This window comes from Rosa chinensis, chromosome 4 (genome assembly GCF_002994745.2).
Source record: "Rosa chinensis cultivar Old Blush chromosome 4, RchiOBHm-V2, whole genome shotgun sequence".
Taxonomy (NCBI): domain Eukaryota; kingdom Viridiplantae; phylum Streptophyta; class Magnoliopsida; order Rosales; family Rosaceae; genus Rosa; species Rosa chinensis.
Genome location: NC_037091.1, coordinates 66643137 through 66891540, shown reverse-complemented (window position 1 = coordinate 66891540; position 248404 = coordinate 66643137). Strand labels below are relative to the sequence as shown.

The 248404-nt window shown below is 38.7% G+C and overlaps 37 protein-coding genes, 1 long non-coding RNA gene and 2 other non-coding genes across 59 annotated transcripts; 20 read left to right on the top strand and 20 right to left on the bottom strand.

Annotated features, from left to right (window-relative positions):
• Positions 1-1706: 1706 nt before the first annotated feature.
• Positions 1707-2408, top strand: LOC112199815 (Werner syndrome ATP-dependent helicase homolog). Its single transcript, XM_024340777.1, has one exon. The coding sequence runs from the start codon at positions 1707-1709 to the stop codon at positions 2406-2408; it is 702 nt and encodes a 233-aa protein (XP_024196545.1).
• A 604-nt stretch (positions 2409-3012) lies between these two features.
• Positions 3013-13128, bottom strand: LOC112197058 (myosin-1). The gene is made up of 24 exons (XM_024337587.2): positions 12738-13128; positions 11798-12204; positions 11310-11411; positions 11079-11222; positions 10831-10981; positions 10696-10723; positions 9965-10130; positions 9689-9752; positions 9559-9572; positions 9391-9475; positions 8943-9046; positions 8700-8838; positions 8070-8188; positions 7730-7882; positions 7559-7648; positions 7084-7161; positions 6402-6560; positions 5974-6180; positions 5396-5601; positions 5162-5297; positions 4888-5017; positions 4643-4789; positions 4329-4396; positions 3013-4025 (listed from the first exon to the last, which is right to left on the bottom strand). Exons 2-24 carry the CDS (start codon positions 12179-12181, stop codon positions 3366-3368), a joined length of 3534 nt encoding a protein of 1177 aa, XP_024193355.1. The 5' UTR covers positions 12182-12204; positions 12738-13128; the 3' UTR covers positions 3013-3365.
• A 12532-nt stretch (positions 13129-25660) lies between these two features.
• On the bottom strand, positions 25661-30744 carry LOC112200363 (CCR4-NOT transcription complex subunit 9). Of its 2 annotated transcripts, none has more exons than XM_024341388.2 (10): positions 30593-30744; positions 29568-29780; positions 28655-28726; positions 27901-27990; positions 27578-27620; positions 27021-27127; positions 26595-26690; positions 26287-26477; positions 26134-26203; positions 25661-26052 (listed from the first exon to the last, which is right to left on the bottom strand). In XM_024341388.2, exons 2-10 carry the CDS (start codon positions 29745-29747, stop codon positions 25942-25944), a joined length of 960 nt encoding a protein of 319 aa, XP_024197156.1. In that variant the 5' UTR covers positions 29748-29780; positions 30593-30744; the 3' UTR covers positions 25661-25941. The 2 variants fall into 2 exon arrangements, with proteins under 2 accessions (XP_024197156.1, XP_024197155.1); XM_024341387.2 differs by lacking the exon at positions 28655-28726 and adding an exon at positions 28760-28831 and having other exon boundaries at positions 30593-30743.
• A 504-nt stretch (positions 30745-31248) lies between these two features.
• Positions 31249-33163, bottom strand: LOC112197795 (protein-S-isoprenylcysteine O-methyltransferase A). 3 transcript variants are annotated; one of them, XM_024338644.2, is made up of 3 exons: positions 32934-33163; positions 32333-32415; positions 31252-32234 (listed from the first exon to the last, which is right to left on the bottom strand). In XM_024338644.2, the coding sequence occupies exons 2-3, from the start codon at positions 32412-32414 to the stop codon at positions 31588-31590; spliced, it is 729 nt and encodes a 242-aa protein (XP_024194412.1). In that variant the 5' UTR covers position 32415; positions 32934-33163; the 3' UTR covers positions 31252-31587. The 3 variants fall into 3 exon arrangements, with proteins under 3 accessions (XP_024194416.1, XP_024194412.1, XP_024194414.1); XM_024338648.2 differs by lacking the exons at positions 32333-32415; positions 32934-33163 and adding an exon at positions 32438-32905 and having other exon boundaries at positions 31249-32332; XM_024338646.2 differs by lacking the exon at positions 32333-32415 and having other exon boundaries at positions 31252-32332.
• A 149-nt stretch (positions 33164-33312) lies between these two features.
• On the bottom strand, positions 33313-36828 carry LOC112197794 (superoxide dismutase [Fe] 3, chloroplastic). 2 transcript variants are annotated; one of them, XM_024338643.2, is made up of 9 exons: positions 36668-36828; positions 36378-36509; positions 35630-35719; positions 35352-35543; positions 34639-34810; positions 34142-34215; positions 34028-34054; positions 33905-33928; positions 33313-33821 (listed from the first exon to the last, which is right to left on the bottom strand). In XM_024338643.2, exons 2-9 carry the CDS (start codon positions 36492-36494, stop codon positions 33696-33698), a joined length of 822 nt encoding a protein of 273 aa, XP_024194411.1. In that variant the 5' UTR covers positions 36495-36509; positions 36668-36828; the 3' UTR covers positions 33313-33695. The 2 variants fall into 2 exon arrangements, with proteins under 2 accessions (XP_024194411.1, XP_024194410.1); XM_024338642.2 differs by having other exon boundaries at positions 36378-36522; positions 36668-36786.
• A 1014-nt stretch (positions 36829-37842) lies between these two features.
• On the top strand, positions 37843-41005 carry LOC112200274 (probable RNA helicase SDE3). Its single transcript, XM_024341304.2, has 4 exons — positions 37843-37995; positions 38492-39394; positions 39484-39672; positions 39966-41005. Exons 1-4 carry the CDS (start codon positions 37966-37968, stop codon positions 40854-40856), a joined length of 2013 nt encoding a protein of 670 aa, XP_024197072.1. The 5' UTR covers positions 37843-37965; the 3' UTR covers positions 40857-41005.
• A 544-nt stretch (positions 41006-41549) lies between these two features.
• Positions 41550-45160, top strand: LOC112201066 (probable RNA helicase SDE3). 3 transcript variants are annotated; one of them, XM_024342070.2, is made up of 6 exons: positions 41550-41876; positions 41951-42012; positions 42154-42244; positions 42337-43403; positions 43547-43741; positions 44017-45160. In XM_024342070.2, exons 4-6 carry the CDS (start codon positions 42675-42677, stop codon positions 44998-45000), a joined length of 1908 nt encoding a protein of 635 aa, XP_024197838.1. In that variant the 5' UTR covers positions 41550-41876; positions 41951-42012; positions 42154-42244; positions 42337-42674; the 3' UTR covers positions 45001-45160. The 3 variants fall into 3 exon arrangements, with proteins under 3 accessions (XP_024197838.1, XP_040375180.1, XP_024197841.1); XM_040519246.1 differs by lacking the exon at positions 41951-42012; XM_024342073.2 differs by lacking the exons at positions 41951-42012; positions 42154-42244.
• Positions 45161-46752: 1592 nt separating this feature from the next.
• Positions 46753-49878, top strand: LOC112200184 (probable RNA helicase SDE3). Of its 2 annotated transcripts, none has more exons than XM_024341202.2 (4): positions 46753-47014; positions 47120-48030; positions 48198-48428; positions 48701-49878. In XM_024341202.2, the coding sequence occupies exons 2-4, from the start codon at positions 47257-47259 to the stop codon at positions 49721-49723; spliced, it is 2028 nt and encodes a 675-aa protein (XP_024196970.1). In that variant the 5' UTR covers positions 46753-47014; positions 47120-47256; the 3' UTR covers positions 49724-49878. The 2 variants fall into 2 exon arrangements, with proteins under 2 accessions (XP_024196970.1, XP_024196972.1); XM_024341204.2 differs by having other exon boundaries at positions 46753-47018.
• A 105-nt stretch (positions 49879-49983) lies between these two features.
• LOC112200188 (probable prefoldin subunit 5) lies at positions 49984-51268 on the bottom strand. The gene is made up of 2 exons (XM_024341208.2): positions 50739-51268; positions 49984-50318 (listed from the first exon to the last, which is right to left on the bottom strand). Exons 1-2 carry the CDS (start codon positions 51099-51101, stop codon positions 50232-50234), a joined length of 450 nt encoding a protein of 149 aa, XP_024196976.1. The 5' UTR covers positions 51102-51268; the 3' UTR covers positions 49984-50231.
• Positions 51220-51291, top strand: TRNAT-UGU. The gene has a single exon. It is a non-coding gene; the product is annotated as a tRNA-Thr (tRNA).
• A 310-nt stretch (positions 51292-51601) lies between these two features.
• On the top strand, positions 51602-54039 carry LOC112200186 (chaperone protein dnaJ C76, chloroplastic). The gene is made up of 4 exons (XM_024341205.2): positions 51602-52227; positions 52344-52600; positions 52820-53003; positions 53183-54039. Exons 1-4 carry the CDS (start codon positions 51835-51837, stop codon positions 53909-53911), a joined length of 1563 nt encoding a protein of 520 aa, XP_024196973.1. The 5' UTR covers positions 51602-51834; the 3' UTR covers positions 53912-54039.
• A 491-nt stretch (positions 54040-54530) lies between these two features.
• LOC112200189 (thioredoxin-like protein YLS8) lies at positions 54531-56537 on the bottom strand. 3 transcript variants are annotated; one of them, XM_024341210.2, is made up of 3 exons: positions 56007-56537; positions 55573-55755; positions 54531-55022 (listed from the first exon to the last, which is right to left on the bottom strand). In XM_024341210.2, the coding sequence occupies exons 2-3, from the start codon at positions 55594-55596 to the stop codon at positions 54714-54716; spliced, it is 333 nt and encodes a 110-aa protein (XP_024196978.1). In that variant the 5' UTR covers positions 55597-55755; positions 56007-56537; the 3' UTR covers positions 54531-54713. The 3 variants fall into 3 exon arrangements, with proteins under 3 accessions (XP_024196978.1, XP_040374300.1, XP_024196977.1); XM_040518366.1 differs by having other exon boundaries at positions 55573-56537; XM_024341209.2 differs by lacking the exon at positions 55573-55755 and having other exon boundaries at positions 56007-56531.
• Positions 56392-57201, top strand: LOC112200187 (nicotinamidase 2). Its single transcript, XM_024341207.2, has one exon. It carries the CDS (start codon positions 56436-56438, stop codon positions 57030-57032), a length of 597 nt encoding a protein of 198 aa, XP_024196975.1. The 5' UTR covers positions 56392-56435; the 3' UTR covers positions 57033-57201.
• A 1321-nt stretch (positions 57202-58522) lies between these two features.
• LOC112197639 (porphobilinogen deaminase, chloroplastic) lies at positions 58523-61089 on the top strand. The gene is made up of 5 exons (XM_024338392.2): positions 58523-58828; positions 59025-59430; positions 59678-59884; positions 60365-60542; positions 60668-61089. The coding sequence occupies exons 1-5, from the start codon at positions 58641-58643 to the stop codon at positions 60778-60780; spliced, it is 1092 nt and encodes a 363-aa protein (XP_024194160.1). The 5' UTR covers positions 58523-58640; the 3' UTR covers positions 60781-61089.
• Positions 61090-61631: 542 nt separating this feature from the next.
• On the bottom strand, positions 61632-65120 carry LOC112197638 (serine carboxypeptidase-like 34). The gene is made up of 9 exons (XM_024338391.2): positions 64612-65120; positions 63628-63738; positions 63380-63475; positions 63192-63284; positions 62954-63042; positions 62517-62819; positions 62198-62427; positions 62002-62107; positions 61632-61882 (listed from the first exon to the last, which is right to left on the bottom strand). The coding sequence occupies exons 1-9, from the start codon at positions 64898-64900 to the stop codon at positions 61733-61735; spliced, it is 1467 nt and encodes a 488-aa protein (XP_024194159.1). The 5' UTR covers positions 64901-65120; the 3' UTR covers positions 61632-61732.
• Positions 65121-67731: 2611 nt separating this feature from the next.
• On the bottom strand, positions 67732-71254 carry LOC112195952. 2 transcript variants are annotated; one of them, XM_024336190.2, is made up of 4 exons: positions 71099-71254; positions 70324-70421; positions 69339-69613; positions 67732-68770 (listed from the first exon to the last, which is right to left on the bottom strand). In XM_024336190.2, the coding sequence occupies exons 1-4, from the start codon at positions 71126-71128 to the stop codon at positions 67959-67961; spliced, it is 1215 nt and encodes a 404-aa protein (XP_024191958.1). In that variant the 5' UTR covers positions 71129-71254; the 3' UTR covers positions 67732-67958. The 2 variants fall into 2 exon arrangements, with proteins under 2 accessions (XP_024191958.1, XP_040373534.1); XM_040517600.1 differs by lacking the exon at positions 70324-70421 and having other exon boundaries at positions 71099-71226.
• A 1644-nt stretch (positions 71255-72898) lies between these two features.
• Positions 72899-75527, top strand: LOC112198427 (cytochrome P450 86B1). Its single transcript, XM_024339551.2, has 2 exons — positions 72899-74318; positions 74940-75527. The coding sequence occupies exons 1-2, from the start codon at positions 73047-73049 to the stop codon at positions 75312-75314; spliced, it is 1647 nt and encodes a 548-aa protein (XP_024195319.1). The 5' UTR covers positions 72899-73046; the 3' UTR covers positions 75315-75527.
• A 474-nt stretch (positions 75528-76001) lies between these two features.
• LOC112198428 (uncharacterized protein YpgQ) lies at positions 76002-78556 on the bottom strand. 2 transcript variants are annotated; one of them, XM_024339552.2, is made up of 8 exons: positions 78204-78556; positions 77974-78004; positions 77595-77613; positions 77265-77362; positions 76940-77038; positions 76694-76866; positions 76430-76521; positions 76002-76306 (listed from the first exon to the last, which is right to left on the bottom strand). In XM_024339552.2, the coding sequence occupies exons 1-7, from the start codon at positions 78420-78422 to the stop codon at positions 76435-76437; spliced, it is 726 nt and encodes a 241-aa protein (XP_024195320.1). In that variant the 5' UTR covers positions 78423-78556; the 3' UTR covers positions 76002-76306; positions 76430-76434. The 2 variants fall into 2 exon arrangements, with proteins under 2 accessions (XP_024195320.1, XP_040374505.1); XM_040518571.1 differs by having other exon boundaries at positions 76002-76521; positions 78204-78551.
• Positions 78557-79408: 852 nt separating this feature from the next.
• LOC112199814 (tubulin-folding cofactor A) lies at positions 79409-80209 on the bottom strand. Its single transcript, XM_024340776.1, has 2 exons — positions 80064-80209; positions 79409-79520 (listed from the first exon to the last, which is right to left on the bottom strand). Exons 1-2 carry the CDS (start codon positions 80207-80209, stop codon positions 79409-79411), a joined length of 258 nt encoding a protein of 85 aa, XP_024196544.1.
• Positions 80210-84936: 4727 nt separating this feature from the next.
• Positions 84937-86512, top strand: LOC112197381. Of its 2 annotated transcripts, none has more exons than XM_024338025.2 (2): positions 84937-85553; positions 85628-86512. In XM_024338025.2, the coding sequence occupies exons 1-2, from the start codon at positions 85139-85141 to the stop codon at positions 86209-86211; spliced, it is 999 nt and encodes a 332-aa protein (XP_024193793.1). In that variant the 5' UTR covers positions 84937-85138; the 3' UTR covers positions 86212-86512. The 2 variants fall into 2 exon arrangements, with proteins under 2 accessions (XP_024193793.1, XP_024193794.1); XM_024338026.2 differs by having other exon boundaries at positions 84944-85534; positions 85624-86382.
• A 2447-nt stretch (positions 86513-88959) lies between these two features.
• On the top strand, positions 88960-92213 carry LOC112198088. Of its 2 annotated transcripts, XM_024339131.2 has the most exons (4): positions 88960-89441; positions 89566-89968; positions 90153-90277; positions 90974-92213. In XM_024339131.2, the coding sequence occupies exons 2-4, from the start codon at positions 89780-89782 to the stop codon at positions 91701-91703; spliced, it is 1044 nt and encodes a 347-aa protein (XP_024194899.1). In that variant the 5' UTR covers positions 88960-89441; positions 89566-89779; the 3' UTR covers positions 91704-92213. The 2 variants fall into 2 exon arrangements, with proteins under 2 accessions (XP_024194899.1, XP_024194898.1); XM_024339130.2 differs by having other exon boundaries at positions 88960-89968.
• A 9927-nt stretch (positions 92214-102140) lies between these two features.
• On the top strand, positions 102141-105635 carry LOC112196988 (ubiquinone biosynthesis O-methyltransferase, mitochondrial). The gene is made up of 9 exons (XM_024337504.2): positions 102141-102561; positions 102670-102759; positions 102902-102980; positions 103418-103495; positions 103609-103657; positions 104130-104179; positions 104278-104427; positions 105094-105174; positions 105285-105635. The coding sequence occupies exons 1-9, from the start codon at positions 102323-102325 to the stop codon at positions 105399-105401; spliced, it is 933 nt and encodes a 310-aa protein (XP_024193272.1). The 5' UTR covers positions 102141-102322; the 3' UTR covers positions 105402-105635.
• Positions 105636-110495: 4860 nt separating this feature from the next.
• On the bottom strand, positions 110496-118830 carry LOC112196986 (ENHANCER OF AG-4 protein 2). Its single transcript, XM_040518002.1, is given in 13 exon segments — positions 110496-110808; positions 111000-111098; positions 111194-111292; positions 111571-112039; positions 112117-112343; positions 112346-112773; positions 113351-113538; positions 113613-113725; positions 113867-113975; positions 114208-114727; positions 114813-116795; positions 117768-117868; positions 118379-118830. Coding segments are annotated over 12 exon segments (4419 nt in total). The 5' UTR covers positions 118490-118830; the 3' UTR covers positions 110496-110808; positions 111000-111027.
• Positions 118831-119029: 199 nt separating this feature from the next.
• Positions 119030-121547, bottom strand: LOC112196989 (ATP-dependent Clp protease proteolytic subunit 2, mitochondrial). Its single transcript, XM_024337505.2, has 2 exons — positions 121087-121547; positions 119030-119666 (listed from the first exon to the last, which is right to left on the bottom strand). Exons 1-2 carry the CDS (start codon positions 121409-121411, stop codon positions 119242-119244), a joined length of 750 nt encoding a protein of 249 aa, XP_024193273.1. The 5' UTR covers positions 121412-121547; the 3' UTR covers positions 119030-119241.
• A 340-nt stretch (positions 121548-121887) lies between these two features.
• On the bottom strand, positions 121888-125835 carry LOC112196987 (photosystem II stability/assembly factor HCF136, chloroplastic). The gene is made up of 9 exons (XM_024337503.2): positions 125430-125835; positions 125080-125315; positions 124833-124963; positions 124568-124700; positions 123873-123995; positions 123223-123297; positions 122768-122883; positions 122382-122462; positions 121888-122136 (listed from the first exon to the last, which is right to left on the bottom strand). Exons 1-8 carry the CDS (start codon positions 125758-125760, stop codon positions 122396-122398), a joined length of 1212 nt encoding a protein of 403 aa, XP_024193271.1. The 5' UTR covers positions 125761-125835; the 3' UTR covers positions 121888-122136; positions 122382-122395.
• Positions 125836-125950: 115 nt separating this feature from the next.
• Positions 125951-126023, top strand: TRNAA-AGC. Its single transcript has one exon. It is a non-coding gene; the product is annotated as a tRNA-Ala (tRNA).
• Positions 126024-126535: 512 nt separating this feature from the next.
• LOC112199813 (endoglucanase 13) lies at positions 126536-128636 on the top strand. Its single transcript, XM_024340775.2, has 6 exons — positions 126536-126760; positions 126897-127310; positions 127426-127512; positions 127684-127836; positions 127959-128240; positions 128316-128636. The coding sequence occupies exons 1-6, from the start codon at positions 126536-126538 to the stop codon at positions 128634-128636; spliced, it is 1482 nt and encodes a 493-aa protein (XP_024196543.2).
• Positions 128637-128972: 336 nt separating this feature from the next.
• On the bottom strand, positions 128973-146151 carry LOC112196900 (sacsin). 2 transcript variants are annotated; one of them, XM_040517880.1, is made up of 13 exons: positions 145605-146151; positions 144732-145458; positions 138600-144598; positions 136643-138153; positions 136042-136305; positions 135597-135817; positions 135243-135523; positions 132135-135162; positions 131932-132064; positions 131275-131798; positions 130258-131169; positions 129603-129785; positions 128973-129376 (listed from the first exon to the last, which is right to left on the bottom strand). In XM_040517880.1, the coding sequence occupies exons 1-13, from the start codon at positions 145946-145948 to the stop codon at positions 129179-129181; spliced, it is 14325 nt and encodes a 4774-aa protein (XP_040373814.1). In that variant the 5' UTR covers positions 145949-146151; the 3' UTR covers positions 128973-129178. The 2 variants fall into 2 exon arrangements, with proteins under 2 accessions (XP_040373814.1, XP_024193140.1); XM_024337372.2 differs by having other exon boundaries at positions 135252-135523.
• Positions 146152-147153: 1002 nt separating this feature from the next.
• On the bottom strand, positions 147154-151271 carry LOC112200402 (nucleolin 1). 3 transcript variants are annotated; one of them, XM_024341432.2, is made up of 18 exons: positions 151095-151271; positions 150944-150995; positions 150662-150843; positions 150134-150256; positions 149948-150055; positions 149751-149864; positions 149527-149625; positions 149345-149389; positions 149122-149235; positions 148922-149026; positions 148757-148807; positions 148587-148672; positions 148392-148509; positions 148209-148306; positions 148027-148117; positions 147854-147945; positions 147451-147755; positions 147154-147342 (listed from the first exon to the last, which is right to left on the bottom strand). In XM_024341432.2, the coding sequence occupies exons 1-18, from the start codon at positions 151125-151127 to the stop codon at positions 147311-147313; spliced, it is 1848 nt and encodes a 615-aa protein (XP_024197200.1). In that variant the 5' UTR covers positions 151128-151271; the 3' UTR covers positions 147154-147310. The 3 variants fall into 3 exon arrangements, with proteins under 3 accessions (XP_024197200.1, XP_024197201.1, XP_024197202.1); XM_024341433.2 differs by having other exon boundaries at positions 149345-149386; positions 151095-151270; XM_024341434.2 differs by lacking the exon at positions 149345-149389.
• Positions 151272-157618: 6347 nt separating this feature from the next.
• LOC112197288 lies at positions 157619-168924 on the bottom strand. Of its 3 annotated transcripts, XM_024337909.2 has the most exons (25): positions 168693-168923; positions 167609-168210; positions 167391-167515; positions 167192-167286; positions 166883-167107; positions 166073-166172; positions 165819-165870; positions 164688-164753; positions 163930-164084; positions 163510-163580; positions 163207-163401; positions 163065-163103; positions 162825-162932; positions 162245-162334; positions 161981-162056; positions 161371-161467; positions 161211-161280; positions 160944-161120; positions 160743-160865; positions 160194-160277; positions 159511-159695; positions 159209-159347; positions 159083-159142; positions 158844-158915; positions 157619-158186 (listed from the first exon to the last, which is right to left on the bottom strand). In XM_024337909.2, exons 2-25 carry the CDS (start codon positions 168184-168186, stop codon positions 158079-158081), a joined length of 3090 nt encoding a protein of 1029 aa, XP_024193677.1. In that variant the 5' UTR covers positions 168187-168210; positions 168693-168923; the 3' UTR covers positions 157619-158078. The 3 variants fall into 3 exon arrangements, 2 of the variants coding, with proteins under 2 accessions (XP_024193677.1, XP_024193678.1); XM_024337910.2 differs by lacking the exon at positions 164688-164753 and having other exon boundaries at positions 168693-168922; XR_002935607.2 differs by lacking the exons at positions 157619-158186; positions 158844-158915; positions 159083-159142; positions 159209-159347 and having other exon boundaries at positions 159559-159695; positions 160194-160389; positions 168693-168924.
• A 9040-nt stretch (positions 168925-177964) lies between these two features.
• On the bottom strand, positions 177965-181538 carry LOC112198386 (glutamine synthetase nodule isozyme). The gene is made up of 13 exons (XM_024339500.2): positions 181317-181538; positions 181184-181223; positions 180989-181092; positions 180810-180858; positions 180610-180716; positions 179634-179721; positions 179356-179484; positions 179127-179201; positions 178980-179033; positions 178853-178890; positions 178601-178760; positions 178460-178520; positions 177965-178355 (listed from the first exon to the last, which is right to left on the bottom strand). Exons 1-13 carry the CDS (start codon positions 181388-181390, stop codon positions 178267-178269), a joined length of 1068 nt encoding a protein of 355 aa, XP_024195268.1. The 5' UTR covers positions 181391-181538; the 3' UTR covers positions 177965-178266.
• Positions 181539-182206: 668 nt separating this feature from the next.
• Positions 182207-185581, top strand: LOC112197820 (4-hydroxybenzoate polyprenyltransferase, mitochondrial). Its single transcript, XM_024338703.2, has 9 exons — positions 182207-182602; positions 183079-183214; positions 183504-183625; positions 183873-183942; positions 184048-184197; positions 184444-184579; positions 184724-184820; positions 185016-185087; positions 185190-185581. The coding sequence occupies exons 1-8, from the start codon at positions 182241-182243 to the stop codon at positions 185083-185085; spliced, it is 1143 nt and encodes a 380-aa protein (XP_024194471.1). The 5' UTR covers positions 182207-182240; the 3' UTR covers positions 185086-185087; positions 185190-185581.
• A 1007-nt stretch (positions 185582-186588) lies between these two features.
• Positions 186589-188939, top strand: LOC112199812 (cation/H(+) antiporter 4). The gene is made up of 2 exons (XM_024340773.2): positions 186589-187482; positions 187609-188939. Exons 1-2 carry the CDS (start codon positions 186589-186591, stop codon positions 188716-188718), a joined length of 2004 nt encoding a protein of 667 aa, XP_024196541.2. The 3' UTR covers positions 188719-188939.
• Positions 188940-194003: 5064 nt separating this feature from the next.
• Positions 194004-204941, top strand: LOC112195914. Its single transcript, XR_002934845.2, has 3 exons — positions 194004-194058; positions 194470-194522; positions 204877-204941. It is a non-coding gene; the product is annotated as an uncharacterized LOC112195914 (long non-coding RNA).
• Positions 204942-212094: 7153 nt separating this feature from the next.
• Positions 212095-215637, top strand: LOC112200263 (probable metal-nicotianamine transporter YSL7). Its single transcript, XM_024341290.2, has 4 exons — positions 212095-212670; positions 213528-213789; positions 213896-214030; positions 214106-215637. Exons 1-4 carry the CDS (start codon positions 212310-212312, stop codon positions 215436-215438), a joined length of 2091 nt encoding a protein of 696 aa, XP_024197058.1. The 5' UTR covers positions 212095-212309; the 3' UTR covers positions 215439-215637.
• An 860-nt stretch (positions 215638-216497) lies between these two features.
• On the top strand, positions 216498-219975 carry LOC112198163 (eukaryotic initiation factor 4A-3). The gene is made up of 8 exons (XM_024339237.2): positions 216498-216955; positions 217046-217286; positions 217384-217464; positions 217569-217676; positions 217775-217894; positions 218277-218444; positions 218981-219067; positions 219497-219975. Exons 1-8 carry the CDS (start codon positions 216636-216638, stop codon positions 219608-219610), a joined length of 1239 nt encoding a protein of 412 aa, XP_024195005.1. The 5' UTR covers positions 216498-216635; the 3' UTR covers positions 219611-219975.
• A 436-nt stretch (positions 219976-220411) lies between these two features.
• Positions 220412-232330, bottom strand: LOC112198162 (MAP3K epsilon protein kinase 1). Of its 2 annotated transcripts, none has more exons than XM_024339236.2 (24): positions 231986-232330; positions 231403-231537; positions 230890-230910; positions 230360-230433; positions 230182-230272; positions 230015-230098; positions 229408-229509; positions 228926-229057; positions 228597-228668; positions 227869-227972; positions 226645-226756; positions 226140-226532; positions 225646-225981; positions 225512-225556; positions 225151-225330; positions 224940-225023; positions 224554-224645; positions 224373-224456; positions 223404-224245; positions 222510-222898; positions 222292-222426; positions 221619-222025; positions 221226-221340; positions 220412-220858 (listed from the first exon to the last, which is right to left on the bottom strand). In XM_024339236.2, exons 1-24 carry the CDS (start codon positions 232043-232045, stop codon positions 220682-220684), a joined length of 4266 nt encoding a protein of 1421 aa, XP_024195004.1. In that variant the 5' UTR covers positions 232046-232330; the 3' UTR covers positions 220412-220681. The 2 variants fall into 2 exon arrangements, with proteins under 2 accessions (XP_024195004.1, XP_040373820.1); XM_040517886.1 differs by lacking the exon at positions 220412-220858 and adding an exon at positions 220900-221130 and having other exon boundaries at positions 221162-221340.
• A 762-nt stretch (positions 232331-233092) lies between these two features.
• LOC112197506 (alanine--tRNA ligase) lies at positions 233093-240936 on the bottom strand. The gene is made up of 23 exons (XM_024338220.2): positions 240554-240936; positions 240082-240320; positions 239845-239985; positions 239572-239718; positions 239234-239386; positions 238973-239102; positions 238610-238706; positions 238359-238479; positions 238033-238092; positions 237569-237619; positions 237395-237490; positions 237167-237268; positions 236811-236933; positions 236306-236449; positions 236154-236225; positions 235964-236039; positions 235733-235875; positions 235527-235635; positions 235260-235447; positions 234687-234776; positions 234400-234579; positions 233946-234119; positions 233093-233463 (listed from the first exon to the last, which is right to left on the bottom strand). The coding sequence occupies exons 1-23, from the start codon at positions 240882-240884 to the stop codon at positions 233392-233394; spliced, it is 3039 nt and encodes a 1012-aa protein (XP_024193988.1). The 5' UTR covers positions 240885-240936; the 3' UTR covers positions 233093-233391.
• Positions 240937-241404: 468 nt separating this feature from the next.
• LOC112200866 (phytosulfokine receptor 1) lies at positions 241405-244019 on the top strand. Its single transcript, XM_024341872.2, has one exon. It carries the CDS (start codon positions 241705-241707, stop codon positions 243784-243786), a length of 2082 nt encoding a protein of 693 aa, XP_024197640.1. The 5' UTR covers positions 241405-241704; the 3' UTR covers positions 243787-244019.
• Positions 244020-247524: 3505 nt separating this feature from the next.
• LOC112199811 lies at positions 247525-248142 on the bottom strand. The gene has a single exon (XM_024340772.1). It carries the CDS (start codon positions 248140-248142, stop codon positions 247525-247527), a length of 618 nt encoding a protein of 205 aa, XP_024196540.1.
• Between the last annotated feature and the right edge of the window lie 262 nt (positions 248143-248404).

Sequence of the window (248404 nt, the reverse complement as noted above, 5' to 3'; positions counted from 1 at the left end):
ATGTACAATAGGCGCATTATTGTACTTAGCACAACACAAGACCGGACACCTCAATTATTATGAACTTGTTGGCTAGACATAGCCCCGCGCCAGCGCAACGCCATTAGATTGGTATAAAGACAATCTTTCGATATTTGAGAGGTACGATTGATATGGGCTTGTTCTATCCCTACAGAGAAAAGCGACAACGGAAATGCAGGATCGGACTCCACAAGGCAAAATGCCACATTCCGTGCTCCTCCTCCTCTCTATCAAAATGACAACAAGCACTTCTAAATACTGAAGTGAACCAAATCCGATAAGAGGATAATGTAGCGGACTTATTTACTAAGTCGTTACCAAAATCCACCTTCGAGAAACATGTGAAGAGCATCGGATTGAGAAAGTTATCCAAACTCCCATGATTGTAGCAATCAGGGGGAGATATTGACATCAGGGGGAGGCATGATGTCTACATGTTCGATCTCGAAGAGTGAAGGACGTGTTGTGCTCTTTTTGTCCTTCGACCAGGGTTATTTTTGTCCCACAGGGTTTTTGTTACCTGGCAAGGTTTTTAACGAGGCAACAATTAAAGCGTCATCACCAAGTTTGAGCGGCACAAGGGGGAGTGTTGAAGGATATCGACATAATGTGTGCCTCTTCAAACTAGGGTTTAGAGTTGTAATAGGAAAGTACCCTAGGTATACTAATTGTATTCCGATTCTGTTACCTTTTGTGTACTCTGTAAACTCCCTATATAAAGGACTCCTATTATCAATAATAAACACAATTCTATTCTCCTACAACAGGATACAAATTATGCCGCATATGATTTTTCTATGACTTCCTCTCATAATATGTTTGTATTATTCCTCTCAATGTATCATAAACTAAATTTTGAATTTAACAGATTCAAGTCATGTTTCTATCAAAGGAAAGGAAACAAAAATGTATATGGTGCTTCTATTCATAACCTCAAAATTGATATTTTTTTTTTTTTTTGAAAGGCAAAATTGATATTATTTGGACCTCCCTGTTATGTTTTTTCAAAGTTGTCAATTTATTTAAAATGACCAAGAAGACCAAAAAAAAAAGGAGAAAAGCGGTTTTGTTTTCTTACCTCCAGCAAAATATTCATTCTCCAACATGAGAGTGATGATTCAGTAATGAACAATCAAAACCCCATTTGGTAGCCTTCATATGTGGTATTCTTTATGAATTTTTTATTATATTCTTCTTTTTAAACTAAAATTCTAGATGAGTGCTGTTTTTTTCCCCTATATATGTTCTTTTCATGTCAGAAATTATCTTCTGCTCGTAAGACATTTGATGAATGAATGGTATCATCATTAAGCAATATTTTTGTTTACGTTTTTAGATATGATTTGCAATATTGTGGTTTTATGTTTCTATTCATACCTCAAGACTCAAGTGTTGTGATTTTCATACATTTTGAAATTATGAATAGGAACACCCAAACGTATATTAATAGAAGGAAAAAATAAAAATGGGGACCTTTTTAACATGTCCATAAGATACCAATAGCGATTTAGCTTGGTGTTTGGTACTTGGACTGTTTGAAAATGCCCACTCCATACCATGTATATAAAAGCGGTCGAGATCAGGCCTAGCACCCGCACACATCCAGCCCCTGGTTTGAACTTAAACCATTTAAACCAGTCATATGTTTCATATTCGTTCATAGATCGACTTGTAGTATATTGTCAATGGCGGATTCGGATCACAAGTTGTATCATATTGAATTCTATGAAGACTGTATCACGACTACCGTAACCGGAAGCCCCCATATCGTCGATCAGTGGGTTAACGAAACTTATTACTTGCATGGCAGTGGCAGCCATGAGATGAACTTCTTTGTAGGGCTCGACACCGAATGGCGCTTCGACCCTGAAGCTCATGATTACCAAGTCGCAATCATTCAACTCTGTGACGTTCGTCGCCGTTGCCTCATCTTCCAGTTTTCTCAGCAAACCCAAACCGGCGAGATAATTAACAATGCTCCTCCTCATTCTCTCACCACTTTTCTGGCCGACCAAAACATCAGCTTTGTTGGCAAGCAAGTTAAGGAGGATGTTAAACGTTTGGCTCGTTTGGGATTGCATGTTTCACGTGCTGTGGATGTGTCTCATATGGCCGCCGAAAAGTACAGAGACAAAAGCCACAGATGCAAGGGACTTAAAACCTTGGCCATGGAGTTCCTGAACAAGGAGATGAACAAGCATAAGGATATCACGCTGAGCCGTTGGGACGTTGAGCAACTAAGTCTTGCCCAAGTCGAATATGCTTGCATTGATGCCTTCGTTTCGCTTCGACTCGGAATCCTACTCAGTACTACTAATGATCAGCTGGATCATCATCATCCCATCAATGACATAAAACAAAGCCAGCATGCTGCCCTGTCTAGCTAGCTCAACCATGCCTCATATCGATCAATATGTATCAATAAATAAGATTCATCAGAATCGTTGTAATTTTGCCCATGTTTATCTATTAAAAATAAGGTAATTATTAACTCGATCTTGAGCATATATGCCTTGCTTTGCTTTTATATATTATACGACGATATTTTGTTGATCCAGACAAAGATTAATGTAGTGATCGTAGCCATAAACAAATGAGTAATGAGCTAGTGCCAATGTGTCATACAGTCATGTTATGGAAGAGGCCAGGAATCCAATGTGTCAGGCAAGCAATTGCCTAGGGATACAATTTGAACCTTGCTCTCCGTGAATGTGTAAGCTGATAAGGACTAGGCATTGCAACTTTGGACTGTTTTTCTTGTTTTTCTTTTTTGTCTGAAGGTCGACACCGCCATCACACACCATTACCATACCAGCTTTCAAACCCCTTTACGTATGAGTACTTGAATTATCCATTGTTCATCGGGAGATGTTATATACATTTGAAAGCATTTGATGAAACAATGTCAATATCTCTTTGCTAGCACCCTCAAATCAGTCAAATGTAACTTTACATCATAATGAAACTTATGTGGTAGTAAATAGTGACTAGTGATGTTGCAACTGAAATTTGAACTGCAGGTTAAAGAACATCATATTACAGAAACCATTCGTTAATGCGAAGCTTCCATTGCACTATAAATAAAAAAGATGTACATATTGGAATCGCCCACACCACTAGCTCTGCAAGGCACCATATAGATTGCAACAACAAAACTCCGTCACAATTTCTATGCAACTCCTTGACCTACTATAGAAGAGGGGCTAGCAAAACCACAAGACAACTAGCCCCAACTAAATAAAACGATATTTCTATTTGACATTGACCTCAATCTTCCTCTCTCTCGACTATTCTTTTCCTTTATCATCAATTTCTTCCAATCACTCACTACAACTCACACAAATTTAATTTATCCTCGAGCTGTTCCTCCTTCCCCACCACTTCTTTTTTGCCCTATCAACAGTACCCTCTTCATTTCCAAGCTTAGTCAACACCACCTTTGTCTCCCGAAGTCTTGCACCATAATCCTTCTTCCAAGCCTCAAACATCTGCTTCAACCTTCTAAGCTCTCGGTCTGGATTCAGACTTGCTTCAACTTGACCAGATTTTACCTCCACCAAGAACTTGGCGTCATCACCAAATACTTGACTCCTCTGGTCAAATTCTTCAGTCAACCGGCTTATAACACTCAAACCGGCACTCATGGGTCTTCCCCCATTGCTATCTTGGCCTTTATGGTTGCTTCCTGTATCCCAACTGTAGTCGCGATCATCACTTGCATTGACCGATGCATCAGAATTTCTCTCAGAATCATCAATGGCAAGGCTCTTCTTGGCAATTGAGAGGCTGGATTGCAGGGATCTCATTTGTTTCTGCCATACTTCTTCCATGGATTTCATTTTCAGCTCATATTCAGACCAGCGGTTCTCATACTGTTGGAGGCGTTGGTGGAGAATGTCGTTCTCCTCTTCCTTCTCTCTCAAGGCAGCTTCAGCCTTAAGAACACGACGTTGTAATTCAGCTAGAAAAGATGATTTGACCAGCACCTCATCTGACTCGTTCGCCTGTTTGAGATTCTAATTGTTAATTATTCTCAACAAGAATGCATGACAACCTTGTGCATTTGCGCACACAAATACCACACATGCTCAAAAATTATTTACGGCCATTGTCACAAAAGATACAGAAAAAACTTGTCTAGTTGTCGGCCAAATGAGGAGTGCTATTGTGAGCTTAATCTGAGAACAGACACAATAGAGTGCAAATGACAGCCATACAAGTTCAGGGGTCATACAGATACAAAGGATATAGTGAAGGTGCAAAGGCCATAATGCACTAATGAGGAAGCTAGAAGAATCAAGGAATACCTTTGTGCTCCCAGGTTTCATTAATCCTATACCTCCTGAGCATCTTCTGACAAACCAGCCACGATAAACTGCAAAGATAGCTTAGACAATCAAACAAACGAAACTAATTTGGGTAGACATTGACATAAAATATAGCCACAAGTTTCAGGTTAAATGTTTTTACTTTGGTTAATAAGATCAAAAAGCAGTTGCTACCATCCTTATGTGAAAATTAGCTACAAGTTCTTTGATTCTGAATACAATCATAATGTATGTCCTTATCTGTTTTATAACTTTTATTAGGTTTCAGGGTTTAGGGACAAGGCTTAATATACCTGATTGTATCACGATTGATGCATCACAAATGTTAATGAATTTCTTCCTTGCAATCCTGCTTTTCATCAGCTTTTGTATGAATACAGCAGCTCTATGCCTCTGCAGTAAAACTGCATACTCCTTTCTCGTTTTCTCTCCCCTTACAACTGAATGAAGTAATTGAAATTATATATCAAATATCCCAGTTTGCTTCCTGGCAAAAATATGATATGATTCACCAAAATAGATAGGAGCAAGTCAATACAGGATTGAAGCGTGGTGATTCCTCTTCTCAGCTCCTTAAGGTAACATCGAGCTTGGTGTCCTCTAAAGCAGCTTTGAACGCGTAAAATACCATGGAGTGTACGATTTCTGGTATCCTCAAGCACCCCAATCTGCACCGAATTTTTTACCACATTTCAATCACACTTATAAATGATATTGAATCCGTCTTCACAAAAGCTGGCACCAAACCAAGACAATAAAACACAACATATTTTTCACTTTCCCCAAAAAGAAGCACAAATACATAAATTTACCTGTCCAGTACGGAAAAACAATTTTGTATAGCCCACTTGATACATCTCTGGTAATATATTGAACTGATGAAGAATAGCAACTGAAACACTAAGTGGCTCCTGTGATGCAACATTCTCCAGCAGAAGAAAACCATATCTATACAAGATTTAATAACACAGACCAACAATAATTAGACGCTGGAGAGAGGTATAAAGTATCTGAGAGCTGAAACAAGTGAGGTTATCTTTTGTTACCTTCTTGCAAACTTCTGGTGAGACATTCTGGTAGGAAAGCCAGATCTCGATATTCGAACCACTTCAAGGACTCCACAGCATCTTAGCTGCTGCAGGACAAGTCCTTGCTCATATATTCCTGGAGATTGACTATTGTTGGGCTTGATACAACGTATGAAATGTGGAGTGGTGTTCTCAAGACGTTTCATCAGTAGGAACAATTGGCCCTAAACACGAACACAAAAAAGTGAATCAAAAAAATACAATAGCCAAATAACCAAACTCATTTATTGAAAGTATTCACTTTTCAAGAATGTGACATATTTAAAGGACAGATAGTATACATGATCATGTTACCACCCAAAGTCATTTATTGAAAGTATTCACTTTTCAAGAATGTGACATATTTAAAGGACAGATAGTATACATGATCATGTTACCACCCAAAGTCATTTATTGAAAGTATTCACTTTTCAAGAATGTGACATATGTAAAGGACAGATAGTATACATGATCATGTTACCACAATCCTGAGAGCCAATAATCATGTTTAATTAGCAATCATGTACAGAAATCTAAAAAAATGAAAAGCAGCATACCTTAAATTTTGTTGCAACACTCAGCTTCTGGGAGTCTGCTCCACCTAATTTATGCAAGGGGCCAACTACAGGCTTCTCAGATCGATTGAGCATACTAGATGCAAATATCTGAGGAAGGTGGCATGAGCATGAGGAAAGAAGCTGAATGGAATCCAAATGCAGCAAGTCTCTATTCTTCTCCAAAAAACCTGTTGTGTCATACGTAACCTGAGTGGAAGAAGGGGGACTGTTAGGACCCGAGCCTACTTAGGTGGTAAAGGATGGTCTAGACAGGCTTTGGGTTCAAAATCTGACAGCTCAAGAGAATGTTTTGATGTATTCTGACATGAGCCCTGTGCGTGTTCAGTTCTAACTATAATCAACATAAAAGTCCTGTAGCAAAAGACAAGATTAAATAACACTCGAAATGAATTAATCACAAAGAGTACCTCTCCAGCATAATGACTGATAGTAAAGGCTTTGTCTCGTTCTCCTCTAAAAGAAGAATTAGAACTCAGATGTTGCTTAAGCTTGTTGGCGAAGGTCAAATCACTACCATTTGGGAAAGTGGACTCTTCATCTAAGAGGGACAGTAATCCCAACGGTCTCTGCATTTTATATTGTAAGAAGTTTCAGAGAAATGGATACTGTAAAATTTAGCTTCAAGCACTAGACTTCATAGTTAAATAAGGGACAATCATAGAGAAGGAATAAGTACAGTGACTTAACGTACAAGCTTCACAAACCAGCAAAATAAGAGGTGCACATCAGTTTATGCTTCAATTAATACTTGACTAACAATTTGGACATGCCTAATCGCAATATATTAGGTCATCTTACATATGAAGAATTAATTAGGAATCTTTCTGCACAATAAAATCCTCAACCATGCACGAAAATCTTGATTATTATGTTATCTTTCAAGATGTCAGTCAATTACTTCCTTCGAGTGCAATTATAGATATCATGAACAACTATGAACATATAAATTATGTCAAACTTCTATATGAGGCCACAAGCGATTATGAAGTACAAAATATAACTTTTATACAGTCATGAAGTTAACAAGTTACTGTACAGTACAAATTATGAAATGCATACACTTAAGCTGATCATTGACAAGTTCACTACCTTTTCAAAAAGGCCAAGGCAATCTTGGTTGTCTTCAAATTCAACTCTTGTCCAATCAATGCCATCCTGAATATATTCCTGAAAAAGAAAATAGCAGTCAACATATAAGTCTCTGCTCTCATAAAGCTCTCCATTCAATTAATTTGTTCAAGGTCTAAATACAGAGCAATAAATCAGGAATTGGTTAAGAATTTGGTTCACACAAGGCAAGCACAGTCTCTTTCATCATTGGCTAAACACCAAATCTTTGGTCCTTCCTTCACCTCATTATTATAGTTTTCTTAACAGACAAGCAGAAAAGTATCACAGACGTTTCCATGTAATGAACTAACATGATACACAGAAGTAGGACTAAGTCTCTATAGATAAGCAGAAAAGAATCACAGGCGTTTCCATGTAATGAACTAACATGATTAGTGGGACTAAGCTCTGTCTCTACCAGTTATACTGATGAAAAGGAAATATGGAAGATTACCTCCTGCTCTAGTTTGAACAAGTGGCGATTGAAGTGCTGCTGCAATCTCTCATTTGCATAATTAATGCAGAATTGTTCAAAACTATTTCTCTACAGAAAAAGACAAATGTAAAGTTATAAACACTTGCAAAATACTGACAGAGTTCCAATGAAAGTTTAGATGAAACGTACATCAAAGGATTCAAAACCATAGATATCCAGAATGCTAATAGATCTGCCAGTACGCCGCTTTCCTACTGCAAGTGATTTGTTAATTTGTTCAACCAACCACTCAAACAAACATGCATAGATCGACTTTGCCAAAGCATCTCTCGTATCGACAGCCTGAAAGATGCAAAAACATGTTAAGGATGGCCGGATATCAATCAATTTTGTTGGGCTTTATTTCCATTTATAACTTATTCAACACCAAATGGAACCACCCAGTGGAAACTGAACCAAACTACTTTTAATCTGCTGATGTGTTAATCATCTAAATGCATATCAGATGAACTATATTTTCATTTCTTACCTGTGATAGTGTTAGCTTTTGGACAATATTGTCATTACCAACTCGCATTTTGCGAGTTGATAAAGCAAGCATAAGCTCCTCCGGGCAACATCCAACCAATTTAGCAACAGTAAACAAACCTGGAGATGAAATTTGCATCTTTTAGAACACAAAACTCAGGAAAATAAAAAAAGGACAGTGAACTATAAGGGTAAACTTAAACAGTCTAAAATATTATTATACAGCCCATACAGTAAAGCTGAATGATCCCAAAATATATGTTCGACTTAGAGACTTACTCTCACTACTAAGATTTCAACATTGTGATTCTGGAGATCCTACCAGATCCAAGGACCAAAGTTCTTTTTTCCCATTTGGAGACCAGCACATGACAATTTAAAATTGTTAACTTATACACTGGGGAAGGAACTAACAAATGGATTTCATGCATATAAATAATTCACAGTCCCCCAAAAGAGAAGGTTGAGAACTATCAGACATACAAAGATAGCTCAATATTCTTCATAACAGGATGCATGTTCGATATGATTTGAAAATCACAATGCTTCATGGCAAACACCACTTGTAAAAAACAAAATATGACTATCATATAGATTCTTTTTTTTCAGTCTATCATCAACAGTGTGTTACCTTCATCTGCCACAGCTTCCACATGATTTTCATTATCAATCACACTAAATGAGATGTTTCCCAGCCACAAGACTGCAGCAAGCATTGCAAAGACACTTTCTTGGTCTTCCTTGTTAATATGGACGACATCTAGAGCTTCCTGAAAATAGTGAGTTCACATGCATGTAAATACACATTCCTAATCATATATCTTTATGAATGCACAGGAAGAGATGATCTGTTGAATTAAAAATGAAAACCTACCTTGACCACACGAAATTCTTCAGCATCATCAACTCCAGTAATGGAATAACAATTGCTTTGCTGCAGATATTTGTACTCATCTGCACTCTTCAAGTTCAGCATCTCTGTCACATGCAATCAAGGGAACCAAAAATGAAAATGGTATTGGAAAAGAACATAATTTGGCAATAAAAATAGTTGAACTTTTAAATCCAGCCAATACACAAAACATACTGTGCATTAGCTATAAATACACACATTAGGTTATAAGCATGCATCTACAAGTTGTGCAGGTGTGCTAGGTGTTTGTGATTGACGTAAGTATTTAGCTGAACCTATAATAGAAGACACAATAAATTGGTTTGAGGGCAACATGGATTATAACAATCAAAATATAAGGTATTGGACAATATACCAAGTCGTGTTGAAACATATAAAACTACTAGCAAAGATAAATGGCAATAATAACCTCTAAGAGCAGGTGGAGCTCCAGCACACAGCTGATAAAATATATGGTATGACCTTTCTCCCTCAGTGCATTGGACGACTCTAGACTGTTCAAAAAATTCAATCTATCAATGATTTGTATAAAAAATTAAACAGATCAGAATCAAAGACCAGAGGGAGGAATAATTACCTTTTCAAGCAAAACTGTCACATACAGCAGCAGACAAAAGAACAAGTCAGATTAAACATCTGTTTATGTATGTACATATGTAAGCAAATACAACTTCACCCAGGAACTTCAGAAGTACAAGTGAACTTACAAGTTTGAATGTTGGCACCAGATATCTTTCCAGTTTCACTAAAGTGGATTTCAATCAATTTTCCCTGCATTATATGTTCTCAGAGTTACACTACATCAAGGGACATCCTTGTATCTTTAGTTGATTCTTTTAATGTTAAAATTAAAAGAGCAAAAGAATGAAGGAAAAGGGGATAAAATAGGAATAGTTGAAGGAGACTGTTAGTAGATGATTAATGGATGCAAATATAATTATAAATAAAAGAGACAGCATTAATGAGAAAAAATGGGAGCTTACAAAGCGACTTGAGTTGTCATTTCTTAATGTTTTCGCATTACCAAAGGCTTCTAGTATCGGATTAGTTTTCAATATTTCATGTTCTATTCCACTTCCACCTCCAAGTGCGGCCAAATATTGCATTGCTATCTTTGCAGTTTCAGTTTTTCCTGCTCCACTTTCCCCACTGGACGTACAAGAAAAATAAAAAATAAGGTCTCAATGTTAAAAGCAGAAGAAAATTATAAAACACCTAAATTCAAATAAAGCATTCGTTATGGACACAGACATCCCATGCCATCAAGTGTTACTTTATAAAACGAAAAAAATGGAATTACTTAGATTAAGAAGAGTTAATTTTCATATGAGACAGTGATCTGGACAATGGAAGGGTTGCTAGATAGATGTTTTAATAAGAAAATAGAAGGAAAATAGTTTTTTTGTTCTTTTTACACTTGTCAATACAGATGTGGAAATCAGTAACTAAAACGATCCACAAAATTCTGTCTTAAACGGCGGTGATTGAACCAGATTATTCATCTTGATAACTGTAAGTGTATGGCTTGTGAGTCATGCCCACATGACCGAGAAGGCAAGAGTGATTTATTCAATAATTTAAAGATCGGATTCAATTCATACAGATGTGGACATTAAGCACGTGAGATAGGTCATTAAAAAGACATAGAATTGACATCCAAAAGTGCAATTATAAATTAAATTGACGTAAGAAATGCAAGTCATATTTTACCGACCTTATAATTATCGATTGATTTACTTCATCTGAAAGGGGAAAAAAAGGTTAGAATATACAGATTAACAGCATCTCAAATATATGGTTTGAACTGCTGAAAAATTCAATTATGTAAATTATGATATAGAAAAGCCACCTCGAACCATTTCTCGGATGGCTGTGTCTGTGATGGCATATACATGTGGACTATCAACAGCTTTATGCTTATATGCTTCAATGTATTCGTTCCCATATAAACAAACTTTCTTAAAGGGGTTGATAGCAACCAACACTGGTCCCGCTTTTGTCTGAAATCAACCATTATACCCAATAAGACATTACTTAAAAGGTGACAAGTTCAGAAGGGGAGTTCAAATTAAACTGAAATCCAAGCTAAACACGTACATAAATCATATCTCGATTGTATCTATACTGAAGATTGTACAGCACTGATGGTTCGTTTAAGTAACTAAGTTGCATGAGATCATCCACACCATTAAGGATATCAGGATTTGCTGGAACCAAATCTTCAGTTTTTACCTTTATAACCTACATGTGAAACAAAATTGAAATCACTTACTACACCAAACTGTAATCATAACATCATATATCCATACTTATCAAAAGGTCACATACCTTCTCGTTAGGCAGTGATATAACAGTTTCAGTGACTGAAGTCGACAATATTTTCCCCAGTTCCCAATTCCCATTTGGAAGTTGGTACCAAGATTGTAGCTTCTGAAATAAGAATAGCTAACGTGTAAGAAATATTAATAATACTAATAGGCAGTAAATTAAATCAACTTAAAACAATCATCAGATAACTATACTGGATATCTGGTAATCCTAAGGCTTTATCTGCTGCCCAAAGAAGCAGAATAGATATATAGATGCATTTTCAGGGCCAACGAAAAGTATTGAAGTAAGACTAACTAGTGTAGCATGTATAATGATGCAGCACACTTGCATGTACATGATTGTTACGTGAAATATGAATACATTAAGCTAACCAAAGCAAAGAGCAAAATAAACATCCTGATTTGCAGCAATCCAGAAATCCTAAATATTTTTTTGATCTACCAAGAAAACTTAGGTTCATATTTTTCAATTGCATAATTAAATACCTTCTTCCCAGCATATGACGTGGTGTCACCCCACCGACGTTCTGTGCGAAATGAAGATATTGAGGGTAAAGGTGGAGTTACAGAATCCAGGTCTTCATCAACACTTGACTGCCTGTCTTCAGTGGAGATAGTGTCGCCGGTATATGGTGAATCATCAATTACTTGGTCCGTGTCACCAAGAGGCCCGGGACTACCTTCAACCCCTTCAGCAGTGCTATCCTTTAATTCACCATTTTCTGGAATACTGGAGGAGATGATATTACTATTTCTGACATTATCGTCATCTCCAAATCGATCAGAAGCCGGTGCGCCTGAGAACCTAAAATCACCAGGCAATGATTTGATTGACTGGAAGGAAGGTGTGGACGTAGATTTCTGTGACATTTTCCCCAAAGAGCTTTTGCAACCTAGAAGATCAAACACTGAGATCAAAAGGCATACTTTTTCAACATATAAAAGGGATATCAAACTTTAACAAAGGCCCCACGGATGAAGAAGTTAATGGCGGGGACCATAATTTCCAAGACACAGACTCTGAGACTCTAGTGCTCTTCCCTAATCAGTCACCATTGACATGTTCAACACTTACAAAGATGATACTTACAAAGATGTCCAAAATACCTCCCACTAAAATCGATACCATGTCTCACGAAACAATCATCTTAAACCAACTTTTAAATTCAGAGATGCAATTTTGATTAATAGCAGATCTTTTCTCTTCATTTCATTGGTTGCTGAGAATCGAAATAACAAATTGCAACAAAATTGTGTTAATTCTAGTCAACTCAACCCGGCCGATTTCTTGACCATAATTAGACACCGGAATCAAACTCAGATTACCAAAATACCTACCTACCTACCTTTTTCTTCATTTGAACACAAAATCAAAATCAAACTCCAAAATGCACGGAATTACCACAACTCAAATCGATCCGCTTACCTCAGAGAAAATGTGAATCCGCCTCCGAGATTTTTGCTTGCTGGAAGCAATCGTCAAATGCCCTAAAAGTGTGGTCAGAGCTGAGAGAAACAGTGTTGAACAAGTTTGAAAAGGTCTTGACCAGGGCAAGTTGAGAGAGAATAATGCGAAGAAGATGAAGAAACCCTAATAATCTTGAGAGCGAGGCTTGCGAAGAGCAATCGAGATGGCGAGTGTGAGTCTGACACTGTGCTGGTACGAGAGCTCGAATTCCGAGAAAGTGAGAAGAGAAAATGGAGAGAGAGAGAGAAAGCAGAAGAAGAAGAAGAAGAAGAAGCAGCTGGTTGCTTTTTTGGCTCTTCTTTTCTCTGTTTCACCCACATGAATCCATCATACAAAAGAGAAAAAAAAAATATCAATTTTTTAAATATTTTTGAATTCGTTTCATTTTTATGGTATTTAAATTTCGGGGCTTTGGCACCAACCGAATTTAAAACCAAGATTTTCAGCGGTTTGTGAAATCCAAAGTGAACTGACGGTGTTGACCCTGTCATCTCGCACAAATGCCAATGGAATCCAACAACATGTATAAATTTTTTTAAAAAAGATTCTGCATGCGTGTCATTTTTCTGGTCATGATATATAGCAATTGCCAATTCCAATTTTGTGGATGCATGTCCATCCAATCCATCCTTAGTAGATTATCGATCTTCACTTATTACTTTGCAATTACAATAAGAGGATAATCATTTGTCAGATTATTTAGTAAAATTTTAATTGTGAGTTATGCACTACTTGTTTTTTTTCATGTCATAAATTTCAATTTTAGTTTAAAAAGTCAAATTTTCATCAAAAAAGGTTCAAGAAGTAAAATTGCATTAATATGGTCAAAAATGAAACGAAAGATTAATAGTATATAGATTCATGTTTTTTTTTCAGTTAAGAGATTAACTTTATATAGTACTAGTCTAATTGACTTTTATTTTTGATTTTTTTTTTATTAATAAAGTTACAGCAATTTCTAATCTAATTTTGGGGAAGCTTCTCTTTTTGTTCATGGGAGCTCTTACAATTTTTTCATTTTTTTATCATCATATATAAATAATTTGTTTATTAATATCTATATTATGTTAGGGCATATTTGGTAGTTCAAAAATTTAATCATTCTCTTAAGAATTGACTTAATTATGTAAGATATATATTATTGAGCACAACACTAATTAATTCTTATAAAAAATTAGAAAATAATAACTCATACTTCCAATAAATCAAGTCTTCATTCATAACAATAACCTTTGAGGAGGAAGTTGAGGCTTCAAGAGACAATCGTAATGTGCTTTTAGCTCGATCGCATTGAACAAAATAGAGTATGGGGCTTGCTTGCAAAGCATACAAAGAAAGCAACAAAAATCCTACGATCTTGTTGTTCAAAATCATATAGCATTGATTGCACGGTCTAATATGAATTTTGTAGAGAAGTTGTTAAAGATGCTATAAGTACTCGACGAGCAAACAACAACCAATGTCAACACTAACATGCGATGAGCAAGTGTGATCACAAAGGATTATGTTTATAAATGTGTGAAAGAGTCAAATGTCTATCACTTAAAAAATTGAGACCAATTTATTTTTAGTGATCTTGCAATGAACAATAAGTATTGCCATAATGAACAAATACATAAAAAGGTACTAGAGTAATTCATGAAAAGATGGTCTATGCGACACTATATATTGCTAGAATAAGTCTCGTCCCATTCTAAATAAGAATAACCACCCTCTAAATTTCACAATTGGCAAGAGATGAACTGGTGATGAGCTAGAGGTGCACTAGCTAGTCAATCATTTGTTAACCTTCTCCCACAAGACCAATCACCTAGCTAGCATCGTGGAGACTTAAAAAATAATTTTTTATTCAATTTCGTTAATTATCTTTATCTCTCAACACACTATATTATTTTCTTTACCCAAAAGCATATAAATTTAAGAGGAATTTGGGACAGGAGGGGCAATGTGGTAATTGGAGAAATGAAAGGGTTGTTAAGCAATTAAGTAGGTATTTGCCAGAAAATAAATGATTTAATTAGGTGTATATGAAAATAATAAAACAAGCAAATAGCTAGAGAGTTGCGAAGACGAGAGAAACTTAGTTCGTGGAAGAACGGAAAATGGAAAGAGTAGTAGTGGGATAGGGATCGGACGGCGTAGAAGTGCGCAGGAGGAGAACATGCATGTGATGGATGGCGCGCGGCAGGCCAACACTGTTGGAACCAAAAAGGCAAAAGCCGGCATATGTTAGCTGCGTAAGGTGTACGTGATCGATGCGCTCGGGCTGTCCCGCCCCTCTCCCAACTCTGATTGATGCATTCACTAATATCCCTAATCAAATCATCATCAGTTACTTAATTGTTAACAATCTAGCTAGGTTCTATCTTTAAGCAAGATATTCAATATATATATGTATATCGTCGGAAAAATATATGATCATACACTAATTTGAAAGTGTTGATCATATATATATATGGCAGAAATGGAATCTATATATGCCCTTGGATGAACGAGAATCCTGTATCTGTACGGTAATATTTGATTAGAGAGAATATTGTCATAGTATCGGGGAATGAAAATAAAAGAGAATGGCACCTACTAATTATATATTTATATGCATGGAATGATGGATGGAGGGTCTCAGCCAGCTCCAAGTGGAAGACAGATTGGGGGATGAGTATAAAATATAACTTAACTTATACGTACGTAGCGTAGGTGTGTGCCAGATCTCTCAGCCCCATTTGTTTGAATTTTCATATAGCTAGCCTAGCACCTGCATAATTGCATGTGTGGTGGTTAGTGGTCAAACATTTGACCCAGACAACAAGCAGGAATAAGCAGACTAGCAGAGCCAGATGATGGCATGTGTCCATATATATATATATATATATATATATAGAGAGAGAGAGAGAGAGAGAGCAGTATATATACGTATAACAGCGTACGAGCAGTACGTAGCTAGATCGATGCAGAAAGGCATATATGTTTCTTGGTCAATTAAATAAGTGATCGGAGACCACACGCATCACCCAATTAATCATTTTCAATTTATTTTATTGGCCATTTTAGCCTTTCAGCAAGGAAGGTCAAGTAATTTACAAGAAATATTCCAAAAATTAATGAATAGATCGGACTAGTGACTACTAGTGAAGGGCATGGGTTAATATCTTAATGAAGATGCATTACATGTTAATTACAAGATCGAAGCTAGCTTAGCTATCCTTAATAATTAATCATACTCATGCGCGCAGTGTCTTAATTAGTCGCTGGCCTTCTAATTCGAGAGATTGGTCGATCGATCATTGTTTGGCATGCACAGATCAAGGGAATGAATGTTAATTAATTTAATTTACATCGATCGATGAGATCAGTAGAGACGTCGTCGTCGTCGAAGTTTGCCTGGCCTGCCACGCATTCACGTACCCTACCTAGCTACCACGGACCCTTCTTACTTATCATCTTTAATTTAATGTCTTCGATCACAATTAATTATATACGGAGCTTTTTCTCTCTGTCTCTGTCTAGGCCTGCCATGTTCTTCTGTCCATCCGATCTCTTTTCTTTTCTTTTCTTCTTTCGTTAACGATCAAACTAGGTTCTAGTGTTGTAGTGTTGCACTACGTATCAATACATGAACTCATGGGTTTCGTGCATATTAATTCTATGTAATGTCACATTCATGAATTCATGGGTTTCATGCATATTAATTCTATGTAATGTCGCATAAATCCGGCCGTTGGGTTGGACCAAACCATAGTAAAATTTTCTAGTAATCGGAACTAGCTAGCTAGCTTTATTAATTCATCTTCAATCAAGTACCAAGTAGTAGCTAGCTAGTGGGTGATGGATCAAGACTCCTGTATGGCTCTATGGTTATACGTACAGGAACGTGTACAATATTTATGATCCATCGTCAAAGATTGAGAGCTACGTTCTTAGATATTATTCTTCGTGATCCATCTTCTTCAAATATGCTATAGCTTGATGTGTTTTACTTTCACTGTTAATGACATATACATATACACACACACACACACACACACAATGCATACATATAGTGACAGTGATGAGCATGATAGTGACTGGCTGATAGGACCGAACAGATTACATATATGATCAAGAAATTGAAGTAAAAGAGAGACGAAGGGATCGAGTTTGGCATGGGCACGAGGGATGAGAGAGATCCATGGAGCTGAAACCAAACTAAATCAAACCAAATCCTGTTGGAGGACCTAGCTAGCTATCCTGCCTTCAATTATTAAAGATTAAAGCTCAAAGAGCAACTAGTGCATGCGTTATATATAGCTGTATATGCCCTGCTAACCTGCTTTTTTCATAAAGGGGCCGGGATCGGAAAAGAAAAGCTATCTAGCTAGAGGTCGACGTCTGCCCTTAAAAGTCATAGCAACTATTTGCCCGGTGCCACCTCCTTAATTTCTCATGAAATTAGCAACTATATATATCGATCCCCCGCCTGCCCTGCATCGAGTGTGATAGTTGCATATATACGAGAGACGTATGTAGCTAGGTGTGTACGTACATGAATGATCATGAGGATTCAAGATCATTAGATTACCATGACTTGATGACTTGAAAGAAGTGGCTTGTGACAGACTCATCACGTCATCGAGTAGCCTAATCGAAATTGGCCCATATATATCTTGCTTCCATTCTAATTAATCTTGACGTGCAATTAATCGCTCTCCATCTCAAGTCTTCTCAAGTCTTAGAACAATAGAACAACCACAAACACAAAGGGCCAACAGGAAGATTCCATGCACATAATCCAGCCAGCCTGCCTACTTTATTATTACTGATAAATGTTAGGAACGTTGTGGTGTGGGGCACCCAATTACAACTGAAGTAGAAACTATGAAAATGAGTGAAGCACAAGATGATAGGCAAATTGTAGAAGGATTTCACTATAGCAAAAGGATACAACAATTTCTCTTCTGCAATAAGGAGAGCAACAATTGAGAATACCCTATCTCTTATAACAGGAGGAAATACACACTAACAAAGGAAAAACACTTGAGTTTTAGGAGAAATCTCCATTTTCTTTCTAAACTCCACTCCCTCTCTCTCTTTGTCTATACTCACCACAACATGGGATTACAACTCTATAACTCAAGACCTCTATTTATACTAGATAGAGGAGGTTACAACTAGCTTCTTAGCTATAGATGAGTTGTAAATGCAATCTTTACAACTATCATATGTTGGAAAGTAAGCCACAATCTTTGACCTATCAACAACTTAAGTATGAAATAAATCACAATCTTTGACCTATCAACAACTTAAGCATGAAGTAAGTCACAAGCTTTGACTTATCAAAAATATCATGCTTATCAAGAACTTAAGCATGAAGCAAGCCTCCATTTTTGACCAATCAAGAAGATCATGCTTATCAAGAACTTAAGCATGAAGTAAGATGCACAAGTGGCTTTACTTCCACATATCTCCCACTTAAAGTCACTTTTGCAATTCTTCTATCCTTTCTACTTTGCCATGTCCACACTGCTTATGTTTCTGCTGGGCCAATAGAGGATCGACACCAAACTGATCCTTCATAACATAATGCAGCATTTGAGATACCCTTGACATATCTCAGGATCCTCTTCACAGCATTCCAATGCTCTCTACCAGGATTCGCCATGTATCGACTAACCGTTCCCACTGCTTGTGCAATCTCTGGTCTTGTGCAAACCATAGCGAATATTAAGTTACCCACTACTGATGCATACGGTACACGAGACATTTCCATCCTCTCTGCTTCGTTGCTAGGGCTCATACTTAAGGATAACTTGAAATTAATAGGAAGAGGGGTTGAAATTAATAGGAAGAGGGGTAGAGATTGACTCACAATCTTGCATGTTGAAGCGACACAAGATTTTCTATAAGTAGTTTTTCTGAGAGAGCCAAATCTTCCTACTATTTCTGTCTCGGTAAATTTGCATCCCTAGAATCTTGTTTGCTAGTCCCAAGTCCTTCATTTCAAACTCCCTAGCCAACTGTGCCTTCAATTCTTTAATACGATCTTTGTTGGGGCCCGCTACCAACATGTCGTCAACATACAACAGCAGAATAATGAAATCACCATCACCAAATCTCTTGTAGTAAGCACAAGGATCTGGACTAAGTTTGTTGTATCCAAGGCTCATGATGAAGGAATCAAATCTCTTATACCAACATCTCGGTGCCTATTTGAGACCGTATAGAGATTTGTTCAACCTGCAAACCAAGTTCTCTTTTTCTTTTTCTTCAAATCCATCTGGTTGGAGCATGTAAATCTCTTCTTCAAGTTCTCCATGAAGAAACGTAGTTTTCACATCTAACTGCTCTAAGCATAAGTCAAATGTAGCACACATCGCCAGGACTACTCAAACTGTTATGAGTCGAACAACAGGAGAGAATATTTTGTTGAAGTCAATACCTTCTTTCTGAGCGAACCCTTTCACCACCAATCTAGCACGATACTGCTCCACTTGGTCATTGTCATCTCGTTTGATCTTGTAGACCCATTTGTTGCTAATAGCCTTCCTTCCTTGTGGTAGCGGAACAAGATCCCATGTCTTGTTTTTATGGAGGGCTTCAATCTCTTCTTGCATTGCTGTCATCCACAAAGAAGCTTCTTGACCTTTTGTAGCCTCATGGAAAGTTGATGGCTCTCCATCCTCTGTTAGTAGACAATATGCAACATTTCCTTCCATAATGTATTCTGAGTGCCAAGCTGGTTCTCTTCTTTCCCGAGTTGACCGTCGAACTCGTGGAGTTGCAAACTCAACTTGTTCTTGTTCTTCGTGCTCTAGTGTCGCTTCAGAAGAATCTGGAACTTCATGTTCTTGTTTATCTTCAACTTGAACTGTAATAGTCTCTGGTTTCTCTTTTGAAGTGCTATCATTTTCTTTTCCTTGTACCTTGTCTTCTATAAATATTACATCTTTGCTGATTATCACCTTGTGGGCATTGGGATCCCACAGGCGGTACCCCTTAACTCCATCAACATACCCTAAGAAAATGCATTTTCTGGATTTTGGATCCAGTTTTGATGTTTCTTGGGCGTTGTACATAACATACACAGGACTTCCAAATGTATGTAAGCGAGAATAATCAACTGACTTACCAGTCCACATCTCCATTGGCGTCTTCAGATCAATTGCAGTTGATGGTGACCGATTGATTGCATAACAGACGGTCTTCACTGCTTCTGCCCAAAATGACTTGGCCATCTCCGCAGTCCTCAACATCGCTCTTATCCGTTCTAACAAGGTTCTGTTCATCCGCTCTACTACTCCATTTTGTTGTGGAGTGTATGCCACTGTGAACTGCCTCTTGATACCTTCTTGTTTACAGAAGTTATCAAATTCATTACTGATATATTCTCCTCCATTGTCCATCCTCAAACACTTGATCTTCTTTTCAGATTCAAGCTCCACACGCGCTTTGAATACTTTGAAAACTGGAAACACGTCCGCCTTCCTTTTGATTAGATACACCCAACATCTCCTGGAGTAATCATCAATAAAAGACACAAAGTATCTTACACCTCCTAGGGATGGAACTGGTACTTGCCAAACATCGGAATGGATCAGTTCTAAGATAGCTTTGCTTCTAGCATTAGAAATGCTGAACTTTAATCTGTGCTGCTTACTAATGACATAATGCTCACAAAAGGGTAACAAAACCTTTTTGAGCCCTGGAAGAAGCTTTTGTTCAGTGAGAATCTTCAAACCTCGTTCCGACATGTGGCCAAGCTTACGGTGCCACATCATCGTTGATTCTTCTAAAGATCTTACTGACACTATAGATGCTTCTCCTTCTTATTGTGTTTCTCCTTTAAGCATGCACAGATTTGCAGCTATCTTTTCCACTTTCATCACCACAAGCGCACCTTTTAACTATTTTCATGATCCCATGTTGACCATGGATTTGGTATCCGCTATTATCTAATTGTCCCCAAGACAATAGATTTTGCTTCAGGCCTTTCACGTGCCGTACCTCCTGAATGGTGCGAACTGTACCATCATACATCTTCACTTTGATGGTACCAATACCAGCGATCTCATAGGGATAATCATCTCCCATGAACACAATTCCTCTTGAGATAGGTTCATATTGATGGAACCATTCTCTCCGGGGAGTCATATGCCATGTTGCTCCTGAGTCTATAAGCCAGATATCAACAAACTTTCTCCTCCCTTCAGTAACTATTGTTGCCTCGCTGTATAAGACTTCACCATCATCTGTGGTACTTGCTACACAACCCTGAGCTCTTGATGACTCAGGACCTTTTCCTTTGGTTTCTTGATTCTTCTTGAGACGCCAACACTCCCTTTTGTAGTGCCCTTTCTTGCCACAGTGATGACACTTGACATTCTTCTTACTTCTAGATTTTGATCTACTCTGACTTTGACTCCCACTGGGGCCATGTTCCTTTGATCTCCCTCTCGTTATCATCAAAGCTTCGGCCTGCTGTGAGCCACCCAATCTATCTTCTTTGCTCTTGCGCTGACTTTCTTCTTCAAGAACCGTAGCTGCAATATCATCGAAGATTAGTATTTCTAGATTGTTGGTTAAGTTGATGATGAGTTGATCATACGAATCAGGTAGACTTTGAAGTAGAATTTCAGCACGTTCACCCGTCTCTATGTTATGCCCCATTGCTGTGAGCTGTGAGAAAAAGGTGTTGAGTGTGTTGATGTGGTCGGTCATTATCGTCGACTCCATCATCCGAAGGGTGTAAAGCTTTCTCTTCAAGAAGATTTTGTTGTGTAGTAATTTGGCCTCGTACAATTTTGTAAGTGTATCCCATATCTCTTTTGCCGTCTTCTTCTCCGCCACACTTGACAATACTTCATCGGCTAGTGCTAGATGCAGATTAGCAATCGCATTGCCATCCATCTCGTTCCACTTGCCATCATCAGTGATCTCCTCAGGCCTATCTCCAATTGCTGCCAAGCAGTTATCTTTTCTCAAGACTGCTTTTATCCTCATTTTCCACAATGAGAAATTGTTCCCATTGAACTTCTCTATTTCATACTTCGTTGCCATTGTTGAAGATGCCTCCTTTCCACTAACTGGATCTCACTTTAGCACGAAAACCGGCTATAAACCCGGAGCTCTGATACCACTGTTAGGAACGTTGTGGTATGGGGCACCCAATTACAACTGAAGTAGAAACTATGAAAATGAGTGAAACACAAGATGATAGGCAACGTTCCTAACAGTGGTATAAACTCGGAGCTCTGATACCATGTTCCTTTGATCTCCCTCTCGTTATCATCAAAGCCTCGGCCTGTTGTGAGCCACCCAATCTATCTTCTTTGCTCTTGCGCTGACTTTCTTCTTCAAGAACCGCAGCTGCAATATCACCGAAGATTAGTATTTCTAGATTGTTGGTTAAGTTGATGATGAGTTGATCATACGAATCAGGTAGACTTTGAAGTAGAATTTCAGCACGTTCACCCGTCTCTATGTTATGCCCCATTGCTGTGAGCTGTGAGAACAAGGTGTTGAGTGTGTTGATGTGGTCGGTCATTATCGTCGACTCCATCATCCGAAGGGTGTAAAGCTTTCTCTTCAAGAAGATTTTGTTGTGTAGTAATTTGGCCTCGTACAATTTTGTAAGTGTATCCCATATCTCTTTCGCCGTCTTCTTCTCCGCCACACTTGACAATACTTCATCGGCTAGTGCTAGATGCAGATTAGCAATCGCATTGCCATCCATCTCGTTCCACTTGCCATCGTCAGTGATCTCCTCAGGCCTATCTCCAATTGCTGCCAAGCAGTTATCTTTTCTCAAGACCGCTTTTATCCTCATTTTCCACAATGAGAAATTGTTCCCATTGAACTTCTCTATTTCATACTTCGTCGCCATTGTTGAAGATGCCTCCTTTCCACTAACTGGATCTCACTTTAGCACGAAAACCGGCTATAAACCCGGAGCTCTGATACCATTGTTAGGAACGTTGTGGTATGGGGCACCCAATTACAACTGAAGTAGAAACTATGAAAATGAGTGAAACACAAGATGATAGGCAAATTGTAGAAGGATTTCACTATAGCAAAAGGATACAACAATTTCTCTTCTGCAATGAGGAGAGCAACAATTGAGAATACCCTCTCTCTTATAACAGGAGGAAATACACACTAACAAAGGAAAGACACTTGAGTTTTAGGAGAAATCTCCATTTTCTCTCTAAACTCCACTCCCTCTCTCTCTTTGTTTTCACTCACCACAACATGAGATTACAACTCTATAACTCAAGACCTCTATTTATACTAGATAGAGGAGGTTACAACTAGCTTCTTAGCTATAGATGAGTTGTAAATGCAATCTTTACAACTATCATATGTTGGAAAGTAAGCCACAATCTTTGACCTATCAACAACTTAAGTATGAAGTAAGTTGCACAAGTGGCTTGACTTCCACAATAAATACCCGGAAAGTTCTAGTTTCTACATACTATTATTGCATGTGACGATTAGTTTCGATCGAGTACATGTACATATTCGTATATAAGTATGCATAACTAGAAACTAAAACTAGCTAATATATACCATACCCCAATATGGGTATGTACCATGTAGAAGAAAGTATGGAATTGCTTCAGATTTCTAGCTCAGCTATTTATATTGGGACTGGGAGGCATAAGCACCTTTGTAGATGAGATGGGCTTCATTATGATTATATTGGTCGTTTTATCTCCAAACCAAGTTAAGAAATGAGTCGTACCACATAATATTCCTTCTTAATTACTTAATTTCACTGCAAGCAAGAATCTATATGTCACCTGGATTCCCAAATGGTTAGATAGTTAACCGTTACTTAGATTTGTGTTAATGAAACAACATTAATTATAGGGCTGTCAATGGGTCGTGTCGGGTTGGGTTCGTATCGGGTTAAGGTATTTGTCGTGTCCCAAGATATAAACTCAAACCCAACCAATTTAATAATCATGTCAAAAATTTAAACTCAAACCCAACATATTTATTAAACGGGTTACCCGTGTCCAACCCGCTTAACCAATTTAACAAATATGTCATGTCGTGTTAGACAAAATGATCAATTTAAGGGTTAATAATCCGACCCATCTAACTAAAAAAAATGCATAAATTGATTAAATTCACTAAAAACTCCACAAGACGAAAAATATAAATAATTTTATATATTCATAAATAAGTAAATCCAATAATTATAAAGCAAATTATTTCAAATTATCTAATCCTATGATCAAATACTCCCAACGTCCAAAATTTCAAGAATAAGTATAGCATAATCGGGTTATATGGGTTCACTTCGTATGGCGGGTTGACGGTGTTGACCCGTGGCCGACCCATTTATTAAATGGGTCATAACGGGTTGACCCACGGCCGACCCGCTTTTTAATCCTTCGGGTTTCGAGTCATGTTATCAGCTCGTGTTGGAATTGACAACCCTAATTAATTACACATGCGAGAATGTTCCTTCAACATTGTCTTTGCACATACCGAAGCAACTATAGCTGTACAAATAAGAAAAGAAGCTCCCGTACCCTTTTCCTTTGTTCATCCAAGAGGCTAATTAATTAAAATAGGAAGAAGAAAGAATCAATCAATTTCTCTATCGACTCTAGCCTTATTTATAAATCGATATTCACAGCCATTGGATTGTGAAGAAATCAAAACGGGGTCACTAAATCGGGTTATTCTTGTGTGCTGGTTCATACTTCATAATAATAGTGTTGCTGAATCTAGGCCGCCTGCTATTAGTCAACGGATTCAAGAAAGAAGAGGCCAATTACGTTGTTCATATGAACGTATCTGCCATGCCAAGGACTTTTACCACTCGTTTCACACGGTCCTCTTCCACACTAGGGCTGTCAATGGGTCGTGTCGGGTTGGGTTCGTGTCGGGTCAAGGTATTTGTCGTGTCGCAATATACAAATCCAAACCCAACCCATTTAATAATTGTGTCAAAAATTTAAACCCAAACCCAACCTATTTATTAAACGGGTTACCCATTTCCAACTCGCTTAGCCCATTTAACAAATAGGTCGTGTCGTGTTAGACAAAATGACCCATTTAAGGGTTAACAATGCGACCCATTTAACTAAAAAAATGCATAAATTGATTGAATTCACTAAAAACTCCACAAGACTAAGAATATAAATAATTATATATATATATATATTCATAAATAATTAAATCCAATAATTATAAAGAAAAATATTTCAAATTGTCTAATCCTATGATCAAATACTCCCAACGCCCAAAATTTCAAGAAGAAGTATAGCATAATCGGGTTATACGGGTTCACTTCGTATTGGTGGGTTGACCCGTGGCGGACCCATTTATTAAATGGGTCATGGCGGGTTGACCCATGGCTGACCCGCTTTTTAATCGTGCGGGTTCAACCCGCTTTATTTCGTGCAGGTTTCGAGTCGTGTTATCAGGTCGTGTCGGAATTGACAGCCCTATTCCACACTCCAATAGTCCAATCCCTCGGCTCCAATTCCAATTCCCCCACTGCTTCTTCCCTCTTGATGATACACACTTGTGACGAAGCTCTTCACGCTTCCAGCGTTGACCTCTCATTGCAAAGACTATAGTCTAGACTCTAGAGGCTTTAAAGAAGACCAGACGGTTTCTATCAGCAGACCTTAACAAACCTCTCCTGCTCGACCACACAACTCGCAGTCCCCAATTCCTCCCTCAATCACGCCTACGGCTTATGGCCTGCTGCGAAACGGAGTGAACAAGACATTGTTGGTGGGTTAACTGACTGGAATAAGTCCATAAGGTGAAACCTTCAACGACCAAGGTATGAAATCGGTAGCTAGAAGCCTAGAACTAGTCTTCCCAGATGGAAAGCAGTACCAGTCCACTTTTGCGTTCTCATGATGCAGCTTAGTTAATACTTAATACTAATTACAAATTTACAATGTAAAACCCAAACAATTGGTCCCAGAAGGTGAAATATTAGATTACTGGTTTTTAAGACCAGGCATTCTTGGTTACAAGAAGCTAATTATGCTATGCAGTAACAGTAAGATAAATAAATAACAAGAGAATAGGACACTGTCTATGCTGTTGCATGAACGGTCAATGCAACAGTGAGGCAGTCCTAAAGAACAATGCACATAACTAATTCACCATCATGTGACTGAATCCTCCCCAGAATGTGAACTACGCAATAATTTTAATTCAGCATCATGTGATCAAATCCTCCCCCAGCTTGTAGCGAAGGAATCCGGCTCCCTCCAACATTTTGGAGCAACAATTGCAGCCATTTCCTAGTTGTTGGATCTTCCTGGAGATGAGCATGACTGTCAGAATTATCATTAAAATCTTTTTAAAAGTGACAAGAAGAATGAATAAAAGAAATACTTACAACAAGGTAAGTACTAAAAGTAGCATCTCTTAACATATCTGGAAGGCAACTTCTTAAAGCATCACAAGCCCTGCACAACAAAAGAACAAAGAACAAGTTTGTTAGAGCACTAAGAGAAAACTTAAAGGGCGTAGGAAAAAAAAGAGTTAGTACCTTGGGTTTTCTGACAATCGAAGGTAACATCGAATTATATGTTTCAGTAGGCGTGACGAGGGTTGCTCAGCAAGTGCTGCAACCATGTTCCCTAACACTCGACCAACTGCAAAAAACCGCTCTGCTGTTGTACAAATATAATCCAAGCCCATATCATCCAACAAAATCTTTTGAACAATAAATGTGGCAACCTGCCATAACAAGACCATTTGTCAGACAAGTACTTCTGAACCAGCCCCATGTAAGAGGGAAGGGGCCTAATACAGTATAATCAGGACACTTTACATGAAATAATCAGGGCACTCAACTGTTTTTGAGAGTTCACTGCCCATTTCCATGGTACGAAGGCACAATGGAATTATTTCTGTTGACAGAAGGAAACTAATAACTTCTGTATCATCAACCTGACAAAAAAAGAATGAAAACAGAAAAAGAAAAGAAACATGTTATGGAATCATAAGAAACTTATGAACAAAAACTAAGTAACAAGTGCAGAATACTATATCATCATCCATTATCTGTGTCTCTTCATGCCTCCATGCAAGAGGGAGAGACAGAAGACAATGGCATCTAGTCTTAATTAAAAATTTACAAGAAGATTATAGAAGTACTAGTTACATATATTTTCAAAAGAATTAAGCAGCCAAAGCCAGTATGCAAAATCAATTCCCAAAACTGGGTGAAAGTTTGACCTAAGAAGGAAATGATCAAGAAGTTATCCAAGAAAAGAGTACCTTGACTAAGGCTCCGATGACACCTAAACTTGTAAGCCTCAAGTACTCAAATGGTCTTGACTTGCTCGTTGTATTGAGGAAAGGATACAAATATAAGGGTATATGAGCTGCAACACATATAACAGCTTATCACTAAATAAGCATAACACATATAACAGCTTATCATGAATATGCACATTTAAGCACCCATTAAGAGGGGAAGACTGTATACATAACATAAAAGGGATGTATTTGATTCCCACCTAAATATTGGCAGTCATTCAGTGATTAAGTATCTAGATACTATGTCTAGATATTCCCTAATATGTACATCATAATATATCCCTATCCATGCTTCATAAAGAAATAAATCAAACTGTTCAGTATGTAGAACCTTATTTAGTGGACTGAAAATTTAATGAAAGAGAAAGTTCAAGAAGGTCAGGGCATAAGCCACAATCTTTAAATTCACAAAATGGTGATGTCATAGGGAAAATAACAGCCTGTTTCTTGTCATACATCAATATTCCACCACGTGACAAGAAAGACAACTTGAAACAGATCAAAGGCCAACTTACCATTGAGGAACAGCATCCTTGTATCTGGGTGGGAAGCCACGCACTGGTAGCAAATAGAAGATTTGACAAGAGAATTGTTAGTCAGAAGAACTCATGAACAGTAACTGACAAAAGCAAAATTGATCTTTAAAGTCTATGACTGTCCAATGGCCGTTGCCAGAAAATAACGCTACTAGCAGAAGAAGAAGAAGCCCATCCATGTGATCATCACTATGAGTCAGAATGAGCTTCTCATTTCAATGAATACAGCCAAAACAAGCAAGGCTGATGTAATGATTATAATATAACAAAAATTAGAAACTAGCAAAAGGAAAGAATGTGACCTGAAGAAGAGCAAGAGCATTGCAAACTCGATTTGACTGTGCCGGAGTCAGATTTGGTGGCGACAGAACAGGGTATATTGAAACTATCTCCTGCAAGTATAAATGCAATCCACATAAGGGAACCGCATTAATAAAAAAGAGTAAATAACCGCAGTAAGCATCTAAATCCTAAAATCCAAGCTGGTATGTACAGAGCACAGAAGCATGTGCATGGATAACAAATCAACACAATAAATTTCTCAATATGCCGCTTCAAGAAACTGTCTGATCTATCTAGCAAAATAATTCATATACATCTTAGACTAACAATTAACCATAAAAAGCTTTCCCAGTGGTATACCTCAGCTATTTCCATATAACAAATTACAAAGAAGTATGTAAAAGAAGCAGCAGTATTTATATTTTGCCCAAAGTATTCCTCAGGTGGTTGCAAGGACAGAGGTTCTTAGAGGTTATATGGGCTATAGCCTCAACCAAAATTTTTAAGGACTTTTTCATAATCTATTATTAGCTCACAGGCCAACTATATCCCAGCCAATTCCCCCAGTCCTAGGCAACGCCAAATTGAAACTCTGGCTCTGTCCTTGAGTGGTCGATCTAGGCTTCTAGCTATGTTCAGACCTACGAAACCATGTGAAAATAACATGAGACATTTGCACTCAAGCGATATGGAGCTATACTAAGATTCCAATTTAGTAAAGAGCGAGACAAAAAATACTATCACCATACTAGTATACCAATTTAAATAACATACCTGTAACAGTGCGGCAATAGTACCAAAAGAATTCCACAACAAAGGAGCCAAATCTTGAAAAAAATCTCTCTTCTATAAATAAAAACAGAAAGAAACACAAGTTACCTGTATGAGTGCAGCAATAGTACCAAAAGATTTCCACACGAAAGGAGCCAAATCTTGAAATAATTCCTTGTTCTAAAAAATAAAACCAAAAGACACACAGTTTATATGGCAGCATACCAATGTAGTATATATTAATTGCATTATGACCTAAAGGAAAAACATGAGTACAAATAAAAGAGGGCTATGACATGCAATCGATGTAGAATAATTAACTTGAATATCTCGTGAAAAAAAAAAAATTGTACAATCACAAACATATAACATATATCTGTTGAAAGTATGCAGATTAGTTTACCATAAAACATTTTTAACAAGCCGCTCCAAGTAGTTTAAAAGACCTTATGTAATAAAGAAAATGCTAAAATTCTGCACCTTTCACTGTAGATAACAAAGGAACCTTCAATCATTTGGAAGGGATGCCAATTCGATTTGACCCATTTATAATCGTGTTGTTTCTAGAAAAAAACTGACATATGTTGCAAACTAAAAGTCACTCTATAAATTATACAATGACTCGTACAATACATAAAAAGATCGAAAAAAGTTTATCATTTTTGCCAAAATAATATTGTTGAAGCATTTTTATTGTGTCAAAATAGGGTGGTAACTTCATGTCGGGTCTGAGTCATGTCATCGTTTTGTGTCAGACATTGCCACCCTTACTTTTGGTAGTTATCTCTATAAACAAACATGGAACAAAGAAAGCATTGACATTAATAAAGATCAACAAAATTCCAAAATACCGAGCAGACTTGACACTACACTGTTGATATAATAAGTGATAGAACCAAAGCTTGGTGTAGCTCACCTTAGAAAGTTCAAGAAGCGCATTTTCTCGAAGATCTGGATTACTTAGGTCAAGCACCAAGAGCTCCGCCGATGCCATTTTCCGATCCTTGTTTGCTTGAGATCCAGCGATGGTTGGTGCCGAAACGCTTGGACCTCCATACGGTACATTTATTGAAAGGGACTGGGACCGATTTGCCATTAATTGCAAATCTCCTCACTTCACTTTTTGTCACTACACAAGTCAGGTATCAAGATTTCAGATTGAAGATACAAATTTAATAGGAAGTAATAGGTCAAAACAGAAACATTAGACAAGTGGAAATGAAAATGGAAACCAAATATTGAGATTAATATTTACTTGACGTGCCCATTACCAAAAGAACGACTAACTGTTAATTATGGGCTGTTATGGAACAAAAGTAACAAAATTTAAGTTTGTTTGGCAATCTACAAAACCAAACCAGCTGTGAATGTAGTAACTGGTGCACGATCTTCTCTTTTGGCACACTTGTACAAACAAGAACAAGTTCATAATTTCACAATTTAGCAACATTAGAAATTCCTGCTCACACACAAAGACAAAATTTTTTTTTTTTTTTTCTAGTGGATGTTTAACATATCGAATATCAACTGATAGGTTTGAATCCCAGAATTGGTTGAAAATCTGGGTTTCTCGATCACCCCATTATAGCTCAAGAGCACGAAAGATTTCGTCCTTTCCAATTTTGTAATCAAAAGTGATTAGAATTTTTGGAAAATCACCAGGAACGCTTAGTTGGTGCTGTGTTGTATTAAAAAAAAAAAAAAAAAAAAAAAGAGTTATGAGCAAGTGACCTAACCAACATGCATCAAAACCACCCAGTACAAGAAATTGAACATCAGAAGGGTGTGGGGGGGCCAAATTCAATTCATATAAGTGAGCATTGAGAATAGATAAAATCGCATCACGCTTTTGTAAAATAATTGCATGGTGAACATGAAAACATAAAGAAGACATAGAATTATAGTTGAAGGAAGCAGATCATTTGGTTGCAGGTTCCTCACCTTTGGCGGACTACGGAGACGTTGCTGATCTCTCTCTCTCTCTGGCTTTTATGTCCCTCTTCGTCGGGCTCGGGTTTTTTATCTTCGGGTTAACAGGTACTGGGAGTTGGCCCACACTTAAAGCCTCTAGTTTATGGTAATCATTAATTCTTTTCGAGTCAAGTGCTACCCGGGCCCTTCTGGTTCCGGTTGCATCCAGACTCCTTAATTCCTAATCCTAATTAACCATTAGTAAAAAGTAAAACAGTAAAAATATCACCACATCTTCAGTGTTTTGTTTTAACTACATTGACAAGCTCAAAGCTGCAACAATTAGTACTCTCAGAACCTCTCACTTGCGAATGAGAGACTTATACTACTCACCCAAATGATACTGGACAATATATATCTCAGTGTTAGGAATAGATGATATTCACAACAAGAATGTTGCATAATTTGGTGATATTAGATAGCAACAGCCAACAGGGCCTTTGGGTAAAAATAACTCTGGTGATTCTCTTGGTTGGATAGTCCAAACTATCCAGAGCACAAGCTTAATGCACAAAAAAAGTCTTTCCTAATCATGATTATCTGAATTTAAGGTAAATAGAAACTGTTTCTGTGTATGTGTGAACAAAATACAGATAAAGATTTCATCTGAATTTAATTCTTGTGGAGAATTGCCTTGCGAATATTGATTCATCCACCATTTAATGTATACAAATTGGACCAATTGGTATTATGATTTGTCTCATGAATCTTTCAGTTTCAGCAACCATGAGCCACAACAACAGACTCGCCTTAACACAAACACCTTTAACCAGTCAAGTGATGAAGTGATATGTAAAAGTATAATGGTACAAACAAGGACTAAAAGCCGCACGCAGTAGGAGATGAAATAGCCCGAGTCCCACCTGCAACCAACTTATGAGTTTGAAAGCCACTATTCTAATTCTTGATGCAGGTAGATGTCTAACAAGAGCAATTTAACTGTGCCCACAGCAATGCTTAAATCTTCACTGCACAAAAGGCACCCCAGAAGGAACCCGCCTCACATATTCCTCATACTGTGACCCAAAAAACTGCCTCAAGTAGAACTCTTCATAAGGAATTCTTTGTTGAAAGAAGCGCCAAACTACGAGTGCAAATGCAATTGTTGATATGGGATTACAAAGCATTATCTGAGTGCCCACTGACCAGATGAAGAAACCACAGTAACCTGGATGACGAACAACTCTATAAATTCCATTCGTAACCAACTGGTGATGCTCAGAGGGACGAGTCCTTATGAGATGTGTGAATGAGCGACCAGCTGTGATTATTGCCATCTTCCGAATGATTTCCCCTATTATAACCATTGCAAGGCCTGAGTTGCTGACCCACCAGTGCTCCTTCAGACCAGGGAACAAAATGATTTCAATAAAGTACTCCAGCAAGGAAAAGATCATCGCAACAAGGTAGTTTTTGCTGATCAGAAGAGATTTTAGAGTAACATTAGTTTTCCCATGAATGCTGGCTGCTAAAATGTATTCTGAAACATGAAAAAAGATCATCGCCGCAAACATCTGAGACAACTGTCGGCAAGCTGTGTAAGTGAAGACTTGCTCCATCTTTGTTACAATAGGGTGAATCAAGTTTTGGCTCTGCTGCATGGAAGTGAGACCTAAGAGGAATCAATGGCCTCAGTGAAGGACTAGCAATCTATGTTTTGCAAGCTGAAATGTAGAAACAAAAAGTTTTCTGGGGGCTTTTAATCCAGACCTGCAAAGGATGAAACGGTATATGAGATGAAGACCGAAAATTGTCTCTGAATATCAACGCAAACATGCTTCAAGAAGGACATCCTGCACAAAATAAAACTAATACCTTTGAGGATGCTGTTATGCAAAAGTTCTCGTAGCATCAGGATTTATTTTCCAGTGCAAGAGTTGTGTGTGAAAGCTTTCTCGGGAGACAAGATTGTTGTGAATGCAACAACAGAGAATCGATTTATGATGATGTACCATTCGAAGTTGAAGGCTTGGAACAGAATTAAGTTGGTTTTTGTTTTGTTGAGTATCAAATCTTAAAACACCAATTAAGTTACATAGAGAACTAAACCAAGCTTTGTAAAGCAAACAAGCACAGATATGGTGATTTCTAGTTTCAATTTCATCCAAGTAAATCACGGGACCCAGAAGCAGACAACCTCATATTCAATTTCGAAACAAGAAGCAAGTTTGAATTCATGTGGTTTCCCAGAAGACCGACCGGGTATTGAGCTCGTGCGGAAATTCAAAAGAAAGAAAACGTGAATGGAATTGATTATGGGGTTCCAATTCAATTTATCAAAGAAAAAACATGAATGGAATCGAAAGCTTACCTCCTCCTGATGATGATGATGATTAATGAATGACTGGCCGGAGCGATCTGCTGCTGCTGCTCTGTGTTTGACCGGTGACCACCGTTTCTGCGACGCTACTCTTATTTTATGTTTCTTTTCTTAATTATAATCCCTTGTGAATTATTTATTATACTTACTTTTCTTTCTTCTTCTTCTTTTTTGTTTCTTCTTGAGGAATTAGGGCTCTTTTTAGTGCTTAATGAATAATGACCAACCAAATTCAAATTCAAATGATTCTAAAAAAAAAAAAATATTCAAATTCAAATGGGGTATTGCAATGACCCCATTTGAATTTTAAGAAAGGAATATTGAAAAGATGGCAAAAAAGGGATAAAGATGAGGAGCAAAGTGTGCCTGCTTTAACAAATAACTTGGTTGCCATTTCTTTCCATTGCTCTCAACTCGATCATGTTTTATATGGCTAGCTTTGAGTGTGGTACATTCTCTGCCCTTGAACTTCCAGGCCACAAAAAAATACATCATTACATCTCGCTGTCATTACTAGAATTCGTACAATTTCTTCTCTACTGTTGAGAGTGTTGACCCTAAAATCACAGTATTTGTGACACACTCTATGCATCAGGGCAACTCAGCACAATAGCACCACTAATGTCCTCTTTCTTGAAAACAGATCAAAATCTACCTCAAACTCCGGTGGATTCCCCAAAAACTAGCATAAACTCATTAGGGGAGTCTCTTGATAATAGTTAGCCTGCACTACCTCTATAATCTCAAAGCATTTCAAGCAACAGGGATATTAGGTTCGCCTAAATTCACAAACGCCTCAGCACGGGCCATGCGCACCATTGCCGCATTCCAAGATACAAGATGGTTCATAAATGTATCCACATACTTTCCTCTCTCATTCTGTTAACAACAAGATACCCAAGGTTTAGTCATAAAATACTTGAGGTTGTGGTCAGAAAGTGAAGCTTATAGTAGACACATACCTTGTAATCCAGATAATAAGCATGCTGCAAGAAAGCAAGTCAAGACATTATCAGCATACTGAAGAAAAAATTCATCTTCATCTCCACAAAGGGAGAAGAAAAGGAGAGAGAGAGAGAACACACCTCCCACATATCCAAACAGATTATCGGCTGCACAATAAGAGATGACAATCAATGCAACTTCTAAAATAATAGAAAAGGTAAGAAATAGTATTCAAAAACAATGGCTTTACTTACTATGTCATCCCAGACAAGTGGGCAAATGGCATTTGAAGTTCTAACTATCTTGAGTTGTCTCTCTTCTCTCTTTACTAGGAAAAATGAAACCAAGGAAAATACTAAGTAATGACAGGAGATTATTCACAAAACAAGGCCATAAGATGATTTCCGTAGCAGGTTTGTACAAACACTTCGTAACAATAATACACTTGGTGGCTTGCAATCTTCTGGAACAATGTCAAGCACGAGTGCATAATAATAGTCATGATTACCTGATAACTATATCATAATTGTTATCTATCGAAATTTCAAGATCTATGACATGGATATACGATGTAGGTTCTTGCACTTCTATTACAAGAAGAATAATATAGAGTATTGTTTATCATTATCCTTCAACACAATGATGGCTAACTAGAAACGTTAAAAGAAAGCTCCAAATGAGGGTTTTTCATTCCTTAAGAATTCCAAGCACATTGACACAGATGCAGAAATTGAATTAAGAAAGGACTTACAAACAAGCCAAACCCAGCCTGAGCCAAATAGAGTTAGCGCTGCCTCTATAAACTTCTCTCTGAAACTTGTATAGGAACCAAAATCCTTTTCAATCTGCTCAAGTACACCTAGTTTGGGCATGTCCCCTCCTCCAGGTTGCATGGATTCCCAAAAGAAGTCATGATTCCAGACCTGCAAGGAGAAAGTCAAAGAATCTCATCCCATAGTCCCAACTCAGATGGAAACTACAAATAAAGAATAGTTTGCCTTGTTGTCTCATATCAACTATGAACTACCAAACAAATGCAAAAGGTCTCACATCCCCTTCTGCAACACGTCTTCGGTTTGAACCTTTTTAAAATGATGTACCCAGAAAAAAAGGATTGAAGTTTGAAACTTTCAATATTTAACCAGTATGAAACACCATGAAAAACTTTTAGGATAATCAACCAAAGAAAAAAAAATTGAAGAAGTTAAAGCCAGAATCTAGCATGCTCGGTTTACAGTCCTACTTGGTGGTCAATTCTTCTCCATCAACCTCTCACCCAGATCCACCCTTGCTCTACTTATACCTCTATCATTTCTGCCATTACAAGTAAAGCGTGCTATACCTGGAAGATACTCTCCAGGCTACATGATCACTTATAAATGTTCCTCTAAACGTATAAACACCCACAGACGAATGTTTCCTGTCACTGACCAGTAATATATAGCTGACAATCTAAGTTGATACCTGGGCAGCGTTGTTAAATTCTGGTAAGGGATTCCCATTATTATATGTTGCTTTGACAAGTTCATCAAAAGTGTAGCCATACAGTATGTCACTCTTCTCTAGCTGTTTGTTCAAACCTTCCAAGTAGTTACGATGATGGCCTCCCCAGTGAACCTCCAATGTCCTCCGACTCATATAGGGTTCCAAAGCATCCTAAAATAGAAACAGTGGCAGATCACTCAAGGAATGTATAATGATATGATATGTCAAAAATTTATAAGGAGGGATTCTGTACTTACAAGTTTATAAGGTGGTTCCTTCAAGCCATAGTAAGCAACAACTCTAGAAGCTCTCTGTGACCCATGGGTCCATCTTTTCTGCTGCTTACACTGATGAATACATAAAATCAACAGACACATTATGTAAAACCAATACAACGTAAAAGAAATCTACAATGGAGCATATGAAATTGAAACAGTAGTCCAGAACTATTTAAACACATTCAATAGAAGCTCAAAAAACTAATGAACTGAATTCAAGAAGTCCTCAACTTCCCCTGTGGAGTACTCATCCCCTCGAATCAGACAGTAAAAGATACATAAACAACTATCTGGAATTATAAGCTTTCAAATACTAAAAGAAATAGTTCGTAATATTAGACTTTCAACATTTCATAAGCAAACACCTACATTAGCGGCTTCATTCTTATTGTCGCTAGCTAATCAGAAAACCAATAATAGGAGAATGTATAAACTCCGATCTCGAAATGTATTATAATCAACACAGGAGAAAACCCAGAACTTTCATCAACATTTTGGATTTCTAAAATGTTTGAATGAATGCACATCTAGTTCACTGATAATACTCTAAGGAAAGTAGCAATAGATGTTACAGACCAAAAGCTGTTTACTAGAAGGTGGCAATGAAGCCATAAAGTTACAGAAAGACATATCTAAATAAATAAATAAAAAGGATGAATTATTCCCAATATGCATATAGCACAACCAAAGCATGGAAGAATTAAGAAGAATAGAAAGCGGCAAGTACCTGACGATGAGAAAGGTTGGGAGTCTTCAAACAGTGAGAAGAGTGAGTCAACAAAAGATGAGAGCTTGGAGGAGGAGAAGAAGAGGATAACATTGCTCTGGTAAGAGAGGATAACATTTCACAGTAGAAGGTCTGTGAAATCATTCTAGTTTGAGTTATCAGAGAGAAAACAAGAGAGTGATATACTGAACAAGTGAAGAGGAGAATTATTTATGCCCACTGTCCCCCAACTCATCCAATATGAAATGGAAAGTAAAGACAGTTTAGCTCGACAGAGAGAGAAGCATTACCTGGGTGCAGTCAAGTTTAGAGCTTTCCGATTGCGGCTTCAGGTATGATTGCTTTTGGGTAAGGTTCAGTCGAGTTGAAGCAAAGCCCTCTCCTCCTTGGACTTGGACGGACACGAAAAAGCAGCAGTAAAGCTTTCAATTTTATCCCTCCTGTAAAAACATAAAAAATATATCAAGTAAAACAAAGGATCGGAGTATGAATGAATAAAATGTCTTTCCTACCCTTCTCCTCTTTGACTAGATCACTAGATCACGACACGAAGATAGGTCATGATTGACTTTGAACAACTCAAATCAGTCACGTACAAATCACTCTCTTCGAGCACCTGAAGTTGGGATGACCCTGTCTCCGACTCAACTACATTCTCCTCTGCTGTGATCGCTCCTCATTTCCTTTTTTCTTTTCTGGCACTTGAGAAGCAATTTGAGCAATTCTTCTGTTTTTGAAATGATTTTAGTATTGTTCTCATTTAATTATTTCCCACAAATTAAAAAGGCTGAAATTGTTTTCTTTCCCAGCAGAAGCAAATGCAGTTACTGCATACTCGTGTTGCAATGGTCCATCAGGTCTGGTTCAGTTATGTATGGTATGTATGCATATATCTGCAGAACCCATATCCAACATTAATTAAGCTCATGCATCCAGGATTTGATAATTATGCAGTACGTAGCTGTACTATATATGAACAATGACATGATCAGTGAGTCTATACTTAAACTTATATTTTACTTTCGTGGAGCCCTGCACTCGAAACTTATAAAGACGCTTATTATCATTTCATCTTGTGACTGCTTACCACCCACAATACAACAAAAGTGGTGGCACACATGCAAACATTTTTATTACAATCCCCCCATGGAATGGAACCAACTCCACCGGGACTTTCTTTTTCTTTTTCTTTTTCTTTTTTTTTTAGATAATTATAATCATCTGTTCGGACTTTTTCCATATGATAAGCATCTCTTTCGGTGTGAATGTGATCTCCATTGGCAGCAGAGTTTCTTTTTCCCTATCAAGGACATGAGATAAAGTCGTATTTTAAGTTTTTTTTTCTTTCTAGTACTGTTTTTGTTCAATAATACGTGTATCAATGATAATATCGTATCACAGAGTTTTCAGGAATCAGTTTTACAACAGGAGTCCTCTCAAAGTCTTCTTAAAAGTCAGTGACTTTGCTACCACCTAATCACATCATGTTGGACCCCGCATTTGTATATCAAGTCATGGTCATTGGTCAGTGCTTTTGGAAAGAAGATGGAACCTTCAGCCTAATCTATACGACTCTCTCAATCTCTCAATGGATCATTCACTGGCTCATCCATCTCAGGTATGTCTTGTATATCTTGATCTCCGTCTATATTGCCTTTTGTTTCCTTTTTCTTTTGCTTCTGATCGATGTTTACTTCTTTGGATCATTGTGGTGAACTTCATATCTTTGATCCATTTGCATGCACTCAACTTACTTTTCTTTTATGCTTTTGCTTTGTTTGGATACTGATGAATGGTTTGTACATAAAGAAATGATCGAAGCACAGATTTCATTTGTTACAAGCTCGAAAACTAAGAATCTGCAATAGCACATCAGTTTAATTACTCTTCTTTCATTTTTGGCATTGAAATTTCTCTTCAACCAAACAAAAAGAGATCAACTAAAAGTAAAAGACTAAATCTTTTGTTAACTTTTTCTCAATTGTGTCTTGAACAGCTAAAAGAGTTCATGTTTGTTAACTTGCTTTATTTTATTTTATCATTTGCGTGTTTGGTTAATACTTTCTTGGCAATCAGATAGAGGTTAACTGTTGAATGTGTGTTCTTTAATACAGGAGGACAATATGGATCAAGCACCACCAAAAGTGTCATCCCTTGAACCCCCAATATCTTCATCTAAACCACCCAAATCCTCTTTTGTTGATCCCAAACTGAAGCTACATTTGTCAGCTGCTTCCTCTCAGGGAAACAATCAAAAGGGGAAGGCAGTTCAGGTATGGACTGAAATGGTTTCATCTAAATCATCTGCATTCTCATCATTTTCTTCTAAGCCACCTCGATCTCCGTCTCCCCCTAAGTTCCCACAGTCCTTGGAACCAAGTCTTTCTGCTTCTTCCTCAAAATCAAAGAGAAGAAACCGACAGAGAAAGAAAAAAAACCCGAGTGTTAAAAAGGGCTTATCTAGTCCATCCCCATCAACGTTAGAACCCCCATTGGTGATTTATTCTCCATCACCTCCATCTTCCCCATCTTCATCAGAATCACCACCATCGTCCACTAAGCTGCCTCCAGCCTTAAGGCAAACTTTTGCCTCAGCTCACTCGCATGTAAGAGATCAACGGGGGAAGACATGTGGTTATTCATTGATCAAGAGGGGCTTATCTAATCCATCTCCATCATCACTGAAACCCGCATTGTTGAGTTCTTCTGTACCGCCTCCATCTTGCCCTAGAGAGCATTCATCATCTTCATCTGGATCACCTCCATCATCCCCTAAGCTGCCTCCAACCTTAAGGCGAGCTTTCTCCTCACATCACTCACATGTAGCCAATCAGCGGGGGAGGTCATATTATTCATGGGTGCAAAAGGGTTCATTACCTATATACAAGGTTCCCAAGAACATTAAAGCTTCGATCAAGAAAGATAGAGTGCCCAAAGTTCTTGACCAGCCATTGTCTCCCTTAACCTATAAGAACTACTTTGCTGCTCTCTTATATGCTGAGGAAGTCTACTTGGAGGTATTCTTTAACTGTGCCCTTTTAAAGTGCCTTCACAAATAGCTAGTTTTCCAAGAAGATCTCTTGAGTTCTGCTTTCATTTGATTCAGAAATGGAAAGATTATCAAATGTTGGAAGTGACATTGAACTTGCAAGAGGCAATTATAAAGGCTAAAAAGAAGGATGAAAAAATCTTTGTAAAATTGAAGTTAGATTCAGTTCCTGAGAGACGCCCATTCCTTTTATCAAGGGATTTTGTCTATGCAAGACCTTCGGGTAGGGATGTTCAGCCATTTGAGGTAAGCTTTTTGAATTTTCGTGCATACATATACGAGGCACTATGTAATTGTGTATGTTTTGTACCATGCTCTGCCATTATGCTGCATTTTCCTTTTATATCTTGCATATTTTCAGTATGCAAGTCCAGGTCAACAAGGTGTAAGCTTTTATGTGTAATGTTGCTCCAACAATATTCCATATATATATATATATATATATATATATATATATATATATCCAGCAGTAGTTTCTATGTTTGAGGATCTCGGTGTTTCATGTTATAAACATGACTATGCCATGATATTTTACTCAGGGCATTCTCTACCGTGTGGTGAAGAGCAGTCATATATTAGTTGATTTCGGACATGACTTTCTTTATCAGCATCATCCGAAACGCACATATGACATCAGCTTCTCATTTAACAGACTTTGTTTTAAAAGAGCTCATGCTGCAGTTCAAGCTGCATCATATCCTTTGTTCCAGAACTACATCTTTCCTGATTGTGTTCCAGAAAAGATCATCATTTCCAATAATTCCACACCAAAGGCTGCAGTTAGACAGATTTTAGGCTTTTATGGCCCGCCACCCTATATTATAGAGGGCCAACGCTCCGTGATTCGTACAGGAAAATCTGACTCTAAACCGTATAAACTATCAAAAACAGGAGAGATTGTTCGAGAAGCAGCATTGCAAATCTATAAAAGCTCTCCAGATGATCGTATTCTCATATGTGCCCCCTTAAACAGCACATGCGACGAGCTGATGATTAGTTTGAAGAAAGTGATTCCAGAGTGTGACATGTATCGAACCAATGCTGCATTTCGAGAGGTAGATGAGGTACCTATTGAGATTCTCCTCTCATGTGATCATGACGGCGAATGTTTTTCCTGTCCTCCACTCGCAGAACTCCAGAGGTTTAGGCTGATCTTCTCCACATTTGTTACTAGCTTTCGGCTACACAATGAAGGCGTCACTGCTGGACATTTCAGCCATATTTTTCTGGTGGATGCTGCTTTGGCTACTGAGCCAGAGACAATGATAGCTCTGGCTAATTTTGCTAATGAGAGCACAGCTGTTATAGTAACAGGTTCAGCCAATCATCAACCAAATCAGGTGCGCTCTGGTATGGCCAGGACCGAAGGATTGAAGACATCATACTTTGAAAGGCTCAGTAAGATGAGAACAACATCAGATGACACCTAAATGGAGCTTAATGTGGTGCTCATTCAGTCCTGTTAATTTGTTATTTGAATTTGGGTTGTGTTAATTGTGTAAACATTTTCGGTCTTGTTTAATTTGCCAACATTTTTGATTCTGCTTAATTTAACACGAGTGAAGGAACCTCAACTTAATTAGATATTCTCATATGATGGATCATTTATTAGTCAGCTGCTAGCTAGTTTGTTTTTGTTTGATCAGAAAAGACTGAAGAGTGAAGAAATGTCAAGTTTCTTTGATCTTTTGAGATGCCTTCTGTGTTGTTCCATTGAGCATGATCATTGTGAAAACCGGTTTGAATTTGATACTGCGGAAGAAGCTGAAGCTTCCTCTAGGGTTAACGGAAGACAGAAAACGTACTTGTGCACAACTCTAGTTTAGACTATAAGCGAGGGTTAGCGGAATCCTGGGCGTTTAATTGGTATGAAATAGGGTTCAAAACAACAAACTCGTATCGACTCGTCGATCTAGATTTGGCAACTTGTTCAACTTCATTTCTGCCTCACAATATGAGGCAGGTGACAAAGTTGTACGCACGTACGCGCGAGTTTGGTTCACCTATGACCTACCTAGTAGCCGAGTACTCTGCAGCATGTGTAGTCCCACTAATATCTTGCCTCATCAGAATCAGATGCTAAGTCGAGTTTTAGCCAAACCAAACCAAAAAGAAAAAGGGGAAGGGAAAGCCAAAGCAACCAACCAACCCTGTTTCTCCTTCTCTCCTCACTCACTCACTGTGCATGTAGTACGATGTAATCTAATTAATTCACCAGTTGTTTTTATTTTTCTTGAAAAAGCAAGCTTACTTATTAAGCAACTAGTCCACTAGCGAGTAGAAAAGCAAAGTGGTGATCAGTCGTTGGCTGGTCAACAAGGTCTTTGTTTTCTGTGTTCCTCTCTTCATATGTTAGATACTAGGATTAGATCATCGATCAATTTGTAAAGTGAGTCGGTCACTGGTAAGCTCGATCGGAAAACGTACTGCATCTGCGAGTTGGTAATAAGGTATGCCTAATTTTTCTGCTTGAATTTGCAAACCTTCTCAGATTCTTAAGTTTTATAACCATGGAATTTGGCAGATCGAAGAAACCTCAACACTCCATCTGCTTCTTATATTTTCTAGTGCTAGATGCATTCCAAGGTCTCGCGCGTCTTCGGTCAAGTGCTTCTTGTGTCAACTTTCAAATAATCTAGCTAGAAATGCATCTGGACATCTTGTCTTGATATTCTCTTATCTTCATGCTAACTAAACAATTTCTTAATTATGTACGTATTCATTCAGTTAATTAAGACGTGCTAGATCTTTTGCTTTCCTGGAAAATTTCCAGAAACCTCATTCAAACATCGTCTTCTTGCAACCTCCCCACTATGAGGTTTTGACTTCACTTTATAACTCCATTACTGGCGTTTTTCCTTTTTAAGTGTAGCCAATTAAGTTTCGTCCTGATGGGGTTTGGCTTAACAGGTATCGGTTGCTGCTGGTCATCGGGAGTTCAGCAATATTATGGTGGACATACAAGAATCGCAAACCTCCCCCCCAAGAAACAAATGGTCTCGCTTTATACCATTTTCATCATCCCCTCAGCCTCGTCCTGATGGGGTTTGGCTTAATCGGTATTGGTTGCTGCTAGTCATCGGGAGTTCAGCAATATTATGGTTGACAAACAAGAATCGCAAACCTCGCACCCCCAGAAACGAAAGGTCTCGCTTTATACCATTTTCATCATCCCCTCAGCCTCGTCCTGATGGGGTTTGGCTTAATAGGTATCGGTTGCTGCTGGTCATCGGGAGTTCAGCAATATTATGGTTGACAAACAAGAATCGCAAACCTCCCCCCCAAGAAACAAATGGTCTCGCTTTATACCATTTTCATCATCCCCTCAGCCTCGTCCTGATGGGGTTTGGCTTAATCGGTATTGGTTGCTGCTAGTCATCGGGAGTTCAGCAATATTATGGTTGACAAACAAGAATCGCAAACCTCGCCCCCCTCCAGAAACGAAAGGGGTCGCTTCCCTGAAAAGCCACCTCAGCGTCAGCCAACATCATCTATATCCAGCCTCACCGAAAACCCCAACATATTTTTCTGGACCATCTCCATCTTCCCCAAAACACCCTCCAACATATTTTTCTACACCATCTCCGTCTCCATCTTCCCTGAAACCCCCAGCATATACTTCTAAACCATCTTCATCCTCAACTCCATCTTCCCCAAAACCCGCCCCCAGCATATATTTTTCTCTATCATCTCCGTCTCCATCTTCCCCAAAGCGCCCTCCTGTCTTTAAGTCAGTTCTATGCCCAGCCTCCTCCTTCTCAAATAATGATGATATAATTCAACAACAACGAGACAGGAAGAAAACAGCTTACGTATGTGTTGAAGAGGATTCATTACCTGTATTCACGATTCCTGAGGATATCAAAACCTTGATCAAGAACGAAACTGTGCCCAAAGTTCTCAACTGCTCTTTGTCTCCCACAACGTACAAGGATTACTTTGCTGCTCTGTTATATTCTGAAGATTTCTTCTTGGAGGTACCCGAATCATTACATGCATGATTACGCTTTCCAAATCTCAAACCATTTGGTCCTGATCTCGCTATTGATTTTTTGAGTCTTGTATATATGCTTTTGGATGCTGGCTAAAAAAATCAAATCTAATGCTGTTATTGAATCAGAAATGGAGTGATTTCCTTTTGAAGGCTGTGACATTGGAGTTGAATGAAGCTGAAATTCATAAAAATCAGAAAAAGCAAGATAAAGCCTTTGTGGCATTTGAGCTTGATTCTGTTCCCCAGAATAGGCCATTCCTCTTATCAAGGGACTTGGTCTTTGCACGACCAGTGGGTAGGAGTACTGCTGAGCCCTTTCAGGTAAACACTCAACATCCATTTAGGCATTGGCATTTGCTGAATTCTGTTTATCGATCACTAAGTTTTACTTCACTATGTCCTAGCATTTCCAATTTTCCAATCAGATTATGAAACCGAATCTGATCATGAACTGCTGCATTTACTCCGGTAGATTCTCTTAACAAAATATATGGCATTGTGCATTGGTAGTGTACTAGTGTATAGTAGTTGAATTTGAGTTATTTATCCACATTATTATCATTCTGATCTTAGTTACATGCATATTATATATACAGGGTATCATTAATCGCATTGTAAGGAGCAAAACCGTTTTAGTTGAATTTGAAGATGCCTTTTATACTCATCATCATTCCAACAAAAAGTATGATGTCAGCTTCTCATTCAATAGAGTTTGCTTGAAAAGAGCTCACCAAGCAGTTAAAGATGCATCAGAGGACTTGTTTCAGAATTTCCTCTTCCCTCATTGTGACTCACGAGGTAGCATTCCTACTGCACCAGCTCTGCTTTCTACTACCTGTCATAAGCTCGATCGAGATCAACGTTCTGCAGTTGGACATATCTTAAGGATTCAGGGCTCACCTCCTTATGTAGTAACTGGTCCGGACTCTGTACCTGAAGGCAAATCTTTTGCATATTTTAGAGAACCTTCAAGAACTGGAGTAGTTGTTAGTGAAGCAGTATACCAATTATGTCAGAAGTCGCCAGAGTATCGCATTCTTATCTGTGCGCCCACTAACAGCTGCTGCGATGTGCTGATGAGAAGCTTGGGGAAGGTGATTCCAGAGTCGACTATGTTTCGTGCCAATGCTGCATTCCGTGAGAAAGAAGAGGTACCTGAGGATATCCTCCGCTCATCCCTTTACAAAGAGTCCTGTTTTTCTTGTCCTCCAATAGAGGAACTCCGGAAATACAGGGTGATTTTTTCGACTTTCATGAGTAGCTTTCGACTACATGATAAAGGCATAGCTGTTGGACATTTTAGCCATATTTTTCTGGTGGATGCTTCATCCGCTATTGAACCGGAAACATTGGTCGCCCTGACTAACTTTGCTGACAAGACTACTAGTGTTATAGTTACTGGTAAACCTGGAAACAGTCCGCGCTGGGTTCGCGCTGACATTGCAAGGAAAAAGGGACTCAAGATTTCATACTTTGAAAGACTCTGTAAGCTCTGGCCCTATAGAAGCCTCAGTCCAGTGTTCATCACACAATTGGACCTGAACCAAAACTCTGGCTCAGACTACCAAACAGCTTTCTGAGTTGGTTTATTGGTTGCTTTTGAACGTGTGTATTTCAGGTCTCATGTGCTGCAGATGGTTTTTATGTATTAAACTCTAAACCAATTCTATAAATATCATCATGTGTGGAAACTCCTAGCTTTTTCAAATATACAAGGCATTCAGCTGTTTGTTTTTTGTATTTCTTGGTTGATGATCTTATGAGACACTGAAACAAGACCACAATCTTTTGTCATAAAGTAGCTACATTATACCAAGTAAAGCTCAACATTTGATAGCTCAACCCTTTGCTTGACTACATATTCTCGATCATATGATCGATCATATATTAGTTAGCTGCTAGTTTGTTTGTTTGATCAGAGAAGACTGAAGAGTGAAGAAATGTCAAGTTTCTTTGATCTTTAATTTGAGACGCCTTCTGTGTTGTTCCTAATAAAAAGTAGTAATCTCAGTGTCCTTATGTTTTTCCGGTGGATGCTTCATTGGCCAGAGACGAAAGTTGTACAGCACGCGCACGCGAGTGTTTGATTCACCTCCCTAGTAGCCGATCGAGTACTATGCAGCATGTGTAGATATCTTGCCACAACAGAACCAGATGGTACTCATGGAAACTGTAAGTACATAATGGGTATATATTCCCCAACTAATGGAAATGAGTCAATGTGTCAACAACTTTAGGAATCAGACTTAGGAGTGCAGGCTGGTTCGCATCGTAAACTAGGATTGCAGTATAACTTGAATCCTAATAGAAACTGCAGATCGATTTCAATATCTCTAATGATGCTATGACTTTCTTGAATTACCAAACCATCAACAGAAACTAAAACATCACACACAAACACCAAATCTGTTGATGCAGTAAAACCCTTAGAAAAGGAAAACAACTGCGGGCACTATGCCGGTAACAAATCCACTAAAGAAATCAGTACATAAAGAACTTACAGACACTCAATCTTCCTAGACCCAATCTAGAAGGCAGCTCTGTCTCTGCTTTGCTACTGATTCTGAATGATGGATATGAACCTCCTTCGTCAATCTTCAGATGGCACAACTCTCCACATAGTTGTCAATCATCTCAAGGCACAAAGGCATGTATGCAACACACATGAAGACATACACAGATGGTGTTTAAAGGTATGGTTTTCTGGGTTTGACAATCCTTTGGAAGCCAGATATGGAACAGTTTACCAAAACACTCTCAAAGAAGATTTTTGGCTCGGTGCATTTCTAGAGAGATCTGAGGATAAGGGAAACTGAAGAACAGTGCTCTCTCAATGCAAGTGTCTGGCTAGCTGAGTGTGAGAACCTATTTATATCGAAGGACTAGAGCTAGGGCTGACTAGATGTGTAATAAAGATAACTCACTTAATTAAGATCAGACACATTAAATAAAGCAAGCTTAAAACAAGTTGCCAGCTCAGCTTAGATACACAGGATTGAAACGCAAGTCTCATCCTAATTTAGGATAGATAGGAACCTTCAATCCTAAAAACAGCAAGCAATATGAATGCAATTTATACCTGATGATGTTGAGGAGGAAAGATCCATAGAACTTGAATCACAACATTGTTCTGAAGATCAAAGAGACAGAAGCTAAAACTAGATACAAGAGAGTCTTAGATAATGAGCTAGGAAATGCCAATTACAAAACATTTTTTGCTCTAACAGAAGCTCTTGAGTTTTAGCCAAACCAAACCAAAAGGAGAAAAGGGAAAGGCAACGCAACGCAATGAAACCAACCAACCCTGTTTCTCTCTCTCCTCACTCACTCACTCACTGTGCATGTAGTACGATGTAATCTAATTAATTCACCAGTTGTTTATATTTTTTCTTCAAAAAGTAGCCTTACTTATTAAGTAACCAGTCCACTGTTGGTGAGTAGAAAAGCAAAGTGGTGAAAAGTCGTTTGCTCGTCGACGACGGGAGTCTACTTCTCTCTTTTTTTTTCTTTTTTCTTTTTTTTCTATGTTCCTTTCTTCATCAATTTGTAGAGTCCGTCAGTCAGTCACCGGTAAACGCGATCGTAACTGCATCTGTGAGTCAGTAATCCTCGGCTTAAACTTGCAAACGTTGGTAGATTCTTGAGTTTTTTTTTTTTTGAAAACAGATTCTGAAGTATTATGACTATGAAATTTTGCAGAGGAAACCTCATCAACTGTCAACTCGATCTGCTTTGAACTAGAAAGGGTCTTCCTCAAATGATCGGATCGTTTATCAATTAATTAGCTTGTTTGTTTGTTTTGAATTTGATCACAGCAGAGCAGAGTGAAGATAGAAATGTCATGCTTTTTTGATCTTCTGAGATGCCTTCTGTGTTGTTCTGATGAGCCTGATTTTCATCGAACTTCTTCCCGTTATACAAGAAACCGTTTTGTTGATACCGCTGACCTTCACTATTATGATCCCATTCCCAGTCCCAGGGGCAGCCATTTGCCAACTTCAACTTCATTTCAGCCTGAGTACTATTCTCGTGATTTTGTTAATTCTCTACTTCATTCTCCTGCTTCACCTTCCACCACCTCCTCTTATAAACCACCACCACCTCAATCAACAACACCACCACCAGCATCTCAATATTATTCTTCTAATAACAAACCGCCGGTCACTTCTTTTATCAGTTCATCTTCATCATCTAAACCAACCCTATCGTCTACTATTAAACCATCTTCATCATCCTCTAAGAAGCCACCCCAGCCTCGGCCTCAGCCAACATCATCTAATTCTAAACCAAATCCATCCTCCCAAAAACCTCCATCACATTCTTCATCTCCATCTTCTCCAAAGCTCCCTCCTGTCTACAAGTCAATTCTATCCCCAGCCTCCTCCTCCTCCTTCTCCCCAAATGTTACAAGTCAACACCAACAAGACGGGAAGAAAACAGCTTATGTGTGTGTTGAAGAGGATCCATTACCTGTATTCATGATTCCTGAGGATATCAAAGCCTTGATCAAGAACAAAATTGTGCCCAAAGTTCTGATTCGCCCATTATCCCCCACAACATACAAGGACTACTTTGCCGCTCTCTTATATTCTGAAGATTTCTACTTGGAGGTACCCTAATTATTACATGCATAAATCTTATTACCCTGTTGCATATCTCAAACCATTAGGTGTATACTCTTGATCTTGTTATGATTTGAAATCTTGTTATGTGATTTTCTGGATGTTTTGGATGCTGGCTCAAAAAAACAAATCTAATATGCTGTTATTTGAATCAGCAATGGAGTGATTTCCTTTTGAAGGGTGTGACATTGGGGTTGGATGAAAGTTCAATTTATAAAATTCGGAAAAAGGAAGCAATTTATAAAAATCGGAAAAAGGAAGATAAGGAAGATAAAATCTTTGTAGCATTTGAGCTTGATTCTGTTCCTGAGGAACGGCCATTCCTCTTATCAAGGGACTTGGTCTTTGCACGACCAGTGGGTAACAGTACTGCTGAACCCTTCAAGGTAAAATCTGAACATCCATTTATGCATGCATTCATATGCTGGATTCTGTTTATCAATAGGTACTACTTCACTAGGTCCTGGCATTTCTGATTTACCATTCAGATTATCAAACCGAATCTTATCATGAATCTGTTTCATTTACTCTGGTAGATTCTCTAAAACGAAAAAATTGTTATAGGCTTATAGCAGTGTGTAGACTGTAGTAGAATTTTCAGTTATATATCCACATTATTATCATTCTAACCTTTGTTTCATGCATGTCATATGTACAGGGCTTCATCTATAAAGTTGTTGGGAGCAAACGCGTTTTGGTTGAATTTGAAGATGGCTTTTATTCTAATCATCATTCCAACAAAAAATATGATATCAGCTTCTCATTCAATAGAGTTTGTTTGAAAAGAGCCCACCATGCAGTTAAAGCTGCATCAGACGCCTTGTTTCAGAACTTCCTCTTCCCTGACACTGACTCACGAGCAAGCATTCCTACTGCACCAGCTCTGCTTTCTACTACCTGTCATAAGCTTGATCAAGATCAATGTTGTGCGGTTGGACATATCTTAAGGATTCAGGGCTCACCACCTTATGTAGTAACTGGTCCAGACTGTGAAGGCGAATCTTTTGCATGTTTAAGAGAACCTTCAAAAACTGAAGGCAAATCTTTTGCATATTTAAGAGAACCTTCAAAAACTGGAGTGGTTGTTAGTGAAGCAGTATACCAATTATGTCAGAAGTCGCCAAAGTATCGGATTCTTATCTGTGCGCCTACTAACAGCTGCTGTGATGTGCTGATGAGAAGCTTGGTGAAGGTGATTCCAGAGTCGACTATGTTTCGTGCCAATGCTGCATTCCGTGAGAAAGAAGAGGTACCTGAGGATATCCTCCGCTCATCCCTTTACAAAGAGTCTTGTTTTTCTTGTCCTTCAATTGAGAAACTCCGGAAATACAGGGTGATTTTCTCGACTTTCATGAGTAGCTTTCGACTACATGATAAAGGCATAGCTGTTGGACATTTTAGCCATATTTTTCTGGTGGATGCTTCATCCGCTATTGAACCGGAAACATTGGTCGCCCTGACTAACTTTGCCGACAAGACTACTAGTGTTATAGTTACTGGTAAACCTGGAAACAGTCCACGCTGGGTTCGCGCTGACATTGCAAGGAAAAAGGGACTCAAGATTTCATACTTTGAAAGACTCTGTAAGCTCAGCCCCTATAGAAGCCGCAGTCCAATGTTCATCACACAATTAGACCTGAACCAAAAGTCAGGCTCAGACTACCAAACAAGAACTTTCTGAGTTGGTTTATTGGTTGCTTTTGAAGGTGTGTATTTCAGGTCTCATGTGTTGAAGATGGTTTTTTTATGTATTAAACTTGAAAACAATTCTATAAATATCATGTATGGAAACTCCTTTTTCAAATGCACAAGGCATTCAGCTGTTTGCCTTTTGTATTTCTTGGTTGATGATCTGCTTAGACTGCTTATGAAACACATAAACTAAACCACAATCTTTCCTCACAAAAATGCTACGTTATAGCAAGTAAAGCTCAACATTGGAAGCTCGAAAAAGCAAATTGTAAATTGTAAGTAGTTCTGCAATGATACACCACAAGACGAGTCTTTAAAGAGCACAAGAGAAATAATCCCATTTGTAAGGGAACAAAACCGCACCAGTTCAAGCGTGCAAACCACAACTCCAACATGATGTTTGAATTCTATATATCAAAACAAGCATAATCTACTCCTAAGTCACCAGTAGTTCTTAACTTGAATACCACAGCACACATATTAAAAGTCCTTGTCTCCTACTGTGCTGTAGGAGCCATCTGCTTCAGTTTTGCTTGCAAAACTAACCCAGCTTCATCAGATATGCTTTTCTTCTTAGAAGCAACCTGCATATATCAATTTCACAATTTCATAATTAGAAGAAAACAAAGAACAAAACGAATCAAGCAACGAAAGAGCAGCCCTACTCAAAAGCAGTAAGGTATGCATTAGAGTCAAGATCGAGGAGCATTTGTGTCCACCCCTTGGATTAGTTTTAGTTTTATACATACAAAGAAAACATTACAGCAATCAGCAATCTCCCAAACTCTGGATCAATGGCCAGTTGCCATACACAGAGCAGCAAAACAATGAATTTTTGAAGGTAATAGCAAAGTAGGTGAGATATGAAATTGGCATTACGAGTAACAATAAGGAGGTTTTCAATTTCAGGTCTCATATATGAGAGGGCAAGAAAGAAGACTAATCACCAAACCTAGCAAACGCAAGGAAATAGATTCACAAAGAGGAGGAGATCTAAGTTTGACCTCAACGAGTTGTTCGAAATTGGACTTGAGGAGATTGATCTTGCGCTCGCAGTAGTCTTTGGCCTGAGGCATGTTCTTCTCGATGAAGTAGCCGGTGCCGACGTCGACGAGGACCTGGTCGGGGTCCTGGAGAGTTCCGGGGACGTAAAGGGAGGCGGTGAGAGGGACGAGCGTCTTCTTGCCGGTGGGGCGGAGGGAGAGGTCGTGGAGGGCGGAGGAGGCTAGCTCGAGGCGGGTGGTGGCGGTGCGGATGTTGTTGAGGGAATCCTGGAGGAGATTGACTTCCAGATCAGTTTGCTCTTTCACTGCCTTCAACTGCTCCGCGCTCAGCTTCTCCATCTCTCCTCTCACGCTCATCGCCATCTTCACTGATCTTCACTCTTCACGCTGTGCTCTGATTCCCAATTCCGACTCTTATTTCAATTCCCTCCCTTAATTTTTTTCATATTCACCCCTTCAAGTTTGATGTCTTGCTGAAAATGCCCCTATAGCTCAGTGGTAGAGCGTCAGTCTTGTAAACTGAAGGTCTGTAGTTCGATCCTGCATGGGGGCAAGGCATTTCTTTTTCCTTTTTAAGGTTTTTAATCCAAAACTAACTTAACTTTATTGTTTGCCAGACCAAACCCAGTGATGCATTTTTTTTTTTTTAAATTCAACAGTATTTTGTTGGACTCGTAATCTCTTACGGCAGGAGTCATCGTCCTATTGAGGGATTAGCCGCCCACTGCCATGGGCTGGCTACCTACCTTAACCAACCAAATGTCAACAAAGCATCTCATTTCGTAAAGCTCCAGTTATTGTTACCGACCAAAGAAAAAGAGAGAAGCTAGCACTCAACTAGTAGTACAACAACGTCAAGAAATATCTCATATCGTTTTCCGAGTCTGGCTTGGCTGTTTACGGAACCCAAATATCTCGGAGCGGAGGAGATCAACACTTCATTGGTCCTCCTCTCTCCTCGTCTTCACTTTTATGCTTCTCTACCTAATACATGTACACACAAATCTAAATCTAGCTATTAGCTACCTCTTCTCGTTTGATCTCTACCTTCTTATCTACACTTGCTAGCCAAGCTAGCTAACGCTAAGAAGCAAACATGCCTCCAGCAGCAGGAATAGCATGTCTTCCTCTCTATGTTCCCTCCCCAACTTGTTCTGCTTCAATGGTCGTAACAAGAACAACTACCCCAAGAACCTCCTCCTCCTGGGGTTTTGTTGAAAAGCCTTCGAGTAAGATCATGAAGATTACAAGATGGAGATGCAGGGCAAGAGCTTCTTCTAGCGGATCTGACATCACAGACTTTGATCTCTACGACCTTATGGGCATCGATAGCTCTTCGGATCACTCTGAAATAAGAAAAGCATATCGGACACTCCAGAAGAGGTGTCACCCGGACGTCGCTGGCGCAGCAGGCCATGACATGGCCATCATTCTCAATGAAGCATATGCTCTTCTCTCTGATCCTAATCAACGTCTGGCTTATGATAAGGTCCACATGATCACAGTTGCTTATTCAGTACCCTACTGCTTGTAATCTCTCTCTCTCTCTCTCTCTAATAATCCGCAACTAATTACTTGTTTATTGCATGCACATGACATATGCAGGAGCACTCGAAAATTGCAGAGCTCCGAGGTTACTCAGGGAAGCCTCTTTACTCGTCATGGTTTGGTTCAGAAACCGAAGAACGAGCAGTTTTCGTGGATGAAGTCAAGTGTATTGGTTGCTTGAAATGTGCGTTATGTGCTGAAAAAACTTTTGCAATTGAATCCGTGTATGGAAGAGCCAGGGTTGTCGGACAGTGGGCTGACCCTGAACACAAAATACAGCAGGCTATACAGGCTTGTCCTGTTGATTGCATCTCGTAAGTATCTCCACAAACCATGAACCAGAGTAAGAAGCAGCAGGATTAGAGTATACCCACAAAGCGTTACTTTAGTTACATACATATAGAATCTGTATAGGGGGAGCTCAGGAACCACCTTCATTGGTTTATGCACAGCAGTGAATATTTGTACTGTTACTTCAGGTTCAAGTTGTATATGTCATCTTATTGGTTGATCAGTCACTGAACTATATGTAGGGTTGTGGAGAGGTCGGACCTAGCAGCTCTGGAATTTCTAATGTCCAAGCAGCCACGTGGCAATGTAAGAATAGGAATGGGGAATTCAGCCGGTATACGAGTCTCCAACATCTTTGTTGAGGTGAAAAAATTCAAGACAAGATTCCAAGATGCAAAACAGAAAGCTTCTGCACAGAGTTCTAATGTTAGTTCCCGCCTTCCACATACATTTATATCCAAGTTCACTTGCACTGCTTGCTAGCTAATAATCAGACACTAGCTGTCACTCAGCCTCAGATTATATATGTCTAGGTAACTGAGTTTATTAATTTCCCATCGACCCTGTCAAGGAACTGAATTAGAGTATGTTTCCAATTGGATCAGGAGACAGACTTACAAAGAGAAGCAAGAGTATCAGCAATTCAAGCCATCAGATCCATCTCCAACTGGTTGTATTGGACACCCTTTGCAAGTGCAGGTGAAACCAGTTCCAGAAGTACAACAAAGCCTCTCCAACATTTAAGACTACTTACCGCGCATAAAGAATCCAGCACAGAATCTGAACCAAACATTGGCAAGATCAGAGATGCAGCTGCTGCCAGGAAACAACCAAAAAGAAACAGCAACCGCCGAACCTCTGCATTGAATGGTCACACAAGTAACCCAGGTGATGATGACTATTGGACTCCATTGAGCAATGCTCTTCCAGCTGCTGCCTCAACCTCCCAAAGCAACTCCAACGTCTCGAGATCATCAGAACCTAATTCACCTGCAGCAGGTATTGGTGGCAAAAGATGGAAGCAAACAACACCTGTAGGTGATAACATTCGAAGAAAGAGCAACCCAATTAGATGGGTGGCTCCAACGGGACCAGCAATGGTTGCTTCATTTCTTATAGCTAGATTACAAGGAGATGAAGTCGCAACAGTTAACGGTAGTACTAGTACAGGCGGTGGTGGTTTGACAGAACATGTATATGGCTCTTTAGCACTGGACATAGTCAACAGCTCTTGGTTACAGATCATATTGGCAGGGATTACCTGGTATATAATTGGAACAATAATTGTAGGACTTGCAGATGCCATTCAAAGTAGGGAAAGTAGGAGAGATTGATTAATACTTCAATATTACTGTAATTATAAAGCACACAACAGTTAAGCACGCACTGATCCACACTGTAATTTTTCATGTTTTCTGTAGGAACTTTCAGTAGCAATGAAAATTTGGTTTGTTATCGACTTCCTTTTTCTTCTTTTACCCCCATCTTTCACATCTAGGATCTAGGATTGCTTGAATCATTTGTTTAAGTTCCTTTGTACATCCATGTTCATTGGTGAGAAGATTCTCACACTGAATGAGACATTCCTGAGGGGAAAGCCCATTTCCAAGTTTTCATCATTCATCAACCAAGGGAGGTAAGCAGACTTCATAGATATCAGACCAAAGGAAAAGGAACAAAGGGGACTTCCCAAAGAATTTCCCATTTGGAAACCCCAAATCACTCCTGAGATAACCAACACGAGTTCTTAAGATTTCTGAACACACTGAATGCAAATAGTCTTACAAAGAAGATATATTTTATTTCCAAATTTAGGTCTTCTCTAGAGTGAGAAGGTTTTACCCAAGTGAAAGAATACCTGAATTCATAGTCCTAGGCTTTTCTGGTTAATCAATGCATTAGTATTAAGAATGCCAAAAGCTAAAGACCAACTCAAACTCTCAAGGTTAGGAGTGAACAAAGGAGATGATGTAAAGAGATTTTAATTGATTACCAAAATGCAACTCCATACAAACTGGAAGATGTTCAGTACATTAGGATACTTTTGGCCGTTGGGCCAATGAATGCAGGAGATTAAAGATATAGGAAGTGCAGAAATTAGGATCATCTTACAAAGACTGGAATGAATTACAGCACTTAGTAGCGGTACTTGGTGGAGTAATCCTTGGGAGCAATCACCAGACCACGCCCCTTCCTTGCACCACGGTACACTGTCTCCACAATGTCAATGAACTCTTGCTTGTCCTTGAGAGCCCAGTTAATCTTGTTGTTGTTCCCAGTGCCAAGGTCAATCATAATGTGCTTGTTTCTGAAAAAGAACATAACTGTGGATGGGTCATACAGCTCATACATTGTGTTGAAATCAGGAACCTCTGAAATGTCCACAAGGTAAATGACAGCAAAGTTTTTAATTTTGTCAGCAACTGATGCTAGTACTTCATCCATCTGAATGAACACAACATATAAAGAAACCACTTAGCACTCAGATAAAGGCAAAAAGCCAATATGAACAGAGCTGCTTATGATCCTCTGCAACCCCATACAAGGTGAAGTAGGAGATTCCAATCCAGAAATTAACTATGAAAATGATACAAGGACAAGAATAGAGGCATGTATATGATCAAAAGATGAAAGGTAACCATAATTTATGCTACTCACCACCTAGTAGAGGTTTACAATACATAAATCTGTACAGTTTTAGAGGTATCTAAATTATGATTAGAAGCTAATAAAGGACCACGGTATGATTTGCAAGAAGCAAAGACACTTATTTCTGCTCCAACTGACATTAGGAAGCAAGCAAACAAACAGCCTCAGGCTTAAATTTAGACCACCAAATTATTGAGAAAATGAAATCTTCAACATTGTTTCGTGCTTCTAGTTTAATACGCACATATTCAGTAAAAACAAGTATAACAATACGGATACTGCTCAACAGTCAAAATTAGGGGCCTGCATATACAGCAAGAATACTAAGTTCCAAGTTGCAACCAACCTGCACATATATGATACAGGTCATATCCCAGTGGTGGCCGAATCGGATCGGATGACGTCTGGCGAAGCTATTCCTCAGGGCTCAGGCAGGGTAGCCTGATCGAGTACCCATCCTACTGCAGGTGTGGCAGCACATACCACATTGGGATATATTGAATGGCTTCGTTCCCAACATTTCTTTAAACTTGACCAAAACAAACAAAAACTTAATTGTTCTCACACTCATAAAACTGTATTGTTAATCGCACATATCTGACATATTCATCAGTTTTCTGCCTCTCTCTGTCTCTCTATATCGATCTATGTCACATATTTAACTCATCAAAGCTCGGCTCTTTGACTCTTTGTTATTAAACATAAAAGAATCGATCAAACATGTACTGAGGCAATTAATCAAGATAAGAAAGGGAAGAGGAAGAAACAAGAGACCGGTACCTGCATGCAAGTCTCGTCCCAATCATGGCCGAATCGTATGATGACAACACGTTCTTCCTCGGCCAGAATCGCCTGGTCGACGGCCCAGCCTGAGTGCAGGTGCGGCAGCAAATACGACATTATCGATGATCAATTCCTATTCCTATTCCTGTACCAAATGCAATGCACCTCGATCTCTTTACCTCCACAAGCAGCAACAAAGTAAAGAATCAATCTTTCCACCATATTTCAAAAGCCCTGTTCCCAAACAAACATTGGAAATCTCCAGAAGCATCACGACCTCTCGCTAGGTGCAAGCGCACCAGTCATATTCCGCCACGCGTACATTGCATTTGTCATATAGTGGGAGGGTAAATAAGGGATTTCCAAAACCAAGGAAGAAGAAGAAGAAAGACGGTCTAAAACCAAAGTTTCCAGAATCTCAAATCAATGGCTATGGCTTCCTCCTCGACCTCGTACAAAGAGTACGAGATCAGAAAAAGAAACCCAAACCCGAAAGTGGCTGCCCTTTTAGTCATCGACATGCAGAACTACTTCGCCGCCATGGCTAAGCCTATCCTCCAAAACCTCCTCACCACCATCCGTCTCTGCCGACGCGCTTCCATCCCCGTCATCTTCACGCGCCACTCCCACAAGTCCCCCTCCGACTATGGCATGCTGGACGAGTGGTGGAACGGCGACCTCGTCTTCGACGGGACTCCCGAGTCCCAGCTGATGCCCGAGCTCGACCGCGGGCCCCACCAGGACCACGTCGTCGACAAGAACACCTACAGCGCCTTCCGCGGCACGGGCCTCGAGGACTATTTGAAGGAGAGGGGCGTCCAGGAGGTCATCGTCACCGGCGTCATGACCAACTTGTGCTGCGAAACGACGGCGCGTGAGGCCTTCCTCCGGGGCTTCAGAGTGTTCTTTTCTACGGACGCCACTGCCACTTCGGATGAAGAGCTGCACGAGGCCACCTTGAAGAACTTGGCCTATGGCTTTGCCTACCTCGTCGATTGCAACAGACTTGATCAAGCTCTTTAGTTTCTTCTGCGATTTCAGTTTTACTGAATTTAATGTTTCTTTCTGTATCACTGTGTGTGGGACTGTGGTTGTAACATAAGATCAAACCTCTCAGTTAACCCATGTTGTCTCAAAAATAATGTCACGTTTGTGGCAATGATCTTAAAAATAAAACCAATTTTCTTACGTTTGATGAGCATTTGTCGGCAAAGTTCTCAAAGCGATCAAAATTCGTCAATAATTGTCTCAAATATAAAAATAAAAACATGGGTGGAAATTTCATGGACAATGATCTAAGAAAAATAACAAACACTTATTTTAACGAAATGTCATTGGCAAAGAATGTTTTGAAATGTTTTTGGCAATAAAAATTTGTCGGCAAAATGGTAGCAAAAACTCATCGACAAAAGGTCTCTCAACCATAAAATTCACTTACGATGACCACTATTTGTCGATAATAATTTAAAATATAAAAAATTCTTTTGCAACTGAAATATGGATTGGATCTCAAAAAAAAAAATCTCTTGGGAGGGACCATATCCAAGTTACTCTTGGGCCATATCCAAGAGAAATGCACTTTTGGAGACCAAATTTGATCAACGATGGTCTCAATACTAATGCAAAAAATATTGGTGTTTTTGCCTAGATTGAGGAGGACTCAATGATTAGTCGTTCGCGGGTTAAATTTTTTGTAGCCGTAAAAACTTCTTGGCCAGACAAGCAATAGCAGACCATCTGCGGGATCATCCCATCTTAGTTAATGTAGTGTAAGGCATACACTGTGTTTAGAGCTATGGGGCTGATTTAGTGAGGTATGCGCCGGTTGCTTGTGAAGTACAGCACACAAGCATCAAGAGGGAGACCGGGTGATCGGCTTTCGCTTCTCTAATGCCTAAGTCAATTGAGTATTTAACTCGACAGAATAACAGTACTAGGTAATAAATGCATTTTTTTAAGTAAGCTTATATGAAGAGTATGAGGCTTGACTGCTTACTAGTTTACCATGTGGGACTGGTGTGTATCAAATGTGGTGACTCTTATTGGGAACAGTTGTTCAACGAGTGCGTGAGGGCACATTCCAGCATAGCTGGACGCTTGGACCTAAGTCCGCCTCAGGTTGAAAGCCCTACTTCCGACGCACTCGAAAGTTACTCTGATAAGACTATAGCGTGGCCAGAACAATATAGCGAGTGCTGATTAAACTTGGCAGTAGGTTGTTCGTACAACCGGTGAGCATATGTTACTAATTTATGTTGATGATGACTTCGAAGGTATTTGTGGTAAGGAAAGATTTAGGGAAAGAATACTTGAATTGAAACTTGAAAGTGAATTATAAAAGGACGGGTCAATGGGTTGATGGTTAGCCCATCAGTGACAGTCGAAAGTGGAAGCCCAAGAAGATCGAAAATCCGGTTCAGAGAAGCGGGCGGGGCGGGTGTGTCTGGTTGTGAAAGCCAGCGTGGCAATGGCAGGTAAGGCAATCATGTGCAGAGTTGATAAGAAACCCTGCAGTGCAATCCCAAATTCCCAATATCCTATCCATCAACACAACAACTCAACAACCCAGAGCCTTGAAACCCAAACCAAAGTCCCTCCAAAACCAAATCTCCATCTTCTCTATCTTTTGCAATGGAGGCTCTTCCTAGCTTTGCACGAGTTGGGTCCGTCTCTGTTGTTGACTTCTCTTTACCATCCCTCAAGACTCGAGCTTTCCCAAATTGCATCAGAAAACAAAGCCTGGGGATCACACGAGCCTCTGTCGCAGTTGAGACCCAGAATCCCAAAGTGGCTCTAATCAAAATTGGCACCAGAGGAAGGTACACTCGATTCATCCTTGTCACTTCTTCTGCCTCCCAAAATATAACTTGACTCTGGTTAATTACACCATTTATATCTTGTGGAGGTTTTAAGCTAAATGTATGATCTTTATGCTATGATGTATTTCTAAATCTTGTGCCTTCATTTTCTTCTTTTTTGGTGGATTATTCATGCTCTTTCTGTAATATAGGATAGCCCACTAGCACTTGCTCAAGCTTATCAGACAAAAGACAAGCTCATTGCGTCGCATCCCCAGCTAGCTGAAGAGGGGGCAATTGAAATCGTCATTATCAAAACTACTGGTGATAAAATACTAAGCCAACCCCTTGCAGACATAGGCGGGAAGGGACTGTTCACTAAGGAAATCGATGAAGCTTTGATAAATGGTGATATTGACATTGCGGTACACTCGATGAAAGATGTACCTACTTATTTACCAGACAAGACGATTTTGCCTTGTAACCTTCCCCGTGAGGATGTTCGTGATGCATTTATATGCTTAACTGCATCGTCACTAGCAGAGCTGCCAGCTGGGAGTGTTATTGGTACTGCATCACTTAGAAGAAAGTCGCAGATACTCCATAGATATCCCTCCCTCAAAGTAAGCTACCATATTCCTTCAGGTTTACGAGATTGGATGCTAGTTTATTCCATATATATGATTTGAAGTTTAATAGGCCTTCTTCATTGGGACAGAGCATGAAAGCCAACATACTCTTTGGAGCTATGTGTTAGTTTGGAAAGTCACATTCTCGTGTTTGCTACTCATAGGCACTAATTTTCAATATTGAGCTTCTGAAAATGTTTGGTTACCTCTCAGTCATGTTCTTATTTATATCATCTTGCAGGTGGAGGAAAACTTTAGGGGTAATGTCCAGACTAGATTGAAAAAGCTTAATGAGAAGGTAGTCCAAGCTACCTTATTGGCGTTAGCTGGGCTCAAACGCCTAAATATGACAGAGAATGTAACTTCCATTCTCTCACTAGACGAAATGCTTCCCGCTGTTGCCCAAGGGGCAATTGGAATTGCCTGCCGAAGCAATGATGATAAAATGGTGTGTTTCAATTTCTCTTTTCCATTGTGGACCTAACATTTCGAATGATGTTGTCGCTTTTGTATCAGTTGAGTCATGGATAAAGAGAAGCTGATATGAACTTGTAGCTGTGAATATGTGTTTAGCTAGAAAATCATGAATGAAGCAATTTTAGTTGAACAAATAATAATTTGGAATAATGAGACTTACTGGTTGCAGGTGGATTGAGTATGTGGAACATATTGAGTCTTGAAAATGAGATAAATGGACACTGTAATACTGTATTGGCATGAAACTTTCCTAAAGGATCGATCATAGAGGTTAACAAACACATCATCTTGTCATAGTTTACCAGTAACTTGGATCAATTTATGTGGAAAGAACTACAATTCATCCATGTGATCCGTCAGTGAGGACCATACTGTAATATCTATGTTGAAATGGTTGCCTGCTAATCTTGCACTATACCTTACCATGTTATCTTTCATTTCCTGGTTGCAGGCTGAGTACATAGATAAACTGAATCATGAAGAAACAAGACTAGCAGTTGCATGTGAGAGGGCATTTCTTTTGACCCTGGATGGGTCTTGCCGAACTCCTATTGCTGGATATGCCAGCAAAGATGCTGATGGTAGCTGCATATTTAAAGGCTTGGTAGCTTCCCCTGATGGAACCCGCGGTATGCTCTTGCTCATTCTTTGATAAAAATGAACTCGGTTGTCTTTATTTGTTCATTGCTTAATCACCAATTAGAATAATCTTGGCAGTAATTAATTATACTACCTTCGTCTGTGTTATTTTCAGTACTTGAGACGTCTAGGAAAGGCCCATACGCTTACGAAGAGATGATGGAGATGGGTAAGGATGCAGGGCAGGAACTTCTTAAACTGGCAGGTCCTGGTTTCTTTGGTTGTTAAAGCGAAGAGGACTGACAATTTATAGTAGGGAAAAGAAAGCAGTGGAAACCAACGGTTTCTCCTCCCCTGCATCCAATTTTAGCAGTAGGGTTTCTTTATCTTTGGATTAGTATTTTTATTTATTTTTTGTTTTTTGTTTTTTTTTGTTGTTGTTGTTGCTAGATGGCTGTTTTTGAACAAGGATGATTGTTTCAGTGATGTTGTATATTAAAATTTAGAAGAGAAGTCAGTCACTCAATAGGCATAGGGAAAATTTTGATGGTGTAATCTGACTATCTGAGTTCATTAATGGAGAAATTTTGCTATTTCTCTCTCGGTCTTTCAGACTACACAGAAGCTAAGGAAAAAAAAAAAATCATCTGTTTAATTCTGCGATGTTTTCTTTTAACTAATTTGGAAGTCACAGATAGACAATGTCGCTGAAGACTTGGATTCTGACTGGTAAAAATGAAGGTCTCTAACCTCTATAGGTCAGAGACTCAGCAAGTTTATGATATGGACGCAAATTTTTTGCTCGTCTTCGTTTTGCAGCCTGTGAGGAACACTGGCCTTACCCTTGCTTTTGTGTAACAGGTTTGTTTATGGCTAGAAATAGAGCCAAGCAGAGCGAGCAAGGGTTAGATTACCTTGCGTTGATTGAAATAGTTTTACGTATTAGTTATTTCAGAAAAATAGACTCGGGATGGTGTAATCTGAGTTCATTAATAGAGAAACTTTGCTAATTTCTCTCTTTCAGTCTTTCAGACTACATAGAAGCTTTGAAAAAAAAAAAAATCATTTCTGTTTAATTTTTTTTCTTTCTTTTAACTAATTTGGAAGTCGCGGATAAACATTGCCATTGAAGACTTGGATTCCGACTAATCTCTCACCTCTATATATAGGTCAGACACTCAGCAAGTTCATAATCTATTTATTGACAAAACGGAAAAGGGAATATTGATGATATTAAAAATTAAAATGGTTTTGGTGGGAGACTCCTATCAGCCAAGAAGTGTTCTAAGAGGAGGAGAGCCTGCCTTGGTGCAAAAACTGGAACTTCATGACCTGCGCCTCTAATTGTCACAAACATAAGACCGTCGTATGCAACTGTCCATCCGCCAACCTACCAATATCACAGAGATTCATCAGTCTAATCAGTTTGTGACGCCATAAATGTGCAAATAATAAGAGGTAGTTGCTAGGACTCAGATGGAGGAAGGCCAAGGGTGAGTAAGTCGGTACCTGTTTGCTATTGTACCAAGGAGTCCAATCTTGCTTGATCTTCAATCCGAGTTTCTTCAACGCATATCTGGTTGATGTCACTGGAACTCTGCCATCAGTATCACCACTGCAGGTACATATATTCAGTACATGTATGTCAGCTAGAACAACTTCGATCATTCAAGTGAAAGAAGTAAATATATGTGACTATACATACCTATAAACCCAGACGCGGAGACCACCTTCTACAAGCTTTCGAATCACAGGAAGAACTGATGGTGGTGCATCCTTCCAGAAGGTGATGTTATCACTGCAGTGAATCCACGGATAGGAAATGCCGGTGACATTGGCATGCAGAGCCTTTTGGACTTCTGGATTGTTCAAGTACAAATAAGTGTAATCTGATGCACAAGGGTCATACCCTTCTGGTCTTTTGCCCCGTCCTTCCTAAATATACATATATAGCAGCAATTATTCAATTCGTAAACTCAACTGTTAATATATTCAAGGTAGCCAGTCATGGTACTGTGACTCACAGCTCTAGAAAACAAAGCGGGAGCTCCTTCAATGGCGCGGAAGTGTTGCTGATTGGTGGGGACAGACAGAGTTTTATTATCATTGACACAAATGGGAGTGTACAAGCTGTACATGTCTATGATTTTGTACACCTCAAAGTACTCATCCATCAGCTTATTGCACTCTTTGGATACGTTTTGCTCACTGAAGTTGCATTCCCTCCTAATGTCACTGTACAGCCGATCAGAAATCACCGCGTGATCCCACGCATAATCAATCAATCCTTTCTGATCTGATTCCTCGTCTATTGCTGCATTACCAATCTGCACGCATTGATCGCAGTACATGTTAATTATACGATCGAGCATATGTAAGATACTATATTGATGCAAGCAATTGATATATCTAGCTTGAATATTCCCTTGAATGATAAAAATGAGCAAGCAACTTCACCCACCATGAATCCCTTGAAGTTTATATAGTTCTCCTTGGATGCTTTTTTGTTACGGTCGAAAATGAGCTCAGACAGTTGTGGAACATAGTGCCCTGTAATCAGATTCCGCACATAGAAACACATGACTAAGGATTGGTACGTAGTAGACTATAGTTAATCAAAGTTGCATAACCGACCAAAAAAACACAAACGAATGTCTTGAATTGATGAAGAGTTTGTTGTAGCTGGTACGTCAAGGTACCTGCATAGCTTTCTCCAGTGATATAGAAGTCATGGGACTTGAACTGTGGAAACCTTTTAAACCAGTTGATGAGAAAATTGTATGAATCGTCAGCTGACATTTCAAATAATATAGCTCATCAATCAGTCACAACTATCTAGTATATTCAGACTAGACTACATATCAGATCGAATATTCAAATTACGTACCTGTAATGGTGTCCCCTAGTTCCTTGATATCATTGGTAGTATTGGTGTAAGAAAATCCGACACCCACAGGAGACTCCAAAAACAATAAATTGGCAGCTGCTCGAAAATGAAAAATACATATAGAGTGAGCTTAGTCTATATATCCATCATCATATGACAAACTCAAGGCATATATATAATGGGATCCCAGTCAGAATTGGAAAGACCAGTTAAAGTTCTAAATCGAATAACAGGAATGAGCAGCATACCATTGTTCCAGGTGTAAGGGTTGTACTTGAGCTTAGGTTTGGCGCCGTTTTGAGGGAAGAAAGGGCCTACCTCCTCTGCTGCTCCATACCCAATTGAGGAACATCCTGGACCTGAAAACCACACTGGATTAGTTGGGTAATTGACTTTTCCACTAAGCCCAAACTAAATGGGCCATTTTGTTCCTATATCCTAGCTTAGGTTGGGCCCGCAACCGGTTGAAAAGCACCAAACCAGATCAAAAATATGCATCTCTTCAATAATATAGGTTTATTTTCAATGATTTTTCTTTGAAAAAAAAATTTATTTAAATGATAATTAATAGGGGAATTATTAACAAGACAGAGAATAAGTCAAAAAAATGATTTATATAATTAATCACATTTCGGTTGAAATTATTATATTGCTTAGCTGTTGAAACCATTATTCAAGGATGCCATTGTTGATTTGTTGTAGGGTTTGACAGCTTCTTCTATTGAAGTTACACCTATACATGCATTTATAATATTCACTACTAGGTGACGTCCTCTAACATATATTTCATCTCATGCATGATATCTTGACTCTATCACATGAATTTTACGATGTATTCATATACACGCATATATTTCTATATATTGAATCTGGATCAAGCATATACAAGAACAAGTAGAGACCATACAAATGTCTGTGCTTGGTAGCTAGTAACAGCTAGAATGATTGTAATGTATGATCATGACAGGTTGAAGTATTGCATGTGTTAACTACTACTGTTCGGGGGACCATATATACATACGCAATACATGATCAATGAAATGCAAGTTGCAAAGCATATGCATAGAATTAATGAAGAAATTAAGGTCCTCTATTACGAAAATTGTTCGAATAATTAATATTAATGTTGAACAGATGATAGGGACGAGTAATCGATGGACTGATCGAGAGTCAGGGAGAGCAGTAGTGGATTGGATTGGATTGAATCGAATCGAATTGAGACAGGTAGGTACCTCCATTGAGCCAAAGGACGAGTGGTTTTTTGTGAGGGCTTTTGACTGCTTCAAAGAACCAGTAGAAGAGGGCTCTTCCGTGAGTTTCGTTGACGGTTACGTAGCCTGCGTATTGGTCGAACTTCACAGGAGGCTGACCCGGCAGTCCGATCACTCTGTCTGCTTTCTGTACCTCAACATCATAATCTGATGTCCATGATGATCTTGCTCCAGTTTGCGTAGGGACTGATGCTGCTACGCACAAAGTAATAACCAGAAGAGACCGAACAAGACCAAGTTTCAGAGCCATTTATCTTAAAGATCAGAATCAGACCACTCACTGGCGTCTAGTATAGTCCAGCTTAGATATAAATAGAGAAAGAGAGACAGATATAGAATCAGAAGGTTGGAATATATGGTGGTCCAAATTTGAATAAAAACTGAGGGACCGAATATTAAACTTAGCAAGTCGACTCCACGGATAAGAGTGAAAATGAATGAATGAATAAGCGAGAGACGGAGAATGAATGCATGTCCGTCCGTGTGATCGGTTTATATATAGGAAATCATCATGACGCAGATCACAATACTCGCTTGTTTTCCTATTATTGCCTTTTCACACCCAACTAAAAGGAAGACTTTATTTCTTCTAATTATGTGTATTTATTGAATTATATCTTTTGAATCTCTTTTCAGAAAACTCGGCATTTACTTCTTGAATCTACTCGGCTCAGGACCGAATATTTATTGCCCACCAACTGTTGTGATTTGGGTACCACCCACCAATGACGATGCCCACCTAAGTCTTTATCCGGGGCTTGGGCCGTTCTTTGTGTGATTTCATCATTCCATGTCTTTTTCTGTTCCTGTCAAATACCACTTGTATAAAAGTAGACGACACTTCAGTTTTACTTGTATCTTTTCTTAATTGACATGAGAAACAGCAACAGCTAGGCTAGCTGTGGCTCCTTTAATTTGGAAGTACGCTTGCTTGAGACTTTTAGAGAGTATAAGCTAGTCCTAAGCCGAGGGTCAAGGTATTGTATCCATTCATTCATTTTGACATATTCTATCGGATATATCAAGATTGTTGCTTCCACCGGAACCAAAGGGTAGTAACCGATCTTTATAAGCATAATTTGACTTTTTGACTGATAAATCTGCAACGATTTTTTTTTTTTTTTTGGTGATAAATCTGCAACGATTTGAAGTATACAAAAGCCACACATGCATAAACACGCGAGAAAGGGGAACTGCTTGACCTAAGATGTACTTTTTACATGCGCGAAATCTAAGTTAAAGGCAATAATAATGTCATATCCAAATTAAAAGGCAGAAGGATCAAAACGTAGAACGCCAATGCATTGCTAGATAGCTAGCTAGCTAGATATGATGAAAGTTGATCGATTAGACAAAAATAAGATGAGAGGGAGAGATCTGCGGTTGGCTGGTGGCTCAGTCAATTAATTGCTTTGATTTTTGAATTATCTGAGGGTGACAAAAATGTAAACAATATGATACAAGCAATCCAAGCTTGACCAAAGTGATCCACATTACATTGCATCAACATCACATGTTTACATTACATTGCATCAACATCACATATTTACATTACATTGCATCAACATCACATACTGGTATGTATAAATCGTAATCCTATTAATTGACTGGGTTAGTTGATGGTAGCAATTTTGGATTTTAATTCCTACCTTATTCAAAATCAATCATTAACATATTTAGCTATCCCAAATTCCCAATATTGCATTGCTTGAAATAATGAGGTATTAAATGTAAATAATATTAATTTGTTTGCCAAAAATGGTTATAGACCCCTCAAAACAGCTTAATAGTTAATACCATATATAGTAGCAACCAGGCAGCTATCACGTCCCAAAATGAGAGAGAGCTCGAGAGAGAGAGAGAGACTCCCTCAAACTCTCAATCTCACCGTCAAAAAAGTCAACCACAGCTCAACCCAAACACTCAATAGGCCAAATACTGTAAAAAAAACAAATACTAGGGTTCAAGGAATGAAATACAAATGAATTGGCCACCTTGTTATGAGGCTTCCATACGTATCCATCTATATTACACCAAAATCCAAGCACATTATTCAATACATAGTACGTAACTACATACACATGCAGCCCACGATGCCATGACAATACATGGTTCCAATTAACAATAGTTACAAACTTAGAATACCCATAATTGTAACGACGTAGTCTCTATTCTTGTTATCCCTGTTGATCAATCCAAAGTTCCAAACACTAATTCTAAAATGTACATGAAAAAAAGAACATATATCACTGCTCTAAGAAAGAATTCGCTGACTCAAAGAAACCAAGGCCGTGCCGTGACAAAGTGAGGCCTAAGGCAAAATTTAGAGAGAACTTACTAATAATTTTTCTATTGAAAAAAATATGTCAGAAAAGCAAAGTTTAAACTAAAACATAACAGATTATATAAACAAAATAAAAAGTAACAATGCTAATAAAAAATAATAGAATCTTATTTTTTAACCACAAAATTTTGGACTTTAGGCCTTGACAGTTTGTTACAATTTTATCAACTGTCTGAATTCTGATTACGAAATTAGAGCAGATGATGAAATTCATAATTGAGTAAGAGGAAGAGAAAGATTGTTTCTATGTGTCTATGAGAGTCTGTCAATGGCCTAAATAGACATAAAAGGAAGAAATGTTACCATTTGCCTTTGAAAGAATCAAAGGAGAATCAAAAATTCATGCTTCAACAACCAACGTTTCATTTTTGCCTAAATTGGTGAAAGTGAGAGCAAAACTTTTGGTTATCTTCTTTTCTAATCCCAAAGTGATGGAGAAAGAGGAAAGCTTGGGTGTTTATCTTTCAAATACAAAAGAAAAGGAGAAAATTTTGAGGTCTCATGGAGTCACGGGTTTGATTTCATCAGCCACGGCGTCGTCTTCTACAAACTGTAGTTCTGTGTCTTTTTTCTTTTAATATTTTTTATAACATAGTGTGTGTGTGTGTGTGTGTGTATATATATATATATATATATATGCATTTTGAGATGGAGGCCTTGAGATGGAGGCCTTCTCCAAACTGAGGCCCAAGGCCAATGCCGTGGTCAAGGGACGGCTCTGAAAGAAACCAAAACCATTCACTGTCAAATACTTTATTCTGTTGCGTCTGAAAATGGAAACTTTACTGATTTCCCTAAATACGATAGATGCCACAAGCAAAATTTCTCTTCCGGTGTTCCACATAACTCAAATTCCACGTGCTAACCTAATATGCAGCTATTCTTTTCAACTTAAAAGTCTCACGGTCACAATGAACCATGAATATAATACAGATAACATAAATACCAAACTTTTTAACGAAGCTTAGCTCCACCTTCTTCGGTCTTCCTCCTCATTGACTGGACTATACCACTCTGGCCGACGCTTAGAGTTGCTCAACCTGTAGTTCAAAAGCACTTCTTCATCACAAAGTGCCCTTGTAGCTACCATAACAAGGGTCTTCAAAACAGGAACATCTGATCCGCTATTTCTTGAACTCCCAAGTTTCAACCAAAAGCTCCCAAATTTCTTCATCTTCACTTCTTCTGCGTTTCCAAAAACTACATTCGGAATATAAACTCTCATTTCCTTTTCGGTTAATGGGAAGTCATAAGGGCAAATCATTACATTCGGCTCCACACCCTTTGCAGGGTGGTTGGCAAAATGAGCCAAAGCTAAAGGGTTCCTCCGCTCTATAATGTCGCCACTCTTTCCCAGTCGCCTGCCATCCAAGGGCTTACTTAGGAGCTTCAAGAGCCGATCTGAACCTTTCTCATCTCCTTGCATATTAGGTCTGATCTCTGGTACTGTTAACCCATCCCAGAAATCACGTGTTTCACCCCCAGAACCCCAAGGTTTGGCATTGATCACAGTTCCATCATACCTTGTGATCAGATATGAGTTCTGTGCATCAACTCTTGGATATCCAGGAATGTAACGGTAATATGCTGGGGAGTATATTACACCAGGGTACACAGCCACCACAGCACCAACATCACATTCACCATTTAAAAATAAACCTTGGCCTGCTTCCTTATGGGGTATCTGAGAAGGTTTGATATCGAGAGTGTAGCCAATGAGATCTTTCAATTTTTGAGATACATCAGCGCGTTCTAATGGCCTTGTCTCAGGCACATCTGTGCTGAAAAATAATAACTCATCAGTCTTTAACAAAATAAATAATTGAAACCAGAAAGCTTCAACAATCAGTATAGCAAAAGGCATAGTTTTGTTTTGATTGACATGCAGAGGCTTTCTTCTCCAGGTAAAGTATGATGAGGACATCATCAAATCTTGGGATCATAATTGTAGAGAATGATTAAAGAGAATCATCAGCCTCGGGTGCATAATTGTATGAGAATGCTTTGAGCATTTAAAGAGCCATTAGCTGAAGCTCATTTGCAGGCAAAGTTTTAGTAGGAAGGATGAAAACAACATTGCTCCATACAAGTGGTTAATATAACAGTAGTCATTTATCCTTATATGAGAATAAACTTAACTGGAAATTCACAAAATGTTGAATGTAAGAAAGTCGAAAGTATTTCAAAACTACGAAGATAACTGAAGATCCTAATATGGCTCTCTGAGCCCCACCACTTACACCCAAGAGGCCAAGAGTGTCCAGATGCAAGTTTAAGCTCATAATCAAACTCGGGATAACAGTTTACTGAGAGCTGATGAAAAAGGTTGCAAAGAAAAACTCACCAGGATGTTTATCTCCTGGTCTGTTCCTGCCAATAGCTAAACTAAGTCCACTTCGTTGAGGAGTAGCATTTGATTGTTTAGGTGATTCAGTGACCTCATTTGTGCTCTTTACATCAGGTAGAAGAAGTTCATCCATAGACATGCAGAAGCTTTTAATTTGAAGATGAATGTTTTCTTGGACTTGTTTCTGTTGATCATCAACAGAGGCTCTATTAGCCATGTCAATAATCTCGTCCACATCTGCCTCATCAGCGTCCTTTCCCAAGCGATTGTAGCTGGATATACAAGTCTTCCATAATTAACATTCATGATATTTAACACAAGAGATAATGCAGCATGCAAACTATATAAATGAGAATGCTAACACCAATTCACATGCAGGAGCATTTTGGAAGTTAATATAAAGAACATATCTGATATATTTGAACAACAAATTGTTCTGTGCTTTAAAACTATTTGAAATCTAAGATTAATATTTTGAAACAAGAGAAAAAGGACTCAATGGTGCAAAAGTTTATAGTGGTGGTTCAAGTCATCAAGTGTTATGCTTAAGCATTTGAACTTTAGTATTATGCTGACTTCCTTCTTAAGACACAATTAGTTAGTGAATTAGTTAGAACATGGGAATGAGGAGCAGCAAAATGTGGTATAGATAAAGAGAGATAGATCTATTGGGCATGGCTGCTAATCCTGTGCAGCATGCAATGAAAATAAAGAACTGAACTGGTGAGAAACTAGCAACTCTTTCAGGGGTAAACATTTAATTTTGTTTTGTTATGAAGGATTGTAATTACATTATTTCCCTATTGAAATACAAGCAGCGTAAAATTATATCAAGCAACTTGATGGTCAGACTCTGTACTAATAACCGTTTGGTCCAAGATTTGCACATGAGTAATAAATAATGTATTAACTCGATATACATGCAGTTAGCTTTGGGATTGGACAATAGGTTCATATTGAAAGATGGTAATGTGACACCAACCTGGTATATAGGAAAAGGCGGTTAATATCTGCCTCAAATTGTAGTTTCCTAGGATTCTTGGCAAGCATAGGGGAATTTTTCGCAAGAACTTTGACAGCCTGGAAGGTAAAATGATCAGAAACAATAGCGTGTCGGGAAGGGCACACAAGACAAACAAGCATCTATTCCACATATATAGCACAGCACAAGGAGATGTATAATTCCCCTTCCTTGACTTATGAAAGCATTTGTATGATACATTCACAGATAAACCCAGCAACCACAACTACTATGTCATCATTTTGCAAAGATTTACGAGATCAGATGGTATTCATATGTAAGCTTAAGAAAGAACACGCACTAAATATTCAACTATGTCAAGATTATCGAGATGAGATACAATCTATCTGAAACTCAAGCACATTTTCTGCAGTTCATTAAATCACTCATTGCATCCCAACTGTGCAATTGATATAATTTCTTCAACAGTTGAGTGGGGTTCATTAAGATTTAAGAACTAGTCACTGAAATTCCTAATCCATTGTTGGTTTGTTTCCAGAGCTAAGCCGTAAAAAGCTATTCATGTGAATTTCATAGTTCCCAGCTAGTATGCATCATCTGAAAGCTTGTTAACAAAGTTGGCTAAATTCCTTATACCCTGTTGAATGGATGCAGATATCTCATACTAATACCGAGATCACTGAAACATAAATCCTGAATCAATCCTCAGTTGAGAATATTGCAGAGGCGGAACAGGGTGGGTAAAAATGAATGATAAGGAAGGAAAAGGAATTACCTCCTGAAACTTGTTGAACAGAAAAGCCATTTTGCCCAATGGGACTTCGCTGCGCTACTCGCTACTCGCTACTCTAACCCAAAACTCACTGCTCTGCTGCCCCTGCCTCCTTCCCAATTAAGCTTCATGTGAATTCCAACTCCCCTACCCCTTTTGGTCTGTCAGCTCCCCCATTCCCATTTGGGCCACGAAATGTACAGAAAAACCAATTGGGCTGCTCCGCTACATTGATTCTACCTAGGGCCTTCCTTCCCATTATTGAGCAGATGGGCCACCAACTCGATGACCGTCAATTACTACTGTAACAAAACTCAATATTACGGCTCTTGATATATATTACAACTCGATATAGTTTTGAGTCTCGTTCCGATTGTGTTCATGCCAAGTAACTAAGCTTGTATCAATGTTAAAGATCAATAACTTTTTTGTTTTGTTTTTTTTTTGTCAAGTAAAGATCAATAACTTGAACAGTGAAGTATTTTGCTCACAAAATTGGTGAACAATTCATATATTTTTGAGAAACGTCTCAAATATATACGTACAACTTTGTTATCATATATTATAATTTCTATATATAATATTATTTATCCAACAACTTTGTTTGTTTGGAATGAGATGATTTTCTGTTGTGATAATCAAATAGTTTAGGATTTAGGTATTCCAAACAAACAAAATTCTACTCATTTTACGGCATTTCTTTTAGACTACTTATTTTAAAATAAATTTAATATTTAGTTAATTTTAGGCTAAAATTCTACTCAAACATAATGCTTAAACAAAAGTTAAATTTAACTTTTGCTAAATTCTCTAGCTATATTTAGCTAGAGATGGAGAGAATTTAACTAAAACCTAAATTTAGTTTGGGATTTAGGTATTCTGCTGGAGCATAACTCAATAGCTAACTAGTTATATAAGGCATGCTCACCTAAAGGACAGTTTTTATGGAAATGTGAGGGGACAAGTGAATCTGACGGCTGAAAATAAATACACAGTTTTAAGTTGTTATAATTTCTGCTTTTATATTTAATACATGTGGTTAAGATGCATTTGTCCCTCACAGTTCCTTAAAAATGTCCATTAGGTGAGCAAATCAGCTAGTTATATTTAACTTTTAGTTACTTTTAGCTAGGAAAATAAGTATCACGGTTGGAGATGCTCTTAATTAGGTTTGAAAATGAGTATCACGGTTGGAGATAGTCATGGGGCCTATACCTACCTAGTCTTTATACTACGTTGTCCTCGTAGGTGTGGTTGACATGTCACCGTAACGCCAAAAGTCGCCCATATTGAAAGTAATCAATAATACGACATTAGCTAGGAAACTTGGCAAACTAAAACATGCAGGACGAGGTACTAGTTGCAGTCGTAGGTTATCCGCCCGCATCCACTTCTCAACCTCCCTCCCACTCAATTTCTACAAATCAAGTAAGAAAACCTCATTTCATTATCACCCACTTCACTACTGCCTTGCTCGTTCAAGTTACAAGACACGATTAGCCTACGTACTATTACCTAAAAATTAATCAACTAACTAATTCCACACTCAACCCCTAAATTAGCAAAACATCGAACAGAGACATTCCCGTTTGGTTTAATGTCCAAGAATTCCCTAAAGTGAAAACATGAAAGCTATATGCATCTACTCACCCAAAGTCACACTAGCTTAGCTTAGCTCCACACATTAAGAAAGAAAGAAGCTTACCCCGTAAGCAATTAAGCGTAGCAATTAGTTATAGTTAGTCGCATTGAAAAAGCATTATGTCCCACAATATGACATTATAACATTTCAGCTCACCAAATCAAAACCGCTCGTCAACTGAGAAGTAATAACATGCACGCCAAGAAAACGCCATATAACACATGATCACCACTCCTCAACCTAACTGTATATCATCTCCTTTCTTCTCCCCTCTCATTCCATTGCCATGATCGTTATCATCATCCATTCATGATGACAATGATCAGCAATCTCACCTCCCTCATCTCCTCCGCTTCTGAAGCTAACCCCGCCGTTGCCGCAAACTTAGTCCCCCGGCAACTCTTTTTCCTCCACGACATCCAAATCTTGGAGCTCTTTGTGGCTCTATGTGTTTTCGTGATAATACACTCCCTGAGGCAAAAGAAGCACCATGGTTTACCCGTTTGGCCTCTGCTCGGAATGTTGCCCTCCATGGCTCTTGTCATCGGATCCCAAACCAACAACCTCTACGAGTGGCTCACACAAGTTCTCTGCCGCCAAAACGGTACCTTCACATTCAGTGGCCCTTGGTTTAGCAGCCTCCACTGCATCATCACTTCCGACCCTCGAAACTTGGAGCACCTTCTCAAGACCAAGTTCTCTATCTTCCCCAAAGGCCCTTATTTCCGTGACACGGTCCGTGATCTCCTCGGAGACGGGATATTCAGCGCTGACGATGAGACATGGCAGCGACAGAGGAAGACGGCCAGCCTCGAGTTCCACTCCGCCAAGTTCCGGCAATTGACTGTAGAATCCTTGTTGGAGCTGGTCCACAGGCGGCTTCTACCCGTATTAGAGGACTCCATCAAAAACTCATTTGCCCCAATCGACCTCCAAGACGTTCTTTTGAGGTTGACGTTTGATAATGTGTGCATGATAGCATTTGGGGTTGACCCCGGTTGCTTGAGACCCGGATTACCCCAAATACCATTTGCTCAGGCGTTTGAGGACGCCACCGAAGCAACGGTGATGCGCTTTGTGACACCAGCGTGTCTGTGGAAGGCCATGAGGTACTTCAACTTGGGGGCAGAGAAGAAGCTCAAGATGTCCATAAAAGGAGTGGATAAGTTCGCAGACGATGTGATTGGGACAAGGAAGAAAGAACTCATGGATACTACTAGTTCCCTTGGTGATCATAAGCAAAGATCGGACCTGTTGACGGTGTTTATGAGGTCGAGAGATGAGAAGGGAGAAGGGTTCACTGACAAGTTCTTAAGGGATATATGCGTCAATTTTATACTGGCAGGGAGAGACACTTCATCAGTGGCGTTAAGCTGGTTCTTCTGGCTGCTTCATATCCATCCGGAGGTGGAACACAATATTCTTCAAGAACTACGCACCATAGTGGATGCAAGATCAACGAATGATAATGTAACCGAACTGGTTTTCTCGGCGGAAGAGATAAAGAAGATGGATTATCTTCAGGCTGCTCTATCAGAAACTCTGAGGTTGTACCCTTCAGTTCCAGTGGATCACAAGGAGGTAACTAATTAGTTAAAATACAATCAGAATAGGTTTCTCCTTAGAATCTTTTATTAATATTCAGTGAACCTATTTTGATAAATTTTTGATCTCTGATCAAGTATCTCAGAGGTCTAAAATCACCATAAAATTCTGAGGGTTTTTGACTACTACTGATAGAGTATACAACATATATCTGATATTTCGTTTTAATACTTTTTTCTTCATCTTATTCAAAACCTCTCTAATTTCCTTTGATATCAAAAGTGTGTTGATACATTGATCTCCAAATATGCTTTCGAAAAATTCAAACCCGACCTCGATAGATCTGCCTAATATGTTAGGCATTGGATATCTCCTTGGGAATTAAACTTTTGTGCATCGGTAACAAATCGTTGTCATAAGGAAGTAAACTGTAAGTAATGGACTAATACATCTCTTCATCAATATTATACGAAACTGATACCTATATTAGGTAGTAGTCTTTAATGAGATTATTGTTTACATAACTCTGTACTTTCGCCCTGTTGCCTCGGGTAGGAAAAAATAGATAGGAAGATCGATAGATGCTAGCGAGCTATGCGGACCTTAACTATAATAAAGTAAGTAAGTAACAATGCTTATTTTGAACTGGATTGGTAGGTTGTTGAAGATGACGTATTTCCAGATGGAACAATACTGAAGAAGGGAACTAAAGTGATCTATGCAATTTACAGCATGGGGCGAATGGAGTCAATATGGGGAAAGGACTGCAGGGAGTACAAGCCGGAGAGATGGTTAAACCCAAAAGATGGCCGGTTCATGAGTGAGTCTGCCTACAAATTCACCGCCTTCAATGGCGGTCCTCGCCTCTGCTTGGGAAAAGATTTTGCTTATTATCAAATGAAATTTGTCGCTGCCTCCATCATCCATCGCTACCATGTGAAGGTGGTCGATAATCACCCCATTGTACCAAAGCTAGCATTGACAATGTACATGAAGCATGGATTGAAAGTCACCCTCAATAGGCGTACGTGATCTAATGCAGCCTCATCACCAGAGCACCAAGGCAGAATAGCTATCAATTAGGGATCTTATTAAGGATCATCTGGTACTGTTAATAATTAAGTTATAGCTTCTTATTTTTTTGTTTGTGTTGTGGTCTTTTATAGATAAATGGTATTACCATAAAATAGAGGGTCGTGTGGATTTTGGAACTTCAAATATTTGAAATAATGGGATTGTGTAAGATATCTAATTGTTCATGTCTGAATCACTCATTGCTATATAGCTAACTCTTCCTCTATTAGGATATCAGTAGGGTTTTCTTCCACACTCCATTCAAAACAAGCCACAATAAGATAAATAACTCAATACTTATAAGAGCCTATAAAAAAAAAAAAAAAAATATTAAAAAAAAGGCTCATAATAGGCTCTGGTTTCGTTTTGTCACTTTGTGGATGGAGTCGAATAAATTGGCTCAATTTGAGTTCTTGGTGGGCCACCTTCACCAATGAACCCATTTTGTTCAAAACTGGTTCTTGATTCTATTTCAGGATAGCTTCCGTACACATTTTTTCATCTTATTTCTCTCTAGCTTTAAAATGCATATAAGACGATCCTTTTTTTTTTGGGTGTAAATATAAGACGATACTTATTGTCAACACCAACTCAATGGTGAGTATTTTGTTGAACATGGATGATGATTTTAGCAAGATGCCTAGATTGAGTTCTCATAGGGAAGCCAGACACTGAACCCTGAGTTCACTATCACTGACTAGGAGAGAAATGGCATTACATATACACCTTAAGCATATCAAATGGGTAATAGGATGCATTGATAGAATCAAGTGCGTATCAAATGCATCATATTTATCATACAACACTCAACAAAGTTTCATCAAACCAGAGAAAAGAAAGGTTGTAGAATGTTTCAAATTTACCTGCACTCCCCATCGGCATGAACTTGTTATGCATTACAGACTTACAGTTGTAGCATAAGGTCACCCCTACGTGTACCCCGCACACATCTTGAAGCAGGATCCATGAGACAATTGAATATTTTTTTAGCATAGTTCCATTGCTCGAGTCCTTTTGGAACTTTAAGAATGCTTCAAAATTTCATCTAGGGAAACATCAGTAAGAAAAGTCACCTCATTCAAGCTCTCCCATCCCACTCTTCATAGAACTCTACAAGAAACTCCTCCATGAACTTGTGCCTTTTCTCAGCTCTCTTCCGTCCAGCCTGAAATCATTGAAACATATTAGAATTCTCCTCTCTTTTTGTTAGGAACTTGACATTTACCACAAATATGTTTATGCTGCAAGTCTTAATGAACAAAGATACATGTTGCATGCAACTGTAAATGAAGAAATTTCTACATCAAGATACCATATTCCTGTCTCAATAACCGTACCTTTGTTTTCATCAGATCCTTTAGCTTGAGAAGCTTCTCATGAAAATGATTAACGGTAGTTTGCTCCTCTTTTTTCATGTACTTTTCCTTGGATAAATCAGATCGTGGCTGAATGTTAGGATCATGTAGCACTCTGTTCCTACTTCCTCCAAAAGTAAAGCAACGAGCAATTCCTGTAACCAAAATACCACTTAAGCTTGTGCAATAGCAATGGTTAAAATCAGCACTTATCAAATCTAAAAGTACCTATAGCACCAATTGCATCAAGCCGATCAGCATCTTGTACAACCCCAAATTCTAGAGGAAGATCACCATTTGTCAGCCCAGCCAGCTCATCTTTAAACCCTGGAGCAGAATTACATATGTAATGGTTGTGTTTCACATCAACTAACTGAATCTTTCACAAAGAGAAAAAAAAAAAAAAACAATTACATCAAGTGGTTCAAGACTACACAATTGTGTCAAGTACTTTTGAAATGATAAAAAAGTTACATGGTGCATCAAAAGGTGCTTGAGACTACTACATATGCAAAAATGGCACAACACCTTGAGATAACAGCAACCAACTCACCCATTCCATTGATGATCTTTATAATCTTTGTTTTCTTGCTCTCCTCTATGCCCGAGTCAATAAGAAAGTGCTCAACAAGTTTGTCCTCCGAAGGATCTCTACATGCCAAAGTAGTTGGTCCAAATCAGCACAAGGGAAGGAAAGGAAGAATAGATGGAAGAAGCAGATAATTTGAAATGCCACGGAAGAAAAGATTCAATCAAGGTAGAACATGCAAGGTAAGATCAATGCAGAAACTCACTCAGGTAAAAAATTGAAAATCAATGCCTGTGGCCAAGAGATACTAAAGCAAAATACAAGTATTTAAGCAAAGAAGAGGAGAATGCAAACCTCAAGTACTTATAATCACCTGCAATCAAAAACCAATGACTAAAATGTTCAGTAAGTAATATAGGATGAGATTATGAGATAAAAACAATGCTGAAAAGATAGAGGAAGAAGAAGCATAAAAGAAAACCATCTAGGACAGAAGTTTGCATAAATGATTTGTATATACATACCTTATCCTTATATGCTGATGAATTTATAAGAAAAGTGCTACAAAAAACTCACGGGCACATATGTTTGCTGAATGTAGCCAAAAGTTTACATTTGGGTTAATGTTTTAAGTGCAGCAGCAGTTTCTGACAAGGTTATGAAGAGAGGCGGCAATATTTATGATTTATGAACAGGTGCAGAGTTGAAGGTTTTGATGTTAACACTGACTGACCTATATCATGGAGGAGTGCAGCAAGTTCTACCTGGCGAGAGATGAAGGGAAATCAGAAAGACAAATAACTTTCGTGTCTAATCGAAATAACAAAACATTATTATAGTCCACCCGATGGAGTTCCAAAACTCAAGTATTTCAATCTGGATAAGAACAAGTCATCTGGAGCAAGTCGAACTTGTAATTTTGAAGTTGAATAAAAGGGAGGGAGGAGTAGCAGCTAGAATTACTATTTGCATGGAGTCGGAGTTGGAGGAGAGGGCTTGTTCTTCGCGAGCAAGAGAGAGTGCGAGGTCTCTGACCCTCCAGACGTGGGCTGGGTCGTGTGATGCGTCATTGCCTTTCATGGATTTTACGACCAACTCCTCCGCCTTTCTCACCGTCTCTTCCCAATTCCAGCTCGCCATCTCTGATTCTCTGGATCGAGCTCCAGCCGCCGTTTGACTCATTTTGAAGATATGCTTTGGGTTGGGTTCGTACGGAATCCGCTCAGGGCAGCCTGTGCCGAAGCCCAAAGGAGGAGATGATGACAATTGCCAAGGCCCAAAGAGATGAAGCTGACTTGGGAATAAGGGTACTTGTAGATAGTTCTGGAGTCTAGAGGAACCCTACCTAGTACGGTAGTACCTACCCTTAAATTCCTGGACTAAATTTCCTGCCACAAACTGTACTCAACTCCCTCAAACATACATCGGCCGACATGAAATTGGCAGCCCCCTAACCTACCATGTACTCATTTATTTACTACTATGGCCCAGTTTGGGATTGCTGTGCTGTGAGAAGAAATACTTCTGATATTGCTGCGAGAAGAAGCACTTCTGATATTGCTGCGAGAAGAAGCAACTGATGTGTTTGGTAAACTGTTTTTAAAAGTGCTGTCTGAACCAAAAGCAATTTCTGAGTGTTTGGTAAATTGTAAGTAAAAAGTGTTTTGGTTTGGTATAATTACCAAAATGGACATAGATGATAAAAGATGCTACTAAAATACATAACTTTGTTTTATAATTATGTAACTATACCAAATTAAATAATTTCTCATGTATTGTCCTTGAACACTAGTTTATATTATCAATTCATCACTTTTATCTCAATATGTATATTAATTCTACAAATTATATAAACAATTTTAGTTTTTTGTAATTTGTTGCTTATATATTGCTTGGATCAAATAAAAGATTACATTAAACCCTTAAATATTATACAAATGAGTTGAGAATATTACACAAAACATTCCCCCACCATGGTCAACGGGAAACATTACACAAAATGTATTAAAGTCAATACAACTTTGCAACTAAATGCTAAGTAGATGCATTCATTAGACTTTGTGTAATTGTATTTCTTAAAATCTCCATTTCTTGTCTTCCCGGACCATCTTCTTCATACGCATTGTCCGAGCTTGAACATGAACACCATCAATAGCGCCAATACAATCCTACAAATTATTTGTCCGAGCTTCTTCAATTTTAGGGCCTTCATTCTGGTTCAACTCTTCTTCCAACTCAGCCTGAACATAAATGCATTGCTTAAAAAACTGGGAAAGATAGCTGAAATTTCAAGTAAGAATAATCAGGACCTATATACATATACCAAAGTTCCTTTTAACTCAGCTAGTGAGGCCTCCAGGCGCTTTCACCAATCGGGTTTCATCATCCTTGATTCAGCCAGTACATTTCCTGTAAGAAAATCAAGAACAGATAAGTAGCAAAACTTTCATATTGCAATCAGAGTAAGGATTTGAGTCAAAGAACTTTAGCTCCAACAATATACAATCTACTAGGTAATTGTACATTTAAATATTGACATACAATCTACTAGGTAATTGTACATTTAAATATTGACCGATTAGAACAGCAATGAATCAAGCAATCAAGGCAGTTTAATTCCACACTAACAACAGTGCACCTAATAATAGCCATATCCACATTCCTCAATCCTCAAGAGTATATGTTATGGGCCTGTAGCCTTCTGTGCATTGCAAGACAGCAAAGTTTCACCCACAGAAGATTGCAGAGGATACACATTTATATACAATGCCAACTTAATATTGCCATCGGTTGCATGATAATAATGTTAACCATACCTGTTACTTGAGGTCATAAGGATCAGCTCCTTTCCCCTTCATGTCTGCTCTTTTCGCAGCCTCTCTCACAACCTCTTTCTCATAAGAATCAAACTCCTTAACGAGGCGTTTACAAGTCCCAGTCTTGATTTTCAAATTCCTTATAGTTGCCATATCACCTATCAAAACAAACCACTTTCTTGAGAGAAATAAAAACCACAGAACTCAAACTTATCGCAAATGGGTTTTCTTTTCCATCAATACCAAGTGCATAGCAAAGATTCTCATTCGAGAACGAAACTCCAAACCAAACTACATCTTTCGGTTTGCAACGAAGAAATTTGTAGTGAATCATCATCTATCGTGAATCATCATCTGTCTTATAAACAGTTACCACATTTTATAGCATATTACAAGTTCTATAACATATCATCATGTTATGAAACCGATTAGCAGAGGCCACTCATCATCAACCCAATGCAATTCTAACCAGTTTAAATTTGCAAAATTATATCTTACTTTCACTCCAAATTCGTTTGGCTATTGAAGAGCCTAAACCAAATAACTTTTATACTCATTCGCTGAACTTGGGTAAAATATTAGAAGCTAAAATGGGATATGGATATCGACTTGAACAGCAGAGCAGAGATATCAGTGGATCGTGAAACTAAGCGAGTTAAGATCTGAGATACAAGTAAGAATTACCTGAGAGTTCTGAAATGGGGATGCGTTACCGGCCTCTATCGCGTCCTCCGTCGATTCGCTGAATCAATTCACCACTTTCGGCTCAATTTGTTGCTGAGTTTGAGAGAGAGAGAGAGAGAGAGAGAGAGAGAGAGAGAGAGAGAGAGAGAGAGAGAGAGAGAGAGAGAGAGAGAGACAGAGACAGAGAGAGAGACAGAGAGAGACAGAGAGAGACAGAGAGAGAGAGAGAGAGACATAGACAGAGACAGAGACAGAGACAGAGAGGCAGTGACAGAGAAAAAAAAGGTACGCTTTGAAGATGTCGGAGCACAGAGCGATCTCTCGAGCTGGGAAGAGAAGTTGACGGCAGAGGACGCTGGGAAGAGAGAAAGGAGATGCTAAAAGTAACCCTCTTGGCTCAATGTAATTGTTAGAAACGAATGAGGACATAATTGGTGATTTCATAAATTTCATTAAAAAAACACTATTCACTCCGTGTTTTCCACAGAAGCAGAATCCAAAAGCTAGGCTTGGGTTGCTTCTCACTTTTAGCTTCCGTGAGAATCTATTTGGACCAAAAGCAGCTTCTAGACAATTTACCAAACACCATGCCATAACCCCAAAAGCAAAAGCAACTCTAAAAGCAGGTCCAAAATCAATCCCAAACTGGGCCTATGTCTAGCTAGCTGCATGTTATCCCCAATCTATCTGTCCATCTATGTAGAATACTGCATGTAGATCATGCCCCCTTTCTTAACTCAGTTAAAAAACTTCTTTAAAGTTCAATAATATTCATTAATTCTCAAGGGATTAGCATTCGTCTACCAAAATTCATTGCATCCATCATTTCAAAGACTATCTCTGCAAGTCTGCAACGATGATAAAATAAATCCACAGTTTTGATAATAATTTCATTTTTTGTTGAATCATTTACTGATTTAACATATATATATAGAAAGCCGTTCGAGAGCGGACGTCCGCAACTCAGAAAAAGTGCGGACGTCGCTCCTCCGGTCTCAATCGAGCGGCGACGGCGCGGCGCGCCTTGCCGGAGGGACGCTGGGGGTCGTGCGGAGGGGTCTGCGGTCCGGTGGAGTCGCCGGCGACGGTTCTGCGGTGCTGCACAAAACCTGCAACTGCAGGTGAGGTGGCTGCCCAGAAACCGGCAAGCCCGACCTCCTCCGACCTTGAACGCCGCCCAGAAGAGGTCTGGGACGCCTCCGGCCTCCCTCCGGCCATCCCTGTGCCGCCGCTCCTGATCGGGCCTCTATATATATATATATATATATATATATTATAACCGAACTACTTTTTTTTTTTTTTCTCGCTTGACCAAACAACTTTCAATTTGATTGATTTTGACAAGAAATAATCTTGCACCTACAGTCTAGACAGCAAGCATTCGAATCATAAAATTAATTTCCAATTTAAGCTAAACTTGAGAAGGATTTGAGAATATATAAGGCTAATATTATCTTAAGATAGTCCATTATCTTCATGGCCAAATATAAATTCTCTCAAACTATATATTTTGTAACTGGATCAAATTAAATCTATATAGTTTCATGTGGCAAACTGAAATTGTCACTTTTAGCCAGCTCATGCAATTCACAAACTCCTTTGTTAAATATATTCAGATCGTCAAACAGGGAGAAAAAGATTTTGGAACCTTACTTCATGTTGGTTGCTAAAATAGGAGAATATGAGTTTGATCTTGTCAAATAATCAGGTAGAGCTGAAGAAAAGTTCCAATTGTGGGACGCGTTTTTTCCTAAAGAACTAGTTTGTCCAAAGTTCCATGTGTTCGAGTAGGGAATGAAGTTCACGTTTTGGTTTAGCTACCATTGCTGTTTTTGACAAATCTATAATTGCAGCAAGTACGTAGTTTGTTCGGTCTTAATTTTGAATATCATATCAATTCGGTTAGCAAAATCAAATATTTATGTGAACCGAGTGAAATTGATACCTGTTTTCTACAAACAACACTCATCTTCATGCACATATTTATTAAAAAATTATTCATGAAGAGCTTATGCTTTCTAAAAATAAAATGTCAATTTCAATTCTCTTATGTAATTGAAAGAATCGAGAACTCATTATTAGTTGTTACTAATGATCAAATAGCTTCATCAATAGTCATCGTAATAATTAAGTAGGAGGCCAGGTCCAAGTTAAGGTAGGCATAGCTAGCTACTGATGGGATAGAATAAACACAGCAACACTGCGAGGGCCAAATTATTAAGAGGAGTGAAATTTGCACACCCTTAATTACATTCTACACCCTCTTTAATTATTTTAATATTATCTATACACTTCATCTCTTTGTTGTTCCACGATTGCCCCTTAAAACTTTCAAAATTTGCGGTTCTTTCTCTATGTTTTTCCTTTTTTTTTTTCTTTTTTTTTTTGAACCTGATCTCTGAGATCGATTCTCAAGTTTTCTTTCTTAAATAGATCAAGTAGCTAGAGAGAGTCTCAAGGGAAGAAAAACTGTAAAGAAAATATCAGGAGAGTAGATGTCGATTGTTAGAGAGAGATTTGATATAGGATATGATATCAACAGCCTATTCTTCAAGACCAAAAGTAGTTGATCAAATTAAACAAAACTTCCTAGATTCATTGCCCAATGAATACACTGAACAACAAGGATCACAAACACCCAATTTCATGCTCAGATTATTCCCAATATTTGACTCATCAATCTTCAAAATTTGTTATTTTCTTTATGGGTTTTGCACTTTTGTTCTTTATATTTGAGTTATTCAAAACAAAAGAAAACCCATTTTATTGAGAGGCAAATCAAGATTTTGAGAGGAAGTGGGAGAAAGGTTTTCGGGTTTGTTCAATGACTTCAATCAATAGACAAGTGAAGATTCATAGAGATTGATAACAGAGGAAAAAGTTCGTTGATCTTACACCAAATAATTTTCGAATGAACAATTCTTAGGTTCACCCCTTGGGTGAATGAGCATATTCACCCTCTCTTGCGATTAAGACATAATAACTTTATAATTTTCTAATCCGACAATTCATGTTGTATAACGTAATACAAAGATTAGCTCTGTAAAAAAAAAAATCAAATTGAAGACATTTTAGTCATTCATTTCTATGAAATATATGGACGGTTCATCATAATAGTAGTTAGTGTTGTTAGAACCATCCATTTGTTTGATTCAATTAGATAATGAAACGATTTCTGATTCGATTGATTGTTCAAGATGAACAATTCTTAGATTCACCCCTAGGGTGAACGAGCATATTCACCCTCTCTTGCGATTAAGACATAATAACTTTATAATTTTCTAATCTGACAATTCATGTTGTATAACGTAATACAAAGATTAGCTCTGTAAAAAAAAAAATCAAATTGAAGACATTTTAGTCATTCATTTCTATGAAATATATGGACGGTTCATCATAATAGTAGTTAGTGTTGTTAGAACCATCCATTTGTTTGATTCAATTAGATAATGAAACGATTTCTGATTCGATTGATTTTTTTACAGAGATGATCTTTAAAGGCTTATTAAAGATATGTACCGTTGGATTATAAATTTATTAAGTGAAAGTATGTTAATCGACAATGGGGGTGAATATGCTCGTTCACCCTAGGGGTGAATCTAAGAATTGTTCATCTTGAACATTAGTTTTCTAAATAGGATAGGTGAACTTTTTCCTTAGATTGTTTGTTATCTTTCTTTGTTTGAGTTTACAAATAGGATTGAAATAGGAAGGATAATGAAGAAGAAGAAGACCAGAGAGATGTTCGTTGAAGAAGGAAGGAAGAGAGATGAGAGCATTAGAAATTAGTGAAAGACAAAATAATAATAACAAGGGTAATGTGGGAAAGCCATGCTGAAAAATATTAAAATAAGAAGGGAAAATGCATATTGTAATTCAGGGTGTGCAAATTTCACGCCCTTTTATTAAACCACCCAATATTTCTGTGACGGTCTCATACTTTACACTTGTAAGCGCGTGAGGACGTCCAGTTGAAAATCAATTGGATTAGTTTAGAGACGGGGAGTGTGTTAAACAAGGCATCAATCGGCAAAAGATACATAGAAATTAACATTAAAGATGATCATGAAAACGTGGACGTGGTGAAAACGTGCAATGACTTCAATTCCTTTGAGCCAATGACAAAGTCCAAGTCGTACATATCTTGTTCCCAAAGTCGTAAGTCGTAACTCGAACCAAACCCATTATGATTACAAATCTATAGATGAAACAAATAAACAATCCAGAATCAATGGAAAATTCAGTAGGATTAATAGTTGGTAGTTCTAATTTATGATTATTCTGTTGGCAAAACAGTGCATATATAAAATCCGAGTCCGCGGGGCAACAGGCATCTAGTTGGTCTTGAAAGACCTCCTCCTCCATCTCCATGCCGGCCTTATTTTCCTCACAAAATCCATGGCCAAGGTCCCTGAGAAAACAAGCCCTCCGTTAAAACCCAAAACCACTACCTTTCTTGTTTGTTTCAGATTTTCTAGTAGAAAAACCCTCCGATCCCATGATTACAACAACAACAAGATCATTAAGAGTCGCAGCTGGTTTTGTTGGTCAAGGTTTCGCTCGAAGAAGGCAGCCGCCACAAAAACGGTGGTGCCCCTCGACGTCTCCACCGTATCTGAGAAACAAGCAATCCCGTCCACGTTGGTCAAGTTGGAGCCAAAGTCAAAGCACGGTAAGTTTGAACCCAAAAACGAAGTTCCGGCAGCAACCGACGTCGTGGGGGGCCCAGGTGTTCCAATTCAGCCTCTGATAGTCTCCGAAAAAGCTCCTAATTCTAAACAAAAACCTCCAGAGGTACACCAGTCATATGCATGTACGTAGCTAGTGAGGTCTGTAATTTTTACAGTGAGTTATTCATGTAAATTAATCCGTTGTTGTTCCAGACAGCCTCCGACATGATCAGCCTCGAAAACAGCACACAGGGCTCAGATGCTTCAAAAGACTACACGTATCAAAAGCGGCGGCTGTCTTTTCGCCGGAAAGTTGAATCTATAAGAACATCCGCAGCTGGGGGTGCCGGCAGCAGCCAACCCGGTTCACCGGTTCAGCAGGAGAACAAGTCAAGGGGAACAGTCGCCGTGATCTCTCCCCCGGCAACATCGCTGCCCGTCACTCCGAAACGTCCAAGACGAGGAGGAGGAGGGTCTTCAGCTATTCCGTCGTCGGCACGTAAAACGTGGTTGGTGTCAAATGAGCTGACTATGAGCACGAAGAGATTGGACCCGCTGGTGGGTATGACTATTATTATGGTCACATTGATTATAATGGTATTATGGGGCCGATTATGCGCCATTCTCTGCACCGCCGCATGGTTCTATCTCCTCCCTCGTTTAACTCAGAATAGTAATTTAACAACAACATCCTCCACCGCCGGCGATGATCATTTGGACTTCAGTTCCGACGAATACAAGAAGAAGGTGGTCTTAGAGGGATTCCTCGAAAGGAATAACCACCGCAATCATGTAATATGATATTTTGAATCCTCCTTTATGTGATTTTGGTCCATGTCCTAGCCTTGGTTAGATTTGCTTATGTAAGAATATGTATTGTGCCTTGTTACTTTGGGATTTTGTGAATTAAGCTTTGTATTAGGTAATTAAGTAGCTGGATGATGCATCGACTGCTTTAATTTGTTTGATTAATTGGCAGCAGTTGTGGATTTCACGTGAGATGGGTGTGCAGATGTCACATTTGGATCAACATCGATCGACTCTGGCTATACGTAGCGGCCCCTCCTTCCCCGTGAAATATCAATCATACATGGTTATACCACTTCTGCTTGTCTCCTTCCATATATCTAACATAATTAATGGAGACTAACATAAAATCACATCAATCATTTTTATTTTATTCATTTATTTCGTCAAACATTCATGCATTGCTCGTTTTCTACTAGTTGTTTTTGCAGTTTAATGATTGATAATATTGGTTATTTATGTGATAATAGTATGCGTACCACGGATGACTGATCTATCATAGAACAGTGGGAAATTGCAAGGGGTTTAGCAAAACCATATATAGAGCTACATGGGTATGGGTTTTGTGCATGCATAACTATAATTTTTATTTTAGGGCCAGCACACCTCACTTCATTCAAAACCACGTACTGAATTCTGTCGATTTTCTTGTCAGCTCTATTCGAAGTTATCAGCATGCAATAATGTTCACTTGTTTTCCACTATTCGGTTACATTCAATTATGATTGAGCATAATTTCTTTAATCAGCTAACTGATAAGTGAACATCACTATATCAATATGATGCTGTAATAATCTATTTGAATCTATTGTATATTAGTTCTCTTTAAAATTGTAGATGCGCGCACATACATATATATATAATTTTGTCGGCTACATTGTAGATCATCAATTAATTACACTACAGACAAAAATTCAGTGAGCACTTGAGCCCTGACTTGCCCCAAGCCAGTGATTTCAATTTAACAATATCTTATGAGGCATTATGTTTGATTTTTCAGTCATGATCACCTGGTCACCTACTGACCAAATACTATTTGGTCAGTCACCGTTCGATTAACATCGGACGGTTGACAGCTAAGTGATGAAATCTAAGATAAGAGCTGTCAACCGTCTGATCTCAATCGAACGGTGACTGACCAAATATCATTTGGTCAGTAGGTGACCATGTGAACGGGGCCGTATGTTTGATATCTAAAAAACTATTGAGCCATTATATTTATCACATTTCCAAAATGAGGACTAGTTGATGACTTATTGTGAGACCCTCTTTTTGATCACATTTCCCAAATCAACCGTTAGATGTATAGTCGTTCAGATATTCATATGTAGATCATTTATACAATTTTTAAACCAAAGTGAAAAATTATTAAGGCAGTCATAATCGTGATTTATCAATTATGAACATGAACGGTTCATGTTTGACATATTTGGTTCGTCCATTGATTTGATCTAGTTCAATACCTTAACGATTAATAATTTGGAAGAAATTTTCATAAGTGATCTACTCATGCATGCATACATAAACATCTAACGGTTGATTTGCTGTAATGTGATCCAAAAGTCGGTCTTCCAAACTATTGATTAGAAAGTTCTCATCATTAGAAGGGCTCTCACTGAAATACTTCTTAGAACACCACACTAAAGTAAGTAAAATATTGTATTCATAATATTAAATAATTATAAAAACTAATCGAATCAACCTAAATCCGTGTTTGATCTTTTAAATTAATGGATTAACGGATCCAGATCATTACCAGATTCAATTTTGAATCCAAACACATCCAATAACCATGGATTCAGACCGGATCAAGATCAAAATCCAATCCATTAACAGGTCTAAGCAGAAGCCAGAAGGTAAAGCTCTAGAGTGCAAATGACTATGGTGATTCTCATAGCAGCAGAACGCCACCACCCAAAGCTAACTCTGACTGCTCTGTCGTTGGTAGAAACCAACCCATCCACCATACTGCCACCACTGTTGCGACACTAAGTCATGTGCCGGTGAACAAAGTAGCGCCATCATCGAGAAACACAACTAGCCCGCCATACTAGCTAAGATCCGACCCAGCCGCCTGCCTCCACCCTAGAATCCAATGCTCAGAGTTCAGTCCAAGCCTAGGACCAATCTAAGCTCTCGTTTGCAACGCCACTAGGCCTCGTCGCCATTGTTCAACCTGCGGCCGAAATCGTTCTCATAGGTAATAAAACAACCGCATCCACCGGCAAGAGCCAACATTTCGGCCTTAATCTCAACCTGATATGGATAGCCGCCATCAAGAAGCACAACAACGAAGTTTAAATAAAAAAAAAGGATCAAGAAAAAATGACGTTGCAGTACTACTCCGTTGCCATCGTCCTGATGATGGTCAAAGAGATCGAAATACCCAATTCCTCCGCCCACAAATGCCAGAACACCGCCAAGAAATCCTAACAGAGCTCTCATCCTCTTTCCCTCAATCCAGGTTTTATGAGTATGAAATTTGTTATCCAAGATTTTTTCGAAATATGTTGAAAGAATTTTGACCGAAAAAAAAATGTTAAAAGAATTATTATTAAAACCAAAAAAAGGAAAGCAAAAAAAAAATTAATAGGGGGGCCCTGGATGGCTTGGTTCCATAGTTGAGAGCAAGTTCACCAGTTGGGTCACTAGGTCACCCACAATTCACTGCTTTTTAGTGTTAATTTCACCCTCTGGGTCACGAGCACAGTGTATTTAGTGCCTTGAGTCACCCTGTACAGTATTATGGGTCACTATGGTGACCTGCACAGTGCATTTCGTGCCCTAAAAAATGAAAATATATACTAAAAAGCAGTGAATAGTAGGTGACACATTGACCAACGGGTGAACTTGCTCTGATAGTTCCATTCCAGATGACGTGTAATGTTTTGACCAAAAAACAACCTAAAACTATCCAAAAAAGCGAATAACTAAAAGAGTTAAATTACAAAAATCAGAAATGACAAGAGAGAATGGATCCAGTTGCAACTGAAATAGGAGGAGAGTCCTTCCCCCAACAAAATTAGGGGAAATACCAAAATATATAAATAAGAGAAGGAGAATAATAAATAAAAAAAACAAATAGTGAGTCTGACTCTGACATCCTTAATTGTAGGTGAAATCAGAAAAACAATAAAGCAGGGAGGACGTTTCATCGTCTCATCAGTTCTCATCTCATCTCGCCGGAACATCTGCAAAATATTATTCTAGAATTCAACAAAAACGTATACATCGATTTCACCTAACTAGCTTTACCATACTTTGCGATTTTCTTCATACATTCAACGTTCTCTCCTCTCACCTTGGAATATACCCCAATTCTCATCTTCTATATATTTGGATGTAGAGAGAGAGAGAGAGAGAGGACAAAATAGATGATATACCATATCATCATCATCATCAGATTCTGATTGACAGAAGGAGGAAGATTCGGAAAGCCAGGTTCTTTCTGTTGTTTGATGCAAATTATGCGGCGGCAGATCAACTGAATTTGATCAGCGATCCCGTAAAAAGCTTCAATCTTGAGTACAAAGATTGAATTTTTAATACAAAGATTAATTCAATGTCGTCTTCTTCTTCTTCTTCTTATACAATGTGTCTTCCCAATTCGCATTTCCAATCTTCTTCGAATTCGCATTCTCCTCCTTCTCCTCCTCCTCTCAATTTGAGTGCCGCCGGCGCCGGATACATAGAACATGCCGTCACCAAATACGACACGCTCGCCGGGGTCGCCATCAAATACGGCGTCGAGGTACCTTAATCTCAATTATCATTTCATTTATATGCGTGAATGAATGGAGGCATTGCTGGGTTGTTACCCTTTCTTTGTTTCATTCAATGTTTTTGGAATAGATAGCATTGCTTGCCTCTAATTGATTGTTTGAAGGATATTAAAAAAAAAAAAAAAAAAAAATATTGGTGTGGTGAATATGCAGGTGGCAGATATCAGAAAGATGAATGGCCTGGTTACCGATCATCAAATGTTTGCCCTCAGATTTCTGCACATTCCACTACCTGGGAGGCATCCTCCATCCCCTTGTTTATCAAATGGTTCACCAGGGTAATTCCTTCTATGCCCTTTATCCTATTCTTGTTTCTTACCTGCGTTTTGTTCTTAACATTAGAATTAGATTACCATAGGGAATAGGGAGTAGAAGACTGTATACAAGAAGCTGCTTATTCTTGTCTAGTGGAATTGTGGAATCCATTTTTCTTTGCTTTTATGATGGATTTGGGGTTTGAAAAGTTGATATCAGGACTCAACTTTAGGTCAATGCCGTATCCATAATCACAATTCGTGAATCAAGTCATCCAACTTATGTAGTTGCACGCAGAGACAGAGAACACTAGGATCTGGAATGAAATGCATTTCTGGTTTGGGAGCATCTTTCCATCTTGCTCTACTTTTTCTGTCTAAAGAGTTCATTTGCCATTCTATTGTCAAATTCCAGATGTTGCTTCCTTTTTGAAGGGGACAGCAGCCTGGTTCATAAAGTTTATCCTCTCAGCGATGCAGATTTAGGTGATTTATGGTTTAACTAGCTACTGTATTTTCTTTACTGCTCATACTATTATGGTTCCCAGCAAAGCATACATGCCATCTTTTAAAGGTTGTTTGGTTTTGCGTTTTTAGTTTACCAGTACCGTTGAAACGTGCGTCACTTCATGGTTTAACACTTTGAAGTGGATGATACTCCTGGTATTTTGTGGTCTTTGGTTCACTTATGGCTTAGAGTGTTGATCCTTTTTTCCTCAGGAGCCAGAGTAGTTCAGAGAGGTCCCCCAGAGTTGCTCCTCGGAAAGCCTCCCAGGCAATGAACTCTTTACAAAGTTATTATGGGCTGAAAGCAAGAAATCAGAACTCTATCAAAAGGGAGATTCTTGAAATGGCTCTCTACAAAAAGGAAGGCTCCCATTATTTAGAAGATGGGTCCTTACGTGGAGCCTCATCTTTCAGCCTTTGTAGAAAGTCAAGAAGCTTAGTTAAGTTGGATGAGAATCGTGAACTTTCTGATTCTGTGCCTAGTACAGAAACTAGGGAAGGTGACTCTGATCAGTTGGGAAAAAGGATTAGACGGCGCCAGAAATCTGAAGCTGACTTTTGTCGCACCCCTGAGATGCTGTTGGAAAATAACACTACCAGTGGCGGGTTTTCAGCCACAGCAATTACAGGGAAGTGCTTGGCCCTCAGACCAAAAGCAGCAGCCAATCGAACTGCTGATGTTGAAACTGGTGGGTTGAACCCTACTCCAGTAGGTCTTGGTGATTCTTTTATGGCATCAGATGGGTCTGGAGTGAGGAAGTCGTCAAGCACATCAAATTTGCAGGATCATGAATCTAGCTGTTCTGCATCAATCTGGTCAGCATCTAAATGGAGTTTGAAGCCAGATTTACAAGCGTTTTCAACTGCAGCCATTACAAAACCCATATTTGATGGCTTGCCTAAGCCTATGGTTGGTCGACGAAACAAAGCCGCGCTTGATTAATTCATTTGATTCTTCTTCTTTCGATTCATTGCCATTTTGATCGATAACTTGTCGCTTCATCCATTACCAGCTCTCAAGGAGGAACAACAAGAAAGCGGGAAAAGATTTGAACTCCGATACATCATTAATCATTGATGTATACGGGAGGGTTCCTATCCTATCTGGTGGAAAAGAGTTCCATGCTTCCATAGCAGTCCAAGCCCCTAGGCATGTAGAAATGATCGGAGAAGCAAACTGTTACATGTGCAGTTTGAACACTGTATTAGATACTAGTTAGAAAATTGTGAGGATTTGGAACATACTGGCCATTCACACAGGATGTATATTACTTCTGGCTCCCCTTAGATTTTTTTACCAAAAGGTTGATTATTATGTGTATTTTATACTAACTAACCATTCTTTCGGGGAACGTCTTGTATACTTATTTTTATGGAGAGGCATGGAGCAGTTACTAGACAGACCCTTGGTACAATAATGAATTGTCTTTCCCTTCTTCCTCAGATGTTGTGTCGTTTTATAAGTTTCATAGATATGTTCATAATACGTGTCATACCTAAGATGCTGAGAACCCTCTTCCATTATATTATCTCGTATGCTGTTAAAATCAATTTTTGTTGTTATAGATATTTGTTTTTTTGTATGCATCTTGTACCGATTGAATTGAAAACAATAGATATTTCGTATATGAATGAAAAATACTCATTTGGACTCAAAGAATGAACTTCTTATGCCAATTTGACCGAGTTCGTAACAATTTTTTCTTTTTGAAGAAGGGCAGTGCGGCTGCCCTTAAGCCTTGATTAATGAAACAAGATACATGGGGGTGGAAGACATGATGCCTTAACCCCAACTTACAATTAACCGCAAGAGAATGTCCCGCAATAATAGCATGAATATCTACAAAAACAATGTATCCTAACATGCACCAAATAGCAATGGTTGCATCTCTAGCAATTGCATTTACTTTACGAGAGTGGTGACATACCAGAAAGATCAATCTCACGAAGAGCATCAATATACAAATAAAAGCAGCTTTTCCACTATGTTGTCAATCGGAATCAAGACCGATGACACTTTGTTTCATTTGTCCACTAGGAGGTTGCGTCCAGTCATCAACTACTCGCCGCCTCACTAGGTCAGACAAGGCATTATGCAAGCCGGGACAAAGCCCACCTAACTCTACCGCATAGTGGCAGATATTTATTTTAAACATAAACCTACGAGGACTGAAATAAACAACAATACCTAAAATACCTAATAATAATGATAGGCAAGCCCACCAAATTAGGCCCAGTAGCCTAGAAGAGGCCCAAACTCCTCCGTGCCTAGCAAGTCTGACATGCTCAGCCAAAGAACACCGGCGCCGACGAAACTATACCGCCACCCCCGTGGATTCACATTGCAGCACTGAGCCATGAACAACCAGCGACATGGATGGTTGAATCGCCCAGAATCCAAGTGCCAAATTGAACCCAGGTACCTGAGTGGGACGAACACCATGTCTTCTATCAGAAATTCACCACCCCAAAACAGGGGAAGATGCAACGCCATCCCAATTCAGCGACGGAGGTCGTCCTCGCGAACCACCAATCCACCACCATAACTCCGCCCTTGCGCACATCACCCACCCAATCGTCGATCGGCTATGGACAAACCCGCATAACTTCGCATGTTGTGTCCTCGCTGAATGCAAAACAAACAATGCACTCTTTCCGTTTCGGCCCCAACTACACCACTGCCCCTTGCTGATGGACTCACCGACATCTACTAGTCTGACGACAACGGCATAGGGACAGGCCGCCGGACGGAGCAACACAACTTCGGAAACCCCAAGCACGAAAACCGTTCCTTTTGCTTAGTAACTGCTGCAGAGCGTTTTTTAAGTTTGAGAGCCATAACAATATTTTATTCGTACAGATTTGATTAATAATTGAGCCAATTTCTAATTTAAATTTTGGGCTTGTGATGATCATTTTATTTGCCTCACCTCGAGTCTATAACTAAATCACTCTTTGGTGAATAATCTATTAGTCTACCTAAATTTTATATTAGTCAATTTGGGGATTATTCGACGGCGGCGGCTTTTGTCAAAATTCTCAAACATGGCCGTTAACAGTAATGAGATAAAGAAAACAGAGAAAAAGATAAAGAAAACAATAAGAAAGCAATAAGATGAATGATAATTGATAATTCTTCGATATCCCAGAAAGGTTGGCCAAGCCAATACATATAGATGCTAAAGTCTCAAAATGAACTGGACACCTGTCTATTCCAAAACGGATCCAATGCACCCATGATCCTATGCTTGACAGCTATAGTGACACCTCACACCCATATTCTTACCTAGACACAATAAGAAAAGCCTAGATAATAATTCAGTAATAAGTAACTAAGGATGAGATGGGGATCTCATCATCCCACCGCCCTTGCAAAAACCAAACTTAACCCTTGAAATCTGGAAAACGCAGCTGCAAATTGTTAACATCTTCCCAAGTAGCATCTTCTTCAGTACCATTCTTCCACTGTATCAACCACTTAACCACTGGAGCATTCCCTTGTTTAAACATAGCTCTATCCAACACTTTAGCAGGAGACCAATTCTCTTTGTTAGAGTCAAATTCAGGAGGTCAGTGAGGAGAAGTGATGACAGACTCACCCAATTTCTTCTTGAGCAAAGAAACGTGAAAAACAGGATGAACTCTTGCAGTAGGAGGTAGCTGCAACTTATACGCCACTTTCCCAATCCTTTCTATGACCTGGAAGGGTCCAAAGAACTTAGGAGCTAGTTTGTGTGACTTCCTCTTTTGTACTGAATGTTGCCTATAAGGTTGAAGTTTGAGAAACACCCAATCCCCCACATTGAACTCCCTATCTGTGTGATGCTTGTCATAATATGCCTTCATCCTTTGTTGGGCCTGAGCCAAGTTTCTTTTGAGAGTTCCCAACAATTCATCTCTATTTTTCAACATCTCATCTACCTGATGCACAGAGGTGGTGCCAGGAATGTATGAATGCACCTGAGGAGGAGGAACTCCATACAATGCCTGAAAAGGACTCATCTTGATGGCTGAATGGTAAGTGGTATTGTACCACCACTCGGCCCAGGGAAGCATCTTAGGCCACTTACTCTTCTTTTGCTCACATATCACACTTCTCAAATACTGCTCTAGAACTCGATTCAAACATTCAGTCTGACCGTCACTTTGTGGGTGGTATGCAGTACTCTTCCCCAATTTTGTACCCTGTAATTCAAAAAAACTATTCCAAAAAGCACTGAGAAAGACTGGGTCTCTATCACTGATTATATGTTCTGGCATTCCATGCAACCTGAAGATTTCTTTCACAAAAAGCTCAGCGATAGACCTAGCTGTATATGGATGATTTAGAGCAATAAAGTGGCCATATTTAGTTAACCTATCTACTACCACCAAAATAGAGGTTTTACCATCAATTTTCGGGAGTCCATCTATGAAGTCCATTGAAATAGCAGTCCACACTCCTTCTGGTATAGGGTTTGGTTGAAGTAGACCAGGAGGCGATAACGACTCATAGTGAACTTGCTGGCAAATAATACACTCGGAAACAAAAGACTTTACTTCTTTTTTGATGCCCGGCCACAAGAAACTTCTCGAAATTCTCTTATAAGTGCGCAACCACCCTGAGTGACCACCTTCCTTACCCCCATGAAATTCTTGCATTATTTTCAGTCTCCATCCATCTTTTGCAGGAACAAAAAACCTGCGTCTGTAAAGCAGCCTCCCGTTATCGATTGAGAAATGCTTAGAACAAGCTTCTCCTTGCTCCAAATTAGCAATAAGCTGCCCTGTCTCCACATTAGATCTGCAAACATCAGCAATATCTTGCATATAATCCAAGACTGGTTTGGAAATTCCCATCAATTGCTTAAGCTCAACTTGCCTTGAAAGAGCATCAGGTACAATATTGTGAGTTCCAGACCTATAAACAATGCTGTAATCATACCCAAGTAACTTCAATAACCACTTTTGCTGGGAAGGAGTAGTGATACGTTGGTTTAGGAAATACTGAATTGTTCTATGATCTGTGACGATATTAAAATGATGACCAAGAAGGTAAGGTCTCCAAAGTTCCACAGCAAACACAACCGCCAGCATTTCCTTGTCATAAACACTAAGTGCTAAGTGTTTAGGAGCGAAGGACTTGCTTAAAAAAGCGATTGGATGTCCGTCTTGAGAAAGAACAGCTCCCAAACCTAACCCTGAAGCATCACACTCAACCACAAAGTCCTTAGAGAAATCAGGTAAAGCAAGAACAGGGGTAGAAGTCATGACCAATTTAAGATCCTCAAAAGCCTTCTCTGCTGCAAGTGTCTACTGAAAATTATCCTTCTTAAGCATATCAGTCAATGGTTTAGCAACCACACCATAACCCTTGGCAAATTTCCTGTAGTACCCAAACATTCCTAAAAAACCTCTCAATCCCTTCAAAGTCGTGGGTTTTTGCCAATTCCTAATGACTTCAATCTTCGCTGGATCTACGGCTACTCCTTGTGCAGAAATGATGTGTCCCAAATATTCCACTTGTGAAGTTCCAAAGGCACACTTGCTTATCTTGACCTTCAATTCATGCTCCTGCAACCTTGAAAAAACCAAGGCTAAATGTTCCAAATGCTCCTCCAAGGATTTACTGTAAATAAGAATATCATAAAAAAAAACGAGGACAAACTTCCTCAAATACTCCTGGAACACATCATTCATTAAGGATTGAAATGTAGAAGGGGCATTGGTGAGGCCAAAGGGCATCACCAAGAACTCATAATGACCCTGGTGGGTTCGAAAAGCAGTTTTTGGGATATCATTAGTGTGCATTCTGATCTGGTGATAACCCGACCGGAGATCAAGTTTCGAGAAAATCACAGACCCATGTAACTCATCCAAAAGTTCATCCACTACGGGGATCAGAAATTTATCCTTCATTGTTTGAGCATTCAGGGCTCTATAGTCCACACACAAACGATTACTACCATCCTTTTTCTTGACTAATAGGACTGGAGAGGAAAATGGACTATTGCTAGGTTGTATTACCCCCACCAACCAACAATTCTCCACAAATTTTTTCTATTTCATTTTTCTGAAATTGAGGGTAACGATATGGTCACACACTTACTGGAGAAGATCCAGGAACGAGTGTAATTTGATGATCATGTAGTCTATGAGGAGGTAAAGTGGTTGGCTTGTCAAATAAGGTGGCAAACTGATTGATTAATGTCGCGATGTCTGGATGTAGGTTGTTCTGTAATTCCAGCTGATCTGTTACTTCTATCAGTTGTATGAACATAGCCTCCTTTTCTTGTTGAAGTAACTTTGTCATTGTCGTACTATTAACCATAGTCGTGTCACCCGATAGGAAACCCTGTAAAAAATGACACTTATCACCAATAGTAAACTTCATAGTCATCTTCTCAAAGTTCCACACTATATCACCCAATGTTTTGAGCCAAGAAGCCCCGAGAAGAACCTCACAACCGTTTACGGGAAGAACAAACACCTCAGTGTCAATGGTAGTACCTTGTAACTCCATTTGTAATTGCAATTTTCCAGAAGTCCGAGTGGGCATTCCACAGGCCACAACTACCTTCAATAATTTTGAATCATCTACCTAAGCTCTTATTTTCTTTAACACACATGGATGGATGAATGAATGTGTTGCCCCACCATCAATTAAAACGTGCACTTCCCTATTATTAAGCCTCCCTTTCAATTGCATAGTTCTGGGATCTTGAACATCTCCAATTACCTGCACTGTTAAATAAGGCTCTTCCACTTCGGAAACATGTTCAGCCAGGTCAATAAGATCTGCTAAAACTGGTTGCTCAGGCATCATTTCAATTTCTGGAATTCCCTCAATGAGCAAAGCACGGCCTTGCCCCCGAGTTTTCTTACACATATGTCCTTTCTCATAGGGTTCATCACAAAAGAAACAAAGTCCCCTAGCTCATCTATCATGATAGTCAGCTTGGGACCATTTTTTATCTATATCAGTAGATGAAGGCCTGAGTCGAGATCCACTAGTTGGTGGTAGCTGCATGGAAACTTAGGGTCTGCTCCCACCAAAAGTGCTTCGCTGCTGTTGAGTTGGAATAGAAGGCCTAGCCGGATATTGTGGTTGTCGACTACTCTTGTGCCCCAAATATTTTTCTTCAAAGATTCTTGCCAATTCGTAAGCATGATATAAAGAGGTTGGATTCATAGCACCAACATCCACCCTGATATCCTCCTTTAACCCACCAATAAAGCATGACACTAAAGCACCTTCTGTAAAACCAGTTACCCGCCTAGAAAGCTTGTTGAATTGAGACTTGAACTCACTCACAGTACCGGTTTGAGAGAGCCTAGCCAAGGCAGATTGACAATCAACGTTAGTAAGGGACCCAAATTCTCTCATTAGAAGATTGGCAAAGCCTTGCCAAGTTGCCGGATAATGGTGACGGAATAAATGCCACACATCAGCAGCCTCATCCACTAAATGCATCGCAGCAATGGAGACTTTTCTGTCCTCAGGAATCTGATAAAGCTCAAAATATTGCTCTGCTTTAGTAAGCCACTGTATAGGATCACCATCTCCAAAAGTGGAAAACTCCAAACGCATTTGTCTCATGATCGGAAGGTTGTGGTCGAGTTCAGGATGCATATGAAATTGAGGGTAACCTTGTGTATTGGCCAATTGGTTTGGTGGAGGGAAGTAATTGGAAGCCTGATGATTCATGGGGTTATTAGCTTGTGGTTGAGAGTAAACACTCTGATGATAGGGTTGTGTGGCTGACAAAGTGGAATAAGTGGGAGGGGCCAAAGTATGCAAAGGTTGCATTTGAGGTTGAGCAGCCAAATATTGGTTCACAGCAAATGGTAAATTTGCTCTATGGGGTTCATAGTTATACGGATTCCCAGGATAATGGAAATTCCTCGCATCATGCAATTGAGGCACAGCAATACTATGCATAGAACCATTATAATCAAATAAGGAACCAGGTGCATGATTATGAGCATGAGTAAAGTCACGATCACTAGTATAAGGTTGATAAAATTGTTGCTGATTAATACCATAATCCACTCTGCGGTCTCCAACTTTGAAAGCATCACCCATCAATTTACTACCACTAGGTCTAGCAATTTCACGAACAGCAGTAGGGGTAGCTATCATTTTGCCCCTAACAATAGAAGTACTAGCACTAGAATGGATCTCAGTAACAGATAGAGATGATGATTGAGTTACCATGACAGGAGGAATTGTAAGCGATGGATGTGCATCACTCATGGTGCTGAGAACTCCCAACCCCGCCACCGGAACCTCTTCCAAGGAGTTATTTGGACGAGCCCCAACACTAGTAGGAGGAAGAGATCCAAAGCGAATTGGGCTTGACGAAATTGGGTCAGGTACAGGTTGAATTGAAGAGACCCGAAGAGAACGCAGCTCCTCCAAAATTTGAGCTTGAAATTCAGCATGTTTAGCTTGAATCTCCACGTTTTGGGTTCGTAAGAACTCCTAAGCTTCGCGAACTTCAGCCACAGAATCACACACAGACTGAAAATGGGTTTCGGCGAGACATTGTTGGGCTAAATAATCCATCTCCGCGGTCGTTAACTCACGCGTCTGGGCATGAGCACCACCGCTTTTTGGCTTAGGTCCCATGAGCTCGAAAGCTCTGATACCAGATAATGAGATCCTACTCTAGAAAACAGAGAAAAAGATAAAGAAAGCAATAAGATGAATGATAATTGATAATTCTTCGATATCCCAGAAAGGTTGGCCAAGCCAATACATATAGATGCTAAAGTCTCAAAATGAACTAGACACCTGTCTATTCCAAAACGGATCCAATGCACCCATGATCCTATGCTTGACAGCTATAGTGACACCTCACACCCATATTCTTACCTAGACACAGTAAGAAAAGCCTAGATAATAATTCAGTAATAAAGTAACTAAGGATGAGACGGGGATCTCATCAAACAGTGAATCCGACTAGGAGAGCGAGGTTTTGTTACAGTCTTTTCTTTGGTTGGTTTGAGGGCGGTGGTGGCAGGGAATCTCTCCAATGTGCCTCTCTGATTTTTGTGTTTTTGTTTTCTCCTCGTTCTAGGGGTTCATCTAACTATTGGATAGTCAGTACTTCCGGTGTCATTTCGGATGGGTGATATTGATGGGTCCTAGTTCGATTGTTGTACCAGTGTCTTCAAGATCAGGTGGGATATTGATGCTACGTTTGGTGGCGGCGATGAAGTACTCTACAACGGCAGCTGCAAGTCAGTGGTGGTGGAAGTCAGTGATGGAAGATGGTCTAGCTGGGCTGCTTGGGCATCAAATTGGGCTGTTTTTGCTTTGATTTGGTACCCTACTGTTTGGGCCCCTTGTTTGGACCTCAATGGGCTAGAGGTTTGCATGGTTTGAGATGCTCCTTTATTGTTGGTTTAGTTGATGTGGGTCTTTAAGGCTCATAATACTGTTTAAATCTTGAAAGTCTTAGAAGACCTAGTTTCTATTATGAACCATTTAATCTTCTTCGGAGGACTTTGTTTTTTGTCTTAATAAAAGTGTTTTATCTCTAAAAAAGTGGGTGCATTGAGGTGTTGGGAGCTTGTTCAGTCTTATTAAATATGATTTTGTACTACTTAAAACGGCTCTTTCTAATGACATGTAGGGATATAGAGATGTATCGTTTTTGTACTGCTTGATAAACTTTCAACCCTTATCAATTAAAAAAAAAAAATTGAAAACTTGTGGCAAAATTTATATAAAGTTTATATGGCTTTAAATTTTTTCGAAAAAGATGAACATAGTACGTGCCTTGGGTAAATTGGTAATGCTATAATTTCGAAGGCGTTATATTTAGCCAAATCCTCCAGACGAACGTCAGCAGTCTTCCAACTTTCGGCAAGTTCTTCTACGGCAGCTTTCCATCCATTTGATGTTTAAAATCTGTGTCTGCCGGAGCTCCTACCGTCCATCGCCACTTTGAACCCTCAGGTCCTCACTCTTCACTCCTCACTCCTTACTCCTACGTTTTGCAGATCCAGCCTTATTGCCGAAGACATCAAGCAGCCCTAGTACGTTTTGCTTTCTATGATTCATTTGCTAATTGTGTGGTTGAACATATTGTTAGAAACAATCAGTATATGCTTGTACGAACATGATATTTATATATATGAATATTAACAATATATATATATATATCAACTAATAAACAAAAATTGAAATCAAATAGAATGACGACCCAAGGTCGTCCATATATAGAGGTTAACGCGAACAGTTGTGTCGGCGGTTGGTGTTGTTTGATTTCATCTGTTGCAACTATTTGCATTTATCCGAAAATTGAATACTGATGCAAAAATAAAACCAGATTTAATCAATATGCTTATTCTTATGGAAAACTCAAGAGAATCAATATGCTTATTCCTATGGAAAACCCAAGAGGTAGAGCCCACCAAAGCCCATATCAAGATTTGTCATCCATATAATAGTTTGAAAGGATATGGCCTTATTAAGGCTATCACCCTTAATCCTTTCTTCTATGTGGGAAGTCCCACAAGTTCCAATACATATACCCAAAGTTTGTGGCTTTATAATCAATTACTGCTATTGATCTGTAAATTCATGCTCTGTATTTCTACTTTACCATGTGGGTTTGGAATTTTGAATCTTAACAATAGTGTTTTCTATTCTATAATTTTGGGTCTCTGCTTTTGATGAATATTTGGGTTCAATTTTCTTTTGGGTTTGTGCTGGTATGGCAGGGAATTGATAAGCTTAAAGATGTGTTCCAGGAATCTGGGAGGGGATCAGAGAACGTAACAAAACAATGGCACTCAGAATGTGGGCTTCTTCCAGGCCCGGACTTGAGATTTTGAGGCTTGAGACAAAAAATCAAAATGGACCTACATTTTTTATAAAAAAAATAAAAATAAATAAACACACAATTGAAAGAGGATTCGAACTTAGGCTAGGAGTAATATAAAAGAAAAGAATGCAACTTGCCAACTAAACTAATTTATTGTTTGTTAAAAAACACACATTTTATTTACTTAATAATTTTTTTAAATACCAAAAAAAAAAAATTAGGCATAACGAGACACTGGCCCTGAGATGGCCGACTCATGAGCCTCATGTCAGGTCCGGCTTTGGCTTCTTCTACAGCCAATGCCCTCAGAATCTCTGGTGCCTCCAAAGCTCAACCCTCCGCTGCATTTTCTCTCTCCAGATGCTTTTCCACTTCTCAGTTTCTACAACTTGGTCAATGGCCTTTTCGTTTTCTTTAATTTTAGTGCCAAGGGTCAGCTGAAAGTGCGTTCCAGATTATAAAGTGCCTACCTGTGTGTGTTGCTTTCTCTCTTATGCAGATGAACATTTCAAATGACTCACTCTCTGCGTTTTGCATGCTTCTTTAATCTGTTCTTGTTCCCAAATAGTACTGAGCAATTTCGGACGTGGCTTTTTTTACTTAAATAATTTTGATTAGAGAAAGAAAATCTAAAGTATTGTGGGCCGAGTATTAAATTGAGGTCCGATCCCTCTGTGAAGCCCAAACCCAATCCGTTAGTAGAGTTCTCCCTCTCTTTGGTCTTTGCTGTCACACTTATGGGGCCATGGCTGGGAAGCTCCTGAAGCAGCTCCGACCGCCACCGTACACCGCCACCGCCTCTGCGAGCCTCCACCGCCCTCGATTTCTCAACTTCCATAATGCCACTCGGCTCTTCTCCGATGCGCCTCCTCCCTCCGGAGAGCCTCCGCCGTCGATTCCACCGCCTCAAAACCCTCACTCTCCCTCGCCGTCGTCTCTGAACCAGGCAGAGCTCGCTAAGTTCGCCGCCATTGCCGGAACCTGGTGAGAGAAAATTTCTTAGAAGATTTCAATCTGTGCCTTTTTAGCTCCGAAGTTTGTGATCAAGAAGAAACAAATTCATTTGCGAAATTGAATTGTTTGATGAAAAAGGTGGGATTCTGAAGGACCATTCAAACCTTTGCATGCCATGAATCCTACAAGACTCGCCTTCATTCGCTCCACGCTGTGTCGTCATTTCAGGTAAAGTTACTATCTTTTCTGCTCTAGTGAATATCAAAAATGAGTAGAATTAAGAACCATGCTTTCAAACATTCATCAGGAGTTAATAAGAAAGTGATGCTTTTCTGTGTTTCTTATTTTTGTATGTGTTTTCTGATTTCAGGAGGGATCCATTATCTGCTAGGCCCTTTGAAGGGCTCAAGTTTCTTGATGTTGGCTGTGGTGGTGGAATTCTGTCTGAGGTATATTATATATCATCTTTCTTTTCTGTTTTAAATTAAGCACACCCCTAGTTTCAAATTAGCCATTTTGGCAATGGGGATCAAATTTAGTTTGGCAAATGCCAGCTACTGGTGTTGTCTGGCTGAACTTGTCTATGGTAGACACATTGTTCTCCATGATATTATTGGCATACTATCATCCTTTTAGGGCATGTAATGTTTATTAAATAGTTCTCTGTCTAGATGCATTATTTCTCTTTACGGCATATGGACCACTCTGTTTGATTCCAATTAATCTACTTGCATTTTGTTCGTCTATTATGTGTCATTGTTTTGGTTGAATATCTAAACCAGCTTGGATCAACTGCTTTGTTTATGGTTATTGTGTAACTGAACTGATAGTTTACCTGAAAAGTGTAATTGGTCAAGGGGTGATGTTAATCTTTAACCTTCTTCAGCCTTTAGCACGGATGGGAGCTTCTGTAACGGGAGTTGATGCTGTGGATAAAAATATCAAGATAGCTCGCCTTCATGCTGTATGGCCATTCTCTTGAACCGTAACTCTTAATTTTATGGTTTGAGTAATTCTGGTGTTCAAGTGACTTTTTGTATACATTAAGATGTTTCTAAACATTAGTCATTAACACAGGACTTGGATCCGGTGACCTCAAGCATTGAATATCATTGCACAACAGCTGGTACGTCCTATTCGAGTTCATAGTCTGTTAGGCAAGGTTTCTGGTTACGTCAATACTATTGTGCACACAATTGTAATTAATTGCTTGTGTAATTTTGGAATGCATGGCTATCCCCCATTAACGAACATAATTAGTGCCTTATTTTGATGTGCATAATTTGTTACCTATAATGTAGTCATATCTGGTAAAGTAATGAGTAATGCCCAACTGATAAGTGATAACCACGCAATATATGTTTTCTGTTTGACATGTCCCTACGATATAACTGCTATTATGATTCTTTTGTGGCCTCCTATTTGGTATCAATTTTTATTTTTTGGTGGTAAAAGTTCAAACGGTTTTGATATTCAAATTTATACTTAACCTGATTTAGTAATTGTATTTATGATTGCTATCATTTAGTAAGTATTCTTTAGTTCCAGTACCTTTTCTTTTCTTAAACTCAAGGCTTCTGATTTTCAATCATGCACAGAAAAACTAGTCGAGGAGCAGAGGAGTTTTGATGCTGTGTTTGCTTTAGAGGTATGTTCTTGCATGTACACACATTTTTTTTTTTTTTATTGTATTCAGATTATCTTGGATTTATGTCTATTTTTTGTGTAAATTGATTATTACTTTAGGTAATTGAGCACGTGGCAAATCCTGCTGAGTTCTGCAAATCTCTGTCTGCCTTAACTGTTCCTGATGGAGCTAGCGTGATTTCAACTATTAACCGTTCTATGAGAGCATATGCTACTGCAATTGTTGCTGCCGAGTATCTCCTCCATTGGGTATCTATCTATTCCTTTACTTCTGCTGAAGTTGACTAACCATACAGCATCTTTTGCTTTCCTTTAAATTGGTCATGCAGTCATGCTTCATGTGGTGTTCTAGTCTTAAATGTATTCCTCGATTGTTTGTGAATTTCTGATTATCTTTTTCTTACATTAAGGTATTACAATCTCATTACACTGCTCTAAGAAATACTTCTGTACTTAGTTATCTTAGAGATTCCCATAAAATAAGTGATGTGTTGTTTTATTAGTTGGTGATCCTCACATTTAGAATATTCTCCTTCTCAATAACGTCTATAGTCTACAATACATCCATGCAAGTATTGAGTTTCCAAGAGAGCAATCAATATACAAGGATATCAAGAAAGCACATTCTGTTTTGTTCTATCCATAAAAACATCTCAAATAATAAATTCTGACCCTTTTGCATTGAAGTCATTCAAAAATATTTCTTATTTTATTTGGTCTTTCCAACATATGAGAAAAAGGACTTCAAAATATGTTGTCAATGAAACTATATCCACTTTTAAGTTGGTTAATTGCAAGTAAAACATGTACTGAAGCTATAGAGATGAGTCATATTGAACTTCCTGTGGGTGTGTTATACTCCGGTTATAGGTTTTTCACTTGTAGATGAATTGAGCTGAATTGATTCTTTTGCAGCTTCCTAAAGGTACACATCAATGGTCCAGTTTCCTTACTCCTGAAGAACTAGTCTTGATCCTGGAGCGTGCTTCTATTTCGGTAAACCAAACCCCTTTTATTGGTCGCTCTAATAATTTCTATAATTATAGCCTACTTCTACAACTGCACTGGTTGGTAATTTTGATTGGTGTTTTAATGGTTTTGTCCAGGTCCAAGAGATGGCTGGATTTGCATACAACCCTTTGACAGGAAGATGGTTTATATCTGACGATGTTAGTGTAAACTTTATCGCTTATGGTACCAAAATAGAAACAGTCACTTTATAAATGCAACCAAATCTTGCCCCCTTTTGTTGTCTGGATGAAAATTCTTAATCTAGTCTTCACCATGTTCTTCTTCCTCCCTTTCCTCCATCATTTTTAGTTTCCAAATTCGGAAGAAAGATGTAGGAGATAATTGTACACAAATCATATTGAACAATGATCTGCAGATATCACCCCCTCCCATTACAATGCTTGCAAATCAGATGATCATTTCCATTTTCGAACTCTTACCACGAATGTCACTGCAGCACCCGAGTTTTTATATCAATAATGTTAGTCATCAAATTTGTTCATTCTTTAGTCATTTTGACTTGAGCTATGGCTCAAAAGCCATTTGGACACCCTTTTGATTTGGATTGGTGAAACAAAAGCCCCTTAATCATTTTGGTTTTTGACCCCATGCCCTAAATCATCTGTACTAAATTTGACAAGATTTCCCTAGGATCATTTTAAAGCACATAATACAAGTTTGCAATTGCACATAATTGAGTTGTTGAACAACGGAACAGTTGAGGAGGGAGATGTTTCATATACATGCAATGTTTTATATATACATTTGAAGGTTGTCCGGCTGGTTTCAAAAGTTTAGGGAGGAAGGAGTTGCTGTCAATCTGGTGAAATGTCTCTAGTAAAGCAGTTGCCCAGTTAATACATGTTCATGAATTAACGTCTCCCATCTTATACTCCTCTTCAACCTGTCAAGTCTTGATCATCTCTGCACACAGAAGATAAAAGACGTATCAGGAAGAGATAAAAACTCTACAGTTAACACACTGCATTCTTATACAAGTCAAGCACCGATCTTCAGATTCTGTTATATACGTTTGAGCCCAGAACTCCGTAAGCCTTGAACTTCAGATATTAAATGGTTGTTAAAAAACACAACCCCTAATTAGAGCTGATGATACTAACAAAGACAAAAAATTTACCCTTTGGCGGTGCTCTGAAATCGGATCACACTTGGCAGAATGGCTTCGTTTGAATCCAAGGCCAGAGAGAGAGAGAGAGAGCCATTTTTATTCCAGACCCGCCAGGCGGATCTCCGTTTTCTTAACTCAGCGCTGCATCACCATCAGGCCTTCATCTGAACTCTGTCAACGGCGACAGTAATCGGCACCCATTAGTCTGATTTGCCGCCATATGGATGGTTCTCATTCTCCGCCCTCCATATTTTTCAATCCTCGCCAGTGGTGCCCGCCAAAACCTAGAGACGGAGTTAAAATTCAGGGATATGTATGACTGTATGAGAAAGAGGAAGAAACAAGGTACTCGCTCCGTGTCATTTGTTAATTAAAATGACAAATCTAGAGTATCAATTGGTTCCCAGAGATCAATTCTTAGGGATCTTCATAGTTTTGGGTTTAATTGCTAAGCATGTTTTATCCCCAACGGTAGAAATACAATCAAATCATCCTTTCTGCATAGTTTAAAGTGACAATATTGAGAACTGATTTGAAAAATCAGATATGGCACGCTCTTGATTAATTTTACCAAGCATATTACATCTTATGGACTTTACTTTAACCCATTACATTTACAACATAATTAACCTCACTAGTAAAGGTCATAAGCTCACAATAATACTTTCTACATTCTGCTGAGAAAGGAATTAGAACTAGAAACACCATTGCCAACATTGAAAAGATCAAATTTCCCTATTTTTCTTTTTCACAACAATGAATGTTATACAACTTTTTGAGTTAAATAACACTTTCTGATACAATAATCTAGAGCACCGTACAATGTGCATATCATAACACAGTTCAGACTGGCAAAAGGAAACACATAAAGCAACATTTGACACAGTTGAGACTTGTGTAGAGAGTTGAGACTAGATATTAAGGCAAGGGTAGATGAGTTGAGACTTGAGAGTTCAGAGTTTCAGACAACATTTCACACAGCTCCCTATGGATACGCTCTCCATTATTATAGAAAAAGGTTGATTGAACAGGAATTAGTGTTAAGGATGAATAGCCAAAGTCACAATTTTCAGACTGGTAGAAAACACTGGATGGCTTTAACAATAGAAGAAAAGAGAAAAGTAGGAATATGCTGAGATTATGTAGCTCATACCCTCATTTGGACAAACTACCAACGCTGATGAGTATAGGAATTTTACACATGAGCTGAAGTCAAGTCCAAACAACAAGATCTCAACCCCCAGCTCAAACTGGCATGTTGACAAGTACAGATTTCACGCAATAAATTCAGTTGCACCCAACCAATAGATAAAGCAGTACCTTTGAAAATACAGTGATTTTCATAAAGACAAAAGGAAAAAAAGAAAGAAGAGGAAAACAACAACTTGCCTAAGGAAGAAAAACGAAAGAAAGAAAGAAATATAAGAACCAGCCTTTTATTTCGTGGTTCTCTGTATATTGTAATACAGCAAGCCAACAGAAAAATAAACTCAAAACTGTCCAGATTAACAAAAATGCTAAGATGTCTACACTAAAGGAAACATTGTTTCCGAATGAGATATCACAGTCATGAAGCATCTCGAAGAATTTACATTGGAACGGAAACTGTTGCATCTAAACCGTACTCTCAAATTACTTAACATGATCCAAAACGTATATTTACCTGAACGTTTTACAGCAGTGTATCTGCCATGAAGTTAGAATATTTTTCTTTGTGACCCCAAGAAAGTGGCTGCTATATGTCTTTAATCTTTTTTCCGCAACCTGTGACAGTATGTAGCCATGATGTTATTACAAACTAAATACCCCATTAGCAATACCGGTAAAGAACACGACAGATCAAAACTCAATTAATATAGCTTTCAGTATTGCTGATAGATATTTTTCAGGATCAACATATACATGACAGAGCTTTGAAGTTGAACAAAGAAAACCGAGCAGAAATGCTAATAACAACACATTCTTAGAAGCGACAAAATTCTCAAAGAAATGTTTTCAACAAAATGGTCTCATCATCCTCAACCTTTATTAAGCCAAAAGAAAAAAAAAAACATGAAAGGAACCAGGAAATCTAAATAGAACAGATCATAATACAAGACCACAACACATGGCACACAATGTACACAACAAATGAGTTCAACAGTCACTACAAAATGCAGAGACTGCACTAGTAGGGTAGCACAGAGTTTGCAATGCACAAAGTGCTCTAGGAGCCTTGCATATTATACATAATCAGGGCTACTGACTGGGCAGAACATGCATATCAATAAGACCTCACTCTGTACGCTGCCAGAAGGCCATCATGCATTAAAATATGCATAGCATAAGACCTTACACCACATCAGACTTCAACATTATAAAGAGGCAGAAATTTGTAAATTTAAATTAATTTGTAGAACCTGTAGACACACACACAACACCCAAAAAAAATTAAACAATGGGACTGAACAATTAGAAAGTATAGGCATGAAACGGAGATATCCACTGAAACAATGAGTCCTAGTAAAGTCACTGAACCTCAGGCTGACTTTTCCACTCCATACCAAAACTACAAAATTATCCCAATCAAAGGTCACAGAAACTTACCAATTGATGTAATCCCAGAAAAGCATCTTGTATCACATTTCAATTATAGTTCAGAGTAAACAGCAAACAATTTTTTCGAGTTAAAAATTTACCTCTTCATTAAAAAAGTTCATGAACTACTACTCACACGAACATGTTCAAGTCCAAATTAGTATCATTTCACCAGAAGTTACTGTACGCTATAACACTCATTTCTTCTAAACCCATCATTCATTGCAACTCTTATGCGTTCACAACATGTTTACTAAATAGATATACATTGAGAAATAAGGCTATCCCATAATCTAGAAACATCATAGAATGTCGGTTTAAATCAAAAGTAGTTGGTGACAAACAAAGCTGGCTATGTCAACAATCATGAATATTGAAATGACACCAAGTACAATTAGAGTCGCTCTATTCATCACTGGAGTCTACACTCATCTAAAACTTCCTAAACATTAGAAATTCAAACTTCAACAGGCTATTGTACCTCAAACTTTATAGCCCCACCTACTTGATATTGAATGGGTATTTGAAGCAAATCTCCAAATCTTTTCACCCATTTTGACAAAATTTAACCAACTAATAAATTGGTCAAAGAAGCAAAACAAAATAAGAACTGACAGCCAAAATGAATGTATACAATCAGATCCTCTTCTATGTTTCCAAAGTCCTAGCCAATAGATCTTGAGTACTGAAAAGTCAAGACCTAGCATAACAGTAATAGATTTATGTAACAATCGTCTTGACATATGCAGCAGCAAGTAGACTACAAGCAAAAAAGTACATGAAGCATAGGTAATATACGGTTTAATCCCATTTATAGTAATAACCTCAATGTAAACCTTCAATAGTAATACAAACTAGCATCAATTCTTAAAAAAATTTAAAAAATTACTCAAAATAACATCAAAATTACCATAGAAAAGCAGAAAAAAGTACTTTAGTTCACCACAACACTTCGAGGATTCACCCCTCCTTCCCTCCCACTTGTCTAACAAGTTATTAATTTTTCTAACCGTAAAGCAAAGGAAGTGTAGCATTTATACATCCAGAGGGGATGCAAATGTAATTTAGCAGAACCACAAAATATGCTGGTACTACCTTAGGAACAAGGCAGATAGAAGTATAGAACACCAGCTTCATGTGACCAAAAGACCTCACAAGTCTTTTATAATCAGTCACCTTGATGAAATGCTAAAGATAATACAACAAAAACATAGAGGTGGCAATTCTAAGGTAATTAGATTAAGGGCTACTAAGAGTTATTTGTGATGCATGATCTTAACAAGATAGAGTCTCTTTTGTCTGGAACACGATAATGCGCTCACCATAATTTTTTAGTAAAAAAGGATCCTATGGATAACTAAACAATTTTGTCAAAGAATAAATGAAAACCACAAACTCCATAGGGAAGGTTTGGGTTGGGGGAGGCTCTGTTTTGTAGTGTCATATAGTTGTATGTTTACTAGAAGCATGCACAAATCAGAACAAATCAAAAATGGGGAATGGAAGACACCTGGAACTAGACAAATTACTGGAGAACATATAATGCAACAGACAGGCAGGGTGAAAGTACTGAACTATGAATAGCAAATCAAATTCATGATTGCATAAACTATTCCTCTTATGTATTTAAAAAAATTATTGCATAAATTAATTTCTATCTATTTGATATTGGGTGTAATTACATCAGTTAAGACACAAGTGTACTAACCAAGAAAGAAACATGGGCATACACTTGGAAGCAAATGTTCTCGGGATACATTTGTCAGGAAAAATTACAATATACACAGTCCTGTCAAGAGCCTCCACAAGTTCTCAACACTGCCTTCAAGTACTTGAGGTTCTGTACACCAGATCACTCCAACTTAGAAGCGTAGCATAATGCGATGTCACTCGTTGATTCACCAACCTCAGAGCTGAATACAATTTCCAAACAACAAAAAATATTTATTATCCAGACAAACTATTGATTTAGGTTCCTATTAATCAGCCTTGACGCAGTATGCATTTAAACATAACAACAATTCCTCACAAAAAGAAACTTTCAGAACTCAACAAAGAAGTAGCACAAGGACATGAGCCACAAATCATATATGCGAAAACTTACAAGAATATTTAATCAGGGCAAGTGAACATTAAGCTGGTCTCCAACAATTAACAGCAGAAATATCAGGCCTACACGGCAAGATCTGAGCAGCACTATGACCTGGATAAAATACAGCTAGGAAGTTATTTATGACTGAATGGAAGGACACTTCCAAACAAACAAATAAACTTTCCAAGTAGAATATGTCAAATCACCTGATATTGGAGCTCCAGAGGGTACATTATTAGGAGCAGGACGTTGAAAATTCATATTATTTGCTGGTGGCCTCTCAACTGGTGGCCGAAAAAAACCTGCTACAGCAGCATATCAGAAGAGACGCTTAGGTTATGCATCAAATTAGAACAGAGCATTGCCAGAAGCACTAAGAAATTAATGAAAGCATCCTTATGAGATGCATAGACTTAATATGAACTTGCTGATATATTCAGACGTAAGAAACCAAAATTTTTCTAATAAGAATACCGGTGGAAATTGAGTTTTTATTTATTTATTTATTTTATTTTTTTTTACACCAAACTATGCAGGACACTACTTGATGAATAGCTTAGTCACCAGGATCAGATCTGCATACCTTCATGGCCAAATGGTGGCCCTGGGTGAGGAGGCCTCCCTCCATTTATCCAGACACCCCGTTGTTCATCGGTAACAAATCGTCTCTGATTATCAGGAACGGGTGGCAAAGGGTATGGGGGGCGGTACGGATGCTGGGGATGTTGTTGAACTGGGGGCTTTGCATAGGAGAAGTGACTGGATGGATTTTGTGGCGGGGCTGGAGGTAAAGGTCTAGGAGCAAAAGGTGCATTACCTTGTTGAAATTGTTGGACCTGTTGGTTTGGTTGAGAGACTTGTGTGTTTATGAAAATGTCACTGTGTCCATGCTCTACTTGCCTCGTAGAATTAAATCCAGAAGGTTCTCGAGGGCCACATACTCCTGCTGGGACAAAGCAAGCTTGCTGCTGCGGAAACATTTCGGTTTTCACAGCAGAATCAATAGCACCCCCATGAGGAGCATTTCCAGTCATTTGGACTAGTTGGTTGCCCTGTATGGAGGATAGATATGTTAGGAAAATAAGCATTATAACAACGATAAAAAGGAGAAAATAGCCAGAAGTCTTACACTAGTGCTGCAGTATTCATGAGGTACAGAAGGTTGATATGCCAACTGTGGTGAAGAATGGATTGATGATTGAGGTGGCAGCATCTGTTGGGCTACTAATGAAGGCTGGGTTGGTCTAGATGACTGAGGAATCAATAAATGTGGAGGACCTGATAGTGGTAGAGGAGGAGGAGGCTGTGAGGGGGGAGGCGGAGGTGGTGGTGGCGGTGATGGAGACAGTGGGGAGGTGGTGGTGGTGGTGAGGGAGGCAAAGGAGGGGGTGGAGGAGGAGAATCAAGAGGCAAAGGTGGGGAACCCTCTGGAAGTGGGGGCAAGTCAGTGCAAGCATTTAAAACTGGTTCCATGACCCTATGTGGCCCTTGCTGTGGTGGATCTATTTCAAAAGAACCATTAACAGATGACGGTCTTTCATCCTTCGGGTGTCCAGAAACGTCTTCCATTTCAAGCTCACCGTCCACATCCTCTAAGATGCAATGCCGCCTATCATTTGGAGTAACAGCATAGGTTTCTGACTCCCCAGAGGCATGGGTAGTTTCTACCGGTGATGGATGACTAGCCTCCTTGTATGAACAGCTTGGAACTTCTTCTTCATCATCATCATCATCATCTTCAAATGCATGAGAAGATAGAAATCCGGGCAACTGAAATGTAGCATTGCTGAAACAAGCCAAAACAAAAATATGTATCAGAAAGAACACAAAAAAACAGATGTGACACATAAAAGTAGCAACAGAACCATGCTTCCTGATTAATTTTTTAACTACATTTATATATAAGTGGGCCCAGTAATTGAGAAGAATTATTGCAACTAGTAATTTGTTCAAGTACTGAACTTTCACTGCGTTAGTCCAGAGTGTTGAGTATATTTATAACTTCATTTCTCTTCTCTAACATTTCATTGTACAATCTTGATTTTAGAGCAACAATGATTTGGAATGCAAATACATGTACTACAATACCCAAACAAGAAAAAATTCAAATAAATTGATGTTAGGAAAATCTTGAATTTCTAGGATTACAAAAAATAGTTGATTTATTCCCCATACTGTTCAACATCTATCTAATAATTTTCACGTCCCTAGCATGTATTAACCTAAATATGTCAATAAGATTAGACCTATAATCCATAACCACAGCTGTGCCACTTGGTTTCAAGGCCAGTAGACCCTATTGAAGATAAAATCAAGCATAATTGTAGTCAGTCAAAGGAAATAAAAAGCTAAATATCAAATACCTGCCATACTCATCCACAAACATTCCTTCCATTTCCCTGATTGGATCATCAATAGCACGCTCTGATCGAGATGGACGTCTAAGAGAGAAACCAGCAGTTGTATCATCATTTGAAACTCCAATGTCATCCATGTACCGACGAAGAACTGCTTGTGGAAAAATTTTCCTCTCAAGCCAGAGCCGTAAAACCTGGATAGAAGGAATTTTTGTTATCTTGTAGATAAAACTGCTCTCATGGAATTAGATGAATAAAATTAAATTACCTTATGACACTGACGACGATTCTCACGAGCACCAGAACCAGGTGGAGCAGCAGCACCTAGAAGCCGTGGCAATGCTGCTTGAACAGTTGGAACATATGAAGCTCCAGCAATACCTGAATACAAATAAAGAATAACTGCCGATATTAAATATCTCATACAGGAATAGCATATTCTGTACTCACAACCAAGAGAAAAAGAGAGACAGCTAGGTGTGAAATATTAAGATTGAAAGGAGTTTCCGCAAGTGCATATACCTTTTTGAGTATGTGAGATTTGTGTGATGGAGTCCACAAGAAAGAACAGGTCGACCTTACGATGAAAACTAGGCTCACTCTCCAGCTTTCGGATAAGCAGTTCCACAACCTGCACAAATGGGTAGTATTAACTAATCACACAACTTCAGATGCAACTTGGTAAGTGAAATGCCAAAGGCCAAAAAGAGAATTGAAGTGCAAACCTGAACACACAAATAACCAAAGGTCTAATTGGGGAATACATAACATAACATGCTAAATGCAGTTTAAAGATTTCTTCTCTCACTTAAAAATAATTACAGAACAAAATGAGAATTAGAGTTAAACAATGGAGAACCTACCTCGTTAGCTATACCATACTTGGCACAATCAAGGGCACAGCGAGTTGCCCGACTAATACTTTCCTTGGTCCTTGACAAAGTTTCTATCATTCCTTCAAAAGCATCACGAGCAACAGCTGCCTCGGTACCACCACTTAGTGATCCTCCAGCTGTCTGATGCCCAGAACTAACTCTTCTTTCTGAAATGTCCTCGATGTCTAGTTGATTTTGTAATGCAGAAGGGCGACTATGAGTAGATGGAGAAGCTATGTTTGTGGTGGGTTGAATAGGTCCTGGAATATCTGCCTGCAATGCACTGTTGCTAATGGGATAAAGACCCTGAACTGCCAAAGGACTGGGGCACGTCCCATCTGTGCTAGATAAAAAAGCAGAACTGGAAATTTCAAAGAAGTAGTTGTGCGACTGCGTTTGTTTCCTTTTTGCTTGTGCAACTGCAATTAGATGCTTCATAGACGAAGAAGATTCCAGAGTCTTAGAATCGACCAATAAGGCACTTTTATCTTCTTTTCCAACTTCCATTCTGTCATGAGGAAACAACCCAAAAATTGAAAATGAGAGAAGAAAACAATTTATGATACACAACAGAAAATCAAATGCATGCATACCTTTCCGCGGGTAACAAATTGTCCTCTATGGTATTTTCCTGTAAAATAGCGGAGTCATTGATCCGGGATATTGGTCTTGCAGTAGGTTTAGGTTTTTGAGAAGAAACCACACTATTAGAAACTGTTCTAGAACTGTTGCCAGATGCAGCCTGACCCTTTTTCTGAGTTGCAGTATTAGAGCCTTTAACTGGAGCTTTTGTGGCTTTTTGTTGTTCAACTGCAGGTTTAGTAGCTGTAGCCAACATAGGAGACTTCTTAGGAGAAGTCAAGGTTGGTTTTGACTCTTTGGACACCTGCTGGTCAGGTTCTAATTTTGCTGGACTCCGGTAGATGTGCACTGCCTTTTCAAGCCTCTTTTCATCAGTTTGAGTTTGCTTTTGAGACCTCTTCTCATCTACTGCAGGTTTGCTAGGTGACAGAGACCCATTCTTCAGCTGGGAAGATGATTCCTTTGTATGGCTGCCATGAACTTCAGTAGCATGTTTTGCACTGTGTAGAGCAGTATCAGAACTCTCAATATTTTCACCAGTGCTCTTTATAGCATCTGAATTTGAAGGTGCTTTAACATTTCGGGAAGAGCCTCCATGAACGGGTGTTTTGGGTTTTTCTTCCTCCTCCTCATCGTCATAAAGGCATACAGCCCTACGTTTTCTCTGTGTCTGAGGTGCTGAAACTTTGACATCACTAGACCGTGCTATATTATTCTTCTGAACAGGAGCCTTTTCCATTTTCTCATCAGAAACCAAAGTGTCAGAATCAGACATAGCCTCCATCGCTCGACGACGACGCTTTGCTAGGGGTAGAACAGCTTCATCACCAGAAGCGTTGACATTTTGGGATTTGGATACGAGAATGTTCTCTGGTTTAACACGTGAAGTAGACATTTTTGAATCTAATTTTTTTACCGTCTTCCGATCAGCAACATCAGAACTCGGAGGACTTTTTGAGAATGAACCCCGCCGGGTATTTTCCCCTGCATCAACATGCTTTGACTTTTTGGACAGATGTGAAATATCATTTGCTCCCAAATCAGGCTTTCCACGCCCAACTTGAGCATTCTTTGTTCTTCCAGAGAGTCTATCTCTGGCCTGGGCTTCAAGATCATCCACAGAGTCCTTTGCCTCATCTAGGACTTTGACATGCTTTTTGGCTTTAAGCAGGTCTTTCGTCCTTTTCCCATCCCTGATTCCAGTTTCAGGTTTAAGCGAATCTGGGGATAGTTTCCTTTTATTGCCACCAGAGATAGTTTTGCCTGTTGTTCCATCTCTCAATTGATCACCAGATTGTGGGCGATCAACACAACCAACAGAGCCATCTTCCTTCAATGACGTTAAAGAGCTGCCCTTGTGTACTTCAACCATGCCATCACTTCTCCTCTTTGATCCACTACCCATCTTTGTCATCTTGTGACCATTTACTAATGACCTCTGTCCCTCACCATGTTTCTTGGTGCGAATATCATCATCTTCATACTTATAATCAGAAACTTCTTTCTTCAAATGAGAAGAATTGGATGTCTTTGGTACCTTAGGGTGAACAACTGAGGACATTTTCTTATTTTCCTCAGAAGAAAAGACGGGAGATGAACTCTCCTTTGCTCCACAAGAGGTAGATGGGTCTACATCTTCAGTATCATTTTCACCTCGTATCTGTGAACAACGCTCCAACTTAGAGCCAAAATCATCTGTGCCTTCTTCCTTAACTGTATCTCCATCAGAACCGACTGCACCCTTATCATCTTTTATCTCGACATTAACCACATCATCCTCTACCCCGTCAACAGATGGAGCATCACATCCAAGATCTGATCTATCAGTATCAACCCTCACATCATTTGATTTCTTTTTCTGTAACTCATCAAATGCTTCACATATTTCCTTAACAGCTTGGGAAAAATACTTTGTTTTGCCTTGACAGCGAGCTGATATTTTACTTTTTGCCTCACTAGTGAATGCCTGAATATCTACAGGTGCAACAAAAGCTCTGTGGAGTTGGTAAAAAGAGCAAACAGAGAATCAGTAGCAGTCAATCTAACCAGCGGACAAATACAAAACGGATTTTGAATAAAAGAGAACAAAAAAAAAAGTATAGGAAAAACAAAAAAACACAGAACCAAGAATTACACACAACAGCTTCTAAGCCATTAAACAAAACATACATGCAAAAATATGCTAATGCAAGCTCAAACAATTCAGTAGTAATTATGCTATAAACAATCAATGTTGCTGAATACTTGTATCAGAAACAAACTTTTTCTGAAGAGGACAGATTATAGCCATAAACCACAACATTATACATAGAGACCAAACAAATTAAAGGCCTTTGGTAGCCCCTACCCAAGTAATACCACTCTAGCTGATCAGCAATCGCACAGGCAAATAGAGGCACTAAAATTAATTTGAACAGTCAATACCCCAATTTCAACTTTGTGACATCATTCTTCAGAAAAACACAGGGTAAAAACCGCCAAGCCCAATATAAAAACAACAAAAACAGAAAAGCAAAGAAACATCTCCCCAGCCTAAACGCAATGTCAACTGAATATACATCTTATACAAATTTATTTCCAAATAAGAAACAGTACCCATTAGAGAAGCACAATGAACAAAAAGCTACTACCCAAATAATTCCTCATTTCCCATATAATTCTGAATAGTTTAAGCTTTTGTATTCTAGTCATTTTTTGAAAATTTATGTTCAGTTCATATTGCAAAACTAGCCTCCGAATACCATATTCAAAACAAGCAGGTCCTCTTAACACTGTCTCAAATAAACCTTACATTCCAAGATAATATCTTACATAAATTTATTGGTAAAGCGTCACCATGCAAAGTTCTGTGATATCTGCCCTAGGTTTTCAAATATGTATAACAGGCAGTTCAAAGTGAATGTAACAAATATGACTAACAGACTGCACTTCATAAGCATTAAAATGATCAAAGGAGATATACTTACATCTCTTCTGTTCCAAAAAATTGGACAAAATACTTCTTAGGATCAGGGACTTTCTCCCAATCTTCAGGCTTGCTGATCTGAAAATTCAAAACCCAGAAGATCTACTTCAAAGACCAATCACATTCTGGCACAAACTTAAAATTCAATTGAGTTATAATCATAAGCAAATACATTAAACCAACACTCCAAAACATGTCAAACTACTAAAAGTTCATGCTCCAGATACCCCAAATCACTAGCATGCACATCTTCACCGTAATATACTTTAAACTAGACATTACTTTAATACAAAAAATAACCAAGTAGTTTATTAAAAGGAAACAAACACAACCAACCTATAGAATTGCCTGGAACAGTACGGGAATCCCATTCAATGATTTTAGTACAAGATATCCGAAATGACTGAAAAGAAAAGCCTCACTATGTTCAGTAAACTAATGCCAGTCCGAAAGAGCTACGACAATTGGCTAATCATGACGTTCTTACTTGTCAAAGTATAAACACACATCAACAAGCAGCTAAAAGGAAACCAAAGCAAAGCAGAAACTGTACAAAACGAAGAAGCGGAATCGGTATAAGAAACAAAGCAAAAGTGGGATCATAAAGGGTACCTTGGCGGGCCAAAAGGGGTGACCCTTGACCTTGGCGAGGACAAGATCGCCGAGACTCAACTGCGCCTTGCTCTTAGCCTTGCTCGCTCCGCGTCTACGCGACGGAGCCATGGCGTGGACGCCGCAATCTTAGAAAGCAAGACGAAAAACCCTAATTGAATCGTGGCAAATCGAATCGCAGAAGCACGTACGGGAAACCCTATGGAGGCGCGGAATTGGAATCTCAGGCGGCGGCTGACGGCCGACGGAAGTTCCGGCGCCGGAGCTACTAGGTTATCGGAGGAGAGAGGACTGCATTCACAATCGTAGAGAGAGAGAGAGAGAGGAGTGTGTGACAGAGAGATTGAGGCGGTCGAAGAAGAGCGAGAGAGATTGTAGATTTTGTGAAAACAAAAAAGGAGGGCTTGGGCTTTGGGGCTGCAGTTGGGCACCAATGGGAATACGCCTGGGACATATCGGTAATTTTCGGCCTTCTCTCTCCCTATTAAGGGATATTTTTTCTTTTTTATTTATTTTCCTTATGTGTCGGCGTACGTGTGTACCAAACGCGACATCGTACATAATTCCCTCAAGATTGTTCTTTTTATCTTATGAAAACTCGCATTCGCTGATAGAACTGTAACCAAAACACAAAAGACCAAAAAGGCGAAATAGGGAGAGACAGCAGTTCTTTATTTTATACGGAGCATGCAAACTAAAAATTGGCAGAATTGGCCTCACAAAAGAGCAGGAAATACTGTAATTCCGAAATGAAGGCTAAGTTGAAAGAAATCATGTTAAATTCAAGGATATAAATTAGGACAAAATTAAAAGACCAAACTTTAAAAGAGCTATGTTCCTCACTGAGACCTAAATCTCTGAAGCTAGTTTGAACTCTTGTCCTGTTCTTTGCCTTCTTTGCCAACAGCATCAGTGACCAGAGCCATTGGTCTTTCATCAATGACTTCATCAATTATTCCAAACTCCTTTGCCTCTACTGCGGTCATGAAGTGATCCCTATCCATATTCTTCTCGATCATCTCTTTTGACTGCCCTGTATGCTTTGAATACAACGCATTGAGTGAATCCCACACACGGACAATCTGCTTTGTGTGAATTGTCATATCTTTTGCTTGTCCGCTGTACCCACCTGAAGGCTGATGAATCATAATTGTGGCATTGGGAAGTGACCGCCTCTCACCCTTGGCACCCGCAGCTAAGAGAAGTGAAGCCATTGATGCAGCTTGACCCAAACAAATTGTATTGATCGGTGACCGAATGTACTGCATGGTATCATAAATTGCAAGACCTGTGTGCACCAAAAGAAACTAGGCATCACAACCATGAATAGGGTTGTGTCATGCATTCATGCAATGCTTCACTTTGCTCAAAGGTATCTTTGAATAGATTTGAAAAGAAGAGAGAAAAGAACTACATTGATATGTATAGGTTACAGGTAGTTCCAACTCTAATCCTAATCAATCTAACACAAAGAAACTCCTAAACAATCTAGAAAGTTTTTGTGTTATAGGGCTGTCATTTGTGGGAAGTATGGTGGAAGATATTAGACTCAGAACCAGATTGAAAAAGCTAAGAAACAAAGTACCCACTACGCTCAAAAGTGTTGACAAGTTACTCTTAGATGGACTAAATTGATATCGACATTTTGGCTAAAGATCACCACCATCATTTTTAGTTTCTTTCTGCCAGTCAGCACCAAGTTTGTTTAGTTTCTTACCACATCTAATTCCATAAGAAGATAACCCCACAGCTACCTTTACCTTACAAGGTAGCTTCTGCCGAAACTCATACACCATTTTCATTGAATGCCAAATACTTTCTAATCCCTTAAACCCACAACTGGGGAACTTGCCTGTAAAGCCTAATCACCCTCTACTCCTATATCCTCAGACCACAAATTTTCATATTCAAATCCCTCGGTGTATTGTCGGCAGCAGTCTCAAATTGCTCAAACTGATACTTGAAATTGATAAAATTCTAATTTACAAATAGCATTTCACTTTTATGTAAACTCTAGACATTGGTGACATATACCATTAGTTATCAAATAACCACACCTAATCTTCTATGATGCACTTCACCATAAGGTAGACAGACACTTAATGGCCTGGTTTACTGGGATGGAAACCATTATCTACCAGCACTACCATTATCATGAATTTACAAAACAGTTCCATTGTTTGACATCTTAAGATCAAATTCCACTTAAAATGCACACCAGAGCTCGACTCTAAAAATACATAATGATAAGCTCCAATCAGGAGAACCGGTACAGGTCATATACCCTAGAATTATACAGACTGCATATCTTGTCATCATCACAGCTCACGACAAATAGAAAGTCATCTACTTAGTTCCTCAACTACTAGTTATTAGACCAAACAATGTCCGCGAGAATTCAAATAAAGTCCTGAAGTCCCAAGCCTATTATTACTACCGATTCAGATAGTTTCTTACAGCAGCTAGAAAACATACGATCACCCTTACAAGCATCAGATACTGTGTTAATAATTCATTATAAAGAAAACGGTGACCAAAAGGAAAAATTCATTCCAACTTGTTAATTTATACAACAATAAACAAACAAACAAACAAACGTTCTAAAGTAAAAGGAGAAATGTATCCTAGTGAAGTCAGACTACTAAAGGGCAAATCCATCACAAAAAAAAAATGAAAGAAATGAGAAAATTAAAGAATGAGAAAGGGACCTGCAGTGACATGGCCACCAGGAGAATTGAGGTACATATTGATGGGCTTGGATGGGTTCTCAGACTCGAGAAAGAGAAGCTGGGCGACGACGACATGGGCGGTGTCGTCGTTGATGGGACCGTTGATGCAGACTATGCGCTCCTTGAGAAGGCGAGAGAAGATGTCGTACGCTCGCTCACCTCGAGACGAGTGCTCTATCACCATTGGGATCAGACTGTAGCACCGAGAAGACGTCGTCGTCGTGCTCGTTCCCCATGGACTCGAAACTCGTGCTCTTCTGCTGGTCGCGACGAGCTTGGCGCCTGAGATTAGGCTCCTCATCATAGAGAGAAACAGCGATTTCCAGATGGGGATAGATAGGGTTTAACTTAGAATTCAGACTCCAGTGTTCAACTTCACATTAACGCGACGCCAGAGCTTTGATTTTGATGATGGAGAATTCTGGGATCTAGATTGGCGGGTCGGGTACCTATGTGGGTCATTTACTTTGGGTTTGCACAAAAGCCCAAAACAAAGATTAAAACATTTGGGCCTTCAAAAATAATCTATGGTTCAGTTTCCAATAACCCAAATCAAAATCTCAAATAGAAATTAGCTGAAATTCCTCCCAAGCACTATAACTGTTAAGAGTCCGAAGAATCTCAAGTTGCATGCATTTATATTTATAGGAAGTTTGTTCCTAGATTCAAATCAATTATCAGCTGAAAGTTTCTTTTGTCTTTCAAGAGGAATGAAGATGTTTTGTTTAACCATATATAGCCTAGGATTATCAATTTCTCTGCTAGCTGAATCATCTACGGTGCATTCAAATATACCAAAAATTCAGAATTACCTCATTAGTATGTATAACAAATCAGCAAATACTTGCTACAGATCTTTTACTTTTCAGGACACCAAATTTGTTGATAAGTGGTAATTTTCATATGTAATAATTACAGCAAAATTACAATATTATCAAATGAATGACATTCAGACCCCTCTTCGCAGCTTTTGATACCAGATCACATTTGGTATCAGCAGTACAAAATTTGCAAGCACTATTGATAAACCTGCATAAATTCAGATGCCAACGATTTTTTCATTAATTATCAGTAAGATAGATATCCAAAACCAACTTAAACACAGTTTCAATACTCTGCTTTTATTTTGTTTAGGTTCCATGTGTCATTATTTTGCCCAGCTAAAATGGAATGTGAACTAAAGGGTTGAGTGCTTGTCACATGTTATGCAGAGATAAGATATTTGAAAGTTTCTAAAATGAGATTTGATACCCAAGGGGAGACGAATATATTACCAAGTGTAAATACTTCATCCAAGATACCGAAGCAATACCCCATCGTTCCCCAGCACAAATCCTTGATTGTCATCGATAAACCTGCAGTGACGGAGGAGTTTCAGGAGCTCGTAATGGGTGGAGCTCATACAAAACCTTCAAACTCTTGCTTAGTTTTAATTCCTTATGAATATGAACTTAAAGAAACAAAAGAGGAATTGCTATCCTTTCAAGTTTTGGTGTGTTACAACTTATACGTGGGATATTTCTACTATTGAAGTGGTAAAAGACGCTGAGGATCTAGAAACAGATGTGGAGATAAGTGTGTGACTTCCAATTAGAAATGTCCATTTGATGAATTACAAATTATCAAGTACATAAATAAACTTTTGGAAGGGAAGACTTACTTTACAGAGTATAGATTTGCAGCAATATTGTCGGCTGCTTTGTCACGGACCCATGTCTTGCCACCATTGGTAGTTCGCAATAAAATCCCACTTCCACCTGCTGCCCAAGCCTCATCCTGCATAATACAAACAGTCACTACACATGTAAAACTAACTGAGAAATTTAGACAGGATGTGTTCCTTAGAAACTAGAAAGGGACAAGCTTAACAGAAACAAAATCTGCAAAGTCAAACCAGATGGCTACCACTCTTTCTTAAAAACCAACTTTGAAACATGTTGAAGCTTCCACTCTTTTCTACCGTTTTCTACGTATTAGCAAGAATGCCAAGTGCACTAAAGCCTTCATTATGCTATTCAATGAAATCATACAATACAGCATATAAGTCCTTGGGGATGGGGGAGGAAGAAATTGTTGGCCTTATAGAGCCAGTGAGGACATTAGTCTAAACTATACCTTTGATCGGTACCCAACATCAAGAATGCCAAAACCCCGGCTTTGGACTGGAACTTCTTCAAACTCCTCTGTTATCTGATATGGTAAACAATAACTTAGCTTCAAGCCTTCAACAATAATTTTATAAAAATAAAAATAAAAAAAAACAAGATTAATTGGTGAAGTGTTGAGTGATGACACATATGGGTAGCAAAACTTAAAAGTGAAGTCCCTGAATCATCACTTAGAATGCTGGGTAAGGCATTCTCCCCTAAAGTTACAGAAACTAATGACAACCTCAGAGGGGAGAAACAGAAGAAAAATAGGGGAAGAAAGAAGAAAAAGAATGCTACATAGAAAACTCTTTTCTTGAGCTAGTGGATACTTCTGGCATGTATTATCCAAATCCAGCATTTTGACAACTTTATTATCAAAATATCTGTTCTTTCTACTTAAGAACCTCTTTTTGTTTAAGATGTAAAATTTTCTCATTATTCATCTCTTATCTTTATATTGGGCTGTAAAGTGAAATATGAACCCTCATCAGTATTCATATAAGGACTCGATCGTCATCCATATAAGGACTTGACTGCTTGAAACATGTGAAAACTCCAAAAAAAAAAAAAAAAAGGTATATTAAAATTCATTCATCAGTTTCAGTTGTCACTTACCCCTGTACCTTTGCTCAGAAAAAGTCCCCCTCCACGAACAAGAAGCCAAAGACCACCATCAGCTCTCCAACCCATGTTTTGGATTCTTCTTGCAACTGATCTGTTATGTGGCTGCCAGTATGGCTGAAAACGTAGAGAAGGCAACGGAACACAGTTAAGATGACTATATGTCCCACAAGAAACTCAAAATTAAAATGAGAACATGGAGAAGCCAGCACATCATAATAAATCAATAACTATCAGTTGCACAAGGAAAAGATGAACAGTGATAACGCTACAAATGAGCCCTCATGCTCTTCAGGTAAAACATGTGGGGCTAAAACTCAACTAAGTGTTTATCTCAAGTCTCAACTAATTGGCAACTAGTTAGCCCTATGTAAGGTCATCTTCTGCATCAAATCTTTAACTATCATGCTCCTCCTCTATACTTAAACAAGCAACCTATCTCATGTTTTTGGTCTCCTCTAACCTGATTCACTCCTTCAAGAAATTCAGATTGGTGTAGTTGTAGCAGAAAATGCCATCACTACACTCTTGATGATATTTTCCAGGGTTCACTAATTCCATTAATAAAGATAAAAAGAGAACCTCCCATTATGGTTCTCTGTATATATTCCAAGGGTAAAAGACCCAAAAAAGAAAAAAGTAAGTAAACAGAACAAGAGCCATATAGCTTCCGAGAGGTGAAAACTGACCTGACCAGGCTCCCAAGTAAGGAAGAAGTTACCACGACTTGAGACAGCAACATAGCTTCCATTTGGCGAGCGATTGACGGCATTAAAAGTTCCTGTGTAGTAACTTGCACCGCTAATGCCACTAGAGACTGTTCTGCAAAAGCAATGAAGATACATGAATCTTGCTTTATAATTACAGTAACAAACCCGATGGATATAATATCAGCAGAAACTTCTCATCACTAAGAAACCTTGGATTGCTTGATATTTGTTAGAGGCAATATACCTATTAAGAGTAGCAGAAACAGTCTCCTGAACAGCAGCCCTCCAATTGTATCCCCTATTGGAGGTCACATAAATCGCACCTTCGTCAGTCACCATCTCTGCGCTCTTCTCACCAGTTGCCTTTATATATACCTGCACACATTATTACTAAAATTAATTTACTATTTCCATTTCCTAAAACAATAACAATAACAATGGCAATGGTGTGGTATCTAAAATCGATGGACATGGACATTATGGTTAATTACCATATCTCCCGGAAGCTGAGAGCTTAGCGGTATCCGTTCCCAGCTGTCGCCAGCATCAGAAGTGTGCAACAGAATTGCAGGCTTTCCGACAATCCAGCCCTCCTTCCCTTTGAAGCTTATGGCATTGAACCTGTAGTTAAAATCTTCATCTTCAGCAGACGGAATTGACCGCGGCGCCCAGCTTTGTCCACCGTCCTTGGTCTCCAAAAGTGTCTGCCTTGTTCCCAACAGAAATCCTAACGTACGCCAACATGCAAACCCTCAGATCAATTAATCCACAATGCAAATAGTTTAGTTCACGAAAATCACATGACCAACAAAAGAAGAGATCGACGGTGAAGTAGAGTTACCGTGTTTAGGGTCGTCGGGGACGAAAGCGATGTCGAGAAGGACGACGCCGGGGTCGATAGGGAGGGAGACTTTCTCCCACTCGGAGAGGGCGGGCTCTTCGGACTTGGCCAGTTGAGGGGAACCCAGCAACGGCACGGTTAGGGCGAGAGACAGCGCCGCCGTCTCGGAGACGAAGTGGCGGCGACTGAGCGGAGAAGAAGAAGAGGCTCTGGGAATGAAGCGAGGGAGAGAGGTGGGGCAATGACGTGGAGGAGTGGAGACGAAGAGAGAGGGTTTGAGGAGAATCATTGGTTTGGAGAAATCTGTAGTGAGGAGTTGCAGAGTCGCCATCTTCCTTCGACAGTTCGACTCACTCTCTCCTTCTCTCTTATCTCTCTTATCCAAAACAGACAATGATCAACGGCTTCGCGCGCGGAGGGTGATTTTGAGCTTCCATGTCAGTCCACGTAGACAGGCTTTTTATTATTATTATTACAGTTAATACGTCAAAGTCGAAATGGAAGAGTAGAATCAGCACTTGGGGGATGTAGCTCAGATGGTAGAGCGCTCGCTTAGCATGCGAGAGGTACGGGGATCGATACCCCGCATCTCCATTTTCAACTTTCACCTTTTTTTTTTCCTTTCTTTTTTTTGTAATTAGGAATTTAGGATTTTGATTGTCAAATGCAGTGTGTTTTAATTAAATATTCATAAATTTGTGATCCATGTACGATTATGATTTTCAAATGTAGTATATTTAACTAGTTATTCATAAATAGCGATCCTCTTTCTTTTCCTTGTTTAAGAAGTACTAGATTCTGATTTTTTTTTTATTTAAAAGAGGATCAAATGATTTCACTCCTACCCTAATGGTGACTCGAACCCATGACTTCATACATAGGTAATGGGTGTTGGATTCTGATTTGATTTAAGATTAAATGTTGATCAAAGTCTGTTAAAAAAAAATGGTGATCAAATTAATATTTCGATCAGAATTGATAAATGGTATAAATCTCAATAAATCACTTTTTTTTTCTTTTTTTTTTTGAAAGGAAGTAATATGGTTTTACTAATTAACATCTCAACATTAATTGAAAATTATTGGTGATCGACGACGACGATGATGATGTCTGTGCAGAGCAGTAGACGGGTCTTTGGTTTGGTTATTGGATCATTATCGATGCTTTTATTGTTCCAAGGAATTGCTTGTGAAGCAGACTATACTCAAGCACTTGCCAAGTCATTGTTGTATTATGAGGGTCAACGCTCAGGGAAGTTGCCCCCTATTGGCAAACTCCAGAGAGTGGCGTGGCGAGGAGATTCCGGACTAGAAGACGGCAGTGATGCTGGAGTAAGATCGTTTACGTACCATGCATGCTAGTCAACCTATAGCATAATTAATGTATTGATATATACCACTGTTATGAATGTACGTCCTTGTGCATGTAATATAATCATATATATATGTTGTGTGCACATGCATGCAGATTGATTTGGTGGGAGGCTACTACGATGCCGGAGACAATCTCAAGTTGGGATTTCCAATGGCCTTCTCAGTAACAATGCTGTCATGGAGCACGATCGAATTCCAAAGCAAGCTCAAGGCCAAATATGAGATCGCTAATGCTCTTCGGGCTATCAAGTGGGGAACAGATTACTTGATAAAAGCACATCCACAGCCCGAAGTGCTTTATGGGCATATTGGGGGTGTTGATTCAGACCATCAATGTTGGCAGAGACCAGAGGACATGACCACCCCGAGGACCGTGTTCATGATTGATGACCAACACCCGGGATCTGATCTCGCCGCTGAAACTGCTGCTGCTTTGGCTGCTGCCTCAATTGCTTTTGAACGTTTTGATAGAAGTTACTCATACCAACTCGTAATTCATGCAAAGCAGGTATATACTACTTCATCATTCATTACTAGCTAGCCTTCTAATTAGTAACGCAATATTTACAAAGTGATCTTGGAATTTGATTAGCTCGATCTTGTTCTATGTGAATTGAATTCAGCTATTTGATTTTGCACGCAATCATCCTGGTAAGTATCAAAACAGCATCCCTGAGGCAGGAAAAGTCTACGCCAGTAGTGGGTATCAGGTATTGATTTCTGTTTAACCATCATGCAAATATCAAACATGTGTTATTCCTAGTCTGAAAAGGACAATTGATTCTCTACAACTCACTTGTGGTTAACGATTCGAAGCCCTCTTAACACTTGATTAATTAGTTATGTACGTGATCAATGTGTATTTTGATTTTTGGGTGCAGGACGAGATGCTGTGGGCAGCGGCATGGCTCCATCGTGCTACTAATGAACAGAAGTACCTCAACTTCCTAAGCGAAGCGGGAGATATAGGTGGAACAAGAACAACATTCTCATGGGATGACAAATTCGTCGGCGCACAGGTTTTGGCAGCACTGGTACGCCTATATTCTTCAAATCCATCTTCAGTGTCCAGAACATTATTACCGGATTGAAAATTTGTCTCACATTCGTTGCTTTAAATTAATGAAAAGAAACCAATATTGAGTGTACATTGCAGCTTGTAATGAAGGGAAAGGTTGATTCTTCAGGAAAATGGGGGGAGTATAAGCGCCATGCAGAGGAATTCATATGTTCATGCGTTCAGAAAGGAAACAACAACGTGAAGAAGACACCCGGAGGCTTGCTTTGGTTTCTGCCATGGAATAACAATCAATACGTTGCCACTGCTACATTTGTCACCACTGTTTATTCCGTTTATTTGGACGCAAAAAAGGCCTCCATCAACTGTCCTGGTGGCGCTGCTCACCCCTCTGATCTCATTGCATCTGCCAAGTCACAGGTATTTTATTTGATACATGAAAGTTAACCCGATCGATCGACTAGTGAGAACAGATCTAATTCATTTCTACACAAGGTTGATTACATCTTGGGCTCAAACCCGAAAAACATGAGCTATATGGTTGGATATGGATCGAATTATCCGAAGCAAATTCATCACAGAGGAGCATCAATCGTCTCAATCAAGAAGGATCCAGCTCCTGTAACATGCCAAGGTGGGTTTGACTGGTTTCACAGACCCGAGCCCAACCCGAACGTGCTGGAGGGAGCAATTGTGACCCCAGATGAAAATGATGGTTTTGCGGACGACAGGAACAACTTTCAGTTAGCTGAACCAACGACCGTTACTAATGCTCCACTAGTTGGTGTCTTAGCTCACCTTGCTCAACTCCTATGATTAACTAATGAGTTTGTATCCTGTTATGTCTATGAACAACCAATACCATTCACATCAATGAACAGTGACCGTTTGAGCTTTCTTTACCTTCTCTCCCTTTCGTTCTTTTTTGTTGCAACTTGGCCCATCTGGTATTCGAGACGTTCATCAATGAACTCCGTCCTACAAGTTCAAGGGCTAATTATCCACATGAACTGATCAGAGGATAGTTCAGAGGCCAGCAGTTTTTCAGTGGAAGGTCTCAGATAGGTGGCATCGATAATCAGAGAATTGATAATGCTGAAAACCTAAGCCAACTAAGTACGTTTTTCTGATGAATTCCACGATAACAGAAGAAATTAAAGGTTTCAAAAAGGGGGTATTAGACTCGGTGGCTCAATTTACAATGAATGATTTTATGATATGATCGATTACTATACAAAGACTAGTTTTATGTACAAAAAAATTGCATCGCCACGGGACACAGAAGATAAAGAAAGCGAAGGAGAAACCAATGACCGAAAACTGAAAATATGAACAAAAAACTGCAAAACCTAAGGTTCTTATGGCCGAAAAATTCTCACGGTTTTTGAAACCTGGAGCCGACAAAATGGACACCTGGAAACGGCAGAAGAGCACCTCCGGCAAAGTACATGACCACAAGGAACTATTGTTATGTCAACTTCAGAACTCAAGCAGACCCTGCAAACCCATGCTGCTTTTGCTGTATCAGCTTCTTTTGCTGCAACATCAGCCTTTTCCTGCAAATTAATTCAATAATATGAAAAATGAGAAATTCTTAGAACGTCAAAAGGATATGATGAATGTAATATGAAATGGCAAATAAGCCTCGGCATTCAGACTCTTAAGTTATTACTTTAGAAGTGATGCCACTTTCATGAGACCTATATTACAGATGCATTTTCTTCCAGCAAACGTGCTGTAGTAGAAGCAAAGCCGTGCAAAAGAAGCACAGTTGTCACAAACCTGTTCAAGCAAAAGTGAAGTCTGGGACTCTTTTAATTGTTCTTGCAGCGTTAATGTTTTTTGCAGTAGGGACTGCTTCTCCACATCCATATAAATCCCAGCAGCAGAGAGCATCTCTTGTACTGCTTGCACCAGTTCTGCAGGTGATACTCGGCCATACTGCAGGTCTTTGCCAGCTTGCGGCTGCCCACAAAGAAACCATTTTGAGTTTGATGCTTAAGAAAATCCAACCAATTTGACAGTGGATGAGAGTTGGAAAAAAAAAAAACTTGCGTCGAAGTATCTTCCAAATACCCAACAAGTAAAACATGACGGTAAAAAGAAGAAGGACAAAACATAATATTTGTATCCAACAGATTAAACATCAGGACCTCATGCAATGAAAAACAAAAACAAAACACTAAAGAGAAGCAAATAAACCAAACGAGGAAACAAAGAGATGAAATGTAGGTGATAATCCTCAGTCAAAGTTAACTACTGTTGCTCAAGGGCATATGGCTCTCGAAATAGTGGCATAGTCTTCCAAGAATTTGAGAGGATCAAGTATTACAGGATCATCCGTATGAGAAGAAAGCTTAAAAACTTAAAAGAAGGGAACAGCCTGCCAACGAAACATATAATGGTGAGTTGGTGACAGCATCAGAGGGGGACATACCTGAGAAGCTCTTGATTTGCCACTTCCAGAAGTTTCTGGCATGTCAATACGAGTTCTGCTGTGATCCATTGTACGAACATCATCCATAGACACCGGTAAAGTCTCACTTCCCATCGCTACACCTTTGAACGAGAAGACATGAGAAGATAGAAGAGGTTGCATAAAACCCAGTGAAGTCTCCACCTTGAATCTATACAATGCTTGGCCAGCTGACGGCCGGACATCCTCTGGAACTCTACCATATTTGAGCTTTTCTCCATTCTGAGACCGCCATGCCACTATCTCTCCAGCATAAAAGGGTCTCAATGGATGAAACTGTACTTGATGAACATCTTGGGGTAACAGTTCTTTACCTACCAAGCCATTGCTTCCACTGGTGGCTTCCATTTCTTGCTTGTCAGAACAAAGTTTCAAAAGATCAACGATTGCAGTTTCAGAGCCTCCAGGACAGACGAATAAAGATCCAATAGGTAAAGGAGTAGGGGACCCTAAGACCAGACTTACAACAATTGCAATAACGTCAAAAACAGAAATATAAGGTGGTGGTTCAGAAACTAATATACAGGTGTTAGTCCGGTTGATGAAGTAAAGTGTCTGATGCATGGATCCATTGACCCACTCTGGAATGATGGAATCCTTAGCAGCATGGGTAATGTCTACAGAATGTGGGAGGAGCAAAAAGCGAGTATGGAGGCACTTAACAAACTGCAACTTTTCCGCAACAGATTCTAATAAGTTTTGTATGGTTTCCACAGTTAAATGCTTAATTGCAGGAATGTAACTAGCCATGCTGTTTACAACTGTCCATACAGCACTCTGAAGTGACTTGCTCAACAGTTTCTCTCGAATGGCTACTATTGGAACTGATCCAATATGATCCAAAGTTTCCACATGTTCCTCGTGATCTAATTCCTACATCCATAGAGCCGATTTTGCATAAAGTTAAAACAACAGCAATTTTTGCCAAAACAAATAAAGGAAAATTAAAAGAAATTAAGTTTAAGAAGATCATGTTACCTCTATGACTACATCAGACAGCTTCTTGATTCCCAGAACAGTACAAAATCTCTCTGGAAGATCTGGGTGAATAAATCTTAACCTGGAAGGGTCAATGCACTTTACAAATCGGGATCCATGGGAATCAATATACACACAGGATTTCGCATGAACTAGTCTGCAGCTATCATCAGGGACTATTGCTGCTGATGTCCAATTGGGGCCATTAGACATGTCATCTGCAGTAACCCCCTCACAGATAAAATACAAAATTTCTAGCACAGCACGGAGTTCATTTGGATTTAGACGTTGATATCCACAAGTTTTCTGAAGATTCAAGAGAAGATCCCTTGCAGAGGCGATGGATAGCATGTCCTGAAGTCCCAAATCTTTTAAAATCTTCAAAAAGGGAAGATATGATGTAGGAAGTTCAAACGCAAATGGGGATAAGTTAATTGTTAGGCGGGCAAAAAGCAGGTTCGCAGTCACCAAGCGTGTACCATTTGCAGCAGGTATAAATGGTACTCTCTGTAAGTCCATTATATCTGCATAAAAAATTAGAAATGAAGAATTTATTATTCAAACCATACAATAAGGAGCCCTAATGGTAACAAAATATTTCTCAGTCCAGTCCACAAATCTGAAATGGAGTTTGCAAACAAAACATGAGGAGTCTACCTGAAGAAGAGAGAGAATTCCAAATCTTATCCAGGTACTTCAACACCTCACAAGAAGCTTCATCAACAGTCATCATACCAGACACAGTCGGCCAATGAGCAAGTGTGTCTTCACCACCATTTCTCCCAATAATCTGGGGCACAAAAGGATTTTAGCACAAGAATCATCATCTTGGATAAAACTAAAAGGACTACCAAAGTTACCTGCAAGTGCTTTATTACTGTAGGAAACGCTGGAGGGCTCCTAAGCTGGAGGGATCCCCAAGAGTAATCGGGAGGAACAACATTTTGTCTCGAAAGAATGGGAGCACAGCTCCAAGCCAGAGGCCAATCCCTTAGCAGAATAGCTTCACTATATGAAGTGAACACTCTCTTGCCACCTTTTTTTCCAGCAACATTTGGAAAGCCAAATTCAGCAGGTATGCATTTAATCTTTCCAAGGAGATCACAGAAGTTGTTGCCATAGAGGACAGCAAAGTTCGAGAAAATTGCTTCAACAACAGATCCAGCTAAAGTCCATACTTCCATAGAAACTTCACTCTGAGAGTTGGTTAGGTCGTCAAAATCATCCAAATCTCTGGATCTCATGCATTCACTTCCAAGAAATTCCACTCTTTTGGCACATTCAAGTATTACATCAGATTCTATTGCAGTTCGTAGGCCAGTTTTCCTTAAAATTCGAAGCCACCGATCAGCAAAAAACCTTTCTCCTGGAAACTTTTTCCTCTCACCAGAGAAAACAGATGTTAATAAAGCATCACCAGGATCAAACAAATCCTTGGGCTTATACAGATCTGTGCAAAACTCATCAGCATTCCTTACAAATTTAGTCTCCTTTAAAGCTTCAACTACAGCGGTATCCATTTGGAGGTCTTGCCAATTTGTGTAAAGATATATCAATATATCTTCCTTTTCAGGTTCAGGCTTACCTTCAAACCCAGGCAACCCAAACCTAATTAAAATCTGTTGATCATGCAATTCAGGGACTCCAAGTGCTCGAAGTAATGAAAATTCAACTGAATCAGTGGTATAGGAAAGACAACGTTCATCATAGGGCTTAAGGAATGAATTTGTGGAGATCATACACAGATCATCACTGATCAATTGTGTGTAAGAACCCACAACTGTTTTATAAATAGGAAGTGAACTCAAAACTTCAAGTTCTTCCCTTCTGTAATTAGAGCCATTAGACAAGAAATCATTAGCAAAAAGTGCAAAAAGTGCATCACAATTTGAAGCTGAAAGGGAAGTGACTTCAGAGAAATAGCCAGCATTTTTAGCTGCAACCAACTTAGAAGCAATAACTTGCCCTAATGATTGGTCAGGGGGAGGGAAGCAGTTGCTTGGGGCAGCACAATGTAAAAAACCTATATCAAATATAGGAATGTTGCAGTGATTCAGAAGTGATAACAACCAAGGGTGTTGGTTTTTAGCTACTTCAAAAGCTGAAATGTATGCTTGAATTGATTCAGATTCAGGCATATGATTGCTTCCAGTTGCACTCGTTTCCAAAGCATTTTCTTCTGAAGTTGGATCAATAAGAAGGGGTGGAATGAAGACCAAGTCACGCTCCCTAACACGGCATAAGATTGGCCGACCAAGAAAAGCAGGAATTAGAGGCCAATCATAAAAGAGCAAAAGATCTTCCGAAGAGCCGTTGAAGTTCTTCCAGAAGAGCCGTATCCATTCAGGAGAAGGACCACCTTCACCACCAGAGCTTGATTTATTATTCTCCCATGAAAACCAAGGAACCATATTTGAGCCCATTACATAACTCGCCCAGTTATCCTGAAAAACGAACTTCATATGACTGGCCAGTAAATGAAGAGAGAAACTTCGCAGTTTTAATAATGATTGTAGCACAACATTTGAAAATATGTCAGCGAGGATTGATCTATCCAATACTTTAGGATGAACAAACTTTTCAGCCAAGGAAACCATCAATGCCTGCTGCTCTGAATTCCCAACCCAAAGTTCAGTAAACCCCAACTTAGTTAAACGGTTTGCTGCAGTTGGACATGGCAAACCTTTGAGTTCAGCTGCTATCGATAGAAGATTCATGTCTCCATTTCCATAGATGCTGTTACTACTACCTGCAACCATGTTCCTCTGAACCAAGGGCCCCCCAGACCTACCAATATCCTCAACGACTCCCCGGCCAAAATCAAGTAAAGCCTTGCCCAAACTTGTCACCATCTCAATTGCATCTCCTGAACTGGTAGCATTCTGTGTAGAAGATGCTGGATAAGTATGCAAACTAGTAACTGACTGGGAAGCAGAACTCCCACCAACAACTTGGCTATCCCCTCTAGTGTTACTGTTGTCAACTGTCAGAGAATTTCCGGCTGAATTGAATGAATCTCCAATCTCAATATCAGACAAGCAATACTCAAGAACATCTGCATACATATCAATTGATCGGAGAACAATAGATGATGAAGAAGCTCTTAACAGATTCCGAACCATCTTTGGTTTCACTTCCCGAACTGTAATCCCCAGGGCTTGGATTTCGGTCACCAACTCCCAAGGTACTGAAAACACTGGGTAGTGCTCCTTTACAAAGCTGCAAACTGTAGCCGGAAGTAAGTTCCCACCCACCCCATGTCCAGGTTGTGAAAGAAACATACCCTCTTCAGCCTTGGCAAAATTTCCTGAGTAAAGCTGCCACACAGGAAGATCAACTATACGAGCATAAAAAGGACTTATCACCTGTTCAATTACACATTCCCAATCTGATTTAGGCACTTCAATTGAAGGTATACTGCCATCTCCTGGTTGTTTGGCCAAATTATGCCTGTTAGACCTCGGCCAAAAGGAATAAATTTGATCTCCATAGCCCTTCAAAGACAGGCTGACTGCAAGACCTGCACTTGATTCAGTTGCGGAACTAGAAGGATCTATTCTTAACCTCTGGATTTCCAATATCAATTCGATGTAGGAATCACGAACACATGACATCAGCTCTTTGTTCCAAGCTTCCATTAACAGATTTCCAGCATCCACACGTGCCTCTGCTGAAGAAGCTTCTTTGTCTTGATAATTAAAGAGAGAGCGACCTCCATTGTGACAAACCAGGAAGCATCCAAGAACAGTAACAGGTATATTTATACCTCCAGACAAAGGAAGAGGGGACATGATAGAACTCGTTAGACAAACATCAACAGGATAGCCATCTCGGGATATATGTGCTGCAACTCCAGCGACAGGTGTCAAGTTGTATGCCAGATAACGCCTGCAAAATAATAAGTGGAGCATCAAACATAGTTTTACATTTGCAGTGAAAGATCCAGAAAAAGGTATCTAATATCTAACTTTTTGCACCTATCAAGAGCCATATTTCTTGTTTGCCCAGATCCCAGGCTAAGTGCAACAAGCCATCGATCAACAACTCTTGCTTTGCCTTGGTTCAAGTTCACATCTATTACTTGCAATTTTGTTGCAGCATTGGAGCTATTAAATAATCGGGATATTTGGAACTTCCTCCATTTCTTTTCCGAAAATGGATTCCTCATGATAGCAGATGATGAATCAATGCTAACTGAATAGTCCTGACATGGCTGTGCACTTCCTTCCTCCCATGTGCAGATCGACACCTGATCATCCATAAAAATGTAAAAGGCTGTATAAAAAGCTACATGCGCAAGAAAAACTGAGCTCTAACAATACCTGCATTACTGACTTCAAGAATAAAAGTGATCTAGAAGAGTGCTCCAAAAATCTCTCAGTAATCTGCTTTATTTTTCTTAATCCAAACTCAAGTTCATTAATCAAACATTCAGATGATAGAGGCATGCGAATAATAGTAGAATCCGATGATGGCCATGGCATACTGTGGCCAATCAGCATAGGATTAAATTGATCACGAAACCGATCAGTTAAATTTGTACCTGAAAATCAAGCATTAATGAAGTTCAGTCTTCAAATCTACTCAGCAGAAGATAAAGCAATAGAGCAGCTAAAAAAGCATTGATCCAGGAAAGAATATAAGAGCTAAAAGAACATTGATCTGATCATAAAGGTAACCAGAAAAGTACAGACACGATAAAACTAATATGTGGAGCATCATACAACATAAGCAACTTAAAAGGAGGAATGATATATGAATAATTACCTGTCAGAGAAAACATTTTAGCTGCAGGAGTACAACTTGAAGGTGCAGCAAGCACTGAACCACGGGGATCAAACATATAAAAGTAGCCACCAGAAACAACAGAGAGGAGATCACAGACAAAATAGCAGCTAAGCAAAGCCAAACCATAGTTCACAGTAGCACCCCTTAGTCTCCATGGAGGTAAAAATTGGAGACTACTTACTTCCTCTCTACTCAAGTTCGCTCCTTCCAATATGGCTAATAAGGCCGGCCCTTGAAATTCTCCTAAACAATCACATATTTTTCAACAAAATTAGAATAAAGCCCAAGTTCATGGCAAGAATCCATGCAATTGACGCTTTGACCTAGGCATGATTAAAACTCCAGCGGTGACAAAAAGGGAAGGAAAGAAAAAGTGAAATGCACTGCTATTCTCCAAAAAAAAAATTACACTTATGTTTTCTTTTGATTAAAAATAAATTTACTCACCTCTGATTAAAAATGATATTAATAGTTACAAGGCCAAAAGTTTATTGAATTATTGAATTATCCCTTCTCTGTCTACCCATTCCAATACAATAACATATTCGGAACAATAAAAGTTTATAGAAAATTAACTTACCCATATTGTGCTGCAGCAAAGACTGCCGAGGATGTTCCCTCTTGTCAAAGATTAGGTGCAACTTATTAGCTTTGCAACAATCTGCCAACTCAAGCAGGTCAAACAATAACAAGTCATTGTCCCCATATGAAGCTAAAAGCTCTTTTATTCTAGCATAGTCCATGCACGGAATATCTTTGGTCATTTCATCATCAACTAAAGAGAGGCTACGAAGTGACTGTACCCCCAATCTATTTGCCAGATCATTGCTGATAGTTGGATGTACAAAATGTTTCCCCACAAGCGTACTGTGTTCCATCCATGGTGCATCATTATACACAAGATCGCCAGCATCCATCAGAACTCCAGAAAAATCTGGAATTAACATTGGAGTGTTTGAAGCTTCAAATGGTGGTTTCTCTGAGCAACAGTCTGCTACAGCATCAAGGACACAATGCGCAAAATTTAACTGATCTGTTGACAGTGGGAATCCTTTCACATCATTCTGCAAGCGTTGCAAGACATGCAAATAGTCCCATATATCAAAACTAATTCGTACGCCTAACTTTATCAGCAAATCTCTGAATTCCGATAATTCAGATGGGACAACATACAAGTATGGAGAAAATTTCACAGGCGAATCAAATGCAAGTGCATTTGGAACTACAAAGTTATCCCCGATCCAAACCCAGGAAACACCATGTAATGCTAATTCTAGGTCCGAAAATTCATCAGTGCCAATATATTCTTGCAATTTTGAATAGAGTGATGGAATTCCCTCACAAAGTGCAGCATCGACATCTTGGATATCAGTTGAATGTGATTTAAGCTGAAAATACAGCTTAGGTAGCTCAATCAACTGCGTGGACAAAACATTTATGTTCGGTGGATCCATCCAGCCAAGCTTTTTTTGTAGGTATGTCGAGCGGCATACACCATCTAGTATATGCATCGAGTAGGAAACCATAAACATCTGGGATTTAGGTCTCACATTGCTCGGGGATGCCACCTGGTTACTGGATTTCAACCATGGGATTCCTTTGAGAGGTGGATCAACACATACAGGACACCAAGCAATAGCCCTCATTTCAGACCAAAAGTCCTCTTCTGGTTTATCATCAATCAAGTTGTCAACAAAAGAATTTATCTCCAGATCATCAATTTTTATGTTCTCATTGCTCTTGGGAGACTCAATGTACATAACATCACCATCTTCGGTTCTAGTGTCGTTTTGGAAAACAGAATTCGTTGACTCATCAAGATTTCCTTCTTCCTCAGTTGAGAGCTTACATGATAGAGCATCTAAACAAACAAGTAACTTTCTCCCATAACTTAGTGTCTCTGAATCCCTTGAAAAATGCAGCAATGAAACTGATCTAGCACAATCAATTAAACCAGAATAGCCCAGAGTTTTTCTGAGACCAAGTGTATTCAATATATCCAGAGTTTCGGTATCTGAGAACTTGTCAGAAGGGAAAAAAACTTCTCCATGTAGCACCTTTCTTAAAGCAGTGACTCTAGGATCATAGAGCCTGCAAAAGTACAATAGATTTAAACAGCATTATATCCTTTCAGAGAAGCGATCGAAGGAAGATCATAAATGTATGACATTATGGTAAAAATAGTGTGTCAGTAAGTGGCCTGATCTATAAGTTGTTGCTATTATAAAGGCTCAAGTATTGAAGTTTGATTATAACAAGTATTTAGTTTAATCGAAGTTGCTCATCTGCACAAACCTTGAGGTAAAAAGATATATGAACACTAAATGGTAATAGAACATAAAACGTAATTGTAAAAGAAAAAAGCATACTAAAAGCAGAGAAGAAGAGAGATAATAAATTTAACACTAGATGTATTCTCCAAAGTCTCTTATCTGCTTTTTGTGACTTTATATGTAACGAACAGACTTTAAGACACCATCCCAACTCCATACTCAAGAAATTAAACAACAAAATATAAAGGCCATGAGTAGTTATACCGGGAAGGCTTCTGCCAAGATCCATCAGCCGCCAAAACAAAAGGTATTTCAGAAATTGCAGATTTCAAAGAATTATCCTCTTCAACTAAAACCTGCACTCCATGGAGAATGGCTGTAAGAGATCCTTGCTCTGATAGGAATTTTGACATACGGTTAAGCAAATGATCTCTGTAGAATTCCATCCTGGAGGGTTCTTCAATCTCTAAATATCTTCTCAAAATAATTTTTTCTTTCTCTGATTCCGTGCGTACAAAGTCATCACTCAGAAAATCCTCATGAATATCACCAGGTTTAAGCAATTTGACAGGATTACTCAAACTTACAAACTTTCTGCTCTTATATGACTCAAACATAGGAAGGTGTTTCATGATGTCAATATGCGTATCTTCCATTTTCTCTTCGATAAACCATTTGGACTGAAGAATGAAACTCCGAAGTTCATGCATCTCTCCTTCTGTTGCATCGTTAAAAAGCCCCTCAATGTTCTCTGGCTTACCTGCAACTGCCAGAAACGCATTCAATAAGCCAATTGCTGTTGGCAACTGCACAAATCTTTTCAACTGGGGATGATCTACTGCAAGGTCGTGCCTCAGGAAAACGCATCCTATTTTCAGCAACAAAGCTGACATCTTCTCACTCCACCCATCATCCTTTATTATGTTTGAATTATCAACTAGTTGCAAGAGACAATTGTTACCAACAGGCAATATTGGCCATTTAGAAAAAAGTGACAAGTCATCACAAGATGACCTCAAATAGCTCCAGAGAAGTCTTACCCACTCTACACTCGGTTGACCTTGCTGACCAGGAGCCCATGTCACCTGTTTTGCATGATGCCACTCTGCAGGAAGTATTCTTAAAAAGAGTTTCTCCAGTAAACGACATGACAGAAGAGAAATATTGGAGGCCTCGCTTTGGGCTATGTAACACAGCTTCTCATAAACTCCTCCAGGAATTGTGCAATCTACAAGTAGATTTGGAACCGAATCCTTGAGAAGATCATACTCATCCCCTCGTGCGATATATATTCTTTCCCCAATCCCCTTTTTGTCGATTATGGTAAATGAACCATCAGCAAGGGGTAATAAAGGCAAACCATACAAACCATACAAACCAGCAGATTGAACAGGCATCTTCAAGTCAAGTAAACAATATTCAAGGGCCAATACCATTGTGTTTCTATCCTTAAATTCCCGTTTCCTTCGAATTAACAAAGTCTTCAACAACTCTGGTGTCAAAAAATGCAAGGCAGGGCACACATCCATAAACCTCTCAACAATTGGCTTGGACACAGTGACCAGAGGTAGACCAGCATCTGATAATGCTTCAATAAGCTCATCAACCTTGTCGAAAGTAAAGTCAGGAAATATAGCTTGTTTGGTTGAGATCCACTGGCCTTCTCGAGCTTTTGTATATAATACACGAAGTCCACAATCAGCAATAAACATATAAAGTTCCCGCACCACTAAAGCCCAAGGTTCCAATCCTCTTGTTTTAGGCCAAAGTGAAAAGAACAACTCACATGGGCCAATTTCAGGTGCAATTTTCTCTAGCATATGCCCATAAGCAGGGGCAACTACTCCTTCAAGCAAGTACATATTCCAATCTGAGCGCTTCTTTCCACCACCAGCCATGTCATTACCAAACCAGATGTCCCTCCTATTTGACGATAACTCAAAATAAGCATTAACATGTGCTGGAAGACCAGTAGTAATTGGCAGTGGTAGAAAACAGAAAGCACGGCCCTCAAGATCTTTTCTATCTTCAGAGGGGCCTGGAGGGACTTGAAATAAATTGGAAGTAACAGCACAGGTCTCGTTGTTCTCCGAGATATCACTTGTTTGCAAGCCAACCTTGGAAGAGTATAAATATGCAGCAACACATGCCCAGGGGAAATAAGTATGAGACTTGTCACTAAAAACTGGGAATTTCTTCTTTGCCTGTCCACCGCCTATACACTCGGAGGTTATCCAGCTGTGTGATACATTACCAGATGAGCTTTCCTCTGTAATTATAACCTTCTGACACTTGTACGGCAAATCTTTATCTGCTGATTTTCTCAATTTCTTTAGAAATTGCTCTTTATCCATTCCATTATGCCGATTACCATAAAAAAGACTAAACACATCCTGTCGTGCATTGGATTCCATTTCAGGTTCACTATTGCAATGCTTGTTGACCCGATGTAAAAGTTGCATTTCATGTCCACTTCCTTCCTTTACAAAAACAGAGATGACTTTCACATTACGCAGAAAAAGTAACGTCTCAGAAACAACTTTTGCAAAGGAAGAAAAAAGGGACATGACATCTTCAGGTGCATATCCTTCTTTCTTTATTTGGCTTCGGGAAGCAGCACTAGCACTCCTAAGAGGAAACCGGAAAAGAGTTCCAGGAAATGGATGCTGCAAGTCACAGCCAAAGTGTAAAAAAGGAGAAAACTGATCAGGAAATTGTTCCATAATCTTTCTTCCAGAAAATTTTATCCTTAAGCCAGGGTGAGAGGGAGAGATCCCAGGTAGATTACAGGCATGAGGATCAAACATAACAATGTTTTCGCCAGAAACAAACGTGGGAATGTCTGTAAAATGGTAGACACAATTAAAACCCAGTCCAAATCTCCCTATAGCAAAAGGTTTTTCTAGCTTGCTCTCCTGGCCAATGCGTGAGATTGCATACAGATCTTGGGGACTGAAGACAGAGTCATTGAAACAGTACAACGCAGGGCCTTGCCAATCTGCCATTTCAGGTGAAAGTACTGAAGAAGTCCCATATTGAGTTTTGTCCAGAAGAAAGTTCACCTCAGAAGCTCCAGCATCCTCTGCATTTTGAACCAGCTCAAAAAGAATTCCAGGTCCATCTGCATACATTTCAAGTATGTGTTTAAGTCTAGTTGTCAGTGCTTCGTGCTGTCCAAAAGCTTCAGCAGCACCAGATAAACTCAGATTCATTGAATCAGCACTCTCAGCCAGCAATATCCTACGAAGAGAGCAGACACCAAGCTTCTCTGCAACATCAATAGATATGTTCCCATGCACAAATTTTTGAACTGTTCTCCTTGCATTAAGTGGCATATTAGATGAACCACCAAAAGGACTATCATGATCCTCTGACCCAAGCAACCAAGGGGCATCATTATAAACTAAGTCACCAGCAGGATATAATCTGCCTGATACATCTGGTAAATAAATTTTAACTTTCTGGTCATGTATCTGAACTTCAGCTAGATGCTGGACAATCAATAAGGCTGCTCGGATTTCCTGTGCGTCGAGAGGAGATGATCCTTTCTTCAAAGCCATTCTGCACAAAATATTAGCATAGTCTGTAGGCTTCAGGAATTCTCGAATGCCAAGCTCCAAAAATAGTTCCTTAAAAACTGCTAGATCGACAGGTATAACACGTATATAAGGAGCCAGATGAATGGGACCATTAAGGACAACCTCATCTACAGTTGCAAATCCATCTCCCACCCAAATCCACCGGCTTCCCTCAAGGACAGCCTTTACTATGTCCATCTCATCAGAACCAATCAAACCTGCCAGTATTGAATATATCCTAGGCATTGCCACAGCTAACTCCTGCCGAAGAACCTGATCATTCACAATCTCATTGTTTTTCCCAAGCTCCAGTAGTTGCGCGGCAATGACACTTCCACCTGGTGGAGAGGACCACCCAAGGCTAGACGATAGCGCTGTAGATGAGCACTCTCCATCTAGTATTCGCATGCTAGCTGAAACAAGCCACATGTCTGCTTGCAATCTCACAAGCTTTGGCGGAGCAACTGTGGATGACACAACAGGCCACGGCAAAGTTGGAAATGGAGCAGAAACTAAAACTGGGCACCAAGAGACCAGCCGAAGATCATTCCAGAACTTCTCAAGATCAGATTTTAAGTTACGAGGTCTGAATGCAGTTGCAGCTCGTGAGAACATTCTGTTCACTGTTCCTTGATCACCATTTAACAGATTGGGTATCCATTTCATTGCATTAACTTCTAAATATGACAGAAGCACCTTCCCTTTTAGATGTGCCTTTTGCTGATCCTCATGCATTAATTGTTCGACCTGTCGAGCACTTTGTATGACCGTCTCAGGGGTCACAGATGTTCTAAGGCCCAAACCTTGCAGCATGTCCAAAACACCAGGCTCTTGGAATGGACCGTAGGGAAAACTATCAGAATCATCTAATAGTGCATATAATTCTTCATTACGAGGATCATATAATGCAGTAGGACATCTAAGAGCACCACTCAGGGTTGGGAGAAATTCCAAGTTTCTCAAATATTCCCTGAACGATGTGTCCTCAACACACAGCTGTGGTAGGTTTTGTAGAATGGATAGAACAATGTTGTTCCGTACCTCAGGTTGCAGCTCCCCAACTCTATTCAAAACCTGCTGCTTATAGAAGAGTGCCTTCCCCATCCTTTCAATACCATAGTAGCTTAACAGAATCTGCAGCTCAGTATCTGAGCTAATAAGGAACTCAGCTCCAAGGAAGCACTCAGGAATGTCTAACGGTGGTAAGTACTTTCGCGGACTTTCAAGATCTGAGAATTGGAAACTTTGAGTAGACCCTCCACCATACACTTTATAGATAGGCAGCCTCTTGCAATTACGTATGGCAGACTCATTCAAACAGGCTCCAAAATACCACTTCGGGTCAAGAAGAAATGAACGAAGTTCATCCCTCTCTTCCGCTTCCAGACTATGAAAACATGTTGCTATGGTGCCACAATTCAAAGAGACAACATCAAATATGGATTCGACAAGGCCTGTAGCATTACCATCACTTACATAATGAAATAAATCTGAGTGTTCAACTCCATAATTTGGGTTCAGAATCTTGCAACCAATTTTAACAAGTACGCCTTGCACCTTGTCTGAAAGCTTTTCTGCATTCATCAATTTTGACTCTCTAGAGGCTCTATACAGATGGCCAGAAGTAGAGGGCAAAATAGGCCAATCACTAAAAATAGACAACTTATCGCATTGACTCCGAAGATATTGCCAGAATAGCACAAACCATGAAGAAGTAGGTTGATTATGACAAGACTCTGGGTCCCAGAGCACTTTGCTTTTATACTGCCAGTCAGCAGGTACAAATCTTGGATAAAATTGAAGAAAGTACTGAACATTGAAAATAACAAGGTTTGCCTTTGAGGACTTCGCTATAGCAGAGAGTCTATGTAGTAGATTGATAGGAATATCCCGATCAACTATTCTATCATATATTTGTTGAAGCAGCCTGAACTCTAAATCACTGCAAATGAAATAGGAAATTCCTTTTGAGGCTTCTGATAACAATCCAAATTCACCATTTGCCAATGGAAGCAAAGGCAGATTATAAGCATGTGTCCCAACATCTGCATCAAGCAAATCTTCAAGACAATATTCCAACAATACAAGCTTGTAAGCTTTACCAAAAGTAGAAAGAAATCTGCACTCCCTGAGGAAACAACGTACTGTATCAGGAGTGACCACCTTCTGCCTATAAGTGGAAGCATATTTCAAGAGCATGTCAAATAAATTGTTAGGCAAACCCACAATAGGCATTCCTAGCTCAATCAGGGCCTCACCAAGTTCCTTACTCTTAGTAACTTCCTGATCATGTAGAAAAGCTTCGACAGGTGCCACCCATTTTCCAACTTCAAGTTCCGAATATAACACAGGAGCATTAGAAATGTTTCTGTATATATGCTGAACAAGAATATTCCATGGCTCTTCAAAAGAACCACTTGGCCATAAGGAATAGTACAATTTCCTCGAATCTAGCAGTCCTCGTATGCCCAGAAGAAGTTGTGTAAATGCAGGCGCCACAACCTCTTCTAGAAGAAGCCTGTTCCAGACGGAACGAATTTTTCCACTTCTGTCCATATCAGCCCCATACCAGATGCCACGACGATTCGATGAAACCTCAAAGTATCCATTCACTTGTACACTCAAACCAGTTCTTACAGGCAGAGGAAGGAAACAGAATGCCTGACCTAGCCTAAGAGCATCATTCTGTTTAAAATCACATTTCACTAGTATCAGTTCATTTGGATCTTATAAAGAAGAAACGACATAACAACAAGTATGACTGAAACTAACTCAACGAAATAGAAAAGGCATAGACAAATTTGTTATGGCAACTGACCTGTTCTGAATTATCTGTGATGCAAGCAGCAACTGATGCCCACGGCAGCAAGTGCATATCATATTCCTTAGAAGCAGTAGCTGCAAATTTGCCAATCCTACTGGATGTGGATGCCAGTGCTTGTACAAGATAAAACCTATCTGTCTTCTTCTGTGATTGGGTCCCTATCATTGCCTCCCTTACAAAGTCCACTGAATAGCAGTCCACCTGACTCTCTGTAGAATTTACCGACTTGGGAAATCTCAACACTGCCTGCCGATGCCGAACAATATCATCACTTGCAGAACTGACAGAGCACGAATAAAGCTTCCTCGGCTCAGAGTCCTGGGCGTCCCACACATACATTTCGATGCGCAAGACACTTTTGAGGAAAAGCAATGTGAAAACGCCTTCCTCATACAGTTGAAGCAACAAGGAAGAAAGGTCGTCTTCGGAATATTCTTGCCTGGAAAGCTTACTGGTCGCAGCCTGCTCCGCATTCCTCAAAGGGAACCGGAATAGAGTCCCGGAAAAGGGCGTTTTCATGTCGCAGCCAAAAGCACAGTAAGGAAAGAACTGGTCTCTATATACAGAAATGGCTGAAGAAGAAACATAGTCAATTCTCTTCCCGGGATTGGAAGCCGAAACCTTTGGAAGGAAAATGCCTTGGGGATCAAACAACACCACATATTTCCCACTCACAAACGACGGCAAATCAGTTAAATGGTACACTGAGTTGAATCCAACCCTAAAAAATCACACGAAATCAGTACACAACTCTCTTTTTCCCGCCAACACTACTATCCCTGACCTAATTAAAACCTAATGTGCCATTCATGACCGAATGTAAGTAAAGTTAGCAAGTAGAAGAGAGCTAAAGAATCAACAACTTACCCAAAGCGACCGGTCTTCGAGGCCTGGCCGTGCTTGCTGCTCCCTCCGATCCTCGAAATGCTAACGAAATCCTCCTCAGTGAAAACGGCGTCGTTATAGGCCAAGAGCGAAGGCCCCTGCCAGGGCGCCAATGTCTCCGATAGAAGGGAGTCGGAACCGTGGAGGCGGCGGTCTAGGCAGAGACGAACGACGGTGGCGCCGGCATCGTCAGCATTCTGAATCAACTCTTTGAGTACGGTGGTTCCCTCGGGGTAGTTGAGCAAAACCTCCCGGATTCGCCTGGTAAGGTCAACCTTTTGACCGAAGTCTTCTAGAAATATCGACTCCGGTGACGGAGACTCCATTGTTGGTTTAGGCTCTCTCGCCTTCTTACTTAGAAACCATCGCCTGTGGAATTTGGAATATTTATAGGGAACCTGAGAGTGAAGCAAGGTAAAGGCGGTGGCGTTCCTACTGTGAAGAGAGAATTTTGATGAAATTGGGATTAATCGACCAAGGGGGCAAAGGGGCCAGGGATTTACTATTTTCTCGCAGAAGAGATAATTTACGGGCAAAAGTAAATAATTGTATTGGAATGTTTATCAATCTTTGAGTACACCACTATACATTAGTCTTTTTCCTTTGTTCTTTTTTTTTTTTGGTCAAATAGAGCATTCATCAACACAATATATTTCAAATCAACAGAATACATCTTAAGACGTGCATAAAAAAGTAAGAGTTATAGGTTCACAAACCCGATAAATAACTGTCTCATTAACTTGCATTTATTTGTGTAAACAAAATAACAAACTGAAACTTAAAAATAACTCTAAATATTATCACAGAAAGACTAAAGATTTGTCCACTATCATTCTCCGTACTCAAGTAGTCTGCACATTTGTTATTTTGTGTCATATATAACGACATTACAACATTAGAATGTCCATGACCAAAAAAAAAGATTTTTTGAACTACTATTTACTCATGTAGGTCGGCCATATATTGTAGTTGTCATCGTTACCATACAACGAAATCAGCAAGATCATTCAATGCCTCGGTATAAGGTCAAACTACTTACGAGACATATATTTAGTTTCTTATTGTGTAAGTTTCATAATTCAATGAGTCCTTTTTAAGCAATCATCATCGAAAACTCAATACCTAAATCCCGTAAGCACCCTTAATCACACTTCCAAGCAGGCGGAACCACCAACACAAACACGAAAAAACTTGAGCATAATGCCAGTCGCAAGAACAATCCGAACATTATGCTCATACGACAGGATACGGGCACCTAGGCTGAAACGGATGTTAGCATCAATCAATCGTTCAAAAGCTCAAGCTTGAAGCAGTCCCTAAACCTGCCAATGTCACCTTGAAGTATAGAACCAGCTTAATCGGATCATTCTAATCAAAGAATGAAGAGGTGGATTTGAGTCACCAGACAATGATCAGATGAAGAAAACCGCCACTAGTACCAGTCCAAAAAAAAAAAAAAAATCTATGCTGTAGTGGGCCTAAAAGATTGAGCTTTGTTGAAGACACGCTATCTGGATGAGATGCTACAAAATACTCGGTAAACAAAATATTTTATAATAGTTGAAATGTCAAAATACAAAAATTCCACTCTCATTATACGTCATGTTCAACATCAATGAAAAACATAGATATACGCATCTAAAATAAATTAACGCAGAAAATATGCCAAATCTGTTCTGGGGAACTGCCTAATCCTCGTCATTGAAGGTGGTCTTCTTCCCTGCAGTAATACAAAAGGGTACAATGAGAAAATGAAACCTAAATCAAGGGCAACTGAATGCCAACATGAACAGCGGGGCTCTTCATGAGAAGGAAAAGTGCTACCAACCTGTTCCCGGAGTAGCTAGGCTAGGACCTCTCCCTCCACGCCTACCACCAGAATCCCTACCACCACGACGGCCACCACTATCCAAACGACCACCACCACGGCGGCCACCACTCTCATAACGACCACCTCGACGGCCACCTCGACGGCCACCATTATCAAAACGATTACCAGAAGTCCTCTCTCCAAAATCACCTTTAGGTTTGGCCGGTTGGACATTCAAATAACAGCCATTTCCAAGATCACTTTGATCAAGCTCCAAAGCTTTGCTGAAAGCATCCGCAGATGAGAAGTCCATGTAGGCCATCCTGATATTGGCAAAGACAAATTGGTTAACCCCAACACAAATTGGAAGAAAGAGGGATACAACAGCACTCCAAGAATAACGAACAAAAGAAGCACAAACCCCTTGGAGGCGCCAGTTTCATAATCTTTTGGGATGGACACCCGTGTTATCTCTCCACACGAACCAAAATGACTTTGCAGGGCACCTCGGATCTGTAATTACAAAGTTCAGAAGAATGGATGCAATAACACAAAACAGACAACAAAAGCTACAGCTTATAGTGCAATATTTACCTCGTCCTCCCCCTGGTTTGTATCAAATCCTCGTACAAAAATTGTCTGTGACTGACCTTGTCCTCCCTTCTGATATGAGTTGCTCTCTTTGCTATAATATTATCAACCAAAGGAGGAAAAACGTAAGCAATGGGACCATCGAATTATAGCTTCATAGCACCAGTTAAAGAGTGAAAATATACCCGCTGTGAGGAGTATAAGCACCCCTTTCGCCCCTTTCACGAGCCAGATCAAGTCTCACCGCACGACCCAACAAATCTGAACCATTCAACTCCAGAGCCTGCAAAAAGATGGGCTTAGTAACAAAATATGAAAAACAAAAAATACACACATCCTACTGAAACCAATCAAGACATCTGGTCTACCTTTTGGGCATCTTCTGCACTGGCAAACTCTACATGTCCATATCCCCTGAACTGACCTTCTTGATCAGAGGAGAAACGGACCTCAACAACTTCGGCAACATCCTTGAAGAATTCTTCCCTATGTAAATAAATCATAGCATTAGATCAACGCCACTAAAACCAAGTCAACTGTAGTATTCATTAAAGAACACATACACATCTCTTTGTTCAATCTTGAATGACAAATTGCCAGCAAACAAAGTCTTAGACGACGATGTTTCAGGAGTAGCAGGGGTTTTAGGCTGCGTAATAAAATTCAAAAGGTCAGAGCAAAATATGTGATATGAGATAATGCAGATAATGAAGTAGGGGAAACAGTCTATTACAGCTTTCTTTTCGGATTTTGATTGAGCATCTACCATCTCTACATCAGAGTCCTGTTCAGTGTGAACTATTAATATAGTGCAATAGGTAAACCAAAAATTGTATGGAAGAATTAAACAGTTTCAATTAGAAATTGTGAGAATACAACACAAAATCAAAAAGTATACCTTTTTCTTTGGAGTCTTTGCCTCTTCTTCTGATTCTTCATCTGAACTATCCTCATCACTCTCCTCCTCTGAACTACTTTCCTTTGGGGCAGCTTTAGCAGGGACCTTCAAACGAACCATCACATAGAAAACACAATAAACAATAGAACAGACGGGTAAAATGAAAATGCAACAGAATAAATCTAATAAAATCGACATACCTCGGCCTTTGGTTTTTTAGTTTGTGGCTCTTCATCAGAGTCACTTTCACTCTCACTCTCACTCTCACTCTTTGATGGTTGAGCTCTTTTAGCAGCAGGTTTAGCATTCTTTGGCTACAAAGAGACAAACATACAACTAATGCTTAAAACAATGAGAACTAAAACAATTTTACTCTTTATCATGCATGAAATACTATTACTTTGTAGGGCAACCAAAACAAACCTTTTCTTCCTCTGAATCATCAGATGAGTCGTCACTGGTATCCTGCTAAAAGTAATATACTTTTTTCAAAACTTTTTCCTATACTAGTTGGTAATAAAACTGGAACTAATTACTAAATTCAAAGAGCAATACAAACCAAATAAAATAATATCTATATTGCAAGTCCCACAAAGGAAACACACCTCATCATCAGAATCACCTTCAGAGCTGCTTGAATCAGGCTTCTTTGCAGCAGGAGCAACAACCTTCTTCACAGGTGCAGTAACCTTAGCAGGAGTTTCCTACAATGACAAGACAAACAGATCTGAGAAAAGACTTCCTTTTTTTTTCCTTCGGGCCAACATATCTTTTCAACAAGAAAACACAAACAAATCAAAAACAATAAAATTGGAAAAGGAAAACTAACATCATCATCCTCTGAATCATCACTAGAATCTGTATCTAAGGAGCTGGAATCCTCTTTCTTCTTGCCATTCTTAGCCACAACTTGAGGCAAATTTGTCGCTTTGGATTTAGGAACCTGAAAATAAACAGATAAACCCCATGCTTAAAAACTAGAGTTATAGAAAGCACAGGATATGAGTAGCTATATAAGATACTCACATCATCCTCATCAGAATCATCTTCTGATGAATCTGAACTGTCAGAAGACTCGGCTTTCTTAGCAACTGTCCCATTTTTTGCAGCATCTCCAGTTTTGGTAGCAGGTTTCTAATGCAATATAACAGAACAAGTATTATAAACTGAATGCACAAGTGTCTGAGACAACAAATTTTATGTACTACTCACTTCATCCTCATCAGAGTCAGACTCTGATTCAGAACTGCTGGACTCTTCCTTCTTGGCAGTACCACTCTTAGCAACTATGGCCTGCTTCTTGGGAGGAACAACAGTTTTGGTTTTAGGAGCAGGCTGAAATAAAAAAGAGAGAGACAATCAATTATAATGCTTCATGGTGTACCAAGTAACATGAAACATCGACCCAATTAAGAGAATGTCGCATTTAACATTCATGGTGAAAATATAAAACCATTCACAGCCAAATCCAAACAAAAAAGCACAATCAAATCCAGACACATAGATTTCTACGACACTGATTTTTCTTTTTCTTTTTCTTTTTTTCTAAAGAATAAGTCACAAAACAAGATGGGCCATAATACCAAATTATTTTCAAATTACTAACTGAAATTCAAACTCAATTCTTTTCATACCCACATCAACATCAGCAAAACATGCATTGTGCCAACAACCCATTTAAAATGCATGTAATAATGCAGTAAATTATGAGCAGAAATTAACATAACAAGGCATTCAAACCTTCTCATCCTCTGATGAAGAAGTGTCAGACTCCTCCTCACTACTGCTCTCTTCTTTCTTCTTCTTTTGCGGCAGCTTCGCTTCGGCCTTCTTTTTCTGGATGGCCTGCACCACACCCTCGTCTCTCTTCTGCTTCTTCGCACTCACTGCCTTCTCGATTTCATTCTCGGCTTCCCTCTTGCCTATAAACCAATAAAACACACAGAAAGTTAACACATAGCTCTCAATAAACTAAAACCCTAAAATCACACGGTAAATTTCACCCAAAAAAATAGACGATACCTTTCTTGCCAGACTTGGAGACTGGAACTGCAGCAGCAGGGGCTGCTTCAACCTGTGAGAAAATACAGAACGATTAGAAAGAAAGAAAAAAAACGACGCCATGAAAACAAAGCCAGCAGCCAAAAGAGTTAAGGGTTGGAGCGAATCATACTTTGGTGGCTGACTTCTTGCTTGACTTGCCCATTGGAGGAGTAGAATCGGTTATGGAAGAAAAGAAGGAGTGAAAAGAAGTGGAGGCTGCTCTGAAAAAACCCTAAAAGGAGGTAGGGTTTAAGAAGAGCGGTGGAAAATTGGGAATGAGAGACTCGGTTAGCGATGCTCCGTATTTATATAATTTCGAATGCGGGAGACTCGTGAGAGGGTTAGGGTTTTTGACGATGTGAGCGTGCGGGAGTTTTGAGCTCTGCACCGTTCACTCGTGTGTGATTGTATTGGACTCTTTCTTTTGTTGCTAGGGCCCGGTTGCCTTGGGCTTTACAGGTTTGATCGGGCCGGACCGGTTAAGCATTGTACCATAGAGGAGAAACATGAATACCAAAAAATAAAAGGGTCCTTGACCACCAGCCCCAAAATAGGCTAATTTTAGCCCACTTACACCACCAACAAAAAACTGTTCTCACTAACCCAAAAACATATTAAAAAGACGATTTTACCCACTAAAAATTAAAAAATTACACAATGGCAGCACTACCTCTCCTCTCTGTCTCTACAATGAGCACAGCTCTCCTAAAACTGTTTCATTCTCTCTCTCTCTCTTCCCTCGGATTCCGAACCTGACGCGTCCGAGCCCGGCGAGCTCCACGACGGAGGCTCCGGTGAGTACTCAATCATCGATGGCGCTGCAGGCTGTCGTTATCAAGTCCGGCATGACGAGGAATCGGAGAAAGATCCACCACTCACTGGATCCTTCATGGGCGGAAGACGACGTCGATTACATACGACGAAGAAGCTCCGGTTGTGGCGTTTGCTTCCGAGTCGGAGAGGAACTGGATTAATGCTAGAGCGGCAGCCGGAGTTCGAGTCCAAGTCCGGGTCGGGTCCGGAGTTCAAGCTGGAGTTCGGTGCTCTCTCTCTCTGAGTTCGACACTCTTCCTCTGTCAACGACGTCGTTCTTCTGTCTCTCTTCCCCGATCTCTGCCTCAGATCTCTCTCTCTCTTCTGTCTCTTTCCCCGATCTCCACCTCCGATCTTTCTCTCTCTCTGATCTCTAACTCCGGCGCGGCGTCGAAACAGGATTTAGGTCGAGGAGATGAGCAGGACAGGTCCACGTCGTCGAAAGTCCGGTGGTGGACTAGTGGTTGTCGTCGAAACACGGGCAGAAGCACAACATCTCTCACCGGAAGATTCCGATTCCGGTTTCAGATGGTTTCACCTTCGACAGCCAAAGATCAACTGACATCATCAACGTCGATTATCCTCCAGTGCTCGACGCAGGTTGTGGCAGAGAAGAAAGATGATTGGGTGCCCAAAGCATCTTCCTCGAGCATTCCTTCGTCTGAAACTCCTTCAGAGTCGCCGGCGATGTTCTCATCGAGCAGTAGCCCACCAAGTCCGACGCCGGCAGGTTTGTCGCCTGAGGGTGCTTTGGTCTTGGGTGACCAGAGCATTCTCTGGGTGCCCAAATCTTTTTCTTTTTCTTTTTGTAAACTGTGGGAAGAAATCCGAGAAGGAAAGGAAAAAAAAAAAGAAAAAAAGTTGTATTGGGGGCAAATCAAAATGGTGCTACTTCTATTTTGCAACAGAAGGCCCGAAAGGAAAGAAAACAGGAAAAATAATATTTTATTGCTCCCCAATAGACGTCTATTGGGGAGCAATAGACATTTGAATTAATGTAATCTACTCGTTTTTTTGCTTAATCAAAGTTTTATTTATCTAATTTTAGGAAGATTAGTTCTCATTTTGGCTATCAAAAGTTCTATTGGGGGGCAATAGACGTTTTGAATTGATGTAATCTCCTTGTTTTTTTTTCTGTAATCAAAGTTTTATTTGTCTAAATTTAGGGAGATTAGTTCCCATTCTGGCAACTGAAAGTCCTATTGGGGGGCAATAGGCTTCTATTGGGGGGCAATACATGGTTGATAGTCGTCTATTGGGGGGCAATAGAGGTTTATTGCCCATCTACTAGGGGGCAATAGATGTCTATTGGGGGCAAAAAAACTTTCCGGTGAGATTTTCAGCAAATTCCGGTGGGCGGCAGTAGGTGACTGAAATCCGACGACCGGTGACCGGTGACACGATTCCGGCGAAAGTTGGCCGGAATCCAGCGGCAGGTGACCGGATTCTGGCGGCCGATGACGGGCTCCGGCGAAGTCTCCCATGGTTTCTCTCTCTTCTATTTTTTCTCTTTCTCTCTCTAAGTAACAAGGGGGTGAGGGTAAAATGGTATTAAAAAAAAAATTAAAAACAAAAAAAAAGGTATTATGGAAGACTCCCTTAGAGTGTATTGGGTAAGAGAGAATTAAAAAAACTTAATGGGGTAAGTGGGAAAAAAATCCCTAGAAATGGGGTAAATTGACAAAATCCCAAAATAAAAATTTGTTATTGCTTAAATAAACGGGAGAGGATCCTCTCCTGAGCTTCTTATCTAGCTGAGCTTCCTGAGCTTTCTATCACAAAGTGACACGTGTGCATAATTACATCTAATGGCTCATATTGACTCTCACACTATTTTTACTGTTTTTTAAATCCTCGGGCTAAAAAAGTCAAGACTCTCTCTCTCATCTTTTCTCTAGAACTCCATCCAGGCTGATCTCCCCTGATTCTCTTCACAAACTCCGCCCTCTACATCGCTCTGTACCACAAGAAAAATTAGCTGCCAAATCGAAACTCGCTTCAGATAGGCTTTAAGAAGCAATCACAGGTCTCTCATCCTCCATCACAATAGATGCTCTTTTTTCTTTTTTGGCAGATCTCTCTCGAGTTTTTCTATTGGAACCTCCAAATTTACTCACTTGACCTCTATGCTTTTTACACCTCCTATCAAATTTTCAAATACTAAATTTACTCATTAAACCCCACTAAAGTTCCTCAAATAACCTTACTCATATAATTTACAAACAAACTAAGATCTTTATAATAAAAAACTTAGTTATTTCAATGATTTAATTACTTTATAAATCTTAATTACATCTCCATTCCTTAATCAGACAACATAAATCTCTTATCCAATAAAAAAAAATCAAACACAAGGTATTGATTTTTAAAAATTAATTTAAAAAATAACATTGAACTATTATGTGATTTTTTCATTTACTTTTTCTTTTTTAGCTGTGCAAAAAAAAAAAATAGATTAATCATTTTTACTTAATGTTTCTCTATTTTTTGTACCTCGTGATTAATTATTTAAATATTTATTTATTTATTTTTATTTGCTAGCTCTATTTTTCTTCTTCTTCTTTTTGCAAATATAATGGATAGATTTAGATTTAGGTCATAATACAATTTATTTTGTTCTCCCTGACCAATATGCGTTCAATATGCATATCATACATTTTTAATTTTTTATCTTAATCATAGTTTTATTTCTTATTAAATATATATGAATGCTTTAATGAGCATGTAGTGAAATTGGAAAATGAAAATAGATAGGGAAAATAATAAAGAATGAAATCTAATATTATTGAATTAAAAATATAACAATTTTTTGGGTATAATTATTGTCCTTAATAGTCATTTTATAGTAGGTTATATATGTCATTTAATAATTCATAATAGAGTGAGATCAAGTGAGCAGATTTGGAGGTCCCAATAGAAACTCTCATCTCTCTCCCCCTCTCTAATGGAATGAAATGAGCTTTCTTATGCTTCAATTTCATCATCATCTGTTTTTCGAGATGGGTAGGCTATGAATTTACAACCCCTTTTGACTATTAAACAACAATTAAACATCAAATCAGAATAACAAAGAATGAAAGCTTTCTGGGCATCAACAAATTCTGGGTTTTCATGACCTCTGAGCAGTTCTTCAAATTGTGGATAATTTATTCTTTTTGGTAACTGGATGATTTGATGAATTGAATTAGTTTAGGATCAAGGTTTTGAAATGTCAGACATCTTTCTTCCTCAATTACATCATTTGGGGATGGAAAGCAAACTCTGAAATTCAATTATTTTTGGGTAAAGGAAAATCTAAATTTTTATATTTGTGCCTGTGGTGATTGGAAAATCTGAACTCTGTTGAGTCTTGTGAAACAAACTTGGGTGAGTTGAATTTGAATGTATTGAAAGGTGTAGAGAAAGATAAGTATGTCGAAGAAGAGACCATTGTGCATTGAAGTTTCAAGAAATTGGAAGAATTGGATATTGAGGGTAACAAGAATCAGAGTAATGGTCTTGGTGATGTGGAAACTGAAGGAACCAGATCTGGAAAAATAAGAAGATTGAGATGGAAGAGAGAGAGAGAGAGAGAGAGAGAGAGAGAACAGGCGGAAGAAGAAAATAAGCAATGGAAATATGTTGGTCTCATTTCAGCCATTAGATGTAATTATGCACACGTGTCACTTTGTGGTAGAAAGCTCAGCTAGATAAGAAGCTCAGGAGAGGATCCTCTCCCTAAATAAACTGGGACTGAGTGGTTACAAACAAAATGCTCTGCAGCGGTTACAAAGGAATAGAAGCGGTTTTCGTGCTTGGAGGTTTATGAGGTTGTGTTGCTCCGTCCGGCGACCCGTCTCTGTGACGTGGTCGTCGGACTCGTCGATGTAGTAGGTTTCGGTTGTCAGCCCATAAGTAAAGGCCGGATTCTGAGTGGCGACAGGGACCAGAATAAGCGGAGTTGGAACACGGTGTTATGGAGGCCATGTCTGCAACCTCTAACGTGGGTCACCCAGGCCGGCATCCCACCCTTCCCGGGACTTTGGCGGTCTGGTGCAGGACTGCGTTCCGGATCTACCTGGCTACTGGGCACCATGGAGGACCACCGTGTTTGGAGATCTTTGGCGTTCTTATTTCAACGTCAGTGTTCACAGGATCACCGACTGGTCCAGCCACTGATGCCTGTCGCGACAATTTGGCGGCATGATTCATCGGCGATGGTGGTTCGTCTCAGAGGGGACGCGAAGGAGATAACTGCCGGATCCGGGTCGTGGAGTTGTCCTGCGGGTTTGGGCCTCTTATGTGACTATGGGCCTGTCAGACGGCTTTGGTCCAACATTGTGATTTTGGGCCTTTGCTTGTGGTTCTGTCCTAGGTATTAAGTCTTCCTTTTAGTATGTTTCAATTATAGGTGTGTTTTAGGAAAAATTTCACAAATAGTCACTTAACTATAACTCATTCGACACTTTGGTCAGTGAAGTTTCAAATATATCACTTTGGTCACTCAACTATTACATTGTCAATCACTTAAGTCACCCATTGAAACTTCAATGACCAATGTGTCGAATGAGTCATAGTTGAGTGACCATTTGTGGAATTCTCCTTGTGTTTTATATACAATAAATCTTTGCCGACCCTTGGTAAGGACATGTGGTGTGCTTCGTCCTTGTCTACATACTCAGTATGTCTTGTCTGCCCTAGCGAGGCGGGGAATCATGCATTGGTTGCAACCTCCTGGTGGTAGGATGAAACGACGTGTCGTCGGTATTATTCCTGATCAGCAGCATGTTGGGAAAGCTACTTATCTATTGGTATTATGGCACTACTTTATCTTTCCGATTTGCCACCGTTATCGTAAAACAAATGGAGTAGTCGGTATGACACTCTTTGCTATCAGGTGCATGTTTGAATACATTGTAGTTGTAGAGACTGTTGGTATTATTCCGGAGTTTCTCTTGATATGTATTGTAATGAGAGGTTTAGGCATCATGTCCCTCCCTATGTATTCATCTGTTTCATTAGTACAGGCCTGAGGACAGCCGCACTGCCTTTATTTCAAAAAAAAATAAAAAATATGAGTGTCAACAATCACATGATGTGATGAGTATTAATATAATCACCAAAGCCATTTGTGAGGTATTCATCCAATGTCATAGTTTTCGTGTAACACATATGGTGCTCGGTATGCTACATTCTACATATGTCATTATGATTATATATGAAGATTAAATAAACAACCATTTTGTCATTTCCGATAATCATCAAACGAACTGAAATATCTTAGAAGTCACTAATCTTTCTCTTAAATATGCAAGAATCAGATGGGATTTAGTGGAACTAACTTCAACATAGTGAGGCCGGTGAGCTGAAGCCCTAGTGGCTAGGTTATTTGGATGAACCGATAATGTTGATATCACATGTTCAGATCGTGCTAACACATATGAAAGTAAGAGACCGAACGGTGTATGATGCATCATGCGACTTGGTTGAACTAATTAACGTACAAAATTATGACACAATCAAGTTCTAGGATTATAGTAGCATTATGTCTCTCTCTATGTTCAAGTTTTTTTTTTAATCAATTATGCTCGAGTTTTTTTTTTTTTTTTTTTTCAGAAAACACAATTTTTCCCCATCTCAAGATGACGCCTAGTTTGATAGAGTCCAAATTTTGATTTGTAATCACTTTTCTTAAGCTTGAATCACTTGTTGGAACATAGATCACAATCATATATATAGGGAAGATGATGACTAATAAGTTAATTTTAGCGTATTCATAGATATAAGTGGTATTTAGAATCAAGTCCCCAAAGGCCCAAACCCACAAGTCCAGAGTGAGAGAGAGAAATACAGAGTCGCACATGCTGGTAAAGTCCCTTTGTATCATATTCATTGTGCCCAAATTTATATTCATTAATACATCAACAAAATTTAGGGAGGTAAACCCTAACTGTAATACGGGTAAAATAACTAAACAGTGTTTTATTAAAACAGTAACGCTATTAACTTAGGTTACAAGAATGAAAATTGAAAGGAGATTTCTATAGAACTAATTAGGCCTGTTCATCACCCGCTCAAAAAGGATGACGGCCTCCTAACGTTTTCCTAAGCCATCAAAGTTGGGCGGTTTTCTATCGGTTTTCTTTCCCCTCCAAGAATATATAAAGAAAGAAAGAGCTGCTTCCAAAGTTGGGCTCCTTCATTTTCTCCACGAATTACGAATAGATAATGGGGGAAAGACTTAAAAGTCGGGCCTTTCCTTTTCTTTCTCACTAAGACTATAGAAAGAAAATATTCGGGTTTTAACCTTGTAAGAGCAGTTTCAAAAACCAAATGGTGATTTTCTCCTGCTTCCGCCTTCACCGTATTGCTCATTCCATTTCCTAAGCTCGTTCATGCTTGCAGCATCATATGACACAGATGGCCCAACCTACACAATCGAGTCCCAAATAAAAAATGACATTTCAGTATTAAATATTGCCTGCAAATTTTCAGACACAAAAATCCAAGTATACTACGGCCAAGGCCAAGGTAAATTCATTGAAGAACATATAAAGAAACATACGAAGTGATTTGAGGAAGAGATATATCTAAAGATTCAGACTTCTAAATGGATAGCTCCATCCTAATTTCAAATAATGATCCGTATCCAAATTAGATAGCAATGAACCGTAGAGGTCAATATTTACTCCATAACAGAAGTTCAAGAGCCTTCCTTTACAGCCCCATATTAGGAGGGGAAAATCGCAATTATAAGTCAACTTTGAGGTGACATCACAAGGCAACACATATCCCTGAAGTGGACTCTATAAATGGGTAGAGTTTTGGAGTGATAATTTTTATCCTTGTTAGGAAGAATTCTCACTTAATGAGAGGTGGAGGTACTTTGCGCGAAGGTTTCACAGGATAAATTCTTCTACAGAACATCAGAACACCTTTCTTTTTATGCATAAATGTCAGAGGACAACATATTCTGGACATGAGTATAACAAAATCGTCGTATAAACAGTGTCTTTCGTTATAACTCAAAGATGGCACCTACTAAATGGGAAGGAATAACAAAATCACAATAACTTGAGTTTTTTACCTTGGCTTTTGATTGAATAAAGTCATCTAAATTAAGTCGCCTTAAAGGTGGAGATAAATCACTTTTGCTGTCCTGTACAGAATATAACAAATCGCAAAATTAGGAACCACTGAAATTAGTATGCAAACTAGGACTTTATATGTAATCAACCCCATACAAGATGGCATTTTAAAGGCTGTATATTAAAATATGAACTGGAACATCTTGTCTGGCCTAATGCCCACTAAAAACATTTGTACCTTGGTTTCTTCTTCTAATAGTTCCTGGACAGGCCTATATGCAGCAGCAATACAGAGGTTCTGCAAAACAGTATTGTAAGTATCGAATACACAAGTAATCTCCATGTTTAACAGCAGTCTATATACCTTCAAATCACTGCCAGAGTATCCCTCGGTTGCCTCTGAAAGTTTATCAAATTGGAAACCAGGTTCTAGATTCTCTTGAGCAAGAAAGATACTCAAAATCTTCTTGCGATTTTCAACATCTGGTAAATCAACATATATCCTACAATGAAACCAAACATAAAGGATTCACAAAATGCATTAAAAAAACAAAACATATTTATATAAACAGTAAGTACCTTACAACCTAAGAGTTAGTGAGATTTCACAAAACCATCATAACCAATGAGGAAAGTCTATTTAATTTTTTTTTTCAAGAATCAGACCTTCTTGGTAAGCGACGAATAACAGCATCATCAAGGTCAAATGGCCGATTTGTGGCTCCGAGAATAAGAATTCTTTGACTGTCTTTGGATCGCAATCCATCCCAAGCTGCCATGAACTCATTTCTCATTCTTCTAGTTGCCTCATGCTCAAAAGAACCACCACGAGCACCAAGCAAACTATCAACCTACAATATAGAATAGCAGACAGAGAACCTGACACGTTAAGCAAAGTAGAAATTTAGGAGCCTAAAAAAAAAATTTCTTTTTTACTTTCCAAACAAAACACTTAGACCTCAATCCATCCCAGCCTTCTTGTTTAAATATATATATATATATATATATGTATATATAATTATATATAGATAACACGGTTGTGTCTTTTCCACAACCATTTACATTTCAATTTATGATAGGGTTTTGTGCGAAGCTCTACTCAGTATACAGTTGGAAATAGCGCTAGCACTATAGTTCTTACTTCTTAATATAGTATGTAAAATTTTGCTGTCTGCCTGGACTAAGAATCTAAAAGAAAGTGAACATATAAAGGTAACCATTGACCATATTTACTGAGCGATGTACAATCTCCACATTATGTCTACATTATAAGGAGACGGAACTATTTAATTGTACATTATTTAACATTTTCAAAATTCAATTTTATTTCATGAGATAGAAAAGTTCACCTCATCGACAAATATAATGACGGGAGCAAGCTTGCTGGCAAAAGAGAAGAGAGCTTTGGTCAGCTTTTCAGCATCTCCAAACCACTGTATCAATAAAATTTACAAAGATGTGAATATCTCTCAGGAAAAAAGCACTATAAAGCTTGCTGGCAAAAGAGAAGAGAGCTTTGGTCAGCTTTTCAGCATCTCCAAACCACTGTATCAATAAAATTTACAAAGATGTGAATATCTCTCAGGAAAAAAGCACTATAAAGCAGCTTATAATTTTCTAGCAACTTCAGCACAAAATCAGCCCACTTCCTTCTCAAATCCATATTCATGATCTTGGACAGGTCCAAATATCAGTAATATAACTAGGATGAAACGTTTAGAACTTAGAAGAGGTCGATGATTGCCAATGGTAGCTTGTGAATCAGAGAAGCATTTCACAGCAAAAGTAACAGTCACAAAGAGAAAGAATATCATATCACATACAATTGATCATGAAAATGCATATTTGTCTGTATCAAAAAATTAAACCATCTAGATCTAGAATACTGGAAAGCATACCTTTGATGTTAGAGTTGAACCGGTAATGCTGATAAAGTTTGCCCCAGCTTCTGTTGCAAGTGCCTTCGCAAGAAGGGTCTTCCCAGTTCCAGGAGGACCAAAAAGTAATATCCCTTTGCAAGGCTGACCAAGGCTTGATATCATCAGATATTTACTTACTCATAAAAAAAAATGACCAATGAACAAAGTTAAAATCATTACCCGCAACAAGTTTCCACGAGAGAAAAGCTCTGGTCTTCTCATTGGAAGAATGACTAGTTCATTCAAAGCCTTCTTCACCTCCTCCAGAGCACCTACATCATCAAACCTGACACCAATTTCACCAGGAGGTACAACTGCTGAAACAAAGTTACTCTCATATTCATCCTTCGCAAGGTTCTGCAATAGTTTGTATAGGTTAAGATTAAGTAGGGGTTGGAAATATCAATTTCCATTTAATTTGAGTACAAAATAATAGCATAGACATGCCTTCAAATTTTGAGAGGGTTTCCGAGACAAACTTTCTTGCTCCTTCAAACGTGAAATTGCTACTTCAAGGCTTTACAGAAACAACAACAGTGAGCAATGTTAGGTGATATAAAGCGGTATAAAGCGGGAACATACAATATACAAATATTAAGACAAGTACCTTTCACGAGGAAGCTGCAGTCTGTCACCTTTAACGGAAGGAACAAGACAAGATGATAAGTAATGGCTTTTAGCCCAGCCAACTACTTTCTCAGCTTCTGGAGGATATACAAGTCGAATTAATTAGTAACTACCAAGTGGTCAGTACAAAATCAAATATATAACTGAAGCATTGACAAACATTCTGCGTGTCATATCCATCTACCACCCTAGCCACGAGTCCACTACTACAGGATAGACTCAAGATCCTTAAGTCCATCACTATGGAACAAAGAACCAGTTGGTGCACTTCGGGAATGACCTAATCTGAACACATGCAGCCTTGTGCAGACCCCTTAACAATTCAATAATCACTGCTTTGGGGGATAAGATACTAAGACTATATTGACAAAGCGTCACTGGCCCTGCAACCCAGCATTATTTCCTAGATTAATTCACCGCCTAAATAAGTTACATTCAATTTCTTAATTACGCATTTGTATCTTTATTTATATCTCCCTACATTTGAACTTTATCCTACTCGCTGATTTTTATATTTCTTAAGGAAAAAGGTGCCACTATCTAACATGAAAATTAGCAACGTTGAACATCATGTTTGTTCAGTTTCTTACTTCGCTTTGTCAAGATCACACCATCAGTATCTACTTGCAATAGGTCCATGCATGATAGCTCATGTTCCTCGAGAACCTGGAATGCAGTAGTTCATAAATTAATCTAATAGGCCAAAGATGTTCAAGGCAATCCCTCCACCCATCCCCACCTCACTGACTAGTAGTATGATTCAAAAGAAGAAATAGGTGTATAATACAAGAAACAACTTAAACTACAAAATACCTTTACCGATATAGCAGATAAATTTCTGCAGTAGAAATTACCTTATGTAATTCATTCAAATTGCTCCTTGACAACACAATTCTCCCATCTTCTTCAATCTGTTTATTGAATGTCCGAAGTACCTCTTCTTCCTGCAAAAGAAAAGAAAACATGAGAAAATAAATAAAATGAGATGTGAAACCACCAATAACAAAGAACTAAATGTGCATGCACATTGCTATATGTCTAAAGTATGTACGCATGGTCATCTATAATTGATCTAATGCTAAGCATCACAAATGTCAAGACAAACTACCAACTAAACTATGCATAAAGTATAACACTTATACAGAGGAAGTACAATCTTGTATGCAAAGCTATATCCAACATGAAACAAAGGAGGTAACACAATCACTATAAACCACTCTGAAATATCAGAAATGTTAAGATATAGAAAATATGATTGACACATGAGCTCATAGGTTCTAGAGATCACGAGAAAAGTCTGGAAGAACAATATTTATATTTAAATATATGGGGAAAAAAATCAGCATGAAGAATTAAAATCCAGGCATGTAATGTTCTTGCAGTCATAAATAAAGTATAGGTCTATAGGAGGAAGTACAACATTTCAACATATACCTTTGGGGGATGTATGCAGAACACATTTGAGAAGAGCTTATATATTTCATCCTCATCAGATCGCTTTGTTGCCTTAAGTCCCTCAGTAAGACGCTTAAGAGAAACAGGCTGGAAACAGAAACAATGGCACAACGACATTACATAGAGGAAATATCACTTGGCACAAAATTTGGTGTTTGTCACTGTGTGTTTGTGTGTTTGTCAACTGTCTTGTGCTCCTAAAGAATAGAGAGGAATTACCAGCTTTGCAAGACGACCAAAATTTGGTAGTATCATCGTCTGTTACAGAAAGTAAGTTGCAGAGGAAAAGAGAAGCGAAAAGGTGTCAGCTGAAAAATAATTCCCAACACTTGATAACTGAAAAATAATTCCCAACACTTACAAATTTCTCTTTCTCCTTTGACTCGGATTCAGTTTTGTTCTGTCCACAGATTAAAACAACAGGACCTGATAACTGGTCAAAAATTTCTTGCACCTTATTGACAAAGTCCTTCCTGTTTGACTTGGGAACTGCCCTAGACAACCATTGAGAAGAGTCTGGAAAATAGACAATAAGAGGTTGCTTGGCATGCAATACCTGCAAGCAATGAATATTCAGATTAATCCATACAGATGAATGACCTTAAGCATCAGAACACAAACATTTTATTTCTCTTTTTAATATGATATCTTAGCTGTGCCATACCTCACGTAGGGCCTCCATTGCAATATAACAATCCTCAGTCTGAGTCTCATCAACATGCTCGACATGATTTGCTGTACGTAAGAAAGAAAAATCACTACCAGGATTGCAATTAACATTCTAGAATGGTACATCATGCTAAAAGTAAATCTAATTATTTAGTGACCTGCTTTGCAATCTAATTCAGCCATTTAGCTAAATTATCGACATCATTATCTGAGGTATCCCTTATTATGTTAGTATTAGCATTTTATGGATGAAACACACAATTGAACAATAATGCAAAAAGCACAAGATTGAGTCAAAGACAAAAGAAACCAGCACAACATAATCCCCACTGACTAGATATACTAATCAGTTAAATTTGAACTTTTAAGGAAGGTTACAAAATATTTAAAATTCTTCATCCATGTGGAATTGTACCATGTATCCAATAAACTGGTGGGTTTGCAGGCTGGTCTTCTCCTTTCTCCTCTTTATCCACATCACTTCCTGTGTCATCATTTATATCCAATATAACAGCAATTCGATCTCCGCTCACCTCATATACCTCCCCACGTTGACCATTCGGTAAAGGCCTGCATAGATGTTAAATTCATTCAGAGACAGAACGGTAACAAAATTCGAGAATCATGGATGTACACAAACATTAACTGATGCACAAAATGTAACGATTAACAATATGACTGAAACCACTATGAATATTTTCTCATAGCAACTGGGAAAGATGGAAAAGCAACTTCTTGGACTATACAGTCTAGAAGAGTCTCCAATTTCGGACAGAACAAAAGCAACTCCATGCCAGAGAAAAGCAGCACACATACAACAACAACAACAACAAAAAAGAGAAAGAAGATAATATTTAACCACTAAGAGAGTGCCTAAGGACAGCATATCAAGTATTTCGAGCAATGTACAAACAAGCCCTAGAAGGGCACAAATATTAAGTTTGACAACCAATAATGTCTTTTGGAATTATTTAAACAGAGTAACCCTGGACACTTGAATGGTGACAGTGGACCATGATAAGACTATAGAGCACGGAGAAACTAATCCTCAAACTAGGGTCCTAAGGAGAAGAAAAAAAAATACACCAAAAAACAACTGCAAGGAAAAGGACATCTAAGAGTTTCTTTTTTACTGTATTTCTTCGCTTATACGTTGACAACTTACCAACCCACCTGCCACGAAAAATGGTATATGCTTTCCTTGGACCATCAGATGTTGATATTTTCCCCAATATGATCCTGTATTGCATTATATGTGTCAATGTCAGGTGACGGCGGAGTCAGAGTTCATATGTGGGGATGAGATCATGCTAAAAGGTTTCTGAAAGACAGACCATAGATATGATATTCCGGGCAGTATGCGTGTAAGTTATCAATATATAAGACCTGCAAAGTGGTGTCTAAACACTCTTCCTTTAGATTTTGGCCAAAAGATCTAGGCAGTAACATACACTTGCGGTATGATATACAAATTCCTCGGGAATGCAAATTTACTACTCCCCACCCCAAACCCCCCCCTCCCCCAACACACACACACAAAAAAGCCTTTAAAATGAATTAACAAAGTTAAGAATCCTTTTATGCCTAGACCCTGATTTTATCCTTTTAAAAATGAGCCACTCTTGATTACACAACAATATTCATATTCATGGTAGAACCTCTAAGGTGCAAAAGGAACATGCATTTCTGGAGGCCGGCTGCACTGCTATAAGCCTGGAAAACACGTCACCAGTAAATAGAAATGCCTACTGTTTTTCAAGAGGTTTTACTAGAAAAATATCTTGAGTCAATCAGAAATTTCAGAACAACTAGTAGGTCTAGTAAAATTTCAGAAAATATATTAACCTCCCTTGCAGAATCAAGTCTATGATCATGATACATTAGTATATTTTTCTCCTGGTCATTTCCTGACATAACTGAATCCTGCATTGGTCGAAATGACCAATTCATTTTTAAGGCTGGATTACGTTTAGATGGATATCATGGAAAGGGCTCACTCTGTAATCATCTGGCATAAATATTTGTCTCCCACCAGAAAACACACAAAAAACACATCATTCAACAAAAGAAAAAAATACGGGTTATACAATACAACAGAAAAATAAAATCATCATACAGATATAAGTTTCACTGACCACAAAATGGAGAGAAAGCCACATTCATAAATTAAAAGATGCACTTTAATTTCACGAGTTCTCAATATTCTAAACTATCGTTGTTATCCATTATATTGCAAACTATAGAAAACTAAAAAATCATATGAACACAATACGAAACAAGCAGATGCAAGAAATAATTCACAACCTGTTATCAGCTTCAACACGTAAAGTAGGCCCAATATACTTCACCCGATCACCTGGAAAAAATATGAGAAAGAAAGAAACTTATTAATAAGAAGGTTGCCCAATAAAGAATGAGAATCGAAAAAGTACACATGTGGAAGAATACAACATGTGCACACACAGGAATAAGAAATGTAACCTCTTATATCTTTTAAAGGTAGAAATTGCAAAACATACAATCTGCAAAATAAAATAGGTAGGAATGTAAATATGAACCTTTCTTCAGTGGTCGTTTGGATTCTTTGGATTTATCGGTAGGCTCAGCAGCTTCTGACTTTGAGGACTCAGATTCAACATTAGTTTCCCCAGATACCATCTGCCCCATATGAATACATAAAATCAGACAACTAGACAACATTATGAAAAGTGCTTGAAGCAACCCTAAATATTAATGCAAGTGCACCATGCCTAGCAGATGTCACCATCAAGACATTTCTTCTTCATTTGTTGTTTTTTGTTTTTTGTTTTTAATTCTAAACAGAGGGACAAAACCTGCATCATATTCCAGAAATTGTACTTACCTATTAAAAGTTAAGCATCAAGGGACCACTATCCAAAAAATAAGTTCACATACTCAAACAGTTGAACTGACATAAGCATTCAGCAATGGAACTGAGAGACCATCTTTTGGAACCAAGAAATTGTAAATAACAGAAAACATTTCTAAATATTTGTAGTTCAATTATTTATATTAGGGTTTATACTTTTTAGCAGAAACAATAACCTTTCATTAAATTGTACCAGAATTGATATTCCAACATCTCAAACTCAACAACATGGTTATTTCCTCAATATACCTCTAATAACTACAAGCACCCACAGTCATACACTATCACAAGGACATAATCATATCACACGATGTGATTCTATCATACCATGTGACTCTAGTTCAAATCAAATCTGTACACAGAAATTCTTTTTCAATAAGTCCAAAATATTCCAACACTAGATATTTTAAGTCCCCATAATATGCTTAGGGTGGAAAGTTATAAACAAAGACAATCCTGGTGCTTCAAAAAATCACACCTTAGAAAATTGTTCAAGAGGAACAAGCTTCTTGAGGGCTGCTTCAGCCTTTGCATGCACATCAACTTCATCTTTATCACTACAATCTGACTTTGCCTCATTACTACTAGTCCATTCTTCTTCATTACTCGCATCATTCTCATCATCAATCTCTGACTCTGAAGTACACTCCTCCACACCATCATCCTCTGATTCAGACTCCGTTTGACAATCATCACCAAAATCCTACACCATACACAAATATAACTTTATGAATCTTACTTTATGAGTATAATATATATTCAACACTCAATTTAAATTAAATCTTACATAAGGAGCAAGAACACTGCTGTCAAGCACGAGTAGTGGAACTTGAAGATCTCGCGCAAGAGCTCTAACTAATCTTTCACGGTAAAGCTCAGTGCCTGTAGATGATGATATAAAGCAGATAATCAAGACATTGTCAGTAGGAAAATTTTGAAATACACGAAGAGTGTAATTATTAAATTTTGTAGGACCTGTAACCAACCTGGAGCACTCTGAAGCAGTATTCTCCCACTTGAAGATGTCAAACGAGAACCATAAGTAGAAGTGAACTTTTTGTGTTTCAAATGAGCAGCAGCACATTCCACCAAAAGATTTTTGGTGGGTTCACTGTAGGAGAAAATAACATCTATAAATATTCTGACAAGTAGCAAGCAAGAGATAATAAGACAACAATAGAAAACATTAACGAAAAGAAATTACTCGATATAGTAAGGAAACGTCTCCCATGAAACAGTTATCTTCTCCCATGGAACAACCCTCCATAGAAACTCATTTTTGAACTTCTCTCGTCTAGTCAAAAAAGGTGATTCTTTCTTTTTACTCTCAATGGTAAGTTTGTGACTATTAAGCCATTCCGTTTGATCTTGCTCCCCAAGTAGAGCGTGTGCATCAGAAGGCCTAACATCTTTCCTAGCCTTTTCTTGCCAAGTCTTTTCTTTATCAAAGTTAGCACCATCTTTCACTGGTAACTGTTTACCCTCATTTGCATTACTTCCATCGCCTTCTGAGCTGTAGAAGCGTAACTGACTACCCTTCAAACACGTATTAGACCTCACTTGCAAAACAGTGCAACTATTAGCAGATACACCACTTCGCGATGAGAACGAATCTATGAGACGGCTTCTAATAAAACTAGCATCTGAGTAGTAGTTTGCAGGAACTGTAATACGTCCCAACGATTGAGAAGAACCATGATGAACGTAGCTTGGCTTTATAGAATTGGACAGTTGAAGCATCCATCTCTGATTTCTGCACTTTATTCTCCTAGCATACATCATCACCTCTTATTCCAGAACTTCAGTCTGCAGCAAAGCATGCTTTGATCAGTTTACTATTGATTTGCACATTCATGATCGAAACGAGGATTAAAATACATGTAGCATAATAACTTGGTGCATTGCATGAACTTTCTGCTATTTGATCCCTTTTAAAACCTTTTTACTTGAACACATTACAATTCCATGATATAAAATACTCTTCCTAAAAAAAGTTAATGGTTCATTTCATACATCATTTGCTTTTTGCCCTATTAACTTGGGCAATATTGGATTCAAAATCAAGCTGTGCTTGTATTTCGGCTATATGCAAAAAAAGAGAAGAACAAAACGCAAGCGTTTTATGTATGCCTGACATCTCCTAGGGGCTGCTTGCAGCTTCAGTGCAACTAACAGACACAAACAGAGATTCTGAAACCCGACATTCGGTTCTTCCTCGGATGAAACTACTGAGGAAGCTGGACATGAATACGAGAAAGGTGCGCGAGTGCAGAGAGAGATGGAGATACCTTGTATTATAAGTCGGTGCAAACCCTAGATTGGTCGGGCGTCCATAAGAGAGAGGAAGAGAAAGACAGAGACGGTAAAAGAGGAAGCGAAAGATGGTCCGAGGCGACCGTTTTGAGTGAGAAAAAGAGAAGGAGAGGGTGAGATAAGATCCAGCTCCTTCTCTCTCTCTCTCTTTCTAACTGGTCTGGGCTCCTACGAAAGGAAGGTGTTACTGTGCGTCCGTGCGCGCCTTGTTAAAGGTTGGTGAGTTTTTTAAGTGTCCATTCTAGGTTTGATACTTTGGTTCTAAGGAATATCAGAAATGGGCCTTGTGCTTTTCTTTTTGTGTGTACAAACTTCATGGGCCAGCTCTTGAGGTCAATGTGCAGCCATTTAGCTCATGGTCTATGTATATTTTTTATTTTAGTTTTTAAATCTAATAAAAAAGAAGTGAATAATGTCTAATAAGTCCAGTACTATTTAATCTAGTAGTATAGTCTCTCATTCGTAAGTGGGAGATTGTGAGTTCGACTCCCAAAAAACTAGTTGTAGTATTTGAATTGTTTATCTAATAAAAAATAATAATAATAAAAATAAAAAATAAAAAACTAAAGAGATGAGCTTAGTCACTTCAGCTAGAAATGAGAGAGAAGAAAGAATGCAAATCTTATCACAAACTCCATTATAGTGATTTAAGACATTTCAGGAGAGTGGTTGCAATGCTAGATTCACTCGTTATATCTCATAGTTGAAATCAATAGTGTAGAGTGCATGCTTTATTGGTGATTCATAAGAAAATGGGTTGATACATAGGGTTGAATTAACTTAACCGATACAGTGAGTTCATGATGCTATTTGTATTCGTCCTCTACAATGTCCACCGCGAGATTAATTTGGAAACATACCAGGAATGTGCAAGACCAAGCAATTTTTATTGGAAGCATTCATCTGATGAATTTCTCCGAAACTTTTATAGTAAATTGAATATGCAAAATGTTGATCAATTATTACCAATATTCTAAAAATCGGCCTAGGCTCTAGGCGCCAGTGTACCGTTCCGATTTTGGCCTGGGCGAAGTCCTTAGGCGTTGAGTCTCCAGGCGGCCGCCTAGGCGGACTAGGCGGGGTAGGCGGACTAGGTGCTGGGCGTTGAGAAGTCGCATCTCTCCTCTCTCTCTCTCGTTTCTGACGTTGATGCTTAATAACTTGAAGATTTCTCTCTCATCTCGTCGTGCACTTGATGATTTGGTAGTTTTCTTTAACTTTCTCTATGGGGGAGATGAAAGGAGATTCGATGACCCCTCATAAAGGAGGGAGGAAAAGGGCCATATATTCTGAATACATTGAGAGAGGGAGAGAGAGAGAGAGAGAGAGAGAGAGAGAGAGAGAGAGAGAGAGAGAGAGAGAGATTTGCAGAAAACTGGAGGTGATAGAAAATGAAAACATGATTAAACGTGAAAGGTGACGTCAATTGCTTGGTATTAAGTGGTTTGGTCAAAGTTGACCACTACAACTTAAATTAATAGTTTTTCTGATAAAGTTTAGGATAAAATGTCTATTTATATAATCTAATTAGTATTTTAAACTATTTAATGGGTGGGTTTAGTGTTTTGAATATAATTATGTAATAAAAAATTATCAACAATACGAGAGTTATTCTATTTATATGTATTTGTTATTAAAATATTAAAATAAAAAAATAAAAACCGCCTAGTCTCCGCCTAGGCGCTAGTCCTCGGATCACCGCCAGACTAACGCTTAGCGTTTTTTAGAACATTGATTATTACAAAGTCTAAGTATCTATTACCGGTAATTATTGGACCATAGCGGAAATTTAGTCTGCACATACATCACAACATCGGATTTGGGAGGATTCCGAGGAAGATTAGAATCGAGGACTCAGGGAGTAACTCCCAAGAGCGGAATTTCTATTGGAAATTTTGTGATTTAAAATTAAAATTTATTTGATTTGTTTCTATATTTATTATGTGGGTTCTTTTTAATATTATGTTTATTATCTAATTTATGTTTTAACAGTTTTCATATTAATATGTAATGATTATTTGACCGTTATATGGTTTATAAGGCTATTTATGGTGATCGGAAAGTGTGGCGTGTATAAGGGTGCATGGCTAGAGTTGGAAGACATGGTTGGAAGATAAGTGGTTGGATAACATATAAATGTGGGCAAACAGACATGTGTGAGATTATGGTGATCGGAAAGTGTGGCCTGTATAAGGGTGCATGGCTAGAGTTGGAAGACATGGTTAGAAGATAAGTGGTTGGATTACATATCAATGTGGGCAAACAGACGTGTGAGATTATTTGTGGGATCAGTTGTGAGTGATAATCCACCATAGTGTAACCACTCAAGCACATCACCCAATCCACCTAAAGTCCTCTTATATATATTATATAATATCAGATTTGCTCACCTAAGGGACAGTTTTAAGGGACTGTGAGGGACAAATGCATCTCAACCACATGTATTAAATATAAAAGCAGAAATTATAACAACTTAAAACTATGTATTTATTTTCAGCCGTCAGATTCACTTGTCTCTCACAGTCCCTTAAAAACTGTCATTTAGGTGAGCAAGTAATATATTTATTTTAAGTATATACCGTTTTGGGTGCGCGGATGATTAAAGTTTAATGGAGCTTCTTAGCTACATGATGGAGCTTGAAGAGTTGTTGTATCTTTAGAGAAGTTTGTCATTCAACGATGTACAACAGAGGACGAATCTTCTCTTAGGATAGTGTGCTTGCACGCCTCAACTCGATATGTTTTCCTATATAAAAATCTACATATTATTGTATGGGCTAAATACAAATTACTACTATGTGGTTTAGGTCCAAAATCAATTCAGTCCCTGAACTTCTAATTTCATCAAAAACACCCCTGCACTTTCAATTTTGATCTAATAGGTCCAATTTGTTAGTTTTCCGACAATTGAGTTATTTAACTTGTTAATGTGGCTCATATGTGGCCTATGTTTTATGACGTGGTGTCGAGGTGGTCTGCATAGTCAATTTATGAGTGAGTCCTACTATTAAAAATAAATAGTTTTTCAACAAATAATCCAACTATAACTTGAACTTATATCAGAATATTAATGAATTGGACCTATTAGATCAAAATTGAAAGTGCAGTGGTGTTTTTGATGAAATTAGAAGTCCAGGGACTGAATTGATTTTGGACCTAAACCACATGGTACTAACTAGTATTTAGCCCTTATTGTATTATCTTACTTTCTTTTGTTTTCTTATCTATATTATTATTGATATTTGTCAAGATATTATTATATTATTGTCAGTTTTAATTTTACAGGAATTTCATCCCATATTTTTTTGGGGAAATGATCATTTACCCAATTTTAGCTTAAAGATTGCCTACTTACCCAAACACCCTAAAAGATTGTCCACTTACCCAAACACACTAAGAGATTATTTCCCTAATACCCAATTAAGTATTTTTTTTATTTATTTTTGAGACAATTTTGCCCTATCCTTCTTTGTTACTTAGTGAGAGAAGTCATTGGAGACCTTGCCGGACTCTGGTGACCAGTGGCCGGCCGGGGACTCCGATGATGGGACACCGGCGACTGGTGACGGGAACCCCACTACCGGATACCGGAATCCCGAATTCGGTCGCTGGGCTAGTGACTGGATTCCGGCGTCTGAATTTATTGCCCCCTAATAATACCTAGTAACTATATTATTGCCCCCCAATAATCATATTATGGCCTCCCAATACTCTTTTTATTGCCTTCCAATACTCTTTTTATTGCCTCTCAATAATCATATTATTGGCCCCAAGAATCATATTATTGCTCTCAAGTGAATTGTATAAACTCCCAAAACCAAAATTAATACACTACAGACACAATTGATCAATTTATATGTTCAATTGTACACGTAATTTTTTTTGTTCATTCCTCATTCTTGGAGCTCACAGTATACCAGAAAAAAAAAAAAAAAAAAAAAGTGCTCTGGGCACCCACCGGAGTGTGAGGCCGGCTGGTTTTTTGGCCGGTGCTTCCTCGGCTGCTGTCTGGGGTCATGATCGGATTGGGTAGCGGAAGATGCGACCAGTTGGGTTAGAGGACTAGCCGGTGATTGGCTTATCTCAGGTATGGCTCCGAGCGGTGGAGAAACCAGAGTGATGGATGTGCAGAATTCAAGTTTTGGATTGACCCGGAGGCGAGATTCGCTTTGTTTCGGGTTTTCACTGAGGTGGTGGCTTCCTTGATCTGTTGCCTGTGCTCACTAGGTTCTTGCCTCCGAAAATGGATGTACTTGCAGATCGATCAGAGTCCTATTCGAAGCAACAAGGTGATTGAGGCGTCTGGTTCTACAGGATCCGATTCGGATCCTCTCGGTTCGAATCTGATCACTGCCGGATGTTGAACTTCTCTGAAAGTCACCAAATAACTGTGGCCTCACCGCTTCGTCATCATCGCCAACCCCACTGTGATATCGCCGGCGCCTACAGAAGTCGAAATCATAGTGGAATTTGAGAGAGAGTGAGAGAGAGTCTGAGACGAGTTGAGAGAAAGAGAGAGAGAAATCGGTTGGGGGGGGGGAGGAGAGAGAGAGAATAGATCTAAGAGGGGAGGGGGAGATATATATATATATATATATATAAGTGTAATTTATTAATTAAAATGAGGGCAATATTGTCAATAGATGTTAGATCGGATAAATGAGAGTATAAAACTCTTAGTGGAGTAAGTAGATAATTTTTAGGCTAAAATTAGGTAAGTGGTCACGACTAGCCGGTGATCGGCTTATCTCAGGTATGGCTCCGAGCGGTGGAGAAACCAGAGTGGTGAATGTGCAGAATTCGAGTTTTGGATTGACCCAGAGGCGAGATTCGCTTTGTTTCGGATTTTCACTGAGGCGGTGGCTTCCTTGATCTGTTGCATGTGCTCGCTAGGTTCTTGCCTCCGAAAATGGATGTACTTGCAGATCGATCAGAGTCCTATTCGAAGCAACAAGGTGATTGAGGCGTCTGGTTCTGCAGGATCCGATTCGGATCCTCTCGGTTCGAATCTGATCACTGCCGGATGTTGAACTTCTCTGAAAGTCACCAAACAACTGTGGCCTCACCGCTTCGTCATCATCGCCAACCCCACTGTGATGTCGCCCGCGCCTACAGAAGTCGAAATCATAGTGGAATTTGAGAGAGAGAGAGAGAGAGAGAGAGAGTCTAAGACGAGTTGAGAGAGGGAAAGCGAGAGAGAGTGAGACAGAGTCTGAGACGAGTTCAGAGAAAGAGAGAGAGAAATCGGTGGGGGGGGGGGGGGGGGGAGGAGGAGAGAGAGAATAGATCGAAGAGGGGAGGGGGGAGATATATATATATATATATAAGTGTAATTTATTAATTAAAATGAGGGCAATATTGTCAATAGATGTTAGATAGGATAAATGAGAGTTAGGCCTCATCAAAAGCCCGCGGATCAAGTGGGCCGATGGAGGCCCGCAGGGCTTTTGGCCCGGCCCGGCCCGTAAAAAAACCCGCAAAAGCCCGCCTTGGTGGGCCGATGGAGGCCCGCAAAAACCCGGCCCGGCCTGTAAAAGCCCACTAGGCCCGGCCCGTAAAAGCCCGCAAAATATTATATATATATATATGTGTGTGTGTGTGTGTGTGTGTGTGTGTGTGTGTGTGTGTTATATATATATAGATATATCTATATGTGTGTGTGTGTTTATAAATATATATATATATATATAGACACATATAGATATATATTTGTGTGTGTGTTTATATAGATATATATATATATATATATGACTATATATATATATATCAATATATCATATATGTGTGTGTGTGTTTATATATATATATATATATAGAGAGAGAGAGAGAGAGAGATATATATATATATAGAGAGATATATATATATATATATGTGCGTGTGTGTTTATATATATATATATATATATATATTAATATATATGTGTGTGTGTATAGATAGAGAGAGAGATATATATATATATATATTGTGTGTGTGTGTGTGTGTGTGTGTGGAAGTTCTTATACTATTATACTTCTATATAAAATATGTGCATATATATATTCTACATATCGGTTGACCAATCCGATCGGATTCAAAAATATGGTGAAATTGGCTAAATTTTTACCACACTCATAATTTATTGTAATAAACTCATCCAACGGTCGGTTTTTCCATTTTCTTTGAATTGATAGGGGTTGCTCTTTGGAGTGTATGATATATAAATATAGGTTTATAAGAGTAACTACGTTTGACCTAATTGATCGAATTTGAAATGAGAACCAAATTGGCTGAATTTTCTACAACCACCATAAAACATTACAATCTCTCCATCGAGCGGTTGGTTTCTCCGAATTCATTTTCTACTTCATGGTTGCTTTAGAATGAACCTAAACAATTTAAATGCAATGTATAAGTCATACAACTATAGGAATAAAATTGGTATAGACCAATGTTTTTGTAATTAAAATTAATTTTTTTTATCTTATATCCACGCACATCCATTGATGGAATATATACAAATGTGATGTGAAAAAATAAGCACGTTTCGCAGTTGTCACGGCATCGGTCAACCAATAAAACATATAAGTGATTACGGTTGACCAATCCGATCGGATTCGAAAATATGGTGAAATTGGCTAAATTTTTTACCACACTCATAATTTATTGTAATAAACTCATCCAACGGTCGGTTTTTCCATTTTCTTTGAATTGATAGGGGTTGCTCTTTAGAGTGTATGATATATAAATATAGATTTATATGAGTAACTACGTTTGATCTAGTTGATCGAATTCGAAACGATAACCAAATTGGCTGAATTTTCTACAATCACCATAAAACATTACAATCTCTCCATCGAGCGGTTGGTTTCTCCGAATTCATTTTCTACTTCATGGTTGCTTTAGAATGAGCCTAAACAATTTAAATGCAATGTATAAGTCATACAACTTTAGGAATAAAATTGGTATAGACCAATGTATTTGTAATTAAAATTAATTTTTTTTATCTTATGTCCACTCACATCCATTGATGGAATATATACAAACGTGATGTGAAAAAATAAGCACGTTTCGCGGTTGTCACGGCATCGGTCAACCAATAAAACATATAAGTGACTATGGTTGACCAATCCGATCGGATTCGAAAATATGGTGAAATTGGCTAAATTTTTTACCACACTCATAATTTATTGTAATAAACTTATCCAACGGTCGGTTTTTCCATTTTTTTTGAATTGATAGGGGTTGCTCTTTGGAGTGTATGATATATAAATATAGGTTTATAAGAGTAACTACGTTTGACCTAGTTGATTGAATTCGAAACGTGAACTAAATTGGCTGGATTTTCTACAACCACCATGAAACATTACAATCTCTCCATCAAGCGGTTGGTTTCTCCGAATTCATTTTCCACTTCATGGTTGCTTTAGAATGAATTTAAACAATTTAAATGCAATGTATAAGTCATATAACTTTAGGAATAAAATTAGTATAGTCCAATGTGTTTGTAATTAAAATTTTTTTTTTTTTATCTTATGTCCACGCAGATCCATCGATGGAATATATACAAACGTGATGTGAAAAAATAAGCACGTTTCGCGGTTGCCACGCCATCGGTCAACCAATAAAACATATAAGTGACTACGGTTGACCAATCCGATCGGATTTAAAAATATGGTGAAATTGGCTAAATTTTTTACCACACTCATAATTTATTGTAATAAACTCATCCAACGGTCGGTTTCTCATTTTCTTTGAATTGCTATATGTAGCTCTTTGGAGTGTGTGATGTATAAATATAGATTTATAAAAAAATTAGTGTCTTTAAAAATTTATTTATCAACAAATTAGTATCTATATATAAATATAGATTTTTTTTGGTACAATATAGTTATATAGATTGTTATCTTTGGTTGTATTTGATCATTATCCATTGAATTTCCAAAGCTTGATTAAAAAAAAAAAAACTTGTGTCTTTAAATATTTATTTATAAATAAAGCCCGCAAGGCCCCCCCAAAAAAGCCTGCAAGGCTAAGCCCGGCCCGGCCCGAAAAAGCCCGCAAGGCCCGCTTTATATGGACGGGCTTGGATCCTTTGATTTTTAATAAAGCCCGGCCCGGCCCGGCCTGCAATTATTTAAAAATATAGCAAGGCCCAAGCCCGGCCCGGCCCGGCCCGTTGACGACCCCTAATGAGAGTATAAAACTCTTCGTGGAGTAAGTGGATAATCCTAAATTAGGTAAGTGGTCACGAGGCGGTGGCTTCCTTGATCTATTGCATGTGCTCGCTAGGTTCTTGCCTCCGAAAATGGATGTACTTGCAGATCGATCAGAGTCCTATTCAAAGCAACAAGGTGATTGAGGCGTCTGGTTCTGCAGGATCCGATTCGGATCCTCTCGGTTCAAATCTGATCACTGCCGGATGTTGAACTTCTCCGAAAGTCACCAAACAACTGTGGCCTCACCGCTTCGTCATCATCGCCAACCCCACAGTGATGTCGCCCGCGCCTACAGAAGTCGAAATCATAGTGGAATTTGAGAGAGAGAGAGAGAGAGAGAGTCTGAGACGAGTTGAGAGAGGGAGAGCGAGAGAGAGTGAGACAGAGTCTGAGACGAGTTCAGAGAAAGAGAGAGAGAAATCGGTGATAGATCGAAGAGGGGAGGGAGGAGATATATATATATATATATATATATATATATAAGTGTAATTTATTAATTAAAATGAGGGCAATATTGTCAATAGATGTTAGATAGGATAAATGAGAGTATAAAACTTTTCGTGCAATAAGTGGATAATCCTAAAATGAGGTAAGTGGTCACGGCCCCCCCCCCCCCCCCCCCCCGGTCCCTTGCCAAAATCAAAGGTTGGTAAAGATCCTAACAGAAACATGAAAGAATGTCGCTTTAGTGACCAAAATGGCACCAAACATACAACATTAGTGTAGGAATTAGTTTCAACTTCGAGGAAACCGCCGGCAACCACATCAAACCAATTCGAATCTTCATTCAAACAGTCGAACACCATCTCCAACGACTCAACATTGAACATGTAGTAGACACGTAGATATGATCAAAGCCCGAGTTAATGGACGGTGAAGCGGACTGATTCACATGAGCACCAGAACCAAAATCAACACTGACGAGTGACAAGATCGTCAGATTTCGGTAATATGAACAGATGAACGACCGATGTCAACTCCTAGTTTAAGGTTTATTCAATTTATGTTTTATTTCAAACCATAGTTCTTTGTGAGAATAATAATGTCACTATTTTTTTTATCAGAATAATATTGTCACTATTGACGATGATTACAATGCAAATTATTAGAAGCAACAATGACTAAAATATAAATAACCATGTCAACATGATCATAATTAACCCTAAGTTACTTTCCTTTATTACATACTTGCGGACAAACCTTAAACTAACAGTTAACCAGACAAATGAAGGATTGCATAATCGTTTAAATGAGACAGACACGCAGAGACTGAAAAAAAGAGCCATCAGTTACTTGTACTTGATCATAGAGCTTTAATTTCTTCCCAACTGCATTTGATTAATATACTCTCCTCTACTTGGTGAGAATGGTGGTCTCGGCAATCATGGAAGTCACAACATAGGGATCCATGTTGGACGCTGGCCTTCTGTCCTCAAAATACCCTGCAATTTGTAAGCACAAATTAGACAGAGGCCATGCTCAGAATTCATACCATAGATCAGAACTAGATACTGACATTCACGTCGATATACAAACACAATCTTACCTTTGCCTTGTTTTTCGGTATCACGACCAACACGGACGGAGGCACCCCTATTCGCCACTCCCTGTTAATACAAATTGTGAGATATTAGTAACTAAACAAGATCTTCCACGTACGCATCATTAGCTAAGATTGTTAATATACCCAAGAGAAAGTGTTGATGTCAGCGGTCTCATGGTGACCAGTCAGTCTCCTCTCGTTGCCTTCTCCATAAGCAGCAATGTGCTCCTTGTGACGCAAGCTCAGTTTTTCAATGGCCTTCTTGATTACTTCAATCCCACCATCATTTCTCATCGACTTGGTACTGAAAATTACAAGTTTAAAAAGTCAACGATCAACAATCTATAAGCGCAAAATTGCATTCAAAATTGACATGAAAATTAAGTAAGGAACTACCTGTAGTTACAGTGAGCACCGGCACCGTTCCAGTCACCCTATTAAAAAGAGAAAAAAAACATGTAAAGAACGTATGAGTAGAACAACAGAAGAAACCTGCAATATTGCTTGTGGTATGTGAACAAACCTTGATTGGTTTAGGGTCCAAAGAAAGAACAACTCCTGCAATTTCTGTGATTCTCTGTTCGATAAACAGACAAACATGATCAACATAATGATTAATTTACACAAACCAAACACAGTGTGGATCTAAACGTAAGGATTTCTGTGATACCTCAAGGATGTATCGAGCAGCCCATATTTGATCACCAGCAGCAATACCTTCAGTAGGACCAACTTGAAATTCCCACTGTTCCAAATACACCAACATCACGTGTAATTACTCCGCAATTAGATCAAAGAACATCACAATATAGGAAAACTTATAGAGTAAATCCACAGTACTCCATTGAATATAAATGAATGTAAAAGTGAGAGTGAGTATATATGCAGGATGGATATACCTGGCCTGGCATAACCTCGGCATTGATGCCACTGATATTGATTCCAGCATAGAGGCAGGCCTTGTAGTGAGCATCAACTATATCACGCCCGAAGGCCTTGTCTGCTCCTGCACCACAGTAGTAGGGCCCCTACAAGAACACCAATTATATCATACATAACAGTTACTTGAACCGAGCCATAGTTGGTTCAATAGAAGCATGACTGGCTTCCCAATTCAAACTCCTCCAAGATAAATTCAAAAACCAATCCATTCATACTGTAGCAGCGGAGCTTATACCTGTGGACCAGGGAAGCCACCAATAGGCCACCCAAGCGGCCAATTTGTATCCTTCTGAAGAAGAGTATACTCCTGCTCAATTCCATACCTAACACAACAAAAATGGCATTCTACAAAGTAAATAAGTGGGCCTCAATTCTATTATTAATGTGGGTTCCTGATCCAGCTCATGCTTTCATTGCCAAAAACTACTAGTCAGATTGGTCGGTCCAAACCCCGGGAATTATTAGGTAGTCCTGGACTATCACGTGGCCCTGTCATGTGGTGGTCTAAGCCAATAACATCACTTGAATTTTGTGAGGATCATGCAAAGGGGGTGAAAATATAAAAGAAAAATTAAATTAAAATACCATAAAAAACAAACACAAATTGTATGCCCCAATAACATCAATCCGGGTCACCATGTGTACTATGATCTGGGACTACCTAATAATTCCTCGTCCAATCCAAAGTGTCTATAAGGATCGATCAACCAAATTATAATTAGTCCATATAATTAAGGTGGGCCTGGAGCAATATCATCTAACATCAAAGGCCGAGAATAATCAGACAACTTAGATTATTGACAAAGACAATGCTTTGTAAACATCAATATATAACAAAGCATGATCACCACCTAACCCCAACATTTGATTGAGATAACTATATCAAGAGTTGGAAAGAACAAGTCAAGAAAATGGGCCGTACAACATTTGATTATCGTTCAAGATAAGTAATATTAGAACAAATTTTTAAGGTTATCTGAATTCAGGCCAATCAAATTGTAGAAAACTACGCATGACCACCACCTAACCCACAAACTATGGTATATTGTCATATCTATGTAATTAAGGAAATCACTAAAGATCACCCGGCATGAATAAAATCATAGCGGTCGGAAACATCATGTAACATGTTGCATATTATGATAATTTATTTTTATGTACTAATTAGATAATAATATAGTATAAAAGTAGTTAGGGTAAATGGAGGGTACCAAGGCTCTTCTTTGGCAACGTCGGGGTGGCTGAATATCTTGGCAGCAGCTGCCCTCTTGTTGGTAGGGATCGGCTCTCCGGCCGGCGTATACGCATCGCATATCACCTATTTTAATGTGAAAATACAACATTTCAGCTTTACTGTTCCGATATGCTACTAACTGGAGAAAATTAACAATTAACACCACATGGTGGTTACCAAGATATTGCTCCCTCTTCTGAATGGGTCCTTGAAAATAGCCTGGGGACTGATCCCGTAGTAAAAAGTCAAAATCGGTTAAAACGAACAGATCAAAGATCATGAAATTCGCTCATAAAAAAAAAGGATCATGAAATTCATAACATGGAATCATGGATGATCCAGTAAAATACACATACTATAAGATCACTTCACTATCGTCCCCTGGAGCTTGGTTTGTGCTCGAACCGTCGTAGTTCCACTTTGGTAGCTTTGCTGGGTCTTCAACCGGCCCAGGCAGGGTCTGAAAATCACAACAACAACGAGAATGAGGACACTAATAATTCGTATTCGTTGCGTGATAGATCCATGATGCACTAAAAGCGAGAGCCTACCCTGGCTTTGCTTCTCAAGTCCGTACCAGATCCACCTATCCTGCATACAGAAGAATAAGAGAGATCGAGTAAGATCAACAAGTACTTGTATTAATAAATCAGTAGGCTAGGCGATGATGGAGCTACGACTTACCATATGTATTCTGCGATGATCTTCTGGGTGGATTCCGAGAGGTTGAGGTTGATGATATCAGAGAGGAGAGACATGGCTGGCTACCTTAATTTGTGTTCGTGTTCTTCTCGGGCACTCACCGAGTGTGAATCTGAGAAAAGCAGAGGAGATAGGAGAGAAAAGTGGGGAGTTTGGTTTTTGTTGGGTGTTTACGTGTAGGTGGAAAAGTCTACTGGCTAATTATAATTAGGAATTTCCAATTTAAAAGGAAGCGTATGAGACTTCCGAGGGATATGCATTGTAAGCGGAATCCCCGATATACTTTGGAATCTTTTATTTATGGCTGGCCATCCTTTATTTTCTACATGAATCTCAACAAGGTTATTTGATCCTACAGCTCATATCTGTATTTATCGAGGTCGTACTTCCTCGGTGTAAAATTAATTCTAAATTTAAATAACAAATTTACAGTATATAACTCTCTCCCAATAAAAGGTAAAAAAAAAAAAAATTTCAAATTCTAATTATTCCTTTCTTTAATTATCCGTATCGTATAACAAAACTTCTCCTTGTAGATTAACTAATGTTCGTTAGCTACCAACAAATTATAATGTTGTGATAAAATAGAGGGGTAATACTCGGTAACTATATCTTATTTGAAAATTGAAAATTGAAAATTCCTACCCGTTTCAGAATTTTGGAGACTTTGAAACCGAAAACTTTGACGCCGCTAAACACCGCTAACGCAGGTAGCAAAACATCAGTCAAATTCTTCTATATTTAAGTTGACAAAAAACAAAGTCCTTCTAGATTAGGTTCAGAATATATAAAAAACCTAGACTTCGACCCAGGCCCAACCCATATCACGTACGCGCCACACCGCCGCATTTTAGTCGGTAAATTTTGAAAAGTGTAGGTCCCGACCCACAGTTCAAGATTTGGAAAATGACGTCGTTTCGGCTGCTGTCTCGGGCAACGCGTAGGCTTATGAAGCCTTCACACTGTCGCTCCCATCTCTCTGCTTATCAGCCAACCACCACCAAACCGAACCCTAAAGAAATCCCTTTGATCCCATTTAATCCCAGGCACCGTTGGATTCCCAGTTATCTTGATTCTGATCTCAGGCTCGTAGCGCACATATCGACCTCGTCTTCATCGAACAAGGACGACAATCGGGTCAGCGATGACCCGAAAGCCCAAGCTTCTTGGATCGACGCTTATTTGCCCAGGCAGGCCCGCCCTTATGCTAAGCTGGCTCGCCTCGACAAGCCCATTGGCACCTGGTTGCTTGCTTGGCCTTGTATGTGGTAAGTAATGCTTCAATTTTGCATTTGTTTTTGCTGTCATTTGGCTCAGTTGAACTAAAAAGGAAGCAAATTTTCAGTTTTACTGCATTGTTTGGTTGGAGCAATAGCAAATTTGGGTTAGTTGAACTAAATAGTAAGGCAATTTCAACTTTTACTGCATTGTTTTGCTATCATTTGGCTTAGTTGAACTAAAGGAGGCAACTTTTTCTTTTTTACTGCATTCTTTGGTTGGAGTTATAGCAATTTTGGGTTACTTCAACTACAAAGTAAGGAATTTTAATTTTTACTGCATTTTTTGTTGAAAACTTGAAGTGACAATTTGGCTTGGTTGAACTAAAAAGTAAGGCGTTTTTTTATTTTTTTAATTAGTGCCTTGTTTGGTTCAAGTGATAGCAATTTGGCTTAGTTGAACTAAAAAGTAAGGCATTTTTAAAAAAAATTAATGGTATGAGATACATGCTTGTTGGTTTGTGCAGGTCAATAACACTGGCAGCAAGCCCAGGACACCTTCCTGATATTAAGATGTTGACACTATTTGGATGTGGGGCTTTGCTTTTAAGGGGGGCCGGATGTACCGTAAATGATCTCCTTGATCGGGATATTGACACCATGGTAATACTCATTGGCCATGCACTTCTTTTGAGTACATTGTCAATTTTCTATGTAGACATGGTGGTCTGCATATGAATATATTAGAGTTTTGAGTGGCATTGGGATCACTTGTTAGTTGCTAGGCTGTTTTTTCAATTTGAAATGCTTAATGCCTGGGGAATGCTAAATTAAATGACTGATATGGAAATTGAAGAGGAGAAAAATTGCAGGGTTTAAAAGTTCAAAACCTTTTGTTTCTCTAGACATGAACTAGTTCCTAACTTTCTCTGATCAAGGAGCTGTAATTCAGGTGGAACGTACAAAGTTGCGGCCAGTTGCGAGTTGTCTTTTAACACCTTTTAAAGGGTTGTGTTTTCTCGGATTTCAATTGCTTTTGGGTCTTGGAATTCTCCTCCAACTGAATAATTATAGGTTAGTACCATTTTCAGCTGCCATTGTTGGGTTCTCTTACTCTTAGCAGCATTTATTACTTATATTGAGAATGAAAACTCTGAAATTATGTTGTGATTAAATTTCCTCAAAAACCATGCCTGGGGCTGGGGCTCTTGATTTTTCTTTTACTTATTTTTCAAATTCCTCACTTTTAGTCTTTAAATCTGGATAAGTCACCCATAACTCCGAACATATGAAGAGTGGGATATTGTGTTGATATTGACAGCCGTGTTTTGGGGGCTTCGTCTTTGTTGCTAGTTTTCTCCTATCCTCTCATGAAAAGGTTGACATTCTGGGTAAGTAAGCCTTTGGTTTTTTTACTTTAACCTGAAGTAAACCTTGGACTGCAGTTTCATGACAATTGACCAAGTGATTGATAAATGGTATGATACTTTCTGCAGCCTCAAGCATACCTTGGTTTGACCTTTAACTGGGGAGCTTTGTTAGGATGGGCTGCAATCAAAGGAAGCATTGATCCAGCTATAGTACTCCCATTGTACATTTCTGGCGTATTTTGGACACTTGTGTATGATACGATATATGCACATCAGGTACCACAAATATGTAATGAATTTATGCACTATTGTTTTCTTCCCCCTCTTCTTGATACTGCATCTTCTAAAAAACAAAAAAACAAAAAAAAAAACAAAACGTCTTTAGCCTGGTCAAGGTACCAGAATATGGAGATACCTATGAAGATAAATAGGATCTTTCTTGTACTTAGATATGGAATGTGTAGGAGTAACACAACTATTTCTATGCAGTATAATAAACGATGTTTATTTCCATGCTTGCAGGATAAAGAAGATGATCTGAAGGTTGGTGTCAAATCTACCGCTTTGAGGTTTGGTGATTCAACAAAGGAGTGGATTACTGGGTTTGGAATCCTGTGCATCAGTAGTCTTGCGCTCAGTGGATATAATGCCGAAATTGGTTTTCCCATTCTTTCTTTCTTTTCATTTCTATTTTCTCTTATATATAGTATATAGATATATTTTTAATTACTGTTATTGGAACCTCAGCCTAATTTTTCCTTTTCTTTCTGCTCCCACACTCAAACTGTCAACCATGGAACAGGCTGGCCATATTATGCACTTTTGGCAGTTGCATCTGGACAATTAGCTTGGCAGATATGGACAGTTGACCTTTCATCCAGGCTTGACTGCAATGGAAAGTATGTATCAGTGTAACTGAATATCTATTTCATTTGCTAATTTGAAAAGTTGAGAGGTGTGCAGTTTTCTTGTTATGGTTTCCGATGGTGTTCTTCTGTCTTTGAAAAAGAAAATATTATTGTGGAGAATTATTTACTCATTTAGTTTAGAACACTATAAGCTTGCCTTAGCATTCTCTCTTGTCTTGGTTATAGGTTTGTGTCGAACAAGTGGTTTGGTGCTATTATTTGCAGTGCAATATTATTGGGAAGACTGTCATCATAGGGGTAAAGGTTACTTTTTAGAATATTTACTCGAGTCCTCTATACTCCCTACTATGCCCTCTTTTCGTAACTACTGTTCATCATCTATTGCTTGGAATGTGACAGCATTATTGATATGGCTAAAGTTCAGATGATTTATGGGGTACTGCTTGTTGAATTTGCAAAGAAGATCCCAGATTGCGTACGCAAACGGAGGTTGCAAAACCATTGCCATGCACCATTCAAATTGCAAGGATTTGTATGTCACATCTTTAGTCAAGAATTGAGATACACATACTTCAAACTGATCTTTAGTCAAGAACATACACATACTTCAAACTGATCTTTAGTCAAGAACTGCGATACACACACTTCAGACTAGAGTACTAGACCCTTTCCATGGGGGTGTTTGAAATTAAATGTATTGATATCATTTTTTAGGGGGCAATATTGTACTGTTTTCCATTGTTGTAATATCATTCTTTCAGTAGTTGAGGATATTGTTATAACTAATTTCAGTACTTTGGTCCTCCCATAAGCAATTCCTAACACGCCTTATATTTATTGACTAACACTAGGATAATGCTGTCTACCATAACTTTTCTAAAAAGAGAAGAAGAGGAAGAGGAAAACATTAACTGTAGAATTCTCCTTCGAGAAAGAAGCTCTGTTAGTCTGCTTTTCATTAATTAGTTGAAGAAAAATAAAATGATATTCAACGTCACAACAGGCTTGTGCAGATGATATGTAATAACTGTTGCTTGTTAGATATTTCTCGTCTCAACTAATAAGTTTTTTGTGGTCTCAACTGGTAAGTTAGTCAGTTAGTAACTACTCAAAAAACTAATTGTACAAACTGAGAATTAGCTAACGCGGCAACTGTAGGTTCCCATTCAATACTCGAGCGCGTTTAAATAGCTTGGCTAATTTTTACCCAATACACAATCCTCTCTCTCTCTCTCTCTCACATCATATCGATTGATACCAAGAACGAATCTACCAAGAAGAAGCAACAATGAGTATTACACCGGCGTCGTTCCTGTTCAATAAGAGCTTGACTTGCGTGGAGTTACCGCCCAACATTCATTCAAGTGGTATGTGGCCGAAACTAGATGCTACTGCTGCAGAATTTGAGTTTAAGACCACGAGTGCTACATTGCCAATGCTCCAAAAGAAAATGCTTATGACCTTCTTAGCCACCCAGCTCTTCCATCTCATTCTCGGTTCTTTTGGCGTCCCATTCTTCGTCTCTCAAATGCTGGTATGTGTTTCTTTTGTCAGAAAATCTAGGAGGAATTTTTCATTATGTTAACAGATGATATACATACACGCATGTACGTTCTTAATCATCTTACCTGCGTTTTTATTTATAGATATTTATCATAAATATTCATGAATAAATTGTCTGCTGCAGGCAGGATTCTTACTTGGTCCAGCGGTGGTTGGCAGAATTAAATTCGACAAAAATTGGTACAATGACTGGATGTTGTCCTTGACAAGTCAGGACATACTTGGCACTCTCACAATGTTTGGCTTCTCCATGTTTTTGTTTCTGGCAGCAGTGAAGATGGATGCAAGCCTGTTATTGAAGACTGGGAGAAAGGCCTTTTACACTGGTGTATTCTCCTTGATAGTTCCCCTAATTGTTGGCTTTTCCACAGTTGGGTTGCTTGAATATCAGAAGGCGAAAATTAATCCGAAAGAGAAAAAAAGAGTGGCATCCGAAACTATTTTCCTGGTATTATCAATCTGTGCAACATCATTTCCTGTCATAGTTTCCCTTCTTAGCCAACTCCGTATCCTTACTTCGGAACTCGGGCGATTAGGATTGTCAGCAGCTCTAGTGTGTGACATGCTAAACTTGATTCTCACTACTATTGCGAGAGCGTTTGTTTCAACCCCAAGTGCCAGAAAGTTTAATTACAAGTCGTCTCTTGTTATCTTGGGATATAGTCTGGCTTGTGCGTTCGTGGCCCGGCCAGCTTTGAATTGGGTCATCAGACAGACACCTAAAGGGAAGCCTGTTAACAATGGCTACATTTTTGTCATCCTCCTGCTGGCCTTGGCCTCCGGAGCTCACAAGCAATTTGTTTTATTTGGACCTTTCTTTTTCGGCTTAGTTATACCAAGTGGACCTCCCCTCGGGTCGACCCTGGCTCAGAAATACGACTTCATGGTCTCGCGTGTGTTCATGCCACTCTTTGTCACCAATTGTGTGATCATGGCAGATGTCAGGGAACTCCGCTTCGATGCCCATTTACTAGTCTTGCTGGTAACTATGTTGGCCAAATTCTTGGGCACTTTAGCACCTGCACTCTGCTGTAGAATTCCTATCAGGGATGCTTTGGCACTCGCTTTCATACTGAGCTGCAAAGGTGCTGTTGAAATCGGTGGTTACTTCGTGATCTATGACGGCCAGGTATATATGCATATATATATATATATATATATATATATATATATATCTTAATTCTTAAATAATGAAAGTATTCTCCTTCTATATTTCCGAACCAATTATGAATCGATATCATATGGATGAATGCAGCTTATCACCGACGGAATTTATGCTTTGGCGATGTTGATGATCCTATTCGCCCATTTCTCCGTGGCATATGCTGTGAAGCACTTGTACAAGACATCGACTAGGTACGCAGGGTATCAGCAGAGAAACGTACTAGGCGTGAGACCTAACTCGGAGCTCAAGATACTTTCCTGCATCTACAAACAAGACAACGTGCCAGCTGTCATCAACTTATTGGATGTGGCTTGCCCTACCGGAGATAACCCCATTGGTCTCAACGTCCTCCACCTTATAGAGATGACTGGCCAAGACGCCCCCATGCTCATTTCCCACCGCATGCAGAAGAAGACAATGTCCAGCTTCTCCGACTCCGAGGACGTCCTCGTTTCTTTCCTTAATTTGGACCGGGAGTACGGTGACGCCGTTGAGGTCCACCCCTACACCGCCGTATGGCCGTCAAAGTGGATGTACGAAGAGATATGCACACTCGCCCTAGACAGGCTCACACATCTCATCATACTCCCCTTCCACCGCCAGTGGACCGTGGACGGCGCCGTTAAATCGGAGGACGAAACCGTCAGGAACATAAACATTAGCGTTCTAGATGGATCACCTTGTTCCGTCGGAGTTCTAGTCAACCGGGGCCCGCTCCGGCAAAACCACAGAACAGAAGCGTCGCAATCACAGTTCAACGTTGCGTTGATTTTCTTGGGTGGCGAAGACGATAGGGAGGCGTTGGCTTTGACGGGAAGGATGACCGCCGACCCGAACATCACCCTAACTGTGTTTCATATCAGTCCCACCACACTGCCTGAAAATGGACCTAACTGGGAGAACATTCTGGACTTTGAGAGCTTAAGGAAGTTCAGGCAAAACAACACCGGCAACGGCCGTTACGTGATTTACACGGAGGCGGTTTCGGAGAGTGGGGAACAAACTGTTGACATGTTGAGGGAGATCGTGCACAAGTATGACCTTTTCGTGGTTGGGAGGAGGAAAGAGGTTAAGGATAGTCCTCAGACTTCAGGGCTTGAAGATTGGAGTGAGTTCCCGGAGCTTGGGATTGTAGGTGACATGCTCGCATCGGATGATTTGGGTTGCAGATCTTCTATCTTGGTGGTGCAGAACCAATGATTCGGCCACCACCATACATTCATTGATTCGTTCATTAGAAAGATGATATCGATCTATTCAAAAAAAAAAAAAAAAAAAAAAGATGATATTGAAAGCTAGATAGCCGGATAAATAGTAACGCTCGTTAGTTCTTGTTTAATTACTAGCTTATTTTTAATTTTTTTTATTGCAAATCTGAGTAAGATTCATACACATGCCCGGGTATTTTGAATTTCTTCATTAATTCCATTTTTATAGCTAGCTAGTCCTCTTGCATGTATTCATCTGTTTGAAGCTTATTACGCAAGAACTTCAATATATATTCCTTGATCCATCAAGATATAATGCCGAAAGAGTTTTTCTATTAGAACCTCCAAATTTAATCACTTGACTTTTTACATCTCCTATTAAATTTGCAAATACTAAATTTACTCACTAAACCTCACTAAAATTCCTTAAATAACCTCACTCATATAATTTGCAAACAAACTATTATTTTTAAAATAAAAGGCTTACTCATTTCAATGATTTAACTACTCTATAAATTTTAATTAGATATTCATTCCTTATTCAAACAACATAAATCTCTTTTTCAATAAAAAAAATTAAACACAATGTATTGAGTTTTAAAAATTATTATTTATTTTTTATATATATATAAAAGTTTAGGTAAGAGGGAGGCTTCCCTACACTACCAGGGCCCTACACTACCAGGGCCAGGGCAAACCTACGATCTCAACCCAACAGGACTTACGAAACTGGCCAGTGTCCCAGCCCAGCCCATTGGCCGGTATGGAATTATGTAGGACATTTTCTAGATTGCATGCCCACCAAATGAGAGATTGTTGGTAGCGGAGATCGAACTTGTGTGGGTTTACACCTCAAGTCCATCCTTGCCAACTGAACCAACTCTTATTGGCTTTAAAAATTAATTTTTAATCAACAAGAAAATAACATGAACTATTATGTAGTTTTTTTTTTTTTTTTTTCTGTTTTAGATGTGAAAAAAAAAAAGATTAATCATTTTTTCTTTATGTTTATTTTCTTTTCTGTACCTCATGATTAGTTATTTAAATATTTGTAATATTTTTTTAATTGCTAGCTCATTTTTTATTTTTTGCAAATATAATGGATAGACTTAGATTCAGGTCATAATATGATTTGTTTTGTTTTCCCTCACCAATATGTGTTCAACATGTATATCATACATTTTTATGTCACATGATCTTAATCATAGTTTTAATTCTTATTAAATATATATGAATGCTTTAATGAGAATGTAGTGAAATTGGAAAATGAAAATAGATGAGGAAAATAATAAAGAATGCAATCTAATATTATTGAATTGGAAAATGTAGAGAAAAATCAATATAATATTTTTCGGGTTGTCCTTAATAGGCATTTTATGATGGACTATATATGTCATTTAATAATTCAGAATAAAGTGAGGTCAAGTGAGTAGATTTGGAGGTCTCAGCATGCCGAAAATGTATGTATTGTGACTTAGTGGTATCTCTTAATAAGTGAAAACTGAAGATGACAAATGATCTATCAAATTTTCTATCAAGCAATTAAATTAAATAAGCATTCCCGTGTGTACTTGATACACCATATAGTCTTTTTTAACGAGTGTATATATCACATCCCAAGTTTTGGAGAATACAAGAAACTTTTTGCTCATATACACTACTACAAAAATTGAATCAGACGACACATCATAGTCTTCTGTCGTCTGATTGATTTTTATTTTTTTGTACGTCTCTTTTATAAAACCGTCGTCTCATATGGTACAATGAACTAGTTCATAAGACGTTTAAGAATAAAACTGTTGTATGACCCTAAAATAATTGAGCGGCAAGTTTCCCACCATGTCTGTGGTGCCAAACCCCATCTCAAACCCAAATTTGTTCCCCCAACATGTAGTAATCGTACGACGAGAAACAATAAAACTGTGGTCTGATTAATATGTTAGGCAGAAAGCAAGGAGATTTCCCACCATCATTTTTCTCCAACTCCCCAACGAGGGAAGTCAAAATGATAGGAGACAATTTCAAATTTAAAACTCATGTACTCAGACTACATTGTTATAAAATTCTGTTGTGTGAATCTTTATGAGGCTTGTCCAAATTCATAGGGCGGGCTTGAAACCCACAATCAGGCAAAAAAAAAAAGGGAACTTTTCACCCAAAAACCAAAACCCTCACTCCTCACTCTCGACAGCTCGCCACTCTCTCTCGACACAAAGCCAAACCAAATCGAAACCCTTACTCTCTTCTTCGACAGAGCTCTCTCTCTCTCTCTCTCTCTCTCTCCTTGACAAACCCTATCTCTTCTTCCACAAACTCCAACGAAAGCTCTCTCTCTCTCTCTCTCTCTCTCTCTCTCTCTCTCTCTCTCTCCGACAAACCCTGACTAAAACCTAATGGGTTATTCGATCTGGGAAATACAATCTCACCTATAACAACCCCCTCTCTCTTGCAATTTCTGACGCCGGTTCTTCGTCGTCTTCTTGTTTCTTTTCTGAGACCTAAAAGTGAAGGAATTAAATTGCGTTTTTTGTGTGAACTGGTTGGTTTGGGGTTTGCTTGTTCAGAGGCTATAGAAAACCTAATGGGTAGACCTCTATTGTTCTTCAGATTTTTCGGCAGTGGCGTGTTGCTTTCGGGGGATTCGAAATTCAGCTATGGGTAACCAAGATTTGAATTCGAACATTGGAGCTGTGGATTTGGGATTGAAGGCAAAAATGTCAAAATTGGGGCTAAGAAGATAACTAAGAAGGTTTCTAGGTAAATTTTGATTCAAAGTTTTAGTCTTTTGTTCTCATGATCTTAGGTGAAGGATGCACAAATTTATCAGTTTTAGATTTATGTGTTTCTTCTTTTCTTTGATTATTTGGGTAGACTTGTGATCAATTAAAATGGCCTTAGAAGATTAATACTGTGATTCTTGGTTAGATTCTCTGTTGAAATAATTTTGATTTGGATTGCTCTGGCTTTTTTTTGCAGTATTCTTTTCCTTGTTTTTCCTTCACAAAACATGATTTTGCCTGTATATCAGGACTTTGGTCTGTAAGGCTGTTCTTTGGTGGAAGATATGGGGGTTGAAGATTTGGGATTTGAGAAGGTCCAAGGACCAGTTGGGACTGTCACTAAAAGAGAGAATTCCGCCAAGGAAAATGGGAAACTGGAAGAAGGGTCAGGCCATAATGAGCCCATAAAATTTGGATCACATGGTGATGAAATGGCTAAAAAGGAAAGGAATGGGGTCAACGGCGATGGAACTTGTGAGAATTCTCCCTAGTGCAGAAGATGAGGTCAACGTAGCTTGTTTTCATCCTTCTGTCGGAGGTGGCCTTGTTTATGGAACTAAGGTAAGCAACTGGATTTGGTATCCTCCTCTTTTAACATATCTATAGCACATGTTTCCTTGTGTGGTAAAAAGGAAACATTGTTCTGGAATTTGCTAGACCAAACATTATGCATTTCTTTGCCAGTATTGAGATCCATTTGACAAGATATAGTGATCTTGATTGATTTTTAAATTTTAGAATTTCAATCTTTTCATTTCATCATAATTTGCCTTTTTCTTTCTTGAATGCATATCCATCGACAGTCAACATCACAACCTCACAACTTGCTCGTTTTGTTTCCTTCTACCATGCTTACACTTTCCTTTTTTGTTTAGTGTATGTTAGTAGTCAAACTTCACAACTTGCTCATTTACTTGGTGAGTTTGGCATGTACGTTCCGGTTTGAACTATGAAAGTACTCTTATATATTTCAAGTTGCTAGTAAACTTTAAATTGCATATGTGGAAGATAAGTTGCAGCTATTATTGGCCATGTTATGTATTGATGTTTTGCTCCAATTTGGATTGTTATTGCAACAATAGTGTTGACCTTATAAGCACTCAAGTCTTGATTGTCTCTGTTTTTTCCTTGTTCTTTTCAATGAGAAAAATTATTGTGTCAACTAAAATGGATAGGTATAAATGCATGGGACAAGATACCCACTTCTCCTTGATCATATTGTTTTTAAATGATTGAATCAACCATTAATTCTATCTTTGGGATGGTGAATCATCTCACTTATTTCCTATGTGTGTAGAGAAGCTGCAACAACTGAGGTTGATACTGAAATCGAGTGTATATTGAACCGATTGGAGAAACAAAGAAATTTGACTCTTGGGTTTGTTTTGAGAGATAAAGAAGACAGTATTGGCCTCGCAAATAATGATAACAAACATGATCAGTGTCCTGATACCTCAACTGATACAATAAGTATGCTTTATTTATCTTAATATGGTTTCTGTCTTTTTGTAGTGTGTTATTGTAGGGAAAACATTAAGTGAAGCTGTGAGTTTTATTGTGTATTGCGCTTCATCCGACACATAGAAACAAACCTTTACAGTCTTGAGGTGATGTTAGATATTTAGAATTAAATTGCAATTTTAGCAAGTGAGCCTAAATTAACAAAAGTTAGATGACATCTCTTGCTAAGTCAGAAGACATATGAAAGATATTTTTATTCATCGAAGCCAACCAATTAACTAAACCCTTAATACTTAAATCAGAAACTTTGTTCAGAAACAAAGGTTAGTCTTTACATTATACTTTGTTCAGAAACATTGTTTAGAAACTTTATTCATTGAGGCATGTACTTACCTGTTTGTAAAAAGTAAAAAATCATCTGTAAAACTAAATTGTGGATTTCCAATGGTCCTAAAAAGTTTGGTTGGCAAGGGAAATATATGGGGGTTTTAAGTGCAATTGATATGATGTTGTTTGTTGCTTGATGACTTACTAGGAAGATTTGGAGAATGCCAATGGAGGAGTTATTGGGAATCAATGAAATCAGAAGTAGCTGATATGGTCAAAACTGGTGGTTGTCTGGGTGGTGCTATTACTGCAGCTCTCTTATTGAAACAGGTATATGATCTTATTGTTCTATTCTCTTGGTTCCGTGAAGTTTCCCTCCTTTTTGTTTGTCATACTGATGCATTATTCTAGGTGCATGCATGTGTCTTTAATTTGTTGCTCCAGCTAAGATGTATGGAAAACAAATATTTGTTTTTGCTTGGTTGTTAACTTTCTTGTTATGTACATCTTACAGGCATGATTGGGACAAATTAAAGAACATGCTATCCTTTCAGCTGAAGCAGGTACGTGGGTCTTCTAGTATTTATGGTTGTCACATATATTCATGAACACACGTGCACAATGAATGATTCTATTTCTTCTCTTCCTGATTGCCTGATTTATGAAGATTCTGTCAGAGTATCCTGATGTAGAAAAGACTAGTGAGTAACAAATTACTACTTTAGGAGAAACCTACCTAGAACTGGTGAAGAGGTTGGATGAAGGTATTCTCATTCACCTGATCATATAGGAGATCCACTCTATTACTATGCCTTTATATTTGTTGCTTCCTTTTGTTATTCCTTAAGAGCCGTGTGCTCTTTACACCGTACACTATCTCATGTACTTACAGTCTAGGCCATTCTGGGTTTGTATGAAAATGGGTTGGATGGTACTAACTGTTGGGGGTTTTTGGGTTGACTGATAATCAAATATGTGCTTTCTAAACACTGGATGACTAGAAGGATCATCATTCACAGTGGAAGATGTGAAGCTGCATCTCTCTTTTAGTTTAGTTTATATTTTCTTTCCTGTAAGCTAGTTTAGTTTATGTTGTTATGGAATTTATAGTTTCATAGAATTTCAGTTACTTTTGTTTTTATGGGAATTGTTTATAGTATGTGTCTTCATTGCAGCTCTTCATGGTTTTACCGAAGGTCCTCCATTTACCCTTCAGAGGCTTTATGAGGTGATCACTTCAACTTTATACTAGGTATTTATGTGATGAAAATATCCAGCAGGTATTCTTCATTATTGTGTTCTGCATCTCATGGTTGACACTTTTCAAGTTCTTTGATAGTTGTGTTAAATTGTCTACATTAGCTACCTTTCTGAAACTGCTATCCCTGTGACAGGACCCGCCCCGACTTTCACCCTGAAATCCGAGGTGGCCCTGTGGGGCCCACGTTAGGGATAACTCTACCAAAAATTTGGCAGAGTCACCTCTAAAATGGACTACCCAAAAACCTGTAAAACACACTAAACACTTCAAGCAAACCAACCTTATACTCCTGGAGCCACCCTGCTCCCAATTACCAACAACTCCACTTTCACAAAACACAAACTCAAAATACTAATCCCAAGGTTATGCAGAGCAATACTACTATACACAGGGATATAAAAGAAGAGTAAAGGATCAAGCGATCCTACACTGCGGAAGTAGTGACAACTATGCCTCAAATGTCATGTACGCCCGACCTCCACTAATTCGCCTGCAAACTGGGCATTAGAAACCGAAAGGCCCAGGGGAAAGTAGACGAAAAACGTTAGCGTGAGTGGACAAAAATAAACAATTTAAAGGAAAAAGGATTTCATACTTTCCCACATTTATTCTCTTTAATAACCGATGCATGCAACAATTAGAAAAATACATTTAGCTTTAAATCCAAGAATTCCAAAACGATAAATCGACTAGCCTCGCTAGTCACCACATTCGAAAACTATATCGTAAAACCGAAATCTCATTTCTCAGAAAAATAAGACCAGCCCCGCTGGCTACAGTGAAAATCGGACTAGCCCCGCTAGTCAAGCAACGATAAAATATGGGGAAGAAGTGTCACCATACAAAAGAAGGGAGCCTTATTGGCTCGGGTCGGAGTGTCCCACACTCTAGAGCATCCCATGCTCTCCTCTACTCGCCTACGAACACATAGTAAGTAGGGAGGAGTACTAATAGGCTAGCCAGTAATATAATATATATATATAACGACCCTGGGTATGGTGGTTAAAAACCGATAAATCAATAAAGCTTCCCCATGTCCACGTATAAAGCCAACACGGGTACGATTCCCAACCGCACCCGGAAATACTCAAAGAGTCGTATAAATTAACAGCGTGTCCCACACGCTAAAGAAATAAGTAGATTGTCAATGAGGCATTCCCAATGCCAAAAATCGAATAAATAAACAAGAATTTATTCCATCGAAATCCCATTTCGAAAATCTTTCAGAAATCTCAAATCGACGATTATAAAGATAATATAAACAGTATAAATCTCGAAAATCACATCGAAAATCAATTCGTCGAAAATCAACATCATTTATAATTTCGAATCCGAGCATAACAACTTAATAACCGAAACTCACAACCGGTATAAATCATAATTACTCGTGAGAATCATTACTTAAAAGCAAATCCATGAGATAATTCGCAATCAACTTTATATGCTCGGAAAATAGGTTAATAAAATAAAACAAGCTTTAATAAATAAATGCATGCATCACTTATTTAAAACAAACGTCCACTCACAGTACTATTGGGCAACCACGCAAACGAGTTCCTTCATCTAGCCGTAGCTCGCGACATTGCCCTGTACACAATTATATTTTCATGAACGGTAATCCGATAAAATAATTACGAACTTAAACGAAATCCGAAAATCCCTATCTCCAATACTTCTCAAATTCAACCCAAATCTCTTCCACAATTCCCATTCCTCAATTTACATATTCCATAATGAAAACGAGGGAAATCCGACCGTCGGATTTCCCATAATTCCACCACAAAACTCCAAACTTCAACAATTCACAAACAATTCCAAACTCCTCCAAAATTCACCAAACTTCACATATATGCTCTATGATAATTATAGAATTTAACTAGCCAGAAATTGAAATTAAAAAGCTACCCTAGCCGCCGCTACCGCCGCCCACAGTGGCGGCGCCGCCGCCACCATCTCCGATGGCCACCAAAATTTGACAGTAGCACCTTCTCAACACACTGATTCAACTTCTCAACTACAACATTCCCAAATAACAATTAAAAACGGCCGAAATCGATCAATGAACAAAAACCCAGAAATCCTCAAGAACCCTAGAATTTCAATTCGTCGATTCGGCATCTACACAACAAATCGTGATACAAGGCCATAGGGGAAATGATCAGTGATGAAAACCGAACCTTCGACGGCGAGATGGGGACCGGAGGTGGCCGGAATCGCCGGAAATCGGCAAAAGTACCCAACTGCCACCGCAGCTTCCTCCGCTCCAAATCGAGGTTCTCCGGCCAAATTGTCGTGAAATACCTCCACAGACGTGACAAGGGGAAGAAACCGAGCTTGGGGGTGGCCGGATTGTGTCCTGGGTCGGCCGGAGGAGGAAGAAACCGGAGGAAGAAGCAATCGGGCCGAAGAGGAAGGAATCGGGGGAGAGGAGAGAGAAACAGCCGGGTAAGTTTCCAAAAATGGAAACTTACCACAGTAACTCGGCTATTTATAGAAACTTACCATGAACAGTAACCGTGAACAGTAATTTTGTATTTCGCTTATAACTTTCGCATACGAGCTCCGATTTTTACGTACCACATATGCACGCGCTCGGTTTAACGTCCTCTACAACTTCCATGAAGAACATTTTCTCAAATTTTGACCCGAACAAAAAGTCAACTTTTAGGGCCACTAAAAGTACTAAACCGAAAGTAAAAGTGAAAGTAAAGGTCGTTTACCGTCCCAATGACTAGTAAACCGGTGAATTTAGGTTCGGGACGTTACAATCTCCCCTCCTTATAATAATTTCGTCCTCGAAATTTCATACTGTTAAAGTAGAGGTAGCACACACGTACTAATCTGCAATACAACATCCTCAACGAAGGTAGTACTCGGATCATAACAAAGTGGGGATGATATCGCACGATCGATATGCAAGTCTGCTTAACTCATGCAGAAACTAACTTTAGATCTAGTCCAAGAGGTGGCCAAATAAAATAAGGGAATCGACATATAAAAAGGAACAGTCCTCAAGTAGAAATATGACCAGTCACTGTAATCTTGAATACTGCATAAGGAATAATCGTCTCGCCCGTCAAGAAAACCAAGATGTGGAAATAACGATATAACCCACAACCAGAATGAACTTCTTTTCATAGTCTCCCAAAAGACTAATCAAAACAATATCTCATCCAATGTTTCCAAAACCTTGAAGCTTGTCGACTTATCCTTGGTCAAATTTTTCTCTTACAATCACAAGTCAACTACTTTGACAACCCCAAAGATTTTACTATAATTCCAACTACTCAAGCAAATCAAAACATGCTTATAGTTCAGATAGCACGAGGTATTGACATCACTAACCATTCGATCGAAATAGTAGCATTCGTAACCTCTTCAATTACGTCACACAGTGAAGATCCACCCCGTTCTCCAATAATATTGTGATAGTATATCAATTCCATACTTAATACCTTTCCCTTCGTACGTGCGTTCATGGGGGTAACCCAACCGCTACTAATATGCCACAAAATAGTCACTGTTAACCAACAAGTACAAAACAATTAACTTAGCTACCCCAAAACAACACTTCCTCTTTTGCCTGTTGTGCACAGATTATTGATCAAATATCATTTACATAAAGATCCCACAATTGTCAAATATAACAAAGGTAGCTTCGAACAACCTATAAGTTCTTAATCATGTAGTTATGGGGCCACTACACATCCACTGCGTTACCCTGATACCTGACTAAAAATCATTGATCCAGCCTTGAATTTATGTTCCAAGTCGACTACGAAAACTCAATTGATAGTTGCCCTGCTGGCCACACCTATAGTATCTCAAACTGGTTAACTAACATTGTCTCTTGAAAACTTCTTATAAAAATAATGTGGTGGAAAACTTTTCTGACTCAATGTGTTTCAAGGAATCTACTAATTACCAACGTCCCCAATCAAAACTGCTAAAATTCCTCACATGATAGTACTTACGGTACGCAACGAGTACCCAGTCGTTCGAAACTCGGTGCAAAGCAAAAACCATTACTACTCACTCTACTCCAGCCCAAAAACTCAAATCCAGGAGGAGATGCATCACTAAAATTGTTCTTAACAAAGGATACACTTCTTTAATAATCATATGTCAGAAATCTGATTAAATTCATTTCGTTCTCACTGTCCTCTAATGCCACAATTGATAATTCTACTTCATATGCCAATGTAATTCTCACAACCAAAAACACCACAATCTGTATAAAGATACTTGACTGGAATTCTGATCAAACTTAAATAAAATAGTATCCTTAGATAACTAGAAAAACTCTCTCTCATAACTGCTCCACCTGTTCCAAGTAGAACATTTCCAACCATCTGTCCGACATCACCTCATAACAATTCTACTTCAGGTATGACATTATAGAAAAGTTCTAAATTCTGTATGTGTCAAATCCTCTAATGAACACATACCACTAATGGACTATCCAACAACACTAGAAATTTCTCCGAATCTGATCCAAATCTTGACCAACAGGAAAAGAATTCAACATTTAGAAAGGAAAAATCCTCAAGCTGAAATCTGGTCAGAGGCAACAATCCCAACAAAATTCACAGCATCCCTTATTTACTCAACAGTTCTAAACATATAGATATGCCCTCAAGCATTAACGAAAACTCTTAGCCACTGCTAAGCAAAAAAAAAAAAAAAAAAAAAAAAAAAAAAAAAATTCGCAAAACTCTCTTGCTCAAAACAACCTGGAGAGAAAGTCGAACAAGAGCCCAAATAGAAAAGCTCAAAGTCACTTAATTAAACAAATAACATTTTGCGTACCCCAGAAACGAAAATCTAATTCCCAAGACAAGAAAATGAGATATCAAAGAAGTTCATTATCTGATGGTACAAGAATCACCAAAAATCAGTCATGTCAAACAACGTTGAACTTGCAAGTACTAGAATATAGCCAACTCCTTTTATTTAACTTAAGGCCAAAACTGATAAACAACAATTGCCCTTACCAAAAAGAGGATAAGATAACCACAAATCCACTCCTCAATCGACACTTGACTTCTAAAATTTTAGTTACAACAAGGATCTCAATGACTTTCTTGTGCTAACCAAAATTGTACCAAAAACTTTCCAAATCTTTTCACCAAGAATTAATTCAATAACATAACCATAGTAGCTCAACAATTAGTACTTAAATATCTATTGAACCCTTGATAGAACATAAGCCCAATCAATTTATTTCAACTCACCTCCTACTTCCTGTTCAAGTTGTCTTAACTTTAGATAAGTAGTGACCGGATTTCACTCATACCAACAACTTCCTATACATTTCCAATTAAAGGTCACCAGGGTGGCAAAGTTCGCTCAATTCCTCCAAAGAAATCCCTTACACATAATCGATTCAAGCAATAATCAATCCCCCAAGGTAGCTAACACAATTCACAAGATCTTTCCTTTATATAATTCATAGGACACCCGTCCAACATCTTGTAGCACACCAAGCGATATCCGGATCCGAACGTGGTCCCACCACAATAATGATCCAATTTCCTCAAAGTAATCATCACTGAAGTACATCACTTAAAACAGACTACAATACCTTCCACCCAAGATAACAAGAGTCTTGGTCAAGCCTTAACTTAAAATATTTCCAGAGCCAACAGAAAACTTATTTCCTTTAAGTTATTCCACCATCCACTAATATAATATCACAACCCATTCGTCCGGCAAACTTCCACTAAGAGTCTATCACAATTCAACCTTCAAGGCTCCGCGATTTAAAACTCAAATCAGATTCCGTATCACAAAGTAATTCCGTTTGAACTTCTAAGAACACCGAACTATGTCACTATCACTATTCCCCAGATTACGTACAACCGTTTCACTCATAAATGGATAAACAAAGGAATCCGTTTGAATAATACCACATACGAAGAGTTGATTCCAACTCTCCCAATTATTTTCCGACCAAAGTCGTAACTCTATTATAAAACCTTAAGCATTCTTCCGATTCTTGCACTTCAAGCACATATCAACTGTAAAAGCCCATTCTTGTTAATCTCCCTACTCGCTACCATCCAAGACTCAGGTAGACAAAACTATAAGTCATGGTATCAAAAATCAATCTCTTTTATTCCGAGCAAAACTATGCTCATACACCTTGGTTAGGTCAACGACCCAAATCGACAATTGTTAAAAAATCTCATTCTACTTACAAGTCTCATTTACTATTATCACTTCTCACTTACCAACATCAGTGACCATAGCCACTTGAAAACACAACCTCTAGACATAACAACCCAGAATAATTATTTAATTTTCTCTATAAATGGTTTCCAACACTGAGGTTCCCAAAGAACCACCAAAAATTTCCAATAATATTTCAAATGCTACTTAACAACCAATCACATCACAAAACATCTTTCCCGAAACTTGGTTCAAAGTCAGAACCACCATTATTACCAAGTCCATTTCCACCCACAATCCTGATTTCCGAAGCAATCATATCATCTAGAGACAGCCCAAAGCTATTGTCGCTCGTCTCAAACACTCAAACACAACTCTAACTCTGATTTCCGCACCTTAATCCCTGCCCCAACAAACTTGTTGGCATCAAAGAAAAGACAACCACAACATTTTCCTCGAATCACATTTCGTGGCACAACTCGAAATTGTAGAGTAGTTTTACTCTACCATCACCAGGGATAGGCGCATGATAGTTAACCAATCGAATACGCAAAGAAAACCCTAGGAGGTCGGCGTACAAGAGGCATAGCACCAGAAGAAAACCAACTAACTTTGTACCGTACACACTTGATGAATACCACAGCACCGAAGAGCACACGATGGGGAACCGCTGCAGTCGGGCCATCACTCGAGAGGTACTGGGCAACACCAAGTATATAAGGTAACAGAATAGAAACGAGTCTACAGAACCTAACAACCTAATGCTTTGATACCAAATTGACAGGACCCGCCCCGACTTTCACCCTGAAATCCGAGGTGGCCCTGTGGGGCCCACGTTAGGGATAACTCTACCAAAAATTTGGCAGAGTCACCTCTAAAATGGACTACCCAAAAACCTGTAAAACACACTAAACACTTCAAGCAAACCAACCTTATACTCCTGGAGCCACCCTGCTCCCAATTACCAACAACTCCACTTTCACAAAACACAAACTCAAAATACTAATCCCAAGGTTATGCAGAGCAATACTACTATACACAGGGATATAAAAGAAGAGTAAAGGATCAAGCGATCCTACACTGCGGAAGTAGTGACAACTATGCCTCAAATGTCATGTACGCCCGACCTCCACTAATTCGCCTGCAAACTGGGCATTAGAAACCGAAAGGCCCAGGGGAAAGTAGACGAAAAACGTTAGCGTGAGTGGACAAAAATAAACAATTTAAAGGAAAAAGGATTTCATACTTTCCCACATTTATTCTCTTTAATAACCGATGCATGCAACAATTAGAAAAATACATTTAGCTTTAAATCCAAGAATTCCAAAACGATAAATCGACTAGCCTCGCTAGTCACCACATTCGAAAACTATATCGTAAAACCGAAATCTCATTTCTCAGAAAAATAAGACCAGCCCCGCTGGCTACAGTGAAAATCGGACTAGCCCCGCTAGTCAAGCAACGATAAAATATGGGGAAGAAGTGTCACCATACAAAAGAAGGGAGCCTTATTGGCTCGGGTCGGAGTGTCCCACACTCTAGAGCATCCCATGCTCTCCTCTACTCGCCTACGAACACATAGTAAGTAGGGAGGAGTACTAATAGGCTAGCCAGTAATATAATATATATATATAACGACCCTGGGTATGGTGGTTAAAAACCGATAAATCAATAAAGCTTCCCCATGTCCACGTATAAAGCCAACACGGGTACGATTCCCAACCGCACCCGGAAATACTCAAAGAGTCGTATAAATTAACAGCGTGTCCCACACGCTAAAGAAATAAGTAGATTGTCAATGAGGCATTCCCAATGCCAAAAATCGAATAAATAAACAAGAATTTATTCCATCGAAATCCCATTTCGAAAATCTTTCAGAAATCTCAAATCGACGATTATAAAGATAATATAAACAGTATAAATCTCGAAAATCACATCGAAAATCAATTCGTCGAAAATCAACATCATTTATAATTTCGAATCCGAGCATAACAACTTAATAACCGAAACTCACAACCGGTATAAATCATAATTACTCGTGAGAATCATTACTTAAAAGCAAATCCATGAGATAATTCGCAATCAACTTTATATGCTCGGAAAATAGGTTAATAAAATAAAACAAGCTTTAATAAATAAATGCATGCATCACTTATTTAAAACAAACGTCCACTCACAGTACTATTGGGCAACCACGCAAACGAGTTCCTTCATCTAGCCGTAGCTCGCGACATTGCCCTGTACACAATTATATTTTCATGAACGGTAATCCGATAAAATAATTACGAACTTAAACGAAATCCGAAAATCCCTATCTCCAATACTTCTCAAATTCAACCCAAATCTCTTCCACAATTCCCATTCCTCAATTTACATATTCCATAATGAAAACGAGGGAAATCCGACCGTCGGATTTCCCATAATTCCACCACAAAACTCCAAACTTCAACAATTCACAAACAATTCCAAACTCCTCCAAAATTCACCAAACTTCACATATATGCTCTATGATAATTATAGAATTTAACTAGCCAGAAATTGAAATTAAAAAGCTACCCTAGCCGCCGCTACCGCCGCCCACAGTGGCGGCGCCGCCGCCACCATCTCCGATGGCCACCAAAATTTGACAGTAGCACCTTCTCAACACACTGATTCAACTTCTCAACTACAACATTCCCAAATAACAATTAAAAACGGCCGAAATCGATCAATGAACAAAAACCCAGAAATCCTCAAGAACCCTAGAATTTCAATTCGTCGATTCGGCATCTACACAACAAATCGTGATACAAGGCCATAGGGGAAATGATCAGTGATGAAAACCGAACCTTCGACGGCGAGATGGGGACCGGAGGTGGCCGGAATCGCCGGAAATCGGCAAAAGTACCCAACTGCCACCGCAGCTTCCTCCGCTCCAAATCGAGGTTCTCCGGCCAAATTGTCGTGAAATACCTCCACAGACGTGACAAGGGGAAGAAACCGAGCTTGGGGGTGGCCGGATTGTGTCCTGGGTCGGCCGGAGGAGGAAGAAACCGGAGGAAGAAGCAATCGGGCCGAAGAGGAAGGAATCGGGGGAGAGGAGAGAGAAACAGCCGGGTAAGTTTCCAAAAATGGAAACTTACCACAGTAACTCGGCTATTTATAGAAACTTACCATGAACAGTAACCGTGAACAGTAATTTTGTATTTCGCTTATAACTTTCGCATACGAGCTCCGATTTTTACGTACCACATATGCACGCGCTCGGTTTAACGTCCTCTACAACTTCCATGAAGAACATTTTCTCAAATTTTGACCCGAACAAAAAGTCAACTTTTAGGGCCACTAAAAGTACTAAACCGAAAGTAAAAGTGAAAGTAAAGGTCGTTTACCGTCCCAATGACTAGTAAACCGGTGAATTTAGGTTCGGGACGTTACACCCTGTCTCTCCTTTCATCTTTCTGCACCCATTAGATGGTTCCCTATTATTTCTTACTGAAAAATCTGTGGTATTTCCATTGATACGGATTCCGTTGATACATTTTTTTACTTGGCTTAGCATGAGTATTTGTTGCTGAACATGATTCCTTTGTTTGTTACCCAGGCTATTGAATCAGAAAGCCAAGAATTGGAGCTCGATCTTTCAAGTTTGGGTGCTGTAAATACCATGTTTGCTGATTAGAGCAGGATCTATCAGAACAAATGGGTATGTGTACTAATTAGAGCTTCAAAACTATGGTTAGCATATGATAACTATGACTCAACATGAGTGCTCATTGCAAGTCTGAACATTTACTGGGTTAACTACTCTTCATTAGTTCTCTGCTCTCTAATAATATATATAACATATATATGTATTTTGTATATATATATATATATGTAGTATAATATAGGTGTTTTGTGTTTGCGTATATATAAGCTTAGGACCAAAATAGTATAAATTTCTTTTATACTTGGAAGAAATTTGGTTTATTGTTGCTTCATGTTTTATATAGCATCAGTTTTGTATTACCTTAGACAGAGAACTATCTATTACTATTGGTTGAGGTTTAATGCTTTATTGTTGTCTGCTTGCATGTTCTGTTGACTATATGTGCAATTTCTTATCTATCTTGCATACTGGATATTAGCTTATTAAGCTAACTTTGGTTTTTATGTGTTGATATTACAGATTCTCATGGCACAAAGAGCAAAGTAAATGAAAGCAAGTGCAAAAAGGTCCTACAGAATTAGTGCTTGGAAGCTTCCAAAGCTAGACTCCAATGAGGCCATAAGAGCAGCAAAACTTGCAAAGCTACTCTTTTATGTAAATTTCTAGATGTATATTGCTAGGAGAGTACTATTAGATGTACTTCTTTTGTGGATAAAAGATTACCTTTGCACAATCCATTTTGGTGCATGATGTGGATTATAGCAATTTCTTCTATATATTGATCAGTTACTGTTAATTTGGTCATTTTTGATTCCGCTTCTAGCATATATAATGCATTGAATCATTTTTTTAGTACAACAATAACCACACAAAACTGTCATATGTACACAATATTTACAATAGCCTCAAAATTAAAACTGTCGTCTGAATGCAAAACAGATCACGGATGCTATGAAAAAACTGTTGTGTGAATAACAATCACATGGTTATAAAAAAAACGACTTCTGAATCGCAATCACACAACGGGTTTTTAAGTTGCCCGTTGTCTGAGTAACGTTCACACAATAGTTAATGCTGTCGACATGGATGCCGAGTTCTTCAGACGACGGTTCTCTAAATCATATTTTATCAGACGGCAGCAAGATATACGACAGTCAGCTCCGTATCAGACGACAGTTTTTAGCCGTCGTCTGATTCAATTTTTGTACTAATGATATATGAACGTATGTATCACTTAATCGAGGTGGGAGATCGGAGATTAGGCCCCATGAATCTAATGTTAGTTAGACATTAGTCAGATACCTACATATGTACGTTGTTATACAAAATGGTTGACGTATTTTTTCTTTTTATCTCCTTCACCGTTAGAGTTGGGGATAATCATATTCCATGTTAATTGACATTATATGTTTGACTAAAAGTTGTTGCCTGCTCTGCATATGTACTATGTATTTAATCACATAATTTCATCTGTCTTAAAATTGTTACCAAGACATAAAACAATCATACTCATATCGTCAATTGGTTATATATTCAGACGTGCTCAATTATTGATCGATTTAAATTCAAGGGTGAAAAATAATAAGATAATTGGAATGTTCATTGTTTTCCATGTACTTTCGGATTTAAATTCAATAAGAATTATGCACAAATGAATACAAATTAATTGACTATACGAACATGACCTAAAGTGCTAAGTTTATAGCACTCTATGAAGGTATGAAATTGGCTTAGAATTTACACTATAGTAGAGTAGAGTTTGATCGAAACAGATTGTATGTTGCTTGTTCATGCTTTGAAACAAGAGGAGATGGATTATTCAACTTCGGGTTTCATGCTTGAAGAAGTAAAAGAGATGAGGAGATCAAGGAAATGCTCACCACATAGTTAATTATACTCCTAGAGAGTGACGGTGATAACCAGACTATACTACTAGAAATTTCCCCAATAGCACCTCTTTGATAGACACTAAAAATAATTTGTGGCTTTCTCAAACAGTATCACACCAATCTTTGACATCAGTGACATAATTTTTGATTCCACTGTACATCAGTGCCTAATGGGTGAATAGAGGTTATGCAAGTACTAAAACAGTTCCAGAGTCATTATAATAATAATATAATTGGGCTGCAGGGTTCCTATGTTTGGGCTGAGTTCTTGAGAACTTTTATGGTGCGGTGCCGAGACAGCAAACCTCTCCTCTTTGATATATATTCACTTGCTTCGACTAAAAACCCTAGACTGCTCTCTGATTCTCTCTCTTTCCGTCCGTCTCTCTCTCTCGTTAACATGTAATTTTGTGAGTTGTCTCTCTCTCTCTCTCTCTCTCTCTCTCTCTCTCTCTCTCTCTCTCGTTGTTCGTCTTTCTCTCCGTCCTCTCCTCTTTCAAAAGTCATGTTATTTTTGGGCCTAAACCAACCTCGAGGCTTTGGTGATTCGAGGTTGGCTTAGGGAGTGGGAGATCTATTGTAGCATTTTCCGACAACGACTTAGATTTGGATCTACGAGGCATCGAAGGCGTTCGATGGAGCAGGGGAGTTGGCCTGAGCCTAGAGCTTGGGGTGCTCGAGGTAACTTTCTTATTTCTCTTCTCTTGTGTTTTTAAAGTTTCGATCTTTAGGCTTGCGTGTTGTAGATCTTGAATGTTTCGCTTGATGGATTTTTGTTTGTGTAGGATTTTGTTGTGGGTTGGAGGGTATGTTGTTTAACATTCATGTGCTTTCCCCCTTCTCACTCTGGACTTCTATGTGCAGGGATTTGTCTTACAACTATTTATCAACAAGTCTTCCCCCATGTCTTAAAGCCCTTTTCTTTACACTTCTGCTCTCTCACTCTACTGCCGAGCCGGATTTCTTTCATTCGATCTCTTTTCTCTACTGCGGAGCTGCCAAATTTATCGAGGAACTAGCCGCAATGGTGAAGAAGGAGTTTCAGAGGTATTAACTTTGAGTTTTTTGATTTCATTTTTACATCTGAATATTTAGGGTAAAGTAATTGCAGAGGTACTTACTTTCCCCATTTTTGTTTTATAGCTTTTAGTTTCGAAACTGGAAGGCTCATATCTACAAAAGGCCCCCAACTTCCAGAGCTCGATATCGCCAGACGCGCGACGCCTCATTGTCCCCTTTACTTTTAGGGCCTTAAGGTGAATGATTAAGGACCATCTATACATCAGTAGCTCTCTAACATACCGGATCTATCAATTTATGACTTTTATGGGTTTTGTGTGGTGGGATTTTGTTAATTTTTGGTCTGGGGTGCATTATAATGTTGTGTTGGAGAAGATTGAGGTTGGAAGTGATGTTATAGAACTTAGGGCTGTCAATGGGTCGTGTCGGGTTGGGTTCGTGTCGGGTCAAGGTACTTGTCGTGTCTCAAAATACAAACCCAAACCCAACCCATTTAATAATCGTGTTAAAAATTTAAACCCAAACCCAACCTATTTATTAAACGGGTTACCCGCTTAACCCATTTAATAAATAGGTCGTGTCGTGTTAGACAAAATGATCATTTAAGGGTTAACAATGTGACCCATTTAACTAAAAAAATGCAAAAATTGATTAAATTCACTAAAAACTCCACAAGACGAAGAATATAAATAATTATATATAATTCATAAATAATTAAATCCAATTATTATAAAGCAAAATATTTCAAATTGTCTAATCCTATGATCAAATTGACCCATGACCAACCCATTTATTAAATGGGTCATGACGGGTTAACCCACGGTCGACCCAATTTTTAATTGTGCGGATTCAACCCGCTTTATTTCGTGCGGGTTTCGAGTCGTGTTATCGGGTCGTGTCAGAATTGACAGCCTTAATAGAACTTCCTACTAGTGGTAGTGGTGTTAGTGATAACATATCCGGCAGCAATTCATACCAAAATATGGCATTTTTTTAACAGTAGTACAACATTTGCTTATTTACCACCAGAGTTGCAGGAACCAATAGTGAAGAAGGTATCTACTAATTTCATTTAGATTTAGTTTGACTTGGTATAGATATGTTCATATGTTCAATTAAATCTTACATCAGATATTGGCTTAGGAGTCTGGATTGAAATTGTATACTGATAAGTTAACATCTTTTGAGTATTCCAAAAAGTAAAGCACTTTTCTAACATGCAGCATTACTTATTTGAGTGTCTTATTACCCTGGAAATTAAATGCTACTGATACAAAATTGATATATTATTGTGCTTTTGTGTGAGGACCTTATTGATCTTGTTAATTAATTAACTATATTTTGCAGGGGTTGATGTTAACTATGAAGAGATAATTGAAGCAACTTCAATTGGCTTTAGTTCAGTGATTTCCAAATTTGTTCGAATGGTTAGTGAACTTACTTTTACTCATGACACAGACAATTGTTTTGAGCAACCTTGCTTTTGTGCAAATACACTAACTCATTAAGGATATTTATGTATATGTGCTAATTTCTCTATCTTGTTTAAGGCGAGTGTTTGGTGCTAATTGTTTCATGTATAAGTTTCTGTATTGGGTAATATATTTGTTTTTGTTCACTTTTTGTGGTTGGATTTGGAGAAGGGAATGATGGACTACCTATATGCAAAGTGTGAGTCTTAGAGTTATTCACTCATATTAATGTTTAGCGTTTCTTAGGAATTGTTTTTCAATGTTGAGTTTTATACCAAGAATGATTAAGAGAACTTGGTAAACTTGTGATAGTCACCACAATTTTTGATAGATAATGCAGGGGAATGTTCCATTTCTCTTATGTTTATTTTTCTCTAATGGTTTATCTGTCTTTTAATATACAGGCACTCCTTGTATCATAGATTGTGTAATGGCAGAGCTTGAGAAGTTGGGTCAGAAATATCGTGTGGCTCTGAGGTATTTTCCTATGTTTTGAACAAATTGTTTTCATGACCAAAAGGGTTTGAAATTGAAAGTGTGTATGCAGATGTGCACTGTTGTTCCTTTTCATTGTTTAATTGAAAATGTGTGTGCAGATGTGAACTTGGTTAACTGTAAAATGTCCCTCCTTTCACAGCTTTTTTTCGCAGCACAGCTTTGCTTGGACATGCTTCATTTCTTAAATTTAATTTGCAAACCTTTGAGACAACTTGTAGTTTAAGAGAAACATCAAGTGACAATTTAACTGAAGTCGATTCATTTAGCAAGCTTTTAGGACAGTCTCTATGTGCAGTTATCTATCAGTGTTTTCAACTAACTTGTACCCGGAGTGTGTCAAATGTTACTTTCCATCTCTAGTCTTTTCAATAAGTATTTATCCACATATGAATTAATGTTGTGTTCAGTGTTAAGAGTTTTCTTGGTCTGGAGTTGGGATGGTTTGGGAAGTTACTATAATGCTGGAAACCTTGACCCAACTTTTTTCATGGTTGCTAATGTAATGCTTATTGCTGTTAATACTTTGTGATGATTTAATTTTTGTTACTTTACAGCTGCAAGTAATAATGAAATTTGAAGATATGTGTTTGGAGTCCGCTAAGTTCTTCCCTGTATTTGATAAGGTAAGCTTGCCTACTTAGTTTTGGATCATCGTAAATTATAATCCACGTTAGTATGAAAAGATCAGAGCAATGCAGTCATTTAAAATTGCATAATTTTTTATCTCCCTGGATGAATGTGGATATGCTTCTGTTTAGTGCTTTGCCAGCCTTTGGTTCTTGACCAATGAGTTAAAAGAGTTGCGCTTGTAAAATTGCAGGTCAAGAAGCTGCAAAAGGTACTGTCTAAGGAACCCTGTGAATCACTGACGAAGCTTACAAGAGTATCACTTCTAGTAGTGTATAGTTTCTTATGGATGTATTTTTAAATTGTAAATTTATTGTATAATACATTTAAAAATACAGTACAAGATCATATATGCACCAATTATTTGGTGCATTTTTTTTTTTAATATAGCCTACCAATTTTGCCACTGTTATCAGTGTGATTACAAAGGTTAAAGACCCACTAATTCCATAACAGTGTGAAGAGCTGCATTGGTTTCTGTGTTCACACTATTTTTTTAATGGTGGCCTTTGTACCATTAGCACCTGCAATTAAGGGGACTGATATCCAATTAGTGGCTGCATAAGGGCTAATGCCCTTTAGCCACCAAAATCAATGTGTGTTGGGCCAAAAGCCACTTTTATAAATTGGTCCCCATTGGGGAAATTTCTAGTAGTGTTAGTTTGGGATTGCTGTGACTTTTAAAAAAAACTGCTACTGGTGTATTGTGAGAATAATCAGCTGTGAATTAAAACAGTTTTGTGGTAAATAATATTTTTAAAAGTGCTGTCAATACATAAAACAACTGCAGAGTGTGTTTTGATCCATAAGAGTTTCTAAAAGCAACCTCTATACTGCTTCTAAAATCTGCTGCCAGTGATTTGTAACTTTCAATTAAAACTGTTTTTTATTTATTTACCAAACACAATAAAATCTAAAATTTTGAACAAAATCTGATTTTTTTAAAAGCGAAGCAATCCCAAACGGGGCCTTAAGTTTGTAATTGCTTTCGATTTTATAACAAATGTCATTTTAAACGAGTATACTCGTTAAGTTTCAATGAAAGTCTTTTTTTTTTTTTTTTAATCCCAAAGAGAGAAATGGAAATAAAATGAAAGGCCAAAAATCAATGATTCATGATGAGTTTTCCATCCAGAATATAACATTTTTAGCCTCACACACTATAGTACATCTTTAGGATCATATTAATTTGTGCGAGTTTCTTAAGGCCACATGAATTCTTTAATGTGCACCATTAGATGACATTAGATGGTTTCTATCTCTTTTAATTGTTTCTCTCTGTTCGATCTTCATGAACGAACACACCTCATCCACTCATCATTCTACATCTTTTCTCTTTCTCTTTGGCCGAGACCTCCCCTTAATTCTCTCACTCCATTTCATTTGTTCTTCACCCATTCTTCTTTGATTTTTTTTTTTGGCGACTTATATATGAAGCTCGCATATAACAAAAAGAGCCAATTGCAGCTGCGGCAACGAATTCAAATTATGTGTCCATCGAGTTATTCTTTTCTTTTTAGAGGAACGATTTCAACTTATAACCTTTACAATATCGATCATTTCAAATAAACGACATGCCACAACTCACCGACTCATTAGTTCCTTTCATATCTATATTTATTATGAAATTTTCACACAGGGCAAAATATGTGATATAATGGAATATTTTGTAAAAAAAAAAAAAAAATTGTTATGAAATTTTCACACACGGCAAATTATTAATTATCCTCATAAGCTGGCAGGTGAGGATGATATTATTCCTTAAATTCTTCCCACTCTTGATTACCACCTAGAAATAGATCATAATCCCACATGCTAGATATATCATAGTCCCCCACCCAAAATGGGAATTTCATTTTTCTGGGCAACATATCAGGAATGAGATGTTGTTAAGCGTCCTTTTCATTTGCATGTCAATAAATAAATAAGGAATAAAAGTCCGGGAATTGCTACCATATTTCACCACATCAGTATTGAATATATCAAAAACTGTCAAATCAGAGGTCACTTCAAAGACTAAAATTAATCGAACGTCCAACACGAATGTACCGAAAACTGATCAATTGCTGCTTGGTTGAGGCCAGCTAAGCTGTGGAATTAGTTGGCGGCCGGTATGCATGGAATCCTGAACAAAAGTAGTCCAGATTCTCTCCACTTATTTTTCCTTTCCTATCCAATTCCTCATGAAGACGTACATACGTAATCTTCTTCCCACGCACTGTCAGATCTAGAAATGTTTGCTTCATAACAGCTTTCAACTGCTACGCTTGAAACTCTCTCGTCCATTCAAATTCCCTGACCACATATATTAACCCCTAGTATACGTACTCAACCATACGTACCCTAGCCTAGAGATCACCTACTTCGTGTACGTACCTAGCCTGACTCTACCGTCATACTATAATTCCTTCAATTCTCTCTGAGGTCCATAATCTAACCTAACTCTATGGAGAGAAAGAAGAGCGATGACTTTGATCAGGATGGAAATCAAGCACAGAACAAGATTTTGGTGGAAGCGGCATTCAGGAACACCCCGGTGCCGCCGTGGACGAAGCAAATTACTGTGAGGGCAATGGCCACGAGCTTTATTCTGAGCATTGTCTTCAACTTCATTGTTTGCAAGCTTAACCTCACCACTGGTGTCATACCTTCGCTCAACGTCGCCGCCGGGTTGTTGGGTTTTGCGGTGTTGAGAGCCTACACCACCGCTCTCACCAAGGTTGGCCTCTTGAAGCAGCCTTTCACTCGCCAAGAAAATTGTGTTATCCAAACATGTGTGGTCGCCTCATCCGGGATTGCATTCAGCAGTATGTTATCAATTACAATTACGTCTCTAATAATCTCTATTTCCAATTCCATTAACAGTACGTATGATATACTGATTCCAGATCTGTGAAGACCTAGCTGGGTTTGTAATTTAACCCACCCGCTTTGTATTTTTTGCCATCTCTAATTTAAGGGTTATTATCACAAATGGTACCTGAACTTATCATCTATTTTATCGATGGTACCTGAACTTCAATTTTGATCACAACCAGTACCTGAACTTTTCGATTTCATTTTAAATGATACCTAAGGTCACTATTCCGGCCAAAAAAAGCCAAATCTAAAAAAATAATAAAACAAAAAAATAAGTTCAAGGCAAGTTTATTACCAAAAAATCATCACTATATATGATCGCAACCCTCGAAATTATCAAAAATCATCACTATGATCGCCTCCGATGCCGTTTTTAGTCGGAATAGTGATCGGAGGTGGCTCTAGGTACCATTTAAAATGAAATCGAAAAGTTCGGGTACTGGTTGTGATCAAAATTGAAGTTTAGGTACCATCGATAAGATTGAGGTATAGTTCAGGTACCATTTGTGATAATAACCCCTAATTTAATTATATAAGTTTAATATAATAAGTTTTATCTAATTGTGTAGATATACATGTATATGACACTGTACTACTAATTAGGTTTGCAGGAGGCTACAGAAAATTGAAATTGAATTTGGAATCATATGTAGTTTCACTCTTTTGGTTTGTGTGGGTGTTGCAACAAGGATCTATATATCTATGGGATTATCATCAAGTAAATTAGAGGTTGTTTGTAAAGTTCTTACTATATGTTATTCATCTTATAACTTCAATTTCTTACTTAGGATTGATGTAAATATAGGTGGAACCGCAAGTTATATACTGGGTATGAGTGGAACGATAGCTGCTCAAGGAGATGAAGGCAACACCCCAATCAACGTGAAGAACCCTCACATTGGATGGATGGTTGGATTTCTCTTTACTGTCAGCTTCCTCGGCTTGTTTTCCATTATGCCCATGAGAAAGATAATGATCATGGACTACAAGTTAACCTACCCAAGTGGAACTGCAACTGCATACCTCATTAACAGTTTTCACACCCCCAAAGGAGCCAAGTTAGCAAAGTACGTAGTGCACATTCAATTTTACATGTGCATCGATGCATCTATTTTGCAATTCAATTTGAATATGCTGCTAATAATTAATTAAAACTTTATACAAACATTGCAGGAAACAAGTTGGCGTCCTGTTCAAAAGCTTCTGCTTTAGCTTTGTGTGGGCCTTTTTCCAATGGTTCTATACAGCCGCTGATGGCTGCGGATTTGCTAGCTTCCCAACATTTGGTCTCCAAGCTTATGCGCAGAAGTAAGTGCGCACACATATGTAATGATCCTGACAAAGCTTATGCACAGAGGTAACTATTTAATTTACATACTGCAGGTTTTACTTTGACTTCTCATCGACATACATTGGTGTGGGAATGATTTGCCCTTACATGGTGAACATCTCTTTGCTTGTCGGATCAATTCTTTCATGGGGAATCATGTGGCCTTTGATTGAGAAACATAAAGGTAGCTGGTACAGTGCTGATCTCTCACCGAGCAGTCTCCACGGTATCCAAGGATACAGGGTTTTCATTGCTATAGCCATGATGCTCGGGGATGGTTTATACCATGTAGCTTACATGCTCTTTGTGACCTTCCAAAATTTATGCTGTACACCTAAAACAAAAGAAGAAATGAAATTAGAGTCATCATCCCCACCGTCCATAAACCCTGCAAGTACTGAAGCTGGAGTAGAAGTTTTGAGTGAAAACTATGACGAGGAGCGAAGAGTTGAGTATTTCTTGAAAGACGCAATTTCTCACTGGGTTGCTTTTGGTGGATATGTTGCTCTTGCCATTATATCCATCATTACCGTACCAAGCATTTTCCGCCAATTAAAATGGTATCATATCTTTATTGCTTATTTGGTTGCTCCAGTTTTGGCATTCTGTAATTCCTATGGTGCTGGTCTCACCGATTGGTCCCTCGCCTCCAACTATGGAAAATTCGCCATCATAATCTTCAGTGCTTGGGTTGGCCCTGAAGGTGGTGTTGTTGCTGGGCTTGCTGCTTGTGGTGTCATGATGAGCATTGTCGCTACTGCTTCTGATCTTATGCAGGACTTCAAGACTGGATACCTTACGCTTTCCTCTCCTCGCTCTATGTTCTTCAGCCAAGTTCTTGGCACGGCCATGGGTTGTCTCATGTCCCCTTTGGTATTCTGGATTTTCTACAAAGCTTATCCACTAGGCGATCCAAATGGTTCGTATCCTGCACCGTTTGCACTAATGTACCGTGGAATGGCTCTTTTAGGAGTTGAAGGCGTTGGTTCACTTCCCAAAAATTGTCTGAAACTTGCAGTCTCATTTTTTGTAGCTGCTGTTGTCATAAATTTGATTACTGAGCTTCTAAAGCGTTATGAGACCAAGTACAGGTTGTACAGATTTATTCCTAGCCCAATGTGCATGGCCATCCCATTTTATCTTGGTTCATACTTTGCCATTGACATGTGTTTGGGGAGCTTGATTCTCTTCTTGTGGCAAAGGATGAACAAACAAAAGGCCGATGACTTTGCACCAGCAGTCGCATCTGGACTCATTTGCGGTGAATCTTTGTGGGGTATTCCAGCTGCTATCCTTTCACTGGCAAATGTGAAACCTCCGATCTGTATGAAGTTCCTCTCTGCTTCTGCCAATGAAAAAGTCGAAAAACTTTTATCTGGTCATTAGAGTATATCATTATAGATTTAGTTGCTGTATCAATTTCAGGTGATTGTGTTTATAGTGCAGGTAGCTAGACTATTAATTTCTAAGTTATTGCCAGAATAATTGGATTTCATTTAGATTTTGTCAAAAGTATGGTTGTCATTTGAATTTTTTTACCGTCAGCAAGTCGTGGTATGTGTTACCTAGTAACTATTTTCAATGGATCGATTCAGTAGATCCAATATATATGAGTAATACGTTAATATTCATATATATCATGATAATTTTATCCAATGCCTTCTATAATATGATCATATCATTGACTGCCCTGCGTCCCATTAAGTGATGTGAAATTGCCAGGACAAACACCAAAATCTTCAACACTGACCTCTTTGATGATTCGTCCATAGATCGATACTGCAATAATCAAACTCTCCTTGTTGGCAACGTACGGATGTTTCTGTACCTCTTAACTCCAGAATTTCAGCCACGCATTACATTGACATTGTGAGCATCAGATGCGTGATCCATTAAACATTGACATATTCATCCATTTGCTAGCATAAGTTTTACCTTAATGTTAATTTGCTACTCTACGTTTTATGTCAGTCAACTTTCCACCTCAATTTTTCAAAATTAACCAATTTGTATCCTAAGTTTTACTTTAGTCAATTTACTACCATTATGTTAAAGTTTCTACTTACATTGATTAATTTGAAAACCTAAGTTAGAAAATGGCTAGTTTTGAAAATTTAGGAAAACAAATTAGCTGACACAAACCTTCATATAATAAAATAATAAATTGGCTAATTGTGAAAATTTAGGGTAGCTAGTGGCTGAAATAAACTAAATGAGGATAGCTAAAAAAAAAAAAAGAAAAAATTAGGATAGCAAATTTTATTATATAACCTAATCATTTGATATGATTCCATATAGGAGTGAAAGCACGCACGAAGTTGAACTTGAAGAGGCCCTAGTACCCTGGCTTTGACCCAAATTAGGGAAAGTTATAAAAGCCCAACCCATTAACCACATAACTTTCTTCGCTTTTACAAAAAAGACCTTTTGTTAACTCTACCGACTCCCCTTTCTCGCGTTTTGTAGATAAACAAAGGCTGCCTCAATTCTCAGCAAAACCTTTGTTTTTTTTTCCAAACCCTAATCGGAAAATCCCACTTCCACCGGACCCAATCCGACCCGAGATTTGGTTCCCAGCCAGGCATGGCAGCCCCCGCGACGACGAGCGTGGTGCCCCTGAACCGAACCAGGCGGGGCGGCGGCATGGTCAACGAGGACAAGCTCGAGTTCGTCACATCCGACGGCATAGAGCCCATCATGAGCTTCGATCAGATGGGCATCAAGGACAATCTCCTCCGCGGTATTTACAACTACGGCTTCGAGAAGCCCTCCGCCATCCAGCAACGGGCCGTCCGGCCCATCATTGAGGGCCGTGACGTCATTGCCCAGGCCCAGTCCGGTACCGGAAAGACCTCCATGATTGCCCTCACCGTCTGCCAAATCGTCGACACCTCCACCAGAGAGTACGAGTCCCGTCTCTAATTTCTGTCTGCTCTATTTGAATTGCATTGTTAGGGTTAGGGTTTGCTAATTTTATGTATCGCAATAATTAGGGTTCAGGCGTTGATATTGTCTCCGACGAGGGAATTGGCGGCGCAGACAGAGAAGGTGATATTGGCAATTGGTAATTTCATAAATATCCAAGCGCATTCTTGCATTGGAGGCAAAAGCGTCGGTGAGGATATTAGAAAGCTAGAGTATGGAGTTCATGTGGTGTCTGGAACTCCCGGTAGAGTCTGTGATATGATCAAGAGGAGAACTCTGCGCACTCGAGCCATTAAATTATTGATTCTCGTCAGTCCTCTCTCCCCTCTCATTGTTCTCTCGGGTTTCGCCTTTTGCCTTTTCTTGGTCTCTTAGTCTTTGTTTGGCTTGGTTTTTGGGTTTTCAGGATGAGTCTGATGAAATGTTGAGCAGAGGCTTCAAGGATCAGATTTACGATGTGTACAGATATCTTCCACCCGAGCTCCAGGTTTGAATCTGCATTTTGTTTTCTAATCACATTAAGCTCTATTATTGCTTTGTTAGTCTAGTCGAAATTAGATTGTTGGTCTGAAATCAGTTGCGACAATGTAGGTCTGCTTGATTTCTGCTACACTTCCCCATGAAATTTTGGAGATGACTAGCAAGTTTATGACTGAGCCCGTAAGGATCCTGGTTAAACGTGATGAGTTGACTTTGGAGGTATGCAATCCTTCTGTCTTTTCTCTATGCTGTCTATGATTCTTACATTTTGAATGGATTCTGTAACCTAACATTTAATTATGTATCTCTGATGACAGGGGATCAAGCAATTTTTTGTTGCAGTTGAAAGAGAAGAGTGGAAGTTTGATACTTTATGTGATCTTTATGATACTCTTACAATTACACAAGCTGTTATTTTCTGCAACACAAAGAGAAAGGTAAATTATTCTGCTTTTATTGTTGTTTTGTTATCCTAATGTCTTAAAAGTTTGATCTGAATTGAAGGTTTCTGAGTCGGTTGTTTGGTTATGGTCTGTTAATCAGTAGAACTGTAATGTGGAAATATGCTCATCTTAGAGATATTTTCTTCTAGGAAGAAGACACTATCTACTAGGTTCAATATCAATTCATTTCTCATAATTTGTTGATTATACTATCTGGTGAGAAATAAATTAAACATTTCCTTTTCTCCTTATCCAATTTATACATTTGATATGCATAACCTTTGGAATTTAATACGTCAAGTAGGAGGCATGGATAAAATGCTGTTTGTAATTGTCTTGTTTTGGTTGCTTAACTTTTCCTTGGCCATTGGGACAGGTGGACTGGCTTACTGAAAAGATGCGATCTAATAACTTTACAGTCTCTGCAATGCATGGAGACATGCCTCAGAAGGAGCGAGATGCTATTATGAATGAGTTCAGAAATGGTACTACTCGTGTTTTGATCACAACAGATGTTTGGGCCCGGGGCCTTGATGTTCAGCAGGCAAGTTCTTTACTTATAGTTTTTCTAATCTTCAGCTAGAAGGTATTTGGTGTGAATAGTTGAACATTAAGCTTTTGAAATAGATTAGCATCTTTCTGTGTGGTAGCATGTTGGGTGGGTGGGAAACAGAGGTATTCAGTTTACTTTTTAGATTGATTTCCCAAATGACCATGGGCATTCGAATTTAACTGGAACAATGTGGTTTTTTGGGAGCTTCTGTATAATGAATTTGGTTATAGTTACATCCTAATGAACCTTCAATTAGCACTGCTTTTATGGCAAGGATCATGTGTGTTATGTGAGACGTGGTGAACTGGTGGGCTGTAGTTGTTAGCGTAGGGAATCTTCATCTCGGACATCCTTGAATGAGAAGCTTAGGACTGCTTTAATGTGAAGGTTTTGCTCTGTTAGACATGATTATGTAGAATATAGTTTGAGTTCTTTTGGCTTTAATGCAAGGATGCTTTTGCTGACATTTTTTTTTTTGGTTCAAGATTCTCTTTTTTTCAATCTTGTTAATGTCTTTATTTATTCAGGTGTCTTTGGTTATCAATTATGATCTTCCAAACAATCGAGAGCTATACATTCATCGAATTGGTCGTTCTGGTCGTTTTGGACGCAAGGTATGGTGTAAAGTCCTTTCTTCTCTTTCATCTGTAGGTTCAGTTTAGTATTTATGGTTATCTATGGCAGGTGTAACTGTCCTTTCTTCAGCATCTATTCATGATTGCATCTATCCCCTCTCAGAAATTTAAAGTTTTCTTAGGAATATGTGAAAATTGGATCACTAATGTTATTTTGATCTTAATTTACTGGGTTTGGACTAATCTACAATTTCGAGGAAATGCCTGTATGTTTGGCCTGTATATTTTAAATTGATGAGTTTGAAATCTAGTGAACTTTGTATTTATACCAGAAAATTACTCCTTTTGCCATTAGTAACTAATCTTGTGCTTTCAAAAGAACATTTATTCCGAGTCTGAGTTTGTGCTGCTTTACTCCAGTTACCTTATTTGTTTGTGAGTTCTAATAAAGGTGCTGGTTGTTTGTAGGGTGTGGCAATAAACTTTGTCAAAAGCGACGATATCAAGATTTTAAGAGACATTGAACAGTACTACAGTACCCAGATTGACGAAATGCCAATGAATGTTGCAGATTTAATATAAGAGGTCCTGGCCGACTTGTGTGCTTGTGGAGTGAGGATTGGTTTTAATGCGGATTGACTTGTGTGGTACTCCTTATTTGCGATGGATTGATCACTAGCATATGGGTGTAATTTATTGTAATACACTCGCAGAAGTCGGACATCTTTTCTTTTTATGTTGGCTTGAAATGCCGAAGTGATAGGCTAGTGTGACTGATATTTTGATACTTTTAAGCACCTTGTGCAATGGAACCCTACTGTATTTGATGTTAATTTCAAGCCCTGAGTTTTTGCGAGAATGAACAAATATTTTAATCTCGTGTCCGTTGCTGTCTTGCATCTGTATAAAGGAACAGATGAACTCGTTCATCTACAGTTTAAATGTTATTGATCGCGTCCCTTATCTTGCCCAATGTATCTTTTTTCTATACATTATTTTGACACGAAAGGGGTCAACTAGTAAAGCCCATTGATTTCACACTGGTTTTTGAAGATTAAAACCCCTTGCTATCACACAACGTTAAATGTCAGGGAGAAGTGTGATTTGTGCTTGTGAAAATGTTGAAAACATTTTTATGCGTTTTCAACACTACTTTAAAACATCGTAAGAACCTTTACAATATCATATATAAAGATATTATTTGCTACTTGTGAGGATCAAACTCAAAACACCTCCAAAATAATGTCACTCAGCGTCTGCATAGAATGTCCCATTGTCTGATTTATGTCATATCAGTGAACGATAACAAACGCACTCAGCGTCTTTTTCTGTTGACTTTTTGGTCTGATAATAGGTGTGTTTTTGTAAATCAATGATCCAGAATCGAGCAAAAATTTAGTAAGTATTAACACGGGGGAGCATAGCCAGGCGACAAGATTTTTCATTTTTCCGCCAAGAAAGCTTACAATTAACTTTAGAACTTGAACAATATAGGGTACCGGAACTAAAGTGAAGACAATCGAAGCAGCACTCGCTGATGGAAAACAAAATACTGATTGGCTCGGAAAACAGAAGGGGGAGCAAACAGAAGGGCATAAACGCACTTTTCTAAACAAACAAATATACAATATAAGAAAGATATGGACACTGAATTTACAATACGGTGTTAATATGGAGTGCTTTCAGCAAGGAGGTAGCCATTTGTTTCACCAATACTTGGCCCCCAGAACGTTGCCCATCTCTGCGTTCCTCTATTAGATTCCGAAGCTTCTGAGGCAGATCATTCTCCACAATCAATTGCTTAGGCCGTGGGTGGTGCTCATAAACAGCCTGCCACCATAAGTTGGTGATTATAACAAAAACAAAAAGAGAATACATAGGTTCCAAGATATCTTAAATACTATTATTCATAACATGATCAAAAATTGGAATCATGAAAAGACAGGAAAAGAATGCCACTACATGGTTCAGCTACCAAGAATACCTTCTATCAAACAAACAAAAATATTCAGAGTTGTCATAAAAATACGCAACAGTAATTTCTCACTTCATTTAAGAGTGATCTAGTTTCCCAAATCAAATGATCTGGTTGTTAGTTCTTTAGTGTGAGTAGGGTTGTACTAATAATTCTTTGTCTTCCCATCTTCTCCAGCACCATACATGAAACAAGAGACGAGAGAAAAAAGAGCAGACCCACCTTTATCAGTTTAAGAAGATTTAGACGGGCAATAGCATCCTGATGGTCAAGTCTTGTGATAAGCAGTGGTGTCAAACCATTAACAGCTAATGTCGTATTAATTCGAGACGATTTCCTGTGAAAGAGGCATACAAAAGATGTTATCTCCATAAGGGGAAACAGAGGAGTTTACAAACCAAAGGAAACATAATAGCAAAGCCACCATTAAATCTTCATATCCCTTCCAGACACAAGGCAGGGATGATTTGTCTGTGGCCTCTCCCTTGTCACACAATCAATTAAAAACATTCTACCAATTTGAATCATCAAAAAATTTATATCTAGCAGACCAGGAAGAACAAAGAAAGGACACTATTTAAAACAAGTAAATAGGTCATATATATAATCACATACGTGATAATTTTCAAAAATGGCTCCAATATGTGCACGAAATACTGTTCTGGACAGCACTGGAAGAATTTCACCAATTTCTGAACTGCATCCTTTCTCAACAGTGCTTGTTCTACCTTCCGGTTGTCATTGTCATGAGCTAAGCAAACAGCAATTGAATCCAATGCAGTCACAGACCAAAGCTCATCCTCTAGAAGGCTCAAGTACACATCCAACCCACCATGAGCCCTTAATTGCTCTCTTGAATTACGTGAAGCATGAGCCATATCACAGAGCAAAGGCAACGCATATTGTTTCAGAGGAGAGTTAGACTCAATAAAGTGCATTAAGTGTGGAATTATTCCATTCTCAGCTGCTTGTTCCTGTCTCCTCTTGTTAATCTTACACAGATTGAACAAGGCATTTAGGACCTTCAAAAGAAGTTGAGACGAATGCAATTAGTTCTCAGTCAAGAAGAAAAAGTAACACACCAAACAGAGAAAAAAAAAACGCATTCAGTAACACACCAAATGCAATAAAAGACACATTCTTTACAGTTCTACACAGGAAAGGATTCCAAGAAGGTTTAAAGGTTCATAGTGTGCCATGCAATGCTACAGCTACTAGATAGTGGCATAAAGGTTCTCTCATACATGACACCCACTATTACCATTAGCACATAGGAAAGAAAGCCCACCTCATGATGTATTTGAGATACAAGAGATCCTTCTTTGAGTTCAAGATTTGGAATCAGATATTTGATTGCATCTGCCCGCTGAAGATTCTCTAAGCAGTTTGGATCGGTTGATAAATGGTTGACACACTTTAGTATCTGTAAAGTGGCAGCACCATATTGTCAAGAACACAAGAAAACGAGCCATTGAGAGTAAGACTAGTGGAAGTTTTCCAATGTACCTTTAAAAGAATTGGGGGCTCCACCCTATTAAACATCTGAAAAAGACGGCTGAGCAAACTTTGGCTACACATGTATGATTTTACAGTAGTATCTGCTCGTGCAAACTCAAGCAGAAGATCTGCCACCTTTTCTAGGTATTCCCTTGCAACGTCTGCATTCAATGTCGAAACCATGTGCGAGAGTAAACCTGATGATGTTGCACTGCCTGGCCTAGCATTTAGAACACCCGAACCAGACAACACCCCTGATGCTGTCTGAGATGCTATCCCAGAGGTGGAAGCAGCTCCTTTGTTAGATGCTAGTGTTCCCACCTCCTTATTTACTGTTTTGGGGGGAATTCTAGTAGTAGAATCAAGATTCCCTTTCTCTTTACCACGTTGAGAGACATCTGTGAAATAACTGATGAATCACATACTCCATAGAAATAGATAAAAAGAGGACTAAGTAAAACACATTAATGAACTTTTTTGGTACATATATGCCTAAAAGGAGTGGCAGGAAAATAATATTCCAAGTCATTAAAAGTATATAAAACAATAGTGAAATTTTGTGATCCCAACACCAAAGAATTATGATATGCCTAAAAGGAGTGGGAGGAAAATAATGTTCCAAGTCATTAAAAGTATTGAAAACAATAGTGAAAGCTTGTGATCCCAACACCAAAGAGTTATGATACGCTTGATGATAGGTAAAAAGAAACTCAGCGAATATGGGCCAAATATAGTTTATATCATCCAGAGTAACACAAACACACACACACACATATTATACATGCATATATTTAGTCCTTGTCTGTTCAAATCTTCATGAATATGATCTTTATGAATCACAAAGGACAAGCCTTGATTTCAGATTCTAAACGATAAGATTCATCAGATAAAGATAATTGTTACCTGCAAATTCTGCCATAAGGAAATCTAATTCACCATTTGTTTTCTTTTCATTAGATGCATGTAAAAGGGGCAGTATACTTTCATGTCTCTCCAACCCAGGAAGGTGGCGTACATAATCGAGCTGACCAGAAAAGTGTCTTGAAGGGGGCTCTTTCTCCAACAAGCTAAGAAGAGGTCGAACTTGCTCCTGTTGAGTAGGTGCTGTTGTTGATAAGCCATTTGATGTAGCTTCCATCATTTTAGGAGATCTATCAGTGGATGATCTATGAAGAGATATAGGGGCTCGCTGCTGCCTAAGGTCAAGATCTCCTCGAGAAGTAGTTGAAGGTTCCTTCGCTGAAATATTGACTACTTTATCTGCGGATGTTGGGTCTTGCAATTTAGAAGAAACTGAAGCATCTACTACTGCATTGCTAGATTGAGGTCTATCAGTATCTAGATGATGATACCGCAGATCTGATTGATTGGCATCTGACCTTTGAGAATTAGAAGTTGAAGCACGTGCAGGTTCTGTTCCACTAGACAAATGCAAATCATTTACAACATGCCTAACCTTAGAGTGATCATTATGATCAGGAAGTGGTCCATCACTCTGAGCAAAAATGGGATGACCAGAATCCAATGAACCAGACCGTGGGCGCTGAGCAGAACCGTCTAGAGGAAATCCACCCCCACCAGAAATGGAAGCTAAACGTGTTGCCTCATTCAAGCTATAAAGGGTGTTAATAAGCCTCAGGAGTATTCCATTCTTTGCAGCTATGCGACAGAAATCATTCCTAGGGGTTGATCGCTGAAGCTTAAAGACTTGCCACATGCCGTCAATAGCTAGATGAACCATTTCCCTGAACATAATCTATATAAGTAAAACTGACCAGAAGATCGTGTGTGTGTGTGTGTGTGTGCATACACACGCAAAGAAACAGACAGAGAACCAAAATGATAAGGTCAAGCTGTTGTTCTACTACAAACCTGAATTTTGCATAATCAGCCTCTAAAAAGCCCACCAGAACAGGTATTCCACGGCAAGCTATGAACATTTGCAAAGTCAATGGGCTGCATACAGAAGAAACTCCCATTGTCAACCTCAGACCATCTTCTGATGAAATATAATGAAGAAAAGTTATTATGAAATACAGGAAAAGAACTGAACCTTGACTGACAAAGCTGCTGCAAGAAATAAGCTGCTTCCATACGAATTTCTCGAGAATAATTAGGTACCGCAAAGCTCATTACCACTGGGATCTGCCATATGACTTAGCAATAGACATAAGTAACACCACCAATTAATATTATTAAAGCATAAAACTCTTAGATACAGATAGACCAATCTTAGCAAAAATATAAGGAAATATATGGACACAAAGACTAATTCTGCTCATTATTGCAACAGTGAGCTAATTCGATATTCTGGAGAACTATCTGATTAAGGAAAGGAAGAAGTATCTAGACTGCAAGTCCAACTAAGCCACTTTATCAAAGCCCACCAAAGATGCAGTTACAAATTAAGGACAAAAACTTGAATGCACTAGTACTCACCAGACCAACATGACAAGCATTTTCCTGGAAATCGGTGTTGTCTTTGATTATCTGGTTTATGATTTGAAGCACAGAACATATAACCTGCAAATGTAGGAAACAAAATATACTCACATATAACCATAATTGATATAACGCTAATGCTAAGTAGACATTCATGTCAAGATTTCTAAAAAAAAAATGACGGAATATGGTAAAAGATTTAACATACTCGAGTTTTAGGAACTTCAAGCAATTCCATTAAAGGGAGCAAACCATGCTGTGTGACAAAAACAATTTTCTGCTCTGGACGCTGATGGAATATAGCAATAAGTTTCTGGCAGGCAGAGACAACAACATCTTCTGATTCATCTAGTTTCAATGATCCAACCAACCGGCTAAACTCAACAGCCTATCAGATAAAAATCACAGATGTTAAAGATGACAGAACAATACATGAGCAATGCCGCCCCCTTCCTCCGAACAAACACACAACAACATGGCTCCACCTCTAAAAGTGGTGCACTTGAAACTTAAAGAGGCAAAAGCAAATCCCAACTAATTACTTAAAAATCTGCAAGAGATGTGAGTACCTGTAGGGGAAAAAGGTTTTCTCCGGGCAACTTTTCATCAAATACCTTTAAACAAAATGCATCACTTGTCAGGAATTTTTGTACAAGAGTGCTTATCAGGATGAAAATACAAAACACTAAAAACAATCACATACCAAACCACCAATATCAATCACATCATCTTGGAGAACACCCATCATCAGCTGTAACAGGTTACCACCACTACCATTAGCCTGACCCATTTCACTCTCCATTTGCTTCTGAGCAATTGTAGCCCTTAATTTCATAGCCAGGTCACTTTTCCCAGCATCGTTTACAGATGTATTTCCTTGGTTCAAATGTGAAATTGAAGAAGATGTTGAAGCTTCAGTTGCCCTACCATCGGGATGCTTATCCAATGGATGAAATAGATCATCCAAGGAAGCATCTCCTGGAGTGTCACTAAATTTACTGAGTTCATTCCCTTCCAAACCGACTGGCATCTTTGCAGCCTTCAAAATGACAGACAAATACGGGAAAAAGACATATTGGGCATCAAAGATAATAGTAACAACTAGCAAGCTATGAATGTGACTTCACAGAAAGTAAACTGATATTCAACATGCAAACAATCAAATGTACAACAATCAACTATATTATGGAAACCTACCTTTTGAAAAGCACCATCCTGATTTCTTGCTCCAAAACCAAATGGTCTAAACCCAATAGAATTCCCTTTTCCATGTTTCCCAGTTATACTATTTGTCGTTAATTCAGGAGATTTAACCTCCCCATTCATTGGTGGTTCATCATCGTTGGCTGTATGTGCTCGACCATCAAGCTCAGCTGGCTCGGAGGCAGACAATTCTTTATTAGAAGATATTCGGCCAGAACCATTTGGCAAAGATGATTTTTCATGTATGGCTAAGGTGGGAGCCTGATCCGTCAGATCATTTTCTAAAGCATCTTCTTTTTCCTCAACAAATTTCACATCTGAAGCAGGATCCTCGCCAGATTTTCTCATATCAGAAACCCCGGTTGATAATAACTCTTTCCTAGAGTCCTGAAGTTCGAAAAACCCAAGTCACTACTATAATATAGCCCAAATGCTTAGCTAAAAGCAGTTTTGCTTCCAAGAACTTAATTTGCTTAATGAGAAAAGGTAAAAGTTTTACTGCTTTAATAGCAGAAGCTGCTTCTTCTGTTTTCTCTGCCGGACTTTCGCCAGAGCTCCGAATATCTCCATTGGAGAGTTCTGCACCCTTAGAAACATCTTCCTGTATATCTCTGCAAAATAACTGGTTTCTTAAAATAAATTACCAGAAAAAAGCAGTCCCAAAAGCACAAAAAAGAAAAGAAAAAGATAAGCAAAACAATAACCAAAAAAAGAAAGAAAGAAAACTAGTCGCATATATTCCAAAAGAAATAATAACAGAGATGGATACACAAAGATATAGACGACTACTATATGCTTTATACAGCTCAGAGCAGAAAGACTAAATCCATAAGAATTTTCTTTCATTTTTATTTTGAAAAGAAACAGCTTTTATTGAAATATCAAGAAAAGCAAAATAGAAAAAGGTGGACAAGGAGTCCACATAGATGATAGTCAGGCAAACAGCCTAGATAGAGCCTAAACTACAGCTGCTTTCCAATCTAATAAGATAGATGATAAGCTATAATTCCTAAACTCCCCAGAAGCAGAAGCCCAAAGAGATGCCCAAAACCTAACTCTCTCCCAAAGCAATCCCACCTCTTCACCACTATAAACTTTCCGATATTTTATTATTCCTTTCGATCCAAATGACCCAGAGCACAGCTATTACCCCACAACCCAAACCTTGGCATTCTTCCCATTCCCAAAAGCAGAAGGTTTATGGCTTAGCAAGTCGATCCTTTCTACTAAATTCTCCCACACGACTACAGCCTCCCTGAAGAGCTTTTTCCACAAAGACACAACTTCACAGTGCACAAAAACGTGATCAACAGTCTCCCCATGCATTTTACACAAAACACACTAATGGGAAGCAACAGAAGGCAAAATTCCATCAGAATTAGAACCAAACAAAACATCATCAGAAGGCAACTCTATCAACCTTGTCTGGCCTAAAGAATAGAAACCAAGTAAGCATGATTATGTTAGGAGCAACAGATCATGGCATATAAAACTTCCTGCCCAAAGTAACATGAGGTATCAACTTAAACAGTTTAGACTGGTATGCTTTTAGCATCTGAAGAATAACATGGCACATGAATAACCCAGCTTAACTATTTAAACACCCTTCCATTAAATATGCATTATACTTGCAAGCCAAACTTTTAGAAGTCAAATTACATAAAATTCTTAGCGAGTTAGTTGTATTATGAATCTAATTAATGATGAATTTGATGACATCTACCTTAATGTTCCACTGTGACGAATAGATGATTGCAACACTCGTCTGCAGTTTTGTATCCAAGGATGAGATAACAGTGTTTTTGCATCAGGCCGGTGCCTAGCATCCTGAAATATGAAACTAACATGTTACAGATGAATACAACCCAGTTCAGTATTTCAGAAAAGGTACTTGAAGAATATAATTATGATAAAAAGAAAATAAAAAGGGATATCATTCAAGGTGACCAATAAAACTGAAAAGTTTCATTGGCTTTGATGGGACCAGACAAGAACAATCCAAAGCCTCGTTGTCAATATAACACAAACACCTAATAAATTTGTTTTATCCTGGTTTCGTATCCAACATGAGATTGGAGAAGACTATATTTTTATATTAATTAACCTATTTATTTTTCCACAACAGAAAAGAAAATGCCTAATGCTAGACACAATGTTAGCAATGTTATGTGCAACTCCAAATCTAAATTCCATGAATCTTGACCATCTATTCAAGGACTTTTAGAGACTTATGATGCGTGCAAATAACCAAATTTAGCACCATGTACAGAAACATCTTCACTGCTTGTTCACCTCTTCTATTTGCATACTCATCTCTAACTTGAAGAGAATGACATAAAGGGAAGGCGTATGACTTGGCATAATTCAAATATAATTCAAAACAGTTAAAACAATCATCTTAAGCTTACAGAGAAAAGACTAATGGAGTAGGTAACGATAGCACTGCCTCACCTTTTTAAAGCATTGACACAGAAAATCAGTAATGTCAGGAGATAGACTGTCAGGAATTGGAGGATGTTCATCCTGAAAGAATTGCAGGAAGAGTTAAACAAAAAAGAAAAGAAAAAAGTCATTGTCTGAATTCAGTTCAAGTAAGTTGGAACTAGTAGGCATTTCATGAACACAACAAAAACAAAGCAGGATGCAAAAAGAAAACTTTTCTTTACAACTTGACACAATTCTGAGCTCTATAAGATAATAAATTACCAACTAAAAATCAGTAGTAAATTTTCCTTCAGGATACAACAAAATGATAATTACTGAAAGACAGTTATGCACACCTGAACAATGCGAAATAGTGCTGGCATTGGCTGTAAATCATAATAAGGAGGTACACATGTAAGAAGTTCAATAACAGTGCAGCCAACACTCCAAATATCTGAAGCAGCACAAACCCCCGACATTTCAATCACCTAAAACACAGATCATTTTCATCAAAATGAAGCTCTCTCATTTAGCACTGCATCAAAATTATGAGCAACAAAAACAATTTTTTTCCTGGAGTACTTTTAGGTTGTATCAGCCTTATGTAAGTTTCCCACTTCATGCTGTTTCTAATAAATGATTATGCTAGTGTTGCAGTGTGCAATGTACGTATTGACAAAAATCAGTGCTGAAAAAAAAATGACATGACAGAGACAGACCTTTGTTTTGACAAAATCAATACTGAATCCCTCTTATGTCCTATGGACAAACCATTTTTTTCTTTAATACAATTTAAACTTGGTAGAAAGTAATAACTCAAAGTGCAACAAAGAAATACCTCTGGGGCCATCCAATATGGTGTTCCAACAACTGAATGTGTATTCACATCAGCCTCGGTCAATTTTGTAGCAACACCAAAATCAGCAAGTTTCACAAGGCCCTGAACAGGATAAATTATGCCATAGAAGTTATACATCTAGTTATTACATAACAACACATTGTGCACATCTAACTATGACTAGGAAAAAACGTTCCTTAAAATGTCATTTAAGTGTCACATGAACAGTTGAGTGTGTGTATATATATATATATATATATATATATATATATATATATGTCTCAGAAAATCTGCTTCGGACTTCAAAATCATTCTTGAGATCAGAAGAGTGCATCTTCATATGGAAAGTGATAACCTAAAGAAATGGTGGGGTCCTAATATTTATGACTAGTTGACTACCCTCTCAGCACAACTGATCTACCAGTATGTTGGTCTTAACCCCACACATAAACCAATCTGAGAACTCTATTTAGCTATCTGTACTAATTTCTATCCTTAGGATCGTCGTAATAAGCCAAACAAGATAGAGAATGATTGTTACAATTATGTCATACAATGACCTATGAATATTTATCTAGTATTTAGAAGAAGACAAATGTCAGATTACCTCTTTAGTTGTCAATATATTTGCACCCTTGATATCCCGATGGATTACACCCTGTTCATGTAAATACACCAAGCCTTCCAAAACCTGTAACATTACAAATATTAAAATATAAACCAAAAGTGCACAAATCAAAAGACTGGCAACAAACAGCAAGGACATTAGCGAACCTGAGCAATGTACACAGCTACCAGTGATTCTGGAAAAGGTCCAAACTTATTTGGCTTAATAATGTTTGCAAGTGAGCCATTCTCCACATATCTACCGTGACAACAATAAAAAGGAACTAAGTTTTCTCCATGGAATTTTGATGTGACATAATTGAAAAAAAATTATGAGCCGACTCACTCTAGGACTATGTGAAGATGTGTCCTTGTCTTTAAGGATCCAAGATATTTCACAATGTTTTTGTGATTTAAATTCTGCAAAATAAATTCCAACTTCATTTAGTATGGAAAAAAGTATGCTCGTTCCACAAGGCACTCAAAATATCAAGTGTTAACATCATAATTCATTAATAGGTAGCAAGTGCTGCTTATCAACAGTAGATAATGGCATATGCATCACAGTAGGTGACAACATATCAATCAACTCTTGACCAAAGTTCAACCAACATGAGGAAATACATGTTTACCCACAATAAATTAGACTTCAGCACCATTGCTAAACAGAACTTTTACAGACCATGAACAGGTTACAATCTAATATTGAGAGGATGTTATAGCCACATGTAAAATAAAAAACACTAGCAAAAGATTCCACATTTAAACCACTAATCTTCAAGTGCAACAGGTGCTGACATGAAATAATAACCAGGATTTACAGTAAATAAGATTATATCTAACATTAAAAAAGTATCTAATGAAAGCAAATGGTACCTTGAGTAAATCAATCTCTTGCTGATATGTCAATGCATTGCACCACCGAGAAGCAGTCAAAAAGAAAACCAGCAGTTAGCCAAATTAAAGTAATGTACATTGGAAAAATATACAGAGAAAGACGGTATGCATGACATAAAGCAAATTATGGAACTCAAAATTTTGGTTATCATGTATGGGTCTGATATTCTACGATAGGTTAAATCCTCAGAGAAAAATAACCTCAATCTGAACTTGACATAACTTTCAAATCACCAAATTAATTGAATAAGGGATGTTTCTAGTGAAGTAAATATTTTGAGAAAGTGAATACTCACTAATACAACACTAACTCCTAAATGGAAGACCAAAAGTAGAGATTAAAGAATCTTATGTTTAGAATTTTAAACACAGAAAAGCGAAGCTAAAACTGACTAGAAGTCGAGCACTAACTTCGATTTAAAATTTCCTTCTATTAGTTATTTGTTAGATAATAGCATTTTTACAATCATGTAAAGATAAAGTTGGTCCAACCATTATAACGTTGAGATCCTCCTGCGCAATATTCTCCAACGAAACCTGTTTAATTGCAACAAAGTCTCCATTCTCCAAATCCAAACCCTTGTAAACTCGACCATATGCTCCCTTTCCAATCTCATCTCCAAGCATCTACACCAAAAAAAAAAAAAATTATTCAGCTGCTGACGAAATATCCAAATGTTCTGAAATGCTAGTTAGTTGACAACTTAACACACAATTCTACGACATTCATTTGAGCAATTAAGAAGGGAGTAGACACATTCATCCCCTCAGCAACTAAATAAACCCAACAGATTCATAATCTTGAAACACTACGACTCTAACGTACAGTTAGGTCCACAGCCTAAACCATCAAAGCTCAAAATCCACTCAATTTAGTTCCTCAGGCTAAAAAATTTAGGTTTAAACCATATATGCATACAAACACGATTCACTTCCTCATCATCATTCCAAAAACAACATTCCTAAACCATCAGAGTTCAAAACTCAGAATTAACACATATGTTCAACCACATTTCCATTACACAATTACATATAAGAAAGGCCGGAATTGCGAAATTGAGCTATATGTTCATACGTATTTGTTATCGAGAGTCTTGGATTTGTGGAAGTGGGCCGACGCCGCCTGCCGAGACATCGCTGCGGAATCGGCTTAGCTCTGAGAAGCCCTAAAGGAAACGCTCCATTCCAAGCAGCAGCAGCCGTGAGAGAATGAGAGAGAGAGAGAGAGAGAGAGAAGGAATTAGGGTTTTGAAATCGGAGACGTCTGAGCTCCGGCGAGTAATGTAAGGGGAAAAGGTCCGATTTAAAAAAGAAGAATTAAGGTGACATTGACAACATGATAATAACAAATCCAAATTAGCCGACCCTCTATCACCACTCCAACTCAGAAATGATGATGCGCAGTTGGACATTAACGGGGATGCTACTGTCCATTAAAAGAGACTTAAATCACAGACGTGAAAGGACGAATCAGGCCAGAATCTTTTCGATTTTTGGGGGAATCTGGAGGGGTAGACCTGTCATATCAACTTATGTCATAATGCAACCCAGCTCCTAAAGTAGTAAAGCGCATCGTCTCCGGGTAGTAATTTTGGCCTTTTTTGACTATGAATTAACATATTTTCTGTATTTGCTTTTGCTTGGTACATGAGATGATTAGGGATAGTTGTCAACTATGTTTCATAAATATTATATACTCCATTGCTTTTGCAGTCAATTTTATTGATGGGCAATAACATAACATATGGATAAAACTTGATTGTCAACAAAAATGGTCTTGTTTGGTCATAATTTCAGCTTGCTTTTACGATTGAGCAAGTAGATGCGGACGGTACGTTGTTTATGTAGCATTCAGATTCTCAAACTGGTCATGTCGCAAAACCTCACGGCATGGATTGTGTGATGCAGAAGAAGAGACATATCATGTCTCAAGAGATATATCACCATATGAGAATGGTCTTTGACAAAATGTGCAAGAAAAAACAGAGCCTTTTTTTTTTTTGGTTACAAAGGAGGCCTAAAAGGCCTGAAACAAAAGGAAAAAGAAGAAAATTAGCCCTCAGGCCCTATTCTAACTCTCCTAGCTCTTGGGAGATTGCAAAGATCATCAGTGAAAGCACTAGCAACATGAGGGGGAGGGGCGTCAAAAATCACAATACCGTAGTCATGGCCGAGACTTCCCTTAGCAAGAGCAACACCACAAACAGAGCCTTTTCATTTCATTGAAAACCTTTATCCTAGGAGTATAAACAAATTCAAAACTTGATAAATTCATGACCAGACAGCAAAGTTTATCAGGCAATTCAATAGAATTCTTTCATTTTTCCCATAGAGGTAACAAAACTCTTCTTCGTGTAACAGGATACATCAACCCTTTCGTAAGTGTTCTAAATTTAATTGCTGTAACTTTAATTTCCTATAAACTGAACCAGAATAGGATGACGAGCTTGTGTTAGGCATTTTCTGTGAAAGTGGTGTCCTTCAACTCAATTTCATCTGCGCAAAAGTGGTTGCCAGATCTATTGCCTCGTTTAGATGAGATGCATCTGTTCCCTGAGATTGAAAATTAAAAAAAAAAAAAAATCAGCAAAAATTAAAAGACATATTAAGCACAAAGAAGGAAACAAAATAATACTAAAAATCAACAAGATGGTCGAGACTCAAAAATTCCTCCCAATGAGGGAGAGGGAGCTGGAACTTCAATTGATAGTTCAAATGTTTTATCTGGGCTTTTAGAAATCAAACAATTTTTGACAAAAAATGTGTTAAATATATATATATATATATATATATATATATTTTTTTTTTTTAAATCAATAAAAATCAACCAAACTTCAAAACCTATAGTTAACCAAAACTACCCCTAATATATAAAACATGGATCAACCTCAATTCGTCCTTAACTAGTCCTACAGCATGCAAACGGCAATTTAGATATGATTGTACACATTTCTTGTTTTTCTGATACAGAGATATTGTTTTTACACTTCCCTATGCTTCACCATGTAAACAACCAAAAGTCAAGAGACCCTAACCTGGCCAGTAGCAAGGCCACCTTTTCCTTTACCACCCCTTCCTTTCAGGGGACCCATAGCTGCAGTCAACCACTCTGACACCTCCAATTGCTTGCCTTTGTCTCCTGGTACTCCAGCACACACCACAGCCTTATTTGTTGTTTCATCCATGCTAAAAACCATCGCAGGCATTCCCTGTCCAAATACCACCATGATTTCAAGTTATTTCCCTCAGATTCACAAAAACTTGAATTGGCATCAATTCTAAGCATACTTTGCAGTCCATTTAGTTTAGGAACCACTCTACCGAATCAGACCTATTAGAAATATAACCAATTATAACCCCTTCATACTGAACATACAAATTGATCAAATTCATGGTGCTGGATTTCTCATATGTTTAATGAAAGTAGCAAATTACAACAACCAATCCACATAAGAGGCCAAAGTGAAGAAAGAGGATACCGCTACTGACCTTCTCTATGACTTTACAAACTGCTTCACGAACTGCTGCAGTATCCAAACCAACATCAACATGGGATACACAGAAAGACTTCCCATCTGATGCAGCAACTTCCGCCATCTCCCTTGCAACCTTGACAGCTTTCTGTAAATTTTGCTCTGCAATCTTCTTCTGTGCCTTTCTCACTTTGTTCTGTTGTGTGGGAAGAAAAATTGGTAAGGACACATATACAAAATACAACAAGAGAAATGCATCGGTAAGAAAACATAGAGCAACTGAACAGAAGAAAATAAAATTACCTGAAGTTGGGCAATCTTGTCCCTGATATCAGCTTTCTTAGCCGCTGGAATTTGTGCTGCGTCTAGGCGAGATTTAAAGGAAGCTATCTTCTGTTAAATGGAAAAACCAAAAACAGCAACTCAGACAATTAATGTGTAACATGCTATTAAAGAAAATATATTCTTTGGTCTGCTAAAAGAACAATTTATTATGGTCAAGAACAGGTATGTGTATAAATATAAATATTATATATGTATAATACTTTTCAAAACTTCAACCTTTGCGAAATTATTAGCTCAGTACATAGTTATAATAGCCATACAGACATCAAGATTGACTGACTGAGTAAATATAGCGCTGTTTAAATATATGATGCCACATAGTTTATCTAAAAGACAGTTGACCAAAACTCCATCCAAGTCATAAGGTACTTGCTTCCATAACTGGAAATCAAACAAAACACCATGGAAGAAGAGAACGCAACAGAACTAGGAATGGAAACAAAGCTAAGACCTAAATCAAAACGGACAGACATATTGATACTAAAAACGCAAATAATAAAAATAAAAAAGAAATAAAAAACTAAGCAAAACCTTCTCGAGCAAGCTCTCTTCAGCCTTGGAAGCTTCAATTACTTCCTGCTCAAGTGAATCTGCCAATTTAATTGCATCAAAAGCAGCATTAGTTGTGACAGCAGTTATCCTTCGGATTCCCTTAGCAGTTCCCTCTTCAGATAAAAGGGCAAAGGCCTCAGCTTCACGTGTGTTTGTTATATGGGTCCCTAGAAGTATAGAGAATACAGGTCAGTAGAAAACAAAGCATGCTCCAAGAGCAGCTCATTATTAGGATAGGACATTAACCTCCACAAAATTCTGTTGATATTGATGACCATTCCTCATTTTTAGGGTCAGACAGGAGGTCCTCAACTTTTCGCCCAACAGCCACAACTCTTACTGGGTCAGGATAGACCTACATTAACGCATAAAACTATATATCACCCAAAACAAAACAAAAAATATCCATTTAGAAGATGATAAACTAGCTATGTCATCACTCATCAGTATACCTCTCCAAATACAGCCCTTAAACCATTGATGCGCTCAGCTTCAACCAGGGCTACCTCCTTAACAGAAACATCTAATTCAGCTTTTATTTGCTCATTCACAATTGATTCAATTCTTCTCAACTGTTCAGGGTCCACCGGCTTACCTATTCAAGTTTCACTAGCATTTTAGAAGAATTCAAATGACACAGACAACTTAATCAGCTTAACCCATTGACTAGCTTAAAGCTTTACCATGAGAAAAATCAAATCTCAATTTTTCAGGAAGAACAATGGAACCCTTCTGGTCAACATGACTGCCAAGAACTTCCTGCATTGATAAATGAACAGTTATAGGAACTACATAAACAAACTAATTGCACAAACTTAACATATATAAAAATACAGGTTCTCAATTCTCTAGCTGTTGGGAGTTTGATCATACCCTCAGAGCAAAGTTCAACATGTGTGTGCAAGTATGGTTAGGCGCAATGAGTGTACGCCTTTTATAGTCAACCTGTACAATAGCATAGGAGTTACAACAAGAAGAAACATAGACATAGTTATCACAACTATAACCGGATCACGCAGAATTACCTTACAAACCACTTTGTCACCCACAGAGAGTTTGCCATGCTCTCCAGAGAAGGAACCAATGTGGACAACAAAACCTCCAAAAATTTGAACATTGCGGACTTGAAATGAGCCGGTCTCTCCTTTTAGTGATCCAGTATCAAATATCTATAAGCACAACACATTACATGTTAGTCCAGAAGCACAGAAGCCATCATATAAAGAAAAATATGCCACAGGCTCATAATATTTTGTAGGGCATTCTACAAAAATCCAGATTTGACAGGCATGCAAAGAACTGGAGGCTCAAATAACAAAATCTGCGACTGCTAAAGTAGATAGGTCAGTATTTGGATCTCAAGCAATCCATATATCAGTTTCCAGTCTCAAGGTAGAAGTTCTGCCAACTCAAATAGAAGTAGCAGAAACCAGGTCATATTTTGGAAATTTCTCGACAATTATTCTGTTAAACAGCAAAACAGTTCTAAGATTCAAACGACAGGAAAATAAACCAAATGTTTTGCAATACCTGTCCACCTTGCTCTGCATAGAAACTTGTAGACTCCAAAATAACACCAACTAAGCTGCCAGCAGCAACATTATCCATAAACTCTGAACCAGTGTAAATTGCTTTAATTACACTTTCATGGTCCTGAAGTGGAAAACATAAAGCCCAAAGCATTAATCAACAGGAAATTGATTCAGCATCCTTCCAAAAGAAATTGACAACAATTTGAGCTATGCATGGACTTCAAAGGATTTAAAATGCCATTTCCTTGTACTGTGACCAACAATAGAAGTTATTTTCGGAAACAGAGGAAATGGCACTGAATAACAATCTCGAATACTGAAAAGTGAAGTACAGTGTCACATATGTGGACCAACCTGAAACCAAATATATTTGAAGCTGTCGTCTGTTGCAGCAATTCCACTCTTGTGCAATGAAGCAGTAGCTTCAGCATTCATAACAATGGCACCACCTTCTTCCTGAGAAACAGTTTAAGAACAAGATTTAACATGACTTCATCCACTCGAGATAGCATGACATTGCAAAGTATATAGAAGGATGTGGATGTACAAAAGAGGGATAACACGTGTCAAAAATCCTAGTACCTTATTTTGAGCATTCCTTGATCTTTCTCGAGCCTCATCCATAGCGACATTGAAACCCTCAACATCAACTTCTAATCCCTGTTCCTCTGCCATCAACTGTAGGGAGAAATTATAAGCAAACAGGGTCTTGCATGAGAAATATATCCAACAGAACAGCAATGGATTTCCAAGTACCTGAGTCAAATCTAACGGGAACCCAAATGTGTCCCACAAGACAAAAGCCTCCTGCAGCCACAATAGAAACAAAGTAAGCTGTACTTATTACAGCTGACGATAGTATCAAACATGAGCATTCTCCCTAATCAGTTCAACAAGTATACAGATTTGATATTTGATGTCAAGAGTTGGATTTCTTGCCAAAAATTCAAGGAACTAGAATACGTCTTCTCTGAGTCCAACAAAACCTATTTCAGATATCAGGAATATTGTGAAGGACTTGGTTTTTTTGACACTCCAACTATGAACCAACTAGACACCAGAAGAGACTACAACTTCAGAAACTCCAACAACCTCAGGGTAGTTGAGTGAAAAGCTTTTCCCCCTCTTTAGAAAGAACCATTGTCACAGCAACAACTTTGCAGAGCATAAGATATGAATAGAAAAGGTGAAAGGGTAAAATCAAAATACAATGTACTAACCTGCCCACTAAATGTTTTGCCTTGAACATCTTGAGCTGCCTTTTTGAATTTTTCTATTCCCTGAGAACATTCATCCAATCAACTTTGCGTCACATTACATACAAAGATGATGAGAAAAAAATGAAATTATTTTTGTTCTTTTGTTTTTCACATTAATGTTGCTTTGTTCATCCAATCAACTTTACTTCACATTACGGACAAGGAATTTTTTCCTTAAGGTCTAATACAATTTACATAGATACAACTACTGTACAAATTTGAGGCTACAATACTAATATCCCAAGAAAAAGAAAAACATCATATATAATTAAAATTCAGATACGTACCTTAATTAGAGTCTTGCCAAATGCTTCTTCCTCCTCTTTGATTATCTCCCTAATGCCTGCTTCATGTTGTTTTAGCTCCGGAAATACATCACCCATCAGTGCCGCCAACACCGGTACAAGCCTGGAATTAAAACATCCACAAATATCATATAAACACTGCTTAGAATTCCAAACCAGTAAACAATCTGAACAGACAAGAATTTCCGAACAGCATTTAGTTTTAGACTTCAGTATACAAATATCGATCTTACCCATTGAAAAATCCTTCTTGAGCTTTTAGCACTTCTCTTCCATATCGGACAGCTCGACGGAGAATACGTCTCAGAACATATTCACGACCATCATTGCCTAACAGAAATACAATTTGGGATGTTATGACTCCGTAAAGAAACTCAAACATCTCTCATGGTAGCCACAGAGCACCACAGAGCCATTAATATCATAGGGCCAAATGACCATGAAAAGTAAATGTATAAAGGAGAACAACCACAACCATCAGTTTCATTACCATGTCCAATTTATTGGTTTTCTTTAAACTGAGGGAAGTACACACCCCTGACCTCAACTTTAGCAGAGAATAAGGTAGCAAAAGTGACCATGTATTGCATATTTACCTGGACGGGACCCATCAGCAATGGCAAATGAAAGAGTTCTTATATGATCTGCAACAACCCTGTAAGCCATGTCAACTTTGTCTGTATCATCATCTCCAACTTTCCCAGAATATGGGCGAGCCCCTGTAGCCTACAAAATATAGCAAAAGCAATCTCACTGGTGGATATAGAAAACAACAAAGAGATTGGATGCAGATTGAATTAAAGTGCTTCAACCAAAAATATTGCTTTAAGAGATCCACTGCAGAATTGTCATCTTACCTGCTGAATAGCATCAAATATAGGCATGAAGACATCAGTGTCATAATTGCTCATCTTGTTCTGAAGTACAGAAGTCAATCTTTCAAAGCCCATCCCAGTGTCAACATGCTTAGCAGGCAATGGTTTAAGAGAGCCATCACTTTCCCTATTGAACTGTAGGAAAGTAATCAATCAAAAAGAAAACTACTAGTTAACCTATAACCACAGAAACCATAAAAAGAGTAAATAAAATAAAAAAAACCAACACCTAGATACTTGTAGTCGAGGAAATAGTTAATCCCAATCAAATGCCAAATAAATCATGTATTACAGATTTCACTAAACACTATTGAACATACCTGAATAAAGACAAGGTTCCAGATCTCGAGGCAGGTAGGGTCATCGTAGTTGACTAATGATGCAGCATCCCGGTTACCAACTCTATCATAATGGATCTCAGTGCAAGGGCCGCAAGGACCAGTATCACCCATCTCCCAAAAGTTATCCTAGTTTAGGGGAAAAGAAACATCAATAAAACCGATCAGATGGACCATTTCTAAACCCAATAGGTAAGCATCATAAATGAATGACCAGAAAATTATCGTTTGATCAGTGAAACTGAAGAAACTTACCTTACAGCCAAAAGGCAGTACACGTCCAGGCGGTAGAAACTTAAGCCATAAATCTCTAGCTTCATAATCAGGAGCAAGACCCAGCTTCTCATCACCACCAAAATAAGTGGCATAAAATCGATCTTCTGGCAGCTTATAAACCTGCATATCAATAAGCCAAACAATCAGAGTCAACTATCAGGGTTGCCACAGTTACCAATAACCACGAAAGCTTTAAATCTGGTCACATCTGCTTGCCTGAGTGAGAAGCTTCCAAGCCCATTCAATGGCTTCACTCTTGAAATAGTCCCCGAACGACCAATTACCAAGCATCTCGAAAAAAGTGTGATGGTAGGTGTCTTTCCCTACATCTTCGAGATCATTATGCTTCCCTCCTGCCCTTATACATTTCTGCGTGTTGCATGCTCTAGTCAGCTTGCTTAGCCCAGTATTCGGGTCCGCCGTCCCCAAAAAAATGGGCTTAAACTGGTTCATTCCTGTTCATCACAGTCATTTGAACTTCAATTCTCCGCTAAATAAATGCAATTCTCACTTCTATTGTCCAAACAATGATTTAAAATTTCAGTATTCCTAATCACATCAGTTTAACACATACCCCCACTAAAACCCTAAAACTCACCGGAAAAGAACTAGTTCAATCAATAAATAAACTATGATAAGTGAAACAGAGTAGTCTAAAAATCGAAATGAGAATCGAGAGATGACGAACCAGCATTAGCAAAGAGAAGAGTTGGGTCGTTGTGGGGGACGACCGGGCTTGACTTCCAGTACTCGTGTTTCTTCTCATCCCTGAAGAACTCGAGGAAGGTGTCCCGCACGCGCTGTGCCGGCCACTCTAGTCCTCCTCCCTGAGATTCGACGCCGGGCATCTTGGGACGAAACGACGACGTTGCGATTGAAGCCAAGTGCTTGGCGGTGGTGAGGGAGCGATTCCGATTCCGATTCCGAGGGAGGTGTGACGGCGCGAAAGAGAAAGGGTAACGTCCGAGTAGAAGAAGAGGGTTGAACGCTATCACTCCTTTCCCAAGGAATCCACTCATTCACTCGCTTCTCAACATTTGGGTTAAACCGGTAACGCCGACCTTTTTGTTCGTTAGAATATATGCACTCTTTTCTACCAAGTGGGCTTCGGAATATATAAATATACTTTTGGGCCGAGTTTACACACTGGTCTGGGTGGACTGTTTCAAATCGAAAACGGATCAACCGTACATATTTGAACCGAATGGACAAAGGGCCTCGCAGGGACAATATGCCATGCCACCTTTGTTGGTTCGACTCAGCTTTTTTTCCAAGTTTAGTGTTGCAGACAACCAGTTTAGTTCAACTAGATCTGTTAAACTAGTTCGTATAAGATTGTGGATTAGGATGACTAAAAAACTCTTAAAAGAAAGCGCATTTAGAACAAGTACGTTTATCCAAAATTTCATATTACAAATCTGTGGATGATGATTCACTTCGATATTCGGATATTTTTGATGCATAGTTCAAGACGTGCATTATGCATGGTTTAATGACAGGAACCGTGTTTTGACTGAGACATGCATTTTGGTAGAAATGAAAGTGAAGCTTCTTCATTCTCTCTGAAGTTTTCAAAGACCAAGACTCAAAACCAGCCATTCGATCTTTACGTGTCCACCACTACTCTATCTAAAAGCCCTCTTTCTTATTTCATCTCTTTTGCATTGTTTATTCTGCTTCACATCAAATAGAAGCATTACTTGAGTTTGTCATTTTATTTTATTTTATTTTATTTTATTTTATTATATTTGCTTCAGTTTTCACCAGAGAACACGGTTCTTTACTGCTACTCAATTAATCTCTCTTCCAAGCTCAAGATTTTTGGAGTGCTCGTGCGATATGAGCGTTCAAGATTTCTGGGTGGTTATCTTTGTCATTGGCTTTTGCTTCCAGCCACCAGTTTTGAGCTCTCAGAACCTGACGTGCCATCCAAATGATTTGAAAGCATTGGAGGAGTTCATGGGTGGTCTGCAAACTGTCATTGGTGGTTGGGCCAAGAATTTCTCTGATGATTGCTGTAAATGGGCAGGTATTACTTGCAACTCTTCGTTCTCTCTTGGATTGGATGATTCTGTTGATACTTATAGAGTGGTTGAGTTGGATGTTTCGAGTAGAAAACTAATTGGGAATCTCTCTGAATCTTTGGGAAATTTGGAACAACTTAGAGCCCTCAATCTTTCTCACAACTTCCTTAAAAACTCACCTCCTGCCTCACTGTTCCAATTGCCAAATTTAGAGTACTTAGACTTGAGTTCTAATTACTTTTCTGGCCCCATTCCAGTTGATATTAATTTACCTTCACTTCTGTTCCTTGATATCTCTCAAAACTTCTTGAATGGTTCTATTCCACAAAGGATCTGTGCAAGTTCTACTAGGCTTCAGGTACTGAACTTGGCTGTGAACTACTTGTCTGGTACTCTACCACCAAGTCTTGGAAATTGTAGTTCCTTGGAGGACCTCTGTCTCCTCACGAATAATCTCTCTGGTGGTGTACCTGAGGGTATATATCGGCTGCAAAATCTGACCAGATTGACCATTCAAGATAACAAGCTTTCTGGGCCGCTGAGCAAAGATGTTGGTAACCTGATTAACCTTAATCGTTTGGATATCTCAACGAATTGGTTTTCAGGGTCTATTCCCGATGTTTTCCACAGCCTTGGAAGATTACAGTATTTTGTTGCTCATTCCAATAATTTCAGTGGTGGGATACCTCCTTCCTTGTCAAGTTCCCCAACTATCTCTTTGCTTAATGTGAGAAACAATTTATTGGAGGGTCCAATTGATCTAAATTGTTCAGCAATGACAAGTTTGGCCTCTCTTGATCTAGGTTCAAACCAGTTTGATGGGGAAATTCCATCTAATCTTCCCTCTTGTCCACATTTGAATAATATAAATCTTGCCCGGAACAACTTGAGTGGCCAAATACCTGACAGCTTCAAGGATTTTCATACTCTCAATTACCTCTCACTTTCAAACTCCAGCCATTCTAATCTATCATCTGCCCTTCAAATTTTACAGCAGTGTCAGAATCTAACTACTTTGGTTCTCACCATGAACTTCTATGGTGAAGAATTGCCTGCTGATCCAAACCTTCATTTTGCAAAGTTGAAGGTTCTCATTATTGCAAACAGTAGGCTCACAGGTTCATTACCCCAGTGGTTGAGTAAGAGCAGCAGATTGCAGTTATTGGATATATCCTGGAACTGCTTGGAAGGTACAGTTCCAGCTTGGTTTGGCAATTTTACTAATCTCTTCTACTTGGACATATCAAACAATTCTTTTACTGGGGATATCCCGAGAAGCTTAACTGGACTACAGAGCCTCATTTATTGGAATGTTTCCAAGGTTCAGGAACCTTCCCCTGATTTTCCTCTTTTCCGGAAAAAGAATGTAAGTGCAAGGGCATTGCAGTACAATCAAGTTTGGAGCTTTCCACCGACGCTGGCACTTAGCAACAATTATTTGAGCGGACAGATCTGGCCAGAGTTTGGGAACCTGAAATCCCTTCATGTATTTGATTTAAAATTCAACAATTTATCTGGATCAATTCCAAGTTCTCTTTCTAATATGACCAGCTTAGAGGCTCTGGATTTGTCTCATAACAAGCTTTCAGGAATAATACCCAGTTCACTGACTCGTCTCAGTTTTTTGTCCAAGTTCAGTGTTGCATACAATCAATTAGAGGGGGCGATTCCTAGTGGAGTTCAATTTTGGACCTTCCCAAATTCAAGCTTTGAAGGGAATAGTCTCTGTGGTGACCTTGCTCCTCCATGTCCATCAAAGGTGAATACTTCTCCCGTTCAAACCAGAAAATCAAGACTAGAATTAGGAGGAGTTTATATAGGAATAGCTGTGGGATTTGTATTTGGAGTAGCTTGTTTTATTGTAACAGATAGATATGTATGGACTTGGCATTTCTAATTTCTGTTACCCTATTCTTCCTTGTGGAAGGGGTTAGGTTAGGTGATGCTGGCTCTGAAATACAGTAGTTTCTTTCATTCTGTAAAATTGCTGTAGGTTTCTTCTTTTATGGTTTCTGTTGGAATTTGTGGCTTTGATACACTGTTGGAATTTGGTGCGGAAGTGTTTGGTTGTGATGGGCTGGGACAATAAACATAGGACTCGAGTTTTTGGAGCAAGTGTTTGAGAAAGAAGGAGGAGTTTAGTGGGACAATAACTTTGGAGTCTTCTTCTTGATACTTCTTCTTACATGACTGATTACGAGATTATACCACATTTTTATAGAACTTGTAAGCCGACATTGTGGCTTACCATTACCACTGACATTTGCTTATGTGGTTAATCGTTAATCACACATTTATACACAACACTAAAACTCACTAGATGTATAATTACATGATCATTATGGATTAATCTAGACCAAGTACTTCAGAACATGTTCTAGACTGATTTAGATAGCTAGAGAATGATTTACAAAAGTCCAACGCGCATTACTGTTTTTTCCTCATCTTCTTTTTTCTCTTACAATCTTCTCGTATGATGTTTTCTTTTGCAACTAAATTCATTACAAATTTTTTACGGTCTTGTTTTCTCTCTTCCATCCCACTACAAGTTGGTTATCCCTATTTATTCTTCTCTCCCTTGTATTCATCTATGTGAATCAATCAATTTAAACATACCGATTAGATCGATCGATGACTTGATTGGTAACAAACGGTACTTACAGGTTGTCCTTGGTAATGACTGAGGTGGATGATTTTGAAATAATTGAAACTAGAACAAAAAAGATGAAAATTCAACCCGAACTCAATCGGTGATCTTCCTGAGTCTCACATCCAATCCTAAGAATCCTCAACCTAACCCAAATTTAACTTTTCAGTCCCGATCTCTCTTGTTTATGCCGCTGACCCAGACTTTGTCAAGGTCTAGTGTCTCTAGTTCCTCGTAGAAAAGTGTTTCCGCCGAATTTAAAAAGCACTTGTAGATGTTTTACAAGCAATCCCATACATCTAGCTGGGCATCCAAAATCGAAGTCCCGGTTGACAGGACCCACCCCGAATTCCACCCTAAAATTCGAAGTGGCCCTGCGGGACCCACCTTTAAAGGAGATTTACCAAAAATTTCGGCATAACCTCCCTTAAAAAATGGATAACCCAAAATCCTGCGGAAAACCAAAATTCACTTCTAAAAAAATCCAACCACAACACCTGGAGCCACCCTGCTCCCAAATTCAACCAATCTCATCTCAAAGCTAACAACATCATACATAATCTCCGAAAGGTACAAGTTACTACAATCACCAAAGTTAGGTCATAGACCTCAAATATAATTCATACAAGTTTGGGTTACATATCCCTTAGTAATCAGAGCATTCTAGGAATATAAGTTTAACATAGAGTACAGTAGGCTAAATAAATAACCTACAAAATATGATGACGGAAGCGGATGCGGTCACTATGGCTCACTTCAGAACGCCGAGCAGCAACACTGAAAACTGGGCATTTGAAACCGAAAGGCCCAGGGAAAAGTATATAAAAACGTTAGCGTGAGTGGACAAAAATAAAAGATTTTTAAACCAAATGGATTTTATACTTTCCCATATTTATTTCTTTAAAATACCCGATGCATGCAATGATTAACAAAAAATAATATAAGAGGAGTTCCGCTCTTGAAAGCCGACTAGCCCCGCTAGTTACAAACGAATAAAAGAAAAGGTTAAAACTCTGATACTCAAAGAAATAGAACCAGCCCCGCTGGCCAAAATAAATCGGACTAGCCCTGCTAGTCGAAAATAGTATAAAGAGTAGGGGAAGACGATAGTTATACGAGTGAGCCACCCAGGCTCGGGTGATAGCCTCCCAGGCCAAAATACTCCCATTACTCTAGTAATATGCCCTTCCGCCACTAATTGTAGCGATAGGATACTGGGCTTCAGAATTACTATCACAGAGACAGTAATCAGCGCCACAAAGGCGGAAGATCAATGCTAGGAATGATAGTAGTCACCCTAAGTATGGCATAAGAAACCCGAAAACCAAGTAAAACCACAAATACATAAAGCTTCCCCATATCCCGTAAAAGAATTTCCCATGACGTGTCCCACACGCCAAGATAGTCTAAAGTTCGAAATAAATAGGAGATTAATCAGTATAAAGATTTACTCCATCGAAATCTCATTAAAAATCACAAATCACCGAATATAAATAAAATGTAAATAGTATAAATCCGGAAATCCCATCAGAGATAAATAAATAAAGGAAAATAAGCATAATCCAATGACGTGACCCCGCACGCCATAAAACCTTCAAATATTCAAATAACCAAACCCTTCCTGAAATTAACCATATACTCAGGAAATTAATACTATAAACAAATTATAAGCTCGGAACCAATTAAATAAATGCATGCATCATTATTTGAAAAATAAAAGTCCACTCACAATATATGCTTAATCCTGACGTCGCTCGGTATTTTCCTCGTATGGAGACTCCTCTCGTCCTGTACGAATAACATTCATAAATATATATAATGCACAAGACGGAATTTTAACTTTACGATACTTATAATTGGAAATTCAAAACATCCCCCTTCCTAAAATCCGACTCCTCAACACTCTACAACATCCATCCTTAATACTCCAACATTAATCTTTCATCGATGTAATATTTAAAGTGAACTCGAAAGGAATTCGGCGATCGAATTCGCGAAAATCAATAATTAATCAATTAAACTCAATTCGTAATTCCTCCGATTTCCACCAAACTTCATGCATTACATTCTACAATCATTATAGGGTATATGGGATTAAAACTACAATTAAATCACAGCTCTACGTGCCACCACGCGCCGGTGACCACTACCTCCGATGACCACCAAATTCTGGCACTAGCATCTACACAACAGGCCCAACAATTTTCCCAATTACAACATAATCCAATTTTACCTCGGAGTGGCCGAATCAAACAGGTGAAGAAATCCCCCGAAACCTCAAGAACCCTAGAAATGAGAAATCGTTAATTCGACCTCTACAATGCAAATTGGAAAGAACTACCTTAGGGGAAATGATCTCCATAAAAAACCGAACCTTCGATGCTAACCTGGTGGTCGGAGGTGGCCGGAAATCGGCGAAATCCCAAAACTGCAACCGGAGCAATCCTTGCTTCGATCCGAACTTTCACGGCCAAAACTCCAAAATCCTAGGTCACTAGTGTCAAGAGCGGGTTGAGGCGCTCTTGAGGTGACCGGTTGCACGCCGGTTGGTGGCCGGAAAGTGAAGAATCGAAGGGAAGAGGAGAACCCGAAGAAAAAGGGAGAAGAGTCGGGGGAGAGGAGAGAGAAAGAAGGGTGGGTTTCCGGTTTTGGAAACCTACCCGGGTAACTTTCTATATTTATCCAAATTTTATTATGAATAGTAACTTCTGTATTTCACTCATAACTTTTGCATACGAACTCCGATTTTTACGTACCACATATGCATGCGCTCGGTTTAATGTCCTCTACAACTTTCATGAAGAAAATTTTCTCAAATTATTAACTCATAAAAAGTCAATTTTTAACCACCCTCTAAACGTTAAAATTATAACCGCGAACGGTAACCATAAAGAATTTCATGTAACTCAGTAAAAAGGGTATATCAGATGTGGGGTGTAACAATTCACCCCCCCAAAAAAAATTTCGTCCTCGAAATTTACATACCTGTTAGAACAGATGGGGGTACTGTCGTCTCATTAGATCTTCCGGTTCCCAAGTTGCTTCCTCCACCAAATGATTACTCCACAGTACTTTAACTAAAGGTATTATTTTGTTTCTAAGGACCTGATCCCTTCTGTCGAGTATCTGGATCGGTTCCTCCTCATAAGTAAGATCCTCCTTCAAATGAATGGGCTGTTCTTCTAAGACATGAGAGGGATCAACAATATACTTGCGGAGCAGGGACACGTGGAAGACATCATGGATCTTGGATAACCTCGGAGGTAGTATTAATTTGTATGCAACTGGGCCAACTCGCTCTTTAATCATAAAAGGTCCAATGAATCGAGGACTAAGCTTCCCCCGCTTTCCAAATCTTACAACGCCCTTCCAAGGGGACAATTTCAAGAACACCCAATCACCCTTTTGAAATTCCAAGTCTTTCCTGCGGTTATCCGCATAACTCTTTTGTCTACTCTGAGCTGCCCTGAGTTTCTCTTTGATCAACTTAACTTTTTCGGTGGTAATCCGCACAATCTCTGGACCTATGAGCTTTCTTTCTCCCACTCCATTCCAACATAAGGGAGTACGGCACTGTCTTCCATAGAGAGCTTCGTAAGGAGCCATGTCAATACTGGAATGATAACTATTATTGTAAGCGAACTCAATCAATGCCGTTAATTCGACCTCTACAATGCAAATTGGAAAGAACTACCTTAGGGGAAATGATCTCCATCAAAAACCGAACCTTCGATGCTAACCTGGTGGTCGGAGATGGCCGGAATGGCCGGAAATCGGCGAAATCCCAAAACTGCAACCGGAGCAATCCTTGCTTCGATCCGAACTTTCACGGCCAAAACTCTAAAATCCTAGGTCACTAGTGTCAAGA

Bases quoted from the DNA above. Each gene is read 5' to 3' on its own strand.
- LOC112198386 (XM_024339500.2), bottom strand. From the start codon at position 181,390: ATGTCTCTCCTCTCTGATATCATCAACCTCAACCTCTCGGAATCCACC. The intron at 179,485-179,633 runs GTATAAGCTCCG...GTGTTCTTGTAG, and splicing joins GTGGCTTCCCTGGTCCACAG to GGGCCCTACTACTGTGGTGC. The intron at 178,761-178,852 runs GTAGTTCCTTAC...TGTAATTTTCAG, and splicing joins GGTGCTCACTGTAACTACAG to TACCAAGTCGATGAGAAATG.
- LOC112198088 (XM_024339131.2), top strand. From the start codon at position 89,780: ATGTCGTCTTCTTCTTCTTCTTCTTATACAATGTGTCTTCCCAATTCG. The intron at 89,969-90,152 runs GTACCTTAATCT...GTGAATATGCAG, and splicing joins CCATCAAATACGGCGTCGAG to GTGGCAGATATCAGAAAGAT. The intron at 90,278-90,973 runs GTAATTCCTTCT...TTTTTTCCTCAG, and splicing joins TTATCAAATGGTTCACCAGG to GAGCCAGAGTAGTTCAGAGA.
- LOC112200274 (XM_024341304.2), top strand. From the start codon at position 37,966: ATGGATCATTCACTGGCTCATCCATCTCAG. The intron at 39,395-39,483 runs GTATTCTTTAAC...CATTTGATTCAG, and splicing joins CTGAGGAAGTCTACTTGGAG to AAATGGAAAGATTATCAAAT. The intron at 39,673-39,965 runs GTAAGCTTTTTG...TATTTTACTCAG, and splicing joins GGGATGTTCAGCCATTTGAG to GGCATTCTCTACCGTGTGGT.
- LOC112197794 (XM_024338642.2), bottom strand. From the start codon at position 36,521: ATGATTTCACAGACCTTCTACTGTGAAATGTTATCCTCTCTTACCAGA. The intron at 34,811-35,351 runs GTATCAACTTAG...TTCTCCTTGCAG, and splicing joins AATTTAACAACGCTGCCCAG to GTCTGGAATCATGACTTCTT. The intron at 33,822-33,904 runs GTATGTGTCTAC...TGTTGTTAACAG, and splicing joins CTTATTATCTGGATTACAAG to AATGAGAGAGGAAAGTATGT.
- LOC112200184 (XM_024341202.2), top strand. From the start codon at position 47,257: ATGTCATGCTTTTTTGATCTTCTGAGATGCCTTCTGTGTTGTTCTGAT. The intron at 48,031-48,197 runs GTACCCTAATTA...TATTTGAATCAG, and splicing joins CTGAAGATTTCTACTTGGAG to CAATGGAGTGATTTCCTTTT. The intron at 48,429-48,700 runs GTAAAATCTGAA...TCATATGTACAG, and splicing joins GTACTGCTGAACCCTTCAAG to GGCTTCATCTATAAAGTTGT.
- LOC112197795 (XM_024338644.2), bottom strand. From the start codon at position 32,414: ATGTCCTTCTTGAAGCATGTTTGCGTTGATATTCAGAGACAATTTTCG. The intron at 32,235-32,332 runs GTCTGGATTAAA...GATTCCTCTTAG, and splicing joins TACCGTTTCATCCTTTGCAG to GTCTCACTTCCATGCAGCAG.
- LOC112198427 (XM_024339551.2), top strand. From the start codon at position 73,047: ATGATGACAATGATCAGCAATCTCACCTCCCTCATCTCCTCCGCTTCT. The intron at 74,319-74,939 runs GTAACTAATTAG...CTGGATTGGTAG, and splicing joins TTCCAGTGGATCACAAGGAG to GTTGTTGAAGATGACGTATT.
- LOC112201066 (XM_024342073.2), top strand. From the start codon at position 42,675: ATGGTTGACAAACAAGAATCGCAAACCTCCCCCCCAAGAAACAAATGG. The intron at 43,404-43,546 runs GTACCCGAATCA...TTATTGAATCAG, and splicing joins CTGAAGATTTCTTCTTGGAG to AAATGGAGTGATTTCCTTTT. The intron at 43,742-44,016 runs GTAAACACTCAA...TTATATATACAG, and splicing joins GTACTGCTGAGCCCTTTCAG to GGTATCATTAATCGCATTGT.
- LOC112200189 (XM_024341209.2), bottom strand. From the start codon at position 56,126: ATGTCGTATTTGCTGCCGCACCTGCACTCAGGCTGGGCCGTCGACCAG. The intron at 55,023-56,006 runs GTACCGGTCTCT...GTGTTCATTCAG, and splicing joins GGGACGAGACTTGCATGCAG to ATGGATGAAGTACTAGCATC.
- LOC112199815 (XM_024340777.1), top strand. From the start codon at position 1,707: ATGGCGGATTCGGATCACAAGTTGTATCATATTGAATTCTATGAAGAC.
- LOC112200263 (XM_024341290.2), top strand. From the start codon at position 212,310: ATGGAGAGAAAGAAGAGCGATGACTTTGATCAGGATGGAAATCAAGCA. The intron at 212,671-213,527 runs GTATGTTATCAA...ATGTAAATATAG, and splicing joins ATCCGGGATTGCATTCAGCA to GTGGAACCGCAAGTTATATA. The intron at 213,790-213,895 runs GTACGTAGTGCA...CAAACATTGCAG, and splicing joins AAAGGAGCCAAGTTAGCAAA to GAAACAAGTTGGCGTCCTGT.
- LOC112199814 (XM_024340776.1), bottom strand. From the start codon at position 80,209: ATGGCAACTATAAGGAATTTGAAAATCAAGACTGGGACTTGTAAACGC. The intron at 79,521-80,063 runs GTAACAGGTATG...TTGAAATTTCAG, and splicing joins GCTGATCCTTATGACCTCAA to CTATCTTTCCCAGTTTTTTA.
- LOC112197506 (XM_024338220.2), bottom strand. From the start codon at position 240,884: ATGAGTGGATTCCTTGGGAAAGGAGTGATAGCGTTCAACCCTCTTCTT. The intron at 236,934-237,166 runs GTTGGTCCACAT...TTTCCACTTCAG, and splicing joins TCAAATATATTTGGTTTCAG to GACCATGAAAGTGTAATTAA. The intron at 235,448-235,526 runs GTTAATGTCCTA...CTATACTTCTAG, and splicing joins ATCAACAGAATTTTGTGGAG to GGACCCATATAACAAACACA.
- LOC112198162 (XM_024339236.2), bottom strand. From the start codon at position 232,045: ATGTCTCGGCAGGCGGCGTCGGCCCACTTCCACAAATCCAAGACTCTC. The intron at 229,510-230,014 runs GTAATCTGACAT...TATCCTGTTCAG, and splicing joins ATATATTGACAACTAAAGAG to GGCCTTGTGAAACTTGCTGA. The intron at 227,973-228,596 runs GTGAGGCAGTGC...TTCATATTTCAG, and splicing joins TGTGTCAATGCTTTAAAAAG to GATGCTAGGCACCGGCCTGA.
- LOC112196900 (XM_040517880.1), bottom strand. From the start codon at position 145,948: ATGGAGTCTCCGTCACCGGAGTCGATATTTCTAGAAGACTTCGGTCAA. The intron at 136,306-136,642 runs GTAAGTTAATTT...GTGATTGTTTAG, and splicing joins TTTGCTGCAGCACAATATGG to GAGAATTTCAAGGGCCGGCC. The intron at 129,377-129,602 runs GTTTGTGACAAC...ATTAATTTGCAG, and splicing joins CTTCACTTTTGCTTGAACAG to GAAAAGGCTGATGTTGCAGC.
- LOC112200187 (XM_024341207.2), top strand. From the start codon at position 56,436: ATGGCTATGGCTTCCTCCTCGACCTCGTACAAAGAGTACGAGATCAGA.
- LOC112197638 (XM_024338391.2), bottom strand. From the start codon at position 64,900: ATGGCTCTGAAACTTGGTCTTGTTCGGTCTCTTCTGGTTATTACTTTG. The intron at 62,428-62,516 runs GTGAGTCACAGT...ATGTATATTTAG, and splicing joins CCGCTTTGTTTTCTAGAGCT to GAAGGACGGGGCAAAAGACC. The intron at 61,883-62,001 runs GTACCGACTTAC...TGATATTGGTAG, and splicing joins CTTGGTACAATAGCAAACAG to GTTGGCGGATGGACAGTTGC.
- LOC112200186 (XM_024341205.2), top strand. From the start codon at position 51,835: ATGCCTCCAGCAGCAGGAATAGCATGTCTTCCTCTCTATGTTCCCTCC. The intron at 52,228-52,343 runs GTCCACATGATC...TGACATATGCAG, and splicing joins AACGTCTGGCTTATGATAAG to GAGCACTCGAAAATTGCAGA. The intron at 52,601-52,819 runs GTAAGTATCTCC...AACTATATGTAG, and splicing joins TGTCCTGTTGATTGCATCTC to GGTTGTGGAGAGGTCGGACC.
- LOC112195952 (XM_024336190.2), bottom strand. From the start codon at position 71,128: ATGGCTTTTCTGTTCAACAAGTTTCAGGAG. The intron at 69,614-70,323 runs GTTGGTGTCACA...TTGTATATCCAG, and splicing joins CGCCTTTTCCTATATACCAG to CTACAATCGCTTGGGAAAGG. The intron at 68,771-69,338 runs GTGAGTTTTTCT...TTTTCAGCACAG, and splicing joins ACCAGGAGATAAACATCCTG to ATGTGCCTGAGACAAGGCCA.
- LOC112197058 (XM_024337587.2), bottom strand. From the start codon at position 12,181: ATGTCACAGAAATCTACGTCCACACCTTCCTTCCAGTCAATCAAATCA. The intron at 9,047-9,390 runs GTTATTATTGCC...TGCATGTGACAG, and splicing joins AGCTCCACCTGCTCTTAGAG to AGATGCTGAACTTGAAGAGT. The intron at 6,181-6,401 runs GTACTCTTTGTG...TCTTCCACTCAG, and splicing joins TCAGTCATTATGCTGGAGAG to GTTACGTATGACACAACAGG.
- LOC112200363 (XM_024341388.2), bottom strand. From the start codon at position 29,747: ATGGCAAATCGGTCCCAGTCCCTTTCAATAAATGTACCGTATGGAGGT. The intron at 28,727-29,567 runs GTGAGCTACACC...TTTTATTTATAG, and splicing joins CGCTTCTTGAACTTTCTAAG to AAGAGAGATTTTTTTCAAGA. The intron at 26,053-26,133 runs GTAAGTATTTCT...GCTCATCTCCAG, and splicing joins CTTTTAGTACTTACCTTGTT to GAAGATCCAACAACTAGGAA.
- LOC112197639 (XM_024338392.2), top strand. From the start codon at position 58,641: ATGGAGGCTCTTCCTAGCTTTGCACGAGTTGGGTCCGTCTCTGTTGTT. The intron at 59,885-60,364 runs GTGTGTTTCAAT...TCCTGGTTGCAG, and splicing joins GAAGCAATGATGATAAAATG to GCTGAGTACATAGATAAACT. The intron at 60,543-60,667 runs GTATGCTCTTGC...TGTTATTTTCAG, and splicing joins TTCCCCTGATGGAACCCGCG to TACTTGAGACGTCTAGGAAA.
- LOC112196988 (XM_024337504.2), top strand. From the start codon at position 102,323: ATGGCTGGGAAGCTCCTGAAGCAGCTCCGACCGCCACCGTACACCGCC. The intron at 104,428-105,093 runs GTATCTATCTAT...ATTCTTTTGCAG, and splicing joins CCGAGTATCTCCTCCATTGG to CTTCCTAAAGGTACACATCA. The intron at 105,175-105,284 runs GTAAACCAAACC...GGTTTTGTCCAG, and splicing joins TGGAGCGTGCTTCTATTTCG to GTCCAAGAGATGGCTGGATT.
- LOC112196989 (XM_024337505.2), bottom strand. From the start codon at position 121,411: ATGATGAGGAGCCTAATCTCAGGCGCCAAGCTCGTCGCGACCAGCAGA. The intron at 119,667-121,086 runs GTCCCTTTCTCA...TGGTGCACACAG, and splicing joins TGGTGGCCATGTCACTGCAG to GTCTTGCAATTTATGATACC.
- LOC112197381 (XM_024338025.2), top strand. From the start codon at position 85,139: ATGGCCAAGGTCCCTGAGAAAACAAGCCCTCCGTTAAAACCCAAAACC. The intron at 85,554-85,627 runs GTACGTAGCTAG...TGTTCCAGACAG, and splicing joins GGTACACCAGTCATATGCAT to CCTCCGACATGATCAGCCTC.
- LOC112199812 (XM_024340773.2), top strand. From the start codon at position 186,589: ATGTTTGGCTTCTCCATGTTTTTGTTTCTGGCAGCAGTGAAGATGGAT. The intron at 187,483-187,608 runs GTATATATGCAT...GGATGAATGCAG, and splicing joins TCGTGATCTATGACGGCCAG to CTTATCACCGACGGAATTTA.
- LOC112197820 (XM_024338703.2), top strand. From the start codon at position 182,241: ATGACGTCGTTTCGGCTGCTGTCTCGGGCAACGCGTAGGCTTATGAAG. The intron at 182,603-183,078 runs GTAAGTAATGCT...TGGTTTGTGCAG, and splicing joins CTTGCTTGGCCTTGTATGTG to GTCAATAACACTGGCAGCAA. The intron at 184,580-184,723 runs GTTTTCCCATTC...ACCATGGAACAG, and splicing joins TGGATATAATGCCGAAATTG to GCTGGCCATATTATGCACTT.
- LOC112198163 (XM_024339237.2), top strand. From the start codon at position 216,636: ATGGCAGCCCCCGCGACGACGAGCGTGGTGCCCCTGAACCGAACCAGG. The intron at 217,287-217,383 runs GTCAGTCCTCTC...TTGGGTTTTCAG, and splicing joins CCATTAAATTATTGATTCTC to GATGAGTCTGATGAAATGTT. The intron at 218,445-218,980 runs GCAAGTTCTTTA...TTATTTATTCAG, and splicing joins GGGGCCTTGATGTTCAGCAG to GTGTCTTTGGTTATCAATTA.
- LOC112198428 (XM_024339552.2), bottom strand. From the start codon at position 78,422: ATGAGTCAAACGGCGGCTGGAGCTCGATCCAGAGAATCAGAGATGGCG. The intron at 76,867-76,939 runs GTACTTTTAGAT...TTTTGGTTACAG, and splicing joins TGATGCAATTGGTGCTATAG to GAATTGCTCGTTGCTTTACT. The intron at 76,522-76,693 runs GTACGGTTATTG...CAATGATTTCAG, and splicing joins AGGATCTGATGAAAACAAAG to GCTGGACGGAAGAGAGCTGA.
- LOC112196987 (XM_024337503.2), bottom strand. From the start codon at position 125,760: ATGGCGACTCTGCAACTCCTCACTACAGATTTCTCCAAACCAATGATT. The intron at 124,964-125,079 runs GTAATTAACCAT...TAATGTGTGCAG, and splicing joins CTCAGCTTCCGGGAGATATG to GTATATATAAAGGCAACTGG. The intron at 122,463-122,767 runs GTAAGTCTTCCC...CCGTCACTGCAG, and splicing joins GCAAATCTATACTCTGTAAA to GTTTATCGATGACAATCAAG.
- LOC112197288 (XM_024337909.2), bottom strand. From the start codon at position 168,186: ATGATGTATGCTAGGAGAATAAAGTGCAGAAATCAGAGATGGATGCTT. The intron at 167,516-167,608 runs GTAATTTCTTTT...TTTCTCCTACAG, and splicing joins ACGTTTCCTTACTATATCGA to TGAACCCACCAAAAATCTTT. The intron at 163,104-163,206 runs GTAAGTGTTGGG...TTTCTGTAACAG, and splicing joins CAAAGGAGAAAGAGAAATTT to ACGATGATACTACCAAATTT.
- LOC112199811 (XM_024340772.1), bottom strand. From the start codon at position 248,142: ATGGCTCCTTACGAAGCTCTCTATGGAAGACAGTGCCGTACTCCCTTA.
- LOC112199813 (XM_024340775.2), top strand. From the start codon at position 126,536: ATGTCTGTGCAGAGCAGTAGACGGGTCTTTGGTTTGGTTATTGGATCA. The intron at 126,761-126,896 runs GTAAGATCGTTT...ACATGCATGCAG, and splicing joins AAGACGGCAGTGATGCTGGA to ATTGATTTGGTGGGAGGCTA. The intron at 127,311-127,425 runs GTATATACTACT...AATTGAATTCAG, and splicing joins TCGTAATTCATGCAAAGCAG to CTATTTGATTTTGCACGCAA.
- LOC112200402 (XM_024341432.2), bottom strand. From the start codon at position 151,127: ATGGGCAAGTCAAGCAAGAAGTCAGCCACCAAA. The intron at 148,673-148,756 runs GTAATAGACTGT...TTTATTACGCAG, and splicing joins CAAAATCCGAAAAGAAAGCT to CCTAAAACCCCTGCTACTCC. The intron at 147,343-147,450 runs GTTGGTAGCACT...GTATTACTGCAG, and splicing joins CCTAGCTACTCCGGGAACAG to GGAAGAAGACCACCTTCAAT.
- LOC112200188 (XM_024341208.2), bottom strand. From the start codon at position 51,101: ATGGCGATGAGCGTGAGAGGAGAGATGGAGAAGCTGAGCGCGGAGCAG. The intron at 50,319-50,738 runs GTCAAACTTAGA...TGATATATGCAG, and splicing joins ATTTCGAACAACTCGTTGAG to GTTGCTTCTAAGAAGAAAAG.
- LOC112200866 (XM_024341872.2), top strand. From the start codon at position 241,705: ATGAGCGTTCAAGATTTCTGGGTGGTTATCTTTGTCATTGGCTTTTGC.